The following is a 288,358-nucleotide window of genomic DNA, read 5'->3' as shown; positions in this document are numbered from 1 at the left end:
TCCAGCCTCTAAAGCTGTGAGAAATAAATTTCTGATGTTTATAACTCCTACCCCCCCACCCCAGTCTATGATATTCTTTCATGGTAGCCAAGTGGTGTAAGTAAAATCACAGACAGAGGAAAGTCTGGCCCATATTTGAGACCTGATGAGTGGACTAGTTATCTGCTGTATTAGTCAGCTCAGGCTACCAAAACAGAACACCACAAACTAGGTGGCTTAAGACACAGAAATGCATTTCTCAAAGCTCTAGAGGCTAGAATTCCAAGGTCAAGCTGTTGAGATGTTTAGTTTGTCGCTGGGCTTCTCTTCTTGGCTTGGCTATCTGCTCGCTATCTCTTCACATGGTCTTTACTCTGTGCATGTGCATTCCTGTTGTCTCTTTGTGGGTACAAATTTATCCTTTGGACACTAGTCAAATTGGATTTGGAACCATCTCAAAGGCCTTAACATAATCACCTCTTAAAGATTAGGCTAGAAATGTAGATTAGGACCAGCTCACAGACTCCTTAGAACATGAGAATGGGAGACTTGAATGAACTATATGAATGCCTGACATGACGTTACCTCATTAGACTGTTCAAAATTGAAGGTGAGACCTGCTAACATGATTCATTACTAATAAATCATCTATATAGGTTATAATGTATGTATATTTCACAGCAACTAACTTCCCTCAAGAGAGGCTTGTTTTCAGATATATATATTTATATTCTTCTATTTCTATCCTCCTGTTCAAACCAAATCTGAAAGACCCTATAGATATTTATAAAATTGTCTGAAACAAAATGTTTACATTTAGCCAATGCTTAAAAAGTTTTTTTGTGATTAATACTTGCAAGCATAAACTCAAATGCATAAGAAAGCAGCTGAGGCTATTCTAAATATAGGCCACCTGCTTTTCCCAAGGGAGTCAGTGAAATCTGAGTGGCTTAGAGAAGCACATTCTGGAAGGGAGGGCTCCGGCCTTCAGAAAGGCAGAGAGGCTGCCCTTGCTCTCAACCACAAGGGCAGTTCATGCAAGATTGTCTTTCCTATCACCCCCATCAGCACTGATTCCAACTTTGCAATGGCTCGTTCTCAATGGAGCAATGCAAGGTCAAGGACACTTACTGACTGCCAGCCATACCACAGCCTTTGGGCTGATTTTTCTTCATGTGTAGTACCTCACTTCAATCTATGGCTATATTTCCATTTTATGGATAAGGAAACAAACCCAGGAAGGTTAAATGACTTATCCAGAATAGTAGAATGATGAGGTGAACACTGTCTCATCCCAAAGTGCACACTCTTTGCCACACACCATGTTAAGTGGAGATTGTCTTCCATGATCATGTAGGTCATGGTATCATCACCAGTTTTTGGAATCCTGCCTTCTGTCCTTTGCCCTCTGTAGGAGGAGGTCAGCAGGCTGCAGTAACGGGTTTCAGGCCACCATCAAGGACCTTTCTGAGAACAAACATGGATATAAAATCCCTCACCTTGCACATATACAGCAATATATTAGGGTGAACAATATGAAATTACTTTCTGGAGAACAAAATTTGTCAAAATTGGCAATTTCATAGGACTCGACCAAATTGATTATTCATGGTAATAGCTCAAGAGTTAATAACTCTAACAGCTACTCTACTTTCCATTGGAGATTTTCTAGCTTAGAAAATAATTGTACATGCTCTTTTGCCTGAGGCACACCTAGAAAACAAGTCTTTTCCTGTCTGGGGAAAAACACCCAGCGTCATCGTCCACTACAGGAATATACACTCCTCATCCAGGAAAACAGGGAGAAACCACATCTAAATTGAACAGAAATTCAGGCATTCCTCCTCGAATTGCTATTTCTGTAATTAAAGAAGAGAATTTGTCCAAGAAATACTTGCAATCAACAAAATGTTTCAGAAGTTGAAAAATACTAACCTAGGCACCACATCACAAAAGATTCCAAGGGTGTTATTGCACATTTATCGTAAGTCCAAACTCAAAATGTTACTGGGAACATACTGGAAATGACAACAGGAAGCATGTCTGTGGTCACTCATATTGAAGGGGCACTGGCTTCTTTGACAGTATAAATGATTAAAATCCAAATTTGGGGGCTTTTGTTAATCCCTCTAATATGTATAAGTCAGTAAAATTGTAATGGGCACCTCAGAACATCCGGGGGACTGTTTTCACCTTTAAGATAATTTTGAGAAGTATTTGATAAATTCCTTCTAATTTTCCTAATAAGAACATCTCAAGTACTGAGAGGAGGGTTTCAAGAATTTTGCAACGCCACTTAATTAATGGCATTTGCACCTTGCTTCAGCAGTGATTTCCATAACTATGCAGGCTGGACAAGGCTTTACATAGAAGTACACAGTTTTGAAATAGGGGAAAAATACAGAAAAACTGGGCTGATTCATGGACACAGCATGTTTATTAAGCTGAATTTGTTCTGTTCCCTATTAATTTCCTAGGATAAGGGGAATTGGAAGGGTTTTGTCTGTTGCAGGGATGCCTCAAACCATAATAAATTATTAAGAAAATTTACCTTAAGGGTGAAAATTCTTGTTCAATTCTTAAATACTTTATTTTTTAAAGATTTTATTTATTTAAGAGAGAGAGGAGAGAGAGAACAAGCAGGGAGGGGGCAGAGGGAGAGGGAGAAGCAGACTCCTCACTGAGCAGGGAGCCCGATGTGGGGCTCCATCCCAGGACCCTGGGATCATGATCTGAGCCTAAGGAAGACACATTACTCACTGAATCACCCAGATGCCCTCAATTCTTAAATCCTTTAAGTCTAAATCATTGAGGCAGCAACTACAAATAATATTAGCTACCCCTTAATTGAATGTCTATGATATGTCAACCTCATTATGTATCAGTTAACTTACTTAATCCTCACAAACTCCTCCCATAGTATTATTAGTCCTATTTTATAGATGAGAAAATGGAGCCAAGGGGTGTTTGAATTTTCAAAGTCCCACATCCAAGAAGTGGTTGAACAGGAGATTAAAACAGGCATTCTGATTCCCGAACCCATGTTTCTAATTTCCAAAATATTTTCCTTCGTGAGAAACTGTCTGTCGTGGCAACCACCTCACCAAATAAGGGATATTATGACAGTTTGATGTTAACAAAACCCTATTGCCTCCCATTTATTCCAGGAAATAGCCACCACAGGAAAAAAAAAAAAAAAAAAAAAAAAAAAAAAAAAAAAAACAGAAAACAAACCTCTTCCCACAACACTGAGCAATCCTTCTTTTGAAATGTCCTCAAGCTTTTTGTGCCCTTGCAGCCAACCAAGAACAGATATCTGAGGACCAATTAGAAAGTCGCCTCATTTCCAAAGCACACATCTTTATAGAACACTTGTCACAGACTCAGTATTTCATCTTTTTAACTCTATGAAACTGACTTTCCTTTGCAACTTTAAACTCCTACTGGAATGGAAGTGATAGATGGCTTTCCTCGCCACAAATTCATGAATAAGAAGCCTTGGTTAATTTAGTCTTAGACCTACTTTTATCTCTGATAACCCCACATAAATGAGTTTGACACTTTTGATTTATGGTTATTTTAAAGTAACTCAAATTCAAAGTATTCACAATTCCTAAACTCTCAACCTAATGAAATCATGATAAACTTTATTAGAACATAAAAAGAATCCATGTTATACTCTGATCAGGTATTACCATTTAAAAAGACACAACTGAATGTTGGATTCCTTGCTAGATTGTGTTGTTTTAAAATAATTAAGACTGGTTTCCCACAGAGGGATCTATAGAGAAAAAAAGAACTATTTCTCATTCACCTTACTGGTCTGAGTCCTCATAGATAGAAAAATGTCTCTATGCTGCATCAAGAGTAATGAAATCTGTCATTTGCCCCAGATATGCCAAGATGGTCCTAAGTTTAAACCATAGCAAAATCTGAGCATTGTTATATATCCCCACATAACCCGGATCTTTAAAGGACATAGAATTAAAAAGTTTACTCTTTATAATCTTCATTTGAAGCAACAATTCATCTGCCAAAAGATAAACACTGCCACCTGCTGAGGTAAGATAATAAAGGCATGCAAGCTTATGCACTTTTAAAACAGCAACATTTTCTACTTTTCATTAGTGAGACAATTACTTCATTAAGATCTCACAGTCTTGGAGCACCTGGGTGGCTCAGCGGGTTGAGTTTCTAACGTGGTTTTGGCTCAGGTTGTGATCTCAGAGTCTTGGGATGGAGCCCACATTGGGGCCCCCACTAGGCTTGGAAGTCTGCTTGAGACTCTTTCCCTCTCCCTCTCCTTCCCCCACTGTGTACGTTCTTCCACTCTTTCTCTTTCTGTCTCAAATAAGTAAATCAAATCTTAAACAGAAATATTTACCATCCCAAGAAAATAGTAGCAAAGCCAACTTTGTCCAAAGAGATGCATCCATTTCCCAAAAGGTAGAATGAATAGCAACCCTAGTCTTCATTGTACTTAAGCTTCCAGACAACTTTTCTGGGATTTCCAGCTCTTGCATTCCCATAAACTCATTTTTAACCTCCAGGTAATGCAAACTGAAATTCTGAACTCAAGAAGAAATTGAGTAAAGAGAAACTGATGGTTTTGCCTTTATGTGCAGAATTCAAGGAGCCTGTGAAATATACACACACAAATACGCAGACCCTTTATCAGTTCTTCTCAATGTATTAAGCCAGTATCCATTCTTGAAATTTCTTATAAAAACTGGGGTCCTTCAGGGAAGGGGAAGAAAGTGGAGGAAGGTAAGGAAAAGAGGTAAAAGACTCAAAGTGATACCAACTCCCTGGTGGAGTCTTCCAGAGATCATAATTAATTGTCCTCAGAGGCCTATAAAATTCCTCTAGGTTCACCCTAGGAAAGCAGGGTACTCCTAAAAGTAGCATTCCCAAGGATAGACTACTCTCATATCACCACCCCAAAGTCAGAAAGTATCAAACCATAAATTGTTATGAGAAAACATTATAAAGGCTTCTGAGTCTTGTAATTTGAAAAGCATCAAATACCAACTGGATCCCCCCTTTCTGAGCCAGATTTTGTTATAATAAGAAAGTATTTTTCCTGTCATGACTTCATCCTTCGGGTTTCATATTTTTATTTCAAATTGTACTCCTTTAAAATATACTCTTAGCTCTAAAAAAAAAAAAAATAAATTTACAAACTTCCATAGCCTCCTTTCCTACCAAAAAAAGCTAATCAAGTTGTTTGTAATTAGCATGGTGTCTTAGAGACAATAAGCAATTGTTAAAAGGTATAGTCCAACTCTGAATTTTTCTAAAGAATTAATACAAATATCTTTATGGTTCATATCTTTTTCCTCATGAGGTCAACGTTTGATTCCCTTTAAATAATATATCTCTAAATACAAGGAGCCAAGTATATTATGCTGGGAAAACCAAGAAAACTGACGACTTACCAGTTGCAAAAGATTGTGAAAACAGATTGAGCATTTGATAAGTTTTTATTGAGGTAAAATACACATAACTCAAAATTAGCCATTTTAATGTGAACAATCCATTACCATTTAGTAGATTTACAGTGTTGTACAGTCACCACCTCTAATTCCAAAACATGTTTATCACCCCAAAATAAAACTCTGCATCCATTGAGTGACTACTCCCCATTTCTCTTTACTCACCCAATCTCTGGCAACTAGCAATATACATTGTCTCTATGGATTTACCTATTCTGGGTATTTAATATAAATGGGACTACCCAATATACGACTTTCATGTCTGGATTCTTTTACATAAGCATAATGTTTTAAATTGTAGGTGTACCTACATGATAGCATATATCAGTACTTTATTCATTTTTTATGGCTGAATAATGCTCCATTGTAAAGATATATCACAGCTTGCTTATCCAAACGCCCCACTGGTAGACATTTGAGTTATTGAATAGTAAATAGTGCTACCATGAACATGAGGGTACATAAGCTTAAGTACCATTTTCATTTTGGGGAGGACATTTACTTAGAGGTGCAATTGCTGGGTCATATGGTAATTTTATATTTAACTTTTTGAGGAATATCAACATCGATTTTTAAATTAAAAAAAATCATAAAAGATGGAGCTTGCCAATAGCAGAGGTGAATGAATTTATGACCAACCATAATCTGACCTAGTTGGGATCTGGAATTTCACCAGAATGAGTACAGCTGTGGAGAGGACAATTTGCTGTGGTAAAATCTCTACTCCCTTTAACCAACAGGTGGACCTGTCCCATATTTAAGAATGATAAACTCATTCTAATATGAGGGAGAGGAAAGAAATAAATGTGAATCATAATCTTCCACTGGGTTATTGTATAAGTAAGTCAAAAATTACTACCTAGGATACAAACTGCATTTAAAAATTAAATTCTTTGTAATAAATGACCATTAAAGAAATATCCAGAGTCAGAAATGCAGTTAAATGAATCAGAAAAAAACCCCATGTAGTATGATCCATTAATCATCTTCATTTAATAAAACATTGATTTCATTAAACAAAATTAACCCAATTTACTTAACATAAGGAGTATGTTTTACTTTGGCTTTTGTGGTTTATTTTGTTCTGAGTTTCCTAAACCCTTCAGTATTTTTCAAATATTTTGTTATATCATTACGTTGTTACTAGATAAGATAATTTTATGTTGAGATTAGATAATTTTACTAAGCAATTAAACAAATACATGTTTTAAGAGAAGAGCAGCCCTATTTTACATGCTTGTGACCTCACCTTTGTTTTCATTGTCTTGGCACAATTTCAACAACCTGCATTTGTAAAACGGGTTCCACAATAAGAATGAGTGGGGACCTGGTCTTACTCTGGCTGTTGTTGTCCAGTGCAGAAACTTCCAAATGAAAACGAACAACTTGCTCTTACAGGTTCACACAGTCCAACCTATTACTAAGCAGACCTCCTAGGTCATTACTGCATCTACTTTTCTACTTTCCAGGTGTGAATACTCAGAATCTGAGCACTTGCACTTTTCTAATTCCAAAAGCTTTTATTTTTAATTTTCAATTAGTATCTGTAATGTTTGGAATAGACATTTGTACTCTGTTGCAATATAATTGCTAGAAGTGGGAATTTAGGATTACCAGGCCACAAGGAATTGGGATCCCGTCACTAAATAATTGCATGCATAATAAAGGTTCAGATTCAAACTTTTATTAATTGGAAGAAAAGCACCACCCTTCATGTTTATTTGATAAAAGTTATTCAGGGGATTCAAAGGAAATCTAGACAATTAAAAAAAATCCATGCTAGTACATAAAACACACAGTAGCCGTGTTGAAAAACTCAGGCAGCACATCATTATTTAAGGCCTCTTTAGGCTAGATGAAGAACACAGCCTTTCTACGTTTGAATTCATGTCTGGCTACCCACTGGCTGAATGATCCTGGGGAAGCCACTCTCCCTGTCCTGGATTATATGTTACCGACTCTAAATTCAGGCTCTATTAATTCCTTCATCATTCCTCTTTATTAGATGATCAGAGTTAGGCAAAAGTCCTGGAAACCATAAAATATGCAACTATTTGGAAAGGTTTTGTTCTTGGTTTTGTTTTTTTCCTATTTACTTTAGAAATCAATCATCTGATAGAGCAAAAGGAAGCCAGGATAATTAAGCAGAAGATTGTCTCGATATCTAGTACAGAGGTAGTGAGATTATAGATTACAGATTAAAATGGCAATAAGACTGGATAGCTAGGGTTTGTTTTTTAATTTAGGAAAATGTTTATGATTTGGTGGACACAGAGAGAAAATAAAGAGTGAAAAATGAGATCATTGCTATCAGTGGTAGGGATACAACTGCTAAGATGTTAGGGTAAATGGAAATAGAAAGGGAAGTGAGAAGTTCTCTTCTGGATTTGATGAGATTAGAGAGATGACAAGATCTTAAACCAAGAAAACATGTTAGCCATCTTGCAACTTGGAAGGACACACTCAGGACAAGCCAACAAGGATGACACAGAGGAAAGCCTCCAAGCTCTGCATCCTTGGGTCATCTTGCCCCTAAATAACCAACTTTGTGACTGACTTTTTTAACTGTTTATTTTGCTTCTTCAGCCAAAACCATCCTACTCAAGATAAGAGTAAAGTTGAACTGAACAAAAAATACAATAATCTTGGTAAGATAAAGAGATTATAGATATTTTGAGTCAGTTTACAATTGTGTTTGAGAAGGGATTTGTCTTTAAATATCGTAATTCCTTTTTCTTTTTGCTACAAATTTTCCCCTTTGGAGAAACAACAAGGTAAGCTGTTTGATGAATAACAGCAGCAGTGGAAAGACAGAATGTAATCTGCTTGTGATTTAATAGATTATTGATGTGTTTTTAAATGGCAATGTAAAAGTTGCATGTCTAAAAAGCACTGTTTCATTCAAAAAGCATTTATTTTGTCTCTAAATTAGGCATTATGCTAAATCATGAGCCCCTGCAGTTTTACATACGAGTTGTTAAAAAAGATATTTCATTTTTATGAGGATGATTCACTTTCCTAAAACCCTATCCTAAATCTGAATCTATGAAGATGGATTAGACCATAATCATTTATATTGATGATAGTTTCACATCTCAGCAACTCTGTTAGAGACAAAAATCTTTTTTAAAAGGACAATGCTCCTAGGGCTCTTACATATTAATTGATAAAAATTTGAGTTAGAAAAAAAAATTTGAGTTAGATTTCTCCCCAGGATACCTATAATACATTAAAGTGAGTTATATTTCAACTATCACTTCTGAGTAAATAATGCTATATTCCTTCCTGAGAAATATGTTCATATATCAAATACAGTTTTTTAAGATGACCATTAAGTTAATGATTATAATAATAATGGAAAATATTTTTCATGCTTGTAATGTGCCAGATAGTCCCAATCCTCAAAACAAGAATTATTAATATCACCACCTCTAGCTGAAGAAAAGAAGGCAGCATGCTGGGATCACTTGCCCAACAATTAAGAGCTGGAATCAGAATATATATTCAGGCTCTCTGACTCCAGACCCCACAAGCACTTTACTTACACCCTACAATACTCCAGATGAAAATAAAGTGAGGGTATTATCACTTATTTTATGATCTTAAGTATCCAAACATTTAAAAATGTAACATTATTTTTAAAATGTAGCTTAAAAAACATTACTGGAAGAAGTATAAACTTCTAGTTATAAAATAAGTCATAAGATGAAAAGTAGAGCATAAGGAGTATAGTAAATAATATTGTAATAATGTATGGTGACAGACAGATGGTGATGACACTTCTCATGATGAGCACTGAGTAATGTATAGAATTGTTGAATCACTATGTTGTTCATCTGAAACTAATATAACATTGTGTGTCAACTATACTTCAATAATAAAAAAAAAGTGCTACTGGATGGTTAAGTGTCTGACTCTTGATTTCCACTCAGGTCATGATCTCAGGGTAGTGAGATCGAGTCCCACCTCGGGCTCCACGCTGGGAGTGGAGGCTGGTTAAGATTCCTTCTCCCTCTCCCCCTGCCCTTCCCCCCAGCTCTTGCACATGTGCTCTTTCTCTGCCTCTTTGTCTATCTGTCTCTCAAAAAAATGCTACTGGAAACTTTAATATGTATTCTATAAAGAAAGATTTCCTCAACACATAAAAATTAGAGGAAAATAGGAAAAAAAATTAGAGGAACCTTTTCTGACTGAGGGGCTTCCTACAGCTAAATAAGTCAGTGAAGTAGGGAATGATCTCCATGACCGAACACTGGCTCTCTCTTTTGAACGATACAACAAAATAGTCTTGCCTCCCTCCCTTAAGCCATCAAACAATCAGAGAGAAGAGACAATGTCAGCTTCTTCTTCTTGGTTTCATAAGAAGTAGCTCAATTTTGTCCCAGGTTTCTCTAATCCAAGCTCTCCTTGGCTTCACCATCTCTGAATATTCCCCTTCCAAAATCTGCACTGAAAGTTTTCTTTTGTTTTCCTTTTATTTTTCGTCTTGGGTGTTAGGTATCCACAGATGATCTGAGGGGTAATTCTCAGTCCCAACCTTCCTCCTGATTCATCTGATGCTCTTCCCCCATCATTGTTTATTAAGTATGGAGGGTAATGGAGCCAGAATCACTAACATGTGATGTTGTTGATAGATTATTTCACTTCAGTGTGACTTACCTTCCTCCTTTTCAGATCAGGACTGCTGCTGCTCAGAAACAGGTGGTGGGAGGGTTGCTTGTACGGATGATCCAAGTGGAGTGACCACTGTTGTTATTATTACAAAAATGACTCCAGAAGATTCCCATCCATTCTCCTGCTCTAGGTTCAGGTATCACTGGTTTTATTTTGTGCTTTATCTTTTAACAATAATTTTAATATGCATTACAGCACTTTAACATAGTAAAGCCTTTTTAAAATAGTTTTTAGTATTTCAGTAGCAATTGAGTTGGTGTTTGATGATTTTCCCTGGTACCTCAATTGTTTTCCATCCAGATTTTTTTAGTCCATTAGTCTGAGGGTCTATTTTGTTTTCTCTTCTGGAGAAAAATCTTCCCATATATTTTACACCCACCATGAATCCAGAATATATTTGCTAATAAGTGAGATCCATTTTGCTTTCCCTATATGCTACCCTCATTTTACTCAGTGTAGGCTGTCAACTTTTTTTCTGGGGGAAGGAGGTATAGATATACTTTCAAATATGAGGGAAGGAAGATTAGGCTTCCAATTTTGCCTTTCTCATTCTTGGCTGCACAAAGCAAAATCACTAAAGAAGTAATACAACTTTTGGTCAAATTCCAAACTTGTGCAGCCACTATGTAGTATGGAGTTTCCTCAAAAAATTGAAAATAGAACTACCATATGATTCAGCAGTTCCACTTCTGGGTATTTCCCAAAGAAAATGAAAACACTAACTGGAAAAGATGTATGTGCCCGCATATTCATTGCAACATTATTTCCAATAGTCAAGATATGGAAACAACCTAAGTGTCCATCGACGGATGAATGGATCAGAACAATGAGGTGTATAAATAGAATGGAATATTGCTCAGCTATATAAAAGAAGGAAATCTTATCATCTGCAACAACCTGGATGGGCCTTGAGGACATTATGCTAAGTCAGACAGAGAAATAACAAATACTGTATGTTCTCACTCATATGTGGAACCTAAAAAGTAAAAACAGAAAAAAACAAACAAACAAACAAACAAAAAAAACCTCTCTGAACTCCCAGATCAGTGGTTGCCAGAGGCAGAGTGTTGGGGGATGGGCCACATGGGTGAAGTCTGTCAAAAGGTACAAACTTCCAATTAAAAAATAAACAAGCCTTGAGGATGTCATGTACAACATGGTGACTATGGTTCATGATACTGTATTATATATTTGAAAGTTGCTAAGAGACTAGATTGTAAAAACTCTCAAGAAAAGAGAAACATACATCATAAATTAGAGGTACAATTCACTAAAAACTACTTCCAAAAACTTTAGTCAACAGAAATTATCATAGCCTTCAAAGTGGAATCTAGAAGATTATGCTAAAATAAGTCAGACAGAGAAATTCAAATACTGTATGTTCTTAGACTTAACACTGTTAAGTCACTCTGGTTTCCTTTATCCCTATCACGATGCTACTAAAAATAAAAACAAAATTGAAAGGACCAGTGACACTTGCCAAACATTATGCTCTTTCCTGTCATTTCCAACAAATAATATCAAGAAATGATAAAACTTTATCAGTTTTAATGGTCATATCTGTGAAGCTAAGGACAGTGTAGAAATAGTTGATTTGTGGAAAAAGAGAAAACATGAAATATCAGAATGGTTCGCTCTCTGGCTCTCTGTAAAACTCCAGGTCTTGACCTCCGTTGCTGGCAAATCTGCTCATCAACTGCCTTTTTCTTCAGTCAGCGCCATATCCTACATGTATTATCCTTGCTCCCTAATAAAACAAATTTCACAAAGTCAGTTTTTCTTTATTTCAATCATTAACTCTCCCTTTTTACTTACAAGTTAACATTTTTTCTGGATCATTGACAATCGATGATCAATATACTCAATGTGCTCAGCTGTGGAGACTGAGCCACTCTGGCATTTTGGGGGTGAGAATTTTTTTTTTTTTTAATGATTCCTGTGAGTCATCAGTTGTGCAAGTGAATGTTTTACTCACAGGAGTGAGACTCATGGCATCTCAGAATTTGAGCCCTGAGAATGCAGCCGCTCCAGCCTATTCCCTCTGTCCTCCCCTCAAACAACGCGGTCAAGTGGAAAGACCGTGAATTCGAACATTTCCAGATCTGGGTGATTAACTTCTGAGGAGACAGCATATTCTGCTTCAGAACATTTCAAAATGTCAACAGATTTTTCTCATTGTTGGTAAAATGTTAAATGTGCATTCTCCCATCATCCCCACTGCTATGATAGACACTCTTCCAAAGCAGCTCTGATAGAGTGTTGCCCAAGGGCGCCATTCACATTCATTCTGCTTTTGGAAATGACCACTCCGGTATGGAGCAGTGCTGGGCACTGCTGGTTCTCTGACCTTCAGGAGTCAGACACATAACATCAATATAATAAGTATGTTGATTACATGGATAGGGAGAGCCTGTGAAAACTATCCATTCCACCAAAAGTCATCTTATCCTCTAAAAAGTGTAATGACCATGCTGGCCGAGTTCCTTCCATTTTGTGATTCCAGCCCCAACTTCAGGCAGTCCACTAAAAATCATGCAATGATTTTAGTCTTGATGGACTCCTGGGTCCTTCAAGAAAAGGGGGGTAGATCCGTTTGGACAACATGATTGCTCTGCTGATGGCAAGACAGAAGAAGTATCACCCCCTTGTAGTAAGCTCCACCATCCAGTGGCCAGTATTTAGCACTTCGGGGCTTTGGGAGACACGAAATCAGTAGTGTCATAAAGAGCTCAGCCAGCACCAAAACAAGGCACAGACAATGTTCCTTCCCTAAAGTCTCTAGGATCTCCTGTGGCTCAGGGAAGAGGTACCATGCAACTGGTCTAATATGAGCCATGAAGACTAGAAAAGGCTGGTGTTCTGACAAAGCAACCCTAGCTTCCTTTTCCCTACTTGGCCATAGCCTCCTGCATGAGCTTCTTGTGCTCCTATCACCACCTCTCACCTCTTTTTTTTCCTCGTCATGGGAAAGGATTTGACATTGTGCTCACAATAAAATATATGGGTTATTGTGGTATTACCTTGAGAGTACTTACATTTTAGAGACACTACCAAATCATAAACTCCAGAAAATAATCCATAATTTGAGAAATTATCCACAATTAAATAGAAAGATGAGGTTCTTAGGGCAAAAAGAGATTATTCTCAGCACCCTGAAGTTTAGATGACTAGGAAGCTCCTCAATCAGCCAATATAGAAAGCCAACCTGGCACATGTGACATTTAACTTGTTAGACCAGTTAAGCAATTTGGAAATTGCTCAACACCACAATAATCACTGGGAGTTAGGCAGATTTGGTCCTGTGTGCCCCCTTAGGATGCCCCTAGCCCACGTCACTATAACACCCACTCCCTGCCAGGTCCCCCTCTGGAGGCACCGTACTAATATCACACCATATTCTCGTCACTTTCCACAATCAGAGTTAACCTTTTCTCATTCCAGTCCTTATAAAACATTTCTAATAAATTAATTCACAGTAGATTGTTCATGGTTGAAAAATGCTCAATGGATGTTCTCTTCTCCCCAAATATTAATGTGTTAGCAGGGGGCATCCAAGGAGAAAACAACATAGCTCAAAGAATAAATCTCTCAGAGCTGTAAGTCCAAGTGTACAGAACTTAGGGCCTAACCTCTTTGAGTTACTAACACTGAAAACAACTGAATATTAACCATTCCTCAGACAATGCCTGGGGAAATGCGGTAAACCAGTAAGGCAGGCTACTGAATTCTTACTTTGTCAAGAGCAACTAAAATTCAAAATTCACCAGGCCTTACAGTCAAAGCTTACACGTGCAGCTCCACATGCAACTAAAATTAAACAGTGGGTGTAACAAGCACGGGCATGAGCCAGGGACCCCAGGAGAGAGGGAAGGGAGGGCAGTAAAATCCTTCTGATACTCAGCTTAGAAACCCTAAGAGCCAATTTTTTTGTTTTTTTTTTGTTTTTTTTTGTTTTTTTTGGTCTAATAGCCAATTTTTTTTTGTCTAATAACCCATTTAAAAAGAAAACCAAGTCTATGTGTTTCTCTCTCCCATACCTGTAATGATTATGTCGCCTTTATAGTTGAAAGCACATGAAAAGATCTCATCCGTGTGCCCCTCAAGAACCTGGAGGCACTGACCAGTCTGAGCATCCCAGATTCTAGCTGTTTCGTCAGCACTGCCAGTCAGAAGACGATTCCCTTGGGGGTTGAAAGAAATCTACAAGAGGGAAAGGAAAAATGACAGGTTTGTGTAATTTGATTCCTGATATATTTTTAATCTGCAAAAAAGGGGACATTACTAAGCACTTGTCATCTTCCCAGCTTGGCATTTATTCTTACATAGAACAGTTCCTCCCTGAGGGGGGAAAGAAGTACAGGAACCAATACAGGAAAATTAAAGTCTAGCCAGAAAATTCTAATTGGCCACTGTCCCCCTCACCCCACAGTTCTAAGGATAGAGACCACAGCTCCCTTCTAATTCGAGTACTCCCCACCTAGCTTCTTTCCAAAGACTCAGGATGCAAGTCTCTCCCTGCAAACAGAGAGGCAGAGCCCTGGTGTGGGTGGGAACACAAGTCAGGCTCCTTCAAACCCAAGCCCCCCCTATAAGCCAACTTCCTGTAATCAAAAGCATATGGATCCTCTGTCAATCTGTGCCACAGAATAAGTGAACAAGTCAGGGGGGACTTTCATTCTACTGCCACTCCAGATCACATTGTATAAATATGTTCTGAGTGCTTCCTATGTGCCAAGAGTTGTCAAATGGTATCTGAGCGACTGTCAAAGGAAATGGTTAGTTCACTATTCCTTTGGGCGCCATGCTTATAACCTCTCTAAATCATCATTAGACAATGATTTGGGTTACATCCTCTATGACTGCAGGTTTGATAAGGGCAAGACTTAAGGGTATGGCTTTTTTGGTCCCTGTGTCCCCAGTACAATGCCTAGCACAGTACAAGCTCTCAAAAAGCATTTGTTGAATGAGTGAATGAATGAATGAATGAATGAATACTTTAACTTTGTATCCCAAAGAAATGCCATTGCTGAATGGTATTCAATAAGTAACATATCACAGAAGCTTAAAATGCAATAACATAGTTTGGGAACTCTTTATATTCACACAGACACGAAAGTATGTGTATTTGTTGAGTGGTACACATCATGCATGTCAATGGCTACTAGACCGGTTCACTCAGAAGCATGGCCTGGGTTCTCTTCCCAGCCTGTCTCCCACATCCACATTTCCCTGTCTTCCCCCTTCATGCCGGTCCCTAAGGCCTCCTAGCCTATGGGGAAGATGTGCTCTGTGCAGTCTCAGAGACCAATCTTAAAGGCCAGAAGCTCCTGACCACCAGTAGCAGGTGCAGAGGAAGGGGGGAAGGAGAGCACAGCAGAGGGCAGTTCCAGGGTCCAGGGGCAGCCTTCTGAGACCAGAAGAAATCAAACTGACACTTTAAAATAAAGGAGCAAATCTGATCTCAGATGTGAGACCAGGGGACTGGGCTGAGCTGGGTAGGAGCTGAGAGTCACCAAGTCTTGGCCTCTCCAGAGTTTTCAGAGGACACAGCTAAACTTCAGATCACTGATGAGAAGGCTGTGCTCAGTGAATCAGCTTGTGGGAGGAGCTTATACAAAATCCTAAAAGTTACAGCTTTGAAGTTTCAAAGTAGGTCATTTTAAACTCTGTTAAGTGTTAAATATTTCCAAGAAATACTTTCTAAATTGCATCTATCTTACAAAACATTTGATACTTGCTGCACAGCATGTTTTTTGCAGAATGTATACTTGTGTGTCTGCTAGGACCAGGAAAAGCACTTCATATGTTTCTTAAATAGCTTTAATAGGTATTTTCAGCTAACTCAGTCTTTTGCTGATGGCTGAGAAAAATGCTGTTTTATACTTTTTAAAAGGTTTTAGGAATCATTTATTATAATAAGTCTGACCTCACACCTGAAAATATAGTTTTTAGGTAACTGATTTCTAGAAAGGCTGAGATAATTGGACAGACCCTAGTGTCAACAGACCTATTTACACTAAGCATGCTAGGTTTTTAAAACTAAACGAATTTCTCCCGATGAGAAAGCAACTCACCTTTGAAATTTCACCTTCATGGCCTTCTAATTTCGTAAGACACTTTCTTGTGGCTGCACTGAAAACTCTTGCTGTTCCTTTTTGAAAGAGTGGAGATACATATAAATTCATCTGAAATATAGAACTTTGAGCCGTGTGCCCTGAATCATGTAACCTCTATCGCTCTGACATACTGGCTCTGTGCTACGGTGAGACTCGCCACCTAAAACTATAAATGTAAGTGGGCGCCTCTGTGGGGGAAGAGGGGGAACAGGGTGCTTCTCCAGCCCTGAGCTTATTAGAAGAAATGATGGCTTCCAAGATAGAAAAGGTTGGGCGATGGTGGTGGAGAGGAATCCAGAAAGAAGGAGATTTTAAGGGGAAGGGGGGGTATCAAAACAAGTCTCGAGAGGCTGGTGATGCAATAAGCTGCCAGACCAGCATCATACACCAAATAGGAGTCTAAGGTTACAGAAGATTCGGGAGGCCCTCCTGAAAACAAGCAACAGCTGCTTATCCCTGGGCAAAGAACAGGCACCTGGGAAGCCTTCTTACAGAGAGACGTAGGATGGTTTGTTCCCTTTTGTATCCCTGGGGCCCAGAAGTATCAAACTTTCAGTAGACACTCAGTAAATGGATGCTGGCTGGCTGGATGACTGGATGGATGGGTGGACATATGGATGGATGGGTGGATGGATGGACATATGGATGGATGAATGGATGGACAGATGGACATATGGACGGGTGGGTGGGTAGATGGATGGATGGACATATGGATGGATGGGTGGTTGGATGGATGGATCAATTAATGGACATATGGATGGACACATAGCTTGCTGACTGGCTGGCTGGCTGGATGAATGGACATATGGATGGATGGATGGATGGATGGATGGATGGATGGATGGATGGACAGATGGACATATGGATGGGTGGGTGGGTAGATGGATGGATGGACATATGGATGGATGGGTGGTTGGATGGATGGATCGATCAATGGACATATGGATGGACATATAGCTGGCTGACTGGCTGGTTGGCTGGCTGGATGAATGGACATATGGATGGATGGATGGATGGACGGACGGACATGGCTGGATGGGTGATGGGTGGACCATAGATCATATATAGATGATATATATACTTTCTTAGAATTAAGGGATGGAGGAGTTAAAGAAATGTAGAAGGAGAGAAATAGCAGTAGTAAAATTGTTGTCAAAAAAAGTTAAATTTTTTTCTGGCTGAGTGAAGGCTGCTGTCTTACTGCCATTACAATATTACAGAGAGGCAAAATTAGCAATGATAGGGAATTTTAGGTACTTAATTTTCATTCAGAGAAAAGCAAAGCATCATAGTAAGTTTTTTTAATTGGCCTTCTGACAATGTCAACTTCAGGAAGAAGTAGATGAAAATTGCTATTTTACAATTAATATGACTAAAAATGTAAAACTTGCTAGTCGGACATTTTAAAAGCTTTAAAGTGACTAATGTGTTTTAAGAATATGTTAATAGGGCCCCTGAGTGGCTCAGTGGGTTAAGCATCTGCCTTAGGCTAAGGTCATGATCCCGGGGTCCTGGGATCAAGCCCCAAGTCAGGCTTCCTGCTTAGCAAGGACTCTGATTCTCATCCCCCACCACCCACCTCCACTGCTTATGCTTTCTGTCTCTCAAATAAATAAATAAAATCTTTTTTTTAATGTGTTAATATTGGGGCACCTGAGTGGCTCAGTCGGTTGAGCACTTGACCCTTAGTTTCAGCTCAGGTCATGATTTCAGGGTCATGAAATCGAGCCTCATATTGGGCTCCATGCTCAGCAGAGAGTCTGCTTGGGATTATCTCCCTCTGCCCCTCCTCCTACTCACTCATTCCCTTTCTCTCTCTCTCTCTCTCTCTCAAATAAATCTTTTTTATAAGTGTGTTAATATAACAAAAGTGAATATCTTGCATAGAGTAGTTCTCTAAACTTCTCAAAAGCATTTTTACACTTCAAAAAACACAGAAATAATATTGCCTGAAACTATATTTTTAAGACAGAAATATGAACAAGACACCAAAAAATAATTCAGCCTTGAGAGTAATTCCAAGGAGGGAGAAAAAGGTGATAAATGTGAAGAAACAGATGTAGCTTCACAGCTTCAGCTAACCCTGTTGAATAGATCCAATTTTAAGAAGGGAATGAGAAGCAAGAACCAGAGTTCAGTAAACAAGATTTCTGTAATCTTCAAGACTTCTTAGAAGGCACAGAATGAGAAGAGGCTTACCAAACACACCAAAAGAAAAAAAAAAGATTTTTTTTTCTTGAAGTAATGTCTTATTGACAAGGAAAGAATGGAATACTGCTAGGGGACATAACCAATGATAGAGAAAATAAAAGAATTATTGAACTTGCAGTAAATTCTAATCCATTCCTCAGCATCCCGAACCTCAGACCCTGCTGGTTTCTCCCCCAACCCATGGTGATGAAAAACTCCTAGTATTATTTATAATCTAAAATTCTCTACATGATAAGACTCTATGTAAAACACATATATGGTATTCTTTACTTTCTCCGTCTCCACAGCACATCTCCACAAGATGTACTCTCTCTTGTCTTCATTGATGCATCCCATATTGCTAAAAACAATTCCTGTCACAAAGTAGGCTCTCTCTTCTTTCTTGTTGGATTTTTTTTTGTATCAGTGATAATGATATTTAAAATGAAAAAGGAGGGATGATTTTAAAAAGATGAGCTCTGTGAGAAGATGAAAAAGTAAGGAGTTACTCTCAAAAATAGAGTTCTCTGAATTTAGGGCTTTCTGTATCCCAGGATACAGAAAGAACTTTATGTATGATCAAAGGATCACCTTTGAAAAGTCCTAGTGAGTAAAAGAACAGGATGCAAATGTAATTTTGAAGAGGGAGACAAAGGTGGTGTAAAGACCGTGTAATTAAAATGAATCACTGGCAAAATTCTATAACTGATTAGAACACAAAGGATATGTGACTACTTAACAGTATGTTAGTCACACAGAGCAAATGCAGGCAAAGAACAAGTTATATTTGTAGAAAGCATTCCATTTTTGCTAGAATTTCTTAAGTGGCTGTTAAAAAGTTTAGATGGACATGAGGTAGAGTCACACAGGGTCAGTCATTAAGGGAATTAGATATAATGAAATATTTGTGATTATCAAATAGATGAATCAAACGCAGGGTAGGCTTATGCTGCTGACATGGTGATGACATAATCATAGTATAGCATGATTCATGGAGAGGTGACACAGATATATTGTCATAGGTGGTCGTCATGGAGATGATGCTGACATAGTAGATCATGCGTGGTTGTCCAGGAGACGAAAATACATCATGTAGCATTATTCATGCCATCAAACAAGAGAATGGAGACATTGTGTAGTCATCTGTAGACTACAGGAAGATGGCACATACACAGTGTAGCAACAGATGGGGTCATCAACAGATGGCATGGATGTGTTGTAGCATCACATATGCCCATCATGGATATGAAACACACTGCATCCTCACACATAGATGCAAAATAGTGTAGCACTCCACATAGTTATCAAGGAGATGACATAAACAGAGTATAGCATATACAGCATATATCCCTATGAGGTTGTCAAAGGCATGAATAATAGCACAGCATTATGTATTTTTTTCCAACATCCAGTAGTAATGGCATACCATGACACATACTTAAGGCATGATGCAGAGTGTAGCATGAGATGTTTTTGTCAGGGATATGGTGCAGACATCATGAAGCATCATTCACTCTCATCAAGGAGTTTACCATAGTACAGCATCATCCATGGCTACCAGGACATAGGGAAGTTGCTAGGTAGCATCATATACAGTAGGTTAAGAGATGATACATAGTGTAGCATGATATGTGGTTGTCATAAAGCTGATCCATAGCATAGAATCACATATGATTATCAAAGACATGGTGCACACAGGTCACATCATAGGATTTGCAAGGAGAGAAGTCTTCAGACAAAAGAAGCAAACATGCTGTAGTCATACATGGTGCTAGGGACCAAACTGTGTCCCCCACAAAATGCATGTGTTGAATTCCTAGCCGTGAGTACCTTAGAAGTTGACTTAATCAGAGATTGGGCCTTTAAAGAAGAAATGAGGTTAACACGAGGTCGTTAGAGTGGGCCCCCACCCAATATATTTGGTGCACTTACAAGAAAAATGGATGAGGACACAGACATATGCAGAGGGAAGACCATGTGAAGACACGGGGAGAAAACTGTAAGCCTCAGAAGAAACTAATGCTGCCAACACCTTGATCTCGAACTTGCAGCTTCCAAAATTGTGAGAAAATAAATTTCTGTAGTTTAAGCCACTTAGTCTGTTGTACTCTGTTATGATATTTCTAGCTAATACAGTTATCCAAGAGATAATGCAGTCACAGTATAGTATCACATGTGCTTGTTACAGACAGTGTGTAGCATCATACATGGTTGATGAGATGGCATGGATAATTCACAGCATCATAAATGGTTGTCAGAAGACTACCCATAACACAGCGTCATACATGATTATAAGAAAAATATGCAAACATCGTATATAGCTTCATCCATTGTCAGAGGCATGATGAGACATAGTATAGCTTCATACATGTTGTCAAGGAGATGACCCAGAAATAGTGTAGCATCACTTTGGTTGTCAGGGAAATGATGCAAATATGGCATGGTGTCATTTATTATCAGGGAGATGACATATAGTGTAGTGTCATGTGGTCATCAGAGTGATAACATAGACATAATTTTTGTCATATGTGAATATGATGGACTCTTGACACAGACATATTGTAATGTCATCGGTGCTTATCAGGAATAGGAGACAGATATATTCCAGCAGAAAAGATAGTTAGGAAAATAACACAGAAATAACGTGTCATAATACCCACCATTTGCTTCAACGTGGATGGAACTGGAGGGTATTATGCTGAGTGAAGTAAGTCAGTCGGAGAAGGACAAACATTATATGTTCTCATTCATTTGGGGAATATAAATAATAGTCAAAGGGAATATAAGAGAAGGGAGAAGAAATGTGTGGGAAATATCAGAAAGGGAGACAGAACGTAAAGACTGCTAACTCTGGGAAACGAACTAGGGGTGGTAGAAGGGGAGGAGGGCGGGGGGTGGGAGTGAATGGGTGACGGGCACTGGGGGTTATTCTGTATGTTAGTAAATTGAACACCAATAAAAAAAAAAAGAAATAACGTGTCATTCATTATACTGTTTTCCAAATGGTACAGACATGGTGTAGTGTCATACATGATTATAATGGGCATGATGCAGAAATACTTTAGTCATGCTCTATAGTATCTGACAAGGTTGTTAAAGGGATTAGAGAGTAATAGTAGAGCATCATATATGCTTGTCTGGGAGAATTCACATAACATATCATGTATTCTAGGATAATGATGCATGTATTATGTAGCATCCTCGATGCTACATAATACATGGTCATGGACCATGACCAATGCATGGTCATTGAGGAAACTCTGATAGCATAGCATCATACATGATTTTTAAGAAGAAGATGTAGATATAATACAGCTCTATATGTTGTAAAAAACATGATACAGACATAGTATAACATGATACATGTTTTAAGGTGATAACACAGAAGTAGCATAGCATTGTAACTTATTGTCAGGGAGCTGATGTGGTTATCAGGATATGATACACAGTGTAGCATCATGTTCGGTTCCCAGAGAGATTATGCAAGCAGAATGTAGCATCATAAATGGAGGTTAGTGAAGTGACACACTTTAATCTCACATAAAGTCATTAATTATGGACATAGACGCCATAACATAGGAGCCTACCATAGAGATGATAAACACTACTATAGTATCACACACACAGCACTCTAGAAAAAAAGGATAGTGTGACAAACAGACTTCAAAGACATGATCTAGATAAAACATAGAGTCATGTAGTTTAACAAATAAAGGATACTAACATAATAGACCTTGAAGACATATTTGTCAAGGTAAATTAAAACATAGCAGTCAAGTAGATGATATAGACACAATATGGTATCATATATGGTCATTAGAGGGATAATGTAGACTTAGCGTAGCTCCATTTATGGTCATCAGGTGGATAATATAGACATAGTAGAGCATCATATTTGATCTCCAGGGAGATGATAGTTTAGCATTATACATCGCTACCAAGGTGACGTCTCATAGAATAGCATCACATATTGTTACCAAGGAGATTGTGTAGACTTTGTATAGCACCACGCAAGCTTGACTAGATGATGCAGATAGAGTGCAGCATTCAGTGTGTTTTTTAAATAATAACAAAGTCATGGTGTAACTTAAAACATAATTATCAGTTATATGGAACAGACACAAAGAAGCATCATATGTGGCTATTAGAGGGATGATGTAGATTTAGTTCAGGTCCATACTTGGTCATCAGTTGGATGACACAGGTGTGGTGTAGCATTATCTGCAGTCTTCATGAAGATGACACATATTCCAGCATCATACTTATTATCAAGGTGATGGCTCATAGGACAGCATCATACATGGTTGTGTGATGTCATAAGATGACATAGACTTATAGCATTACCTATGCTTGCCAAGGAGATGGTGGAGATGTAGCTTCACATTTGGTTGTCAAGGAGATGATGCAGACATTGTATCACATGTAGTTATCATGGATATGGTATAGACATAATGACAGGGTTGCCAGTGAATGATGCAGAAGTTGTGTAGCATCTTACATGCTTGTCAGGAATACATAGTCATCATGAGGATGACCTGTTATTTACTGTCATAAATTATCATCCGGACACGGTGTTTATGTAGTGTAACAATATAGAAGGTTATCAATGAGTGATACAGACATCACATAGCATTATATGGGGCTTTCAGTGAAATGTCACAGATGCATTGTGGCATCACATATATTTGTCATCAATATGAGTTCTAGTATCACATCACACAAGGTTATCAAGGAGATGATGTTGACATAGTATACATCATATGCAGCAGTCAAGGAAAGGATGTAGATAGAGTGTAATACCATAGATGTTTTTTTAAGAAAATTTGAGTATGGCTGTATTATCATGCATGGTCATCAGGAGGATAATGATACATAATGTAGTATCTTGCTTGGTGACACAGAGTTGAGTCGATATAGCATGTAACATGTGCCCTAGAGGGATGAGATGGACATAATATAGTAGCATATATGGTCAACAAGGAAATGACATAAATGTATTATAGCATCATTTGTGGTCTTCAATGAATTGAGGCACATGTGGTGTACCACCAGCCCATGGTTATCAATAAGATGGTGCAGACACAGTGTAAAATCATAAGTGGTGAGCCAGAAGATGATGTATAGCACATGAAGATGTGCTACACATACTGGAGTGGCACATGTTATAAAGGAGATAATGAAGATTTATTATAGCTCCATGGATGGTGGTCAAGTTGATGAGGCTGACATAATGTAACATAATGCATGATTAGTGAGATGACCAAGAATATATTATATACAGTATCAAGGGGATGTGAAGACCCAGTGTAACATCAGATGTGGTTGTCAAGGTGATGCAGACACTGTAACCTGTGGTTACCAAGAATACCATATCAACATAGTGTAGTGACCAACATCACAGAGATGAGGCAGACATAGTTGCTCTCACAGCTAGTCATCAGGTAGATGGCCTATACTGTAGAATTATATGTGTTTATCAGAAAAGCCTAAATCTCTCCAGAAGAAATTAAATGTATGAGCAGATGACCTACCATCAGCTGAAGCAGTTGCAATAAGTTTTCCAGTGTAATCGAAACAGCTGTCTAGTATTTCATCATCATGGCCTGTTAGCGTTGCCACACATTTTCCATTTGAGGCATCCCACAGCTACAATACAAAAAAAAGAGGGTGACTGTGGCTTCCCATCTCGAGAACAATAATTGAAAGGAGTAGTCTTTATGACATGCTGATGGCTAGCTGAATAACTGTGCCAAGACCGTGTGCATAATTTTCACATGTTCTGTTCATTTTACCTGGATTCATGACAAGGCACACCTTGGACAAAGAGAAGACCAAAGACAGACATTTAGAATGGGTAGTGCAAATCTGCCACTACACTGGGAAAAAACTCAAAGTGCTTGTTTCACTGATTGGAGTTGAAGTGTCCTCTTCTCAAAAGCAGGTCTTCGAATGATAAGGAGTTTGATCTAAAGCTATAATTCTAGAAAATGAAAAGTATATTAAGATCATAATACATTGGATATGTAATCAAGTAATAATTCCGGAGCATAAGCTCTTAGCAACAGAAACTTAAAGGCAGGCAGACATTGTGTTGAGCCTCCTTGAGATTCATTCTAATCAAAGTTTAACAAATGAACAGTGAGACATTAAAGAAAAATAACATGCCTTTGAAAATAAGATCTTGTAATACATTTGGTTCAATTAACATTGTTTTACTATATCATAATTCCATTAAACTTTGGAGATCAGAAACTTAACATTCAAAAATACCATTTATTATTTATAAATTAATGTCCTAATTTTGCAGCACCTTTGAAATGTGTTAATGTTGTAATGAATACCTGACACAGTAAAAAGTGCACACAGGAGAACTGTAAAGCAAAGATATTTCTTGAGCTCACCATGCAGGTTTTGTCCATAGAGCCAGTTAATATCAGAGAGCAATCCCAATTGAATAAAGCACTGCTAATCTCAGCACAATGCCCGATTAAGGTATACACCTTCCTACAAAATAGAAAGGATTTACCCTGGTGAAAGAAGCCTTACTTCAGAATATGTGCACAAATAATGATGTCAAGCCCATTGGTGTAAGATTCCAAATTTTGGTTTGTATAAAATAATATCCTTGGTGACAAAACAATGATGGCTCTAGTATAGCTCAAAAACAATCAACTAGGCTACAAATTTAATTTTAGAAAAAAATATACTTAAATTTTAAGCACGCACAAATAACATTACTTAAGACTTGAGAAAGCCATGGGTAAAAAATAATACAGTTGGTCTGAAATTCTGGAAGTATCCTTACACCAGATCAGTGGGCCCCTTGGTAGTTCAGAAACTATCCATCAAATGTCCAAAAGGGCCCTCTTCTCCCACATATCTTATGGTATCCAACTTGACTGCTACGCCTGGTAATCAGCCCTCCCAACAAGATACAGGCAAGCCCAAGGTGGAGCTTTACAACACAAATAGCCTAACTTAGTTAACTTCTTAGCAACTAGAACCCAAAATAATTAGGAAGGAAATTGAAGTTGTTGGACTAAATTAAATTTGGAAAATTAGCCATGATTTTATTTACTCATGATATCCATGCCTACCATAATGACAAGCCATTGAAATTTAATTACACAGTACATGGAACAAATAATAGCCATACACCCAGGCTATTGTTAACATTCTCCTTTTATGTTGCTGTGTTGTATTATTTGTTCAGAATTCCAAGAAAGCTCACATTTTTCTTGTGGATCAGAAATATCATTAAATAATGAATTAACTTATTTTCAGTATGTCCTATTCCCATAGACTCCAAAGCACAGTTAATAGAAAGGAGATTAAACTAATGAACAGCAAAAACTGTCTTCTTAACCCTCAATCCAGACTAACAAATTCTTAAAGACAGAAAATACCTTCCGGTATCAGCTTCCCACACTGCAACTGTATGATCAAAAGATCCTGTGACGATTCTGTCTCCTGAGGTGTTAAAGGACAAAGAGATGATTTCAGCTGAATGTCCCTAGAAAGAGAGCAGATATTGCCATGCATCACCTGCAGAAAAGCAATCCCTACAAATGCACAATGTCACAGTTTAAAAGAAAATGCTAGAAAAGGCAAGACTCTATAGAGATAAAAGAGATTAGCAGTTGGCTGGGGGTGTGAATAGGAGAGACTGCAAATGGGCACAGGTACCTTTCTGGGGAAATATTAAAAACTAGAGTTTGGTGAAGGTTACATAGTTCTGTAAATTTACTAAAAGTTGACTTACACACATAAATCAAGCCCATTTAACTTAGTAAAATTAAGTAAAACTGGATTTTGTTTGTTTGTTGTAATGAGCAGGATGAGGGCATCATTTGTGAAATCAGAGAACTTTTTTTACATTGTCTTGGAAACACTTTTTAAAAGGCTGTATCCAAAAAAAAAAAAAAAGCTGGAGCACCTGGGTACAGTGCATTAAGGCTAAGTGTCTGACTTTTGGTTTTGGCTCAGGTCAAGATTTCAGGGTCCTAAAATCTAGCCCCATGTAGTGCTCCCCACTAAGCCAGGAGTCTGCTTGTCTCCCTCTCTCTCTGCCCTTCCCTTGACTTGATCTCTCTCTCTCCCTCTCTTTCTAAAATAAATAAATCTGCTAAAAACAAAACAAAAGGCTGTATATGCTTTGGCTTAACAATAAGTGAAAAAAAAAAGTGATAGGCAGGTTTGTAAAATAAAGTTCAAAACTTTAAAAGAGGATATTCTTTTTTTTTTAAAGATTTATTTATTTATTTATGATAGACAGAGAGAGACAGAGAGAGGCAGAGACACAGGAGGAGGGAGAAGCCGGCTCCATGCCGGGAGCCCGATTCAGGACTCGATCCCGGGACTCCAGGATAGCGTCCTGGGCCAAAGGCAGGTGCTAAACCGCTGAGCCACCCAGGGATCCCCTAAAAAAGGATATTCTTATAATGAATTTTTAAATATTTTATTTATTTATTTAAGAGAGAGAACAAGGTGGGAGAACACCTTGTTCTCCCCAGCTGAGCAGGGACCCTGGATGCTGGGCTCAATCCCAGGACCCTGGGTTCATGACCTGAGTTGAAGGCAGACACTTACTGACTGAGCCACCCAGGAGCCCCTTTTATGATGATTTAACATAAAATAGGCTAATAAATATCTGACCTTTGGCCTGGTTTTCAGTTGGTCACAGTCTAGGGCCAATGTATCAAACATTCTGAGACAATGGGAAGAAGCCCTTCTCTGCAGGAGACTCTGCTCTGTTTCCCTAATTATTTTAGTGAATTAACATGATTACTTTTTTTTTCAAGAGTGAAAAAGTTCATTTACAACACAAATTTCTGGTTGATTTCAAACAGCAAAAATTAAATGCAGCTGAACATTAAAATTCCGAACACACAAAATGAATGTACTTGTCCGGTGGCAGATGTAGGTGTGCAGAGGTAGATGCATCTTTTGGAGACTGTTAGGCGTCGGTCTGCAAGAGGAGGTAGTGAAGAGGCAGTGACCCACCGTGACCCACAGAACTGATGACAACGAAGATCGAAAGAGTCTACTTACATTAAGGTTGGCACTCTGAATTAAGAAGACCCCATGATGTTAGTTTAAAAAAAAAAAGTGCTGTTTCCTCTCTTTTTCAAGTGCATTTTTTACCTTTCTTGGAAAAAGCTCTCCCAGGAAAGGGGTCCTAATTTTAAATCCATTTATAATTTGAAAGGGTAAGAATTGGATTTCCTATCCAGCTGTTCCCACTGACTGGCTCAGAGAATCACCTTCTGTAGGACTGTTTGGGCTGGGGTGGGGAGAAGCAGAGGGAGCAGGTGGGAGGAAGGTGCTAGGCGTGTGGTGATGGTGACAGACAGGGGTCCCTATGGAGATACACCACCAGCTCTTGCTCTCTTGGCCAGTGCCCTTTGGCCTTTCTTCTCCTGCCACTTACTTACCCCTTGTCATGTAATACGGGAAGCTTCTAAGATGTGGGGGGGGGGGTGGTAATGGAGGAGAAGGATGTTCATCCTTTTATGGAATCTTCTAGCAAGTTTCTCCAGTTCTCCCTCTTCCTACTTGCCTTTAAGCCACATAGATGGTGCTAGGTATTACGCTATATAGTTGGTATAGCTTACAGACTGAGGCTAGTCAAAATAAAAAGCCCATGCGGCCTCCCCAGCTCCCCCATCAAAGTCTTTTGGAGTAACCAGCAAACCAACTGGTTTGAAGAGTGAACTCTTTTCACTACAGTCTGGAAAACCAATAGCTCATAAATATCTTCTCACTTAGAGCCCATTTTGTAATAAGAAGATGTATAAAGACAAACTCAAAGGATAGGCTTACGCTAAGCAATGGTTAGGGAAAATGCCAAACTCTTGAAGCTGGTGACATTATGAACAGTACGTACTCTTAAAGTGAACACTTCCTCTCCACTCTGAATGTCCCACAGTTTGGCTGTTGTGTCCATGCTTCCAGTAGCCACTAGTGTGCTTTGAGGGTTGAATGACAAACACACCTGAATTACGGGAAATTAAAGAGATTTTAGAAAGATAGAGTTTTAAATAGTTAATTTTGTATAGAAAAGCTTTTTAATTAATTTTGTATAGAAAAGCTTTTTAATTAATTTCTATACAAAATTAATTGTTAATTTTGTATAGAAAAGATGCCATCACCTTAGGTTGAGCCTAAGTCTCTTTAAAATCCACAGTGAGATACCAAGGGGCTCTATGGGTGGCCGGCTTCCCGCAGGTTGAATCCTGAAGCACTCTCCTCTTGAGAAGATGTGCTCTCCCATGTCACCCAGCTCAGGCTGGCAGGGGCACCGGCATGCCTTGCCACTTCCAGACCACAGAAGAACAAGAGTAAAAGCAAACTCATCTCCTTTGCGATTCATGTTCTCTGGCTCCCATCTTCCTTGTTGTTAACTTCACAGTCCTTTCCATCCTGCCCCTTCACTCACCAAGGACTTGGGCTATTGGCTCATGATCTCAATTCCAAGTCCTAGGTGGCCTTCATGTGAGCCATCATTCCAGTAGCCCAGACTTATGAACCCGGACTCCCTTTCATAATCACTCCTGTGGCCACATCTTGGACTTTAACATCACTTTTTCTCAAAAATTCACCACTGATACAACAATCTCTAGATCCAATTACTCAGTGCGTCCCCTTTCTTCCTTACCAAGCCATCCCCAGGATATCCTCCACCTCATGGAGATGCCTGCCTTTTCCTGTCCCCCCCCATCCCCCATTCAACTGACAGCCTGGAAACATCAGTCCTGCCAGCATCCTCAGTATCTTCACTCCCGGGCTCCCCTCTCTTTTCCGGGCACCGTCTGTAAGACTCCAAACAACTGCATCAAGCTGGCATTTCACCCACTCATTGGCCCTCCCTCACCACTCAGCTGAAGGAAACTGCATAGCAGATTACAGGTGTTGCTCCTTGGAGCTTCCCATCCTCAGCTGTGTCCTTAGCACCATCCCCTCCCTACCTGAAAGTGCCTCTGGCTCAGTACACTCTCCCTTTCCCTATTCTTGCCCAAAGTCTGTCCTCATTCTTCCCCCACAGATACCCTGGCCTCCTACTACTTCCCTGAGAAAACTATCATGGGGGACCTTCCTCACCCTGCCTTCACTTGCTTTTCATTCAGTGTCAGGTGCAGAGGGATCCCTTTGCCCTTCTGAGACCCCCTCTTGCCCACACTCCTAGGGGAGATGTGCCCACTAATTTTTCCATCCTTCTGGACTGGATGCCTCCTAGTGGCCTCCAAAGATGCTTGAGCTTTTCCCACATTAAAAAAAACCCTCGCTTGCCTCCCTGTACCCCTTTTTCAACTACCTTTTTTTCCTTTTCATAGCCAAATTCCTTGGGAAAATACTGCACCATCATCACTGCTTGCCCATTTCCCACTACGTCAACTCTTTGGAACCACTCTAGTTAAATGATCCAATGGCTCTGTCAGTCACCTCACTTAACCTCTCTGACGCCTGCAGTGCTGACTCCTTTGTTCCCTGTATTTTCTTCCTTCCAGACACAACTTTAACAGTGTTCTGCTTTTCTTCTTTAACTTCCTATGTCTTTTTTGTATCTTTTAGAAGATTCTTCTCTTCTCCATCTGCTCAAGACGCCATCACACTTTTCCCCATACTGGTCATTTTCCTTTCAGAAATTGCAATTCCCCAGTGGTTTCCATTGCCACCCCCATGCCAGTGACTCACACACCCATGTTTTCTTCCCTGACCCTGCACTCAGTTCAGCCCCAAAGGGCCTCTGTTTGGACATCATTCAGGCAGCTTTGATCAATTTAAGACACGCAAGTCATATGACCACGAGCCTGCCTTTCCTTTTATATAGAACTGGCGAATGGTACTGCCATTCCAAAGCCAGGGAATCACCCTAGGGCCCCTTTTCTCCTTCAAGCCTCAAATTTGCTTGGTAGGGCAGCCTGGGTGACTCAGCGGTTGAGTGCTGCCTTCAGCCCAGGGCCTGATCCTGGAGACCCAGAATCGAGTCCCACATCGGGCTCCTGCATGAAACCTGCTTCTCCCTCTGCCTATGTTTCTGCCTCTCTCTTTGTGTCTCTCATGAATAAATAAATAAATAAAATATTTAAAAAATCTTCCTGGCAATCCAGTCCTACCCTTCCACTCCAATCTCTCTCATATTCTCTTCACTGGCCTCATGACAGGCCCCTGTCATCTTTGTTGGAAATGCAACAAGACAGCCAGCTGGCCCCCACTTCTAATCATACTTCACATGGCCACAAGAATGATCTTCCTAAAGAGTAAACATGACCATGCTATCTTCCACCTTAAAAGTTTCAACAGTGCAGCATTAGCCACAGGATGAAGTCCAAATTCTTTAGCATAGCATATGAATCAATACTACGCCTTGCCAGCATCCTCCACTTTGATCATGCTTACCATGTGATATGGCTTTGAATGGGTTGCAGTTGCACCAAGACATGATGCCTTTACCCCAGGCAGTGGGGGTAGCACCAGGGATCCTTGCCCAGCACCTCTGACCATGGGCCACAGGCAGCTCCCCCTCCCACAGTGTGTTGCACAGCCATATTGTCATATTTTGTGCATGTCATAACAGGGGAGGTTTGGGAAGTGTTTCTGTGGCCACATGGAGTCATCTGAGTTAAAAAGCATGCCCTACTGTTGCACACCTCCCCTGGGCATTGGCCAGTGAAACTCCTGCTGCCTGGAGAACGTGCTACCTATCTGCACAGACTTTTCTTAACACCCTTCGACCAGGTGCTTCCCTCTCTGACCACACTGAACTCCCCACCTACTTCTAGCACACCTTCAACGCATCTCTGAATTTATTTTTGATGACTCTCTCCCCCTCTACTGAGCTATAAAATCCCTGCAGGTAAGAACCATGTGTGATTCTATTTGGTAGGCCAAGCACACAGGCCAGGACTCAATACATAGTTAATATTTAGTAAATATTTATTGGGTTGATGTTGTTGACTATGAAAATTATCAATCTTCCTAGGAACTATATATAAAGAGAACTTTTTCACAATTCCAAGGGAGTGGGAGAATGAGGATTATGTCTTTCTTATGACTTTGCCAAATTGCTTACTCTATGTCTTGGCACCTTCAACTGTAAAATGGGGAAATATCTAGCTCTTAAGGTTGCTATGAGGTGCAATGAAGCTAATATATGTGAAGGGCTTACATATTAGCACAAAGTTGTCCTTTGTGCACATTGAGTACCTTAATGGTCAGTTATAATTTTGTATTGCATTTTCCCCCAGTGTTTAGCAAAAATATTAAACATAGCATGAGCCCTTATTGTATGCCTATACCAAGAATCCGAAGGATAAATATAAATAAATCTTATTCCTAAAATAAGCAGCTTGTTTATTTTTAAAAGCTATCATTTGTCCCATAGGGTGCCAATTATCTCACTAATTGTTATAAGATGTAACACAGAATTGGCCAAGGGCAAGGTCTTCCCAACAGCGAAAGACACTTAGACTATCAAACTATTTATGCAAATTCGGGTTCTAATGATATCCAGAAAACAATCAGCCTACATATGTCACATGTTATTAAAAAAAAGTTACTTTAAAAGCTATTTTAAGAATTTTACCAACCCTCATCAACTCAGTCCTTTAAAAGCAAGTCACTGAAAAAGAAAAGGTCAGGTTGGCCATTGTACTCAAATGTTTATCATATTGCACGTCCACTTAGTCAATGCAGGGTATAGGTCTTTGACGACAACTGCAAGATATAAAAACTCAAATAGTTTGTAAATTACAGTAATGCCACCATATAAAATATATATAAACTAAAAATACTGGATATAATTGTAAAATTAATCATAAAGGTAGAACCACTATTTGTATAATGGACTAATAAAAAGAAATAGCAGTGATGTGTTGATGCAGGTCCATCAATAGTAACAAATGTACAGTTTTGATGGGAGGTGTTGATAATGGGACATGCTTAGGGTGGGGGTGCAGGACTGCGGGAGCATATGGGAAACCACTATAGCTTCCACTCAGTTTTGCTGTGAATCTAAAACTACTCTAAAAAATAAAGTCTATGAAAAAGAAAGAAAGAAAGAAAGAAAGAAAGAAAGAAAGAAAGAAAGAAAGAAAGAAAGAAGAGAGAAAGAGCAACATAAAAGTGTAATAAAATAAAATATACTCACTATTTCTGCTGTGTGACCCCTAAAGGTATGGTAACACTTTCCCGTTTCTACACTCCACAGCTTACAAGTCTTATCGAAGGATCCAGTGGCAATTTTGTCACTAAGATTTTAAAAAAATGGGTTTTGAAGACAAATTCAAGCACAGGATATGATACACTGAATTAAGACAAGATATTAATACATGGGTCTGTCTACTCAGAAATTTACTTTGTAAAACAATAAATAACTTTACATTTGTTTCAGTGGACAACAAAATTAAGGCCTAATTTTTCAATAGTATCAGTTTGCATGTTTAATTTTAAATATTTTATATTGAAGGCATAAATTTATGTTTGGGATTACAGTAAGTTTTTAAATTGCCACAATGAATATGGCACAAAATTTAGTTTAGAAAATTATTACCAAATGGAAACAAATAATGTATGAGTTGCAGGAACATAGAAAAATTCTATTAGTAGGTCTACTGACAAGGCTAATTTTGAATTTAAAAGAAGAAGAATGAAAAGATATAAATCCAATTAACCGTATGGCTAGATAAGGTTTTGAGAACTTAGTGTCTCCCTGGGAAAATAATGCCAATATTACTCTGATTGTAAGGTCTTTGAACAAGAAGGAGGATTTAGAGAGGAAATAGGGTAAAGACCTGTCCCTTTCAAACAAAAGGTTTCCCGGGTATACTGTGGGGCAGGGTTACTGTCAACACCCGACAGCTAAGAGCGGGTTGACCTGTTTAACCTGTGATCGTAGAACTAAATCTTTTCCTTTACCGTTGACCCCTGTCTCTTACACCAAGTCATCAAAATGTTCACCCAACTGGGTCATCAATTACAGTTAGAGCTCATTGTTCAAAACCGTGAAGGGATTTATGACCCAAAATGCATATCCTAAGGCAATTTATATGTGCTTGGCACAGTTGCAGAATTTATATTTTGTCCAAACTAACACTGATGCCCTGTATCTCTCCTTTGTTCTCAGGCCAACCACGTAGTGTTTCTGTGGTCTTTGAGCTAATGGGAGTGAGGTCCTTTCTGTCATGCTCCAGGGACAGTTTGTTCTGGAGAATACCCACCCACCTAGAGCTTCCTAACACTCAAAGCTGCTTATCAACCCAAGGTCTGCACTGGCTCTCCTCCATCCAGTCTAGGCATTCCTCATCAGCTGTTGACGTCCACTGGGATATGGTTAGTTTAGAACACTAAACTTCTGCTCGGATGTGCTGAGAGCCCCGTGTGCTCTTTATCAACTTTTTCCCTCCATTTTCCATCCCTCCTGCTCCTCAGACATATCGTCTCAGGTTGCTGTTGTTTCTCAATCAATACCTGTTTGATCACACACTGCTCTCTAGTTCCATATGCCATTACATGATAAAAGATAATACCAATGACATATTTTTTAGAATTACTTTGTTGAATCAAAGCTTACTCCCGACCTAATGTATAAAACATATAAACACTAAACTGGTTGAAATTCATCTCTCTCCCCACCCCCTCCCCTTCTCCTCTCTTTTGTTCTCTTTCTTCCCCTCTCCTCTCTTTCTCTCTCTCTCTCTCTCCCTTCTCCTCTCCCCCCCCCCCCCACACACACATGCACATGTTCCCTCTCATTCTTTGGTGGCTATCTTGAACTCACTCTACTGAAACCCCAATGCCCCCAAATGCCATGGAAAATGCTGCTTTAATCCATACATAAATCAGCAGACTCTGTAATTGGACAAGTGAGTTTTTCATTAGGGGGTCTTGATAGAGTCCAACAGCAGAACCAAAAGAGGAAGCATTCTTTACCTCTCTATCCCCAAAAAACTTTGTTCTCAGACATGCAGAAATATCTTATCTTTTAAGTAGCCTATTATAGGACATGGTATTATATTATAGAGAATATACTTTTAAAGTCCTTTAAATAACATTGCAATTAGAGTAGGAATTATACCAGAAGTAAAATATTCTATCATATATAATTTCAATAAAATCTTCCTCTCCCACAGGTTGGTGCAATAAGGTATTATAAAAATCACATTCTCTACAGTGTATAACTGCATACATCGCAGTTAAGTTTTCGGTAATGTAATTGGAATATTTAATCATTTTAAATGTACCAATTAACTTTGTGCCATCACAATTGATGTGTTTTAAAAGTGTGTAACATTTTAAAGAGATGTAATGACATTAGCAACCTACATACCAAGTTTTTAATATTCATGGGATAAAATTTCGACTCTAAGTGCATCAGATTTTTATAAAACTCCCTTTATTGCCCCTGCCACTATCCTACACTACTTTCATCATCTCCTGAATCTATCACTTTATCTGTCTCCAAACTAATCTCCTTGCCTCCTGTTTCATCCCTTCTCACACCCTCCGGCCCCCTGTCTCTGCCAGAACAGCTCTCCCAAAATAGCACTTTCATTGAGTCCCTCCTTCATTCACAAAGCTTTCATCAGAACTCGGTCTTCCAGAACAGAGTTCAAACTACACAGAAAGCTCTGATCTCGCCCACTTTTGTTTCTCACCAGAAAATGTGCACTAGAGAGCCAGGGGAGCCAAAGTCCCACCTAACCTCTGGAGCTGCAGGGTGCCCTCACCCACGATGCCCTCCCCGCTTCCCTCCGTCTTTCACCTTCCACGCTTCTGCTTGAGCCCCATATCTTCCACAAAGCCTCTATCAGGAGAAATCACACAAATCTTTCTCCTCTTAACTTTTAAACCATTTACTGTTGTGTTCTAGTCATCATAATACTATGGTAAAAGACACGTATTTATAGAAACAGCTTGGTGAATGGAAAAAAGTCAAAGTGAGCCATCACGAGAAAAGACGCAACGTTCAGATTTTTTTACGCAAATATGCAAAGCCATGGCCTTTTCTTTGGCCAGCCAGAGCTCATTATCTGTCTTAGAGAAATTATATCCAACATCTACAACCACCCAATTTTTTCTTAAAAATGGCATGAGAACTTAAACATGCTTGCAGAATCTGAGCACAAAATTTTTCTAAATGTTTCAGTGTGTTTTCTAATTTTTACATTGCTCTCATCTACAACTTCATTTAGTAGTGATTTTTTTCAAAGATTTACCTTATCTATGTATTCACACACAAAGAAACCTCAACAGCTTTATTTTCACATTCATTATTTCATTAGTTTAAGCAATACTTAATTAAATTCCATAATTACAATTGAAAGCACAGCCAACATAAGCAGTTTTATGTAAAAACACAATTAAATCTTGGTGGGCCTACCACCTAACCTGTGGCAAGAGAAGCTGAGCATACCGGTGAGTGGGTGGCCCAGTGGGTGGCCCAGTGGGTGGCCCAGTTGCTACAAGCATTCAGGGAGCAGAAGGATAGCTAGAGGACTAACTCAAACTGCTGAATCAGTTAACTAGACATTGGTTTAAAAGGCCATTATATTTTGTACTGTTGTGTTACTGTACACATTTTTTTCTGCTAAAGACTGTAAATTAACTTCTAAACAAGGCAAACCATGTTATGTGGGTGTGTCACATTCTCCAGAAGCCAGTGCTGTAAATATCAGTAGGACCTGCCTGTCAGGGAATTAATTCCCAAGAGAAGGGACTCAATTCTGCCTGAACTTGGACTCTTGCTCTCCTCTTTATTACCAGGTGATCCCAGGAAGGGAACTTGAACTTTATATACTTTATATGAGAACAGTAATACCTATCCCGAAACTCCTGTAAGCATTGAAGAAGATAATTAAAAGGCTTTCAGAGCACACATCAGGCACTTGACAAATTTTAGTTCTCTCTTCCTTTCCTCCTCCAATAAATGGAGGGAGAGAAGAATAAACAAATTAATGGATTTATAAGGAATAAATGAATGAGTGAGAGTCTTTTTACCCATAAGGATTGTTGAATGCTATGGCATAAACTACATTCCTGTGGCCCTCCAGGGTGTGAAGCTCCTCTCCAGATGCAGTGTCCCAGAGTTTACACGTCCGATCATAGCTTCCTGTGATAAAGCTAACACAAGGAATATAAATCAATCATAAAGTGACAATAGCAGTGTGTTAATAAAGACCTCCTTTGTTTTAACCTGCAAGATTGTAAGCCCATTTTTATTGCTTTTTATAATGGAACTTGTGTATGTAGAACAGTAAATTAGGAACAGTATCTAAATCTTTTGATTAGAAACTTTCTAATTTATCCCTACCTCAAAAAGGAGTCACTAAATAAAATAAAGAATATCCAATAATCTTTCTAATAATATAAATAATTAATAATTAAATAGTGGTCATCAATAACATTTTCTGAAACTCTGACATATCTCAATAGACAGCATCATTCTTCCCATTGGTCAGACCATAAAATCTTAGCACCATCTTTGATTCCTCACTTTCCCTCACATCCCACACACAATCTATTGGTAAATTCTGTTAGCCCAATCTCAAAATATACTTCTAATGTGGCCACTTGCCACCAGGCTTCATTGCCTCTATCTCTTGCCTCAACAAATGAAACCATCTTCTAATGGGTGCTAGCTCACACATGATCTTTCTAAGTCTATTTTCCACATTGAAACTGGAGTTATTTTTTTTAACCTTTCCTTTCCTAGCTGGCTTCCTAGCAATCTAGAGGAAAATCCAAACTTCTTCTTATGGCCCACAAGGCCAGCAGCATTGGCCATCTCTGGGACCTCAATTTGGCCCAAAAGCACACCCCTGAACAGCCACATTTACCTTTGATAGTTTCTAAAGAATTCATTTATTTTTTCTTTTCTATACATGCTAATTCTTCCATCCATCTGGTTTACTGCCATCATCCCCAGGACCTGGAACGTGACTAGCAAACTAGTAAAAGTTCAATGAATATTTACCTAAGATTTGCAATCCTCTAACATGAATATTTGACTACAGGAATAATTAGTATGTTGGCCTCTCATATTATAAAGTAAAATAACAGTATCTTAGTTATTCCCTAAATATTCCATTAGGAAAGATACTTCTCCAACACAGAAAAAAAAAATGCATGAAATTAGAAAGCCAGTCTCTATGTCAAGTGGTAATGATAAAAGTTGAACACAAATCCTGATATCGAAACTCAAGTAAGTGAAAGGGTTGACAAGGCAGTGTATCTTTGAATCTTCTCTAGGTATTTCCTTCTAGCTTCTTTGTGGATGTAAATTGGTACAATCATGATGGAAGACAGGATAGTGGTTCCAAAAAAATTAAAAATAGAACTACCATATGATCCAGCAGTCTTACTTCTGGGTACGTATCCAAAAAAAAATGAAATCGGAACCTCATAGATATATTTGCACTCTCATGTTCTTTGCAGCATTGTTCACAGTAGCCAAGATACGGAAACAACATAAATGTCCATCAAGGAATGAATGGAATATTATTCCATAAGAAGGAAGGAAATTTTGCCATTTGCAACAACATGGATGAACTTGGAGGACATTATTCTAAGTAAAATAAACCAGACATGGAAAGACAAATATGTCTGATCTCACTTATATGTAGAACCTTAAAAAAAAAAGTCAAATTCATAGGAGCAGAGAATAGAACAGTAGTCACCAGGGGCTGGGGAGTGGGAGAAATGGAGAGATGCTGGTCAAAGGGTGTAACATTGCAGATATGTGGGATGAGTAAGTCTAGAGATGTTATACACAGGTATGATGACTAAAGTTAATAATATTGAATACTGGAAATATGCTGAAAGAATACATTTCAAGTGCTTTCTTTACACAAAATAGTGGTAACTGTGAAGAGTTAATACGTTAAATAACTTGACTATAACAATTACTTTATTATGTATATGTATGTCAAATCATGTTATGCACCTTAAATATATAAAGTTTATTTTTTTAAAAGGACGTTTTTATTCCTTAGTTGTTAAAAATTAGACATAAGGAATAGAAATGGAAATACAGAAATACATAGGTGGAACATAGGGGATTCTCAGGGCAGAGAAACTGCTCTGTGTGATGCCTTAATGGTGGATACCTGTCATTACATGTTTGTCAACCCATAGAATGTACAAAAGCAAAAGCAACCCCTAATGTAAACTACGAACTTTGAATGAAAATGATGTGTTTGTCAATGTAGGTCTATCAACTGTAAGAAATGCACAAGTCATTGGGGGAAGATGACAAGGAGGAAATCTGAGGGTGTGTAGGGGCCAGGTATACATGGCAAATATCTGTACCTTCCACTCAATTTTGCTATAAACCTAAAACTGCTTTAAAATTCTAATACATTTTTAATAATTTTTTTTCATTTTAAAATCTTAAAATTTTAAGGGCGTCTGGATGACCCAGTTAAGAGTCTGCCTTTTGGGACCCCTGGGTGGCTCAGCGGTTGAGCACCTGCCCCTGGTTCAGGGTGTGATCCGCGGTCTCAGGATAGAATCCCACATTAGGCTCCCTGCCTGGAGCCTGCTTCTCCCTCTGTCTGTGTCTCTGCCTCTCTCTCTGTGTCTTTCATGAATAAATAAATAAAATCTTAAAAAAAAAAAAAAAAAAGAGTCTGCCTTCTGCTCAGCTTATGATCTCAGGGTCCTGAGATTGATCCCTGCATCCAGCTCCCTGCACTGAAGGAAGTCTGCTTATCCCTCAGCTTTTCCCTCTCCTTCTGCCCTTCCTCCCCCACCTCCGCTTACATGCACACTCTCTCTAACTCTCTCAAATAAATAAATAAATTTTTTAAAAATTTAAAATTTAGAATAAATAAATTTAAGAGAACCTTACCAAGAGCCCGATTTATTAAGTGCAACATTAGTCAATGGCAGTATGTGTGCTCTGAGAACCTTCAATGAAAGAAAACATCATGTGTTATAGACTCAAAAAAATTAAGTTTAACTCATTAATCTTAACTTCAGACTAATCAAGACATTCAAGTTTGTCTTCGTTACACATAATAAATGAACAAAAATTCACTATCTGGACAAATGAGAAAAAAATACATTGTGCCTTCTACTATTAAGACCAATAATACATTTGGTAGTTACAAATAATTACAAAAACATAATTGGATCTGTTTTCTATGAATTTACTTGTAAAATAAATTATTGCTACTAAATAAGATATCAAATAGCACTAATTTATAACACTTTCTTTTAAATATTGCACATGATAATACACCAAACATGTTTCAAATATAGATTTTAAAATCTGTTATTATTTTTGGAATCCTAAAGCTCCTCTAGAGTCAGGATATGTCTCATTTTATGTATCTTTCAATTCTTGCATTGTCAAGCATGAAATGGATGCTTAACATTTATCAAATGAACATAAATAAATTGGGTAGTCTGTTTATCGATAGAGTGATTGGCTAGGCTGGGACAGTCCCAGTTATATCTACTGCAGGAGTATAATTACTAATAGTATCCCTTTTCACTATCAAAAATGTTCCCTTTGGAGGATAAATTACAAGGTCATGTGAGTTATAGAACTCATATTTGCAGTTAAATAGTGCCACCTGCTGGAAGAAAGGTATCACAAGAATAATTTCTTTATCTTTCAATAATATATTGAAGGGATGACTACAAAAGATTGAATATTTTGTATCAAAGAGAATATGTCAAGTATATAAATAATAATTACATTTTCTTATTATTTTATTTAAGTCATAAGAAGAAAAACAGTGTAATATGAATCAATATCAGAATAAACTATTAAATATTGTTAAATAATTAAGAAAAACTAAAAGCTGTTCCTGAATAAGTGACTATATTTGTTATACTTTTAATTTAATCAACATAAGCTGTAGAGAAACATAGCTATATTTATACCACATTAAAATTATCATATAAGTCATATCAAATAATTTACTGAAATATATTTAGTTCTCATGGAGCTGAAAATATTAAATATTGACATACCATGAAATACAACCTCTTAATTTACTCCAACTGAAAAAATATTTAATTATTCAGTAACTTAAAACTACCTTAATGGTCATCCTTTAAATTTAACATTGTAAAGAACAGCCAAACTTACTACAAATCCTTATTTAACTTCTCAAGAAATAAATGTTTGAATTTCAGTCAGTCAATAAACAAACACTAATTGAGACTTAGTCTCGGCAAATATATGTGAGGCACAGAGAGAAAGAGAAAATATAAACCGCATTTTGTCTCAGATTTATAGGATACCAGCTAATTCATTGAAGTTCTTCTGTTTATTTTTTTAAAAAAAACAAGCATTACCTTAAAAAGATAGAATGTGTGGTTGCTGTGCTGTCTGAGTTTATCCTGTAATCTCTGAATTAAAAGCTTTACTTGCTCTGATCTTGAAGCTGTGATTAGAGGCTCTGCTTTCTGTATTTCTTCTACTAGGGCATTGACTTCAGTGCTGAAATTCACAAAAGAAAAAACTTACTTTTTTCTATACCAAAATTTGCATACACATGCATTCCATGAAGAACTGCATTGAGTTATGAAACATTTTTGTAAAATTTGTCAAAACATCATTAGCATTATTAAGAGATTTCTAAGGAAAAGATACACATGAATAAAGAAGTCGAGCCTGCACGAAAGTGGCTTGGGTTCTTCAGAATGCCTCGTCATGAGCCAAGTCTTCTGTGGAAGGTGTGCAAGGATTCTGATTTGCTCACCTGAGAAGGTCAAGTGCATATGGTTCTGGTTCTGGACATAAACTCTTTATTTTTTTTTCCTGTTTTTTTTTTTTTGTCTCTTTAATGAACATGTACGGAATGTTCCTGCGATGACTATATTTTGTACCTTACATACATTCTCTTGTTTAATCCTGTAGCAAGAGCTAATTTAAGGCTTTTATCACAATGATTTCAATGAAGAAGAAACTGAGGTTTGGAAAGGTTAAGTTTTAAATATTTTTTTAGGGAAAGAGAAAGGACCTAACCAAAAATGGCCATTCAAAGAATGATGATGTTGATTACTATTTTGTATGGGCTATGACATTGTTTTCAAAAAAGAAAAAAGCTGCTCTGAAAAGTACAGTCAAATTTCCCCCCCAGTATTCAAATAATCTATAGCAATGCTGATCAATTTTGCTAGTGCAGAATATTAATTGTTCAAGACAGAGAATAATGTCTATAAACCACAAAACAGCTAAAATAAGGTCATTTCACAAGACATGTGACAACCATGGATCAAAAATGCACTGTCTGTCCCCTCCCTTCAAGAATGGACTCCTGGCCCCTCTGGGAGGGGGGTGCTTCGCTAACTGACAGCCTCCAGCTGCAGCTTCTTCAGAATCCACCTCAGCATTGGAGCCTGGGGGCATCATGCCCTCCTCTGATGACCCTCAGCCCAGGGCTGAACAAGTGCACAGTGCACTAGTCATTTTTGTCCCGAGAGGGACTCTGGCCCTCAAGCTTTACCCGGGAGCTCCCCTGTGGGCTGGTAGAGACTCGGCTCACATCTGCATCATCGTGGTCAGTGGCTCCTCATGCGGAACTCTGCTTCACTTCCTGTCACAGATGCCACTTCTCAATAACCTGACACCCACCTACCTCTCCTATCTCTGTCTCAGCAGCTGCTTCCCAGAAATGTAAACTCTGATAAGCACACCTCTGCTCTTCGTAAATAAACAGTTCCTGAGCTCCAGACTGTGTAAGGGACTGAGGTAGAAGACAATTCACCCCACTAACATTTACTGAGTCCCTTCTACAGCTAGGCCCTGGGAGGGTCAAAGACACAGCACCTGCTCTCAAGAAATACGATCAATTAGAATAGGAGGTGAATATTTAGAAAAGAAATGAGTCATAGACAGTTTATAATGACTTTGATAAATGCCGAGACAGCCAGTTGGCCAAAGACTCACACCTTCCTGAGAATAAAGAAGATAATAATACCTCTTGGAAGAGTTTCCAAAAATTTTTATAGGTCAAAACAGATTTCCCAGCAAGATCCAAATTAACCAGATGTTTAATCTGACCCATCTCACCCCTGTGGTATTCTAATTGCTCTTTTCAGTACTGTAACTCTACTATGTCCCGTGTCATGTAAATGTTTCTATGCACAGAATTCTTCCAAGATTCTGGAGCAGAACCAAAAATAAGATCCATGTTTTTTTTTTTTTTTTTTTTTACTTTGAGACATTTATATACTCCAGAGCATGACTACAGCATCCTAAGGATCTATACTGTTTTAAATATGAGATCTGTGTTTTCCTGAATCTCTAGCTGGAAGTTATTCTCTCATATAAACATTTATCTGTGCCACTCATATGATGTTCTGTTTTGTGCAGGTGTGTTTCTCAAACTGGACAACACATCCATTAAAGCAGGGATTACAGCCTCTCATCAAATCTAACCTGGAGCTTTGCACATAGAAGGTGCAAATCACATCATTACCAACTAAATAAAGGAACATCTAACAAAGGAACTTTCTACATGCTGGCATAATCAGTAATATGTGCCAGTCACAAAAATAGCTGACAATCTTGACTTGATCTTAGACCTTGTCTTCCCTGAAAACTAGGTAAAACAATGATTTGTTGTGGATGAAATTTGATGCCATTATCTCTGCCACCATTTATTCTTTAATTAAAAAATGAACGGTTGAGTACCTTCTCTGAGCAGTCATCTGGAACAAGAAGTGAACTCCACATCAAACCCATCACCCTCTGAACCACAGCCTGTCCTTACCCTCAGACAAGTTTCGGGACCTCTCAAGTAGCCACAACCATGAGGAGCCAGGAGGCTGCTAGAGAGCAGCCAGTCTACTGTTTAATTGTGGTTATAAGAGGGGTCCCTTTGCTGTCATTCTGTTCCTCTCCCTACTAATCATGACAAAGTAGAATGGTCACAATGGAAAATAACTTGTTTCACTGGCCAACAACTCTGAAACACATATCGTGGTATTTTTGTTCTTTTTCAAAATTTTCTCCCACTCAGAATATCTTTACCTGATCTGAACCCATGGGCTTCTGCAGAATAATCACTAATCTGATTCTGTCCCTTGAAGTGAAGTTTTGCACAGGACTTTTTTTCTTTGAGTCTTGCATAGGATTTCCTAAAGGACTGAATTCTGGGCAGCATGATTTCACACGAGGATTTCCTCAGGGTGCCCCACAAGCTTCAGAGACAGACAGGATCCTCCCTAACCTGCCCCATGACAATGAGGAGGACAGAATGCAGTCAGCCCTGTGAAGTGTTTTTCTACCAGGAAAGTAACAGATTCAGTAGTATTCTTAAAATTCTAATAATCAGTATTCCTCAAAAATGTTAAGGTCATCAAAAAAAAGGGACATCTGAGAGACTGTCACCACCACGAGGAGCCTGGGAAGACTTGAATGAAATGTAACATGGTATCTTGGGAGAGAAAAAGACCAGGAGGTAAAAAACAAGGACAATTGAATAAGATATGGTCTTTAGTTAGAAATAATATATATCAATACTAGTTCACTAATTATGACCAATGTACCACGTGAATCTACGATGCTAATAATAAGGGATGCAGGGCATGAGGCATGTGCGAACTCGTGTTTTCACAACTTTCTAAAACTATCCTAAATTAAAAGATTAAAAACAACAACAGGTCTATTTAAGATGAAAAAGGGGCAGACTAACCATCCTTTTCCCATCTCCTCCTCACCCAGTAAGACTCTGGAGCAGAACTCACTGAAGCAAATAGGAAAGAACACAGCACAGAATGTTGTTTTAGCCATGTATTGCCTGTGTTCATGCAGCTCATCTACATATCACTCTGTGTCAGCATTTTCCAATAAAAAAAAAAAAAAACACCTGGATATAAAACCCAGGTTGCATTACATAGCTAGTTTACCTGGGACTGAGGTTGAGCAAATCTATGGATTTGGTCTTCAATTCTCCATTCTTTTCATATTCCAACATAATTCCTATAAAAAATAAGCAAATGTGTTATAAAAACACTTATGATGACAATGAATGTCACAAGTTAATCTATTTGCCATAATTTTTTTCATTTCTGTTTTTTAAGTTTTAGAATTACTCAGCATAAAACATATGCAGTGATGTCTGATACTAAAATAAGAATGTGTGAACTCCACTTTTCCCTAGTCCTCCTTCTAAATACAGCTAAATATCCTTGAAATTATTCAATGCTAAAATAATCAAAGGTTGGTAGAGGGTAAACTGACTAGGGTCTCAGGACTTGAGCAATGACAGTGTGGTGAGTTCCTAGGGTTTCTTTTTACCTCCCATATACCCTTAAAGTAGAAAACCGAACAACTTGGAGCCTGGAACTACCAAAAAGCATAGACAACAAAACCCAAGCAACAGTAAAGCTAGCTCTCTGTGGCCAAAGGACCAGGCAAAGGGAAGTCAAAGAACTAATTTGGAGCCTTAAGCCCTGCTCCACAACTGGAGCTCCTTAGGCAGTCTGATCCCCCAGGGGAAATCCCTGAGCTTTCCCAGTCTCCCTGCAAAGCTAGGCCCTAGCAGTAGTCTGATGTGTCTGCAACATCCCAGTAACAAAGCCCCAGACTTCCTCGACACCTTCAGGTGGGGCCCCAGGGGACCACCTAATCTGTCTATGGCAGCTACAAGAAAGTCTTAGGATCACTCAGACTCCATCCTGCAACCTAGCCATTGGTGGGCAGCTTCCTCCACCTGCAAAAGGGGCAGTAGTGAAGTCCTGGGATATCCTGTATCTCACACCACATTCACGCACTGAAGCAGTGTCTTCCAGCCTTTTAACCAGTGGTGTCACCCACCAGGCCTAGAGTCTTGTCCCTGTCCCTCCACTCCCCCCAAGGTCATTCAGTGAGAGCAGGCATACTGGGAAGTACCTTCCATCCTGCAGGTGGCACCAACTGGAACTGGGCAAGAGCCTTAGCAACACCAGAAAAATGAAGCAGACCAGAATATTGTAAGGGCTCAAAAAACTAAGCTGCCATTGGAACTAAAACCCATGAAGTAGACCAGAACCTCTATGTTACACCTAAACATGGTGACAGTAGATTCAGATAGGATCAAGAGCCTCCTAACATAGGAACCAAAATGTCCAGGACACAATAAACAGGAAAAAAAAATCACCCATCACACCAAGAACCAGAGAAAGACAACCAACAAAAACAAATATGTAGGTGAATCAGATGCTGGAATTATTTGACAAGGATTTTAAAGGAGATGTCAAAAATACTTCAGTAACCATTTACAAATTCACTTGAAACAAATGAAAAAATTGAAAAATCTCAGAAAAATAAAAGTTTTTTAAGCAAACTGGAATGGAAATTATAGAACTGGAAAGTTTAATGGGCAAAATGAAAAACTTGTTGAATAGGCTCAGTAGGAGAATGGATATGACAAAGGAAAGAATCAGTGAACTTGAAGACAAATCAATAGAATATATTCATTCTGAACAACAGAGATAATTTACATGGGGGAAAAACTGAACAGAACCTCTCATCCACTTTATCGTACTACTTCTATAAATATGGGCCAGTGGATCTCAAAAGCTTCGATCTTAGGACTGCTTTATACTCTTTCAATTATTGAGGACACAAAAGAGTTTTTGTTTTTGTAATATTTTTGTATTAAAACTGAGAATTTTTAAAATTATTTATTAAACTGTCATAAAATAGCCATAATAAAGTCATAGCATGCTAATGTAAATAACATATTTTATAGAAATAACTATCATCATTTTACACTTTTGCAAATTTCTTTCATAACTGGCTTAATTAAAGACAGCTAGATTCTCATCTCTGCTCCTGCATTCAAGCTGTTCCCACGGTGTTTCAATGAAGTATATGGAAAAAAATCTGGCCACATATAAATATGCAGTTGGAAAATGAAGAAATAAAATAATTGCATTTCCAGATAATCATGGATAACCTTCTTTAATACTACATCAAAACTTAACAAGCAGTGATTCATTAAGATTGGTTGCAACATAGGATCCGAAACCACATCAAATAATTCTTCATACTCTGTTACATTAAAATTCATTGGTATATCTCAGACTTTTAAAGGATATTTTATTCATATATGGTTACATATCATGCACCAGACATCTGAAAAACATTAGTTTACTGAGTTATGCCCATCTTCTAAATGGTGACATTTGTCATCATACAATATCCCCCCAAAAAATCATAGTTTTTAATATCACTTCTAATATCTATCATCAGAGAACTCTTTCACTGATCAGTAAGCTGCCCAGCTCACGGCAGTAGATAAGTTTTTTGAAATTCTAATTTTTGCTTGAAAGCTCAAATTTTATCACTGGCAAGAAATGCTGACAGTCTGGCTTGAAAGTTCCAGGCTCGCTTTGCTAGTTTTCAAACAAAATGTCTTCCAAATATCCAAATCTGAGACCCATGTTTTTTTTTTCAGTCTTTCAAGTAAAACTGGTATTCCTTGAGGAAAACAGCTGGTTCATCTCTCAGTCCACATGAATGACTGCAACAAGAGTTTCCATCCAAATAACTTTCAAACATAACTGTGCAGCAGAAGTGCTTAATGAGAATTTTCTATTTCATCACTTGGAATGCAAATACTCTGAGGTCAGTATGTGACTACATTACTAAGTCTTACTGTTTCATCAAGGGCCTTCTTTTTTTCTTTTAATTTAAATGCAATTAGCCGATATAAAGTACATACTTAGTTTCAGATGTAGTGTGCAATGATTTATCAGTTGCATACAACATCCAGTGCTCATTGTATCACATGCCCTCTTTAATGCCCATCACCCAGTTACCCCATTCCCCTACCAACCTCCCCCTCCAGCCACTTTCAGTTTGTTTCCTAGAGTTAAGAGTCTCTCACAGTGTTTCTCCCTCTCTGATGACTTCCCAGTTTTCCCTCCCTTCCCCTATGATCCTCTGCACTGTTCCCTATATTCCACATATGAGTGAAACCATATAATAATTGTCTTTCTCTGATTGACTTATCTCATTCAGGCATAATATTCCATCAAGGGCATTCCTAAGTGAAACTGAGGGGGTTTCTTCCTATCAAGAGTTTGCGTCAGTGAGGAATACAATGACGGCTGTGAACGTTTGTTGCCACTACCTCATGTGAAGTAAGTTTCCAGAGGGCTTTTGTACCAGTAGTGCAAATGTCAACACCATGAAAAAAGCAGATGATATCTTGTGGTTATTATGAAAACAGATTTGACCTTGAGGCTCCACTGAAAAGGTGCAAGAACCCCCAAGGGTCCTCCTCCAATTTGAGACTCACTGCCCTATGACCACAAATTTGATATAACAGATTTCAGATCAAGAGAAAACAGGAAATTCCATCAAAAACACTGTATTTACTTTCCAAAGCACTGGACCATTGAGATAGAATGTGGCAGAGTTGAAAAGCTTGAGTTCCAGCTCAAGTCTCTACTTATTTCATGATACTAGTAATCTCTTTATATCTCAGTCTTCTCATTTGTAGATAATACCTTCAATTTGCTGGTTGACCTTAAATTATATATATTTAAGTATATAAAGTATATAAAGCACCTGGCATCTAGAAACTCATTAAATAGTGCTTATTATCTAAAGATTAATCAAATACTCCCTTGTGACGTATCCTACACAGTCACCTTCTATTACTTGACATCTATGCCTTCTCTCCCCAGTGAGATTGCAACATCTTTGAGAAGAAAGTCATATGCTTCTTTATGCTCCCAGGAGGACCATCCTTGGAATGAGTCGTGATGGTTTATGCACAGTAAGCCTGTGATTTCGCCAGCTACAAGTACAAACCACACCGTCAAATGGATTTACGCCTTCCCCCTCTCTGGCTTTCATTTCTCCCACGGTAGTGCCTGCCCCAACCTGTTGTGTTTACGATCTTTCCATTTTCTGTCCCAGCCACACCTGACTCACTAGGCTGCGTACTCCTGGGTCCCTGTCTTCTCTTTATCCCTAGTGTCCACCATGAAATTTGGACTGTTCAAACAGTGCTTGTTGAATATATGAGCTAAATGTTAGTTAGTTAGGGATGAGTGTCCCCAGACTACTGAATGCAACTGACAGTCCTTATCTTTATGACACACAGACTTTCAGAAATAATCGACACCATGGCCAACTCCCTCCTTCTTCAAATATGATTCTCCATGGGCTTTTATGAAATCTGTCTTTTTCTCTACTTTGTTACTTTACATTCTCCTTTACTGATTCCTCCTCTTAGTCCTCACCTTTAAGTACTGATTTACGTTAGGGTTCGGGTCTAGGAATTCTTTCTTCACTTTATTTTTTTTTCTCTAAGTTCACTAGTACCCATAGCTTTAATTATCATTAATATGCCAATAATTGCCAGTTATAACTCTCCCATCTAGACCTCGGAGCTCCAGATATGTGGCTATCTTGCCTGTACCTCGAACATGTCTAGGGTCTTACCCTTCCATCCTGTATCTCCTACAGAGCTTGTTCCCCAGTGTCACATATCGCCACACACCCCACCACACAACTTCAATCTCGGGACAGTAGATAAACCCAAGCAGCCATTGTGTAATGAAGTATAACACTTTAGAACAGAAAAATCATTCCACATGGTTTTAATGATGAGAACACCAGGACACCGCAGGCAAACAACCATAACTAAAAGGCTTGTTTGGTATAGTTTTATTTTGTTTCTTTGCCCCAAGAAGTGATCCTTTCATATTTAAGACTTTAGACCAGACTCTAGTCTAAGAAGCAAACTTACAAAGAAACAAAGGATCTGTGGAGAGCCAACTGCTCTAAATAGTTATTTCCTTAGAGTATAAGTTGACTTTTTGGTTCCACGTTAACTTTTTCAATAAAATATGGATGTTACAAGGTTGTAAAAATCTTTAAACCTACTTATATGTACATGTTCTAGGAAGAATTTAAGAGGACTTAGAAAAAATAAATGAAATTCAAAAAGCTAAGATTGAAGTAGGTAAGAATTAGATACATTGCTTAAAAAAAAAGTAGGAAGTGCTCTACCCACAGGAGAAGTGGTATAATTACAATAATTAATTGTAAAGAAGTGGGATAAGTAATTATAGTAATTAATAGATAGATAGATAGATAGATAGATAGATAGATAGATAGATAGATAGATATAGAAGTCTGCAAAGTCAAGGGTAGGTTGACTGACTAGGTCCCTCTCTCCCTCTGCCCTACAGCTGGTGGGCGCTGGTCATATAAAGGTATGTGAGGCCAGGTGTGTGATCCCTAGACCATGGGCCAGAAGACCAAGACCTAATGGGATTTATTGACTGGTCATAGTAAGCCAAGGACAGAACCAGGATTAGAACACATGTCTTCTGATGGAAATATGTTCAGGACAAAGCAGTTCACATGGAGTATGATCCACTTCATTTACAAAATAAAGCAGACATCTGTAAATCTATGTATCAAAAACAGCAACAGGGAATTAAGAGGGTACAACAGGGCATCGAGATTAGGATGACTTTATTTTTATTTTTATTTATTTTTTTATTTTTTTTATTTTTTTTTATTTTTTTAGGGTGACTTTAATTTTCTTCCTCAGACTTGTATTATTAAGATTTTCTATAATGAATATTACTAGCACATTTTTAAAAAGCTTGCAGCAACCTGTTTTCAACCTCTGTACTATTCAAGGAAATGTGGATATTAAAACAATGTCATGTTTTTCATCAAAAAAAAAAAAGAATTAGATACATTGACAAGAGAAGATTCAAGTAAAGGAAAGATCACATTTATAATTGCATCAAACACTTACACATAAAATTAACAAGAAGTGTCCAAGACCTAGCTATACTACTGAACAGAAAAGAAAATTGTGATAAATGGAGACACATTTCTAGATGAGAGAACATAATATTATAAACAGGTCAAATTAATCTATGAATTAAAGTAATTATAATAACTTTATTTTTTGGAATTTGAAAATTTACCATGTATTATAACAGACTATAGAACAATAAAATGTGATTCTGATACAAAATTAGATCAACATAATAGAATTAACTAGGGATCCCTGGGTGTCTCAGTGGTTTTGTGCCTGCCTTTGGCCCAGGGCGTGATTCTGGAGCCCCAGAATTGAGTCCCTCATCGGGTTCCCTGCATGGATCCTGCTTCTTCCTCTGCCTGTGTCTCTGCCTCTCTCTCTCTCTCTCTCTCTGTCTCTCATGAGTAAATAAATAAAATCTTTTAAAAAAAAATAGAATTGACTATATATGGGAGTTTAAAAATAAACTAAAAGTAATTTTTTAAACAAGTAGGGAGAGAATAAACTATACAATAAATAATGATGTAGTTGGAAAAATTCATAAAATTGGATTTCTACCACACAACATACAAAGATATATTCTAGGTTGATTAGAGATTTTAATATTAAAAACAAAATATAAAATGGTGAAAATAACAGGACATATTTACATCTTAGTGTAAGTAATTGGCTTTTTAAGCATGATGTGAAACTCAACACCTAAAGAAGAAAAAAATTGCTGCATTTGTCTAAAATTAATTTGAAGCTTCTACACAAGACAAGATCCCACAAAGTTAAAGATAAATGACAATGAGCAAAAACATTTCAACGATAAATACAAAGCTTAAAGACCTTAACATAAAGAATCTAAAAATGATTTTTAACAAGAAAATGGGCAAAAGGCATGAACGGTTAATTTGCTACCAGAGAGAGACAATGACCAATAAACAGACCAAAATAAAATATTCCCAACTCCATTACAAAGAAATACAAAATACAATAAGAAATACAACTTTTAGTCATCAGAATAGCAAAGATTGCAAAGACTGATAATACCAAATATTAGCAAGGTTGAGGAAATAGGCATTCTCAGACATATCAGGTGGCTCCTTCAAAAAGCCATCACACCTTCAGTGGATTGAGGATGTTCTTAGCTATCCTTTTATATATTTTTCAGAATTTTATTAAAAATGAATACTACTTTTATAATAGAAAAAAGTAAGAGAAAAATTAGAACATGGAGAAAAAGGAAGAAAAATGATAGAGATTAACATTATTAGCATATCAACTCCTGAAGATCAAGATCCCAATAAGGTTATTTGAAAACTCAAATAACATACAAAGTTTCTATCAGTTTAAGGCATCACTATCATTAACGACTGCTTCTTTCCTATTCTGTAATTTTAAATATTTTGCATTATATATAAGAGCACTGAAGATATACTATTTATTTTTGACAAAAGTAGGCATTCCATAAATAGCTGAGTAAATAAATGATGTAAACAATAAGTAAATAATGTAATCCTAATCTGTACCTCAGAGAAAAATTGAAAAGAATTAGCACTTGAGAGCCCACATAGCATGATCTATTATCCTAAGGAAATGCCCTAAATAATTTTAGTGAATTCACAAAATTCTCCATTCTTTATTCACAGCTACTTTGTTTCTTATAAAATAAAAATTGTAAAAGTTAACTACCAAAAACTAGTTGGGTTATGATTCAAATGGATCTAAAAAAAAAAAAGAGCAAAATCTGAAACCTATAATTGGACTGTTTGACTGTTACAAAGCATCAAGGTTAAATGTTCATCCTTCCCATGAGCACTGAGCTGCAATATGAGCCCAAAGCTGGGTCATGTCAACGAAGAGTACAGGCACAAAACAGAAAAAGATGCTCCTAGGAGCACATATTGTTCCGTGGTGATTGTTTCCCACAGTTTCTTAATGTTTTCCATCTGCCCCGGTTGTGAATTTTTGTGCAGTAGATATGATTCCCAAAAACACTTAAGAAGCTGCTACCCCCAACATTCTGCAAAGCACTATAAGGCTAAGCTTAAAAAGACACAAGTGTTCCTTACTCAGAGCACATTCAACCAACAGAGACCTTTAAAGTGCTCAGAATATTAATTAGTTTAATTAACGTTTATTTAACTCCTTCTCTTGGCCCAAAAACCTTGGAGCCTACATACAAGAAGTAAAAGACAAAGATTGCCATGCCTGAGTCAGTTGAAAAACACGTATGCAACACCCACTCTTCACAAAGAGAAGAGCTTATGGATTAATGAATGAGATAAAAAGAGAATGCCCATGTTTGATTAGCCATATTACTTTTATGTGAGAGGGACAATTCCATGGATGCCAACAGTGTGGAATGCTCCTGACCTATATGTTACTCAAAAGAAAGTAGGAGGACTGAAATCTGGGGGTTAAGAAATTAAACAAAATTGCAGAAGGGACAAAGATAACACAAGAATGATTCAGTGGTGAGCGATTTTTTTCCTACTTGATAAAGTTATTTTAACACCTACCTGCTATTCAGTAGTATGTTGGAAACTTGCGTATAATGTATGGATCACCAACCACTGGAATTCAGAAATTAAGTGTCTAACATGCTAGTGGTATGACTTCATTATAAAATATAATCATTAAGGCAACAGTTGCAAGTGTAAGTCTAAAGCATTACTTGAATGTGAGATTGCCGTTGGAACCCTGGACTTTCAGAGCTGGAGTGAAACCGATAGACCACCTGTTTGACCTATTCACATTTCAGGAGGAGCTCCAGGCATTCTACTCAACACACATCATCTCATTAAACTCATTCATTTATTCAACAAATATGTGAGCACCTATTTATTGACCAGTCTCTATTCCAAGTGCTAGAGATGTGGTAGTAAACAGATTTTACTGAGTCCAGGACCTCATGAAGCTTTTATTCTAGCCGGGGTGACTATTTGAAATAAGTAAGTAAAATTATGGCACAATGAACTGAGAGAGGGCCAAGAAAAAAATAAAGCGGGGGAGGATGTTATGAAATATCTTGAGGAGAAGTTGGGAAATTCTAGAAAGCGTGGCTTCACTTTATTTACTTCACTTACTTTTAAGGACAGAGCCAAAAAATGTGAGAATGCTGGCTCTGTAGATGTCCAGAGAAAATTATTGCAGCCAAAAAGAGCAGCAAGTGCAGAAACCCTGAGTGGGGGCATGCCCAGCCCATCCAAGGAACCCCAAGACGACTAGTGCTGCCAGAGGGGAAGCGGGGTGAAGTCAGAGGCAAAATCAAAGAAGATCCTGTAGTGCCGTGGAGATTAATGCCTTAGAGATGATGGTGCTTTTATTTTAAGTGAAATGAAAAGCCATCAGAGAGCTCAAGCATAAGAGTGACATGATCAGATTTATGTTCTAGCTATCATCCTGATGCTGTGTTGAAAATACACAGAAGTAGGGCAAGGGTGGAGACTCTAGCAATAGAAAGCATGGTAGCCATTGCTGTGAGGTGAAACTGTTGAGTCCCGTATATATTTTAAGTTTTTAAAGATTTTATTTATTTATTTGAGGAAGAGAGAGAGAGACAGCACAAGCAGGGAAGAGACAGAAAAGCAGGTTCTCTGTGAGCAGGAAGCCTGATGGAGGGCTCAATCCCAGGACCTGAGCCGAAAGCAGATGCTTCACCCACTGAGCCACCCATGAGCCCCTGAATCCTGTGTATATTTTAATGGGGAACTGGCAGGATTTGTTACTGGGCCAAATGTGGAGTATGCAAGATGGGAGAGAAAGATGAGTCCAAGGTTTTGGCAGGGACAAGTGGAGGAATGGCGCTGCCATTAACTGGGATGAGGGAGACCACAAGATACCCCATATGAGATGTACATTGCACATCCAAAAGAACAACCAGGTAGGCCATGAGGTACTCAGGATGACTCATTCGGGTTTTTAAACCTTGAGAATGGATGAGATCACCTGGCTGATAAGTATAGATAGAGAAGTCCAAGGACAGAGCTCTGGAGCAATCCAACATTAAGATCAGAAGGAAGGGAAGTCAACAAGATGGATGAAGAAGGAGCAACAAAAAAGTACAAGTAAAAAACAATGTGTCCTGGAAGCCAAAAGACAGAGTGGCCAAAGGCATCAAATGCTACTGTCAGCTGAGGACAGGAAGGACAAAGAGGTGGCCAGTGGGTTTAGTGATCTTGGAGGCCACTGAGGATCTTAAAAGAATGCAGTTTCAGTGGAGCCATGAAGGTGATAACACCGTAGGAGTGAGTCCAAGACAGAAGAGAGAAGAGAAATGGGGACACTATTCTTCCAAGGAGGTTTGCTCTGAAGGGAAAGAGATAAATGAGAGAGTAGCTGTAAAGGGTCAGTAGATCAGCAAAAGGAGTATCATCATCACCATGTGACTTGATGGTCGAAAAGCCTTGATGGATTGAAACAAATTGCTCAAGTTACAAAATCTGTATACTGTATACGATGAGAGCCAGTTATTGTGATCCCAGAGCTCATCTTCCTAACCTACACTCCACAGCAAAGGGATGAATGAAAGCAAGTCATTCGCAAATCAGATCTATTTTGGGGAACCAGCACCAGCCTACACCAAGCACAGCCAAAGTAAAGTTGTGAATGCTTCAAGAGAACAAGCCATTTACAATTTCCTACGTGCTACCTCTCACATCTTGAGCCTTTTCATGTTATTTTAGTTGTAATCCTAAGAAGGATAAAACAAGTGTCTTTACTACAAATGTTAACTTCATATTGGAGATAGTTGCTGCAAGGCGTACCTTTACAGGGAGGCCCAAACTTCTCATCCGGCAGGAATACTTGGTCAACTACTGCTTTGTGCAAGTTTTGCAGATTTTTAAATTTTATATCCTTATTTTTAAAGTGAGTTCGGAATTGGAACCAAGAGTTCTGCCCCTATTTATTTTTGTTAAGATTTTATTTATTTATTAATGAGAGACACAGAGAGAGAAGCAGAGACATAGTCAGAGGGAGAAACAGGCTCCCTGTGGGGACCCTTATGCGGAACTCAATCACAGGAGAGGGGGGAGGGTTCATGACCTGAACCAAAGGCAGATGCCCAACCACTGAGCCACCCAGGCGCCCCTGCCTCTATTTCTGTACCTATGAAACTGGGTGACCAGTGGGCTTCACTCATTCTTCAAAGGTGACCATACCCTCACCTATGAAACAAGACAACCAGGCCAGCTTATCCCACTCTAAACCTACAGGGTTCTGTGGGCATATTTTGAAATTCCTTAACTCATTGGAATCAAGGACTGTGACCTTAAAGCAGGGCACAGCGCCTGGTGGCTGGTCCTCAATAAACATGCGTCTGGGGTCAACTGATACGTGTGGCCTGGAATGCGAATATGCCTTGTTGCATGGGCATTTTCCTTTTTTTAAATCAGAGGCTCTGATGGTGGACTCAGGAATTTGTATTTACTGTATTTATTTATTCATGAGAGACAGACACAGAGAGAGAGAGAGAGAGAGGCAGAGACACACGCAGAGGGAGAAGCAGGCTCCATGAAGGGAGCCCGACAGGGGCCCAACGTGGGACTCGATCCTGGGTCTCCAGGGTCAGGCCCTGGGCCGAAGGCGGCGCTAAACCGCTGAGCCACCTGGGCTGCCCGCATTTTCCTTTTCATATTCAACACATCCTGACGTGGTTGGCGGGCACTGAGGGGTGCACCTGACGGGATGAGCACTGGGTGTTATTCTGTATGTTGGCAAATTGAACATCAATGAAAAATAAATTTATATTAAAAAAAAAAGAAAATAGAAAAAAAAAGAAATAAAATAAAAGGCAAGGATGCCTGAGTGGCTCAGCGGTTGAGCGCCTGCCTTCGGCCCAGGACATGACCCCGGGGTCCTGGGATTGAGTCCCACGTCGGGCTCCCTGCATGGAGCCTGCTTCTCCCTCTGCCCTTGTCTCTGCCTCTCGCTCTATCTCTCATGAATAAATAAATAACACCTTTTAAATTATTTTTGTAAATAAGAATAAAATAAAATAAAATAAAATAAAATAAAATAAATAAAATAAATAAATAAAATAAAATAAAATAAAATAAATAAAAAATAATAAAATAAAATAAATTAATTAAATAAATAAATAAAATAAAATAAATTAATTAAATAAATAAAATAAAATAAAATAAATAAATAAAAAATAATAAAATAAAATTAATTAATTAATAAAATAAAATAAATAAATAAAATAAAATAAAATAAATAAAATAAAATAAAATAAATAAAAAAATAATAAAATAAAATAAATAAAAAATAATAAAATAAAATAAATAAAATAAATAAATAAAATAAAATAAATAAATAAAAAATAATAAAATTAAATAAATTAATTAAATAAATAAATAAAATAAAATTAATTAAATAAATAAAATAAAATAAATAAATAAAAAATAATAAAATTAAATAAATAAATTAAATAAATAAATAAAATAAAATTAATTAAATAAATAAAATAAAATAAAATAAATAAAATAAAATAATATAAAATAAATAAAATAAAATAAATAAATAAAATAAAATAATATAAAATAAATAAAATAAAATAAATAAAATAAAATAATATAAAATAAATAAAATAAAATAAAATAAATAAAATAAAAAAACAAAATAAATAAAATAAAATAATATAAATAAAATAAAATAAAATAAATAAAACAAAACAAAATAAAATAAAATAATCGGCAATGTGGTCCTTTCAGCGTCTGCTCCTCTGGAAACCAATCTGTCGGGACATCACCCCCCTCCCTCTCCGTCTGCCACATTCCTAGCGAGTCAGAAAAGCAGAAAAGCATTATAACTCAGCAACTTCAACGTTTAAAGACTTCCTAAAAAAAAAAAAAATCCCTTTGAATGCTTGGAGCAACCGTGTCCAGCAGCGCCCCGCCTCCCGCGCCCCCGCGCACAGGGATCCCTCACCAGGGGACCCCCCCCCCGCCCCGGAGCCTCCCGCGGCCAGGACGGAGGGACCCCGGCCGGTACCTGGCGGGTAATAGCGGAGCAGGAGGCTCCTGAGCTTCATCTTCTGCTCCTCGCCCGATCCCCGGGTTCGCGACGCTCTTCGTAGCCATGGAAACGGCCCAACAGCGGCGGGGCGCAGGTGCGCATGCGCGGGCTCCCGGGGCGCGCTGCTCGGGCGGGGGCGGGGGGGCCCCCCGGGGACCGCAGGCGGGTGACCTCACAAGGGCGAGGCGCGCGCGCTTCGGCCCAAGGGATTCCAAGGAGGAGGAACGGGAGAAAACCCCCCTCGGGGTCCCCATTCCCGGGCCCTCCTCGTGGCCCTGTCCCCACAGAAGAACTAGGACCACAAGGGAAGAGGCTGCACGTGCTGCCGCTGGGCCTGACGCTGCGCTTGGCGCCCTGTACACCTGAAGCTATGGAGACTGAGGCTGCAGTGGTGCATCATTTCTTCCTGCCCACCCACCCCCACCCCCAGAATCAGAGAAAGTGAAGACCCCCCCCCCCAAAGAAAGTGAGAACCCCCACAGCTAGCCAGTGGTGGAGGCAAGATGGGAAGGCAGGTGCATCACTGGGACCCCACACACTACTGTCCATCCTGGGTTTAAGGCTTTCTGGGACTTCCTTTTTTTGTTTTTTAAGATTTTATTTATTTATTCATGAGAGACACAGAGAGAGAGAGAGAGAGAGAGACAGGCAGAGGGAGAAGCAGGCTCCATGCAGGCAGCCCCACGTGGGCCTCGATCCCAGGACCCCGGGATCACACCTGAGCCAAAGGCTGAAGCTCAACCACTGAGCCACCCAGGCGCCCCTGAGCTTTGGAAATGGATTCAATCACTCTGCTTTAGTTTTCTCATTTTTCTGGCTCAGAGTAAGTACTCAACAAAAGTTAACTGTTATTAGATTGCTTTTGACATTTTGAATGAGGCCTTTGGAAAAATAGGAGCTTCACAATGGAGAAATCAGGAAGATGCCATTTAACCATGGGATGGAAGTGGACATCCCCAGTGTAGGGACAAGCTGACGTTGGTACCCCCTGACAGTGCAATGACAAGGACACAGCAGTTCTCTGGGATTCCTGCCTGCAAAGCATCACCCGTCTCTGATCACCAGGAAACATCAGGGCAACCCAAATTGAATCAATTGTAGAAGTAACTGTCAAGGTCAAGAAAGAAAAAGACTGCAATTCCTTCAGATTAAAGGGCACTAGAGACATTTAAATGTACCTAGTGATCCTGGGTCCTGAGCCAGGAAGAAAATTAGCTATAAAGGACATGATTGGGACAACTGGATGAGACATTACAGTTTTGAAGATATCGATATTATGTCAATATTAAGTTTCCTGATTTTGATATTTGGACCGTGGTTATGTAAGGCAATGTCTTTGTTCTTAGAAAAAATACACTGATTTATTTAGAGATAAAGGCTATGATATCTGCGATCGATTTTCAGATAGTTTTGAAAATTTTATATTTATGTATAGATGTGTGTGTGTGTGTGTGTGTGTGTGTGTGTGTGTGTGTGTGTTTGGATATGTGGATGGATAAGAAACAATAAAGCCACTGAGGAAAAGTGTTGAATCCAGCTAGGCAAGGGTTCAAGGGCTCATTTTCAGAAGTTCTTTGTCCTACTCTTGCAACTTCTCCATAAGCTTGACATTATTACAAAATAAAAAGTGGCTTTTGTTTTCCACAGAACCAGCCAGGCTTCAGAATATTCCAGGATATCGATAGCAACCACAGAACCATTTGGCTCCACTTTGTTAAGAGAGCCCCAAGTTCAAGCTCACTCCCTGTTTCACCCCTAAATTCTACATCTACCTTCCTCTAGTTGTGAGAGCGAGAGCCTCCACCACTCTTACCTGTCTCTTTCACTATTCCCCCCATTTTCCAGGAGTTCCTGAACTCCCTACATGGCTCTTGTGTCTTTCTGTTCCAGGTAAAGGATTTCTCCTACTCCCTTGAACTGCATATTCTAACAGGTTGCCTTCTTGCTCCTTAAAAAAAAAAAAGAATTCCAGCTCTGCAGCTTTTGACATCCTTCCACTGGCTCAGAGAGTGTAAGCCAAATTCTTCCACCTAAGTTAGAGAACTTCCTCACCACCTCCATGTCATTTCTAGAGCCCTCTTTACCTACTCTGGGGCACAGGCCCCTGGTGTTGACATCCTGTATTTCCGCAGCCCATGCCCACTAGGGGTGAGGAGCCCTCACCTCTGTCCTTGCTTGAGAGTCATTTATCTGGATGTCAAAGTGCCCTGACTGTCCTAAAGTTCCCTCTCAGTTTCTCCCTAACACCCAGATACTCTCTGCTGATGGAATGCCTAGTGTTGTGACTTGACAGCTCAGAATCCTGTGACAAGCACCCAATGGAAGTCCCCTCATCCCCGTTTTTGGGAGGCAGTAGGGTTGTATGCAAACACGGTGAAGTGGTGATCCAAAGAGAAACCAGTAAAGTTCATGAATGTGGGAAGATTTCTCTTTGGGCTTTGGCTTACGTTGAGGTTACCGCTACGCTTAATTGACTCACCATCTACTCATTCCTGGAAGGTGCTGCATGAATCTCTCAACTTGAGTAATTGTGTGTCTGTTTCATGCTCACTCACTCCCAGTGCAGAGCCGTTAGCCATGAGTGATGTGTGGAAATCCACAAAAACAAAACCCCTTACATCGCCCAGGCGATGGGTGCTTATCTTAGTGTCCGGCTGACTTGGTATGACTTCCTCGAAGGGCTACTCTAGAGACCGTCCTAAAAGTTGTATCATACTTCTCATCAACTCCTGCCATTCTGTGTTGATCTGGCCGTTGACTCACTAGAGCAACAATTGCCATCCACACGGGTTTATACATATAAAAGTGACATTTGACTTGAGTTTCTTCCCACTGACACCTGCCTTGAGTAACAAGAAACTTTAAAAAAAACATTAGTAGCATTAACTTTGCTCCTCCCAAACTAATTTTGTCTCGTGGATTGAAGCCACAGTGGGTTTCAGTTCTCAGTGTGACTCTGGACCAGCAGCATCAGTATCACCTGGGAACTTGCTAGAAATGTAAATTCTTGCCCCACCCTACCACCTACAGGATCAGAAATGCTGGTAGTGAGTGGATGCCCGACAATCCATGTTCGAACAAGTTTTTTATGGGGATTCTGGTGAACAGTAATGTATGAAAACCACTCAGGTGGTATCGGATGTTAGTTACAATGGCTGGGCCAGGGCTGGGTGAACATGGGCCCTCTCCCCCCATCATCAGGCCTTTTATGTATTCTGAAGTCTTCCCTGATTGTCAGGGACGGTAAGCTGCTTGCTCAGCCACATCTGAGGATGCGAGTAGGGCCCAGAAACAGTGTGGGAAGAAACCGGAATTCTCTACATAACTGGCTTTCCGAGGCTCCAATGTGCTGAGGACACCAATGGATGGATACCAGACCGCGAAGGAAGGCTGAGGGCGGGGGAATCTCTCCAAGTGGGAGAGGGAAAGAAAGGACCAAGGGAGGGAGGCAGGAGTCAGCCTGGGGAATCTGACTCAGCCCTGAGGCGGGGTGGATGGGCGGCAATGGGGGTCCAGCCCCAGCAGGACTTGGTGGCTCCCATTTGACCTGGTCCCTCCTGGAAAGAAGCTTGGCATCAGGGAGAGGCCGTAATCCCTAGTCTCCGGGGGCAACCAGTGAAAGCAGTTACATAGAAATGAGAGGTGCCGCTCCCTCCTGGGAAAGAAAGTACAAAGAATGAGATCTGAATGTGCAGAGACTGTCAGTAGAGGTCAGCCGTGCATCCCAGGCACTTGGGACCCCAGCACAGCAACTTGAAACTTCTTCCCCTTTCTGCCTCCACATCACTGACAGACGAATGGAATACCTGATTTTATCTGGGACCAGAAAACCAGCGGCACCGGGGGCCACTAATTGAGTCAGTAAGTATATGGAGAGGACCTACCACTCCCAGGCATGTTTCAGGTACAAGGCATCTGATTCTGGAAAAAAATAAAAATAAAAAAATATATATATATATATATAGAAAATAATATATATAATAAAATAAATATCTGTAAAAATAAAATATAAAAATATAAAATATATATATTAAATATATATATATATTTTTTTTTTGAGGAAGCCATTTCTAGAAAGGATCAGAGTTCAAGGAGGGTTTGAAACTTTTGTGTTTATGGAAGGGGGGGCATGTCCTAGGTAGGATTGCATTCACACTCAGGAGGGACTGCTACTTGGACATGGAGGCCACATGAGCAGGGCTGACCCACAGTAGCTCCTGCGCCTCAGAGCAGCACGCCTGACCTGAGACCCAGCTCTGCCATCTGCCACCTGTGTGCTCTTGGCAAGGACTCTAACCCCTACAGCTTCAGTTTCCTCCTTGGAAAGATAAGAATGATCCCAGCATCCAACTAATGGGGCTGTTATCTGAGTCCGGCTTGTTCAGAAACACTCTATTAGTATCAAGGTTGGCGATGATAATGATAAGCATTTATTTTCCTAAGGTTGTTTGTTTGAGTTTGGGGAAGGGTGTGTGCATATTGCGCCCATTTATATTGATGATCTAGATCGGCAATGACTCTGACGATCCTATACATGCAATTTGGAGTCCTTTGTATGCTACTTGACAAAAGGTACACCTTTCTAGTTATGTTAGTGTAATTAGTATAAATATTAAAAACCAGTTTACATTCCTCAAGAGATAACTACTTGGGCCGTAGATCCAAAAAAATGGCCTGTGAGGATTTAGCAGGGGGAAGAGGGTTCTATATCTTAACAACTCTAGAGATTGCCCAGAGGAGAATAAAGGGGTGTAGGGACCTGAGAATGTGGGGAACACGAATGAGGGGAGCAGGCATGGGCATCTCATCGCCTTCCATGCCGGCACACAGTGGGCCCCCCATTACTGTTCGATGCCCAAGAACTTGGAGGATCCATTTGGAAGAGGAAGTAACTGATTATGTGCAGGTAGGGAGTAGGGTTGAGAGAGCCAGGCCCCCAGAGACAGATTTCAGCTCCATTCAGAGAACTTTGGTCCCATGTGTCCAGTAATGGGCTGGGCTGTCTCAAAAAGTCCTGAGGCTTTCCCAGCACGGGAAGTGTTGTAGCTGAGGCGGTTTGACCAGCTGCCAGGATGACTGGGGAGAGAACACGATGTTAATGGGATGAAAGCCAAAACTTGATAATAAGTCTAATTTCCCTTTTGATGCTCCGGTTCCTTGAGCTCTGCTGTCCCTTGTGTTTTCATGAGAGAGTCAGAGCTGGCAAGTGGATGACGGTGGACTGGTAGTTGGAAGCTCCAGTCCTGGCCTTCCCATCAGTGACCTTTGAGCAAGTCACTCGTCCTCACCCGCAGTTACTCATCTGCACCTCGTCGTCTTCTTTCATTCCATTCCAGTCCAGCATAACACAGCCAGCTGATTCACGCTCTGGGCTTTCAGTCCGTCAGTCCTTCTACATGATAGTCCTCCCACTTCATCGGCTCCAAAGCCACAGCCGGCTCCGATCACCTTCTCCACGTGCTCAGTTCACCTGTACGTGGTGGGTGTGGGTTTCACATCAGGACTGAGGGGATTTTCGCCTCAAGCCCCCATTCACAAGAGTGGCCCCCAGGCTACTTCTAGGTAAATTCACATGAATCCAGGGATTCCTCTGAAAGCCATTTCATTAAAACCTCATTGCACAGGGTGCCTGGGTGGCTCAGTCGGTTAGGCCTCTGCCTAAGGCTTAGGTCAGGATTCTGGAGTCCCCGATCCAGCCACACATCAGGCTCCCTACTCAGCAGGGAGCCTGCTTCCTCCTCTGTCTCTCTCGCCTCCCCCCCAACTCATGTTCTCCCTCCTGCTTGCTCACTCTCACTCCCCCTTAAATTAATAAGCAAAACAACAACAAAAAGAACAACCCGCATTGCATTCAGAGCTGTGATCTGTTTTGCCCTCCTCAAATGGAGTTATTCTGAACTCCTAATTGCCACTTCTCACGGCTTGTGGAGAAAGGCCCCGAATTCTCAGTCAGGGTTACCCTGGGTCCTGCCCTCCTCCTGCTACTTGTGTTTGCAACCCCTCCTGTCACTTGCCAGGGTGCTCCCGGCCACCTTGCAGCAGCCAGTTGCTGAGATGTGACTACATCTTGCTTTGCATCCCCCTGGACGGTCTGCGTATCATATCTGCGTTGTCTCCTCTAGGCCAGCGGACCCTGGAAAGCTCTCTGGCTCTTTCTTTGTTACCTCCCATGCCCTAGTCATGGGTCCTGAGAATTTTCAAATATCTAAATTCTCCAGTTTGACCATGAGAAACTAGGGGGCTCTCTCTGATCCACCTTGGGCTGCCTTTCCACTCAATTTCCAAAGCTTTTCTTGCCTTTCTTCTCAGTTTGAAAGCTCCTTTGTGAGACTTGTTTGGATTCTAGTATCATCTAGGAGAAACATGGTATCATTCTTCTTTCTTCCTGGACCCCAAAACGCCAAGAGAGTTCTCTGTCACCCTCCCGCATCTTATAACAAACTGTCTCCATCCTTCCCCCGTCCACTCAGATGAAAGGATTATTTTCTAAATATGCTGGTTTCTAAATAGGCTGGTGGTAGTGGTGCCAGGGAAGCCGGTAGGTTTGGAGTCAGCTCACCGGTACCCTCTGCCTGCCAGGCTTGTGAATCACCGATGGGCAGGTCACACCCAGCAGTGCTTTGTACAAGGCCACCACTAGCCCGAGCCCGGTCTTTGCGAAGGTTCTGGGTTGGAGAATTACAAATGATGCCGCTTCACCACCTTAGGACTCTGGGGCCACATGCTTAATGGGGGTACTCCTCCAGCAGGTGGACCCAGACTGGTCATGGGCTGGGTTTCTCTTCACTCTTCCTCTTCTTAAAAAAATTTTTTTAAATAAATAAATATAAATAAAAGGCATCTAAACATCCCCGTGGGGCTCATACTCTACTGAAGTGCATTTGTCTGCAAATTGCTTTTCTTTTTTTTATTTTTTAAAGATTTTATTGATTTATTCATAAGAGACACACACATACAGAGAGAGAGAGAGAGAGAGAGAGGCAGAGACACAGGCAGAGGGAGAAGCAGGTGCAGGGAGCCCGATGTGGGACTTGATCCTGTGACCCCAGGATCACTCCCTGGGCCAAAGGCAGGTGCTGAACCGCTGAGTCACCCAGAGATCACTAGAGTCAAACTCCTGATGCCGTTGACAACTGTGTCCTCTTTAGGGAGGCACCATGGCCTAGAAAGGATGCAAAACTGAGAGGAGTTCGAAGTTGAATGCCAGTTCTGTTGCTTATAGCAGGGTCACTTTTAGAATCTCTAGTCTCCTTCACTTATAGTGGGAATAAAAATAGCATCTGCCTCGTGGGATTCTTGTGCAGATTAATGATGTAAATATATGCAGCACTCCGTATACCTCTTTAAATATCTAGGCATCTAAAACCGTTTCTCCTTAATTATGATACTGCAATTATCTGCTTCTACAACTGAATTCTAAGTCTGCAGTGCATACATGCACAATATATCTAACCAGCTATTCAAAATAAATATCACTTTGAGGGATTTTTACAATCCCCCGTGGTTATTTTAGCTGCTAAATAGCCCGTTGGCAGTAGGGGGCAGCAGCGTATACACGTTCGGTAGGAGCAGTGACACCTGTTGCCTTCCAAAGTCCAGAGCCCATGTCAAGAATTACACACCCCTTTCTCCTGGCTTCCAGAAACCTGTCCTTGAAGGCCGTTCCCTGGATATACCCAAACAGTACAGAGACAGATTCTTGTTCATCTTTTTGTAACTTTGTCATTTATTTGTTGAGGTTTTGAATTTGAATGTGTGTTTCCCTTTGCTTTGAAGGGATGTTCAGTATTGATGAGCTAGATTTATTGTTTTCTACTGCTTTTAGCTTTTACTTATGTGTTACTGCTATATTCTTAGCCACCATTTAATATATATAAGAGAAACAAAAAAGGCAGTTATTGAATATATAATAAGACAGCAATCATGCTACGTGACATAAGTGTAAGAAATCAAAACATGTGGTTTGCGTGGCCCTGCTAATGACATGCAAATATGCTAGCTATGGTAACAACAACAATAATTAACATTGACTGAGTGCTTATTTTTTGCCAGACACGGGGTTAAGTGTATTACACAAATTATGACCTGAGTCAGTCTTCACAAAACCTCTAGAGAGTGATGATCATTGTCCCCATTTTACAGATGAGAAACTGAGACTCTGAAAGGATAAGGTAGACTGAGCCTCCTTCTCTGAGTGTATGGACATTTTATTATTTTTTAAAGATTTATTTATTTTAGTGGGGAAGGGGAGAAGGGGCAGAAAGGGAGAGAGTCTTAAGCAGACTCCCCACTGATCGGGGCTCGATCTCACAACCCTGAGATCACAACCTGAGCCAAAACTGAGTCAGGCTTAACTAACTGAGCCACCCAGGTGCTCCTGCATATAGCCATTTTAAATAGTTATTTTATTTAGCCATTTTTTTCCTTGTCTCTTTAATCTACATTTTTTATTTAAAAAGAAAACTAAGGGATCCTTGGGTGGCTCAATAGTTTAGCACCTGGCTTCAGCTCAGGTCGTGATCCTGGAGTCCCAGGATCAAGTCCCACATCAGGAGCCCTGCATGGAGCCTGCTTCTCCCTCTGCCTTTGTCTCTCTCTCTCTCTCTCTCTCTCTGTCCCTGTCTCTCATGAATAAATAAATAAAATCTTTTAAAAATAAAAAGAAAGAAAAAGAAAACTAAAATTCCATTTTCTCCTGCCTTTCCTTTTTTTTTTTTCCTCTGCAACATTATTTTTATTTTTGCTGGTCATGTTTCTAATAATATAAATTAAAATTAAAAGAACAATTGATTTTATTTTTTCCTTTTTTCATTAACTTCTTTTCTTTAAATTCAATTAGTTAACAGTGTATTATTAGTTTCAGAGGTTTAGATAACACCCAGCGCTCATCACATCACACCCTCCTTAATGCCCATCACCCGTTACTCTATCCCCCCACCCACCTCCCCTCCAGCGACCCTCAGTTTGTTTCTACAGTTAAGAGTCTCCTATGGTCTGTATTATGCTGAGCGAAATAAGTCCATCAGAGAAAGACAATTATCATATGGTTTCACTCATATATATGGAACTTAAGAACCAAAACAGAGGAGCATAGGGGAAAAGAGGGAAAAATAAAATAGGATGAAATCAGGGAGGGAGACAAACCATAAGAGTCCCCTGGCTTTCCTTTAAAGAATGTAGCCCTTTCCCCAGAAGGAAGCACTGTTTATACCCTTACTTCCCCGAGATAAGTCCATGCAGATTCAGGAGCCACGGTCCCTGCAGGACTATAATGTTTTACACACTTTAAGATGACAAGTGTGGCTCTCTGTCAGCCAGGATTGTGACTTCACATGGGCCAATTACACTCAGTGCATTGTGGCTAACAGGTGATATTTCAAAATGGAAAAGAGAAAAAAAAATCAAACTGCCCTCATTGTGTCTTGTTTGCTGTGGGAATATATACAAAAATAGTTTCAACAATTACATACTTGAGGCCCACGGTGTTATTGCCATTGCTGTTGTCTTCTTCTCCCCAGAGCTTAAATCCCCTGAACTGCCCCACAGCTGGGGCTAGCAATATTTGTGGGTAATGACAGGAAGGTGTAGCGGAGCCTGCCTCGCTGCTCTACCATAAGTGGGGGTCCCAATCTTTTCTCCCTCCCTTCTCTTTCTGTGACCCCACTGGCATTCCCTTCTTTTTGAAGCCTCTTTGGTTTTCTCCTGCCTTTCCAATCTATTTCACTCTCTAACACTTAATGTTTCAGGCCCACATTGCTGCCTCCAACTGGACCTATGTAACAGCATCCTTTTCCCAAACCAGCTCCCCTTCAGATACTTCCTAGGCCTCTTCTTCCTCACATCAAATCAGCTGATAAGTCTATTTCCCAAACCCTTATGTGGCCACTTTGGCAGGCCCGGCAGGAAGGCTGACCCAGCTCTGTTTCATCCCCCTGGTAGGTGGCCTCATGCCTGCTGGAGGCTGCAAATAATCCCCGAGCTGGTTTCTACATGGGGCCTGACTTCCACCCAACAGGTGGCACCTGTGCCATCTGGAAGCGGAATCAATGTCCCCCAGCGGATCCCAGGCTGCAGCTGGCAATCTCGGTCACTCAGTGGTGGAAGCAGCATAGATTTTCCTGCAGCAGCCTTAGCAGTTTTCCACATCTGGTGTCTATTTCATGGATGTTGAAAAGCAGAGTGCAGGCCATCCAGAATGCTCACAGTACTGTGGCCCCAATGGCCACCCTCTGTCTGCTGGTGTCCTGTTCACCTGCTTTGTGACCTTGGCAAAGCTGACCACAGACTTTCTTAACCGGCTCTGTAGCGCTGTTTTGGTCAACCTAACTGAAGTCACTACTAAAAATTTGTTCTTCTAGCCCCCCAGTGACTTGGAAAACTTCTTAATTCCCTGTTTTAATGACTGTTCAAAATAAAGTCCTGCCTCATCATTAATTGGTAAGAAAAGTGAGTGGAGGTGACAGTCCCTCAAAGATAGGCTTCTGGGAGTAGCCATCAACCTCGCTGGGTCAGTAACCATTGCAGGATGAAATATTGAGAGCCCGTAGCATGTGGAGACTTTGGCCATCTCACCAGCCGACAAGATCTGCTGGTTCACCAGGTAATGACACCACGCTGATAATAGGGGGTGAGCAAGAAGTAGCAGGATACCCTGCTCAGACCCCTTGATGCAACTGGTTCAAAGATAAATTCTGCTAAATGAAAGGATCTGCCACCTAACACATGTTTGTGGGAGACCAGTATTCTCGAGCTTGTTGGGATACAAGCTTCAAAGAGAAAAATAAGATGTTCAGACGCCTGAGTGGCTCAGCCATTGGGCATCTGCCTTCGGCTCAGGGCGCGATCCCAGGATCTGGGATCGAGTCCCACATCAGTCTCCCTGTGAGGAGCCTGCTTCTCCCTCTGCCTATGTCTCTGCCTCTTTCTTTCTGTGTCTCGCATGGATAAATAAATAAATCTTTAAAAGAAAAAGAATATGTTGCACCCTGTTCCCACCCAATTAAAAGGCAAAAAGCCTGGTAGGAACAATAGGACACTTTGAGTTGAAAATCTCAACTCATTTCCTGAGTAACTTCTAAGGTTCCTAACTGAGTAGGACTGAGCAAAGGAGGGTCCTTGATGCCCCCTGGCTGCGCTAGAAACAGCTCCACTTCTTGGTTCTTAAGGGTTAAAGCATGTTCAGGATGAGGTATAGAGTCTCTGGAGAGCCTTGAAGGAAAAACCACTGGGCTTTAAAGGTAACCATGTCCTCTTCTTTAAGGAAATCTTCTTTAGAAAAATGGTGTTTGGCATGCTGTGGAGCCCTAGTAGAGACTAAACCCTTTACCAAAAAACCACTTGGCCTTATGAATGGAGGTGCCCATCCTGAAACTGGATGTTGTCTGGCTCATCAGGCTATAAATTCAGATGTAACGAGCACTTTGATATCAACAAGAAGGAGCACATTTATGGGATCCAGTTGGAACAGATCCTAAAGGCATAAATCATTGACAAAGTTTGTAACACTAGGGTGTCTATACTGCTACCCTGACACCTTTTCTTCTGTCCACACTTCCAGCCATTTAAGAAGCCCACCAGTAAACTGAGGAAGACACAAATTTAAACATAATTTAAACGTGGCTTCCTAAGTTAGAAGTGGATGGCTGCAAAGTTACAGTCCCAGTTAGAAGTTACTCACAAGGACAGTGGAGAATGAAAAACCATGCTTGGGGTGGAACTTGAAACAACACATCTCAAAGTCCACTTTGCATGGAGTGGGAAAGAGGGCCCGGTGTGTGAGCCATTGCTGTAACTTGGGACAATGTTGAAGGAATTGGAAAGAAAAAGTTGGAAATTTGGAAGTCAAGAGAAGAGGAAGGTGGAGGGGCATCTCAGAATGGGGCCAGAATATGAGAATGTTTGTCATGCCCACGTGAATGCTTACCAAAGACATCACCCATCCCCAGAGTGAAAGTTCTCAATAATCAAGATTAAAAAAAAAAAAAAGTAAACCCACCCATAACTGTTGGCCAGTCTCCTTCCTACCAATTCCTCTTTTTGGCATGAGTGAAGTGGCTGTAGAGGCGAAGATGAAGGTAAGGCATGGCCCTCACAGCATTTCATCTCATCACTGGGCTGGCCTCCCTATCACCAAGGCTGAGTGTCCAAATCATCTGCAGCAGCAACCTACCCTGAATCCCATTCCTGTGCCATATCCCGAGGACCAGGCTGACACCATCGGAAGGTTGATTATCTTGAGACTTCTTGTCCTGGAGGGGACAGAAAATTGTCCTCAATGGAAAAGACATTTAGGCTGGATAAGCATTCTTCTCTGCCTCCCATGCTCCTGCCTGCAACATAATCTATCTTATGCATTGCTATAGACCGAATAGGTGCCTCTCCCTCCACCAAAGAATTTGCTGAAATCCTAATGCCCACTGTGTTGGTATTAGGACAGGAGGCTTCTGGGAAGTGATTAGGTCATAAGGGTGGAGACCTCATGAATGAGATTAATGCACTTACAGAAAGAGGCCCAAGAGAGAGCATCTTAACCCGTTCCCCCCATGTGAGGGCACCCCAAATGGTCCTCTGTGACCTGTCAGAGGACCCTCATCTGATCATGCTGGCACTCTGATCTCAGACTTCCAGCCTCCAAAAGTAAATAAATAAGAGAAATAAATGAGAAATTTTTACCATGTATAAGCTGCCCAGTTGTGGTATTTTGTTATATATAGTAGCCTGAACAGGCTAAGATATGATCATGATATCTCACAGTATTGCTTCTGAGCAAAAAATCATGTTTATGCACAAGAATTATAGCAGTAAAGCATTCCCTGCTCTTACCACAACCTCGGCATCTTGAAGTGGCTTGTGGGGCCCTCTGTTCCTGCGCTGGGTAGAAAGCAACACTTGGTTAGATTAAGGTATGTTGTTCCCGATGCGGTTATTTGTTCTGAACCAACAAACATATTGGGTACTGATTCTCTCATAGTCAGATGTATTATTCTGAGACCCAAAAGATGGAAATCCCATCTAGAAACTCACTCAAAGCTAGGTCTCCATGGCTATGAACTACCCTTTGCCCCTTTTGGGTTCCTTGTGTCCCTGGATAAACAAGTAAAAGAGAAAGAAGATCACTGTATAGACTGAGGGGATTAGATCGGTTATCAAGGGGAAATGGAGTTCCTGTTAACTTAGGCAAACAATGGGAGAATATTCCTCAAACCAAGAAATCGTGTGGAAAGGCTCTATATCATGACTTGTCAAGAGGTAAAAGCCAATGAATGACCATAAGAACCCATATAGCAAGGACCTCCCGAAGACTCATGCCCTCCAAGAATGAAATTTCAGTTATCCCCTGAATAGAGAACCCTAACCTGCTTAGAGACTGGCTGAAGGCAAAGGGAACACAGAAGTGGCAGTGGAGGTAGGGAGATAGAAATAACAATGAATAAAGCCGCATGATCGGTTGCAGAAATGAACACTGTGGCAGCTCATATGCTCCTGCTCTCCATTCTGTGTCATGTCTTCCTCTTCCCTCCCTCCTCCTACTATCTTACACAGGGCTTGGTTATAATTTTGCCAGTAAGTTATAGTAAAACAACCAAGGTCGAGATTGAACGGAAGGAGAAAAGACACTCAGAGATGATTGTTGACATTGGGTCTCCACTTTGGGGGGGAATGTTGAACATGTTATTTGCATCAGGAATGGTTTCATGGCAAAAATGAGGGTATTTTTTTTGTTGCTGTTATTGTGGTTCTAAAGTTTACGTGCAGGGAAAAGGGTATTCATGGGAGTCGAGTAGCCAAAGATGTGGTCTGTGGCAAGAATTGGATATCAGCTCCCTCTAGTCCATTCCAAACCCCTTGTGTTGGATCAGACCTTACTCCAAGGTAGAGGCTGTTCTAGAAACCAAGACTCTGTCTCCCAGACATCCTTTTAGTGCTCATTTCCCATGTGACCTCGCCACTCTAGCTCTGTCTCGAAAAGAATGGGCGAAGAGGTATTTAAACCCTGATGTGGGTTACGTTCTCAGCCACACTACAAAGCTCAGGGGTGTTAGAGGAATAGGAGCTTGAATCCCTGCTTGACTGCCTAATCCTGACCTTCCCAGAGCTGAGCCTCAGCCTCCCCCGTGTGTATAATGATAACCCCTCCACGGAAGGATTATCATGAGAGAGAAGTGAGATTATGAGTGTAAACCACCTAGTACAGTACCTGGCACACATCACCCACTGTTGGTTCCTCATCCCTTAACAATGGACAGATCTGTCTGGCAGTTTGGCAGCTGGTCATATCTTTTCCAGAAATATAATGAGCAAAAAAATGTGCAACATGGTAGGGACGGTAAGAAAAGAATTCATGATATTATCTAACAGGGCATGGAGCCAGGGGAAATATCACAGCAATCTGATTTCTTTTTAGAGGTAGAAAGTTATCTCTGCAAAAGTCCCCTTTAGAATGCAGGGCTGATATCCCATTAAAATTTCTGAACTACATCACTGCTTCAACCAGATATGTTCATTAAGTAGTTTACAGATGGTGGAACTGTGTTCTTGTGTAGCCCCTGCCTCCTTTACCATCTTGATTTATTTCTCTCTTGGAGCCAAAAGTGTTATTTAATACATAGCAATTGCCTAGAGTGATCTTTTTTTAGTACTTTCCAAGTGAAAGTTCCTAAAATATGTTGTTACGTGCTCTCCACTTTGATGTTAAAGCAGAACTATTTGAAATGCTCGTTCTCAAAATTCACTCACAATGTTAACCTCCAGAGGTGAAAAGGATAAAAATTTAAACTTCATTTCTTCACAGAGGAAACCACCACTTTTGAAACAATAAAGTGAAGTTAGCTTTCAAGGCTGGCTGTCCTACTAATGGTATTGTTCTAGAAGTGTTGGTACCTGATAAACCAGAGCAGAACAAGAACGCTATTCATTGTTGAGTAACAAAACATACAATATGTGACATATTGGTGGTATAACCTGTTCAGTACTTCCCATACCCAAGGTGGAGAGAGGAAGTTTACCTTTGAGAATTAGCTTAGAAGAGAGAAGAAATCTACTTTCTCTTTTATTTTAGTACTTCATAAGCCCAGTAAAAGTTATGTGTTAAATATTAGCAGATTGTATTCATTAGATTCTTCTAATTTAACCAAAAATATAAAAACAATGAGCAGATATTTTGATGTATGCCTATATAAGTATAGTACTTAGATATTGTTTAATATAAGTACTATATCCACCCATTTATTAGTGTGTGATAGGAAGGAGATAATGGGAAGAACAGGGGATAAAAGAGAGAGAAAAGTACCAGAGTCAGATGGTTAATGACAAGGAAAAGGGAGGCATTAAAAGCAGACAAAGGAGGAGGGAAATATATAGGGCATACAAACAAAGAAGAGACAGAAAGGAAAAGAGAGAATGAGGTTGTGTAAAGTATAAAGAGAAACATCGTGCTAAATAATGTGCATCCAAATTCTAGGTCTGTGAGCAAGTGACCATGAGTGTAGGAAAGAAGCTATCCCATCTCTTTCCTCCCTACTTGCCAAGTCTGTGGGTTCCCCACCATGTCCCTCATGCCTTGCCCAAAGACAATAAACCCTTGTTTATTGGATGAGGATCAGGAATCATCACAGAAGGTCACTTGCAAAGACCTTGAAAGGTACCTCCAACTATAGGCACGGTTCAGCCTATTTTGGTTCTTTCCAAGAATAAAGAATTCACTTCTCGAGGGAGTTAGAGATAGCTTTGTTCTAGTGGGACAAATCCTCAGGCTGTATCCACCAGTGGTCCAGCCCTGGAGACCAGACTCAGTGGGTCTAGTCTATCTTCTACAAGACAGCCCACTGAAGCCAGGTCTATGTGGCCTTCGAGGTCACCTTGAACCCCTTCTGGCTCCTCGTATCCTCTTCTTGTCTCCTCTTCCAAGTATGGCTCATTCTCTACATGTGGTCTCAACAACACAAAGGAAAGGAGCTACTACCTCTGTCATTCTAGAGACCACAAGTCTAATGCTATACTTTCAATTCAAATGATTTTCTTTGGGAAGAGCTCACTGTGGAAGAGCAGTACACAGTTTGCATGCCTCACACTACAAAACTGTTTCCTTCCCCTTCTGTGGGTATGACGCTCAGGGAAATTATTCAAACAGGGTAAGGACATTTGTCTTTGTCTCAGCCTCAGCTGCCTTCATGCCCCAATTCTCCTTCCCACTAGGGATGCTCCCAAGCGTTCTTTTCCTTCTACCTCTGCCCTTTCCAAGGGTCCCCCTGGACTCCTGCTAATTGCTGAGATGTTACAAGCCTCTATAATAGCTGCCCTCTTTAATGATCTTCCCCCCAAGCCATTTCCCAGCCAAACTTCCTCCTCCTGCAGAGCATTCTGGTGAAGAGGGCAAGTGTGGAACCACACTGCATCATGACTCAACTGCATGAATCCAGGCAACAAAATTAACCTTCATACGCCCTCTTGTAAAACAAGGATAATAATAGTGCCAACCTCCTGGCATCCTTGTGAGATATAGCAATATATGTAAATCCCTAGAACAGGACTGGGCACTCAGGAAGTGCTCAGAAAGCATTGGCTTCTATTACAAGGCTTATTCTGGTTCTGCCTCCTAAAAAAAGCCCACATGATTTATAAAGCCACACTAAGGAGTAGCTGACTATTGGCTACAAGTGCCACATGTGCGATTCCTTAATATTGGGCTTGTGAGATGGTATGCAAAGTTAACTGGATACAAGCATTTTCCCCCTTGTTATTCTCAACTCTGGCAGCACATTCGAATCATCTGGAAAGCTTTTAAAAACTATTGGTGCCCAGGCTCCCTCCTGCATCAGATATTCTGATATAAGTAGTCTGGGGTAGGGTTCAGGCATTGATCCCTAAGTAAGTATACTTATGGGCATCAGTGAGAACCAATGATGCATAGTTAGGTCCTTAACTGGAATGAGCACCAGATCATTTTTTGGTTTAAAAAAAATCCATATGTCAAACATACCCCTTCTAAAAACTTTGATCCCATAGGTCTGAAGTGGGACCAAGTGCCTGAACATTTCTAAAACTGTAGAGGTGATTCTGATATGCTCTGGAGAACCACTGGCCAGTAAATTTTCATCAGATTTCCCAAGTAATAAAGAAACGTTGGCTCCCAGGGCAGCCCAAGTGGCTCAGTGGTTTCGTGCTGCCTTTGGCCCAGGGTGTGATCCTGGAGACCTGGGATCGAGTCCCACATCGGGCTCCCTACATGGAGCCTGCTTCTCCCTCTGCCTGTGTCTCTGCCTCTCTCTCTCTCTCTGTGTCTCTCATGAATAAATAAAAATTTAGAAAAAAGAAAAAAGAAAAGAAAAGAAAGGTTGGCTCCCAAACAGAAGTCTGAGATATGGTTTCTGTCGGGGATGAGGTTTTCCCCTGTCCAGACCACTATCAGGACCCAGATGCTTGCATTCAGCTCCCTGGCCACCAGCCCTGAGTGGCAGTGGTCACCAGGAAGGGAGGGAAGCCTGGAGCCTCTGGTTTTTTCTCTCCCACTTGGGAAAATCACCAAGCAGAGCTGATTTCATCACTGAGAATGAAAAAAATCAGGAGAAATGGCTGGAGCCATGAAGTCCTTTCTTTATCTTTATCCAGGATATTTTAGATGGAAAGAAATAGCCTGAAGAAAGTTGTTTCTATTTCTGTCAACATATGCATCTGAGAACAGATTTTCAGCAATAACTGATAAACATTAAATTCAGGAAGAAGTAGGATATTGTCACTTCATTTCACACCACTTCAAATATAGATGTGCAAATCGACAAGCTTGTAGAAAAGAAAAATACCCTCAAATAAAGTAAAATAAACTGTTGTGTTGTTCTTCATCTTTATGTATCTACATGCTTTTATGTATTCCCCCTTTTCAAAAAGACATTTAGGTATCATAGCTCCACTTCCAGGAGCTTTCTTAAAATGAGTTTCCATTACCCTGAAATTATCCTTCCCATATTTATGATGTGAAAATGCCCTTTTTAAATGAAATGATGGTGTTTTCACTTGTTTATTAGTCTTTAATGATTTTGCTTTGAAAAATAAAAAATTGGTAACTCTGCGTTAGTCAATACCCCCTTCACTGTGAATCCCCCACATCCTTTTAAAAATCAATTTGTGAAATCCCAGAGTCTGAGAAATGAGTGGTTTCTACATAGTGCTCTTCAAGGCACTTAAATGCTATTCAAATATACAAAGTATATAGGATACAAATAGGTGTGGGGTGGGGCTCTTCACAAGTGTCCCAGATGTTTTTTGTATATGGAAATCTGGCAACCAACTAGAGATATTGCATTTCTATTTTATTTTTTTAAGCTTTATTCACTTATTTTAGAAAGAGAGAGAGTGAGAACGTGCACAAGAGGGAATGGAGGCAGAGAGAGAGAAGAGAGGGAAGAGAGGAAATCTCAAGCAGACTCCCAATGAGCACAGAGCCTGACATGGGGCTCCATCTCAGAACCCTGAGATCGTGACCTGAGCTGAAATCAAGAGTCAGACATTTAACCAACTGAGCCACCCAGGCACCCCATGATACTGCATTTTTTTAAAGGAGATTTCTTTGCCCAAATAGATCTGTAACTAGTGACAGGGCATAATGAAAGATGGGACAAAATGATTAAATTTGGCAGGTGGAGGGGGAAACTGAGGACTAGTGAATTTGAAAAGTGCTCCTTTGGAATAATTAATGAACAAAACAGGGAAGACTGGGTTGGATAAATGAGGGATGCAGGGATGGATGATGGCTGGCTGGCTGGATGGGATTGGTGGATGAATGGATGCATAGATGCATGGATGGGATGGGTGGATGAAGGATGGATGGATGATGGAGAAAAAATGGGGGCTAGAAACAGGAAGACTAGAAAGATTTTGGAAGAGGGAGACAATGAGATGAAGAGGAGGATAAAGAGGACAAGAAATATAAGAGTGTGTAGATCCGTGGAGGAAAGAACACAGAATTACCCTACAAGTGAATTAAATGGTATTCACGTCCTCAGTTTCCTCACCTGAAGACAAGTGAATTAGTTTCAATTATTGCTAATATCCTCTCTGGTGTTGGCATTCTCTTTGTCGAAGGGTTAGACGAGGAAGACAGAGAAAGAAGAAAAACAGAGGAAAAGAAGTTCAGTAGTTCCAAAATGCTAGGCTATGTATTAATTTCTGTAACAAATCACCACAACCCTAGTGACTTAAAACATAAATTTACTTCCCTACTGTTCTGGAAACCAGTGTCCTAAAATCATGGCAGCCTTCCTGTGCAGTTCTCATGCCAGCTTTGATTCAGAGACATGGGATCCTTTCATGTTTCGGCTCTGCCTTCTTCTATTTGTGCTCCCAAGACTGCCTTGGGGATACAGTTGTCAGATTTAGCAAATAAAAATACAAAATGCTTCATTCATTTTGAATATCAGATAAATAGCATATAATATTTTCCATGTAAGTTTGCTCCAAATATTGCATGGAACATAATAATGCTTAAAAAAAATATATGTTGCAATCAAAATTGACTGGTTGTCCTCTATTTTATCTGGCAACTTCCCTTGGGCGATGATATCGTTTTAACCAGGCAGACCGGGAAATGAGCAGGGATAATCATGCTCCCAGGGGAGTTTACGGTCCAGGCCAAGATGAAAGTTTGGTCATCAATGAGCAGTTTCCCATGCTGAACTTCCAACTCAGACCAATTTCTTTCCCATCATCCTGCCGGAGGCTCTGGTCCCTTCTAACCTGCTTCTAATGTGAACCTGAGCACATTACCACACTTTATAATCCTCACAATCTCCTTCCTGTTGCCTGGGAGTCCCTGCCCCCAACCTATTCTGCAGCCTCAGTTAGGATTTACTACTCAATTCCCTAACTCCCACCACACTGTCTTCCTTCAGCCACGCCTTCAGAAATCTTTGAGCCAAAATAGGGTTCATCTGCACATCCATGATCACTCAGAGAAGGGGCAATGTCATGACCGAAATGAACTGAATGTCTTCCAAGTTAACCCCCAGGACCAAGCCAAGAGTGGCTGCCAGTAAATCCTCTTACTATCTTGAGAATTTTCAGTTTCTTTCCAGTTCTCTATGGATTCAGAGTCCAGGGTCTTTGACTCGTTCAACTAGTTTTCATGAGCGTCTCCCAAAAATTAGGAAAGAACCTGCATAGGAAAAATAGTGCAAAATATGAATTTGCTTAAGGGAGGGTGGTTTTTTTCAGGCTTCCGTTTTTTTAAAAAAAAAATGGTCTGACCCAGTTTTCAACTAGGTCAAGATGTGGTAGACTGAGTTAAATCATGAAAGGTACAAATTACCCTAGAGCAGAGGAAGATTTTTGTGAGGTCACTTCCTAGCTGCTCCTTTAGCTTGAGTGGAACTTGCCTTTCCAGTTGAGGGAGTGTCATGCCCCCAGGAAAAGTGAACTCATGGTTTTCCCACTCTCCTCCCAACTGTGACAAGGATCCCCATTCCTTCCTGTTTTAATGACTTGGAGTGACCCCAAAACGTTGGCATTGGGGTGTTTTTTCATCTTTCCTCTTTTTGTAGCAAAGTGAGAAGACATCAGAAACTTAAAAACATCTAACCCTTTTCATCCTTATTTCCATCTATATTTTCTCTAGTATCATAACTCAGAAATAATTTTTGACCCGTTCGCCTGATGGTTTCCCTCGGGATCTACAAATGAGTAAATTAATCGGACTTTCATGACCATTCTTGTTCGGGTTTTGTTTTGTTTTGTTTTGTTTTGTTTACCAAAGGCTTTTCCATTACTTGGTTTTGTTGATCTTTGAAATGTGAGCCCTCCTGAGTTCCTGTAAATGTTTGTTCTTTTAAAACATAAGCCTCATTTTATTCTTGCTCGGTGAACTTTTAATTTTCTCATTCCCATTAGACATGTCTGATCAAATCCTCTTTTTTTCTGTTAAAACTTTGTTTCTCAATTCTCATTCATGTTGCTTTCCTCTTCCTTCAGCTGAGATGAAAATGGTCTTATCAACCCTCCTTTCCTTCATGATAGACCTTTCATATACTTTTAGTTTTTATTCTTTTCATATATTTTCCCTCCGATTTCCTTCTGACCCATTCTCTACTGTCTTTTCACCTTCGTATCTATGCCTCAGTTTTCTCTTCTAAGCCTTCCTTAGTTTCCCCCGTTTTTTCTTTAGATCTTTGTGTTCTTGGTTCATAACAGAATGCCCTCACTTTGGGATGCCTGGGAGGCTCAGTGGTTGTGCCTCTGCCTTTGGCTCAGGCCATGATCCCTCCCTCTACTTATATCTCTGCCTTTCTCTCTCTCTCTCTCTCTCTCTCTCTCTCTCTCTCTCTGTCTTTCATGAATAAATAAATAAAAATCTTAAATTGAAAAAAAAAAAAAAAGAATGCCTTCCCTTCAAAAAGTCCTCCGCTAAATCTCCTAAACAGATGAGGGACAGGTGGCCCCTGACCTGCCTTGCCAGCAGCCCCTTTCTTATGCTCTCACACACAAACTGGAGTCCTGGCCATCACTTACTCTCGGGGAGCAGCCTTACCTCTGCCCAGAATGTTTTCCTCTTTTCTCTAAGTATCTCCTGCTGCTCTTCCAAGACAATTTCCCTGACCTTCCTGGCCTGGGTAGTCAAATGTCATCTCTGCTGCTATCACCCCATGGGTTTAACCTCCTTATCAATAAAAATTCAAGGTGGAATTATAAACTGACCTGTTTTTAAAAGTGTCAGATATAGCAACATATGAAAAGAGTACATAAAACAAATATACAGTATGTTGAAAAATTATTTTTATTTTGTTTTATTTAGAAATGTATTTATTTATTTATTTATTTGAGAGAGAGAGAGAGAGAGAGAGCAAGCAGGGGGGAGCAGCAGAGGGAGAGGGAGAAGCAGACTGAGAAGGGAGCCTGATGCAGGGCTCGATCTCAGGACCCTGGGATCATGACCTGAGCAGATGCTTCACTGACTGAGCCACCGAGGTGCCCCTGAAAAAGTATTTTTAAAATAATAATAACAATAATAATAATAACAACAACTTATTTTTTAAAATTCAGGTCAGCACTCCTCAAAACTTTGTGTATCCTTTTTTGTCACACACACACAGCTTCCTCCCTCCTGAAAATAATTACTATTCTTGCCCTGAATGCTCATCACTTCCTCACTCCTCGTTAGAGTTTTATGGTATTTGTATGCTTCCTTCCACAACAGAAGTTAAGTTTCCCTGATTTTGAATTTTATAGAAATGGGACCTTCTCATGGAGAAAGTGTGCAGATCACTCTCTTTTGTCTTCTTTCTTGCACTCAGTGCTGTTTAAGATTCCAGGCTGTGGCATTTAGATGTAGCTTGCTTATTTTCCCTTCTCTCCAGATTTCCATTACACGAGACATTCCACAATTTATTCATTCTGAAGTTGATAAACCAGTTTGGAGCTACTGTATTCATTGCTGGTGAAAACATTCTCGTACAAGAATCCTGGCACAGGTGTGTATGCATTTCTCCAGGTCAGGAATGAGAAAGAATTGCTGAGTCACAGAGAATGCTTGTGTTCAGTTTTAGTAGGAAATGTCAAACTATCTTCCAAAGAGGTGGTACAATTTACATTCGGACTGACAATCAATGGAAATTTATTTTGATTCAGAGCCTCACCTTCTTTGCCCATCTGATGGGCAGGGATAAGCATTTTCATCTCTAAATGCCGAGAGCTACCCAAATGACTGGTTTATAGAATGTGTTCTCATTGTTCTCATTGTTTATTAATTCATAAAACTCCCTTATGTTTATGATTCATTATAGATGTATTCTGTGTCTGAGAAATTTCCAAGGATATACCTTAAGAGAACTTAGGTCAAGTGTGCATAGATGACACCTACTCTGAAATTTTCTTTTTTAACATTTAACAAGGTTTTCTCCACCACACTGGGGGTATCATGGGACAAAGTTTGTATAAGCTTTTGTACTGAGCAGGGTGAAAGAGACTGTGGTACATTCCATGCCAGTGCCTTCAGCCTTAAGATAAAAGATGGACAGCATTCACTGAGTCTCCACATTCCTGAGCTCAGGAGGGGCCTTTCCATTCCAGCAGTTCTGAGATCAAGAGATCTGGGCTTTCCAGGGACTTTCTGTGGAGTTCTCCTACCTCTTGAGGCAGGATGCAACCAGAATAGCTCATTTCTACCTATCTCACGGGTCCTCCCTAAAACTCACCCCTGTCAATTAATAGATGCCCACCAGTAAATCTTCTATAATTACAAGTCTTTATGTATTGATTTTTATTTTAATTAAAAGATGCAAAAGGAGATACTTCAGGCCAGACCTAACACTGTCTTCATACTTCTCTGGAAATTATTTACTGGAGAGATATCAGAAGTGAGATGGAATGAAGTTTAAAAATGTAAAAGAACTGCCACTGTAAATACATGTTCAGGGATTTTTTTTTAATGCCAGTGAAGTATTGCTAATAAAATGTCCCCATTTAAAAAACAAACGTCTTCCTTAATTTAGATGTTAATTGAATGTATGAGTTAATGCTCTATAATTTTTTTAATGACTTTTGTTTAGGGCCTCTATGAGAAGCCAGTCTAAAACTCTCATTTCCAAATCTCTCTCACTTTTAGTATTTTCTCCATTGGACAAAGAACAGTTTGAAAACTTTCTTCAAGTTGAATGTTAAGTACGTGCCAATCAAAGAAGTTATTTAAGAACTTCCTCAAAAGTTGATAGGAAAAGGGAATGCTTGTCATTAGAAAATTTTTGTGAATTATTATAACGCTCTCAGAAAATGATGTCTGAGATATGTGAGGGGAAAAAAAAAAAAGACTCTTCTCTCCAGGCTTCTACTTTTCCCATTATCAACCCCTCCACCTTCATCAAATTCCTTCCTAATGGATGAATGAATTCTTCTTGGTGAATTATAGTTATGAGTCAATGTAACAAGAAAGAGATTAAAACTTCACTCAAAATGATCACATTTGCCCTCAGCCAGCCATACTGGTTTTTTTTTTTTTTTTTTTTTTAAGTCAAGATTAAGCAACCTTTTACAAGAAGGGAATTCATCACTGAGGGGGAAAAGCACATGATCAAGTGGCAAGGGCTTCATAGAAAAGAAAGAGCACTGGAATGGAAATCTCATAGTACACATTCTAGAATCTTTTTGGTATGTACTTGGAGCCTCATCTTCTATACTTGTAAAAAGTGTTAAATTAAATACTATCTGAAATCAAATGTAGGCTTTAATTTCTGTAATGGATTGATACTGAGATCCCAGAACTAATAAAGAAAATGTTTATGAAAATCAGAAAGATCATAATATTTTACACACTCAAAGGATAAAACCACACAACAATAACAAAATCTTCTCCACACTTTTTGGAATAACTTTAAAAAAATTTTATGACAACATTTAATACTGGCAAGGTTGTGGAACTCTCCTACATGGTTGGTGGGAGTTTAAGATGTTATAATCATTTCAGAATAAAAGATATGGCACTGCCTTTTAAAACTAAATATGCATTTAGCTTCTAATCCAGAATTCCACCCCTATTTAATTTATTCAAGAGAAATGAAAATATATGTCCACAAAAGGACTCTTTACAAGAATATTCATAGCAGCTTTCTTTATAAGTTTCCAAACTAGAAACAGCTTAGATGTCCATCAATAGGTGAATGAATAAATATACTGTGGTAGATCTATACAGTGGAATATTACTCAGTATTTAAAAAATAAAGTATTAACATATTCTTCAATATGGATGAATCCCAAAACCTTTCTGAGTAACATAAAAGAGACTACATCTTGATGACAGTTTAAATTCTTCAAAAGTTTGTATTTGTCAAAACCCACAGAATCGTACATATGGGATTTGTGCATTTTGTTTCATGTAAATTCCCTTAAAAAAGAAAAAAGCTAGAGCACTGGAAACAAATATCAAGCCATAGTTTCTGATATGCAGGTTGAAATGGTTAGGAGTGGAGTGTACTAATCTCTTCAAGTTATATTAAATGCATCAAAAATATGTCAGATTAATGGGTGGAGATGGAGAAATAGGGTTAAGTGTTAATCATAGTACCTGATTAGTGGGTATTTGGGCCTTCACTGTATAATTGCTTCAACTTTTCTATGTTTGAAGAACTTTACAATAAAATGCTAGAGAAATCAATCAAAAAGAAAAAGGAAAACCATGTACCTGATCATTTGTCAAATTGATAACACAGAGAAAAATATTTATTTCAAGTGATTTTGAACATAGCAGTTTATATAAATTTAGTGGAATATATTCCATGTAGGCCTAAAAAGGTTTTATACTAACAAATTGCTACTATTTTCAAACTATTTCATATATACTGTAAGATAAAGCAATTAAGTATACTGTTGTCAGGAGCCAAGATGGACAGTGTGGAAAGGGAGACCATAACTAAAATCCAGGAAGTTAAGTAAAAACTCTGCGATATTAGTTGCAATGGCAAAATGCAATATTGAACTGAAAATATCAATATGAAATCATATATTTTTTAGAAATATATTCCTTATTTCTTTTTCCCTGGAAGATGTTAGAAGCAGTACACCTACTTACAATTAGTACCTTACAACAAAGATCATGGTTTCTTCTATATACCTCCCACCCTTTTCCCCCCAGACATAACTATGATTTCTGGATGAAATAGCAGATTCCAGTTCTGAGGCAGAGAAAGTACAAAATAAGCCTTGGACATCTTGTTGCTGAAAGCAAGAAATGCTCAAAGATCAGTGGGTACACGTCAAACACACATAGCAGTCAAATTTTAGGATACTACGGACTTCATAAATACTAAGTGATTGTGACACATTGAATAAATAAAAATCCGTACTACTGGCAGTATCTATGATACCAAATCGTTACTCTGAAAATTAAAGCCTTTTTGAGAAAATCATCGCCAAGTGCTAAGGAAAAGCTCTTCTTTACAGAAGAATTTCAGCCAATAATATAGAAGGAACAATAGAAGATTTACAGCCACCAAAAAAATAATTGATCCATGCAAGGATCATCCATGGATGTAAAACTACTATGCAAATTACACAGGGGTTTCAACATGACATAATGTCAAAGTATCACCCCTGATTATTTACTATTTACAAAGAGAAATACCTCCTTTACAATAGAGAGATGTCTGTCACCATGTGAGCCTAAACTAAAGAAACTAATTTGAAAAAAAAATAGCAAAAAATATATATGTGCAGCACAATTGGGGGGAAGTATAGGATGGATTAGGCACTATTACAAAATGATCGTTAATTTTATTTTATTTTTTTATCATTAATTTTATTAGGTGTGATAATTGACCTACTGATTATGGAAGAGAATTTCATTGTTTTAGGAAATGCCTGCTAAAGTCTTACAATATGACTGCACAGTATCTGCAACTCACTTTGAATAATTCAGCTAAATAATTAAGAGAAAGAGACAGATATTGAAACAGAACAAGAGAACAACGTGGCATGATATTTGTAAGAGTTGAAACTAGTTATTTGATACATGATGTTCATACTAGCCTTTCAACCTTTCTACATATCCCAAAATTCTTATTTTTGTCATTTAGTTATAACAAAATATAAGAATTTTGTTATTATAACAAAATATAAGAATTTTGTTATTATAACAAAATATAAGAATTTTGTTATTATAACAAAATATAAGAATTTTGTTATAACATTCTTAAAGATGTCAACAAAAGGAAGGACTCTTAATGAATAAAATAATCTTTTAAACTCATGTAGAGAGATACCTGAGTGGATCAGTGGTTGAGGATCTGCCTTTGGCTCAGGTCGTGATCCCGAGGTCTTGGGATCGAGTTCCACATCAGGCTCCCCACAAGGAGTCTGTTTCTCCCTCTGCCTATGTCTCTACCTCTCTCTCTGTGTCTCTCATGAATAAATAAATAAAATCTTTAAAAAATAAAAAATGAAACTGATAGAGTATAATTGAAAATAAGATAGTATCAAATCAAATATATTTAAAATGATATTAATTGAATATACTGAACAAAACCCATGATTCCATCCATAAGAGCCTACCTGGCTTCTAGTCCTGCTCTCCTCTACCCTATCCTATTCCTTGTAGCCAAAAAAATCAAATCAGACCTTCAGTGGTTCAGAGTCAAATCCCAAATTCTCATACATGCCTCCAGACATTCTCCTGTTTATATTCTGCACAATGGTCAGACAAGTGACTTTGCTCTACATTATAGAAATCGCCTTCCTACAAGGCCATCTGTTCTCCCAGTGTGCTGGATGTCAGAGATGGACCAACTCAGCCTCGCCTCTGCCTTCCTTTTGTAATCAGAGAGGTTGGAAAGCTAAAGCCACATTTTTCAAACCTCTTTCAGCCAGGATGCTGAGTGTGACTGGATCTGCCTAATAGATGTAGGAGTTCAAGATTTGGAATGTAGCAATAAGGCCATTCTCTGGTTTTTTACTCTCTGGCAAAGCCATGAAATCATGAGGTTTGCTAGCCTTTTCTAGCATTTCACATCCATCTCTAGCTTGAAGGGTAACAAGTAATCTGTGCCTCTTGATGAGGCTTTCTATTCCTTGGGTTGGAGCTGTAAGAGTCTATTTTTCAGTTTCTAGATAGTCGAGAGGCGGCTAAAGGGGTGACAGCAGAGCTACTACCAGCAGTGATTGATTTCAATCGATATTCTCAATTCCCATGGTGCGTCAGTTCCTTCTGGTTCTCAAATTATTTCTGGAGACTCAACTTTGAATGCCTTCTGTCAACCTTTCCAATAATTTTCTAAGACTAATTCCTCTATTAAAACATTTTTTGGTCAAAATCCCTGTAGTGGTGTCTATCGTCTGCACTCTGATAAAGTTTTGTGAATCTGAGAAACATACATCTTAAAATAGAAGATATTTTGAAAGAACAGGAATTTACATTTGGCAGGGATTCCAAAATCTGGAACATCAAACCACCCTGGACACTTGAGAGAAAATAATAGCTTATCAGACTCCACCCAAAACCCATAGAACAATCTCTGCAGGTGGAGCCTAACATGTATTTTTAAAATCTCTCCAGGTAATTATGATGCAATCTGCCAAACATGAAAATCCATGACCAGGTATGTGGGATCTTAAGGTGTAAAGGCTTAGGGATGTCATGAGGTCAACATTCCATCTGATGCAAGAATCTCCATGCTGACATTTTGATATTTCCAAACTTTCCTCTCCTACGGATGACATTATTGTCCTCAGTAGTTTATCAACCTAGCAGGAACTCTCTGATGGGAACAGCCAGCTTTGCAGAAAGAATGAAATAGCTTCTTTCAAAACCATTCGGTAATGGAAATGCCCACGTTAAACTGCGACTTAAAAATCTATATTTTTACTTTACAGAATGTGTATTAAGCTAATAATTGCATGTGATACACTACCAGCTCTTTTTTTAAGATTTTGTCTTATGAGAGACAGAGAGAGAGAGAGAGAGGCAGAGACACAGGCAGAGGGAGAATCAGGATCCCTGTGGGGATCCTTATGCAGGATTCGATACCAGGACCCTGGAATCATGACCTGAGCCAAAGAGAGATGCTCAACCACTGAGCCACCCAGATGTCCCAATACACAACCAGCTCTTAAAAAAAAATATTTTTATTAGCTTGAAGCACATTCCTGTTATTGTTAATATACCAAAACAAGATCTTAAAGTAATACATCACAGATTCACAGCATTACGAGGTAAAAGATCAGAAGCAATCTGAAGGATGATTATTTTAAAACAGGGACTTAGAGTGAAAGGCACAATCTAAAACTAATGACATTTCTTAAAAGTGACCTCAGAGGCCTTTACTTTGGTCTTTTACTCACTTGTTGCCGTAAGCAAAGAGCAATGTATTTAATTCATTCGGGTCTCTTTTCAAATAAATGACAATTTCCGTTCACCTCCCTACTTACTCATTTTTATTCTTGCCTGGATCCTCACCCTGATATGCTCACTAACCTTACTTTTCAATGGATCCAACTCCAACCAAGTAGTTGGAGAGTTGATTAAAGATGGACAAGAAAATAGAGCAAAACAATATGACAGAAACTTAGCAGACATCTGTAATTTTGAAAAAGACAAGTGACCATGGGTATGTGTACAGTGAACTTAAATCAGAAATCAAAGTGGAGAGGCAAGTTTCTTCTAATGTCACCTTTGAGAGCCTGAAAAATAATTGAGAATGGAAGCCCATCTGCTTCCAGTATTCCAACTCTGCTAGTGACATGGGGGTGTTGCTTTCTACAGATGACATAGGTAGAACACAACTGTGCCCAAATTCCTTTTAATTTCTTATCCCTCTTTTGGGTATCAACTGCATTGATTTCTCTGAAAACTAAAGACTTGATGTTAAAGAAAGTCACAGGTTTATGGTGTTGTAAGGGAGCAGGCAAATTCATGATTATTTATTAACTTGGCAGGTATTTCCTGGGTACCTAGCATGTGACAGGTATTCTGTTGAGCTCTGGAATAGAGGGGCAAAAGGATCCTGAATATGATACATGTGCCTGGAATGCTACCAACATTCCATACCTGGATGGTTTCTTTCTCCTCAGTAGCTCTAAAGGTGTGGATTTGGGGACCAAGCTGACCTTGGCTCCATTCCCAGCCTCATCTCCTGCTGACCATGTAATTCTGGGTGCTTGTTCCATTTTGATAGCTCTCTTCCTGGTCCCAATGGTGGACATGTACAACATGGCACCACCTTGAAGCAAGGGGTGACCTGATCCCATTGTGTAGGGAGAAAAAGATCACTCATTTCCTTTAGATGAAGAAGACCATCTGCTGGGGAAGAAAACAAAATTTTTCTTCCTTTCACCAGCCTTTCTTTAATCAACCTCCCAGTTTAGAGACCCTTTTAAGACAGGACTCTTCTAGGGGCACCCAGGTGGTACAGTCAGTTGAGCAACTGACTCTTGGTTTCAGCTTAAGTTGGGATCTCAGGGTCATGAGATCAAGGCCTTTGTCATACTCTATACTCAACACAGAGTCTGCCTGGGATTCTCTCTCCCTCTCCCTCTGCTCCTTCTCCCTGCACTGTCTTGCTCCTAAATAAATAAATGAATAAATAGATAGATAGGACTCTTCTAGGCTGATCCTAATCTCCACAGGGGATAAATAGGTCGGTCTTTTCCCTTACTCATTAACTTTTTCCAGGAACCAAATTCACTTGACCATGAGAATCCACCGGGCCCTTATAGAAATAGATTCTTGGACCTCACTCTAGACCTAATAAATCAGAATCTCTAGAAGTTTCTATTCTTAACAGATAAGAGATAAAATCAGGTAGCTATTTCTGTTCTAAGTAAGTCCAGATATTTCATCAAAACTTTAGATAATATTTTAAAGATTTTTTCTGATTATGAAATTAATATATGTACATGGTAGAGAATTTTTCAAAAAAGAAAAATAAATGTTAAAAAAATTACCCATTATTTCAAAGCCTGGAATTAAGAAAAATAATCAGACTTGGGTTTCTCTTTTCATTTTCCTCTGTGACTATTCTTATAGGTATTCTTCTATCCTCTTATATCCTCTATATGTTTTTATATCCTAAGATATCCTTATATCTTACATACTTCTTCTAGGTATTCTTATAACACATGCCCAATTAGTGTTTTACAGAAATAATTTCATTTAACTATTATTTATTGAGAATCCTCCCAAAGTAGTCACTGTTCTAGGTGTTGGGTATATAGAAGTGAGCAAGTCGAAAGAAATCTGTGAAACAATGAACTTATATTAACATATCAGAAGATAGTCAAGAAACCAGCCAACTGTGAATAAGTGAATAAATATTTACAGTTAGTGCAAGTGGCAGAAATGATAATATTTGGGTGTCTACAAGCTGCTGAGAATGGTCCCTAAATTAAGTTAATCCTTTTAACAATCCTATAGGGCAAGTGCCACAATTACCCTCACTTTATAAATGTGAAAACAGAGACACCAACTCCTTGCCAGCGTATCTAAGTATTTACAGGATGCTATGAAGTTAGTAACTTGGAAGACCAGCTTAGATCAGGTCACCAGAAAGGGGGCAACACATCATGAGGTCTGGGTTGGCCAAGCAAAGAATTGAAGCCTGCTGATTTATTGAAAGAAAAGGTAGGAATCAGGAAATCAAACAGGTATGTGAGATTAAAGCAAAGCGGATATGAGAAAATAAGATTAGGTACCAAGAAGGGAGGCAGCCAGGCTCAGGGAGGAGACAGCCCAACACTCTGTGTTGTTGGGGGTTTCTAGTTTGGCTTTTGGGAGAAATATTTTTACCTGCTTCGTTGTAAAGCAGAAAACACTCCTTCACCGTAAGTGACATTTCCACCTGGGCTGACTCATCAGCAGGCAGGTTTCACACCTGGAGATTGTCAGGCCGATCTGTACAGTGAAGGAGGGCGTGGGGCAGGCCAGGGCAGGGCCCAGCAGGGTGGCGTGGTGGCGAGAGGAAGACACAGGTGGTGAGGCCAAACCCTGCCCGGGGAGCCCTGGGGCTGGAGACGGCGGACACAGAATACCTTCAAGCTGTGAAACACAGCTCCCGAGAGCCAGAGGACTCTGCACCCCCGAATCCAGGGGGCCATAGGAATGATGACAAACCACCTTCTAATGAAAAAGAAAAAGGACAATGTTGTGGCATGCGTCTGGCACGGCCCACATCACAACAGGAGCTTATTTCTTGAAGAAACAAACTTTTTAAGTCATTTTGATACCCCCTCAAAACATCTAAAATGTTCCATATTGTAACACTTTGATACTTTCTAAAATAGCAGAACACATAGAGGACTATGAAGATGGCAAGGAACCAGAAAAAGAACCAACATTGAGAAGCGTCAAACACATAGGGGACCCCGGGTGGCTCAGTCAGTTGAGCGCTGGACTCTTGATTTCTGCTCAGGTAGTGATCTCAGGGTCTTGAGTTTGAGCCCCGGGTTGGGGGCTCAAGCGAGGAGTCTGCTTGAGATTCTCTCTCACTCTCCCTCTGCCCCTCCCACTGCTTTCTCTCCAAAGTAAATAAATAGAAAGAAAGAAAGAAAGAAAGAGAGAGAGAGAGAGAGAGAGAGAGAGAGAAAGAAAGAGAAAGAAAGAAAGAAAGAAAGAAAGAAAGAAAGAAAGAAAGAAAGAAAGAAAGAAAGAAAGAAAAAAGGAAAGGAGAGGAGAGGAGAGGAGAGGAGAGGAGAGGAGAGGAGAGGAGAGGAGAGGAGAGAGAGGAGAGGAGAGGAAAGGAAGAAAGGAAAAAAGAAAGGAAGAAAGGAAGGAAGAGGCATCAAACACCACAGGTACTGATGTCTTCATTGACAAAGTAACACCTCTATGTTAATGCCTGGGCACAATTGGTGTCCAACTAATTCCATCATATCTTACAAGACTGTATTGCATTGGGTAAATTCCTGAATTCCTCTGATCCTCAATTTCACTGTCTGTGAGATGGACACAAAAATCATACCTACATCATGTTTAAATGACGTAATACATCAGCACACTTAGCAGGTGATATTAGCACCAAGACTTAATAATCTAGATCTTATTGATGACACAACTGCTACCCAAACCCAAACCCTTGCATTCATCTGTCCTTTCTCAGACTTCTTATGCTCCCACTCCAGTAACCGTCATGTGCCTCCAACTCATCTTCATGATGTCCCGCTCTAGCCTCTCCTGGCAACTCTTTCCTGTCCTTCCATCTTTCCTGAGCTCCTTCTCTCAGTTGAAGCCTGAGTCTACGGCAAGACTATCACTTCCCATATGGGAGTTTCAAGAGAAGCACAGGGCCAGGAACAGATTGAGACCAGTCCTGTGCTTCCATGATGGCACTTTTCCATTCCCACAACCCTGCCCCATCACTTCCTTTGAAGTACATGCATGTCATTAGCTCATCCACTCACCCCACCTCCCAGCTGTCAGGTGAAGATCTTGATGAATTCTTTACATTCTTTGAAGACCTTGGCACAGGGCCACAGTCTCTCCTATCATACCTGTTGCTGACATCAATTCAGGCAACTTTATGTTGATGTGTCCCAGTGTCACTTATAAAACGTCCCCCTCCTCAAATCAAGCTTCAACTCAGCCTCTATTTGTCACTAAGAGTTAGGGAACATGCTAAATGATGGCATATGAACACAAATCAACAAAACCCAGAAGGTGAGAAATTACAGAACACATGACCTGTGTTCTCCAAAACATAAATCACAAAGGTCAGGACAGTAAGAAACATAGATTAAAAGTAAAAAGAAACAAAGCAAACAAATGCAGTGTGTGGACCTTATCTGGATTTTCATTCAAACAAATTCAATTGCAAATATATATATAAGCAAATAAATACAACTTTTGGGGGGAAACAAATTGGGTTTTTTTTCATGCAGTGATATTTAACACTGACAGGTTTATTTGGTGATTTTAGAGAATCAGTGTTGATCTTTAAATCTATGGTAAGGAAATTGTTCTTGCATTTTCATTATATATTTATAGAGTGAGTAATTTGGTATCTGGGAATTGCCAGTATCTAGGAAAGAAACTCAGGGAGGATATAATTGGGAAGATATGAGTTTGGTGTTATAGGTCTAACAGGACGGCCATTGGTTGGTTGAAGCTGTGTGAGGGAGGGCTCCTTGTAAGATTCTCTACTTTTGTTTGTTGGGATTTTTTTAAAGACGTATTTATTTCTTTAGAGAGAGTGTGTGCACGCAAGTGCTCAAGCAGGTGGTGGGGGGGGGTGTGCAGAGAGAGAGGTAGAGAAGCAGTCTCTACCCCGAACCTGATTCAGAGTTCGATCTTAACACCCTGAGATCATGACCGGAGCCCAAACCAAGAGTCAGACACTAAACTGACTGAGCCACACAGGCGCCCCTGATTCAATGCTTTTGTACTTTCCCTAATATACAGTGGTAAGAAACATCCACGTGGGTGGCCCATCCAACCTGATCGCCTTTCAGTTCCACATTCCACTTGAGCCACACACCACAGTCATAATCCTGGACCTTGGCTCCTGGAGCCATGCCAGCCCCTCCAGCCACCCCCCCCTCCTACTTTTTCACCATGTTGAGGCCTTTTATTTGAGGGTCTCTCCATTTTCTCCAGTCTCTCAGATACCTTCGGGCTCCATCTTCTTTCCTCTGGTCCAGAGCCCACGGTTGAGCACTTCAACCACTCTCTTTCCCCTCATCATTGACTTTTGCCCTCTTGTCCTTACACTGTTTCTAGAGGCAAAGCCTAAATCTGGACCAGTCTAATTAGGTCTCTGTTCTTACACCCAAGCTACAACAGGCTGCCTGGCACACGCCAGTTGGAAGCACAGCACATTGATTATCTCTGGCCTCGATAAACCCTAACATTGTGGAGCAATCATTTGGTGTGTCTCGTGTCCTTCACTGGCTCCAAGCTTCCTCTTCCATCTCACAGCTCTCACCCTGACTCTTCACTCATCACTCTCAAAAAACTATGAATATTTCACAAAAAAAAAAGCAGGATCATGAGATGCAAACTCTGTGAACTTTCTCTAACCTCAAATATAAACTTTCCACCTACTCCCACTCTTTCCTCCATGTCTCTTGTTCCAGAGGAAGAGATACCTCCATTGGCCTGTGTTCTAGAAACCACTTCTCCCACCTCCTGAGGAAAGTTAACCACCATTTATCCCCCTCTTGGAGTCTTCAACTCTAACATCCTCAATATCTTCTCAATCTCCCTTTCTCTTTCTGTTTGTCTTTCTTCTGGCTTTTTCAATGCTTTCCCATCTGAAGAAGAAAAATGTAAAAATCTGTCTTCCTGGCTTCTATTTCCTCTTGGTTTCACTGCCAAACTATTTTTCACTATTCCCTCTTCAGCCCTCTATTTCTAGAATCACCAATGAACTACAGAGGTGATTGCCAGAGTCAAAAGACATTTGCCCATCCTTTACCTTATGTGACCTCTGATTGACATCTACACGCATAGGAAGCACTAGTAAGGTAGTAAAGAACTTGGAGACAACCCTGAGAACACAAACCAAATCCACAATTGCATTATCAGGCTACACAGAGACATTTGGAAAACATATGATGGAAAAACTAAAAAGCATTCAAGTGTCAGAGATTAATTCCAGGGAGAGAGGATTAAACTCTACAAATTAGTGGTGGAGATCTACGTTCTCCAGAAGACTGCACAGACAGAAAGAGCCACTCAGACCAAAATAGAGCAAAACCCATCCCCTGGTGCTACCTCTAAAGAGGCAGGGGGCTTGATGGAAGTTTAAGAAGGCCTTTGCTTCTTCTTGATCACTTGAATCAAAGAATGAGAATTAATTCATATTAAATATATAATTAAAAAGAAGTTAAAAAAAAACAGAAGATGCTAGTGAAAGTAGCCAAAAACGTTCTGTTTGGTTCTATTTCTATGAAACCAAGCCAGTACATTCTGTGTAGTTCTATTTCTATGAAACCAAGTAAAGACAAACTGATCTATTACAAAGTAGGTCAGAACAGCTGCTATTCTGGGGCTGTACAGACACGAGGGGGCATGAGGGAGCCTGCCAGGTGCTGAAAACATTTAATATCTTGAATGTCCCAGAGTTATCACACAGGTATGTACCTATGAAAAAACTCATCAAGCTATACGTCTTAAGATCCATGACTTTTATTGTGTGTAAATTATACCCAAATTAGAAGTTAAATAGAAGGAGATTTATTTTCTAAAGTGAAAAATAAGGAAGAAAAAGAAGAGCTGTTCATTGGGAGTGACCTCCCTAATCCCAGAACGCAGTTAGGGCAGGGAGACTAAGGAATTCCGACAGTATGGCCGGGACTCGGTTCTGTGCTGAGATCCCATGTTGAGCAATGGGGCTTTGTGATTCCTATTTGAGCTTGTGGGGGGAGGGGGATGCACTGATCCACCCATGTGCTTATGGGCATGCACTTGACACTGGAATGTTTTCACTGTGATCAGTAAGTTGACATTCTGACCTGGATAGATCAGTCTCTGGAAACTCAGCTAATAGTTATTAGTACTCCTGGTCTCAGAGGAGCCAGCGGCCCTCAGAGCACTCATAAATGTGCTACTTCTCTGGCTCTGCGAGGCTCCTCTCTTGCCCAGACCACCCAGGAGTCAGCCTGGTGCCTGGCCCCCTGACAGTGGCCTGCTTTCTCCGTGCTGTTCCAAGAGAGGGTAACAGGTGCAGGTGGATGGGTAACAGAGAGGGTGCAAGAGAAGGTAACAGGTACAGGATGATTCTTAGAAATCCCAAACTCAGCTCTCTGCACCTGTCTTTCCCCCTGCCTTTCATGGAGTTCTCGCCATTTCTCACCTTACTTACTGCTACCCCACCCCCCTGCCACTACTACTCCTCTGTTCCTTCCCACCTCCCATGTCCCCCTGCTTGGACCTTTTCAAAGGTACCCCAGTTCAAGTTCCCATGTTCAAGTTCAAACCACTAGACGTGGTTGAGGTAACAGTTTCACTGAGCCTGCAGCTACTCCACCCCACCCCTAATCCTGGCATACTTCCCGCTTCATCCGGTTTGCCACATTCGTGAGACGGTTGACATTTTTGATGGGGCAACATTGTGGAGGACTATCCTGTGCATTCCAATTGGTTTAGCATCCCTGTTCTCCTGCCCACTAAATACCCATAGTACCCCGCCTTCAGACATTGTGAGGACTATAATATGCCCCCAGATATTTCCAAACACCTCCTACCTTTCCAACTGGGTGGCTCCTACTGGTCCCTCATACCTCAGCTTAAACATGGAACCATATACAATTGCCATCCTCATGGTTCAAGAACATCGAGTATTGGCTACTTAATATGATTCAATCAAGTAGTTATTCCTTCTGGAAGCCCGCGTTACAGATGCCCTACAGTACTCTGTGACTCTCTTTATCCAAGTGCTCATACCATGTGTGTAATAGCTGATTTTCTTGTCCCCTCCTTCTTACCCCCCTGCTCAGCCCTAATTACCTGGGAGCAAAGACCAAGTCCTAACTTTATCTCTTGGTATCACAAGCTTCACTTGGCTCAGTACTTGGCACATAATAGGTACTCTCCCCATATTCAATAAATAAACAAACAGGATATTAAGCATACTTTCCCTGATGACTTAGTGTTATTTCTTCTGGGCATAGAGATGACTTTCAGGCTATTTGGGTCATTGACAGCTCTTGGCTCTATGCCAATGACCCACCAATGCCTTGTTTTTTGCGTTTGTGTCTGAGTTTTGTATCCTATCATCAGTATGCCTGCCTCCAGAGATCTTCCGTGGCCTTTGGAATCTAAGGCAGATTGTCCCAGGTGCTGTATCAAGGCATGGACTTTGCTACGTAAACACTGTGATAGTAACTCCTCTGGTTCAGGAAACTTTCATCTTATTTCTGGATTCTTGCTAGGCTTCACACACCTCAAGTTTCTCCTCTGCTTAGTGAGGCAAGCAGTTTCTAGAACCCTCTGCTTGGTCACTTTCCTTTTGGAAACTGCTTAAATATGATAAGGACTTTTGAAATAGAGAAATGTTTCTATGCCGAGATGCTCATTCCTGGGTCCCCCGCTGGTGACAAAGAGGGACAAAGAGATTTCTCAAGGTATTTTCTAAGTGGTTATTGTCACTGTAGTCACAAAGTATATGGGTACACTTTATTTTGAAAAGCTTTTTTTTAATTTTTTTCATGTTTTTTTATAATAAATTTATTTTTTATTTGTGTTCAATTTGCCAACATACAGAATAACACCCAGTGCTCATCCCGTCAAGTGTCCCCCTCAGTGCCCATCACCCATTCACCCCCACCCCCCGCCCTCCTCCGCTTCCACCACCCCTAGTTCGTTTCCCAGAGTTAGGAGTCTTCATGTTCTGTCTCCTTTTCTGATATTTCCTACCCATTTCTTCTCCCTTCCCTTCTATTCCCTTTCACTATTATTTATATTCCCCAAATGAATGAGACCATATAATGTTTATCCTTCTCCTATTGACTTACTTCACTCAGCATAATACCCTCCAGTTCCATCCACATTGAAGCAAATGGTGGGTATTTGTCATTTCTAATGGCTGAGGAATATTCCATTGTATACATAGACCACATCTTCTTTATCCATTCATCTTTCGATGGACACCGAGGCTCCTTCCACAGTTTGGCTATTGTGGACATTGCTGCTAGAAACATCGGGGTGCAGGTGTCCTGGCATTTCATTGCATCTGTATCTTTGGGGTAAATCCCCAGCAGTGCAATTGCTGGGTTGTAGGGCAGATCTATTTTTATATAAATAAACACTGAGCTATGGATCTCTAATGGAGCTATGGATTTTCTAATTTTTGTTTTGTATGACTTTGACTTAAAAAAAAAGAAACCCTTTCCATTATAATTCATATAGAATGAAATCCAGGACCCTAGGAAACAGAGATAAGGGAAACAGCCAGGCAGAGGTGAATGGGGAAATATGATTTCCCCTCCAAGTTTTATATTTACAATACCTTTAAATATTTTAAAAATCTTTTAAATATATATCTTAATAAGTGCTATATAACTTGATCAACAAGCAATTTTTATTTTATTTTATTTTCAATATTTACTTTTACCATCATTTTTCTCTTTTACAGGATAATTACAACAGTGTAGGAAACAAAGGATATAAAAGAAGAATGTTAAATTGTTTTGGACAAAGAGCTCGCTGCTTACAAAAAGTCCATATAACCTCATTCCTCTGAACACAATATTATACATCATACTAAACATGAATAGCTTATAGGAAATTAGTATTAAATAGAAGAAACAAAAAAACATATATATATATATATATATAAATAACATAAAATAGAGTTTGACTCTAATGTGATGCTTAACAAAGCAAACTATGATGCAATATGTATCAACTTCATTAATTGGACAAGTCCCCTGAAGCACAAATCAAGTATGTGCTAAACTCTCAACCACCAACTCCAGCTAGATTCTTTTTGTTCATGGGTTCTGTCCAATTCCATTCCAGAGAGCATCAGCTTTTTACATCTTCTTGACTCTATGGCTGTAGAGAAAAAAAAAAAAAAAGGAAAAAATAAGCAAAAACAGGGCAACCAGCTGGGAGGAATGGCTTTTGTGCCTGAAGGTTGCCCCTCACCCCCTAATCTCATCTCAGGATGCCAGCAGCTCAGAGTCCAGAGGAGATAATCGAGGTTCAGAGAGGAAGGGCCTTGCCCAATGTAACTCAGCTAGCTGATGACAGAAACAGGACCAGACACTTATATCTTTAAGTTCAGTGCCTGCTGCACCTTTGTGTTAGGTGACTTCTGTTCATATTGATAAAATGTTATTCTCTATTATCATTGATGTGGTTTGACTCAAATTTCCCGCCTTAAAATTCTACAGTACTGGGGTGCCTAGATGGCTCAGTCAGTTAAATGTCTGACTCATGATTCCGGCTCAGGTCATGATCTCAGGGTTGTGAGATCGAGCCCCGCATCAGCCTCCACACTCAGCAGGGAGTCTGCTTGAGATTCTCTCTCTCAAATAAATAAATCAATCCTTAAAATCAATAAAATAAATACAATTCTATAGTGTTTAGGCATAAGGGTCCCAGTGAGCCTGTGATCCAGCATGGCCCTTGCCCCAGACATTTGAAGAGGAGCCAATGGCAAATGTCCCATACCTGAGGAGACGCACAGTCCGTTTCACCCATTTCTTCTTTGGATCTGCACACACAGCCTTTTTTTTCTTTGTGTAAAAGCTAAACAAACAAACAAACAAACTCAGAAAATGTGATTCGTGCTTAAAGAGTTTTGAATGGCTATTTCATAGAGCATGCAATGGAAATTTTGTATTCCAATGGACTGCTCTACCCACTAAGAATTTTATTTCAGAGGTGAAACATCACACACAAAAAAAAATTGTTTCTGATAAAGCTTGCTGCAAGAAATGAAAGGATTCTCTCTTACATTCTCTGTATAAATAGATGTGCAATGACTGGAAAATAAGTCTCAGAACTGTAATTTAATTTTGTTGCTGGTGGTTACACAAAATATGTGTATATCCAACCAATGACTGATATCATTTCAAAGTATAACATCCTATATGAATCAAGAATAGTACATTTGAAAGTATAATAACTCTGAGTTTTTACATACAGCCCCAACCATTCTCTGGTAGAAGATGCTCATTTCAAAATTTATCTCTCGTATTTTCCCGAGATGGCATGTTAGTAGCTAATAAGTATATCTTAAAAAGTGATTTTGCCCTCAACTCTGTTTTTTTTTTAAGAACTAAGCTTTTACCTTATTCTAGTCCTATCTAAACTTTGAAATACATATGTACTATCAAAACAAGCATATCTTTGCCACATCAATTATTTCTGAAACTCCAGAAAGGTAAAAATTTTTATACTTGAAATTCTCACATATTCCTAACACAATTGAATGACAGTCAATTAATAACTTACATAACGGCATTGATGTCACAAGCTTCATTGGCCAGCTGTTGTGTGAAGCCCATGATAGATCCGGGAGGAACCATATGTTCTGTATATCGAAGACAGCAATCAAAGTTGCTTGCTGCTGAAAAGAAATTAAAAGGATTGAGTCCACATGGATGAATGTATCCTGTAATAGCTATCATGGAACTACTTGAAGTTGTGATTGTATATGGTAAAGAAACTACTTAGAGAAACAGTTCCAATGTCTTTGAGGCCTGATTTAATGTAGTTTCCAGCTCTCTTAAAAAAAAAAAAAAGGCTTATGTGATGGGCGATTTGGGTTCAATAATATAGTTTAGAAGCCTATGACTTCTAACAAAAGGAATATCTTTAGTGAGAAACACAAACTGATAGTCTTTTATTTAAGATCATTATAACCACTCAAGAATAGGAGTATCTTCCACTTGGAGAAATACCTATAATCTTCCAAATTCAGAAAATGAATAAATATGGAGATTTCAGCCTATTACTTGGCTACCAAGCATTGAGAGGAGGGGAATGATAAGAAGTTACAAAGGAAAATGCAATTCATAGGAGCTGCAAAAGCACTTTGCAACTGTATTGGTGGAAATATTTTATTTTGGCCATAAAAATTCAATACATGCATTTTCAGGAATGCACCTGTTGCTAAAAGGGATGTACTCGCATAGTCAAAAAGCAATATTCAGACACTACCCCAGGTTAAATTATAACCTACTGTAAGGTAAGGGATAAATACTATCTCTAAGTTGGCAAAAAATAGCCCAAAACCATGTAAGGATGGAGAAGTCAGATTCTATAATCTGCCCCTAAAGGATGAGTTTTGAACTCTACTAAAACTATTTAGGTGGAAAGTGAAAATGTTGGAAAAGTGGGACTGCTACCTGCATTTCAGAATGACCTCATTCACTGGTAACATTACACAACTTACATCACTCCCAGAAATAGCACTTAGGCCTTGTTTTGGACCTTGAGGGTCTCTAAGAGTCCAGCCTGCACCAAATATCTGCTGGGATTGACAGCAGAGAAAAAGCCTAATCACCAGCAATAACCGTTCCCTCCTTACTCACCAATGAGCTGACAACTCCCATCACTTCCGAAGACTTTCTAGCACCCTCCCATTCCTTGGGGACACCCACGTGAGCTCAAGGCTTAGAGGAGAATGAAAACAGTTCTTCTACCTGTGTTAGCAGAAAGAGTGATACTTACCTTCTGACTTGCTGCAGAGGTGGAGAAGCAGCACTGACATCATCAAAGCAGCCAAGAGCAAATTCTTGCTACTGCACATCATTTTCAGCTCAAAGAATAGATCTGCTCAGTGCTGGGTACCCAGTGCCCTGAGAGTGCTGCTAGGTTCTGATAGCAGCCTGGGTCTGGGATGGCCCTACTTATAGCAAATATTGGGAATGTACACAGAAGGCGTGTTCTAACATGGGTTTTCCCCCATTGATCAACCTGCCCCATCATGTCGTCACAAAGAAAAACCACAGGGAAAACTTCCTGCCTTTCCCTAATGTTGGGAAGCCGTGAAGGTCAGGGTGAGGGGGTGGTGTTTGAGAAGGGGAAAAGCCTGCTAAATCCTTTGGGTTTTCAAAGAGGAAAGAGGGAAAAGCAGCACTGCCCTGTGGCTCTGAAATGTTTTTCATGTAGTTTTAATTTAATCTTTTGTTTCTGAAAAGAGAGGACAAGGATTAACAAGGATACAAAGGTCAGCCCTACACAGAAACATTACAGGACTCTATTGTTACATTCTATTTGCTTTCAGAGTCAACTGGGAGCAGGAGGATGAGGTGGAATGCCAGGCATACTTGGGGATGCATTTATAATTGCATAGTTGGTGCTCAGCTGTCACCAAGACCTGGAATTTCTAGGCCACCATTCAGATTAGGTAATATGGCAATGCTATAGTAGTGTTCCTAATTTTGGTGGAAAATACCAGCCTCAAATAAGACTCAATCCTCAGCTTCATCATGTCAATTCTAAGAATCTTCTATATTTGCATGACTCTAATCAATATTGCAGCCCAGAAAATAATCCCCACATGCCCTTAACTCTGCATGCTGAGGTAGTTACATAACTTAATACAAAGCCTCAGAAGGGTTGAAGAAAAAGAGACAATCAACAAAATCAATGTCAAATAATAATAATAATGATCATAATGTACTATGAATCCATAACCTATGGTGGTGTAATGAGAACTCTCCACAAAGGAGAATGAATATTAGTGTATGCTAAGGATTAGGTTTGTAGGAAGAGTTTTTGGAGGTAAGAGATTTTTTTATCCCATCACAGGCATGGGTTACACATATATACATATACTTTAAAATTCCTAGAATTGTACATCAAGAGAAAAAAATGACTTGTATTTCATGATTATTTAAAAAACACTGAAATCATTAAACAAAAACTCTCCACTACACACAAATATATTGAAAGTAAATGGGTCAAAAAAGATATACCATATAAACAATAAACAAAAGAAAACTGGAGTTTCTATGTCTATATCTGGAAAAATAGATTTTTAAAAAATGTGTTACTATAGGTAAAGAAGGAGTTCCATAATAATAAAGGATCAATCCATTGGGAAGATACAAGAATTATGACTATACATACACCTAATAACAGCACCCAAAAATACATGAATCTAACCTGACAGACTCAAAAGGAGGAATAAAAGTTCAACAGTAAAAGTCAAATATTTCAATACTATTTTTCAATAATGAATAGGAAAACCAGACAGAAAATCCACAAACAACACTGTAGACCAACTAGACCCAACAGACATCTGTAGAACACCCTACAACATAGTAGATATCCTTCTCAAGTGCACATAGAACATTCTCCAAGATAAATCCTATGCTAGGTCATAGAGCAAGTCTTAATAAGTTTAAAAGGATTGAAATCATACAAAGCATGCCTTCAAATCACAATGGGATTAAATTAAAATCAATAACAGAAGGAACTTTGGGAAATTTATAATCAGATGTGCATGTTAAATGACACCTTCCTATATAGCCAATGTGTCAGAGAAGAAATAATAAAGTAAAAAATACTTTGAAATGAATAAAAACACAGCATACCAAAATTCACGTGGAACAGTGAAAGTACTGCTCAGAGGGAAACTTACAGCAAGGATACATGAAATAAGAAATAGCAAAACAACAGAGGAAATCAGTGGAACTAAAAGTTGGTTCTTTGAAGAGGTCAACAATATTAACAAGCATGAACTAGACTAAACAAGACAAAGCAGGTGTGGGGGTGCAGGGAGTGAGAGAACTCAAATTGCTAAACTCGGGAATGAAAGAGAGGTCATCACTACCAATTGTAAGAAATAAAAAGGACTATGAACAATTGTATCGCAACAAGTTAGATAGTAGAGATGAAAGGGACAAATTAGTAGAAAGATACAAATTCCTGAAACTAACTCACATAAGCATTAGAGTTTAAAAAGCTCCATAACAAATAAAGATATCACATCCGTAACTAAAAATATTTCCATAAAGAAAAAGCCCAGACCCATACAACTTCACTAGTAAATTCTACCAAACATCCAAAGAAAAATTAAAACCAATTCCTTCACAGGCTTTACCAGTAAGTAAAGGAAGAAGGAACAATGTCTAGCTCATTCTACAAGGACCAAAGTAAGATAACAACATCACAAGAAAGTAAAACTACCAGCCAGTATTCCTTGTCATTATAGACACACACAAAAATACTCAGCAAAACATTAGTAAACTGTATCCAGAAACATATAAAAAGGATCACACAAGCAAGAGGGATTTATCCTAGGAAATGTAATACATAATATTAACTGAATTTTTTAAAAGTATGAAATGTATTTGACAAAACCCAACACTCTATTATAATAAAAACACTCAACAAACTAGGAAGAGCATAGAACTTCCTCAACCTGATAAAGATTATCTATGAACAATTCCACAGCTAATCTTATACTTACTGTTGAATGACTGAATGATTTTCCTCCTGAGATCAAGCCCAAGACAAGGATGTCCATTCTCACCAGTTCTATTCAAAATTGTACTGGAGATTCCAGCCAGGACAACTAGACAAGAGAAGGAGAAGGCACCCAGACTGGAAAGGAAGTTTTAGCGATTTTATTTGCAGATGACATGATCTTATATATAGAAAATCCTGAAGAAACCACTAAAAAACAACTACTGGAACTAGTAGGTTCATCAAGGTTGCAAGATCTGAAATCAATATACAAAAATCAATTGTATTTCTAGACACTCTCAATGTTCATTGATAATAATGTTCACCTGAAAATAAAATTTAAAAACAGTCACTTTTGTAATTAAAAAAGAATTTAAAAAGAATAAATTAATTCTTTTTTAATTTGAATTAAAAAATAATAAAATATCTAGGCATAAATTTAACAAAAGATGTGGAAAATATAACTAAAACTACAAAATATTATTAAAGAAGACTTTTTTAGATCTTTAAAAATTTATACATTAAGAGACATACGGAGAGAGGCAGAGACATAGGCAGAGGGAGAAGCAAGTTCCCTGAGGGGAGCCCAATGTGGGACTTGATCCCAGGACACCAGGATCACGACTTGAGCCGAAGGTAGATCCTCTCAACCCCTGAGCCACCCAGGTGTACCAAGACTTCTAAATAGATGAAAAGGCTTCCCAGGTTATAAACTGGAAAGATGACATTGTTAACATGGCACTAGCCCCCCCCTCCCCGCCCCCAATCTGCAGATTCAACACAATTCGTATCAAAATTCCAGCTGGCTTATCTGCAGAAATAGAAAAGCCAATACCCAAATTCATACGGAATTACTAGAGATCCCAAATGCCCAGAACAAACCCAACACAGAAAAGGAAGAATAAAGTCAGAGGACTTACAGTTCTTGATTCCAAAACTTACTGTAAAACTACAGTAATTAAGACATGTGGTACTGGCATAAGTGTACACATTTAGATCAATGGAAAAGAATTAAGAGTCCAGATATAAACACCCTTGTTTAGTCAACTTATTTTTCTTTAGTGGTGCCAAGATCCTTAAATGGAAGAAAAAAGGTCTTTTAACAATCATCACATGGTTTCCTTCATACGGGGAATATTATAAAAAATAGTGAAAGGGATCATAGGGGAAAAGAGAGAAAATGAGTGGGAAAAATCAGAGAGGGTGACAAAACATAAGGGACTCCTAACTCTGGGAAATGAACAAGATGCAGTGGGAAGAGAGGTGGGCAGGGGGATGGGGTGACTGGGTCATGGGCACTGAGGTGGGCACTTGATGGGATGAACACTGGGTCTTACACTATGTGTTGGCAAATCGAACTCCAATAAAAAATACAAAAGAAATCTATAAAGAACTTATCAAAATCAACCCAAGAAATAAACAATCCAGTCATGAAATGGGCAGAAGACATGAACAGACATTTCTCCAAAGGAGACCTATGCATGGCCAACAAGCCTATGAGAAAATGCTACGCATCACTTGTCATCAGGGAAATATAAATCAAAACCACAATGAGATACCATCTCACACCAGTGAGAATGGCTAAAATTAACAAGACAGGAAACAACAAGTATTGACAAGGATGTGGAGAAAGGGGAACCCTCTTGCAATGTTTGTGGGAATGCAAGCTGGTGCAGCTACTCTAAAAACAGTGTAGAGGTTCCTCAAGAAGTTAAAAATAGAGCTACCCTATCACCAGTTATAGTACTATTGGGTATTTACCCTAAAGATAGAGATGTAGTGAAATGATGGGACAACTGCACCCCAATATTCATAGCAGCAATATCCGCAGTGGCCAAACTGTGGAAGGAGCCATGATGTCCTTTGAGAGATGAATGGATAAAGAAGATATGATCTATATACACAATGGAATAGTACTCAGCCACCAGAAAGGATGAATACCCACCATTTACATCTATGTGAATGGAACTGGAGGGTATTATTCTGAGAGAAAGAAGTCAGTTGGGGAAAGACAATCATCATGTTGTTTTACACACATGTGGAATATAAGAAATAGTGAAAGGGGCTATAAGGGAAAAGAGAGGGACTGAGTGGGGAAAAATTAGAGAGGAAGACAAACCATGAGAGACTCCTAACTGGGAAACGAACACAGGGTTGCAGAAGGGAGGTCGTTGGGGGGATGGGGTAAGCTCGGTGATGGGCACTAAGGAGGGCACTTGATGGGATGAACACTGGGTGTTATATACTATATGTTGGCAAACTGAATTTAAATAAAATATTTTTAAAAAACAACAACAAATGGTGCTGGGACAACTGGATATCCGCATGTTGAAGAATGATGTTCACCCCTTACCTCACAACATGCACAAAAATTAACACAAAATGGATCATAGACCTAAATATAGGTGCTAAAATTATGAAATTTCTTCATAGCAGCAATATCCGCAGTGGGAGAAGAAAACTCAGGAGTAAATCCTCATGATTTACTCCAAACTTTGAAAAATAGTTTAACAGTGCCTCAAACAGTTAATCATAGAATTACCATATGATTCTGCAATTTTACTCCTAGGTATACATCCAAGATCAGTGATAACACATGCCCACACAAAAACTTGTACATGAGTGTTCATGGCAGCGTTATTCATAATGACCAAAAAAGTGGAAACAAACCAAATGTCATCAACTGATGAAAAGGTAAATAAAATATGGTAAATGTGTACCATGGAATACTATTTAGCAATAAAAATGAAGTACTGATGGATACAATAAGACGAATAAGTCTTAAAAACACTGTACTAAGTGAAAAAAAAACTGAGCATAAAAGGCCTTGTATTATATGATTTCATTTGTATGAAATGTTCAAAAGTGGTAAGTCTATAGAGTCAGGAAGTAGAATAGTGATTGTCTGGGGTAGGGTGGAGTGTCAGGGGAAAGGGAGGGGATGGAGACAGATTGCTAAGGGGTATGTGGTTTCTTTTATAATCTAAAAATAGGTGGTAGTGAGGGTTGCATAACACTATGAGCATACTGAGACACAAATTGTGCACTTGGAAAGAGTGAATTTTATGGTATATGGTTAAGATATAATCCTAACAAGGCTCATAACAACAATAAAAAATTCTCCACCTACCTAGGTCTAACACCCGCACCAGTCCACAGATCCTCACTCCTTCTTTATGACTGCCTGCAGTCTGTCTACATTTTTACTTCTTCCTCCATTCCTGTTGTCTCTCCTTTTCTCTTCCCTCTCTCTCACCTCTGAATTACACTGGCTTTTTGAACAGGTTATTTGGGTACTTTTTTTACATTGATTGAAATTGCATTTCCCAATGCTTACTTTGATAGATGGGTCACTTAAAATTTTTTTTTTAATGTGACCTTCAACTGAGTTTTTTTTTTTTTTTTTTTTTTTTTTTGGTCAATGAACATGTTAATGAGAAATTTAACCTAAAATTATTTCAAACCTAATTTATTAGAAAGCTATTTATCACACTGGAATGTACTTTCTGGCTATTCTTTCCAAATATCTCAGACATATTCCTAAGTCCTAATTCCTATATGTAGTAGACTCTTGGTATCTTTCTCTTCTTCCTTACCCACTGCCAAAATTGACAAGAGTCTTACGTGGCAAGTACTAAGTGGTATATACAGATGGCTAGAACATGACTAGCTTACAATAACAGAATTAAACACAACACAAGTAACTATAAAATGAGGCAATATGGTGTAAGTGTCATGTTCATATTACATAAAACATTCTCATAGAAATTGTTCACAAAATGTGATCACTTAAAAGTTACTTAAATCCCCCTCCATTTTTATGACAGATGAACATAAGACATGTCATCCTGATTAATGCGGTGCCCATCAAAAACTAGTTCCTTTATAATAGGGTTCCATGAAAACTTTTTTAGAAGATAGTAGGAGTTCTTTTTAAAACAGCATTTATTGAGCACCTACCAGGTGCCAGATATTTTTAGTAGAGAATGTGCTGTGCAAGCAAAGAAGCATGAGGTTTGCTTCCAACAAGGAGGGGTGCACAAAAGACCACCATCCCTGAGCTCTCTGGTTTCCATACAGTGGGGCCTGTCACACAGCTGAGCTCCAGTGACAAAAATGAATCTTACCATGGTGTTTGAATTGTACAAATTATAGAACTTCTAAGCTGGAGAAGCACAGAGACCTTCTAGTTCAACATCTAATTTTAAAGATGAGGACACCAAAGCCAGAGAGACATTTGACTTCATCAGTGTGGAACCAGAAGAACCAGAGCTGGATCCAGAAATTACACCTTCTCTCTAAGTCAGTGAATTGTTCCTCATTTCCCCTTCAAAGATTTATTATCTGATTATCAGATGGATGGTATTACATATTATTATCTTTCACTTTCATTTCTTTCAGATAGTAATACAAGTTGTAGTTTCCATACAGGCTTAATCATACAGACCAAATACTAAGGTACTATAGAGATCACTAAAAATAAGAATAATAAACCACAACTTCCACGGAGGATAGCAACAATAAGAATTCCCACAATGGGTACTTAAAATGAACCAAATATCTTGTTTCTTGGCATCTTAGTTTGGATTCCCTGAAAACAAAACCTCAGGTGCAGATCATTTATTTGAGTGATAAGTCCAAGAAACAAGAGTGAAGCAGGAAGGTGGAGGGAGGAAAAAGCTTTCAGGGTCATTCTCTGGGCACTGGAGAATTGTTTCCACTAGAACCCCTGAAAAACAAACAGATGCCTTGGAATTATCCCCCTGAAAGATGGCAGACAGAGGATCTGTCAGCTGGCTCACATCCCTTGTTAGTTGAGGGCTGTCCCCAGGAGTATTAATCCCCCTATATATTTAAGCTTTCCTTGATAGGGGAAAGATGGGTCTAGCATTCTCCCTCAGCCCTGAGAACTTCCTAGAGCAGAAAGACAAGTAGAATTTAAGGTAAGTTATTGTCAGTGTGATGTGATCTCACCTCATTCCACCACAGCTGAGGCTGAAATCAACAGTGGCTGAAAAGATGTGATATAGGGTCCAGAGGTACCTGCTACCATTGGTTTAGTAAAGCTTTTTTAGAAACAGAAATTTTGGGTAGGTAATTGTGAAGAACTATCATCCGTGCTAAAGTCAGATGATTCCTCCATAGTCTCCAGGAACACAGCCTCGTTTTGTAAAAGTCTTCTCCTAAACATACTGCATATCCATAGCTCTGCTTTCTTTCATCCTGAGATAAATTCATTATAAATTTGGCTTATAAATTCATTATAAATTCATTACGCTGCAAAGATGTGTAGTCATTCTAGAAATACTTATTTACTGGATTCAGGAAAACCAAGGCCTAATGGTTCTGAGATTCACAAAAAGGCCTCAGAAGATCATCAAAGGGATAGTCAAGAAAAGTGTAGCCAAGGAATGTCACTTTGACCTGTAGAGATAGCCAGAGACAAAGTGCTTGGGGTCAGTGCAAACATCACGAGGCAAAACATAAAGCTAAAGAAGGGCTTCTACTCTCAGCTTCAGTCCCAACATTAAATAGGATACACTCATCAAATATAATATTTTATCAAATTCTTACAGGGGATAGATTAGATACCGGTTTTCTAAAAATATATTATGATGTTATTCTATAATAGCCACCGAGAGACTCATGCATAAATTGCTTCTTTTCAAGAGCCAAAAGTGATACCACTGAGAGATCGCTAAAGCATTGGTTGCAGGTCAGTTAGACCAGGAAGCCAGTTCTTTTCTGAATTCCTGCAGGATTGTTTAAACCCAAGTAAAGAACCTCTGTAAATAGTCATATGATAAGTGGCACTATTATTTCAAGAGGGCAGCCTTGAGGGCCACCATGTAAATTTTTGAGGGAACATTTGGACACCCCCTTGAGTCAATGACCAAAGAAAGTGGTGTATGTTATGTGTGTGCAAACAGTATACTCCTTTTTTAGCCTACTGAGAGTCCATCCAGTTGAGATTTAGTTTCTCTGTAGAAAGAGGAATTAACATAAACATCAGCTCATCCCTCTCTGTATTGTTTATCCTGACTGAGAAGCTCTTCAATTGCCTCCGGCTTCCTACATATTCAGTTTCTGTGTAGTCACAACAGAGGAGCCCCCAGTAATCACATGTGGGAAGAAATCAACAGGGTTGTTCTAGGACTCATACATGTAACCAGCAGATGCAAACCAAGACAAAGGTTCCCATGCAGGGCCATAGAACATCACCTTTCCCAAAGCCAGCCAATCAAATAGTACAAAGATGGAGTAATGAGGCTGGTCAAAGGAGAAGATGACATTCCTTCCCTGCCTTGACATCTTCTCCAGGAGAAAAAAAGCTGCATTTGATGGTCTGGCATCCAAGCCAGTGGTGGGCTCATCCAGAAACAGAGACAGTTGGATCTGTAATCACTTCCATTCCAATACCAGTCTTCTTTCTGTCTCCTCCAGACATACCCCAAATAAGCTGGTTTTCCATCTTGGGGTCCACCACTTTGAGTGCAGCTCTTGAATGATTTTGTTAAATGTGTTCCTTTTTTTGTCTGACTGCTGACATTTAACGAAAACATTGCTGAAAATCCCATTTTCTCTTACCACCAAAGTCCCCATTGTGTTATCATCTTAGACTACAGAACCTGTGGTATTTTTGAAGTTGGCATGTTGTGGGGTTCCATTTAGCAGAATATCTCCAGAGACACAACAGGGCTCCTTCTTTGCAGCAATGATGCCTCATAATGAAGATTTGCCCCCCAATAGAGGGTCTCAGGGTAACGTTATGATGAGGTTTCATCACTCCATGGACATTCTTCAATAAATTCTTCTCAACAGACTAGGAAGTCACACTTCCCTTTCACTCAATAGCAGATATTAGGAGAACATAACACAGACCAAACATCCCAAAGTCTTTGGAGGGCCCAGAAGGAGACCATTGGTGCTTGTTACTGACACCGGGAAATGGAAATGTTCTTTGCAGACATCCAAAAAATTAGTTTCTCCACTGTGCTTCCATGGGATGAAATGAATCTTTCCCATAGAATTCTCATAGAACTCTGTCTTATGGGAGTGCTGTCGTCATTTCTTTCCTGCTGTGGAAAATCATCTCTACTTAGTCTTGAATTTAAAAAAAAAATATATATATATATATATATACACACACACACACGCAAATACACACACACAGATGCATGCACACACATATACAAAGGGCAAAATAAGAGGGAAGGGACAGAGAATGCGATCTATTATATCACTCAAAGGAAAGATCCAGAAAGGATGCCTCATTTACAAGGACCCTCTTGTGCACTGAAGAGGAAGTAGAGAAATCCATTCATTCATTCAACAAAGATTTATTGAGCATATCTAAGGAGAGTGGTTAGTGTATTTACCTACCTTGCTCCACCAAGAGCTGTGCCTTGGAATCCAGGTTGAAGAAGGATTAAAAGCAAAACATCATGAGATTAAAATTCCCATAAGAAACAAGATAAATGCCATATGACCCACCCAAATTTCCAGTATTGATGCTGGGTGTGTGTTTATATGTGTGTAACAATGAGAAGACATTTAAATTTTCTAGGTGTACACTTAAAATATGGGCACCAATGACAAGTTGTGCTACAAGAAATATTCTTGATTTTCTATATTTGCAACACGTATGTTAACTTAAATTTCATCAGGTTAATGTGAAGTTTTACTTCTTAAACATTCCAAAGCATTGATTATATTTTCCTTGAAGGACTTTTCCCTGTTGAAATGCTGTGCTTGGCTTAGTAGAGTTTTCTTATAACCGTATTCAATGGAAAATGCGATAAATACTACTCAACAGGTTTTATGATTGATTTTAGTATGATAGTTCCTATGTGACAAACAGAAGTTAGCCCTTTATAAGATGCATGAGAAGGATTCTGAGGCTGAGTGCAGGACACTGAGGTATCATGATGTAGTAGAAATAGCTGCTGTGAGCCTCAGGGATGTGGCATAAGGACCGTATTCTTGTGGTGCCCGGAGTCATAGTGGCTCCTGATTTGTTTGAGTGGTTTTAATAAGATGAACATTTAGTCTTTTCCTTGCAAAAAGATTTTATCATGAAGACCAAGTGTATATGCCAAGCTGAATACATAAATCTTCAAGTGCCTTTTCTTGAAAGTTGAAAAAATATCTATAAAGCATAATATAAAAAGAGCAGAGCTTTAAACATTTTCCGGCACTTTTTAAAAAATAGCACCACTGGGGCCCCTGGGTGGCTCAGTCAGTTAAGTATCTGCCTTCTGCTTGGGCCCTGATCCCAGGGTACTGGGATCGAGCCCCGAGGTGGGCTCCCTGCTCAGCAGGGAGTCTGCTTCTCCTTCTGCCTCTGCCCCTCCCCACACCCTGCTTGCATTCTCTCTCTCTCTCTCTCTCTCTCTCTAAAATAAATAAATAAAATCATTTTTAAAAATTAAAAATTAAAAAATATTACCATAATGCATACTCTATTGAAAGAAAAAAGATATTAAAGAAGTCAAAAAAGAAACACAAAGATTAATTAGAAACTCACTATCCTAGAGATTTAAGTGTTACAAAAATTTTTGTATAACCTTCTAGACTTATGTCTATTCATATATTTAACCTAAGTTGGAGCATAGCATACATGTGTTTAAAAGCCTATTCTTTTAGACTTTTAATATTCTTTTAATAGACTCTTTTAATAAAGATAGTCAAATATTCATATCAAAAAATGTACTCTATGTACCATCATCTTAAATAGTAGTATGGTATATAGATAACTCATTTCATGGTTATCTGTAATTTAATCCCCTAGGTTGTTTCTAACTTTTTGGTTGTTGTAAACAGTACTATGAAGAATGTTCTATGGATGAAACTTTGTACATATTCTTAATCACTTTCTTAGAATAAGCTCAAGAAATGGAATTTTAGGGTCAAGAAACATGTGTATACTTAACGGTTTTGAGATTGCAAAGCAACCTACAAGAAATCTAAGTGGATGGACCCATCCATTCTAAATTGTGGAAACAACTAGATCTAATTCTCCATTAAATATACATCTAAATGTGGCAAATGCCTGAATGCTATCAGCTACAGTAATATGTCCCAGCTTCTGCCTCATTAACTGTGGGGATTTTTTTTTTTTCTGGCACAAAAAGAATATGCTGTGAAATGTATATGCCATGCCCTGAAACCTTAAAGTAAATATTTTGCCAGGACATCGAAGAACCAGAAGAGAGCCAATGAAAAGGAAGAGGGCAGTGCCTATCAATCCCGTACTTTCCAAAGGAACCTCTGGGTACTGAGTGTATTTACTTAACTGATTAGAGGTTTTAAATATCTAACTGAGTTATTGCTCTGATGATGAAATCTTGGTTGCTCCCTATTGTAAACTTGAAAATTCCCCTGCATGCTTTCTCAAAGCTGACATGAAGGAGCCAGCTATAATAATCTGAGTAGGCAGAGAATAATTTGCTAAGGAATGCTGCTTAGTCAGGACATGGATGGGGACCGGGGCCACATGTTCCTTCAGAGGACACATTTTCCTTTTGTTTTTTATTTATTTATTTATTCATTTTATTATATATATTTTTTTATTAGAGTTCAATTTGCCAACATATAGCATAACACCCAGTTCTCATCCCGCCAAGTGCCCCCCTCAGAGCCCATCACCCAGTCACCCCAACCTCTCACTCACCTCCCCTTTCACTACCCCTTGTTCATTTCCCAGAGTTAGGAGTCTCTCATGTTTTGTCACCCTCTCTAATTTTTCCCCATTCATTTTCCCTTCTTTCTCCTATAATCTCTTTCACTATTTCTTATATTCCCCATATGAGTGAAACCATATAATGATTGTCCTTCTCTGATTGACTTACTTCACTCAACATTATACCCTCCAGTTCCAACCACATCGAAGCAAATGGTGGGTATTTGTCGCTTCTAATGGCTGAGTAATATTCCATTGTGTATATACACCACATCTTCTTTATCCATTCTTCTTTCCGTGAACACCAAGGCTCCTTCCACAGTTTAGCTATTGTGGACATTGCTGCTATAAACATTGGGGTGCAGGTGTCTCGGCCTTTCACTGTGTCTGTATCTTTGGGGTAAACACCCAGTAGTGCAATTGCTGGGTCGTAGGGTAGCTCTAGTTTTAACTCTTAGAAGAACCTCCACACAGTTTTCCAGAGTGGCTGCACCAGTTCACATTCCCACCAACAGTGCAAAAGGGTTCCCTTTTCTCCACATCCTCTCCAACGTTTGTTGTTTCCTGTCTTGTTAATTTTCCCCATTCTCACTGGTGTGAGGTGGTATCTCATTGTGGTTTAGATTTGTATTTCCCTGATGGCAAGTGATGCGGAGCATTCTCTCACGTGCTTGTTGGCCATGTCTATGTCTTCTTTGGTGAAATTTCTGTTCATGTCATTTGCCGATTTCATGATTGGATTGTTTGCTTCTTGGATGTTGAGTTTAATAAGTTCTTTGTAGATCTTGGATACTAGCCCTTTATCTGATATGTCATGCAAATATCTTCTCCCATTCTGTAGGTTGTCTTTTGGTTTTGTTGACTGTTTCTTTTGCTGTGCAGAAGCTTTTTATCTTGATGAAGTCCTGATAGTTCATTTTTGCTTTTGTTTACCTTGCCTTCATAGATGTATCTTGCAAGAAGTTACTGTGGCTGAGTTCAAAAAGGGTGTTGCCTGTGTTCTCCTCTAGGATTTTGATTGGTTTTTGTCTCACATTTAGATCTTTCATCCATTTTGGGTTTATTTTTGTGTATGGTGCAAGAGAGTGGTCTAGTTTCATTCTTCTGCATGGGGATGTCCAATTTTCCCAGCACCATTTATTGAAGAGACTGTCCTTTTTCCAGTGGATATTCTTTCCTGCTTTGTCAAATATTAGTAGTCCATGAATATAGACCAATATCCCTGATGAACATGGATGCAAAAATTCTCATCAAGATACTAGCCAATAGGATCTAACAGTACATTAAGAAGATTATTCACCATGACCAAGTGGGATTTATCCCCAGGATGCAAGGTTGGTTCAACAGTCATAAAACAATCAACATGATAGATCACATCAATAAGAGAAAAAACAAGAACCATATGATCCTCTCAATAGATTCAGAGAAAGCATTTGACAAAATACAGCATCCATTCCTGATCAAAACTCTTCAAAGTGTAGGGATAGAGGGAACATTCCTCAGCATCTTAAAAGCCATCTATGAAAAGCCCACAGCAAATATCATTCTCAATGGGGAAAAACTGAGAGCCTTTTCCCTAAGATCAGGAACACGACAGGGATGTCCACTCTCATCACTGCTATTCAACATAGTTCTAGAAGTCTTAGCCTCAGCAATCAGACAACAAAAAGAAATAAAAGGCATTCAGATTGGCAAAGAAGTCAAACTCTCCCTCTTCGCAGATGACATGATACTGTACATAGAAAACCCAAAAGACTCCACCCCAAGATTGCTAGAACTCATACAGCAATTTGGCAGTGTGGCAGGATACAAAATCAATGCCCAGAAATCAGTGGCATTTCTATACACTAACAATGAGACTGAAGAAAGAGAAATTAAGGAGTCGATCCCATTTTCAATTGCACCCAAAAGCATAAGACCCTAGGAATAAACCTAACCAAAGAGGTAAAAGGTCTATACCCTAAAAACTACAGAACATTTTTGAAAGAAATTGAGGGAGACACAAAGAGATGGAAAAATATTCCATGCTCATGAATTGGAAGAATTAATATTGTGAAAATGTCTATGCTACGCAGGGCAATTTACACATTGAATGCAAGTCCTATCAAAATATCATGGACTTTCTTCAGAGAGTTGGAACAAAAAAATCTTAAGATTTGTGTGGAATCAGAAAAGACCTGGAATAGCCAGGGAAATATTGGAAAATAAAACCAAAGCTAGGGGCATTACACTGCTGGATTTCAAGTTGTACTATAAAGCTGTGATCATCAAGACAATGTGGTACTGGCACAAAAACAGACCCATAGATCAAATGGAACATTTTCCTATTAGAGCCAGAAGTTCTCACTTGGTCCTTATAAATGACATCAGCTGGGATCCCTGGGTGGCTCAGGAGTTTAGCGCCTGCCTTCAGCCCAGGACGTGATCCTGGAGTCCCGGGATCGAGTCCCACGTCAGGCTCCCTGCATGGAGCCTGCTTCTCCCTCTGCCTGTGTCTCTGCCTCTCTCTCTCTCTCTTTCTCTCTCTTTCTCTCTCTGTCTCTCTCTCTCTCTGTCTCTCTCTCTCTCTCTCGGTCTATCATGAATAAATAAATAAAATCTTTAAAAAAATAAATGACATCAGCTAAATGACCAGCATGTCAACATGTTTCGAGTTCTATAATGTTTAGATACTTCAGTATTATGTAAGTTCAGACCCTCCTGCAGAGAAAGATTCAGTGTCCATTTGTTAGACATTTCTGGAGTTATTCTAGGAAAGACTGAACCTTGATCATTTATTTAAGACAATCTGTATCTACGAAGAATACGATCATGAATGTTTGCAAAAATGACATGCAGAACTGTTGGTTGCAGCACTGTGTAGGACAGGAAAGAAAATGAAAATACCCAAATTGCTAATAATAAAGCAGTGATTAAATTATTTATAGGATTTCCATAGGATTGAAGAACATGTTGCCATTTAAATAATTTTGAAATATTTTTTGCACAGGTGGGGGGTGGGAATGCTAACAGAATAAAAATTAAAAGAGTAGTAGGAAACAAAACTGTAAATAGCATGCTAATCCATTATAGGAAATTGTGTAACTTATACTTATGAATTTAAAAAAAGAAAAAAGACTGGAAGGAAATTCACCAAATGAAAACATAAATTACCTCTACTACTGGGAGGCTCTCTCCACTTATTTTTTTTCTGTATTTATCAATTTTTATAGTGAACACATATTGCTTTTATAATCAAAGTTTATTCTTTGATTTGATATAAAAAATTCCTCATTTCCCAGTATAATTAACTTAGAAATATGATCATAAAGAGCTATTTTATTCATAGTTTTAATATTATTAGTAAAAATTGCCACTGGAAGAGAATGAATGGCCTTATTTTTTTAAATACCTTGTATTAGCCTTTTGTGACAATAGTACAATAAGTCTTGCAAAATTTTCACTGCCCTCTTAACTTCATGGATGGCCTTAGAAGAGACATAACTATTTCAGGAGTTCATTGATAATATATTTTATGTTGTAATTTGCAGGATAAAATAGGTGAAAGATAACTAGAAATAGTTTACATGAGCTGGTAGCTGTTTCAAAATTTAGTTGTGAAGTTACTTTCTTAGGTTAGGAAAATATGTCCATAAAACAGTTTCAGAAACAAAGATTACTTTGTTGATGGGGGCTAAAGAATAACTAACCATACCAAAAACTTGCTGTGTGATTGGGCAAGTCAGTGTACTTTCTGGGTCTTAGCATCTCTATCAGAAAATAAACAATGTGCAAATATCTGCTCTCTCAATTCTCTTTTGTAAGTGATGAACTATTCAATGTCATAAAATAATTATTGTATAGATCTTATTAATTAGCAAATTTATTTCCAGTAAATAAGAGATATCTATGAAGTCTTATAGTATTATAGCCTTATGATTTTTTTGTGGTAAGAATATTTAAGATTTAGTCTCTTGGCAACTTTGAAGTATATAATATAGTATCATTGACTATAGTCACAATCTGGGATTCATCTTCTAACCGCAACTTTGTACCCTTTGACCATCATCTCCCCCAGTTCCCCTGGCCCCTAGGCCCTGGTAACCACCACTTTCTCCCTCACCACCACCCTGTTTATACAAGTTCTGAATAACCTTATAAATTTAACTAGTTTATAGTAAGCCAGTTTAACCAGTAGGCTTATAAACACTTCTACATTTCCTTGAATTTCACCACGATTTGACCCTAAGCAAGCATCCATTTTGAATCTTGTTATATTTCTTGACTGTGTTACTTTCCTCCATCTTAATGATCCATCCTTTCATAGTAGAAGTTAGACAAATCCCAAGATATCTTGTCACCTTCAACTACATACATACCATTTATGGCACATTTCCTCAGAGCTCACAGGTGCCCATTGGGAGTGAACCCAAAGATAGAATCAAATAAGCAACTGGAATGTTCCATCATGCCCTCCAGCTCAAGCTATGAGCTACTGATTTGCCTGGAGTCTATATGTCAGTTCAGGAAGATTACATGAATCATTATCTTGATTCAAAGATGTTTCGATTACTACTAGAACTAGGTGGGGTGATATAGTAGTTGGCCAGGGAGTGAAACCAGGAAGGCCAAAGCTTTGGACTCATTACTGAACGTGCTCACTGATTTGCTTCTGTCCTAAGACTTTAATCCAAGCCCACCATATGTAAGAGGGCTCAGGCGATTGATGGTAGATGGGCAAGAACAAAATATAGTCTATTCTGAAATAACAATCAGTTCAGTATCTCCAAAATAAACCCCAAAACAATTATGAAGGTCAACTAAAAGGATATACCCTAATCAATATCATAATCATTGAGCTTTAGCACCCTCTGAAACGTTTCTACCATTTTTCAGGACTGCTGTGTTCCCTAGGTAGTGACTCACAAATGAAAACCATCAGGCTTTTTAAACATCCATGTTATAAAGTTTTGTAGTAAAGAACTTTCTCCCACAGATGAGTCAAGTGCCACAGATGATTTTCACCCAAGCTGAAAGATGAGCAGGACCGTGGGGAGAATAAAAAGTTGAGAACCACTATAATATGATTTTAAGAAATTGTGAATCACACTGTAAAAGTCACTGGAGACTTTCCCCCAAAAAAACACTATTTGTTATGAATTAATAAAGATACACATTCATTTTCAGAAAGATGATTATAAAAATAGGAATGGGGAACTCAAGTCAAAGCACCATTAACCCTGGAGGGTTATGAAGGCCTTCATACAGATTGCTGGTACACATTCCTCTTACTCTCTATTTATCTTATTTTAATATCACACCTGGTTTCTTTAGGGATTTGAGCTTATTTTCTCTCTCCTTTTCCCTCTTTCTTTTCTGTCTCCTTGTCTTCTTTCCTCATCCTTTCCATTCTCATTCCTTTTAAAATATAAAATAAAAGACGTACTTTTGCCCTCTCTATCTGCTTCTCTTTTCCTTTCTCACTTTCTGTGCCCAATAATGGTATCCAGGAGTATACTTTGCTCAACCAACTCTAGGAAACATGTTGAGTCTTTTACTCATTGACAAGTGTATATATGTATTTACTCCCACCTTTGTCCCCAGTAGAAAAATATATTATCTGATGCTACCACAGACTTTGAGGAGCTTAGAGTAAATTGGTAGCATGCACACCTTCATTTTGGCCATTACAAATGAAAAAGCTTTTGTTTTAGAGTGAAGGCAACTAAGAAAAGAATTCAGGCTTGATGTTCTTCTTCCTTCCAACTCCAAGGAATTTGAACCCTGTTGAATGTCCCAGTAAATGGGAGAATAATCACAGGGATATAAATAATTAGTTTAAATGCCTGGAAAACTAAGTTTAATGAGAGATTTCATTGAAGGAAGAGTTGAAGGGAGAAAGAGATTGAATGTCCTGCTCTATACAATTGTTAGCAATAAAACACATTAGAAAGATGGGAAAACCTCATCTTTTAGGAATTTCAATCATGCCAAAACACATAAATAAGAAATCAGCACCAAATGCCAGAAGTAGCCAAATTGTAGAACGTGAAAGAAGAAACATTTTAGAGACACATATAAACACACACAAGTAGGGGCGCCTGGGTGGCTCAGCTGGTTAAGCATCTGACTCTTGGCTTCAGCTGGGGTCATGATCTCTGGTCATGGGATCGAGGTGCCTGTCGAGCTCCATCCTCAGCACAGGGTCAGCTTGGGATTCTCTTTCTTCCCTCTCCCTCTGCCCCTCCCCCTGTTCTCTCTCTAAAATGAATAAGTAAATCTTTAAAACACACTCACACACACAAGTATTGGTTGAACACATGTGGTCAGGTTGTCTGGAGGAAGCAGCACTGGGCCAGAGTGAGAAGGACTAAGTTTTCATGTCACCTGGGTCACACCCTGCCATGTGGCCCTGACCAATCCACTGAGTTTTAACCTCAGTTCTGCCTCCACAAAGTGGGATAAATGGGATAAGTATCACTGAGGGGGCTGGTGAAGCAATGCAAGTGAAAGCACTTTGTACCCTGTACTCGGTCCTGGAACCAAGTCTCCTATGAGGCTCCCTGCTCCGTGGGGAGCCTGCAAGCCTGCTTCTCTCTCTCTCTCTCTCTCTCATAAATAAATAACTTAAAAAAAGAAAAGATGCAAAAGAGAGAGTCCTGGCAGTTGAGAAGCTTATACTTCAGTTAGACAAAACATGAATCAGTACATTTACATAGAAACTTACTGGCAGGCATTTTCATAAATATTCTATGTGTATTTATTTGCTTAATCATTGCAATAAGCTCCTAAGGTAAATACTACTATTATAGATTTGTATTATATATAATAACAACCAATATCATTTCCATTTAACATATAAGGAAACTACAACCAAGAAACACGAAGTAACTTTCCTAGAGTCACCAGTGATGATTGGTGACTAGTCAGTGATGGAAATGAGATTTGAATCCAGGAGTAGAGAAGACAGAAGGAGAGGGAGAGGAAAAGGAGAAGAAAGATAAATAGAAAGAGGAAAATGAGGTTCTCAGTTCAGTGTTTCAGATTCTATGCTACTAAAGGAGATTGATTATTTAGGCCCTATAACTCTGAGGAGCACTTTCAGGGAAGCAAAGATATCCAAGAACTCCTGTCCTTCGAGAACATGGCAAACTGTGAAGACATGAATAAGAAGGTGGTGAGATGGAAATCTAACGTGTGACCTTCCACAGAAAAGGAGAAATGAAGTTGCTCACTTTCTCCCTCACTATTATCTCAAAAGTTGTCTGAACCATTAGCCAATGCTAGCATTGCCTCAGCTAAGAGAGAAAATGGAAATGGGGAAGGGTGAGAGGGTAATGCTAAAAATTAAAAAAATAAAACATTCTCACTCAGTGTTGGTGTGAAAGACTTTTTAGAGTTCCTCGATGTGAAGAAATTGCCTCCTGGCATCCGTAAAAATTTCTCATGTGCAGCTTCTCAGAAAATAAAAAAGAAAAGCAAGCCTCAGCTCCACTCCTATCCCATCATTCCAAGAGCATTTGCAATCCACCCACAGTGTGCGTGACACCCTCTGACAGAATTTTCCCCAGCACGTGTGCCATTCTGCCAGAAGCTTTGGCAAAGACTCCACCAGCTTCCTCCTGGCTTCAACTCTCGCAGTGTAAAAGACTGCTGATCTTTTCACTTTTAGCCTTTCTTGTGACCTATTTACTATTTCCTGTATGCCAGGAAGAGACTTGATTTTGGAGCACAATTTCATTTGTCAGCAGCAAGTCACAGTAAATGCTTTAGAACTTGAACCGAACCCAGTTTCCCAGGAGTGAGTAAGGGCAGCTTAGCATGACCACACAGAAACTACCTGATTCCCCTTCTCCAGGCCGTGAGAATGATCCTCACAAACTTAAAAGAGAGATTAGAAATGAGCTTCTCAGGATCACGATGCAAGAGGGGAAGTTGGTATGGTTCCAAATGAGAATTTGGACATGAAAAGGGAGGGAAGACATTGCTTCAGAAAGTAAATGCAAAACCTCTTATCAGCCTCAGGCACAGACAGAGCCAAGAGTTGGGAGAACAGGACTGATGGTGCTTCTGGAATTGTCCCACCCTTCCTGGAGCCAGGCCTTTGGGGCTCCTGGCTAGGAAGATGGTGGCCACTAGACTGGACAATATTCATCATAAGATCTACAGGCTGGGAAAGACTCTCAGAAGGTGGGAGGGTCCTTACTTTCTGGAGCTCTGCCCACACCCCAAATGTACAACAAAGTCCCAAGAAGTCTTTAAGAAACATAAAAATCCTTCTGGTCTTGTCTCTCACCCAATAAATTGGCATATCGATTCAAGGGCCTTTTCCTCCTTATCCCCCCACTGGCCCATCACTGTTGGTAGATGATCATATCCTATTTGTCTTTCACAACCTAATTCAAAGGCTACTTTTTAAGGACAGTTGTCATAATTGGATGAAATAATTCTTTACTTTGAACTCCCATGGGACTTTGCTTTCCACACTGGTAGAGTTTCAAGAATGTGTGCCAGATGAATGAACCAACTGAATTGTCTCCACTCTCATTTCCTGTTTCTATTAATTACTAATCATTTTACACACTTGGCTTCCAACCCATTTTCTTCTCTCACGGCAGTTGCCCTGACCTGTCATCTCAGAAATCCATGTCTGAATTAATACCATAGTTTCCTAAAGCAGTCTCCTCACCCATCACAGAATTAGAGTATTGTAGTAATGGCATGGAGACACTGGTTCTCCATTGTTCCAGTTCTTGCTCCCCAGGGAGAGAAAAAGGATGGTGGACCAGCCTACCTTTCCTATAGGACTGTTTTTAAAAGTAAGCAAACAAACAAACAAAAACAAAAAAGATCGTTTTATATGAGCTAGATCTTAAGAGAAGACATAAGTGAGAAAGAAGTATAATCATGGAGAGAAAATATAAAGAAAGTGAGATGAGATTTTTTTTTAGCAACAACTATGAGTGTGAAATTTTAGAGAAAGAGGAAAATCAAAATAGGTCTTTAATATTTATAATTTGGAATTATATGGGGATCCCTGGGTGGCTCAGTGGCTTAGCGCCTGCCTTCAGCCCAGGACGTAATCCTGGAGTCCCGGGATCAAGTCCCACATCGTGCTCCCGGAATGGAGCCTGCTTCTCCCTCTGCCTGTGTCTCTGCCTCTCTCTCTCTGTGTCTCTCATGAATATATAAATAAAATCTTTAAAAAATAATAATGATTTGGAATCATGTCCTTCATAGATCTGCCACTTCTTCTCAAGCTGGGATTTGAACCCAGATCAGTCCAGATCTACAGTCCATGCTGCTTCTCCATCACTTGTCTCTTTCACATTGGCCAGAGAAAGAGAAAAATGGGGATTATCACTGCATACCTTACTGTCAAGCATCAAGCTAAGCCACATTTGCCCAATTTCACATACCTGGACCACAGTAGATTTGAAATTTCAACTCTGATCAACTTTATTCCAAAACCCACACTTCTCCAGCTATTCTGCTTTGATTTCCATCATAGTGACCTTGCTCTTCTCTGTTGCCCTATATCCTTTCCCAATCTCCCATGGCATCACTAGAGGTAATTCTTTTTTCATGAAGCCTTTCCTCCTATCCTCCTTTCATAATTATTTGTTACTTACTGAAGTTTGTTACAGTCCTTCTAAACCTAAGGGTTATTAACCTCAATTTTGTGGATTCCTGAGACCCATGGATGGTCTTTAAGATATTTAGCACACCCCAGAAATGGTATGTAAAATATTAGATCTAGCCAACTCAATGTTGAAGGAGAAGAACAAAGTTGGATGAATGACAGCATCAGATGTTAAGACTTACTCTAAAACTACAGTAATCAAGAGAGTATGGCATTGGTGAAAGAATAGACAAACAGATCAATAGAACAAAATAGAGAGTCCAGAAATAGATTCACATAAATATAGTGTACTGATCTTTGACAAAGAGGAAAAGGCAATCCAATGGAACAAAGATAATCTTTTCAACAAATGGTGCTCAAACAACTAGATATCTATATGAAAAAAAAAAAAAAGAATCCAGGAAGACACCTTACACTCTTCATAAAAATTAACTCAAAACGTATCATAGACCTAAATGCAAGACTACAAAACTTCTAGAAGGTGACATAGGAGAAAATTTAGATGACTTTAGGTGTGTCAATGACTTTTAGAGACAGCATCAGACAAAATCCATGAAAGAAATAATTGATGAGCTGCACTTCATTAAAATTAAAAACATCTGCTCTGTGAAAGACAAGGTCAAAAAAGTGAAAAGACAAGCCATAGACTGGAAGAAATTATTTGCAAAAAATATATCTGATAAAAAATCCAAAACATACATAGATTTCTTAAAACTCAACAATGAGAACACAAACAATCCAACCAAAAAATGGGTCAAAGACTAATAGATACCTCACCAAAGAGGATATGCATACGGCAAATCGGCATATGAAAAGATATGTCATCAGGAAAATGCAAAGTAAAACAATATTAAAATACCGCTCCACACCTACTAGAATGGCCAAAATCCAGAACTCTGACAACCCAAATGTCAGAAAGGATGTGAAGCAACAAAGACTCTCATTCACTGCTGGTAGGAATCCAGAATGGTAAAGCCAGTTTGGAAGACATTTAGGGTGGTTTCTTATGAAACTAAACATACTCTTACTACATAATCCGGCAATCATACTCCTTTAACATCTATCCAAATGAGTTGAAAACTTCCACCAAACAAAAACTTGCACACAGATATGTATAGCAGCTTGATTCATAATTGCCTAAACTTGGAAGCAACCAAGATGTCTTTCAACGAACTGTGGGCTACACTCAGACAATGGACTATTATTCAGTGCTAAAAAGAAATGAGCTAACAACTCATACAGACACACAGAAGAATCTTAAATACATAGTACTAAGAGAAAGAAACCAATGGGAAAAGACTATATACTGTATGATTCCAACTATATGACTTTCTAGAAAAGATGAAACTATGGAAACAGTAAAAAAATCAGTAGTTACCAGCGGCTGGAGGTGGTGACAAGAGCTAAATAGGTAAAGTACAGAGGATTTTCAGAGCAGTGAAATTACTCTATATGATATTATAATGGTAGATACATGTCATTATATGTTTATTCAAGCCCATAGAAAGAACAATACCAAGAATGAGTCCTATTGTAAACTATGGCCTTTGGATGGTAAAGAGTATCAATGCAGGCTCACCAGTAATAACAGACATCACTCTAGTGCCAATGTTGATGGTGGGGGAGGCTGTGGTTGTGTGAAGACAGGGAGTATGTGGAAAATTTCTGTACCTTCCTCTCAATTCTGTTATGAGTCTAAGACTGCTCTAAAAAAATTGTCTAAAAAAAAAAAAAAAGTTGGGTCTATATGTGTAGGTGCGTATTTCTGCGGAGGCAGACCACAGTTTCCACCAGTCTTCAAGGAATTTATAATTTGAAAAAGTTAAAGAATCACTGCCTTGGAGCATTTCTGCAAATGTTTGGATTTGCTCCAAAGAAACTTGCATCTTTATTCCCTTTTTCATTCATTTCCCTGAGCCTTGTACGTGAAGGACTTTCAACCAGCCTGAGTCTTTTCTTGAACACAAAATAGGCTCCAGATCGCTTGTTCTTATTTCCTATGGGCAGAATTCCAGGATTCCTCTTATTGGAGATGGTACTTTCCCGGCCTTGGCATTGCTCTCTTTCTTTCCTTTATCCTCTTCAGATAATCACGCGGTGTTACTTGCATGCTATTTGATTCCCCTTCCTTAGAAAATCTAACTGATATACTGTTCCCAGGCTCTTTATCTCAAGTTTTCCCCACTGTGCCTGGCTGAGCAGGTAGTTTCCTGGTGCTGGGACCAAAGCCAATCAGTTCTGGTGGTTTTTCTCCCTCTCTCTTATTTTTTTAATTCCCCCAAAGGAAAACTCAGACTTATTGGAAAATGTGATAAATGTGAACCAATTTTCTTTCTGTCATCTATTTTCAACAATTCAGAGCTCCAAGTCAAAATATACACTTGATTTGGAGGGAAGAAAGGTATGTTCAAATCCACAGTAAGATTGCAGTGTTGTGCGTGAGTTTAGAATTCACTCACTCACCTCAACAAAGAAGTCAGCTACACACCCAAGAGTTTTATACAAGTCTTAAAACTAGGCTATTGTGGAGTCAAGAGATTTTTTTCCAAACTATTCTGCACCACCAACTCCAAGATACACACATGGCTCTTGTCTTGCTTAAAGTAGCATTTTTCAAATTCTATCTACCAAAGCTGCTTAGTCATAAAACCAGGAACATGTGGACACATTGCACTGGAGAAATTTTCCTGGCTATATGCCTAAGCTGAAGAATACAGATTAGATATGCAGATGGTGGTGGTAGCACCCACTCTGAAAAGATTTATGAGGAAGGAAGGAAGGAAGGAAGGAAGGAAGGAAGGAAGGAAGGAAGGAAGGAAGGAAGGAAGGAAGGAAGGAAGGAAGGAAAAGAACAGAAGGGAGGAAGAGAGGGGAAGGTGGGAGGGAAGGAGGGAGGGAGAAAGGAAAGAAGGAAATAAAGATTAAAGTTGTGGGCACATCTAAACAGTGTACAAGTGAAGATTTCCAAACTGGTTTCATGATTCATAGTCTAGCAACTATTTGTGGGCTTAGAAGTAGGACCCCAGCCCCTCACTAAAGTATTAAATCTGCAAAGACACCTGTAGCTGAAGGCTGGCAGCAGCGTCTGCTGGTTATGTGGCTCAGCAGCCCTCCAAGGCAAGGGATCTTCATTCCGCAGCTCTTTATCCTCAGCGTTCTTCCACTAGGAACTGAAGCACCCCCAAAAAATTCTACCAATTGTGCCAAAACACCTCTCTCTCCCAAATGCAGCTGCCCCAGGAGAGATGAAAAGGAGAAATCCCTGGCTAGTTTCTCATTTTACTCATTGAGGGCCACCATGGAGTCCATGTTCGGGAAAATACTGACATAGAGCACTCTTGTCCTTAGGTGTTGAGGATTGTACCTCCCCGGGGTCGTATAGATCTGGACAAGTGAAATAGGAGACTGGAAGCAGGTTCAAGGAGAAAGGCTGTGACACTGGAGTCAAAGTTGAGTGGATAAAGCAAGGCCAGGGGGAGTGATGTTCTAGCAAGAAGGGTAGCATTCTTCAAGACAGCACTCAAGACGAGGATGGGTACATCGGGGATGGCTACATGGTTTGAGAATCAGACATACGCTTGATATCTACATAGCTTTTCTTTCCTGTAGGTGAGATGACCCCTTTGAAAGTATAATTAAATTTCACCTCTCAGTTAGCACAGTGAGCAGCTCTTCCAGACTATTCAGAGCCCTCGTTATCTTCCGCAGCCCCACGTCAGCAAGGTGGAACACAAAGTGGGGCACTGCCACCAAGTCTTGTTGTGACTAGCAGCCCCGTTTAAGTGATTTTTCCAATTTCTTCTCTAAGTCAATGGCTCATAGATCCTTACCATTTAGAAGGAAGAAGACAGAGAAACTTCTTCATTTTTTAATACTTACATAGCACTTACATGCCTTAGGTATCAGGCCTTGTTCTAAGTGATTTTCAAATACTAACTTATAATATACAAAAGCTCTGTGTTAAGAGACTTCATATAAACTATTTATTCTAGTGTCTCTCAAAATGATATTTGGGAATTATTCATGCCAGAATTGGGATTCTTGCTAACAATAATGGTGTTCTAAACCAATGCTTATTATAACCATGTGAGACAGGCTCATTAGAGCTCATTTTACAGATAAGAAAAATGAGACTCAGGGAAATTTGCATCCAGTCCAAAGTTACACAGCAATGAATTGTCAGGGCCAAGATGAAAACCTGAGCCTGCCTGACTCTAAAGCTCATACTCCTTCAGCAACAACATAGAACAGAACTAAACCCTTGGGATGAGCATTGATACCATCTCCTCACCACATTCTCCATCTCAACAAGAATCAGATAATACTGCAAACATCCTATAATCCCATGTGCTTTTTACCAGAGTCTCTCTGAGGCTCAAAGCAACACTAGCAACCTAAAACTTGGGACAGAAACCATAAATTTATAGTGACGCCTTCTTGCCATTTTTTTGGTTTTAAACAAATGGCTTGTATGAAGTGATGCCAAATGAAGAACAACAAGTGAAAATTAATCATGTCGATTGGGACTGCACATGTCAGCACATAGGAAGGAAGAAAAAAAATGAACCAAAATATGTAAATGTCAAAATTTTTCTTTTCATTACAAGAATAACCTTTACTGTCAGTATCGCTTTTCACATCAGTTTTCAAGGTGTGGGAGAGATTTTTTTTCCACTTTCTATTAGTGGAGACAAAACACCACAACACCAGGGATAAATTTCAATATTAATGTTTCTTAGACATCAGCATTGACAGTGTCCATATGCTCTACCAAAGTACCAAAAAAGATAAAAATGTGGAACCCCTGTATAACTTCAGGAGGAAGAGAAATTAAAGATTATTAATTAATGACAAGACAGAAGAGAGATCCAATGCCCTTTCCATGATCAGTGGAAATTCTGATAGAAAATACCAGAACTTGGATTTTAAAAATTCAGAAATGGAAAGCTATAGACTCATCATTTCCTCTCTTATGTTCTTTGTCTTTTTAAATTGACTTACATAGATTTGAAAAGTCTTTCTAGGGTCAACTTAGATGTGGAAAAATCTATGAAAACTGACCTACTTAGAGTTCAGTTATATTTTCATAGAAACTTTAGAGGTCGTCTGGCACAACCACTCATGTTTCAGATATGAAATGGAGGCCGAATCAGTTGAGTGGCTTTTCCAGAGTGAGTTATCTAGTGAGTGGAGAACCAGGAGTCCAATGTAGTTCTTCCAATACCATATTTGATGATCTATCTATCATTGACCCCTCAGCCTTTTTCCTGCTTATTTTAATTTGGGCAAAAAAGATAAAATGTTCAGATATGGAGAAAGGGTAAAGTAATTCATAATTATGTCCAAAGAAAAAGCATTTATAACTATTAGAAGGCCAAAGAAGAAATAGGAGGTAATAGTTATCTGTTTCTAAAAAGCAACTATTTATTTTGTATTATTTGGTTTAGAAAAAAAAATGATGCTTTCAAAGCAAGATTATATTCCTGTTTGAACCAAATGTCCTCTTACCCTAGACAGTCTTCACCTTCCCCTTCATGAATATTATAGGATAACTAAGTACATAGAGAATAAGTATGCCACACCACTATCTTAATGCGAGCTTCCAGAAATACTCTCAGAGAGGAATCTGTTTTCATAAACAAAAACATCATAAGTGAGTAAACATATCATGTGCAAAGACAAGGACACAAAAGAGAAAGCTAAAGTGTTTGCATTAAAGATCAACAGAAACTAAAACCCCAAACCATAATATTCCTAGAAGATAACATAAGAGAAAATCTCCATGACTTTCGGTAAGGCAATGATTTTTTAGATATAACACCATCTCACAAACCGTAAAAAGAAATAACCAAAAATCTAGACTTCATTAAAATTAAAAATGTATGCTCTGCAAAAAACACTATCAATAGAATGAGAAGGTAGGCCACAGACTAGGAGAAAATATTTTCAAAAGAGAAATGCAATAAAGGATTGCAAGAACTCTTAAACATTAACAATGAAAACACTAACAATTAGATCTAAAAAAAAAAAAAGACACCTCACTAAAGAAGATATACAGATGACAGACAAGCATATGAAAAGTGCCCCATAGCATCTATCATCAGGGAAATGCAAATTAAAACAACATCAAGCCATCACTCCACACCTATTAGAATGGCCAAAATCTAGAACACTGACGGCACCAAGTGCTGGTAAGGATGTGGAGCGACAGAAACTCTCATTCACTGCTCATGGGAATGCAAAATGGCACAGCCACTTTGGAAGATGGATGGCTTCTTACAAAAACTAAACACACTCTTAGCATATGATCCCGCAACTGTGCTCCTTGGTATTTATCCAAAGGAGTTAAAAATTCATGTCCACACAAAATCCATATGTGCACCCGGATATTTATAGCAGCTTTATTCATAAGTGCCTATACTTGGAAGCAACCAAGATGTCCTTCAGTAGGTGAATGGGTAAATAAACTGTGGTACATCTGGAGTATTATTTGGCACTAAAATGAAATGAGCCATCAAACCATGCGAAGAAAATGGAGGAACCATAAATGTATGTTAGTTAGTGAAAGAAGCCAATTTGTAAAGGCTCCATTCTGGGGAGCCTGACTCAGTCAGTTAACTTATACCTTTGGCTCAGGTCATGATCTCAGGATACTGGGATGGAGCCCTGCATTGGGCTCCGTACCCCGCAGGGAGTCTGCTTCTCACTCTCCCTCTGCCCCTCCTCTCCAATAAATAAATTAAATCTTTTTCTAAAAAACTTTTTTAAAAGGAAAGAAAAGACTATACTGTAAGATTCCAACTCTATGACATTCTGGAAAAGGCATAACTATGGAAACAGTAAAAAGATCAGTGGTTGCCAAGGGTTGGGGTGAGGGGGAGGGATGAAAAAGGAGAAGACAGAGAATTTACAGGGCTATGAAAATATTCTGTATGATACCATGATAATGGGTAAATTTCATTACACATTTGTCTAATCCCATAGAATGTACAACACCAACAGTGAACCCTAGTGTAAACTATGGACTCCGGGTTATAATGACATATCAATGAAGGTCTATCAATTCTAACAAATGCACCACCTGGGGAGGTTGTTCCTGGGTAGGGTCAGAGGTTATATGCAAAATTTCTGCACATTCCTCTCAATTTGCTTTGAACCTAAAACTGGACTTTAAAAAAAAAAAGCCTTAATTTAAAAAATTAACAGAAATTTGGGTATGATGAGAGAATAGAGTAAGGACAATAGGGTGACCTGGATCTAGACACATCCCTTATACGTCAGAAACCTAGACATATATCATAGCATGAGACTAGTGTTCGAGCAGTGGGGTGGGCTGTGTGGTTTGCAGGGCTTGACTAGGCTAGTTGTGTGGTTGGTAGGGCTTGACGAGGCTACTAAGAAGTATGATGTGAACTTCACTGATACAATAGAACCTGCCCATTTCACCACATAGGCCCAGGAGCAAATAAACAGGACTTCCTGGGGGCACCTGGGTGGCTCAGTGGGTAAAGTGTCCATCTCTTGATCTCAGCTCAGGTCTTGATCTAGAGTCGGGAGTTCAATCCACATGTTGGGCTCCATGCTGGGCATAGAACCTACTTAAAAAAAAAAAAAAAACAACTTCCTATAGCTTTCAAACCCTCCCTTGTTTGTTTTCTGGGTTTGTTTGCTTTGTACATTGAGAGTTTATTCTTGTCACTCTGGGGAATCTCAAGGAGAAAAGTACCTAGAGGAGGACCTCAATAATGACCCAGAAGGCCTCCTAAGGCCTTTGTCAGAGTGGAGAAACTTGTCAGAGTAGACTTAACTTATAAGAATCCTAGCGTGGGAGAGGAGGAAGCAGATCCACAGATAATGTAGGAAAATCCTTTTTTCTTTCTAGTGATGAACCAATGACCACAGAAGCCAAATGGATGACCCCAAATTTGTCATCTGGTTAGAGCCAGATCTCCTGACATTCAGACCAACCCTGAAGACAACATCTTTTAAAACATGACCTCTACCTCCATCAAGCATTCAACCATGTACCCTAGGATGTTCACTGTTTCTGACGTGGAGAAAATGAAATACTCCTCCAGCATCCAGATGTCTCTTTTCTTAGCTGAAGCACATTCCCTGCAGTAGCTTGTGTGAGAGCAGCTTGACACAACTCAAAACTCAGTGACTCATGATCAGAGGGGAAAGGAGTTCCAGAAATTAGGAGGCTCTAAGGAAAACACCTATCAAACAAAGCTGGAGGGAAATTAGTGGAAGTCATCCGGACAGTGCCAACTGTAACAATATATAAAATAAAAATATAAATTATAATGAAAAGCTGCCATTTAAACAAAATGTTTCAGCAAACAAATGTTTTGTTTGCTAGCTGGTTGAATTCTAAAGGAAGCATTTTCTTTGTCCAAATAACACTTCCTAAAGCTAAAACATTTGCTTTTAGCATAGCTGTGTCAGCCTCCTATTTTGCAAGTACTTTCGGACATTATGAGGATTTCCCCCAGACTAAACATGATCCTCTGAGTCACCCAGTTTGACAGATGTTGAAGGAAAAGTGTTCTGGTCGGCTGAATACTGGCCCCCAAAGGTTACCAAGTCCTTGTCCCTGTGACCTGTGAATGCCACCTTGCGAGGCAGAAAGGATTTTGCAGACTTGATTAGGCCCTTTAAAAAAAAAAACAAAAACAAACAAACTACTTATTTATTTGAGAGAGAGAGAAAGAGCATGGGGCGGGGGGAAAACAGAAGGAGAGAGAGAGAGAGGATCCTCAAACAGACCCCACTGAGCACAGAACCTGACGCGGGGCTCGATCTCACCACCCTGAGATCATGACCTGAGCTGAAATCAAGATTCAGATTCTCCACTGACTGAGCCACCCAAGTACCCTGATCAAGGTTTTTGTGATAAAATTATCCTGGATTATTAAGGTGGGCCCTAAATATAATCACAAATGTGGTCAAAAGTGGGGTGCCAGGAGAGGATTTGACTACCCAATTGGCAGAAAGTGAAGTGACCTGGAAGCCGAGGGTGGAACAGATGCAGGGAAGGCCTGAGTCAAGATATGCCTGAGGCGGAACAGATGCAGGGAAGGCCTGAGTCAAGATATGCCTGAGGCTTCCAGAATCTAGGTCTTTCCCCACCCCCCTCAGGACTTCCAGAGGGAACCAGCTCTGCCCACACCTTGATTTTATCCCATCACAACTGACTTCCCATCTAGAACTTCTGGTCCCTTGAACCATATGAGAACAGATGTGTGTCATTGGGAGCCACTCCACTTGTGGTTATTTAATACAGTGGCAAGAGGAAACTAATACGGGTGCAAACCCAGGCTGGTGGGCGGGTGAGCGGAAGGGACAAAGGGGGCTGCTTCTCCAGGATGCCTGTGGACCCCTCACGCTGCCCTGCAAGTTCTTGGCCACAGCAGCAGCCCAGCAGACTTCCACATGGTGATCAAGGCACGTTTTTGTTTAAAGATAAAGAAGCAGAGACAGATTAATGAGGTACAACCCAACAGAGTCAATTCAAGACCTGGGGGACCCCTGCACCTCTGGTTTGGCCACGAGGCCTCATTCAGCATCTGTTTGCACACTCCCCCAAGACACATTTTCTCACACCTCTCTTCTAGGTTCCCTGATTAGAAAGGCCTCGGGGCCTGGAGGATTTTCAAATTAATCAATGAGCCAAGACTTCAATGTTATTGACAAACGGTAAACCACAGAGGAACAATTTCAACAGCGCTCAGCAAGAGGGATGCCTCCCAGGAACTTTAGCAGAAAAAAAGAGTGTCACAAAGTTAAACTGTTCTGCATCTTTTTTTTTTAATCCTTAAAATATTTGTTTATTTATTTCAGAATAAAGAATGTGAGCACATGAGCTGGTGGAGGTAGGAGAGGCAAAGAGAGAGGGAGAGAGAGAATCTCAGGTAGACTCCATGCTGAGTGCGGAGCCCATTGTGGGGCCCCATCTCATGACCCTGAGATCATAACCTGAGACAAAACCCAGAGGTAGGCACTCAACCAACTGAGCCACCCAGACACCCCGAGACTTCCACAAATTTTTAAAAGATACGATATCAAATGATACAGAGACTTTATGCCAAATCAAAAACATGTTTTGAAATACGCTACAATTTCTTATGTGACTTATATAGGTGAGATGTTATTATGAACAAAGCAGACAAAGGTAATAAGGCTCTACAACAATAAACCATGAATGTGTCTGCACCAAAAACAGCTAAGACTCCTCTCAAGAGGATTGACTCAGAAAACCAGTTCACATGAACAGCAGAGTGTCTGCTGAAAGCCAAAGGTCCCATCTCCTTTGGGACAGTGTTCCTGCCCCCCAAGAGCATGTGGGCCTATGGTGGAGCTCTTCTTTGCATTGAGTGTCTCCCTTGTGTACCAGGTTCCTCAGAGTCTGTCCCCATGCAGTGAGTGGTCACATAGCATTAAGGAGCCCAGCCATCACTCTTCATCACCCTCAGCATGAACCCACAAATTTCTGGGTGCCACTGTGTCCAGGTTCTGAATACACTTGGAACGTCTGACCTCTGCCATTCTTCTTTAGGTTTCATGAAGTAGAATATTCAGTCCTTCTGTTATGAGGAGATTCAGGCCAAAGCCATGAAGGCACAGTCGAGGTGGTCCTCTCAGAAAGTGGTAAGGCCAGCTCTTATTGAGGAAGGGTAGACAAGCAACTTGGCCTCTGGACTTCCTGCTGCCTCAACTGTTCTGCATCTTATGATTCCAGATCCTTCTTTTGAAAGCCTGATAGCAGAGAGACGTCCCCTGAGAGTGAGTCAGTCCTGTCCAGTTGGTCAAAGGCCACTTGAATGGGAGAGTTTATGTTTAACTGGGTGCTCACATGTAGTCCCCATCTCTGGTCTCTGCCTAGGAGCCCAGGCCTTAACACCTCCCAGGAGGAAGAGCGCTGCTTTCCTGAAACTCAGGGAGGTGAGGCCGCCTGAACGTTGGTCAATGGCCAGATAGCTCCTTCATCCCTGACCTAGTTCTTTCATCTCTGTTACTTGGTAAATAGAAAGAGCTGAGAAACCAGGCAGTGAAGAGAGTTGACTATGGCTGAAGGCATCAGTCAGAGGATGACGACAGTTGAACTGCGTCCCCATTTCCCCATTTAACAGGAAAATACTTGCCAGGCTCCCCCCACCCCCAACCACCACATCCAAATTCAACAGAAAATAAAACCTGGTCACCGGGGGAAGGAATGTGAGGAGGGGAAACAGTTTGACAGTTCTTAACACATAAGAACGATGTGTAGCATCATTGGCCCAGCAGTCTGAATCTTGTTCTTCTCACTTGCCTCTCTTGTCTTATTATTACAAAACATTTAAACAAATGGTTCCTACGCCACCCCCGCTATAAGCAAATAGAGCCATTTTTCAAAACCAATGGAGAAACTGAGTCAACTAGCATTCTAAAACCACAAAGCTCATTTCTAGCAAATGTGAGCTAGCTGTGTTTTACCCACACTGTTCTGCTTTGTCTTTCATTTCATATATATCTTTGGCTTTCAAGAAGGGTGTCCTGTCGGTAGAGAATCTCCACGTCTTAGTGCATCTCCCATCTAGACTCTAACCTAAGAGTCTGATTTTCCTAGCTAAATTGGTACCCACAACTTGCAAACTCTTTTTTTAAAAGATTTATTTATTCAAGATAAAGACAGAGAGAGAGAGTGAGATGAGAGGGGGTGGGAGGTCGGTGGGGAGGGATAGAGGGAGAAGGAGAGAGAAACCCAAGCAGATTCTGGGCTGAGCATGGAACAAACGCAGAGCTCCATCCCAGGCCCCTGAGACCATGCATGAGCCAAAACCAAGAGTCAAATGCTTAAACCACTGCATCGCCCAGGCGCCCCACAAACTCTTTTCTCAAACATTAGTTTTGCCTCAAGAAAAGTAATGTGTTAGAGCCCATGCAAACTTTCAATGGATGAAGAGTCTATGAATCGCCATAAAGCAATTTTCTCTCTGCCCTCCAGATCCTCCTGCATATGCAAAAAAGGAATGGTTCTTAAGAAAATTGTTCTCAACCATCAGCTCGGTGATGTCAGTCAGGGGAAATGAGTTACTTTCACTCAAACAGCATGGTGGGATGTGTCTCTGCCTGGGCTGCAGCTGCAGCTGTGGCCAAGAGCTGCTGGACAGAGTGAGGGTTCCACAGACATCCTGGGGAAGCAGCCACCCCCGTCCACTCACCCACCCACCATCATGTGTTTGCAGCCCTATTCTTGGGACTTCAGCTCACAGCACCAACAGTGAAGAAGAATTCATGTTTTGTTGAGAATCAATCTCAAAGTCAAGTGTTGGATGGGCAGGCGGTAAAGCTGCAACTCCATGAGCCTACTGGTCCCACTTCTCTGCTCCTAAGGTGGCAGCCCTGGAGAAAGAGAAGGAGGAAACCTTGAACCTACCCTCAGAACAAACTGATATCCCCTTGAGGGAGAACCTTACTTCCACCAGTGGCCAACTTTATCCAATGGTTTTGTAGAAGAGAAGGCCGTCTGGGCCTTGGAATGCACTTCTTAGCTCACAGCAGCTGACTAGTCCCTCCTGTGGGGCAGGGAACCCTAAATGAACATAGCCCTGTGTGGGATTGATGGGAATCTACCAGGAGTGCAGGGCCCTATTTCCCTAAGATGGAATTATTCTGCTCTTGGTCCCCCAGCAACATGGCAGGGACAGACACAGCATGACCTAGCCGGTCAGTGGCCTGCTCTGGGGCTCTGACCCAGCAGCCACACAGATGACACCAAGCTGGGTGCAGGCTTAGGTGGGCCTCCTTGACATTTGGGGGTCACATAATTTTTTGTTGTGGAGGAGTCCTGAGCTCCACACCATGTTCAGCAGCAACCAACAGTCCCCACTCCCATAACATAAGAACCAAATATCTCCTGGAGTCACAATCTTCCTTGATTGAAGCTCACTTCTAGGGAGCTTCAGAAACAATGAACAACTGTAACCATGTATTTTTCCTGGTGTCCCCAAACTGGCTTCTCCCAATTCCTCTCCATGGAGGGCCATCATGACTGCAGGTCCCACCATCACTCTTCACCCTTCTGTCTCGCCCCCCACACACACACCTCATGTCCACTCCCAAGCTCTGACCACTGTGCACCCGAAGCCATCCTTGGCCATGCTGTCCTCCCCACCCTCCACCAGCAGCTCAGCTTCTCCCTCTGGTTGTTCTCTTGGCCTCTTGCCCTGGTCTTATCTCTCGCATCCATTTTCCTGCTTCCTTGTAACAACTGGGGAATTTGTGTCAAATGGGAAACTCACCCCGTTACTCTCGTGGTCCATTCTTCAGTGCTTTCCCATCAGCTCGAGTTCAAAGTCCCAGTCCCTAGAAGGTCCCCTATGAACTTGCTCTCTGTGACCTCTCCACTTATCTCCTGACACATCCCACTGTCCTCCTGGCTCACCAGGATCATCATGTTCCCTGTGCAGGACGTCACAACTGTGGCCTTCCTGCCTTCACCCGAGTTGCTCCCTCTGTCTCAAACGTCTTAAGTGTCCTCCAGCCCTCTGTGTCAAATGTCTTTCTAACTTTTCTCCAGCTCACATCTTCCTGGAGCCTTCGTTGACCTCGAGGCACCGGCCTAGACACAACTCTACTGTTGCACTTTCCACACTCAACCACCAGGAGGCAGAGCAAGGCTGCGTTTAAGAGCTGCCGGCCCTGGAGCCAACCTGGAGAAATTCCAGAGCTCCTTTGGCCAACTACTAGTTAAATGAAGTGAGTAGATCCACCTAATGCTTCTGTGTGCATTACCTTTACCTGTAAGTTGGAGGTAAAACAGAATTTATATCATGAAATCGTTGCATGAATTCTAGGAGCTAATGTATGAAAAGTGCCCAGAAAGTAACGCGCGGTGAGAGCTAATTACTGTTGCATTGGAATTGTTGAGGTGTCCACCTCTCTAGGCTCTCTGCTTACAGTTTCATGTTTCAACATGAATAGCATAAAGTCCACTTCACAGGAGTCCCTTGATTCTCTTCCAGGGATTTTCCGTTTTCCAAAGGATTTGCAATGTTTCCTGGTCATTTGTCATCCACCACCACCACCTCTCAATGCACGCCCTGTGAATGGCTTGTTCAAACCCTTTGCTTCGGTTGTTTCCTCATCAGAAAGGACTTTGGAGAGCTCAGATCTAATCACGCCACTCCCCTGCTTCAAAGTCCTTCTGGTTCACCACTGCCTGGAGGATAAAGTCTGGCTTTGAGTGGCTTACAAAAATCCGTAGGGGTTTCAGGATTTTACTATAGGGCATCTCCACCACCCGTGGTCACACTCTTCCCCACTCCACATGCCTTTCTCACACTCATAACTGTTTACAAGGCAGGTTCTCTCTCTTCATGGAGCTTCTCCCCCTCATTATATCTCCCTTACCACCCCAAAATTTATTCTTCTCCATTCCATCATAGGTTATATGTATTACTCTGGTAACAACTATCACCTAGTCTCATAATTATTGGTATCTGACTTTTATTTTATTTTATTTTATTTTATTTTATTTTATTTTAATATTTTATTTATTTTCTCATGAGAGACACACACACACACACAGAGGCAGAGACACAGGCAGAGGGAGAAGCAGGCTCCACTCAGGAAGCCTGATGTGGGACTTGATCCCAGGTCTCTGGGATCACGCCCTGGGCTGACGGAGGCTCTAATCCACTGAGCCACCAGGCTGCCCGGTATCTGACTTCTATGAATGGATTTTCACATAGTACCAGTTCATTCATTTTCCAATAAAGGCAGCTTTTCGTTTTACGTAAACGCATGTTTTTTTCTCTATTAAAATGATGATATTAAGAAGCCAGGAATAAAAAAAGAGATTTGGTGTTAGAAGCTCAGGGAATTATGCTGAGCCACAAAGGAAGGATCTAAGCACAGACCAGCGTCATGGATTTAAGGTAGGCATGAATTCCTTTTCACTCTCCTTTCAAGAAAAGAAGAAGAGGACTGCTACATGCAAAGGAATGAAACTGAACCACTTTCTCACACCATACACAAAAATACACTCAAAATAAATTAAAGACCTAAATGTGAGACCTGAAACCGTGAAAATCCTAGAAGAGAACACAGTCAGTAAGTTCTCTGACATTGGTTGTAGCAACATTTTTTTCTAGATGTATCTCCAGAGGCAAGGGAAATAAAAGTGAAAATAAAGCATTGGGAGTGCATCCAAATAAAAAGTGTCTGCACAGTGAAGGAAACAATCAATAAAATTAAAATGCAACATATGAATAGAAGATATTTACAGATAACATATCAGATAAAGTGTTAGTATCCAAAATATGTAAAGAATTGCTACAACCCAACATCCAAAAACAAATAATCCAATTTTTTAAATGACTAAGTGTTTTTGTATTCTTTGAGTAAATACCCAGTAGTGAGATTACTGGATCATATGATATTTCTATTTATAATATTCTGAAGAGCTTCCATACTGTTTTCCAGAGTGGCTGCATTAGCTCGCCGCCAATAGTGCAGGAGGGTTCCCTTATCTCTACATCCTCCCAACATCTGTTGTTTCTTGTCATCTTGATAACAGCCATTCTGATAGGTGTGAGGTAATAGCTCATTGTGGCTTTGATTTTCACTTCCTTGGTGATTAAGGATATAATGGCTTATGAGCATCTTTTCATGTACCTTGTCCATCTATCTGTATGTCTTCTTTGGAAAAATATCTGTTCAGGTCTTCTGCCCATTTTTCAATTGGATTGTTTGGATTTTTTTTATATATATATTTTGGATATCACTCCCTTATCAGATATACAACTTGCAAATATTTGCTCTCAGTAGATTGCCTTTTCATTTTGTTGCTAGTTTCCTTAGCGGTGGAGAAGATTTTTATTTTGAGGTAGTCCCACTTGTTTATTTTTGCTTTTGGTGTCTGATTCAAATAATCACCACCAAAACCTAAGTCAAGGGGCTTACTACCTATGTTTTATTCCAGAATTCTTATGGTTGCAGATCTTACGTCCAAGTTTTTAATCCATCTTGAGTTTACTTCTGTATATGGCATAAGATAGTGGTCTAGTTTTCTTCTTTTGCATGTAGCTGTTCGGTTTTCCAATATCATTTATTGAAGAGGCTGTCCCTTCCCCATTGCATATTCTTGGTTCCTTTGTCTTAAGTTAATTGACCATATATGCACATATTTATTTCTGGACTCCATATTCTGTTCCGTAGATCAACGGGTCTGATCTTTTTATGAACAATATCATACTGTTTAATTACGATAACTTTGACATTTATAACATAGTTTGAAATCAGACAGCATGATACCTTCAGCTTTGTCTTTCTTTCTCTTCTTTCTCAAGATATTTGACAAGTTGGGGCGGTTTTGTGGCTTCTTGGAAATTTTAGGATTATTTGTTCTTTCTGTGGAAAATGCCACTGATATTTTGATTTTACTGAATCTGTAGCTTGCTTTGGGTAGTACTGACATTTTAACAGCATTGGTTCTTCCAATCAATGACCACAGAATATCTTTCCATTTATTTGTGTCTTCAACTTCTATTAATAGTATCTTAAGAGTTTTCAATATACAGATCTTTCACCTCTTTTGTTAAATATATTCCTAGGCATTTTATTATTTTTGATGCAATTGTGAGTGGGATTGTTTTTATTTATTTCTCTTTCTGATAGTTCATTTTCAGTGTATAGAAACATCAGATTTTTGTATATTGATTCTGTATGTGGCATTTTACTGAATTTATTTGTTAGTTCCAACAGTTTTTTTGGTGGAGTCTTTAGGGTGTCTATATATAATATTTTTTTCTATATATAATATTATGTCATCTGTAAGTTGTGATAATTTTGCTTCTTTCTTTCCAGTTTAGATGCCTTTTATTTCTTTTTATCTCTATGTTATGTTTTTTAAAAAAAAAAAAAAGTAGTGAGAGTAGGTATCCTTGTCTTGTTCCTGGTCTTAGAGTAAAGGCTTTAAATTTTTCACTATTGATTATTATGTCAGCTGTGGGATTGTCATATATGGCCTTTATTATGTTGAGGTTCTTTCCCTCTATACCCACTTTGTTGAGAGTTTTAATCATAAATAGAAGCTAAATTTTGTTGAATGCTTTTCTTGCATCTATTAAGATGATCATATAATTATTCTTCATTTTGTTAATGATTTGCAGATGTCAAGCCATTCTTGCATCTCTGAAATAAATCCCATTTGATCATGGTGCATAGTACATTTTTTATATCCCATTTTTTAAATTGAAGTGTAGTTGACATAAAATCTTATATTAGTTTTAGGCCTAGTATAATCTTTTTAATGTATTGTTAAATTTGGTTTGCTACCATTTTGTTGAGGATTTTTGCATCTGTGTTCATCAGGGATATTGGCCTATAATTTTCTTGTGGTATCCGTGTCTGGTTTGCGTATCAGACTAATGGTGGCATCATAAAATGAATTTGGAAGAGTTCCCTTCTCTTCCATTTCTTCGAAGAGTTTTGAGAAGGCATTAATTCTTTAAATGTGAGATAGTATTTGCCAGTGAAGCCATGTGGTCTGGACTTTGGTGTGTTGTAAGGTTTTTGATTACAGATTTAATCTCTTTACTAGCTCAGATTTCCTTTTTCACTACGGTTCAGTCTTTGAGGTTGTATGTTTCTAGGAATTTATCCCTTGCTTCTAGATTGTCCAATTTGCTGGTATATAATTGTTCATGGAAGCTTCTAATTATCCTTTGTGTTTCTGTGGTATCAGTTGCAATGTCTCTTTCATTTCAAATTTAAATTGTTATCAATTTAAAATAGTTTTAGATATAAATTACTATATGTAAACTTTGTGGGAACCACAAAGCAAAAGTCTATAGTAAATACATAAAGATTAAAGAAAAAAGAATATAAGCATATATAACTAAAGAAAAGCAACAGGGAAGCCTGGGTGGCTCGGTCGGTTGGGGTCCAACTCTTGATTTCAGCCCAGGTCATGATCTCAAGGTCATGAGATTGAACTCCACAACAGGCTCCAGGCTGGGCATGGAACCTCCTTAGGATTCTTTCTCTCCCTCTGCCCTTCCCACCTACTCTTACATTCTTTAAAAAAAAAAGAAAGAAAGAAAGAAAGAAAGAAAGAAAGAAAGAAAGAAAGAAAAGAAAAGAAAAGAAAAGAAAAGAAAAGAAAAGAAAAGAAAAGAAATCAAATCACAAAGGAAGAGGGCAAGAGAAGAAAGGAATAGAAAGCTATAAAAATAGCCAGAAAACAAGTAACAGAATGTAAGTACATACCTATCAATAATTAGTTTAACTCAATCAAACGGCATAAAGTGGTCGAATCGATTAAAAAAAAATGAGACTCATCTATATGCTGCCTACAAGAGACTCATTTTAGATGAAAGGACACATACAGACTGAAAGTTAAGGGATAGAAAAAGATATTTCATGCAAATGGAAACCAAAAGAAAGCTGGAATAGCTATACTTATATCAGATAAAATAAACTTTGATACAAAAACAGTAATGAGACAAAGATGGGCACTACATAGTCATAAAGAGGTCAATCCAATGAGAGGGTATAACATTGGTAAATATTATATACCCAACATAAGAGCACCTAAATATATAAAGCAAATATTAATAGACCTAAAGGGAGAATTAGTTAGCAATACAATAGTAAGGGATTTTAATGCCTCATTAACATCACTGGGTAGATCATACAAACAGAATATTAATAAGGAAACATTGGCCTTAAAAGACACATTGGACCAGATGAATTTAATAGATGTATAAATTATAGTCTAACCAAAAGCAAGAGAATACATTTTTTTCAAGTGTACATGCAACATTCTCCAGGATGGATCATATGTTAGGCCACAAAACAAGTCTTAATAAATTTAAGAGTACTGAAATTATATCAAACATCTTTTCTGGGGATCCCTGGGTGGCGCAGCGGTTTGGCGCCTGCCTTTGGCCCAGGGCGCGATCCTGGAGACCCGGGATCGAATCCCACGTCGGGCTCCCGGTGCATGGAGCCTGCTTCTCCCTCTGCCTGTGTCTCTGCGCCTCTCTTTCTCTCTCTGTGGCTATCATAAATAAATAAAAATTAAAAAAAAAAACATCTTTTCTGACCACAATGGTATAAAACTAGAAATGAAGAAAACAAGAAAATTCACAAATATGTGAACATTAAACAACATGTTACTGAACAACCAATGGGTCAAAGAAGAAACCAAAGAGACCTTAAGACAAATGGAAATGGAAATGGAAATGGAATACACCAAAACTTGTGATATTCAGCAAAAGCTAAGAGGGAATTCTAAGAGGGAATTTCATAGCAATAAATGTCCACATCAAGAAACAAGAAAAATCTCAAATAAACAATGTAACTTTGTACCTCAAGGAATGAGAAAAAGAAGAACAAACGAAGCCCAAAGTTAGTAGAAGGAAAGAGATAACAAAGATCAGGACAGAAATAAATGAAATAGAGACTAAAAAACAACAGAAAAGATCAATAAAACTAATAGCTGGTTGTTTGGAAAGATAAAGAAAATTGGCAAACCTTTAGCCAGACTCATAAAGAAAAAAGAGAGTGGCCTCAAGTAAATAAAATCAGAAATGAAAGAGGAGTTGTTATAACTAATAACATAGAAATACAAAGGATCATAAGAGTCTTTTACTATTTTTAAAAGGTAATTTATAGTAGAATCTTTATGTCCCTATGTTCAAGGATGCTCATTGCAGCCCTGTTTACAATATCAAAAAATTGGACACCAACTAAATGACCAATAATGGTGACAAAGTTTTAAAAACATATTAAAGCAAAGAAGCAAACAATCCAATCATGAAATGGGCAAAAGACATGAACAGAAATCTTACAGAGGAAGACATAGACACGGCCAACAAGCACATGAGAAAATGCTCCGCATCACTTGCCATCAGGGAAATACAAATCAAAACCACAATGAGATACCACCTCACACCAGTGAGAATGCGGAAAATTAACAAAACAGGAAACCACAAGTGTTGGAGAGAATGCGGAGAAAAGGGAATCCTCTTGCACTGTTGGTGGGAATGTGAACTGGTGCAGCCACTCTGGAAAACTGGGTGGAGGTTCCTCAAAGAGTTAAAAATAGAACTGCCCTATGGCCCAGCAATTGCACCACTGGGGATTTACCCCAAAGATACAGATGCAGTGAAATGCTGGACACCTGCACCCCAATGTTTCTAGCAACAATGTCCACAATAGCCAAACTGTGGAAGGAGCCTCGGTGTCCCATCGACAGATGAATGGATAAAGAAGATGTGGTCTATGTTTACAATGGAATATTCCTCAGCCATTAGAAACGACAAATACCCATCATTTGCTTCGAGGTGGAGAGACCTGGAGGGTATTATGCTGAGTGAAATAAGTCAATCATGAAAACGACAAACATTATATGGTCTCATTCATTTGGGGAATATAGAAATTAGTGAAAGGGAATAAAGGGAAAGGAGAGAAAATGAGTGAAAATATCAGTGAGGGTGACAAAACATGAGAGACACCTAACTCTGGGAAATGAACTAGGGGTGGTGGAAGGGGAGGTGAGTGGGGGGTTGGGGTGACTGAGGGGGGCACTTGGTGGGATGAGAACTGGGTGTTATGCTATATGTTGGCAAATTGAACTCCAATAAAAAAATTTTAAATATTTAAAAAATAAACAAAGAGAATACATGACTGAATATGGAGCTTATATATAGGTAAATACAATGCAAAAATTCAATAAAAAATAAAAATAAATTAAAAATAAAAACAACTGTAGTAAATCTGTAAGATGGAAAACTTTGCAAGAATTCCTAAGATTTGGAGAGCAGTACTAAACAAGTGAAAAAGGGAAGGTGCATAAAAGTATGTAGAGCTTAGTCTCATTTTGCCCATATTAACTACATGTTAGTATATGTGTAGAAAAAATTACTGAGTGTAGCTACCAAATGTAAATGTGATTTTATTTAAGTGATGAGATTCACAGTGGACTTTTGCTTTTTACTTTGTCCATTACTGGTCCTCCATTACCATGATTTACTTTTGTGATATAAAATCAACATAGGTTTAGATAGAGTGGTAGACAGATAGATGTGTACATTCTTTGTTAGGCAGCATTGCCCTATGGCCTGTCTTAGCAGAATCACATTATCCAGGACAAAATAAGATATGAATGTTTACTGCAACCTCTTAGCAGAGCTCAAAAGTGGGAAGCAATTTATAGAAGCCAGGTTTTTACATCCTAAACATTTTTACCCTCCTGTCTCTCCAGCACTCTCCACATTGGAGTATGGCCGACCTCTTCATCTCTTCCCTTTCTAATAATTACCTGTGAATTCCCAAAGAATTGGGGAGAAAGAAAAGGCCTTGGCTTTCTTCTTGTAGGATCCAACCTATTTTAATCTGTCCTCACGATGATTCCACTTCAGTAATGTTCTCTATACATAAGTGAGATGCAAGAGGCTGAAGAGAAAGAAAGAAAGAAAGAAAGAAAGAAAGAAAGAAAGAAAGAAAGAAAGAAAGATCTTCTACAGTAATTATCACTGTTTGATTTAAAGTGCACACACTTAGCCAAATATCCCATCTCTTGAAGACAAAGAACAGTAGCTATCAAACAGTGTTAAACATTTAAGATATCATTTTCCCTGCTAGGAAAACAGAGCCTGGGGAAATGGCTATCAAGGTGCATTACAACCAATTATTAAACTTTGCCCTTTTCTGAATCTGGTGCACTCTACTCTCTTGTGCTATGTGCCAAAAGTTCAGCGCAAAAATGGTGGATGATTATCTAGTGTGCCATTAACTCTTAACTCTAATTTTGCATGATTATTATTTAAACGGATTAACACTCTGTGTGCTATTTACGTAGGCAGCTTTCCTCTCTAGACCAGAACTTGTGCGAAACGTCATAAAAGTGCTTCAGCCACAACTAGTAATCACAGTCAACATTCCTGCAAAGGTAAACTGTTCCCAGTGAAAATATTAAATGAAACTTTGTGTGGGACTAGTCACTTTCAACTTTTAAGGAGTGACTTCTGTTATCCAATATTTCCTGAGAGCAGGTTTTGAAAAAGAAAGGGGATGCATGAGTCACTGAACACAGGTGGAAACATGAGCCCCCTGCACCGCCGCCACCAACCTAAGGCACAGAATAGGGACAGGAGGGAGGACACCAACATCAACCTTGATCTTCCTCACCTGTTGCTTCAGGCTAATCCTTCAAGACCCTCTCCTGGACTTCAGCCAACTGCCCCTCATAAATTAGCACCAGGACACACAGCATCCCTGCTCACCTGTATGCAGATGAAGGAATCGGCATCTGATGCTGCAGAAAACTTCTGGCTCTGGGATGGGTTAAGTGTCCCTTTTTGTAAAATTTAGACTAAAAAGTGTAATTAGTGCTCAGGGAATCCCTAACATGTCAAGAAACGTTGTTCTCATCAGAGCCTTCACCAAAAAACATCCAATGAAAAGAGTTGTTTTTGAATGCAGAGTATGCAGTGACAATGTGATTGTGGAGATATACACATAATAAGCTATTTTAAAAAACTAATAAAGCTTTATTTTTCATTATCCAAAAAGTTTTCTAAACACTTTTTCTTGTATTAGTTATGTACCACTTTATTGCCACATATATATGTATATATATACATATATATGATTTTTTTTCAAGTACAGAAATATGAATGGAAGATTAACAAGGAAAGAAAAGAAGGAGCAAAGTCAGGAGTGAGTTTCATTCAGAAAAAGGACATTGTGAAGTCTTAAGAAATCTCAAATTTGGGGGATCCCTGGGTGGCTCAGCAGTTTGGCACCTGCCTTCGGCCCAGGGTGTGATCCTGGAGTCCCGGGATCAAGTCCCATGTCAGGCTCCCTGCGTGGAGCCTGCTTCTCCTTCTGCCTATGTCTCTGCCTCTCTTTGTGTGTCTATCATGAATAAATAAAGTCTTTAAAAAAAGAGAGAGAGAGATATCTCTAATTTGGGTTTGATAGCTCCAAAAGCAGTCTCAGCAAAACAGGGATGAAAAAACATTACAGAGTTGTAATTTGGCTTTTGGAGACTGATCATAGCATACGAAGACACAGAGACAGAAGGTTACACCTCCAATCAAATAGCACAGGAGGTCATCGTTGTGTCTTGGGGGCCTTTGGTCAAACAATTTTTCTCCTCCATTTGAATGGACCCTAATCAAAAGTCTTCACTAGCAAATATGGCTTTGAGACATAGCTAAGTGGGATGAGACAAGAACCATTTAAAATATATGAAAAAAGATGCCTACGTTTAAGAAGAGTAATTTGCATGGATCATTGAAAACATGGCATCTGAATCTCCACAAGGTAGGACTATGAAAATCTACCTCTCTGGACAAGATAAAAGGTCATTTATCATGGTACTGGTGAAATTCTTCTCTTTCAATCTTACCTGACTCTCTTTGGCATTATGCACAATTTAGTGTTTGGAGAAATTATTGGGTCCATTTTTCACTATGCCTCAAAATAAAGTAGATGGAAGAAGAGTGGAAATTCACATAAAGAAAGGCTTTTCATAAGGTATGCATTTTTCCTATAAGGAAGATAATGGCTCAGGGTGGACCAGTAGGAACCACCTAGGACCAGTAGGAGCTCTGGGAAGTTCCAGCAAGGACAAGTAACTACCAACATTTTACTTGGCTGAAGTGCCAGTGGCTTTTGTTTGATTATTTTCTTGCTTGCTGATTTATACTCCACTTGATTTCACAAAGGACTTGAGAGGGCTTACAAAAAACACCCAGAATAATAAAGAGTTAAAATGTGATGGCAAGGGAGTACTGAGCTATGTGAATCACACTAAGAGGAAAGATTAATACCGGAAAACAGACATGATGCAGTCCTGCTCAACACCGGAATTAGACAGAAAAGTTGACTCTAAGCTTCTTCCCAACTAAAGTCAGGCAGAGAAAGCTGTGAGACCCATTTAACGTTTTATCCAAAGTGTGTTAAGTGCACACACAAGAAGTAGATTTATTTATTTATTTATTTATGATAGTCACAGAGAGAGAGAGAGAGAGGCAGAGACACAGGCAGAGGGAGAAGCAGGCTCCATGCAGGGAGCCCGACGTGGGATTCGATCCTGGGTCTCCAGGATCGCATCCTGGGCCAAAGGCAGGCGCCAAACCGCTGCACCACCCAGGGATCCCAAGAAGTAGATTCAGAAGATAACTTTTGGGGATGCCTGGATGGTTTAGCAGTTGAGTGCCTGCCTTCAGTTCAGGTCATGATCCCAGAGTCCGGGGGATCAAGTCCCACATTGGGCTCCCCTCAGAGGAGACTGTTTCTCCCTCTGCTTATGTCTCTGTTTCTCTCGGAATAAATAAATAAGAATCTTAAATATACATATATATATTTTTTTAATCAATTGAAAATGTAGGAGACATTTAAGGCACCATGCTATTACTTGAGGGTCTTGCCAAGGTGCGAAGACACTCATGTTGAGAGAACCCGAATCACAGATTAAATAGAAGTCAGTAGGCTCTGTTTTAACTTCAGGCATCTTTATCAAAACAGTGCATTTAACCTCTAACAGCAAAGAGAGCCAGAAGTCAGGTCCAAAGAAAAAATTAAAATACACCAAATCTTACTTTTCCAACATTGAAAGGCAAGCTGAGTGAACCATCATGGTCTACCTGTCTATCCTTCCCAGCACACTCCCAGCCTCTCACTGATGTTCACCTTCCTTATCCCCACACAGCCAATAAACACACAATTCAGGACATTCCATATATAAGTATACACTGCAGATTCCTATGTCTTTGCTTTGGCTGCTTTGAAGTGACCAAAGGTCTTTTGAATGGTAACAGTCCAAGCTGTGATAACCTGGATCATAGGATCCACAGAGGGTAAAGTCCCAGGAGTCACAGATGACCCAAAGATCAGGAAGGAACAGACAGAAGGAGACGGAGGCAAGCCTTCATGGAAACAAATGTATTTAAGAACATAGCTTCACAAATCCCTAGATTTTACAAATTAATGAAGAAAAAAAATCATGTGTTGAGTCATAAAATTCAGAATTTGAGTGCATAGGCATGTGTATGTGTGTATATATGTAAGTGTGTAAATATTGTGTGTAACATATGATACCTACATAACCTGATATGTATACATAAAATATATGTATAACTCGTGACATAACACATATGATATAAATAAACGTTAAATATGAGTAATATGTAAATATATAAAACATATAGGCTATGTACATGTTATAATTAGCATCTACTCATTCTAATAATATTAGCAAACTGTAATGTGTGCCAAGCCTCGTGATCCACACAAAGCATATTTTTGGTCTACAATCTGAATCCAAATAGTCTTCTTAGAAAAATGAATGTGAAAGATCAAGATTAGATAAGTAGACCAAAAAGACAATTTTTTCAAGTCTAGATCTTTTTAGGTTGGCAAATCAAGGAAATGTGCGACTTCACAAAATAAAATAAATGCTGAGGGAATAGAATAAATAAGGTGCCTAATAATAAGGTGCCTGGGTGGCTCAGTCATTTGAGAGTCCGACTCTTGGTTTCAGGGCATGATCTCAGGGTCATGGGATTGAGCCCTGTGAGTGGCTCCATGCTGGGTGTGGAGACTGCTTGGGATTCTCTCTCCATCTGTGCCCCCTCCTCAAATAAATAGATAAATACATATTAACACTGTGAACAGGATCGAGGTGATGTATGAGAGAATTTACCGTGTGGTTGGATGGCTTTTTTTCATTGTTTTCGAGTCCCTTGACCTCGTCACCTTACAGAGTAAACAAATAACCTTAAAGGAAATGGTCAGTTCCTCACCCATTTGTTGACCATATTTAACATGAATTTCAAAACAGGCCGTCTTATACAGTATCTCAAATCTCTCAGAAACAGGAATAGACATCCCTATGTATCCTTCCATCACTGTATTATCCAAGGCTGCCATAACAAAAGACCATAGACCCAGTGACTTAAACAACAAAGATTTATTTCCTCACAGTTCTGGAGTCTGGGAAGTCTGAGATCAGGGTGCTGGTGTGGTTGGGCTCTGGTGAGAGCTCTATTTTGACTTGCAAATGCCCACCTTCTTGCTGTACCTTCACATGGCAGAGAGAGAGAGAGAGAACTCCGGTGTCTCTTCCTCTTCTTGTGAAGGCACTGATCCCATCTTGAGGTCACACCCTCAGGACCTTATCTAAACCTAATGACCTCCCAAAGACAGAATCTCCAAAAAGCATCACACTGGGAGCTAGGGCTTCCACACATGAAGGGGGGGAAGCGGTGCATTATTCATTCCATAGCAATCGCCATTGGTGTCTTGCCTGTCTTGTGATTGCAGACATGGCCCTCGCGTGGTGGGTTTCGCATTGTGCTCTATTGCTCACAAATACACTTGCTGCTTCCATTTGCTGTCGTATCAGGTCCTCCTTGTCTTTCCCAGGATTGCTGACATAGCTTCAGCTCTCTCCACGAGCCAGTTAACTCTGTATGTTGCCGTTAAACAGCTCCAGCCAGAAACCACCAGCCTGTAGCATTGTGGTACATCAGAGCTCCACCAGCAACATCCATGGGATTTTTTTTTTTTAAGATTTTGATATTTATTCATGAGAGACACAGAGAGAGATGCAGAAACATAGGGAGAGGGAGAAGCAGGCTCCCCGCGGAAAGCCTGATATAGGACTTGATCCCAGGACCCCAGGATCATGACCTGAGCCAAAGGCAGATGCTCAACCACTGAGCCACCCAGGTGCCCCCAACCATGTGCTTTAAACAAGTTACTTGACCTCTCTTTCTGTTCATTGGGCGTAATAATATGGCTTCCATCAAAACCTGTAAGTTCTTAGAATGCCTAACTTTTAAAAGCAATGCAAATGCTAGTCCTTGCTGTCTCTATCAATTGTAGGCCTGGTCTTGTCGTTGCTTATCTCCAACCGTGCTCATAGACTCTGTACCTCGGTCACAGTCGCAGCTTGCAGGCTCCCATATATGTCTTAAACTTTCCCATCCCTCACTTTTTTGTCTTTCTTGATATATCTGCCCCCAATCATCTCCACCTGTCAAAACTTCACTAATTCTTTAAAACACACCCCAAAATGTCATGTCTTTCTTGACACTCTCCCAGTCCTTTATACTCATTCCCCATCCAGCCGTGTGGACTCCCTCCTGCCACCACACACCACATCGAGGCCTTTTGACGTGTTTATTTTTCTGCCTTGTGTTGGTGGTTATTTGTGTATGACTAGATTGCAATCACACAAGACATAATTATTTGTGTATTGACAGCCCGAACCCGTGGAGGAACATAATGAGTGTTAGCTTAATGACGATAGCTCTAAGAATAAAACAATAACAACTGTTCAGAGTTTATTTTTGGAGTTTATTAAGAGATTTTTAGGAGAGCATCTTGAAAGCTTCTGTGGCCACAGAAAGGACAGAACGTTTATGGTAAATATGGTAAATAGAAAAAGACTTCATGTCTAGATAGAAAAAAAAATGTGAAGAAGAGAAGACGCTAGAAGTCGGGATTGCTGAGCTCAGTGATCAATGTTCTCCAGCTTTTTTTCTTGGATGGCAGTGTAAAAAAAGGCCACATGACTATTTTTTACAATGGCAAAAGTCACCTAAACCCAGAGGATGAGAACCAAGGGAGAAAGTGCCAGGAAGCCCAGGTGGCAGGGAGACAGGGGGAACAGGTAGATGGGATGGAGGGGAGCCTTAGCGAAGGCAGCAAGCGGACGGCCCAGCACACCTGCACACCGGCCACCTAGGAGCAGCACTGCTTCTTGCAGCAGCACGTCTGCTGGCAGCACTTCTGCTGGCAGCACTTCCCGCAGCCGCAGGAGCTGCACCCGCAGGAGCTGCACCCGCAGGAGCGGCGGCAGCAGCAGACCACTGGGACACTGCAGCAGCAGCCACAGCAGCCAGAACAGCAGGGGCAGCAGTTGACACGGTAGCACCTGCAGGTGGTACAGCTGCCACCGCAGCCCCCGCAGCCACCGCAGCCTCCACAGCCTCCACAGCCTCCGCAGCTACTGCAGCCTCCGCAGCCTCCGCAGCCACTGCTGCAGCCACCGCAGCCTCCACAGCCACAGCACCCCATGGTGTCAGTAGAGAGGACTCAGGACAGGTGAGGAGGGCGATCAGGAGGTCGAGGAAGGTCTGATGCCGCCTTCTGCTGGGGGACCCCCTTATATACTGACACCCCCCTTATTTTTCAGCCCAATTTCCACAGAAGAATCTCACAAGACCTCTCCTCACTTCCTCCTTGGGGCCCCTTGCCATGGTAACACTGCTATTTTTAGCACAGCAGCGCCCTTAGTGACCTCTGAGTTTTCTGCTATGAATGGAAGAGCTGTGTGTTACATCTTTAGTCCAGACGTAGAAAAATGATGGCTAAAGTGGAGGGAAAGGGGTTCCAGGCGCCTGACAAGGATGCTTGTGTCCCAGACGGGAGCCATCGGAGACCTTCCATGGGGTTCCCCTGCCCACCACGGGGCCTCTCGAGGATGCTGGGCAACCAAAATGGAAAACCAGAAGAATCCCGACAGCCTCCTGGTTGACGAGAAGTAGATCAGGGGAGGGCATTCGAAGTCTTCCTTCTCTAGCTTTGAAAAGGAAAGCCTGTTAAAGAGGTGCCCGTGGTGAATCCAGGGACACCCACAAGCTGGGGGAAGCACAGACCTGCCAGGGCTGGGTTGTGTCCCATCCAGAAGCTGCAGCATAGGCCCCCACACAGACTGTGGTCGGTGGTGTCCCCTTGTGAGCGTTGTCTGGAGCAGCCCCACTAAGCGGGTTCTCATGATCGTCCAGCAGGAAGATGCTTCTCGGGACTCCGAATCACACCTGCAGGCTCTCGGGGGTGGGAGAGGCAGCCAGCCGGAGAGCCAGCATCTCAAATAAACATTCCCCTGGTCTTGGTTGGCCTTAAACCTGACACAGCCAGCCTCTCGATGAAACCTTTCTTACTTTTTTCCCCTCAATTATTTAACAAACAACAGCAGAAACTTCACTCTTGGCAGATGACATAGGAGCAGGCTGCCCAAAATTATATCTTTAGCATCTGACATTACACAACTCTTAAAAGAAATTTTATTTTTTTTAAGATTTTATTATTTATTTATTTATTTATTTATTTATTTATTTATTCATTTATTTAAAAATGTCTCTCATTAGATACACAGAGAGACAGAGAGAGGCAGAGACACAGGCAGAGGGAGAAGCAGGCTCCATGCAGGGAGCCTGATAGGGGACTCGATCCCGGGTCTCCAGGATAGGCCCTGGGCTGAAGGCGGCAAAAACCACTGAGCTACCAGGGATGCCCCTTAAAAGAAATTTAATGATCTGGCAATTCTTGTGAACCAAGAATCTCACTGAGCCAGGAAAAGCATATCTGAGTTTTAAGAGGAGACATGATACCTTTAGGGATGTCTACTTTTTCTCTTTTCAATCTGGTTTTCACCTGCTCTTTCAGAAAGTTTTTTTGTGACATTGAAGTGTGCCATGAATCCCAGAAGAGAGCAAAGCAATGTTTTTTTTTTTTTTTTGAAACCCATGATGACTAAGAGGTTTCTATGGCAACACAGGACTTTTACCTGCTTCTAGACTCAGATTCCCACGGTTACAATTTTAATAATAATAATAATAATAATAATAATAATAATAATAATAATAAAAGATTGTTCTTAAATATTTCAGGCATTTATGTAACTCAACAGCTATCTGTTGAATGCTTACAAGGGCCCAGGCACTCTGGTAGGCCCCAGGGCAAAAAACAGATATGCCCTTACGTTCTCATGGGCGCACACCTCTTAGAAGTATGTTCTAACCCAGATATAGATTTAAGAGACAAGTGAAGGTTAAAATTAGCAAGGATAACTGACCACGACTTCAACAAGGAAGGGTGGAAGAGGCCTCGTGAGATCTTTACTGGGAAGACAGGTAAACAAGGCACTGGCTTGACTTGTGGTGCTGGTATATAAGGGGGTCCCCCAGCAGAAGGCGGCATCAGACCCCCCTCGACCTCTCCTGATCGCCCTCCTCACCTGTCCTGAGTCCTCTCTACTGACACCATGGGGTGCTGTGGCTGTGGAGGCTGCGGTGGCTGCAGCAGTGGCTGCGGAGGCTGCGGAGGCTGCGGAGGCTGCGGAGGCTGCGGAGGCTGCAGTAGCTGCGGAGGCTGTGGAGGCTGCGGGGGCTGCGGGGGCAGCTGTACCACCTGCAGGTGCTACCGGGTGGGCTGCTGCTCGTCCTGCTGCCCCTGCTGCTGCGGCTGCTGTGGGGGCTGCTGCAGTGTCCCCGTGGTCTGCTGCTGCCGCCGCTCCTGCGGGTGCAGCTCGTGCGGGTGCAGCTCCTGTGGGTGCGGGAAGGGCTGCTGCCAGCAGAAGTGCTGCCAGCAGAAGTGCTGTTGCAAGAAGCAGTGCTGCTCCTAGGTGGATGGTGTGCAGGTGTGCTGGGCCGTCCGCTTGCTGCCTTCGCTAAGGCTCCCCTCCATCCCATCTACCTGTTCCCACTGTCTCCCTGCCACCTGAGCTTCCTGGGAGTTTTTTCTCTGGTTGAGTATCTCCTACTCTGAAGTGTGGGCGAGTTTTCACTTTTTTGCGAGCAAGGTCTTGTACAGGGACATCCAGTGGGGAAAGGTGGAGAACATCTGGATCCTCCATCTGCAGCTCTGGTGGCTGCTGCCCTTGGCAGGTGCTGGCCCTGCGGCCGACCCAGGAGGGGTAGTTGTGGGGCCCCCAGCCGGCCCCCATCTGTCGCTCCCTGGCTACTTGCTCTGCTGTGGGACATCTACCGCTTTCCCTCTGTGCTGGGACCTTGTTTTTCCATCTTCTCTTTTTGCTTGGGGTGGCTCAAGACTTCACACCGCCAGAGTGTCTAAAGCAAAAGGAATAATTAAACCAAAAGATGGGAGCCCTTCCAACACCTCAAGAGCAGCCCGCAGCAGCCCTGACTTCCGACCAGGAGGATCATTTGATTCTGTGTTCATCGCTGTTGCCCATCAACGTCTGCCTTTCCTGTCTCTAAGTACAATGGATTCCTGATTTCTCAGTTGCTGCTTTGTATTTCTAGCTATAATACTAACAATCTCTAATAAACTATACCAGGTCATCCTTAAAATACTGTCTCACATCAGCTTCTTATTTGGTGGTTACCATTCAGGGGGGGGCAAAGGGGCATGTAAGGAGTGGGGCAGAAAGAGCCCCACCGCAGGGGTTGCCTACATTTGTTGTGAACGTCAACTGCTTTGGTAATGGATGGCCTCTATTAATCAACATTACATTTTTTTCAGTATTTTATCTGTTTTGAATCTATATTGTAACTTGAAATATTTTTTTTTCCCAAAAAGGTCTTAAGGTAGCTGACAATAATAGCTAAGCACGCACAGAGAGCTTGATAAAATCTACCTCAGGCATCAGAATGTCTACTGCGACCATCCACCCACTTTCCTTCTGAGGCAAAATAATTTCACAAAAACATAGATTTTTGTATACCAGTTAAATTTGACCTGGGAATGGTATCTTTTTGACAAGTTAATCTCCCCAATTAAATTTAAAATTTGGTTTTAACCACAAAAGATTAATCCTCATGGATTTTTAGCCAACTCAGGTCTGCCTACAACCTAAGTATTCCCTTACGGGAAAACCTAATACCGCTCCTCAGAACTTTATTTTCACATTAAATGTACACAAATCAGCTTTTGGTGCTATGAAGCTTTGAGGTGAACTCAGTCATCTCCTTTGCAAAAAGGATTTTCGGTAAAGGATATCATACTCACAGGACCACCACCGTGAGTTTGTGTGAAATAAGCACAGATAGGGATAACTAGGAAGTTGGGCCTTCAAAATCTCTTGAACAGTTCTCTTTTTCCCAGTCCCCACTAGCTATTTTTAAAAAATAAATAGCAACCTGTTGGCATGGGCATGGAAAACCTGTCGCTTTTCTACAATATTGGTGAGAATGCTAAGTGATACTATTTCTCAGGATGGCAATTTAGCAATCTGCATTTTTTTTTTTTTTAAAAAGTACATGCCTTTCAACTCAGAGATTTCACATCTGGAGCAAAGACATATTATTGTCAAGGCTATTCATTACAGTGTAGTTAAAGAACAGGAAAAAACCTAAATGTCTGCCATTGAGGTCTCATTAAATGTTGTTACTATACTGAAGTACAGAATACTGCACATCTGTCAAAAAGAGTGAGATCCAGGAGCACCTGGGTGGCTCAGGTGGTTAAGCATCTGCCTTAGGCTCAGATCATGATCTTCAGGTCCTGGGATCCAGACCTGCATCAGGCTTCCTGCCCAGCAGAGACTCTGCTTCTCCTTCTCTCTCTGCCTCTCCTTGCTCCTCACTCCTCGCAAATGAATAAATAAAATCTAAAAAAATAAAAAATAAAAAGAGTGAGATCTCTATGAACTTAAAGGGATGTTTTGAGAGCTCAGCAAGATCGTTTATGGGAACAGAAACGTACCCAGAATATAACACGCAGTCAAGGGAAAGATGTTATCACAAGATGTGCATGAGTGGGGTGCCTGTGGGGGTACAAAAGGAATTAGGAAGAAAGACCTAACTATGGAAATCCCACAGGTGTTTATTTATTTTTTTAATTATTCAAGATGGCTTTTGCCTTTTTTTTAAGATTTTTTTTTAATTTATTTATTCCTGAGAGGCACAGAGAGAGAGAGGCAGAGACACAGGCAGAAGGAGAAGTGAACTCCCTGCAGGGAGCCAGATGTGGAACTCAATCCCGGGGCCCCAGGATCAGGCCCTGGGCCGAAGGCGGTGCTAAACTGCTTGGCCACCCAGGCTGCCCCCCACAGGCTTTTAAATGGCAGAAGCACCACCAAGCATCATAGTGTTGCTGTGACATCACCCCCAAGAAGTATTAATGCTCCAGGAGTGTTCATACCCAAGGAGAGTGGTGCTCTGTAGTCTTCTGCTTCAGGCCACTCACTGTGTCTCTTCTACACACAACAGCCCCTGGTCTGAGGCTGAGGGAGTCCAGGCAAAATAGTGACCATGACAATGACCGTGGCTGCCTTCGTTGCTCTGCAGGATGCAGGTGCCTAACTTCCAATTGGCCAAAGTATTCAGTATTGTCAGGCTTTGGGTTGAAAGTAAAGCAATTTGAGAAACAATCAGGAAATTCTTATAGCCCAGTTAGGTCAATCTATGGGTTTCATTAAATAATTCGCCCTAAGCTGGTTCTCTGAAGGTTTTCAAGTTCTTATAGGTCCTTTCAAAAGATCTTCTTTCATCAAGGAATTAGACCTACACTGTGCCTCAGATTTCTAAGGAAACACACCCACATGAAAGGAACTTGTCCCCAAAAACATTCACACCAGAAGTATGGATCACTCCACTCTCCACTGGTAAAAGCGCTTTGCCAAACATGTGAGGAGGTGCCACCCAGAGACATGAACTGCTGCCCTAACTTCTTCCCTGTGTCCTCCTGCTGTGTGACTTCAGATCATGGAAACTGACAGGGAACATTCAGCAAGAAAAAATAGAGAAAATGGAGTAATAACTCCCTCCTTCTTTTAAAACATTGTTTCCTGAATTTAAAATAATGTAAGCTCATTATAAACAAGTTCAAAATACAGCAAATTATAAGGGTGAAAGTTAACATTGCTTATAGTAACCACTCCTACCATTCCGTTATATTTCCTTCCATTATTTTCCTACATTTCTATTCTTTCCCAATATTTTTATTTTGGGGAATCATAAACCTATGGAAAAGTTGTGAGAATATTGCAGAAAGATCCCATATACCACTCGCTACCCAATGGTGAACATTTTGCCAGAGTTTTAGTTTTTCTCTCTCCTTCTCATTTGAGAATAAGTTGCAAATATGAAACTTCACCCTTAAAAATATTAGCATCTATTTCCCAAAAAGGGATCTTCTCCTCCAAAACTATCACATAATTTTCACACTTAAGAAACTCAATAGTGGTCCATGCTACTGTGCAATATACAGTCTTTAATTTCTCTATCCCAAGAATGCCTTGCAATTTATATTGACATTTTTAATAATTTTTCAACCTGGATCCAACCAAAGATATATTTTAAGTTGACTTTAATCTAGAATGGTCCTCCAACATTTTATTTCTCTCCTGGAAAGTTGTTGCTGCAAAATCACCCTTAAAATAAATTTGTCTGTTGTTGTTGCAAAATCACCCTTAAAATGAATTTGTCTGTTTCTTCCCTCATGATCAAATTCAGGTTAAACAGGAATACTATACAGGTGATTTTTTTGCCCCCTCAAAACATGGCATTGAGAAGTATGTGATGTCAGTTTATCCCTTACTGGTGATGTTAAACTTGATCAGCTAATTAATGTAGTGCCCACCGAATTTTGTCATTGTTAATCTACTCTTTCCCTTTTATTTTTATTTTTTTTATTATTTTTTTTATTATTTTTTTTTTACTCTTTCCCTTTTAATAACAGTGGTGCTATTTTCTGTGTATTTATACAACAAAATGAAAAGTATTACAAATATATGTCTTATTCTGATTTTTGACTTAACATTTAATTGTATATAATTGCTCTTATATTAAATATTTGCCTTTTAGAAACTGTTTTTAGAAACTTTTTAATGACTACATAGTAGCTATTTTTGTGTGTAATTTCTATCATTACCTCATATTCACCACTAAGATACCTAAGCAACTGTACATTTAACCAACCGTTTGGAAATACAAACTTGGATACCAACAACAACAAAAGAAAAAAATGACTTTTTCCTTATTTTGAAAATTGTGTAGATTTATAGTTTTAAAGGTATTATGGAGAGAGGTCCCATGTATTCTTATTTTAGTTTCTGTCAATAGTGACATCATGCATAACTATAGTAAAATAAAAAGTGAATTTTTTTAAGTAAAAACCTTACACCGCACCAAATCCTCTAAAATTCCAGATGGATCTTTTTATATTTTAATATTTATATAAGGATATTTCAATACTTAAACTTTTTATTTGAAGTATAAATTAAAACCATAGGGTAGTTCAAAAACTATGGGAGAATAATTTTATATTCTTAGAATGTGGAAGGTCGTGCTTAGTATAGCACCAAGACCAAAACTCATAAGAAAAAAATTAATATATAGAATTTATACATTTAAACATCTGCCAACAACTCAAGATGAACAAAGTCCCAATTTTTTTTTAAAACTGGAAAAATAAAAAAAGAACTGGAAAAATTATATATGCTCATCGACAGACAAAAGATAAATATCTTCATATGTATAGAGTTCTTACAAATCCATATGGAAAAAATATACGAAGGACAGAATCAGGCATTTGAAAAAAAAACCATAAATCAGGGCTCCTTGAAAAATGAGTGATTCCTGGTTTAGGTCATCAAATGCACAAGATAAGCCCCCAAAATCTTGTTACCTTGTAAAACAAGAAGTCACAAAGCATAATGGAATCACACTGAGGGGACCATTTGAACATCAGAAAGAATAACAACTGCAATGTACTGAAACGCATTAGATATATTTAAATACATGTGTATATAATAAAAACAGAAAAAATATAAAAAACCTCATTAGTCATCTTTGGAAGATGCCAGAAAATTAACACATTATTTTGAAATTGACTTTTAAAAATGGGGGAGCAGAGAATCAGGCATTTATCCTGCCTTTCCTAAATAAAATGTACCCCAGAGTAACCAAAGAGGTGAGAAGAGGACATCTGGCTCTCCAGACAGAGTCCTGGTATGGAAGGGGAAGGAAAATGTAGCCCTAATGAATTCATGGACATCAGTAGTGACCAGCCATGGATGCCAAGATCACACAGAGTGAGACAAAGAGAATGACATGCCTCTTGATTGAAGAATTCAACGCCACCTATTAGCACCCTAATACTAGATAGGGGATGGTCGCAAGCCACTAGAGCTGATTACTGGAAATTCAGAGTGTTAAATGATTCCATGGGGGTGCAGTCTTCCAATTCCAGAACTCCACTGTGGACAACTAACTCAGTCTACCATAGAGACAAATTCCAAGGAGACACTGCAAGGGCTGCAGGGGAAATGCAGGTTAGAAAAGACCGTAGAGTTGCTTCAACCACTTGCATACATAAGTCTTCTTAGAACCCTGTTTTTAAAAATAAGATATTTGGAGAAGTACGAGCATAACTAATTACTAAGAGATATTAATTAAAAATTATTCTTAGGAGCACCTGGGTGGTTCAGTCAGTTAAGTATCCAACTCTTGATTTTGGCTCAAGTCATGATCTCAGAGTCGTGAGATGGAGCCCCACAGTAGGCCCCACGTGGAGCCTGCTTGGGATTCTCTCTTCTCTGTCCCACCCCCCACCCCCTCGTTCTCTCTCTCTGTTTTTCTCTTTAAAAACAAAAAAGAAGAAAAAAGCATTTTTAATTTTTAGGCATGACAATGGCATTGGGTTATACTTTAATTTTTAGAAATTTTCTTCAAAATAATTGGCTATAAATTAATCATTGTTGAAGCTCCGTGGCGTTCATGATATATGTTTAAAGTTGGGCTTTTTTTCACAGTGAACTTCACTAGTAAGAAAAACATTAATTTTTCTCATCTACTGTTTTAACAAAACATTGTTTTAATCATATCTAATGTTGGTTGCAGAATGTAAAGAAACCATCATACGCAGTGGCTGGAAATAACTGATAAACATTTTATAGAGGGCAATTTTGTGGCTTTTATCAGCAAAACATAGATAACCTTTGATCTAGTATATCCACGTTTAAGAATTTGCTCCGAGGGGACCCCTGGGTGACTCAGTGGTTGAGCCTCTTTCTTTAGCTCAGGGCGTGATCCCCAAGCTCCTGGGATGAGTCTCTCATCAGGCTCCCTACAGGGAACCTGCTTTTCCTTTTGCCTATGTCTCTGCCTCTCTCTCTGTCTCTCATGAATAAATAAATAAAATCTTAAAAAAAAAAAAAAAGGAATTTGCCCCAAGGAAATGATCAGAAGCGAGAAAAGATGTAATGTATAGCTAGCATTTATTGAACTCTTATTTTGTGCCAGGCACTGATTCATTTAATCTGCAGGATAACCTTTTGGATTCGGTATGTTATTTTAAGATTTATTTTATTTATTTGAGAGAGAGAGAGAGCACGCGGAGGGGAGGACAGTAAGAGAGGGTGACAGGCAATGATGATGGCTGGATCTGCTCCAGGCTTTTGCTGGAATCCAGTCCCTCTGGTGGTCTCAGCTGCCCTAACCTGTGCACTCTCTTGCTGAGCCTGTCCTGAGAGATCCCTAGGGTTCCAGATCACACACCCAGGCACAGCTGCCCTGCTCTCCCCATCCCCACCCGCATCACCAGGGAACCCCTTCACTGCCACCCACTGGCTCTCAGGGCTCCCCGCTCTGCTGGGCTGAGGGTGCTCAGTGGGTGTCCACGGTTCTTACAACCACTGAGTCTACTGTCCTCTTCTCCCTTCATCCCAAGTGTGGAGCAGTGTGTTCTTTTAATTCCCCATGAATTTTCAGGCCCCAGATTCGAACTATATTGGTGAGTCTCCCCAGGTTCAAGGACAACAGGGAGTGGTTTAAAATCACAACCAAATATAGCCCTGCTCTTCACCCCCAGGTGTCTCTCCCCACTTCCATCCCCCCTGCTGCCTTCCCACAGCCCACCCCTGCTCTGCCTGCAGGATGCCTTCAAGCAGCTTTGCTTCCCAAGGAATCTGACACAAACCAGAATTAAACTCCCTTGAAAGAAGGATTCACCTGCCCCAGGCAGGGCTTTGCCCCACTTTCCTATTCTTAAATCTACCTTGGCTCAGGTGGTGGAAGGTGGAAATATCTGCTCCCTTCAGAGTGAATTCCATGTCAGTCCCACCCACTGCTCCCCCCCTCCCGATTCACAACAGGACAATTAACCTCAGAACTCAATTAACCAACAGCCCTACTTCCTGATGCTTGGAGCATTTAATTTCAAGCATCACGTGGGATGTGGCCTAGGAATATGACGCCTCTGTTGAGAAGTGCCAAACTCTGTCCTGTTCATTTTCATGTGCCCTCCTCCACTGGGGATTAAAATTGAACTGGGAATCTTTTCTGGAGACTCAAAGCCAGTGCTCCCGACCATCTGTGAGCATTGGCTTGAACAAGAGAACTGTCCCCCCCCACCCTCTAGCCCAGACAAGCAGGCACCTGAATCCAGGCAAAGAACAGAAACAGGTCTACCTGACACATCCCCAAATGGGCAGAGGGAAGGAAATATCTCCCAGGTTCCCATGCCCTGATGGAAGCTCTGCATCTGCCTGATGGAAGCCCTGATGGAGCCTCTGCATCTGCCTCTGCAGGAAGGAGGGGAATGCTTGTCTACCTGTGCACCCGAATCAAAGGAGGAGAAACTTGAAGGCAGCGAAGTCTGCACCCCAGACAGACACTGCCTTCAATTTCTTTTTTTTCCAAAGAGTTTATTTATTTATTTGCCAGAAAGAGAGGGTGCGCACAAACAGGAGGAGAGGGAGAGAGAGAGGCAGGCTCCCCACTGAGCAGGGAGCCCAATGTGAGACTCGATCCCAGGACCCTGAGATCATGACCTGAGCTGAAGGCAGACACTTAACCAACGGAGCCACCCTGCTCTTACCAAGGTATTGCTGGCCATAATTAGAGTAGGGAAACCAGTTGACAACTTAAGTTGTACATGTTCGAAATTGGACCCTTGATCTTCCTACCAGTATGCCTCCCCCTAAAATGCTTTTCTCACAGACACTCCCTACTCTGTTAATTCTCTTCCACAGTGACTTCATCCTCTTGTTTCCCAGCCTAGAGAGACCCTGGCACCCAGGGACATCTATCTTCCTCTTACACCCTGCCCTGGATTGATCAGCAATATGGGTGGCATCACTGGGACCCAACCCAGTCTCACCTGCACCCCTACCCCACAGGCCCCAGCTTTTCCCCCTCCCCACTGCGCCCAGCAAGAGCTTCCTCAGGATGGAGCAGCAGCTCTGGCTCCCATCCTGCGCCCCCTGTAGTCAATTCTCAAGGCCCAGTTACAAGAATCCTTCTGCAGAGAAAGGCAGGCGATCTCATCTCTAATTCACGCCTCCTCAGGTGTCCTATGACACTCACTGGCCATGATATGAACTGACACATGAGATGCAGTCCCCCCACCACTGTGCTGAAGTCCCACTCCCAGGGCCCTCCTCTGCTTCCGGCCCACAGTTCTCTTGACCCCGACAACTGGACACTTCACTCTCTCCCCACTTCTGGTCTGTGCTCCAGCGTCACCTGCCTCCTCCAGGAGTCCTATCTAAATTCCTCAATTTAAAATTGAAATCCTACTCACCCTCCCTGCAATCCAACTCTCCACCACAATGCTCTTTTTCTCCCCATGACATCACCTTGGTAATATATATATTTTTAAGGACCTCTATGACACAGAAAACAATGAATTCTACTTAGTAATACATCATCTTCTTTATTTAATTTGCTAATTACTTTGATGATATAATGGGACAAACCCTTGACATCCCAGTCTAAAAGGTTCCTCATCACCCCAACCCTTCTTTCTGCACCTTGACACTTAGGCTAGTCCTTACCTTAAAGCCTGCGCTCGTCATTTCTTTGCGTTTCTTTGGACATAGATTTATTACATCTATATGCATTCCTTCCTGTGAATGCATGGAAATTCATTTGTTCATCTACTCTCTGGATGATGGGAATTTCTATTGCTTCCAGGGTTTTGCTGTTGTTGCCAGTGCTGCTATGAACTTGTTTGTACAGGCCTGCTGGAGCCCGTGTACAAGAGTTCATACACACCTGACAGTGAAATTGTTGAGTCTTATGGAAATAAACGAAGACCAAAGAGAACAGAGAGAGGTCATTTATTCGGAGCCCCCTACAGCAGAGGGGTCGGCCCCCATCACTTGCATTTTGGCAGAGGCTCAAAGGCAGACAGTGGCAGAGCTCTATGGTGGAAAAGGAGAGGCTTCAGGTGTCCCCCTTTTGGGAGCCTGTGGCCCGAGGAAGGTGGAGACGAGCTAGCTAGAAGCTGGGCATCCTATGTTACTGGTTGAAGGGGGGCATGGCATGTCTGGCTCTCTCCAGCTGTCCTAAGTTGCAAGCAGGGACAAAAATTCGGAAGCTGCCAGTTAGTGATCTGGTCCTGACCATTTGGGGTCAATTGTTGGAGGAGTTATTATTTGACTTCCTGGATTGTTTGCTGGAGATAGTGATCGAACTTCTGGAAATCTGACTTGCAGGTAGTAGATTGGCTGCCGGGGCAGCTTACTTCGATAAAGGCTGGTTTCCTGGCTGGTTGCTGCAGATGATGGGCGACAGTTCTGTTTTTATATACGGTTCAGCCATTGACCATTTGTATGCTCAGTCTTTAGTCTTTAACATACTATATAACATACTCATTTTCTTTTTTTTCAATACTCATTTTCTAAGTGTGTTGTCTCACTGCCACACCTAGCATGTTAGTTCTATGAGAATGGGAATTTTTTTTAAGATTTTATTTATTTATTCATGAGAGACAGAGAGAGAGGCAGAGACATAGACAGAGGGAGAAGCAGGCTCACTGTGGGAAGCCTGATGCAGGACTCGATCCTGGGATCCAAGGATCACGACCTGAGCCAAAAGCAGATGCTCAACTACTGAGCCATCCAGGTGCCCCCCAAATGGGAATTTTTATCTGTCTTGCTCGTTGATCTACTCTTGATACCTAGAACAGTGTCACCTTGTGGTTACTCCGTATGTATTTATAAAATCGGGAAACATAATGTATCTATAAAAATATCATGCTGCTGGTACACATGTCTTATTTCCCCGTCCTCAGAAGTAAACAACTCAGACCTAATCTCCCCACCCCCCACCTCACCCGTTGAGTGCAAAAAGGCTCCCAGCCCTTGGTTATTCTCATGTGTCCCACCATGCCCAGAATTGGTGATCCCCCAGGTATATGCTGAAGCAAATTCATGTATTTTATGTTATTTTCTCCTTCACGTATTAGTGTGATGGCTGGCAAGTAGTAACAAGTAATAGCCCTCCCAGCAGGCAGTCTCACCCTCATCTTCCCCATGCATTTGAAAACAGACTTGGGTCAGGCAAGAAGTGCCTGTTTCTGCTTGAGTCTTGTGAACCCTGGCATGGGCTCCCCAGAAGCATCCCCGACCCTGTAATTTGGTGTGTGCTTTTCCCCTTGCTCCCTGTCCCAGTGCCTCCTGCAGTTCTTTTCAGTGCAACACTCTAAAAGCACCTGCTCTCTGTGAGTGCCTCCTCGGTGGGAGAGAGAGGAGAGGACCAGAGACCCGGTGGGCTGGGTTGTGAGCCAGTGGGAGGGAACCACCTTGGCAGCCCCTGAGCAGCACCCTTCTGCCCTGGTCTCCATCCCCTGCTTTTCACAAGAAACAGATTTAAGTAGAAAAGTCTGAGGCATAGTTCATATGGAAGGGTACTGCACTCTGAACGTGGCTTTATCAATAACATACACTGTGTGTGTTTCACCTTCAAGGAACATTGGGATGTGTGATCTGAAACAACCCGTTGGGACATCTTAAAGATTTTATTTATGTAGAGAAAGAGAATGTGAGTGAGGGGAGGGGCAGAGGGCGAGGGAGAGAAAATCCTCAAGTAGAGTCCCCACTAAGGGTGGAGCCTGACACTGGGCTCGATCTCACGACCCTGAGATTGTGACCTGAGCAGAAATCAAGAGTCAGATGCTTAACCAACTGAGCCACCCAGGTGCCCCTTCTCATTGTGACATTGTAATTTTTCCGTTCCTATAATTTATTTAGATATAACAGATTATAGTCAAAGTGAAGAAAGTGTTTTGGTAACTCATAGTGTTCACTGATAGATTTATTTACCCATGACCACACTAGTATTTTGTGACCACAACCTGACAAAGACACAGTTGACTAGTGCTGGTGATGGAATAAAAATTCTCATTAATATGCAGTCGGATTTTAGGTTGTTAATAGCACCAGACCTAGAAATACTAAAACCTAAGTAGGTATACATTGGTTAAGGTGTTGAATTGCCACCTGGCTATAGACACTAAGATCAAAATCTGTTAGAAAAGTTGAATCCAGAGGTGGAGAAACAGAGTCCATTGATATAATGTTACCAGAGTCTTTTTTCTGACTCGCATAGGAGGATAACTATCCTATCCTAACTATCCTCCTTGATAAGTCACCAAATTATGACCATGATGTGAAAACCTATTAACGACAGATTATCCGTTACTTACTCCAAACCCATCTCAAACAAACACCAGGGGTCGGTCTTTGAAGGGTGTAATCATCCTTGGGTAAGACACAGTCGAGTCAGGACAAGAGAGATGTTGGCGAGACTTCGAATGCCAGTTTTATGCAATTTATTAGGAAAATCATTGTCTTAGATTTACAGAAACAGAAAGTAGTGGAGATTCAGGATGTAGAAGCCACAAGAAGAGGGGAAAGGAGTAGAAACAAACATTTCAGCAGTGACATTTCAAGAAAGCATAGCATTAAAAATCATCACTCTATTTTGTTGGGCGCATACTCTGGCAATGGTTGGAGGAGTGTGTTGGTGTTTTCCATTTAGAGGCAGGATCTCGGGGACCAGGGGATCCGTATTAAACTCCTGAGCCCGAGAACCAGTGTCACGTCACCCCTGTGACATTCAAATCAGGAGGACTGGAAGGAAGAAAGAAAATTTTACCAGTAGGATATTTACCTGCTGTATCTTCCCAGAGGTCGGGGGGCCGCCTAGGAGCAGCACTGCTTCTTGCAGCAGCACGTCTGCTGGCAGCACTTCTGCTGGCAGCACTTCCCGCAGCCGCACCCGCACGAGCTGCACCCGCACGAGCTGCACCCGCAGGAGCGGCGGCAGCAGCAGACCACGGGGACGCTGCAGCAGCAGCCACAGCAGCCAGAACAGCAGGGGCAGCAGTTGACACGGTAGCACCTGCAGGTGGTACAGCTGCCACAGCCACCACCGCAGCCTCCGCAGCCTCCGCAGCTACCACAGCCTCCGCAGCTACTGCAGCCTCCGCAGCCTCCACAGCCACTGCTGCAGCCACCGCAGCCACCGCAGCCTCCACAGCCACAGCACCCCATGGTGTCAGTAGAGAGGACTCAGGACAGGTGAGGAAGGTGATCAGGAGGTCGAGGGGGGTCTGATGCCGCCTTCCACTGGGGGACCCCTTATATACCAGCTCTGGGGGCAGCAGCGGGAAGACACATGACCACTTCCCTGTTGCTATTTAGTTCAGCAATCTAGGGAACATCTCATAATATATTCATTACTTCCCTTTTTGTGATGTCAGCTAGATTTATTAGGTTATTTATTTTTTTAAGTCAAATAAATGCCCTAAAAATTCCAGGAAGGGCTCCTGAGAGCCATGGAAAAGGGGATGCTGTCAACAACCATGGACACACTAAGAAGGCCCACACCGCACAACTGAGGGTCTGATGTTCTAACAACAATTAACATTATTAGGAGGCTATTTCCTTGTGTAGCCCGGAAGTCCTCTCACCAAAGACTGGGAGTGTCAGGCTGAAATATCATTGCCAACTGCAAAGTCAGCCTTGCTCCTCTGATCAGAGATTGTTTACCAAAGAATGAAAATCTTACTCCCCGCCACAGAGTCCTAAAGCGGGTCACCATGTCCCACCACACAGTATATTTTACATTGCGAGCTTGCTTAAAAAGCACAAGTAAATATTTGCAATGACTCATCTTTTTTTCTGGTACAATTCCTATTGCACTTAAAAAAAGTATTTCCTAATTAGAAGAAAAACTGAATTTGAGTGCTTGGGAAGTTTTTATCGAATGACAGTTAAGAGGGAACTCTACATGTAAGATGGTATGCCCCACAATGGCAGATAGATGATGAGAAATATTTTAACCATGTACATATATTTTTAAATTAATATTCAAGGCACATTTGAAAGCTATTGACATGACCCATATTGTATGTTTCCTGGGGTCTCATATGGGTGACCATACACCCAGCCTTCGTTCCTGTCCTAAAATACACACCAAATAATGGTACAAAATGGTGCATTATGGAACCTTCCAGCACAGAACATCATTAGCATCAGGAGCTAATGCTTCTTTATTATTGAGAAAGATTTTTTTTTTAGGTGAGTCTCAGGCAACTCTACCGCTTTGAAACAGTAGATGAGAAAATACTTCGGAAAATACTTTGGAAAGATCAAACAGTGGTAAGGGTTCTTAACTTTGGCACTACTGACATTCGGAGCCAGATAGCTCCTTGTTGGGGGGTGGGGGGTGTCCTATGCATTATAGGATATTAAGCAGCAACCCTGGCTTCTACTGATTAGTTATGACAACTTCTCTCCCAGTTATGACAACCCATATGTCTCTCAAGGGCCAAAATTGTGCACCCCCCATCCCGAGATCCAGAGCTCTACCGAAACGTAAGGGAAAATATCCCACATCATAGCACTCTAGCAAAAGACGCAAGTTTAGAAATAGTCCTTGAAGTCCACAAAAGGATTTTGTATGAAATTCTTTTTTCCCTTTTAAATCTTTGGAAAGAATCTCTAAGACAGGAAGGGGCAAAGTACATGGGGTGGCTGGTGAGTGAGGCCAGGGAAGGGCTCACCTATGCTTACAGACCCTGCCACCATACTGACAAGGAGCCAGTGCTCAAAAAATGTTGGAGTAAATTGACTTGTGCTCTCATGAGTTTCTTTTGTGTCCAATACCCCAGGGAGGCAGGCAGTCAACAGTAAGAAAACCACAGGAAATACTAGTGAGGCCAACAAAACGAAATCCTAGCCCCTTTTAAAAAATGAAGTAGACAGAGCAAAGCACAAAACCAAACCAAAACAAAAAGCCACGTGAGTCTATGCTATTTGCTAGTCAGCACCGCCCAGCGTTCTATCTTTCATCCCCACAGGAGGAGAAAAAGGGAACACAGAGAACACAAGCGATGCTTGGTGAGGGAAAGGGTGCCTTGGTTGGACCAGCAGGGCCTGTCTTCTGACTCCTGGCTGCACAAACACTCCTGGAAAGACAGGAAGCCAGGCAAAGGGACCTGGGGACATAAAGTGTTTATGGACCAGTGTTCCCCAGGGAGCTCAAAATGGCTTCCAAGAGACCTACGCTGCAGGGAATAGAAAGGCAGCGCTCCAAGAAGTAGGAAAGAGGCCATAAAAACAGGCCTGGGAGAATGTCATGGACAAACCTGTCATGTTGAAACTTATCCCATGCCTTCTTCTCCCTCTCTTCCTGTTGCTTCCAGGCTGGGTAGGAAGACCCTATCTTTCCCAAGGTCTGCTACTGCCTCTTCCTTGGTATCTGTTCGGAAGCCTATGGTGTGATACTTCTTTGGCCCAAGTTTCTTTGCCTGACCTCACATCTGTCTCAGTTCGGGCTGCTCTAACAGAATACCATAGACTGGGTGGCTTATAAATACCCACAGTTTGGGAAGCTTGAAGTCCAAGATCAGGGTGCCACCATGGTGGGTTTCGAGGAGAGCCCTCTTCGTGGTTGCAGACTTCTCCGTGTATCTCCATATGGTGGAAAGAGGTTTGAGAGTGCTCAGGAGTCCCTTTATATGGGCACTAATCCCATTCGTGCGGGCTCCACCCTCATGACCTGATCACCTCCCGAGGGCCCCACCTCCTAATACCATCACAATGCGGGGGGTGGGGGGTGGGGGAGGGGGTGGGTAAGATTTCAGCCTAGGCATTTCGGGGGAACTTTCAGCCCATTGCAACATTCTCACTTCCCACCAGTCTGTCCCTTTCTCAGTCCACCGCTATGTTCCTGACACAGGGATGAAAATATAAATAAAATATGATCCCAGACTTCAAGGAGCTCAGTCTGGCCAGGAACACAGACAATGGTGTACAATCTGGCAATTAGGACAGTCTCTCATTTCAGATGCTGAAAGGTAGGTATCTTCTAGTATTTGATGAAAAAAATCAACAAAGCAGCACATATTGAAGAATTTCTCATGAGATCCTTTTTTTTTTTAATTTTTTTTTTATTGGTGTTCAATTTACTAACATACAGAATAACACCCAGTGCCCGTCACCCATTCACTCCCACCCCCCCGCCCTCCTCCCCTTCTACCACCCCTAGTTCGTTTCCCAGAGTTAGCAGTCTTTACGTTCTGTCTCATGAGATCCTTTTAAACAAAAAAGACAGTAGTGCATCTCTAGCTGTGTTTCAGTCCCTTGTAATAAATAAGTTCGTATCTTACCTCCTGGGACTGGAACATTCTGAGCTATACTATGTTGAGATAGTTTAACAAGGCCACATATGAGGGAAGGAAGATATACTCTTTTGGTTTTATATGCTTTATGTACCTCTTGACTGTGTAACTTTGGTTAATAAGAATATATTACTTATTAATATGTTCCCGAGATCCAGAGCCCTACCGAAACATAAGGGGAAATATCCCACATCATAGCACTGAAAAAGGAGGAGAAAAAGTGGCAAGGAAGGGATGCGTGATGCTTTGTGGGCAATGATGAAATAGACACAAGATGTCTCAGTAGAGCTTTGAATAAGACCAGAAATCTCTCAAGGTGAGAAGAAGAATGGTGGTGAGGTATCTTTCTTTAATTATATATATATATTAATTTTATATATATATATATATATATATATATGTATTTTTTTTAATGACCAACCACAGTATTTTTCTGATTATAAATAAACCAAGAAATTAAGCTTGGTCATGAAAGTCAAGGTCATGCACCATTCGCCCAGGCTGTGCAACCTAGAGTGACATTTGCAGAGGTGATCCAAGTGGTAATGAGACACTGGAGCTCCTTCAGGAGTGATGGGTGACTGAGCAGATGTGACCCATTCCAGGCCTTTCTGTAGAGGGGTGTAACCTCAAGCAACCATTGTTCTACACAATATACATTAAATATGACAGGAACTAATTGTAATCAACAACAAGTGATGCTGAATCTCAAAGTTATCATTGAAAGGAAAAATGGAGCCTGGACATTTCAGCAGGAGGTTCTGAGAAAACGGAGCAGATCTTACAATTGAGGGGACATGGTCGTCCCTTTGTTACGCTCAGCCAGGGTGAGGCGGAGCTGAGTCGGAATCCTGGCTCAGACCCCAGATGTGACACTTTGCATGTACCTTGACCCCTTTGAACCAGAATTGCTAATGGCATTTACCTCCTAGGACTGTGCTGACAGTAATCACAGTAAAGTACCCGGAATGGACTTATCTACTACGCACTTGTGCTTACTTCCTTTCTTCTACAAAACCTAGAAATAGAAGCTCTGGTGACAAAGTAAGTCTCTTACTTTTATTGTGTACCTCAATAAGTAGTAGTCAAGATCTTGTTGTGATTTTTCTAAGTCTGGCAACACAAACCCTAGGTAGGACATAAATGATATACAGTTGACCCTTGAACAATGCAGAGTTGGGGCACCAAACCCCTACACAGTTTAAAATATAACTTTTGACTCCCAGAAAACTTAACTACTAATAGTCTACTGTTGACTAGAAGCCTTACTGATAGCATAAAACATCGATGACACATTTTATATGTTAGTATATATATATAATATACTATGTTCTTACTTTAAGCTAGAGAAAAAATGCTATTTAGAAAATCATAAGGCACAGAAAATACATTTACACAACTATACTGCATTTATCGAAAAGAAATTCCACATAGAAATGAAACCATGGATTTCATCATGGATGAAACCACTGAATTTTTCAAGGGTCAACTGCATATTTTTTCAAATCAAATGTGAATTATTTCAATTATAAGACATTCTGGAAAAGGCAAAACTGGAGACAGAGATTAGTGGGGAAAAGGGGACAAATCCGCAGAACACTGCTCTGTATGACACTATAATAGTGGTTACCTGTCATTATACATTTACCAAAACTCAAGGAATTTGTAACACCAAAAGTGAGCTTGCAGTCAACGGTGGACTTCGGGAGATAATGGCATGTTGAGTTAGGTTCCTCCATTGTGACAACTGTCCCACTCTGGGGCAGGATGCTGATGGTGGGGGAGGCCCTGTAGGGAACACAGAGTATATAGGAAATCTCAGAACTTTCAGGTCAGATGTGTTGTGATCCTAAAACTAAAAACTATAGTCTACTTAAAAAAAAAAAAATAGACATGACTTAACCTAAACTAAGGAAACTGAGCCATGGAGAGACCATGGCTTTCTCTGAGCCTTGGAGCCAACTTGGCTCCATCCACTACCCCATGAGTGCAGAATACAGGGAGACATGAGCCAGCATGGGAAGCTCATTTTGGAATACATCCTTACAAGCCTTCCAACCCCAGAGCAATGTCTCTCCAAGCAACTTTCCCATATTTTGACCCATGAGTCAAGGACATGGTGAATCTGAAACTCAATGAGAAAAGTTTTGGACTTTCTAGCTCAGCACTTCATAACGTGTGAAAAGAGGAAAATGGGGATGCTTAGCTTCCCCAGGTGGGATTCCATCTCCTCCCGCATTCAGCAAAGATTATCTGCAAGCAGAGAAAGGTTTGCCAGTAACCAAAGGAAAGACGATCAGATCGCTCAGTGAGAAGGGATCCTGATGCTCACAGACCGGGTGGGCTTCCATCATCCAAGTGAGACTCCTGTGCACCCCCTCCTTGCCCTGGAAGGCTGCTAGATGCAACCAAGATTAAGCGTTTTAGACACACGCTGTTTTATTAGAAGCACAACATGGGGAAGAGGTAAATGCTAAAACAGGCAATTCCGTGAAGTCTGAAGTCAAAGGAATTCAGTGAGGAAATGCATTCAGGCTGTTGTGAAATTCTGCCCAGGAAGCTGGTGGAAACCACAACAGGGAAGTGGCCACGTGCCCCAGGTCAGGCCCTGTATGGAGTATATAAGGGTCCGTGAAGCAAAGGGCATCATCAGACCCCCCTCGACCTCTCCTGATCGCCCTCCTCACCTGTCCTGAGTCCTCTCTACTGACACCATGGGGTGCTGTGGCTGTGGAGGTTGCGGTGGCTGCAGCAGTGGCTGCGGTGGCTGCAGCAGTGGCTGCGGAGGCTGTGGTAGCTGCGGAGGCTGCGGGGGCTGCGGGGGCAGCTGTACCACCTGCAGGTGCTACCGGGTGGGCTGCTGCTCGTCCTGCTGCCCCTGCTGCTGCGGCTGCTGTGGGGGCTGCTGCAGTGCCCCCGTGGTCTGCTGCTGCCGCCGCTCCTGCGGGTGCAGCTCGTGCGGCTGCAGCTCGTGCGGCTGCGGCTGCGGGAAGTGCTGCCAGCAGAAGTGCTGCCAGCAGAAGTGCTGCTGCAAGAAGCAGTGCTGCTCCTAGGCGGCCCCTCAGCTCTGCCTCCAGGGCCAGAGTTGTTGGGGGGCTCCTTGCAGAGCACTGGGTAAGGCTTCCCAACATCCCGCCTGCCTGCTTGCTCCTGTTCTATGTGCTTTGATGTCTCAGAGCTGCTCACTCTGTCCTTGGGCTCTGAAGTTGCAGGGCTGGTTCTTTCCCTTCCACGTGATTTCACCAATTTCCTCTCTCTGTATTTTCCAGAGGGTAAGGTCAAGCAGGTAACTCTTCTCCGTCATCTTTGAAATCTTGTCTCCGTTTGGAGGAAAGATAAACCACCACCGTACAGCGTCAGCCTTAGAGAGTGGGAAGGCGGTCACCCTGGTCTAACATCTTTTTACATTATAAGCTTGATAAAGTACAATCATGAGGGTTAATATTTCATTTTCTTAAAAAAAATTACTTATGGGGTAGCCCGGGTGGCTCAGTGGTTTAGTGCCACCTTTAGCCCAGGGTGTGATCCTGGAGTCCTGGGATCGAGTCCTGCACCGGGCTCCCTGCATGGAGCCTGCTTCTCCCTCTGCCTGTGTCTCTGCCTCTCTCTCTCTCTCTCTCTCTCTCTCTCTGTCTCTCAAGAATGAATAAAATATTTTTTAAAAAATTACTTATGATGAAATCTTCTATTGTACACTCCCTAACTTCTTCCCATTTCTATGACTCTGTAAAAAAAACAAGCAAACAAAAAAGCGACTCTTTCTTAATAAAAAAAAAAATATTCACATTATTCTAATGTGTCTCTTTCCACAAGATGCGTACCGTCCCATGACTGAGGCCAATGGAGCAGAAGACAAAGGGTGATATTTAAAGACCTGGGATAGGTTTCAATTAGTGGATGACTGGTCCTACACTGTCCTATAATGGGTTTTACAATAAAGAGAGAAATCTATGGGGGGGAGGGGTAGAACCTGAAATTTTGGCCATCAGTGTCATTGAGGGAAATTCCTGTGCTCTCCTGCAGCTGCTTCCTGCTGTCTGTCTGCAACCGAGTTCTGGGTGTACGTGTTGGACAGCCCCACATGGCGGGGGTGCTTCACCCCACTGCTCTGAGTACATTTTACTCATTCATTCATTCAGCACATGTGTAAGTGCTGCTGTTAGGCCAGGTATCTTGCCAGAGGTCTAAAGAAAAACAAGTCTATGCCTTCAAGGAATTGATGTCGAGAAAGAAAGTCCATTACAAAATAGGACCCTATACAGGTTTCTGTGGTCACACTTTCTCCACCTCCTGTGTCACCGATTCAAGTAGATCTGTGTGTATATCCCTGCGGCCACTTTGGTGAACACCAAAATAAGAGTCCCTTAATTCATTTACGGGGTAAAAAAACCAAGTGAGTGGTTGACACTTTCCATGGGGTTTTTCCCTGGCTCCCAGTGGCATTTGACACAACTGAGCACCCTCCCTCCCTAGTAAACTTTCATCGCTCAGCTTTTCATCCTCCTCCTGGGGACCCCCTCACATCCTGTATGTGGCCTTGCCCGACATGGACACCCCAGTGCTCAGACCTTAGCCCTCTCCTCCATCATCCTGTGTCCTCATCAAATCTCTCCTATATATTTTTTTTAATTTTCCAACACCTAACACTTTCTAACATACTATAAAATTCAGGAATTTATCATGTTTATCGCATGGTGCGCCCCTCTGCCTCACCCCACACAAAACTGAAATGTGCATTCCACAAGGCAAAGATTTCTCATTCACTCTCTTGTTCACTGGCAGTATCTCAAGTGCCTAGAACATAAAACACTATATATATATACACTCAATAAATAGCTTCCTTTTTAAAGGATTTATTTATTTATTTATTTATTTATTTATTTATTTATTTATTTATTTAAGAAAAGGGAGAGACTATGAGCAGGGGAGGGAAGCAGAGGGAGAGGGACAAGCAGACTCTCCTCTGAGCAGGGAGCTTGACGTGGAGCTCGATCCCAGGACCCTGAGATCATGATCTCAGCTGAAGCCAGATGTTTAACTGACTGAGGCACCCCTAAATAGCTTCTTAATAAATAAATAATTTTGCAAACTTTTTTTTATTATGAAACATGCCAAATATAAACGGAAGTGGATAATGTAGCACAATAAATTCCTAAGAACCATCACCCAAGCCAACAATAATCAACATGGCCAATCTCTTATCATCTATAACCTCATCCATACCCCTCCCACCACTGGCTAATAATACACAACTAAATCCAGACCTCACCACCTAATCAGCAATGTATTTACATTCCTTCCAATGAATGAATTCCTCATCATCTCTCTCTGACTTAGACTATGGCCAAGGGCTATCAAAGAAACACAGACGTAAACTCAAGGTCCAAAATGAGGTCCTCTCTTGGCAAGAGGTTATGCAGGAAATTGTGACACCCTGGACCTTTAAGAAATTCTGGTGTTCTCTGGGAGGACCCGGCAGTCAATGTACAAAGGCACTCTTGCACAATGAGCAGGGTCCTCCCACCCTCAATGAGTAGCTTGGTAATTTCTAAATTGATTTTCTGCAAATCACAGGAAGGTGAAAATAGAAAACCCAAGCCAACGGGACAGTGATCCAAAACACAGTGGGGGAGCTTTGAATCAGTCTCAGTTCCAGTCATAGTCCTTAGAAACCAAACAGTATTTATCTTTGGGGAGGGTTTTCCATTTCTACCAACAGATAACCAAAAAAAGACTGGATTCTGGTGGGGTTTTTTTTTTCCATTTTAATCTATGAGAACTTCATAACGCTTTTTTGTTTAACAACCTCCGCTTAACAAAAACTATTTAATATTGGAACTATTTGCGTTGGAAAATTCTCAAAGCGCAAGAAAACCACACCTCCTCACAACCTTAAAAATAAAATAGAATGAAATGAAATGAAATGAAAATGTTATTCTATATGTTGGCAAATTGAACACCAATAAAATATAAATTTATAAAAAATGAAATGAAATTAAATTAAATTAAAATGAAATGAAATAAAATAAAAATGAAACGAAATGAAATAAAATAAAAATGAAATGAAATGAAATAAAATAAAGTAAAACAAAATAAAATAAAACAAAATAAAACAAAATAAAATAAAATAAATAAAATAAATAAGATAAAATAAAATAAATAAATAAATAAATAAATAAAATAAATAAATAAATAAATAAATAAATACAATAAATACAATAAAATAAATAAATAAAATAAATAAAATAAAATAAATACAATACAATACAATAATAATAAAATAAAATAAAATAAAATATTAAAATAAAATCACAGTGACTGAGCACATTAACTCTGGAGCCAGGATGCCCCGACAAAAACCAGACTTTTCCGTTTACTTCTGACTCACCTTCTTCAGTGCAAAATGGGCTTTTTGACTGTACCTCTCTCGCAAGTTTTTGGGAAAAGGAAATGGACTCATGGGCAAGGACATATTCAGAAATAGATGCACACTGTATTCGGTCCATCCTGCTTCATCACATTGAGATATCAGGTTATTACTTTTGGTTGCTCCTTTCGGGTGCGGTACACAGGGTACCTTACCCGGTGGGCCCACGGACCTGGAATTGTCTTGTTGTGTTAAAGGTGCTAAAGGTTCGGGAGGCCGGTGATTAGCATATGCAAATAGGTGGGCGGAGCCTCGGGCCCAGGTGCGCGGCTACCTTCAGCGCCGGGCTGCACCTGTTCTCCCCGGTGAGCGACCCGGCGAGCAGATACCCCCTCCTCTAGGTAAGACTAGCTGCGGGGGGCGAGGTCCGGCAGGAACACCCCGACCCCCACCCCTCCTCCCCGCCCTCCCGCGTCTCCCGGTTGGGCTGCGCGGGCGGGGCGCGCTCTGCGCGGCAGCGGGCGGGTCGGACCCGCCTGGATTCCATCGCGCGCCCCGGGACGGGCGGCCTGGGCCTGGCGCTGCGGCCCCTGCGCTCTCCCGCCTGCCGGGGTGAGGCTCGCCTCCCTAACCTGGGGAGACTCTCGCTCTCAGCCGTCTGCAAAGTCGAGTAAATGAGACCACGACTCTGGTAAGGGGCCAGCATCCCCCTTGGTGACGCCCACGTGCACAGATCACAACTGAAAAGAAGCTTGGGCCCAGGGTTCTAAATCCCAATCCATGGGAGAAGGACAATCATCATACGGTTTCACTCATACAGGGAATATAAGAAATAGTGAAAAGGATTTTAAGGAAAGGGAGAGGAACTGGGGGGGGGGGTGGAATTAGAGAAGGAGACAAACCATGAGAGACTCCTAACTCTGGGAAACACAAAGGGTTGTGGAAGGGGAGGTGGGGGGGCCTGTAACTGGGTGACAGCACTGAGGAGGGCACTGGATCGGATGAGCACTGGGTGTTATATGTTGGCAAATCGAACTTCAATAAAAACAAACAAACAAACAAAAACAAGAATGGAAGGAAGAAAGGTCCCCGTGGGGAAAAAGAGAAGGGACTTTGAAGTGAAGAGGCCTGGGAGACTGAGGCCTCCCTTAATTGGGATTAAAGGAAAACACAGGAAAAAGGAAAATAAAAAAAAAAAAATTATTTTAAAAATAAAAATAAATAAAAATAAAGGAAAACACAGCCGTACCTTACAGTGATATTTCTGGAGAGGAAACCTAATTCATCAAATAACACGTAGAACAGTTATTTGGCAAATCACTGCTGCTGCTGTCAATGTGCAAAACATGTGAGGATGTGGAGTGCTTAAACTTTGTAAAGGGCGAAGAAAATATTTTCTACAAATACTCATACTGAGCTGTTTTGCCACTACCAAGACTGGATGGAACACATTTGTATCTCCTAAGGCAAAAAGCTGTGTTTTTATGAAGGTACATATTCTAAATAGACCCAAACATAACTAACTTTCGAATATGTTTTTCTTCATACTGCCTTAGAAGGGGCAGAAATGGTCAAAAATACGACGTTTGCTCAGTCATTATTGGTCAGAGATCATCCGTGGTTTCTCAAAGTTGGGTAATGGTAATTGTATTCAAAGATAAATAGTCACATGAATTTAAATGAAATTATTTACCTTGTGCTTTTTTTTGAAGTGACCCTCTCTGAACTATGAGTGCCCAGCTGTATTCATTCTGGTTGAATTTACTACATGTGCTTGCAGGACACAGATGGGAAAGAAGCTTTATTGAGCAACTACTATGTGCCTAGAACCAGATTGAGCAGTTCCTGAGACAACTTTATGAGGTGGGTACGGTTATCCACATTTTATAAGCCAAATTCAGGAGGTTAGCTACTTGCTGCAATCGGGGTAGGACTAGAAGGAATTGAAGCTTCCAACTCCAAAGTTTCATTCTTTCCACCAAACCACACTGGACACCACACACTCAAACCTGGAGAGAGGCAGGGGTGGGGGGAGCCTAAAGCTGGGAAAGTCTGCAGTAAGATGTCAAAATTTTAAATAGCATATTCCATAATTAACAACTATTGACAAGTCATTTAAGTTCAGAGGAATGAATTGGAAGCCATTTGGCTAGGCTAGAGACATGACAAATGATAACAAGTATTAAAGGATGGTTTGGGGGAAAAGATAAAGTGATGACGGACACACAGATATAAATATGATCATGTGTTAGAGGTCTTGTTAACTCATCAATGGGGAAACTGGTAAGGCCATTACAACCTGGTCAAAGGAGAACCCAAAGAATGGGTATATTTATAGATCAGGAATATTGAAATAGAGGTAAAACTGGTCTTCTGTGGGGGTGGGGGCACAGGGCTGTCCCCTCATTGGATAGAATTCCTTTGCATGTCTGTAGACAAGAATTCTTTCATATTGCCATTGGTCACTACAATTCATATAGTTGTAAAATAACTCAAACTATGCAGGTTGGTTTTTTTGTTGTTTTTGTTTTGTTTTGTTTTGTTTTGTTTTGTTTTGTTTTGTTTTGTTTGTTTTTCCCTGAAGCACAAATGTTTTCCTGCCTGAGTCCACATACCCCTTGCATCGGACTAGTTACCTACATGACATTTCAGTGGCTAGACTTGGTCAGTTGACTTTCCCTATAAGCTGTCTACTGGTTTTATTCCTTGAGCCACACCTGAGGCTAGATCGATCTAATCAAAGACATATAGAGAAGAAACAGCCCAGAACAGGATGATTAATTCATCAGCAAATGTTTCACACCAGCAAAAAAGAATGATGCCATAGATGACAAAATGGAATCTGAAGTGTTTTAAAGATCTTGTATCTACTCTTGTGGTGGTTTTGACCAAAAGGAGAACTATTCTGGCCAGCATGTTGAATATGTAGACCTAATTCATACTTTTTGAAGTTGTGTAGAAAGCTTCATTTCAGCAAAGGTTCTCTAGTGTTTGCTTTTGTCATGGTTTGTTGTTGTTGTTGTTTGTGTTTTGTTTTTGTTTTGTTTTGTTTTGTTTTTTGTGGAGAGGGGGCTTATGAGTGGTTGGTAGGTAATAGGACTACTTCCCAGTTTTCTGAGATTCTAAGTCCCTTAATACAAACTTTGAGAAAAAACTAGATTATTTTAATTCTAACATTCAGGAAAAAAATGTTTTTGGTATGTTTACCTCCCTGCCTGTGTTTCTTTCACAAAGATCTGTTTCTCTATTTTTTTTTTTTCTAATGAGATTCCAGAAGAGGGTGGCCGCGGAAGAGGTGTTGCAAGCCCTCAGAAGGGGGTGGGCTTTAGTGTATAAAGCCATTGCTCTTGACAGCTCAGTTCTGAAGGACTCCAGACTCCAAGGAGAGGGAGGGGTATTGTGACAGGGACTCCCAGCAGGGGACATCAGGAAGGAGCAGGAGTTGGATCTGAAGGCAGGAAACTGGACTCAGTTCTAGAGAGAAATAAACTCAGAACACGAAAGGCGCAGGTAACTCTGATTCTCTCTGTATTATTTCGAAGAATGTTACATGTGGCCAGACTTCCCAAGTTTGTTAGTTTGTCCTAGCTTTGATTTGTGGGCACAGTTTCTGTTCTAAATCTTCTAGGACAGACCCAGTTAGAGAGATGCTGTTCTGTTTTCACATCGTGCCATGTAGAATTTGGAAAACCCTTAGTGCTTCCAACAGTAAGAAAAGTCCAGGGCTGCATAGAGTCCCACACAGTGAAATGCTTTTAAGGAGTAGGGGATGGGGAGGTGGAATAGAATGGGGTTTGTTTTTGTTTTTGTTTTGCTTGAAGTAGAATTTACATAGAATATGAAGTATAGATTTTAAGTTTGAGCATTTATAAAGATGTACACCCATGTATCTATGTCTCATCAAGATATAGGATATTCCATTATTCCAGAAAGTTCTCTCGTGCCCTACTACAGTCGGTTCCTCCCCTGTCTCCTACCCTGGGCAAACTCTTATCCAGTTTCCATCACAGCAGAGTAGTTCTGCTGGTTTTAGGACTTTACATACATTAATGGAATCACAGTTTTGTGTGTGGAGCCTTTGGCAGAACATCACTCTTTAAATATTCACCCAAGTTTTGCAATAGTGCATTCCTTTTTATTGCTGATAAAAATCAGTATTCATTACTTAAATATATGATATTGTTTACTCATTCACTTCTTAATGGACATTTCAGTTGCTTCCTGTTTTTTTTTTTTCACCATTGTGAGTTTATGAATTTTCTTGACTAGAGTGCCAAATGGTTTTCCAAAGTGTTGTTGGTATCATTTTACTTTCCCACAAGGAGTGCGTACAAATTCTAAATCGTTCCCAACATTTGGTTTGCTAGGTTTTTTTGTGCTTAGGCATTCTAGTGGTTGTAGAGTGTTCTTGTGGTTTTCCTTTCCATTTTCCTAATGGTATCTCTTGATAAGCAGATAACATTTTTTTGATAAAATCCAATTTATTGATTTATTTTCTTTTGAGTCCTTTTTATCAGTTCAGTGACAGAGTTTTCAATGCCTATGTTCATAGTGATCTGTTTTCTTCTAGATGATACTTTTATGGTTCGTAGAGTTGATTACATCAAAGTAGTTTTTGTGTATAGAGTGAGGTAGAGGTCAGGGAAATGCCCTTTAAATAAGATGAGGGCTAAAATACAATAGCTCTCTAGAAATTGGTGAAATCATCCTCTGATCCTGATTTTGCAATAGAGGATTGAGAATTAAGCAATTCCCTGGAATGTGCCTCCCTCCAGCATCAGCGTACCTTGATTTACGCATACTGCAGCTCCTCGTTTTATTTGGATGTTTCACTCAAAGTTCTAGTCTCTTCTACATGAGCAGTAAGTAGATTGAGAGGCATAACTAGCTGTTATACTCTGCTGTCCGTGACAAGCATATATTTCAGTTTTCAGTCATCAGACTTTGGGTTTGCTTCTGTCTGGTGAGGGGTTTGGCTCCAGCAGTGTTGAAAAACCTGAAAGGTGAGTTTTGGGAAAATGGAACAAATGCTGGCCATCACTCTGTTTTTAAAGGGGCCTTGGACCTTGGGGAGAAAACCCATTGCAAATGTTGTATCTCTTGGCCAGCTGTCCAAGTCCTTTGCCATTTTGAGATGGTGAGATTCATGATTATTTTAATTTACCAACCTGATGCTCGGTTATTTGAAATTAATGTTTTGACTGAAGTAAAGATTCTGGAGAATAATGTGAAAATGAGACCAGCCCATTCTCAGATGCAGTTTGCCTGGTCAGGCACCCTCTCTGAGATGACTGGGATGTTTAGTAGGGAGGATTGGACAGGAATTGGGTGGAGACTGGAGATTCCAGATAATTTTCTCCAGATTTATTAGCACCTCAATTACTTCTGGCAGTGTCTTCTAAACAAACATGGAAAAGGAGTTGATAAAATGATTCCTTTCCACTGACTAGGTCCTGATACTCTAGGCTCTCTGGAACCTTTGGAAAACCAGGTTTGCGAATGGTCTTTGCTTTGACTACGTCATCTTGTCCCCTGCATCAGGAACAGCTCTAAAGGTTTCCATTGTGGGAAGAGAATCCCATCTTCTCAGAGTGTGTGGAAGAATTTGGTCCCCAAAGGTCCCCCTAGCTAGAGAAGTCTACTCAGGCCTCAAGGAGAGAGAAGGCCCACCAACTTGTACCAGTCTCTATAGTTCTTGCTTTGTATTATTGTTTATTATTTATTATCCTTGCCTATTCTGCACCAATGTAAATATATACTTAGAAATATTTGTGACCACAACTTACCAGTACATATGTATAGCCTATTGTTTAGGAAATAGGACACTGTCAGTGCTTGTGAGTTAGATAAGGTCCACATTGGCACGTGTCCAGTCTGGTTCTTCAGGGCATAGATGAGCAATGCATGAGAAAATATTTATGTGCACAAATATGGAAAAGGTTTGGTTCACACAATGAGTCTCTAAGTTAGTTAACTGAAGGAAATACAGCCAAGGGGATGGCTGTAGACTTCAGCAACCAGGAAATGTAGGTTCTAGGTTTACCTTGCAACTCAGTACAAATGGGGATCCTGGCAACAATAAAAATAAAGTTTCCTTTTCCCTATACCATAGAATTATGATGATAAATGAATTTCTCCTGCAGCCAATATAAGAAAACTAGGCATTTCAGGGACACTATTATAAATCAAAGAATACTTGTGATGATTATTAAAGCTATGCAGAATCATATGGAAAAGACATTGACCTGAAGCCAGTTGGAAAGATTTAAAGATGTAGTTAAAGAATGATAAAAATAGGAAAAAGTCAATAATATGCTAAGAATTGGAGTGAAAGAGGAGATGAAAACTTGAACTCTGATAGCAAGAGACTAGAAATGCTTAAAGAATGATAAAAATGGGAAAAAGTCAATAATATGCTAAGAATTGGAGTGAAAGAGGAGATGAAAACTTGAACTCTGATAGCAAGAGACTAGAAATGCATGATAAGAATTTGTTCCAAGGAAGATAAAAACAAAAACAATGAGAAGCCACCCCAGCCCACCCCAGTCATAGTTGAAACACAAGTAAACCTTACATTTTTTAGGAGATGGAGATGAGTCTATGAGTGTCTTAAAACAAAGTTGGTTTAGATACACTAACCAGAGAAAGGGAAGCGGCACTAAAAATAAGTGGCCTTCCAGAAATAGACTGCAGGTAGGGATTGAGAGAAGCGACCAGAGACTTGCTAAAAGGTCCCTGATGAATTTTAATGAAAAATCACCATCATTTTCTTAGCCATCAAAAAGAGAACGGAACACATCATTTCCCAAGTAATTTAGATGGGTCACTTCCCAGTGCAAAGGTGTTTGCGTTCCCCAGAGCTCATGCAAGGTCATATGGAGAGGCCAGCAGTGCACGTGGCCATTTATTACTGGGGCCATATGCGCTGCATGTGTGCAGGTGGTGTAACTGGGTCAGAAGTAGGTGCTCTCTAGTACACTGGGCAGGCCACGCAGGGAGACTGCACCCTGCCTGGGGCCACTTTTGCTTGAGAGTGAAGCAAAAGCTAATGCCCAGCGTTCTTTTCCTTCACCTGCTCTTGTTGGCTACAGCTCTCCCTCCAAAGAACTCTCCTACACCACCCAGCCGACCCACTGAGGTAAGCTCTGTGGCAAATCTAGTTACTGCTCCAAGTCTCCTCCAGAAGGAGCAGCTGATTCATTCAGCTTTCTGGTTGTTTCTGGCGTTTTCACTGTAGATTTCAAGTAATGATAACACACTAAGCTGACTTTTGTTTGGAGAACATTCTTTTATTGTATTTTCTTTTGACCAACTGCCCATATAATGTTCTTGTGCCTTTTTAAAAATGGAGCACAAGAACATGTGCTCCATGTAATGGAGCATACGAGTAATAGGTGAGAATTACTACTACAGGAGCAACTTTTTAAGAGGATTGTCTTCTTTGGAAAGCACAGAAAGGGGGGAAAGATCAACATCTAACTTTCAGAAGTGTCAAGTCAGAAAATCCATCCAATTCATGTCCTTGAGTTAGAGTCAATGAAGTGAGGGAAGGTTTAGAGTACTTTCTAGGATGAGGATAATATTACATGGTCAAAAATAATAATAAATGGAAAAGTAGCAAAAGGACAGTCTTTTCTAGAATGGTGCTTTACCATGAAGGCTGGAGGCCCTCCCAGACGGAACGGGTATCCTATGATGACCCTAACAGGTGTGCTTAGGAGAGATGTGAGTAAATATTCAATCCTATATTTTCCTCTGCAACTTCTTTTGTCTTTTCTTTTTTTTCTTAGAGAGCTAGAAAGAGAGTGTGTGTCAATGGGGGGAGAGGGAGAGAAAGAGTCTTAAGCAGGCTCCACAGCCAGTGCAGAGGCAGATGCAGGGCTCGATCTCACAACCCTGAGATCATGACCTAAGCTGAAATCAGGATTTGGACACTTAACCGACTGAGCCATCCAAGCATCACTTTCCTCTGCAATTTCTAACTCCATGACTGTGTCCCAGAGAAAGATGTAATTTACGATGTGACCATTTTTGTATATTTCTATATTGATAATCCAAACAAAGCTCAGAAAAAAACATAGCCTGATTCTGCAGTGCATTTTGATTCTTAATATATTTTATCTGCAAACAGGACATTTAAAAAAATCCTGTTTGCAACCCACTAAATTTTGTTGACACTCACAATCTGAAAAACATTATTCTAAAATAAAGAGGAATTGGATGCTGACCAGGCACTCGCAACACAGAGGAAAGATTACTGAACTTGGAATTGGAAAAACTGAGTTCAAATCCGGGTGAAAACCTGCACACATAATACTGCCTGTGGCCCTCAATTTCCTCATCCAAAAAATGAGTAAATACCATCTTCTTTATCTACCTACCTCACAAAACTGTCAAGGAAAAAAATAATTTTTCAAATGTAGAAATTATGGATTGTGTAATTTGATTATCATCGCTATAGTCATGTGACAGATAAGAGTAGCATCTCCTCAATAAGATAAAAATAAAAAGTGATGATCAATGCTTCCAAGCTATATGACCCCATTAGCCAGAGGTTTCTCTAGTAGGGAGAGAATGATTTGGGCAGGGATTGTTGGGTTGGAAACCTAGAGGCCATGCTGACGGTGCCTATGGGGATGGCTGGTGAGGAAAATGTCCAGGAGGTGGGAATGGTGCCAGAGAAGTCAGACCCATCTACTCATCCATGTAGAGGGAAGGCATAAACCTGGCACCAACAGACCTGACCCTGACCTCAATCTTAACCTTGCTTGGCTGAGTGCCCATGAGCTTTAAGGAGGCTCCGTTCCCATGTCTGAGAAATTGGGGACATTTTAGATACATATAAAAAATATGTAATTACCATCGATCCTTGAACAACATAGAGATTAGTGATGCCAACCCCTGCACGGTTGAAAAATCCACATTTGTCTTTTGACTCCCCCAAAACTTAACTACTAATAGCCTACTGTTGACCAGAAGCCTACTGATAACAGTTAATTAACACATATTTCATGTGTTATATGCATTATATATTGTATTCTTCCAATAAAGTAAGCTAGAGAAAAAATCGTAAGGTAGAGAAAACAGATTTATAGTACTGTACTGTATTTATCCAGAAAAAATCCACCTATAAGTGGACCCATGCAATTCACACCTGTTGGTCAAAGGTCAACTATATGTAATATTAAATATGATAAATATATTATTATATCATATAATTCTATTCATATTTATTTAATAGAACCATATTTAATAATTTTAATTATTTAAATAATAGTATCTGTATATATTCTATAAGATATATAATTATAGGTAAATATATATAATTAGGGTTGTTCTAAGGATCAGAGACAATAATGTTATACAGCAACTAATACAGTACTTGGTGTAAGGCAGGAGCCAAGCCGACAGTAGCTGATAGGTTGTTCTCATTTTATCTGTGTGAGTTGGCAGGATCTTTCACAAGTAAGAAAAAAAAAATCACTGCCTTCAGAGAGTGGGTGAAAGGCCATGCTGAGCTGGAGAATTTCAGATACCCGTGTGCCAGTAACTAAAGAAGCCAGACCCGTGGTATTTATTCAGTGCTAGACACAGACACTCCAGGGCACCTACAGGAAAAGGTTTTCAGCTAACTGGGCCAGAATGGGTCACAGACAGGGAGTGATGTGTGCACATGAAGAGGTTAGTGGGTTGGGGCTGACGGTGTGAGACGTCTACCCAAAACATCAGTCACCTGAGGACCTTTCCATCACCTGGCCTGGACTCTTCAGGGCCTAGAGAACCAGAAAAGAATTTCAGGGCTGCATGTCTACGTGTAATTTTGCAAAAGCTCCCTGGACAATTTCCATCCACTTCCCTCTCCACCCTGTTAAGATCCAAGGCCGTGGCATGGAGCCAGTTTGCCCAGAGGGTGAGAGAGGGACAAGTGGTCCTTGGGCATCATGTGTCAGAATCACACTCTGCATGAATGCAGATTCCCTGGCCCCCATACCTACTGAACCACACGTTAGGGATGGAGTCGGGGAGCCCATATTTCTCCAAGTTCCCAGGGGATCTGATACATAAGTCAAGTCCACACGGTCTTTGTTAAGGGGCCGGAGTAAGGAAGGATTAGGAAATGAGGCAAGTGCTAGATGCCTAGGAGACCTTGGGTCGGGGCAGGTGAAAGAACAGCCAAATATTTGCCAGTGTAGAAGTCTCCCAGCAGGCAGCGACAAGGGCTGGAGCCCTGCAGGAGGAAGAAGAGACACCAAGCAAGACATGGCCTCAGAAAGGGTCTGGTTGCTCCTGCTGTTGTCTGGACTAAAGGATTCCTGCAAATGTTGGATTAGATGTCTTCTCTTATTTCCTCTAGCAGAAAACCTAGCTTTGGAGCGTGTGTTTGTTTCTGTGGGGAGGAGGCTAGAAAAGGAGTGAGGAAAGGAAGCCCAGTATATCCTAGGATACAGGTGTGAGCCCCCCAGATATTTCCCGGCTGTTTGCAGCTAAGGCCAGACACATTCTCTCATTTCTCCTCATTAAGCCAGAATCACTGTGGATTCTAGATCCTCCAACATGAAGAGAGGAAAGGGAAGAGAAGTGCCGTGTGTTTGAGCAGCGGTGCTATGCCCAACATGGCACCAGGTCCTTTCCAGATATCAGTCAAGGCACCCAGTACTCACAGAAAGCCTACACAGTTAACATCATTACCCCCTTCTACAGATGCACAACTGAACTGCAAGGCATTTGTAGAGTTAAGGGCCTCCCTGGCCTTCTCCTGATGCAGCCAGCAGTACACTCTGGAAATGCAAACAAAGCTTTACTAGCTCTCAGCGGTGAAGTTTGACCTTCATCCACTTCCTTCTGCAAGACCTACCCACCTCCCTAGCCCCTAGCAAAGTTTGTCTTCCTGAATACCTGGAATTGCACCCAGTGACTTCCTCTGCTGGAGAGATCATCACTTTCCCTCTCTTAGGTCCACTTTCAAACTATAATTGGCTCTATGTAGTTAGTCATAATCTTTAGGATGAATGTGTTCATGAAAATACTTTCTTCCCTCACTACGAGGAAAGGTTATCATTAGAGCTACCAGAATGAGGCAGAGTGGAGCAGGAAAAGGGATCCAGATGGACATCAGAGATATGTGGATTCAGATCTTGACCGGGTGATTGGAAGCCAGTTGTAGGACACCTTGGATGTCCCATATGCTCACCTGGGAATTTGGGAAAGTGGTATATATTTTTACAGTTATTATTAGGAGTTAATAAACTAGATAATATACAGAAAAGCATCATACAGCAAGTTAGTTTCCCCATCCAAGGCTTCCAAAAATGTGGACACTTTGTAAGTAGACTGGATCCCCAATATGAAGGAATCAGAGGGGATTTTCCTGTGGCAGATTCACCATTGGACTTCTTGCCTGAAGTTTGAATTTCAAGCAATTACACTTGCGGCTTCGAAACAAAGCATGAACTATTATTAATCAGCTCCCTGCCCCCACTGAGTGGTGTGAAGTTGCAGACCAATGGAAGAAATGGGCCCAATCTTAATGAAGAGCAGGGTAGCAACCTACAAACTGGTGCCTTTCGTTCCCAACACAGACTAAGCATCAGTCTCGAACAGAGGGGATATAGGAAAAAATGGCCAGTCGATTCTTCATCTGGCTTAATTTTTTTTTTAAACTGAGAAATTATAAGTTCTCAGATTGGAGACACCTAACAAAAGTATTTTGGATGTGTACTATGTGTCAAGCAACCACAAAAGTAAGGGATGGTCTAACGGGGAGATAAATGTGTAAATAAACAGGCCATTCAGTGTGTTAAAGATTTCAGGGTCACAATACAAAATACTATGGCAGATGAATTAATAGTAACTTGAGGGATGTCTGGGTGGCTCAGCGGTTGAATGTCAGCCTTCAGCTCAGGGCGTGATCCTGGAGTCCTGGGATCGAGTCCCACATCAGGCTCCCTACATGGAGCCTACTTCTCCCTCTGCCTGTGTCTCTGCCTCTCTCTCTGTGTCTATCGTGAATAAATAAAATCTTAAAAAAAAATAGTAACTTGAGCCACTAAATCTTGTGAAGTTGGAGTTGACCTCCTAGAAGTATGTCACCTACCACATGTACACCAGTAATGCACCAGCCAGGGTTGTACTTCCTTTCAAGCATTAATTAACCCATGTTTACCATTTATCAGGAACTACTCATTACCATGTTTATGCTGAAGAGCACTAAGGGGGCGTAACCTGTCCCAGCAATAATGAGTAAGAAGCCTGTTGACTAAGGAGGGTTTGACCGGCGCACCTAAGGAATATGTGAAAACACTTATGAATCATTCACCTTCCCATTTCAGCTGCAGACAGAGGAAACTTTATCCTTCCACAAAACATTTAGAAACACGTTTCTCGTTATATCCAAGATGCCAAAAGTAATTAAATGTCAGCTAATTTTGACTCTGTTTCCATTTGATCAGCCATGGATTGTTTCAAAACTTTGTCAAGTCATTCCTGGATTTATCCTACTGTGATCCTGTGCTTATTTGGATTTTTCTCCATGATGAGACCCTCAGAACCCTTCCTTATCCCGTATTTATCTGGACCAGATAAAAACCTGACCAGCTCAGAGGTAAATTAATATACATACATACATATCTTAACGTGGTTTAATTTTACAGGATTTGAACAAGATGTGGGGTTAGGGCTTCATCAAACTTGAGATATTAACGCACTAACCTTGGTGATCCATTTTCATAGTATTTGTCATTTAATACAATGATTCAAACTAGTCTTCCCTCCTCACACTTGTAAAAATGGGAAGCCTCAGCATATTAAAGTCCAATACATATTTTAACTTTTATGGAGCTCTACCATTAGTCTTAACACAAGGTAATTTTCAGGGCTCCATCGATTCTGTTATACTAACGTAATCCTAACGTAAAATCTCTGCCAGGCACAGGATCTAGTCCTAATAAACTTTTAGATGGCTGAGGTATAAGCAGGATCTGATAAAGAACCATATCAATTTTTTTAGGACACTTACTCAGTTGTGAAAAACTGTTTACCAGCCAGTGAGACTTAACAGCTTTATCTCTCAGCTCTATCTTCCCCTGAAGGCCAAATTGTCTTAAAAGATCCACCTCCTTTTTTAATAATAAGTGCAACAAGAAAAGGCACTCACCCACCTGGAGAATTACCCTGCTCTGGTTTTATAATCTCCAGCCATAGCCACGAAGACACTACAGAGTGTGTGCCTTCACCTAGAAGGCTAACCGATGCTAGTTAATTTGGTGATGAGGTGCTACGGACAAAAAAGCAAACGTGTTGTGTGGTGATGTAAAATCACTTTGCGACAACTCTGTTTCCAATTTTTTTCCAGATGGAAGCCGATCACAATTGAGACAAAACAAAGGACAAATACAGGTCCTAAATCAGCCAGTGAACCGACTGGGGTCTGCTTCTGTGACCACTATAGACCAGTTTGCATACCTATGCCCAGAGGTGCCACTCAGTCCCACTAGCCTTTGAATCACTCTGCTGTCTACAGCAGTGGCACAGAACAGAACAAATGCAGGTGTGGTGTGACAGTGCTGCCGCCGGACCCATCCTGCCCCAGAGATCAACCCCTTTGGTCCTTCCTTCCTAGGAATGATCACTGCAGTTCCTTGCATTTCTGACAATAGCCATGAGATACCCACATCAAATGAGACAGAATTGAGTAAGCAGAGGTTAACCAGTAGAATTGGGAGGGGAAAAGCTTTGGGAGATTTGGCCAGGAAGATAATGCAATGCATGACTTGTTCCCACTTTGCAATTTTGCAAGGTTATTTATTCTTTTCTGTCCTCACATGTGTTCATTAGACTGTGGACATTTCTGACATGGTGATGGATCAAATAAACATAAAGTTTGTTGGAGTCTTCTAACATTGTAGCCCCTTTGTCTAATGTTAAAATCTTTGAACAAAAGAGGAATGGTATTTTTTTAAGAGACTAAAAACCCCAGGAGTGTCTGTTGAATAATTTTTAACTAATTTAACTCAAATGTACATACTGTTTAACTTTAAGAGAGTTCAGATTGCACATTAAGCAAATATATTCTTCCGTTGGGATGCACATAAATTTATAAATTGGTTTTATTTTGAAGAAGGGGGAGGACCTCTTTTTTCCTTGAAAATCCATTTTCTGGGGGCCCCTGGATGGCTCAGTCAGTTGAGTGTCTGCCTTCAACCCAGGTCATGATCTCGAGGTCCTGGGATCGAGTGCCGTGTTGGGCTCTCTGCTCAGCAGGGAGTATGCTTCTTCCTCTCCCTCTCCCTCTGTGCGCTGTCTCAAATAAATAAATAAATAATCGAAGAAAGAAAGAAAGAAAGAAAGAAAGAAAGAAAGAAAGAAAGAAAGAAAGAAAGAAAGAATAAAGAAAGAAAATCAGTTTTCACTTGTGCTTTTCCATAATATGAAGAATATCCTATCCAGTTGGATGCAGAGTTTGATATTGGGCAAGCCACCTACACCTTAGTAATGTACTACGTAAAAAGGTATCTCTTTCACCTCCTGGTGCTTCATGGTCACATGATCCATTTTTCAACCTCACAGATCACAAACGAGATCTTACCAGTTTGGACATACTCTTATCTGGTGCTGCTGCTCCCTGTGTTCATCCTCACTGACTATGTCCGCTACAAGCCAGTCATCATCCTGCAAGGGATCAGCTTCATCATCACCTGGCTGCTGCTCTTGTTTGGCCAGGGAGTGAAGACCATGCAGGTTGTAGAGTTCTTCTATGGGATGGTGACTGCCACCGAGGTGGCCTACTATGCCTACATTTACAGCGTGGTCAGCCCAGAGCACTACCAGAAAGTGAGTGGCTACTGCAGGAGCATCACACTGGTGGCCTACACAGTGGCCTCCGTGCTGGCCCAGCTCCTGGTGTCCCTGGCCAACGTATCGTACTTTTATCTCAATGTCATATCCTTGGCCTCTGTCTGTGTGGCCTTTCTTTTTTCACTTTTCCTACCAATGCCTAAGAAGAGCATGTTTTTTCATGCAAAATCCAACAAAGAGGTACAGAAACCATCAAACAAAAATACAGTGTCAGATGAACCTTCCAAAGTTACCACACAAGATGGTGAAGAGATACCCACTTCAGAAATACCAACCATTTCAGGGAACCTGGATGGTGCTCCGGTGAATAGCCCAATGCCTAAAAATTTGGTTTTAAGTGTTTTTGTGCAGTGGTTCCAAGATTTGAAGGAATGCTACTCCTCAAAGCGTCTTTTTTACTGGTCCCTCTGGTGGGCCTTCTCTACAGCAGGTTTTAACCAAATTTTGAACTATGTTCAAATCCTGTGGGATTACAAGGCACCATCCCAGAGTTCTTTCATCTATAATGGGGCAGTAGAAGCTATTGCAACCTTTGGAGGTAAGCAAACATTGATTTATCTTCCCTTGATGGGCTACCCCCATTACGTTTTTGTCTTTGTTGCTAAACTCCATGGTGGTAAGCTAATTCTGTCAGAAGGCATATTAACCTTTGTTTTTAATGGAAGGCACTGGAAGAAAGAAAAATAGGACCATGACATTTGTATGTAATGTGGTAGAGTTATGGCAAGTAACTCAAGAGCTCTGGATTAAGCACCAAATGATTAAATTTTAGGCAAACTCCTAAGATTCCAATTCATCATTAGGAAAGGGGTTAATAATACCCCTTCTTCTTTCAGGTTGTTTTTTTATATACAAAGAAAAATACTCACCTTATATATAAGTAAGAAGTTTTCATTATTTTAGTAAAATAGATTGAACCCTCAAGCCTTCCAGATTACCACTAAAAGATTTGATTTAACTAGTGCCGACCATTAGCAATCTTAGGTTCCACACCAAAAAGTTCTAAAAATGGGGGGATCCCTGGGTGGCTCAGCGGTTTAGTCCCTGCCTTCAGCCCAGGGCATGATCCTGGAGTCCTGGGATCGAGTCCCACATCAGGCTCCCTGCATGGAGCCTGCTTCTCCCTCTGCCTGTGTCTCTACATCTCTCTCTCTCTCTCTCTCTCTCTCTCTCTCATGAATAAATAAATAAAATCTTTTTTAAAAAAAGTTCTAAAAATAGCTTTCTTAAGAGATTTAAGTGAGATGTGGAATGTATGCAAGAGTCAGGATTCTAACACCAGAAGGAAATCTGCCTTTGAAGTTTACTCTACAATAAATATTTATATCCTGGTAAGTGGGAACTTAAATTCAACTGAGACTTTAAAGATATTTTCTAGGAAGTAGGAGATTTCCACACCCTCGTTTACAAAAAATTCAGAAAAGTCAAGTGGCGTCCATTCTCTTATTGTCTCTCTTTTGGGAGGCTTCACCTTTACTCCTGCACACCAGGACTGCTCTGGACTTGGTTCACTGAAATTATTTCTTCTACATTCCAAATTCTGGGAGGGTGGGGTGAAAGAATGGTATTTCCTTTGTAGCATTGGTTCTTTCCTGGATCACACATGGAAAAGTTCATCAAACATCAGTAACTTGAAACATAAGTACCTTTTATTTTGCTAAAAAGAACTATAAATGCTAACCCTAATGACTGCCAATTATTCAGTCTCTTAAACTCTGTAAGTCAATATTGAGTTCACTGAAAACCTCAAGTAAATGGGTTAGATCTCAAAGACACTGAGATGGACACCAGCAGTTTAAGATTACTAATAAAGACTAAAATTTTCTATCCAGGGCAACATATCTGTTACCCATTGAAAAAAATTACGATAAACAACCAATGAGAAAGGCAAGTATGGACGGGCCAGGTATACTATCAGAGCAGCCCTTTCACTCTTCTCTATTCCTGCTCCTCACATGTTGTAGCAAGTGACAGGGTTTATGGATCGTTTCTCCCCACGCTGCTGTGGTAAAAAAACTTTCGGGCCTCTCCACATGGCACAGTACATGGCATGTAATGGATATTAATTAAAAGTGTGGCAACTACCTGATTGAAAGAGGAGGAGGTAAAGAGAGAAGCCAACAGAAAACATGGTTGAGAAAAAGATAAATCTACATGCTATTTTTGTGAAATCCATACATTCATCATGTACATTTGCCTAAGACTTGACTTTTTAAAGAGAGCACAGTAAAAAATAAATAAATAAATAAATAAATAAATAAATAAATAAATAAATAAATAAATGTAAATAGAGCACGGTGGCATATCCCATGTGCACAGTCAATGTGTGGATCTCCCTTAATGTTTCTTTCTCAGGGGCCGTGACTGCCTTTGCAGTGGGCTACGTGAAAGTCAACTGGGATCTTCTGGGAGAGTTGGCTCTAGCGATCTTCTCCATCATCAATGCAGGCTCTCTGTTTCTCATGCATTACACAACTGACATCTGGGCATGCTATGCTGGCTACTTGATATTCAAGTCCAGCTATATGCTTCTTATAACCATAGCAGTGTAAGTATTACCAATCATTTCTCTCCACTCCTAAACCCACACCATGTTCTCTCTTCTGTAGCATTTCTGTAGTTCTTTGCAAAACTTCAGAAGTATTTTAATCAATAGCAATATTAAATGTTGGCTACATATTAAATTGGGCACAATGAAGCCATGTTTTCATTTAACTATTTGACCTCTGAATGCTGCTAAGATAAGTCATCAAAGAAAAAAAATCCTATGGGTTCATGAACCAAAAGCAAAGATACACTGTCGGGTTGTGATTTTTATTTCAAGTTTTTTGCCATAACAAGACAGGGTGCAATCTGCTTCTGAATGATTAAGTTTAGGTTTCATCATTAATTTCATTTAGTTGTTTGTGTAATACCAGACATATACATTTGGGTGAAGCAAAATATACTCAGCGGGTTATAAAAACTTGGATATTGAAAAAAGTGGATGCAACGATTATAAGAAACTAGCTCAGAAATCAGTTTTTAACAATGAAAAACGTTTTGTTTCATATAGAAGTGCAGAGAAAGCTGACTACAGGAAATGTGCTTTGATATTAATCAAAAGAGATAAGAAATATTTGAATTTCAAATCACATGAAAGAAGTAGAGCCAGAAGCTTTATTAAGTTCTGAGGTTTAATGTGTGAAAAATGTTTGATAAGGAATTGACAAACCACAGAAATATGAGCAGCTTGGAAAAAGATCATGAAAGAGAATAAGGTTGTTTACTTTTTTTTTTTAGTGGAAATATGTCAGTTTAACAAATCAAACTCATGTCTCTTAAGTTTCTTCTTTTTAATTCAAGGACATTGTTAAGGTAGGATTACATTACTTCTTCTCATTTTAAGAATCTTCAGAACCAAAAGCCTTTTACCCTTGTTCCACAGAACAGCTCTAGATAACATACATTTGCCAGTCATTCAGTAGTTATAAGGTGTCAAAACCTATATAGTTATTAGAATAAATTATTTATAGATTCACTCAATTATACAACCAATCATGATCTGGATCTTCCTAAAAATAAATAACTCGCCCACCAAAATTTGAAACTGTTGATACAATTGACAGGAAAAAGAATAATTCTCCAAATGATTCCATGAATTGGACATTGCTTGCATTTTCATAAAAATTCACTGTGAAAGAGTATCTATAATCAGAAACCATCAAATATTCTCAGGTTATGAAGACTCAGAAAATCTAGGGTCAATTTCTGGAAGCATTAAATTGAAGAGGAGAAATTGTGCCATATTTCCTTTAACTGGTGTTTTAATTCAGCCTTCAACTGTATTGTATTTTTTTAATTCCCTTTGCTCTGCCTATTTGTCTAAACTGGAAGAGATTTAGACAAAAAGGGCTGATAGCAAGACACTGCTTTGATCTCCATTTCTTTATTTTCTGTCTTTTAAGGGTAAGGATCCCATGTGTATTTTGTTAAAGAATGTAATTCAACATTTAATGATAGATTTCAGATCGCGGTTAATCTGAGTGTGGAACGCTATGCCTTGGTGTTTGGAATGAACACCTTCATGGCCCTGGTGATCCAGACCATTATGACAGTGATTGTAGTAGATCAGAAAGGACTCAACCTGCCAATCAGCATTCAGGTAAGCTGTAATATTGTTGTTTTCCTACTCAGGTAGTTGGGGGAATGTGGAATAACTAGGTAATCTGAAAGGTTTTTTCAACCTCACCACAAGCAGTATTTAATTTCTTGAATTGCTTAGTTGAGCAAATTTTTAAATAAGCAATTCCTTCCTTATCATATTGTAACACACCAAGTAGGTTTTCAGCAATAACCATACTCGGTAACATTTGCCGGTGGCTACTAACATGTCGTCAGATGCCGCTCTGGCCATTGTGCCCCCTCTATGTCTGCTTTTCCTCCTGCCATAATATTCGTTCCAAGGTTTAGGAGATTTGTCTAGAAGTGGTACATGACTGCAGAGCTCAACTCCTTTTCCCTACTCCACTGAGGGTCTTGAAATAGCCCCATTTCACATTTTACATATGGATCTGGGAAAGAAAGGGATAGTTATGTAAGAAGTAACCTCATTATCTAAAATTCATTCCTATCATTCACTAAATTCATTCACTATCCTGTAGACATAAACACATGGATCAGTGGAATTTAGTGTTTTTTCACTATTGTTGGTGTTAGCTGGGGTGTGAACCCAAGCAACCTTGGCTCCAGAGCCCACATTCTTAGTTACTGAATTTCTTACATTTTTATAGTTGATTCTTCTAAGATAGAAGAAGAAAGTATTGTGTATATCCTGGGTCTTAGTTATCCCATAATCCAAGCAAATCATTATCATCACTGTGTATTATCAGTGACATAGTCATATTTTACGTGTGTCTAATTACCTCTATGTGTTTTTCTCTAGTTTTTAGTTTATGGGAGTTATTTTACAGTTATTGCTGGCATTTTTCTAACAAGAAGCATGTACATCATCTACTCAACCAGATGCCAAAAGCAAGCACAGAGACCAGCTACAAGTCAGAATCCAGATGAGCCCCACCCAGAGGGGCTAAGGAATGTCATTACAGGAACAAAGCTCTAACCTTATGGCAGCCACTGCATCCGCTGGGCAAGGATCCTCCTGGTCATAAAGTTACTAAGTTCCACAAATTGGTACACTTCCTAAGTCTGGTTTTCAACAAACCTTTTCAAAACCACAACAAAATCTCAGTTTTAGACCGGCTACTATGTGTCCATCTGTATGCAGTCAACAAGGCCCATCATCTCGATCAAATAGCTTATGTTGGGGACCCCAGTGAGTAGCAAGAACTGAGATATTCTGGTTTTGATTACTCACTAGGACATACACATGGCATGGAAATAAACTATGAGAAAACACCAGTCATCCTGGAGTTGAAGTTCTCCATTCATAAACAGAAATACTAACTGGACCAACCCCTTTGCTAGGTTTAAATATTTGTTTTATTTTACCAAAACAGACAAGAGATGGGACATTTTTTGTCACATAGTTATTTTCCTTATTTTATCAAGTATATTTCTATATAACTTGCAGTGCTCTGAGAGAATCTCCAGGTCTGGTCCAGTTTCTAAAGACCCCTCTTCAATCCTGATAACATGGCATTGTTCACAAACTACTATTTGGTAATATCACCATTTGATTTTGTCATGATTACTTTTTACTTTGTGTTATTCTGAGTGTTGTTGAAATTCTATCTCAGGAATAGCCCCAGACATTCCTGTGTATCCACAGAATGACATTCAAGTCAATTCCTGGTGGCCTAGGAGAGGAAGTGAGCTTTCTCCCTACCATGACTCCAGATAGGTCATGATATGTCAGTTTGATCTCTGTCTAAAACAGAAAAATGTAAGTGGAAATTTCCAGGAATTTCTGAAAATATTTGTAAATAAAAAAAAATAATGATGGGGCCAGCAGCGAGGGGGACATCTAATTTTTAAGTGGCAGAGATTGTCCTACATAAAATACTATGTGCAAAAATATTAAATTGCCTTTCTAAATTCTTGATGAATTGTGCTAAGAATCATCTGTGCTTGTATGTCCTTTGAAACTTCAATAGAAGACACATGGAATAATCTGCCATGGAAATAAAGAATGCCGGTTCAAGATTTGTGTCTCACATATACTTTTCTCCAAATTCTAAAATTCGATCACTGGACTGAAAATAAAACTCAGCTCCAAAGCCAACACCTACTAAGTAGAGAAAACTAGTGACATTCCTACTTATATCAAAACCAAGGAAAAGATAATCGCTATTATTCTCCTTATTTAATTTATTGTACTAGAGGTATAAGCCAACACAATTAGACAAGGAGAGAGAGAGAGAGAGAGAGAGAGAGAGGGAAAATAAAAACTTTAAAAGAGGAGGCAAAACTATCATTATTCTAGAGACCACAAGTATTCACCCAGGAGACTCAACTAAAAACTAAGATTGCAGTGCAGAAAGTATATAGAAATCAGCTTTACTCATGATACAACAACCATTTAGAAGATGCATAGGAGTAAAAGATCCAATTTATGATAGGACAAAAAAAATACAAAATAATTACATGTAATCTATTTAATAAATGTGTAAGGCATCTATGACCATACCTGCAAACACTTCTGTAGATTGCAAAATAACACCTAAACATATGGAAAAGCCTATCTTGTTCTCAGGAAGAAAAAAATACATAAAGACATCATGTTTTCTAAATAAATTTATAAGTTAAATCCCATCCTAGAAGGAAAAAAATACATCTTTATTCAGAACTAGTAAGGGTGATTCTAAATTTAATTTGGAAAGAAAACAAAGAAGAACCAAGAAAATGCTTTGTCCAGTTGGAAAATGAAATTAAATAATTTGCAGAGAAAAAAATTCTATTTAAACTCTCAACTACATGGGATCCCTGGGTGGCTCAGTGGTTTAGTGCCTGCCTTTGGCCCAGGGCATGATCCTGGAGTCCCGGGATCAAGTCCCATATCAGGCTCCCAGCATGGAACCTGCTTCTCCCTCTGCCTGTGTCTCTGCCCCTCTCTCTCTCTCTTTCTCTGTGTGTGTGTGTGTGTCTCTCATGAACAAATAAATAAAATCTTTAAATAAATAAACTCTCAACTACAGAAACAGCAACACAAAGAGACAGTCCACTGGAACAGAGTAGAAAGTTCTGAATTAATCCTTAGTTCCTAATGGGATTTTAGACTATGATAAAGATAGCATCTCATACAAAAGGAAGAAAAATAACATTTAATAAATTAGAACATTTTTTTCAAAGGGAAACAAAGTTGTACCCACAAGTGATAGAATAACTTCATCTATATGTAATACAGATGTATCAATGCACAGATATAAAAAAGTGAAACCACAAAAATACTAAGAAAAATGTAAACATTATTTTATAATCTTAAACCTTTCTAAAGTAGTATAAAACCTTGAAATCATTAAAAAAATAGCATAAAACTAAACACGTGTGGAAGAAAAACCACTGCAAACAAATGCAAAAGACACAATAAGCTGGAATAAATATTGCAACATTTCAAATCTGCTGGGCAGCCCGGGTGGCTCAGCAGTTTAGCACCACCCTCAGCCCAGGGCGTGATCCTGGAAACCCAGGATCGAGTCCCATGTCGGGCTCCCTGCATGGAGCCTGCTTCTCCCTCTGCCTGTGTCTCTGTCTCTCTCTCTCTCTCTCTTTCATGAATAAATAAATAAAATCTTTTTTAAAATTCCAAATCTGCTTTCCCTAGTTTATAAAGAACCATTACCAACTGATAAGAAAAAGATCAGTTACCTGATAGAAAAATGGGCAAAGAATGTGAACAGGAAATTCAGAGAAAGTGAAATACAAATGACTCAGACATGTACATGATGTTTAAATGAACTCATCTGGGAAATGTTTGTCAAAGTACAATGAGATACCATTTTTCACCTGGCAGACTAGAAGCTAATCCAAAAGTGTAATAATATGCTTGGTTCTTTGGGAATGGTTCAACAGACTGTCTCAAAGGTGGTTGGTGAGAGTATATATTAGCTTCATTGCTGTGATGAAAAACTCTGAACTCTCACAATTAAAAATATGAATATCTTTCCACCTATAGATTTTTGTGGTTGAAATATACACCTCTGTGTACCGCCTGCCTTGGAAATGACTCACAGATGTTTTTCATTTCAGCAGTGTTTCTGAGGACAAAGGATTGGAAACTATTTAAATGTTGTCACATGAGTGGGGAAAATATATAATGGTGCCCCAATATGTTCACTTGTATTAATATTAATTGGATAAAAAATGAGAAAAATCCTTATATAGTGATACAGGTTTCTAAAATAAATTATTAAGTGGAAAGAAGCCAAAATAATGAAAGCAGTAGCTCATCATCTGTGCAAAAGTAAACTGAAAAAATACGTGTATCAACTTAATACACATGCAACTTTTCTGAAAGGACAAACAAAACAAATAACAATGACCTGCTATGGAGTAATGAAGAATGGAGGGCGGGGGAAGATGGCATCTTTCCATGGCTTTTGATGTTTGCACCACATAAATTACTCATAACAAAATTGAAATGCTAACTTTTAAAAAGTATTTAGCCTCTTGGGATGTAAATTAGCATCACAGAAAAAGGAGCTGGAGATTTTTATTTTTTACATGTAACCATTCTGTTTTTTACATTTTTGTAAAATGCATGGATAATCTAAATGCACATCTATAATTAAAAGGAACAAGCACAAAAGACAGAGTATTCTGAAAAGAAATTTTCTTATTTGGTATCTCATTAAAGAGAAAGGTTTTTTTTTTATATATTAAAACACAGATTTGCTTTGTAAGGTGTGGAGTTTCTTGACTGGTTAAGACACCTTATGGATAGGATAAATGCTTTCTTTTGTATGTAGAATGACTGGTGGGAACACCAGAAAAAAATTCATAAACAAATAATCAAAATAAGGGGATAGAAATAGCAAGAGAGTAACCACTTCTGAGAAGAAAAAAAGGTTATGTTTCTAGCTTGTTTGCACTTGCCCTTTGCCTATACTTAGGCCTCAATTTAGGTGAAATATTTAGATCTGGGTTTAGGAAGTTGTCACGTGAAGAGGCATATGATGCACATTTGACAAATAAGCAGTATCACTATGTCTTTAGGCAAGAGGCACACAGTGGTAGGTGTTGAAGTGATGGAGGGAAGTGCCTGCCATGGAAAAGTGACAGGTGGCTAGGAGGGGTGGCCCATGGTCTGCCCTGCAACCCTGACTTTGCATTGCTGCCATGCACACTTACCATTCAGGTTGGCCAAGGTGAGAAAAACCCCCGGGTGCACCCTGTTGCCATAGCAAAATTTAAGCAGAATCACTTAGGGTTGTTTTCCACACTTTTTATTTATTTTTTTTAACCTTTTACCCCCTTCACTTATTTCTCCCACCCACCACTACCTACCAGTTCCCTGTATCTATGATCTTGTTTTCCTTTTTTTAATCCCATGTATAAGAGAGATCACTTGGTATTTATCTTTCTCTGACTTATTTCATTTAGCATAATGCCCTTTTGGTCTATTCATGTTGTCACAAATGGCAGGATTTCCTTCTTTTTTTAAGATTTAATTTATTTATGAGAGAGAGAGAGAGAGAGAGAGAGAGAGGCATAGACACAGCAGAGGGAGAAGCAGGCTCCATTTCATGCAGGGAGCCTGACGTGGGACTCGATCCCAGGTCTCCAGGACCACACCCTGGGCTGAAAGTAGCAGTAAACCGCTGAGCCACCCAGGCTGCCCTCCTTTTTTTTTATGGCTGAATTATACACATACACACATAAACACACACACACACACACACACACACACACACCACAATTTCTTGATCTGTTCATCCACCAACAGATGTTTTCTGTGTTTTATTAAGAAATTTGGGCAATAGCTACATGGTGAATGGAAACAATAGTGATAGTAAAAGAACAGGGTAATAGTAATAAAAATAGTTTGCATACTGGTGCAAAGCATGAGAAGTACCAAGTTGGGAGACCACATGAATACCTTTCAAATAGAGTACTCAGAACGGTGATCACATTGGCTGGGCTCAGTGATCTTCAGGTTTGGGTTGGGTTTACGTCTTTGTCATATCCATTTCCTGCTTAAGAGTTTTTTTCAAATAAAAAGCCTTGACACCATTGGGTTGAAAGAGAAGGGGATTGAGTTCATAAACCAGTGATATTGTTCAAGAAAGTAAATCCTGGTGCACCCAGGTGATAGCAAGTGGAGAGATCTGGGAGCAGTCGCACGAGCTGCAGTCACAGGACAGGTGGCAGCAGCAGACCACGGGGACACTGCAGCAGCCCCCACAGAGCCACAGCAGCAGGGGCAGCAGGACGAACAGCAGCCCACCCAGTAGCACCTGCAGGTGTTACAGCTGCTACAGCTGCCACAGCCACTGCAGCCACTGCTGCAGCCACCGCAACTTCCACAACCACAGCACCCCATGGTGTCAGTAGAGAGGACTCAGGACAGGTGAGCAGGGAGACTCAAGGGGTGAGGGAGGTCTGATGACACCTTCTGCTGGGGGAGCTCCTTATGTGCCATCTTGAAATGGATGGTGATAGAACAACCCAGGACACATGACAAATGGTTCCTTCCTTATTATTTATTCCAACATCCAGAAAAGAATCTAGAATTCTTTCTCATTTATATTCTTACTGGGAAACATTCAGAGTTTTTACCACATGGAAGAAAGATGGTCCTTCTACTGGACAGAATTCACTTGCATGCTTTCCATAAGAATTATCTCATGTCAGGCAGCCTGGGTGGCTCAGCGGTTTAGCGCTGCCTTCAGCCCAGGGCGTGATCCTGGAGACCGGAGATCGAGTCCCACATCAGGCTCCCTGCATGGAGCCTGCCTCTCCCTCTGCCTGTGTCTGTGCCTCTCTCTCTGTGTGTGTCTCTCATGAATAAATAAATAAAACCTTAAAAATAAAAAGAATTATCTCATGTTGCTTTTAGAGATCTACAATGTACATATCTGGAAAATAGCTCACCTGGCAATGAAAAGCCAGAACCAGGTAACCAGGGAAAAGGTGCTCTAGAGTCTAGACAGCGTCTAGTCCTTTCCTGATGCATAGATTCTTCCTTACGTACCAAAACTTTTTTCATATGGAGTTGAAAAGTAAAAAAGCAAGATGAAAACAACAGCATTCTGACCTGACCATTGGATGTCTCTTTACTCTTTCAGAGGCTAAAAAACATCACTTGTGGAGGCTGAGGGGGGAAAGGTGGTGAGAGGCTGCCCTGGGAGTCTTCCAAAAACCTGTGGATCAAGGACTTCAAGCCACTGAGCACAACATTCTAAAGAAATTCTGAATTAAGTTCTTTCAATCAGGGACACCTGGGTGGCTCAGCAGTTGAGCATCTGCCTTCGACTCAGAGTGTGATCCTGGGGTGCTGGGATCGAGCCCCATGTCAGGCTCCCCATAAGAAGCCTGCTTCTCTCTCTGCCTATGTCTCTGCCTCTCTCTCTATGTCTCTCATGAATAAATAAATATTTTTTAATTTCCTTTAATCACAGCCATCTGGGGAAGATATTGGCTTGCATTTCCCCCCTTTCAGGCACCTATAATCCCCAAGAGATCAAGATCCAAAAATCAAGTCTCTGTTTGACTTTACAGAGGAATTTGGCTTTGGCAGCGTGTAGACCTCAGTGTCTGGACTCTGCCCTGACAGAGTCCAGGAGGGAGGTGGGTTAGAGGACTCCGAGCTGGGCAATCTCAGATACTGGCAGCAGGAGAGGCAGAGAGCAGGACTCTCATCCAGAAAGAACTAAAAACAAACCAAACTGAGAAAAAAATAGATTGTTGAATTTGCCAGCCTCCTATCACCCCAACAACGGAAGAAGGAATGAGACTATCTGATGTGGTATTTGATGGAGCTTCCAGGGGATTTGTTTTCTTCTGCTTTGTTGGTGCTGTCAACTTGTCCCGCTGAAAATATTCCTGCATGCTGCATGACTTGAAGTTTCTTCATGTTTTTGTACCTGTTTTCTCATCTATAAAATGAGGACAAGAACAGTCTTACTTCATAGGATTTTTTTGAGGATTAAATGATCTAGGACATGCACATCAAGTACCCAGGGGTACTCAGCACACAGTAAAGGCTTGGTAAGTCTTGGATGATATTACTATTAATAATCATTTTTCTAAATGTGAGATGTCCAGGCATACACAGTTTCTTGGGCTGCCTGAGTTTTGATTGAGAGACCATATTAGTAACATCTTTCTAGGACACTCGCAATTCAAATATCTTATGGAACTGCCTAATTATAATGCAGAGCAGACGTATAAGTTTTGGAAACTACAACCATTGCTCTAATGGAAAAAAGAGAACAGACTGTCTGCATGAGGCTGAAAACTTTGAATTGCCCTAGTGGAAATTCCGTCTAAAGTAGTAACACCTCTTATTAATAATTAATTCAGTGCTTGATATGAACCAGGCATTGTTCTAGTTCCTGCAGTTTGCTTATTTTTAATCAAAAGTCTTCAAAAAAACCCACACTACTTCATTTTCTATTTGCAGTGGAGAAATAGAAATTAAACAACTCTTCTGACTTCCTCTAGCGTCAGCTTCTGCTCCATCCGATCCTGGCCCAGATTAGAACAACATATGCTGGCTTTATCTAAATTTACCACAGTTTTCCTGCTTTAACATTAAAGAGTAAGTTACAATGTTATTGTATTTGAAGGTATGTGAAATTTAAGTGCTCATATTTCCATTTTCAGGTATCCAATTTTGATAGTCTGTAACTTTCTAGTCAGAGTTTATACTGGGGTCACTGTAGGAACTGGTGGGTTATCAAGAAGAGTATAAAGCATAGTTGCTAAAATAATTTAGGCATCTTGGGTAATGGGAAGCAAATTTTGCAAATTTATTTTCACCAGTTTAGCTCTTCCAGACCTTCAAAATTAAAAAAAAAAAAAAGTCTGGAATTAGGGGCAGAGCAATATTATGGAACTTAGCTGTGTCCACTCCACCGACCACTAGTAGAGATGCCACATTTGAGTTTCTCCTCCACAGGCAAGGTGACTCAGAAAGCTGAGGGTATCTTAGAGGGTAGAGGGATCTACAGTACCCACAGCAAATTCCTATTCAGGTCCTACACTCTGTTCCCTTCTACTAAACACAAAATGTGGGGCTCCCTGGGTGGCTCAGTGGTTTAGCGCCTGCCTTTGTCCCAGGGTGTGATCCTGGAGTCCCCGGATCAAGTCCCACATCGGGGTCCCTCTGTGGAGTCTGCTTCTCCCTCTGCCTGTGTCTCTGCCTCTCTCTGTGTGTTTCTCATAAATAAATAAAATCTTTAAAAAATTAATAAACACAAATTGAGAAACTTGTCATTTCTTTTTATTTCCTTTCCTATCTTTTGAAATGATTATAAGGACAATTGACCTAATCTAAGAATGTACACGAGCTTCAAGGTTATTATATAAAATCCACAGTGCTGTCGGGCTAATGAGTGCCAGCCCTGTGAGCTACACCCACACAGAGGGAGAAAAATGCTGTCCGGAAGCCAGCTGCAAACGTCTGGAAGGAGGTAGTTCAAAACCAGATGTAAGTGATATGACAGGGAAAAGGAGGCAGCTCCTTAACAATGGCCACAAAGAGATGCAGATGCCTCAATCTTCAACCCGAGAGACCAAGTTGCTTTGGGGATCCTAGAATGGGAGAATTTCACAAAGGAAATGGAAGAAGGGGAGCAAAACACATCCAGCTTTGGAGATAGGAATTAAACTAAAATGTCATGGAAAGAAAAGGCAAGTGTGTGCACTCAAAAATTCAACCCGACTAGATGTTCCAGGGGAAAAAAAAAATGTGACTTTGATAAACCCCAGGGAGTGAGATTAAAATAGGAAGCTAGCAAAGTAATAGCAGGAATGTGTCTGACCGGGCTCCTGGCCACTCACAAAACGCGATGCTGAGAAAATCCAAAGACTTAGCTTCTCCAAGTAGTTGTTAATATGATAGCAGTGATTTATTTTTAACACAGGGAACGATCAATGCTCTGCCGATGCAAAGGTGGAAGTGTCCTCACTCTGTGCTAATGAACTGTGGTCCTTCCTGTCTGCTGAGGATTGCAGTATGCCACGGCGTGCCACGGCATGCTTCATTGTTCAATCAAGATTTTCTGCAGCTGTTACAGATCTGCCCTACAAACCAGAACTTTGAGTTCGCAGCTGATGGCGGCTGGCCTTGTGTCCCCGTGGAGCAGAGGACAGAGCACCCCGCTCACCTTGTGAATCCCGTTTCCTCCTGTATAAAGCCTCCTCTCCTCTCACTTTTCAGACCATAAAGGTAAGCCCAGACCAGCTTTATTTATCTGCTGGAGGAAGCAGCTGATCAAAGACACCTTTCTACTTTTTTGCTTCAGACACTGGTTTCACCAAATACAGGACCACTCTCGTTTCATCTTATAGGGCAAAACAAAGTATGGAAAAGGACTCATTCCTGGGGGGGCGGGGGGGGGGCGGGGGATTGTATCAGAACAGAGAGGGCAAGAGCAAAATAGTAATATGTACAGCATTCTTACTTGCATTCCTTGCTATGGAGAAGATACATGAGTCAAATAATAATTACAATGTCACTGCTTCTTATAATTTGCCCAAGGTTGGAGGGGGGCTGCAACATTTAATCCAGATCATATACTCTTAGGTGTAATAATAAAGGCAAGGCATCCTTGAAGCAACCTCCAAAGCTCTGCTAGTGGTGCCAGCAGCTGGAACGGGAAGTTCTGGAAGCAAGGACAAGAAGGGGTCTACACCTCCTCACATTCATGGGATAAACGTGGCTTTCAATGTGAATGCTCTTTCCCTCTTCTTCAGTTCCCCTAAACTTTCAATTCAGGAACCTTTACAGATGGGAATTAAGCACCATGTCACTGAAAGCCTGACACTGGAGATGTCACTAGCACCAAATAGTACAGGATCCCTTTCGCCCAAGGAACAGCTTGTAGGGGCTTAAACTGTCCAAAGAAAACTTTGTAAAAGTCCACTGAACTGATTTCAAGAGTGCATGCTGCATTATTCAGCCATGAAAAGAATGAAATCTTGCCATTTGCAAAAACATGGATGGACCTTGAGGGTATTATACTGAGGGAAATAAAGCAAACACAGAAAAACAAATACTGTATGATTTCACTTATATATGTGGAATCTAAAAAACAAAATAAATAAATGAAACAAAACAGAAACAGATCACTGATACCTAAGAGAAATAGAGGAGGAGGGGAGGGGGATGGGCAAAATAGGCAAAGGGATGAAAAGGCACAAACTTCCAGTTTTAAAATAAATAAGCCATGGAAATGTACTATACAGCATAGGAAATATTCTTAATAATACTGTAATAAATTTGTATGGTGACAGATGGTAAGTACTTTTATTTTGAGGATCATTTCATAATGTCTAAAAATATTAAATTGTTATGATGGACATCTGAAACTAATAGGATATTGGATGTCAATTATCTTTCAATAAGAAAAAGGGAATGCATGCTACATTTATTATCAGTTGGGGTAATACATGGTATTTAATATGCTCATCATTTTTTTAAGATTTATTTATTTATGTGAGAGAGAGAGAGAGAGAGCACAGGCACAGGGGGCAGAGGGAGAGAGACAGAGAATCTCAAGCAGACTCCCCACTAAGTGGGGAGCTCAACACGGAGCTCAATCTCACAACCCTGAGACCATGATTTGAGCCGAAATCAAGAGTCAAGACATGTAGCCAACTGTACCACCCATGCTCCCCAGTGTTCATCATTTTAGATGGCAACCATAAGTTCTACACCACACAATTCTGATTTGGGAAATAGCCAGCAAAGACAGAGGAGAAAGTAAACAAGACCTGGGAACAACTCGAAAGGAATGAGAGATGGAAACTTAAGACTAGCATGCCCCACCCAAAGGGTACAAGGAGAGTTCAAACCTCGCATCCTTACAGAACTGGATTCTAAACGGCATGACCATGGGCCAGCTGCATTCTCTCTCCCAGAATGTCTGCTTTCTCATCTCCAAGTGGAGATAATATCTAATTTGTGAACTTTTCAGTGGATTAAAAACAAAACATAGAAAGCATGTCATATAAATGCCTGCCCAAGCAGGTGTCAGGGTAAATAGGCCCTACCAGAGGTATTATTTTTACTGCTTATTGACAGTACGGGTTAGGAAGAATTGATTTGGTTTTGATAGAGAATTGCATGCTTGGAGTACACGCTGAGCACTCAGAATCTCAGGAAATGTGGCTAGATAGGCATCGCCGGATTCAAGTAGGTCACTAGAAGTAATATTTATAGGTGGTTATTCAAACTAAGGGGGTATCACAAGAAGACAGGTTGTATTTCACTACCCATGTCCAAGTGCTTCCAGAGGGTATGAAGGGGATGAGAGTCTTTGGTGGGCTGAAGAATTTCAGATATCTATGTGCATATATCTTTTAAACAGGGTAGCCCTGCCACACACACCCTTGTGCAACGCTAAACCAGGCAGGGTGCACACCTGATACTCAAGTGGTCCCTTTTGGGGAAAGCAGTCTGAGCAGAGGTATCAGAGAAGTCCTCAGCTTGGAAGTGGGGTACATCAGAATCCAGAGGATCCCTGAGTAACTGCTGAAAATTGCATTCAGGAGATTTCAGTACTCCTTCTTTGAAGGGCGTTCCAGGAACTCCATGGAAGATGGGGAAAGCCTTACTGGAGAACTCAGCTTTAAGTCCAACAGACAAGATCAGGAATGCAAAATCACCAACTAAGAAATGTACTCTGAAGAAACCTTAGGATGAGGCTTTTTCCACAGAGAAGTGATCAAAACATGGAAAAGCAATAGAGTTTAGGGCATTGGCATGATTACTGTAGAAATTATAAAGGAGAGAAGGCTGGGATATTGGAAGCAAAACAGAGATATCCCAATGGCACAAAGTTGATGACATAAGCAAGAAGAGGTCATTGTAGACAGAGCCCTTGACTGGATCCCTTTTTTAGAGGGAGAATAGGATGTGGCCATGAGAATGAGGAACTGAGGTAGAATGGGAAAAGGGATCCCTGGAAATGAGAAGACTGAGGAACTGGGAAGATGAGACACATTTAAGGTGGATATTGAAGAACTGTAAGATAATATCAGGACTTGGGATGAAGAATTGATGCCAAGGATTTGGAAGATGGAGGAAGAGAGAAGGGGCAATCAGTGTCAGCAACTAGACCATGACAAAGTGGTCAAGTTAAGTGAATTCCAAAGAAGTGAACATTTTTATTTTCTGCCACAAGATTGAGAATAATTGTCTGGAGGCAGCATGGAGGATCAAGGACAGCATCAACTACCACATGTAAACACCCAAAATCACAGCTAGAAAATGATGGGGTTGATATTTGAACTCAAGAACCTGGAAAATACTAGCAGCAGCCTTGCTCTGCTTAGTTGAGGGGTATAACTTCCATCTCCTTCTCCCTCAATATCACCCCCTCCATGTCTATATATTCTTGCCCAATCCTGGCACTTTTGCCTAGTCTACTCCTCCTCTGTCCAAGGAGGCAGTGGTGTTCTCCCACCCCCATCAAGTGGAAGATTGTGTTTCTTCTATTAGGTTGATCTCTGATTTTCTCAACCCAAAATTCAGAGGGCAGAGGAATTTCAACCTCTCCAGGACAGTAGAAATAGCTATAAGTCTGTGAAGGTCATGAAGAAAAAAGACCAGAATTTTAGGTCCAAGTTCAATTATGGAGTTGTGCAAACAACCCATGGTCAGGCTAGACAGAAGCATAATGAATGAAAGAAGAGAGTGGGCTTCTTGGAGCACAGAAAACAGATGACTCCCAGTCAGGCTCATTGAGAGCTCCGCACATAGTCATTTCATCAGCTGCTTACACAAGAAAACCCCAGAAGCACTCCATAGGGAAGAGCAAATCCCTACTGATTGTAAAGTAAATGGAAAGCAGTTAACTACTGCCAAATATTTTTCATTGTCATCATTCCTGCTTATTGTTGTAATTCAGCTTCTGGTTTTTATTGCCACCTACTCTGTTTATGTAAGAGCTTTAGTGATAGAAACTTGATACGTATTTACTTTACCTCGAGGAAGAGGACAATCAATCTAATAGGTCTCCAAATAAGTCAATCTTCATGAGGACCCATCTTGTGAAGGGACAGAGTGGTAAATAATATGACATCATCTGGAAGGTCATCCCTCCCAAAGTTCTTCCACCAGGGAAATCTGAGATTCTATGCAAGGTTGCTTACTCTTTTCCAGGGAGCATCATCTTCTATGGTGAACATTATCTCTAACCTCTTTTCAAAGTAAAATTACCAAAGGACTCATTGATTGTCACTAATAGTAAATGTGAATGTACTTGTGGAAATTTGTATCTCTTACTGTAGACAGCACCACTCCAGCTAAGCCAGGTGTTTAACACACGAATTCCTTAACACATCATATCTAGTGTCAGGCTTTCTTTTTTTAATAAATTTATTTTTTATTGGTGTTCAATTTGTCAACATACAGAATAACACCGAGTGCTCATCCCAAGTGCCCACCTCAGTGCCTACCACCCAGTCACCCCCACCCCCGTCCACCTCCCCTTCCACTTCCCCTAGTTCGTTTCCCAGAGTTAGGAGTCTCTCATGTTCTGTCTCCCTTTCTGATATTTCGCACTTATTTTTTTTCCTTTCCCCTTTATTCCCTTTCACTATTTTTTATATTCCCCAAATGAATGAGACCATATAATGTCTGTCCTTCTCCGATTGACTTATTTCACTCAGCATAATACCCTCCAGTTCCATCCACATCGAAGCAAATGGTGGGTATTTGTCGTTTCTAATGGCTGAGGAATATTCCATTGTATACATAGACCACATCTTCTTTATCCACTCATCTGTCGATGGACACCGAGGCTCCTTCCACAGTTTGGCTATTGTGGACATTGCTGCTAGAAACATCGGGGTGCAGGTGTCCCGGCGTTTCATTGCATCTGAATCTTTGGGGTAATTCCCCAACAGTGCAATTGCTGGGTCGTAGGGCAGGTCTATTTTTAACTCTTTGAGGAGCCTCCACACAGTTTTCCAGAGTGGCTGCACCAGTTCACATTCCCACCAACAGTGTAAGAGGGTTCCCTTTTCTCCACATCCTCTCCAACATTTGTGGTTTCCTGTCTTGTTAATTTTCCCCATTCTCACTGGTGTGAGGTGGCATCTCATTGTGGTTTTGATTTGTATTTCCCTGATGGCAAGTGAGGGCGGAGCATTTTCTCATGTGCTTGTTGGCTATGTCTATGTCTTCCTCTGCGAGATTTCTGTTCATGTCTTTTGCCCATTTCATGATTGGATTGTTTGTTTCTTTGGTGTTGAGTTTAGTAAGTTCTTTATAGATCTTGGAAACTAGCCCTTTATCTGATAGGTCATTTGCAAATATCTTCTCCCATTCTGTAGGTTGTCTTTGAGTTTTGTTGACTGTATCCTTTGCTGTGCAAAAGCTTCTTATCTTGATGAAGTCCCAATAGTTCATTTTTGCTTTTGTTTCTTTTGCCTTCCTGGATGTATCTTGCAAGAAGTTACTGTGGCTGAGTGTTGCCTGTGTTCTTCTCTAGGATTTTGATGGAATCTTGTCTCACATTTAGATCTTCCATCCATTTTGAGTTTATCTTTGTGTACGGTGCAAGAGTGCACTCTCTTGCGCCATCCACAAGTGTGTACCATACACAAAGATAAACTCGGGCTTTCTTTTATATCTAAGACTGTGCATGCATGCACACACATGAGCGCACACGCACATAAGCACACATGCACTCCCCACTGCCTTCTCCTTTTTCCTCAATGGTCCACAGGGCAGGACGGACCATGTGATTAGAGGAGAGAAGGTAAGCTCTGTGTGGCTCAGCAGGAGAGGTCTTCTCAAAGGGTGGATTTTATCTTCAGTTAGTTAATCTCCCAAATATCTGTGCTCCTCTGTCTGTTGGCAACAGCATATCACCACCAGCACCCCACCACCACCTTTCAGGGTCTCTTCCTTTGTGCATCAAAGAAGCCTGGAACCATATCTACCTGACTTTGCCTCCATGTATGGTTGCACCTCAGTCTGCACATGAGAAGCACTCCTGTGAGAATCAGAAGATGGAAAATAAAGAAGTGGCCAGTATTTTCCAAGGCAGTGACCTTAATTGCAGTAAAACCCAGTGTAGATGTCCTTCTCAGAGAGGCCTTTGAATAAATAAAAATCCCTATCACCTTAATGACATTTAAATCCAAACTTCCCAAAGCCTGTAAGAATGTTCTCTAACATACCAGGATATATACAAATAAATTACTGCTAAATTTAAACAATTGTTGGAAATTATCAGATATTGTACTTTTAACCCCAGAAATGAAATGCAAGTAGAAATTTGTCTGCACATTCATATAGTGCTTAGATTATCTGAGTCTTATTAGAACCATTTTAGAAAACACACTAGTTTTTGCCATTTTAGCACATAACATATGTAACTTCTATTGGTCCTATTTCTCTGGAGAACTCTGATACAATAATCAATCTTAGCTTATATACTTTGCTAGCACTAGGTAATGTATCCAAAAAAATGTTCATTGAGCACCTACTAAATATCAAGAATATAGTAGACACCAAGATGGCTCTGGCTCTTCTATTTCAAAGGGAACAAACGCACAAAAGCCATTAAGCATATTAATATATAGCAAGTAGTGACAAAGCAATAAGGACAGGAAAAAAAAAACATTTTGGACAAGGTGTCCTGAGAAGTCCTGTCTGGACAGCAGCATTGGAGCATCATCTGTATGAAGGGATGGGGTGCAGCCTCCAGGCACCTGGAGGAAGAGGAGCCCAACAGGTAGACTATGAAGACTCCAGGCCCCAAACAGGAAGCACGTTTGACTCACATGGGCATTGTCACTGCATGCAGGCCCACACATACTTCCCGTGGAAATTACATTGAGCTGCACTCAGGAGACAGGCCCTGTCACTACCCAGCAGCCATGTTATCTTCCAGTCTCTACTTCCTTCTAGAAAAATGAAGCATTAGGACCAGATTGGCGTTCCTTTCCAAAATACTCACAGAGGCCCTGCGTTGGACATCCTCTTCACAAGGGTTTCCAATGTACAAGTAAACACTCTGAGGAACAGTCCAGCAAGGAACTCATAGAACTATTTAATTGAATGCTTTTGAATTTATTTGGTCTCAAACTCTAGTTCTGTTACTAATAGAATTTGAGTTCATTGAAAACACTTTAAGAAACACCAGACTCCAAGGAGCCAATTTATCTATGTACTAAAGCTGTCTGAATAATGAGATATAAAATCATATGTACCCCCTCCCCTCCATCGCTCCTGCTGTCCAGCTAGCAGGCCCTAGGATTTTTTTTTTTTAAAGGGACTGGAGAGAGAGCAGCTTTTAAATTTATTTTTGGGACCTTTCTTACACATAAATTCCTATGTGAAAAAAAATAATAAAAATAAATAAGTCCCTATGTGAACTGTCAATAAACAAAGCAAATAAAAAATCAGAGATTCCTAGGCTGAAGCAAAGGTCTGGATTTGAGGTGACATCATCTGCTCTCTGTCCCCGTGTGCTGGGATCACACTGCCCTCTAGTGTCTCATCTTCAAAGAAAGCTACAGAAATCTTTCAAACTTCGAGCCTCAGAGTTGCTCCAAATTGCTGTTTGCTAAGCTGTGACTCTCAGAGTGAGGTCTCCAGCCAATAGACAGCGTCAGCATCACCCGGGAACTTGTTAGAAATGAATATTCTCAGTCTCAACCCCTCCCTGCCAAGACCTGCTGAATCAGTAAGTGAGGAAGAGATTCAAGGGTCAGTGTTTAAACACTTTCTCCAAATGAGGAACAAAACCACTCAGCCCATCAACCCGCAGGTGGGAGTAGCATTTTTTTTTTTGTACCACATTTCTTTCAATTAAGAAAACAAAGTTGAACTTGGAACAGCCTACTGAAACCAAAAATTCACAGAGGAGTTTCTATACCTAGGATTTGTTCAGTAATTTCCACTCTATGCTATTCTTTCACGCTCAATATGTATTACATCCATTCCAACGGTACCACTGGACCCAATTTATCTGTAGCACTGTCATGAATAACCAAAGAAAGTTCTAGAATGGACCTGGCCATCCTTTCTTTAAAAGAAAATTTCTGTAGTGATAATGCCCATCATAAAACATAGGATTTGGGGACAACTGGGTAGCTGAGTGGTTGAGCTTCTGCCTTTGGATCAGAGTGTGATCCTGAGGTCCTGGGATCGAGTCCCACATCGGGCTTCCTGCGTGGAGCCTGCTTCTCCCTCTGCCAATGTCTCTGCCTCTCTCTCTCTCACTGTGTGTGTGTGTCTCGTGAATAAATGAATAAAATCTTTACAAAAAATAGGGTTTGCATTGTGAAGTAGGGGTGAAAACCTTGTAACTCTAGCCTATGTTTAATAGATACACAGGATGATATTCTATCATAAGTCTTTTTTCTGGCCAGCCATGCTTAATTTATGTTCTTTTCAGACCAGGCATAACAAATACGGGTGTACAAATGAATTACAGCAATTTTACTACAACTACAAGAAAACTGGCTTTCTTCCTCCTTTTCTTTCCTTCCTTCCCCATAGGCTTCCTGAGTAGTTGAGGCGGATGAGGGCTCTCTTAGCTGACAGCGCACACTCTACCAAAGATGCCCTGAGAACATCAGCCTCCTGCACAAAAGACACCTTTATTGCTATCAAGGCACACTTGTACTAAAATTTGATAACTTGATAAAGAAGAGAGACCCAGTAAAAAGGAGTGCAGTCATTAGAAACATCAGTATCTCAGTGGGAAAGTCAATATAAAATAAATTTATGAGTAATTGACTAAGCTCTAAGGAAATGTATAAACTTTTATTTAAAAATTGCAGTTTGGGGAACCCTGGGTGGCGCAGCGGTTTAGTGCCTGCCTTTGGCCCGGGGCGCGATCCTGGAGACCCAGGATCGAATCCCACGTCGGGCTCCCGGTGCATGGAGCCTGCTTCTCCCTCTGCCTGTGTCTCTGCCTCTCTCTCTCTCTCTCTCTCTCTCTCTCTCTCTCTGTGACTATCATAAATAAATTAAAATTAAAAAAAATATAAAAAAATTGCAGTTTGCTTAGGCAGGTGACCTAAAAGGGTGGGGCACTCCCCTACCATTTCTGCAATTCATGTAATGAGAACACTTCAGTTTTTTTGAACCACCACCATATGGGGTATAACCAATGTTTATTGCTTAGCTGTAGATATTTATAGGTAGCTACCAAAACAAACTGGCAAATTTTACCCAATATATAAATAAAGACTCATTTGTCCTATTTATAGTCAACCATAATGAAAGTGTGGATACAAGGAAATCCAGGATAGAATATATTTAATGAAAGGGTTTTAATGTGTAATACATTGTACGTTGTGTCCAAATTATCAAAAATTCAAATTAAGTGTTTCAGAATCTATATCAGCTTCCTTGGGTGGCTATAACAAAGTACAACAAAACGAGGTAGGTTTAAGACATCAGAAATGTATTGCCTCTCTCATAGTTCCGGAGATTAAAAGTCTAGAACTAAGGTGTCAATATTCCTAAAAGGATTATTTCTCCCCCTGAAAGCTGTAGGGGAAGAGCTTTCTTTCTTTTTTGGGCGGGGCGGGGCGGGGGGAGAGCTTTCTTTGCTTCTGCCAACCTATGGTGTTTACTGGCAATTCTTACTGTTACTTGGTTTGTAGATGCATCATTCCAATCTTTCTTTGTGGTCACATGGCCACCTTCTCCCTGTGGGTCTTTGTATCTGTGTCTCTCCTTATAAGCGTCTCAGTCATATTAAAATAAAGGCCCAGGGATCCCTGGGTGGCTCAGCAGTTTGGCACCTGCCTTTGGCCCAGGGCATGATCCTGGAGTCCTGGGATCGAGTCCCGTGTCGGGTTCCTGGCATGGAGCCTGCTTCTCCCTCCTCCTGTGTCTCTGCCTCTCTCTCTATGTCTATCATAAATAAATAAATAAATAAATAAATAAATAAATAAATAAATAAATAAATATTTTTAAAAAATAAAACAAAATAAAATAAAATAAAATAAAGGCCCACTCTACTCTAGAATGACGTCATCTTAGCTAATTACATCTGCAACAACCTTGTTTCCAAGTAAATTCCATTTTGAGGTATAAGGGGTTGGGACATCAATATATTTTTGGGCAGGGACACAATTCAACCCATAAGAGTCCACCTTCTGGCCTCCCAAAATTCACATCCTTCCCACATGCAAAATTATATTCACCCCATTCCCAACATTCTGAAATGTCTTAACCATCCCAGTGTCCAATCTAAATCCAGACTCTCATCGAAATATCATCAATTCAGAGTCCAGAAATTTCATCTTCTGAATTGTATAAATCACTAATGGGTGAGAGCTAGGGTATGATTCATCCTTTGGTAAAATTCCCCTCCATCTGTGGAACCAGAAAAGAAGGTATCTGTTTACAAAAATACAATATCACAGCATAGGGTAGAAAAATCTCATTCCAAATAGGAGACATTGGAAGTCAAAAAGGGAGTAATGAGGGGCAGCCTGGGTGGCTCAGTAGTTTAGTGCCAACTTCGGTCCAGGGCGTGATCCTGGAGACCCGGGATCGAGTCCCACATTGGGCTCCCTGCATGGAGCCTGCTTCTCCTTCTACCTGTGTCTCTGCCTCTCTCTCTGTGTGTCTCTATAAATAAATAAAATCTTTTTTAAAAAGGGAGGGGAGTAATGAGTCCCAAAGAAGTCTTAAAAACTAGCAGGGCAAGTTCCATTAGATGTCAAGACCTGAGAATAATCCCCTGTGGCTCTATGCTCTGTCCTCTGGGCCTGCAGGATGGCAGCCTCACCCTGTTGGCCTGAGGGGGCCTCATCAGCCCAAACTTCTGCATCTGTGCCTCTGCCCTCAGAATCATTTTTTTTTTTCATTTCATGCTGCCTCTACCCCTGTTAGTCCAGGGTGGTAGTGATTATGCTGATATAAAATTCTCAAAGACCTGTCAGATTCCCATGCAATTCACAGAGGTCCAAATCATCAGACAAGTGGGTCTTCCACAAAGCTTTCCAGGATAACCCCATCTCCATTTCTGGCTTCCACTGAGATGGTTGATTGGATCCATCAGCCACACACCTGAGTTCTTGAGCAAATGATTGTCCAGCCACACTGTTGGCGCTGTGGATGAAGTATGCTGTCTAGATGGGCTGAGAATCTTCCCAGTCATTGAGTGCTGGCTCCTTTCTGCTTTGGCATTCCTTCCTTGATTTCTTTCTTTTCTCTCACATTTTTTATAAGCAGCAAGGAGAAGCCAGGCTGCATCTTCCAGCACTGCTTGGAATTCTCCCCTCAAAATGTCCAGATTCATTGCTTACAAGTTCTACTCTCCTTCCAAAAATAGAACATAATTCAACCATGTTCTCTGTGATTTTATAACAAAAAGCACCTTTCTTCCAGGGTTGAATAACATGTTTTTCCTTCCCCTCTAAGACATCACCAGAAGCACCTTCAGCATTCATGTTTCTAGCAACATTCTATTTCTGGTGATATATGTCTTCTCTAAGACAATAGACACCTTCTCTATAGCACTTCTCCCTTCTTTCTGAGCCCTCAACAGAATTGCCTTTAACGGCAATATTTCTATCTACAATCTCTTCACGGCATTCTAAATTTTTCTATCAAGTACCTCAAAATTCTTCCAGCCTCTACCCATTATTCAGTTCCAAAGCCACTTCCATATTTTTGCATGTTTGTTACAGCACCACATCACTTCCCAGTACCAACATTGGTATCAACAATTCATTAATCTTGTGATTTTCTGGGTGCAAGAGAAACACGCCATTGAAATGAGTCCCTAGTCATACCTGATAGCATCCAAATAGCAAGATGAGTGATGTGACCACTGAAAGTCAACAGAAAGAAAGCTATCTAATCACCATTAAAAATGATGGGGCCATGTGGTCTGTGTGTGTATTAGCCAACACAGCTCGTTAGAATGGGAAGACCTATGGATGCCTGGGTGGCTCAGCAGTTAAGCGTCTGCTTTCCGCTCAGGGCATGATCCTGGAGTCCTTGGATTAAGTCCCACATCGGGCTCCCTGCATGGAGTCTGCTTCTCTCTCTGCCTGTGTCTCTGCCTCTCTCTGTGTGTGTCTCTCATGAATAAATAAACAGAATCTTTAAAAAAAAGAAAGAAAGAGAAAAAAAGAAAGGAAGGAAGGAAGGAAGGAAGGAAGGAAGGAAGGAAGGAAGGAAGGAAGGAAGGAAGGAAGGAAGGAAGGAAAGAAGGAAGGAAGGAAAGAAGGAAGGAAGGAAGGAAGGAAGGAAGGAAGGAAGGAAGGAAGGAAGGGCAGAGCTAGGTCCGGATGGAAAATGTTGACCTGGAAAGCTGATTTAAGTCATCTAGATTAAAAAAAAAAAAATACTTTTGATACAGAGTAATGGTGAGCTGGAATATAGAGATCATTTTCTCTTAATTCTTTAAAAATTATAGTAAGTGTACATAAAATCTTTACATACAGTAAGTGTTCACTAATTTAGAGAAGACTCCAAATGAATTTAGTAAAACATCTAGATGGAGAAGTATAGGTGTGGACAGCATGTATTATGAGCAGAACATAGCTAAACTGATTAAGAGTTCCCTTTATGGCAGACCATAAAGGTCTGATTAAAAGGCAAGTGAGTATGACTCATGATCTCTCCTATGTAAGTTAGTATTTATAAAGGGCTTTCAGACAATTTAATTCCTTAAAGAAACAGTTTTCCTTGCAATCTTAAACTGTGGATTGACTCTTTCAGTGTCTTCTTATTCTCTTAAATTCATTTTGAAGTTATTTCTACTTTGTGTACTGATGATCAGTGATTCTACTTAGCCGGGTCTATTATGAGCTGTTCCTCTATCAGTGATTTATTGGTGGTGTGATTTCCTGGGTCGCTGGAACTAAACCAGATTCTCAAAGAAAGGCCAGGGAAAGACACTGGTGTTTACTATGCCGGGCAGTGCCCCGAGTCCTCTCCCTGTTGACCTCATTTACTCCTCACAAATACTAAAGTAGATCACTGTTACCTTCTCTTAACTAGTGAGACTCAGAGAGGCAAAGGAATTTGAGTAAGTTCAGTCATCTATGTTAAGTACAACAGAAAAAAAATCCATCAGAAGGTCCACATCACAGCAATAGCTGGGATACTTATTAAATGCTCACCCACTCGTGGCAGTGCACCAGCCCCTCAAGCAGCGAGAGCCCTGACACTACAGACACCCCCCACCTGAAGCAGCTGGGATAGATCTGTGTCCTGAAACAGAAGACCACTGCGTCAGTGCACCCAACAGCCTCAGGAAGACCAGAAGTTTGCATTTTGACACAACTAATTGCAAATCGGATCGTTTGTTTGGTAACATTTTAACTGCTTTGCAATGACCTTTGAAGCAACAGGTTAAAAATCAACTAAGAATTATCACCTGCTTGAACTATTAACAATCATACCACTAGGGTAACTGAGATTGTAAATTCGGTATTTGTCTCTTTTTAAAGCTATCACTCCACCATTCATTCCAAAAAGGGAAAAGATGGCTTGGAATTAGAAAAAGGGGTCTAAGGAAGGAAAGTTTGCATCTTTCACACTGGGTTCTTCACTCCCTTCAATCTCAGCGGAGAGCACATATCAGGGAACAGTGTACACCCGGGGTCTTCAAAGTTCTTCCTAGGGAGCCATAAGTTGTCCACAGGCCAAAAGGAGTGTCAATGGCTTCAGAGGGGCTATGCGGTCAGAGCACCACTGAGAAAATAAACACACTGTCCTTTTGCAATAAGTGAGGACACCAGCAGGGGGCAAACTTGGAGCCCATCCTGGCAGCCGTAGTCCTGATTTCACAATCAAGAGGATTCCTTGTAGCTATTTCTCCACATGATCCCTTGTTACGTGAATCTTCCCGTTGTGGTGGTAATGGCTTCCATATTCTAGTCAGACCAACCAGTCCACCCATTTTGAATTCAACAAACTGGCTGCCAACATCTGGTGGGGAATGAGAAGTTACCCACCTGCACAGGTGAAGACAACTGAGCCCTTGGCCCACTGAGAGACTTGTCCAGGGCTCACACAACTCAAAAGGTGGATTCAAGATTTGAATTTGCTCAACTACAAAGGCCTCGTTCTTTTCACCAGGGAATCCTCGTTTCATTATTACAAAACTAGTTTCAGAGCAACCTCCAGGGGCACCTGGATAGGGCTCACTTGGTTAAATGGCTGACTCTTGGTTTCAGCTCAGGTCATGGTCTCAGGGTCCTGGGATCGAGCCCCACATCAGGCTCCGCGTTCAGCAGGGTTGGGGTGGAAGTCCTCCTTGGGATTCTCTCCCTATCCCTTCCCCCCTCCCTTTCTCTCTCTCTCTCTCTCTCTCTCTCAAATAAATAAATCTTTAGGGGAAAAAAAAGAGTAACCTCCATATTCTTGAGAATCAAACAGTGGCTTGCTGTTCCCACTCCACAGAACAAATTTACGTAACCAGAACACTTAGAAAATATCTCCTCACTATTGTTTGAATTGTTCTGGTCAATTAGAAAACCCCACTGGGGTACAGTCCAATGGCTGTACTTTCAACAAACATTTCCAGGAGATCTCTGATGTGTAAGGTTGTATGCCAGACTCCGTGATGACAATGAATCCCTGCCCCCACGGAGCTGCCAGGCTAACGAGCAGATGTGCATGTCCATACCTTAGTGCTTTCCAAAGCCATCCGTTCTACAGAATGCATAGTGTATGCTTACTGACTGGCATCGTTCTAATGTGTGCTAATGCATGTAATCTTCAAAACAACATGAGGTAGGTATTATCATTCCCATTTTACAGATGAGAAATCTGAGGTATCGAAAAGGTCCAGTAACTGGCCAAAGTTGACATGCTTGTAAGTAGCAGAGAAGAATTTGGACCCTATTGTCTCCAGAGCCCTGCCTCTGACTGTCGCGCCATACTGCCTCACCTGGGCTGTAACTGAAAGGAAGCAGAGATTAAGGCGGGAGAGAAGATGGAGAGGGTCTGGAAGCTTCAGGGAAGAAATGGTCAATGACTGAGTGACTGAGTGACTGAGCGATTGTGGTCCTCTCAGAGCAGTGGATTGCCTTTCTAAAGGCTGCCCATGTCTTCCCTCAGTCAGCTGAGGGTAAGGCTTATCCTCCCGAAAAAAGTTCTCAGGTTTCAGTATTAGCAACAGGGGTGGGGAAAAATAGGAACAGAGCAAGAGCTAAATATCAACTCAGAAAAGTACTTCTGAGTACTGTTAAATTTCATCCATGACACCATATTGTCTACATGTCATGTAATTCCTCTGAAGAGAGGTATTAAAAACAAATGAAACCACTTGGGAAGATGACAATTCAAATTACTAGAAGCTTCTCATGTTAAACCAAGGTTCACCCTGAGTTGGGTTCTCAGAAAGAGCAAGGGGTCTATCTGCTTTATAAATCTTCACTAACCAAAGGCTATTTTATTCACCAGTTAAAAGCACTCATTAAAATGGATTTCCAGTTCATCAACCACGACAAGGTAATAGGCTCATGATGGGGGGCATGAAGCAGATGTTTGCTTAGCAACTATGTTTATCAAAATTCCACCACTAAAAAAAAAAAAAAAAAAAAAAATTCCACCAATCTTATCTAATGCCCAAGATTTCTGCCTGAGGAGAAATTCTCTGACTTCTTTCTACTGTAAAAGATTACGGGAGAGCATGACCGACAGGCTTGCCGTACTGGGGAGTGTACTTTTTTTCCTCAGTGACCCCGCCATTCCAGCTGACATGAAACTTAACCTCCTTGCTTCAGTGTTTTTAAGTAACCATTACCATTCTCTTTACACCAAGAAACCCAAAGACAAGACTCAAGTCCCTGTGTTTTGACCTGTGATATATATTTACTGTCACCACGATTTTCCTGTTTTCATTTTTAAGACCAAAGGACAAATGGAGCATGGGGACATTTGATGAAAAGAAACCATCAATCTTCTGACTTGCTTTTTTCTTTTTCCTCCAGCAGGTTAACCATCCATGAATTGTTGCCGGACATCACCAAGCCATTCTTGGGTTTTTCCCACAGTAAACCTCTGCTGCTTTGGATTCTTCTCAATGATGAAACCATCAGAGCCATTTGTCATACCTTATTTAGCAGGACCAGATAAAAATATAAGCCTCAGCGCGGTAAGTTTAGTAACATGCTTATCTTAGATTTATATCTTGTTAGAACAATGTCTAAAGCCTTGGGTAAGAGCAAAGTATCAGCACTCAACACAGTCTCAAATGTGAAAAATAGGCCTTAATGATTTCTATTTGTCATGTAAAAATATAAAACTTCGCCACCACAAAAATGTGGTGGCTTCAAAACAATCTGTCAGCTGTACAAAAACAATACTCCAGGATGTCACTGCTAATTATCATGAACCTAAAATAAAGCCATGCCTACTTATAACTACAAACCTTAGAGGATAGTATAAGATTTGGGGGGAAAAAGTTAGGAAAAAGTATATGCAAAAAAATCCTCTGAAGCTTTTTTTTTTTTCTCTTTATGTACCGATATTAAGGCTGTTGTTAGCTTTCAGTTAGGTCAGAGGATCTAATCCTAAGGAGCCTATGAGTCAGTGGTTCTCAAAGTGGGGTCCTCAGACCAGTGCAAGAGCATCATTTGGAAACTTGTTAGAAATGTCCATATATAGGCCCTGCCCTGGAACTACTGAGTCTGAAAATCTGGTTGTTTTAACACACCCTCCAGGTGAATCTGACACATGCTAACATTTGAGAACCATCACTTTAGTCACTGAGCAATAATAAGATCACACAATTCGATTTATCTAGGGGAAAAAATGTCACACCCATTTTACGGGCTGGTTATTCAGCAAATGCGGCATCACAGTTGTATCTCCCATGGCCTTCCTCTCCCAGAAACCATCCTCATGTTCCACCCTAACTAAGGAAATTCTGACCTCTAAACCAATCCACCACTTTCCCAATTAAAAAAAAAAAAAAAAAAAAGCACATGCCAATCTTGAATGCCAGTAGGTGCAAAGAGGTTTGGCTGGGAGATAGCTCAGGGCTGGATTTATACTCCAGAGCCAGTCACAAAAAACAGATCTTGAAGGTAGCTTTTGCTGGGTTAGTGACTACACCTAAATGTCAAGAAGATCCAGAATAAAGTTCTACCAAACTCTAAGAACATTTAGGTAAAAGGTGACCTGAAAACTCAAGGAGTAAGGGCACAGAGTAGGTCAAAATGAAGGACACTCTCAGGCTTAGTAAACTGGTGGGTTTATGTCAGTGATCTGAGACCCTGGGATTTGAGAGGGTCAGCGAGACCCTGAAAGAACAGAGATTTAAGAGGGCCCACCCCAGCCTTCTTTACATGATCTTCCATCCACTATAGATCTCGCTTACAGAAGCGAAAATAATTATGTATTATTGGTGGACTCAGATGATTTGCTGATACCACCAGTGTTTCCTGGAAAACCATGACCAAAGCTGATTTAAACCAGAGACATACTAAGGGGTTTCTCATGGCTCCTCCAAAGCAGCCCAAGAAAAAAAAAGGCCATGAATGCAGAAGAACAGAAGACAGACTAGTGTTCCCTCTTCTGATATTCAGTCTGGAACTGGTCATTTGGCCTATGTGTTTCTGGTCACCCAGATGATCTCTAGATAGCTGCACGTTTTACATACTGATGTGAATCAAAGGTAAATATGGTCAGGTTCAACCAGTACTGAAACATTCTTGTTAACCTTATTGAAGAAGGGTAAACTATTTTAAAAGGACAGGCAACAGCAAGCGAGCAGCCCTACACGGCCCTGGGAAAGCTGGTAAGGCTAACATATGCATTATGGCCTCTTTCCCAGCCTCAGTGGCTTATGTAGATCACATTCCATTTTAAAAAATGAAAGAAGCAGGGATGCCTGGGTGGTTCAGTGGTTGAGCATCTGCCTTTGGCTCAGGATGTCATCCTGGAGTCCTGGGATCGAGTCCTGTGTCAGGTTCCCTGCCGGGAGCCTGCTTCTCCCTTTGCCTATGTCTCTGCCTCTCTCTCTCTCTCTCTCTCATAAATAAATTTTAAAAATATTTAAATAAAAAATGAAAGAACCAGATAACTAAGAATAATAACTGCTCTTTCTTTATATCTGGAGGAAGGAACCCACATGTTAGGAAGATCTATGATTTTTGCACTTTGTTTCCTTGAATTTCAGCTCCCATAGCTTTCCACCATATTGTCAGAAACTCATGTGAAGTATCAAATTGATGTGGGGCCAAACGATATGTCCTAGGATGGATACATGTCATCTGGATAATATATATCTGTGAGATCTATGGTGTGTTTCACTGCTGGTGCTTTTGTCCTCACACCCTCCCCATTTACTCTTACAGATCACAAATGAGATCTTTCCAATTTGGACATACTCTTATCTGGTGCTGCTGCTCCCCGTGTTCATCCTCACCGACTACGTTCGCTACAAACCAGTCATTATCCTGCAAGGGATCAGCTTCATCATCACCTGGTTGTTGCTTGTATTTGGTCAAGGATTAAGAGCCATGCAGGTGCTAGAGTTCTTCTATGGGATGGTCTCTGCCACCGAGGTGGCCTACTATGCCTACATTTATAGCGTGGTCAGCCCGGAGCACTATCAGAAAGTGAGTGGCTACTGCAGGAGCATCACACTTGTGGCCTACACAGCGGCCTCCGTGCTGGCCCAGCTCCTGGTGTCCCTGGCCAACGTATCGTACTTTTACCTCAATGTCATATCCTTGGCCTCTGTCTGTGTGGCCTTTCTTTTCTCACTTTTCCTACCAATGCCTAAGAAGAGCATGTTTTTTCATGCAAAACCCAGCAAAGAAATTCCTCCGAAGCCACCAGGAAAAGATGCTTTCTTAGAGGAACCGCAAACGGATCACAAACCAGTCTACCAAGAAATATTCACCCTTTCAAGGAACCAAGATGATGGTCCATTGAGCACTCCAAAGCCAGGAAATGTAACTTTGAGAGTTTTTGTGCAGTGGTTCCAAGATCTGAAGGGTTGTTACTCCTCAAAGCATCTTTTTTACTGGTCCCTGTGGTGGGCCTTCTCCACAGCAGGTTTTAACCAGGTTTTGAACTATGTCCAAATCCTGTGGGATTACAAGGCACCATCCCAAAGTTCTACAATCTATAATGGAGCAGTAGAAGCCCTGGCAACCTTTGGAGGTCGGTATACCAGACTATCTTTTCGATGTGCAGGAGAGATAGTCTTCCAAATCATAGTCTTAGGTCGATTGGTTGTAGTGATTTCAGCACTGAATACCAAAAAAGAAAAGAATTTTTGCCACAAAATTTAAAAGAGGGAATGAACATAAGGGAAGATTGACATAGCTATCCATGGAAGATAAAGTTTTACCAATCCATATAAACAGGGACTGCAAATTTGTGTCCCATTGGCTGAACCTGGTTTGGCCATAAAGAGTTGAATGCTTTAAGGTTAAGCTATCTCATCACTTTCCTCTCTAACTGCTCTGTAACTCTGGTCTTTAGAAACTACAGTTTGCAAACCATTAATAGAAGTGGCAAACAATGGCTCATGCCCACCAGAGCTAAAAGTTTACATTTTTAAGAGGTTGTAAGAGAAAAAATAATATATGACAAGGGTTGTAAAAATAACAAATCCAGGCAAGCAACCAAATAAAAACAAAGAAGGCTATGGGATCCACATGCCTAAAATATTTACTACCCAGCCCTTTATAGAGTAAAGATCTTGAAATCAATGTAGTGGATTTCTGACCAGCATTTTTAAATCAAAGAACAGAACAGGGACACCTGGGTGGCTCAGTGGTTTAGCACCTGCCTTCCACCCAAGGTGTGATCCTGGAATCCTGGGATCAAGTCCCATATCAGGCTCCCTCATGGAGCCTGCTTCTCCCTCTGCCTGTGTCTCTGCCTCTCTCTCTTTCTGTGTCATAAACAAATAAAATCTTTTTTAAAATGTGGCTTTAAAAAAAGAACAGAATAGAAAATTTAGAATAGAATACATTGTGGCTTATAAGGATAAGTTCTATTTTGTGAAAATTCTGTTTACATACTCATATGTATGTACTAGTGGACATATAAAATATATTCCTTTTTCAGACTGTGGCCAAAGATATTTGAAATCTATTCTAGGAGCTACTTTATCATTTCAAAGTTCCCATTGAGACAACTTAAATAATATATTTATATCTCTCCTTAACTCTACATGTAGGGATTTGGCAAAGCTTGCTGTCTTCTGATTAAGATTATTTCCCGGACTCAGCTTCCTCATTCCTTACCATATCCAGATATTTGTTAGAATAATAGTGACTCCAGACTGGATTCTTACAATCTTCCATCCCATCTCTTCTATACAGCGAGGTTATTGTATTATCTTGTATAATTTTCTCTCTGCCCTTTCCTACATTATATACTTTCATTCATTTGTCATCAGTATGAACCAGTAAGAACTGTGACCCTCCACGGTAGCCACTAACAAATAGTAATCCTTGCCTGTGGAGAAAATGGCTGTAAAAGACAAAGTGTAATAGAAAAGGAGAAAGGCAGGTGGGGGGCGGGAGGTGATATGGTGGGTGAGACAGGATATGTCTCACCAAGAGGCTATGTATGTTCCTGAGCATTTACTGCTTCCTCTTGAGCTGACTGGTAAGCGTCTGCTTCAACCTTATTTACCTATAGGCGGATTTCTGATATTGCATTTTGACCAAGAGGATGAGGCAGTGAGACTGAGTGACTTTGAGTAGGTCTCTGGGGGAAGGAGGTTTTCTAGCTTCTGCTACAGGCTTCACCCTTCAACCTTGTCCTAGGCTTTCTACTTTCCAAAAACTTCCCTCCTGGTTGAGAAGCTATAGTGGTTTGGGGCTTCCTAGATTCTTGTCCCTGCATGCTTCATTTCCCCCCAGAACATAGTTTGTGAAGCTTGAAATTCTTTTCCAAAGAGAGTGAGGTGAAGAGAAGGAGGGACGATGGGCTGACACAGAGTTAATGCTCTAAAGTCCAAAGGGTAGAGCCCAGAGCTAGCTTTGAAGTGAGCCCAACAATGCACATGGATTTTCCTGACATAACAAAGCTTTCACATCAAATAAGACTTTGAAGATAATATTTTTGAAGTTGGGGTGTTCCACACCCACATATTTGTTGAACATTTCAGGGTCCATTGTTGAGGTAATATTCTTCTGACTTCCCTTTCTAAAAATTCCATTTTGACTCCTAGAAACCTGTTCTAGGATTTATTTACCTTAAATCCACTTCCTCCCTAAGGACTTGCTCCTCAGGAAAGGGGAGAAAAAAAAATCCTCTCTTCAGATAATGTGCCCTTACTGAGGGCATCTGTAGAAAAGGTAAAAGGTTCATAAAATTAATTCTTTAAAAGCCTTCTAAATATAATATTTCTTTAGTCTCTTTGTGATAGGGAGGACCCTAATTAGTGTCAAATTTTTAGGCAGAACCAGGTGAAGAAGGACTGGTCTGCTGGCCTAAGCCTTCTTTCTTTAAGAAAGAAAGCTAAGGGTAGCAGGAAACCTGACAATTGATTGCTTCATTCACGGCACAATGTATACATCATAAAGCATGTCTACATAATGAGCATTATTAAATGAATTTGTCCTGGCATATGTCTTGTGACTACATATAGGGCTTGGGTCAATTTTCTCATCCTCAGCATTATTGACATTTTGGGCGGGAAAACTCTTTGTCCTGGGGCCTGTCATATGCATTGTAAGATGTCCCACAGCATCATTGGTCTCAACCCTCTAGATCCCCTTAGCATACTACCACCAACACCAACACTACCCCTGCCAAGTCATGGCAGCCAAAGTTGTCTTCAAATAGTGCCATCTGTCCCCTGAAGGGCAAAAATTCCCTTGGGAGAACCACTAGGTTATAGTTAGTTTAAATTTGAGTTGGGGTCAGCACTTTTACAATCCTTATCACACTATTAAAACTATAAATTGATAAATCCAATTTCTCCAGTAGGCTATATTATTTTCAAGAGCAAGGATCCAAAGTTGACCACCATATTTTCCCACAGAGAAGCTCAAAAGTGTTTGATGGGTGGGTAGGTGAAGGAATGAGTCAGCAAATAAAGAGGGGAATGATTAAACTAACAAATGAGGGGAAATTGTAAGGAGAGAATTCTTGAAAAAAGGTTTCGTATCTTTCAGGGATTTGAAGACATTTTCAAATCGATGTTATAGAGAAGATAGAGAAAACAGAGGTAAGGACAGAGAAAGAGAATCCCTCCTTGCTAGAGCATTCATAGCATGGGCACAGAGAAGGACATGGTAGCAAGGACTGGCATTCAATTTGAAGAACTTGATGCCTCACTTGGTCACCAAGTATTCACAAATGACCATTCCTTACACTGTGCTTTGTCTTGACTGAACTTGAGTCAGGCTCCTCTCCTTATTATAGACGCCTCACATTTTGCTTGCCCCAACTCTGAGTAAACACAACATAGTATGGAATGTGCCCCAGCCCCCCATCAGCTTCTCCGGAAAATTGACTGACCACAGCAGGACACTTTCCTGTCCGTTTCCACTGATCATTTCCCCTTGCTTGTCCAGCTTCCTCTCCAAAGATCTTGCTTATGTCTACTTGCCCTACAGAGAAGTGCCCTTACAAAAGAAAACCCTTTTTCTATTTGATTTCAAGATGCTTGCAGATTTTGGCAATCACAGCGTTCTCCCTATTGCAAGTCTTTCTTCTGAATAAAGCCTCTTCCTATCAAAGTCTGGTTTGGTTTTTGTTTGACATCAGATTTCTGAACCCGAGTTTTATCTCCTCAAAGGGAAGAAGAAAGAAAGAAAAATGGCCTCTATGGGGCCGTTCCAGTCTGTGATTTATGGAAACCCAAATTCAGCTGGTCTATTTCAAACTTTAAGAGAAAAAGATATGTACACTTCACAGAACTAGATCAAGTGATTTTCATTCAATCCAAGTTCACAATAAGTCAACATGTTTTACCATAGCCTGGAAATGCTTCAATGTCTATCCAATGTGAATTTTAACAAAATGGTGCCCTACTTTGTTACGTGTGGATGACAGGTTGTACTATACATCGGTTCCTTTCTTTCCAGGGGCTCTGGCTGCCTTCACAGCAGGCTGTGTGAAAGTCAACTGGGATCTCCTGGGAGAGCTGGCCCTGGCGATATTCTCAGCTGCAGATGCAGGTTCTCTATTTCTCATGCATTACACGACTAATATTTGGGTGTGCTATGCTGGTTTTTTGATCTTCAAGTCAAGTTACATGCTTCTCATAACAATAGCAGCGTAAGTATTTATCATTTCTTGATCTAAATCTGAAGCAACGAGACAGATTTATTTATTCATTCTTCCAGTTCTTCTGAATAGCATTTGCAATGTTATATTTAATGTTTAAAATAAGACACAACAGAACTATATTCTTATTTTAACTGACTTTCTCTTGGGACTCGATTAGGGTTATTAACCCAGTAAAAATCATTCAAAGTTCTCACAACTAATAAACAATGATATACTCTGAGGTTTTGATTTTTAATGTTTTTATACTGTACTTATTTAATGGAGTAATTTTATTAATTTTTTCTTTTGTAGTCTTTTTTTAAACACTTAGCATGAGATCTATCCCTCTTAGCAGATTTTTAAGTAGGTATTACAAGATTCTTATCTCTAGGCATGATGTTGTACTTCAGACTGCTAGAACTTATTTATGTTGCATGACTGAAAGATACATATTTATACACATTAAGTAGCAACTTAATTTTCCCCTCTACTCAGCCCCTGGAAACCACCACTCTATTATTTGCTTCTATAAATTTGATTATTTTAGATACATCATATAAATGGAATCATGCAACATTTGTCCTCCTATTTAGTGTTCCCAAGATTCATCCATGTTGTTGCATATGGCAGGATTTCCTTCTTTTTAAAGGCTAATAGTCAATTGCATATATGTACTACATTTTCTTTATTAATTAATCCATCTATAGACATTTAGGTTGTTGTCACATCTTGGCTATTGTGAATAGCAGTATAACAAACATGGGGGTGCTCATATTTCTCCTAAGTTCTGGTTTCAACTATTTTGGATAAATACTCAGAAGTGTGAATTTCTGGATTGTATGGTCATCCTATTTTTATTTTTATTTTTTTTTTAGATTTTATTTATTTATTCATGAGAGACACAGAGAGAGAGAGAGAGAGAGAGAGAGAGGCAGAGACACAGGCAGAGGGAGAAGCAGGCTCCTCGCAGGGAGACCGATGTGGGATTCAATCCTGGATCCTGGGTTCATGACCTGAGCCAAAGACAGATGCTCAACCACTGAGCTACCCAGGTGCCTGGTTGTCTTATTTTTAATTTGTTCAGGAACATCCATACTGTTGCCCATAGTGGCTGCACCATTTTATATTCCCACCAACAGCGTACCATTGTTCCAATTTCTCTGCTTTGGTTTTGTTTTATTTAATAACAAAATAAGATGTGATTGTATCTAATAGTGATTCAGTTTAGTTTTCACTCCCAATTTTCCCTACCTGCTTGAAAAATCACAGCACATCTGTTTCTTCAAATAGTTTCAGGGCAGTTGTAGAAGTGAAACTGTTCTATAAAACTACATATAAAGATAATAAATGTTAAATCATACAGCAGTTTAAACATAGAGAATATTTTATCTCAATTAATTAAAAAAGAAAGAAAATGAGCTAAGAGAAGTGATGAATGCTGCCTAGAGAATATCTAAAAGGATTAGGTAGGTGTTACTCATCATTTCCTGTGTGGTAATATGTTTAATTTTAATTAGAAAGTGGATCATGGATAAAGCAAACATCTGAAAATATTTTTCCTCGACTTAACATTATCAGCTGCATAATTTTGGCATGCTCTTTGGATTTAAACTTTTCTTAGAGGCCTATGGAACACCATAAAATATATCAATATATGCATTATGAAGTCCCAGAAGAAGAGAACATAAAGAGGAAGAAAAAAAACACCTGTAAAGAAGCAATGGCCAAAAAGTTCCCAAATTTGATCAAAAGCATTAATTTAATTTATATATCCAAGAAACTCAAACATTCATTTAAATCATTAATTTACACATTAAAGAAACTCGCCTGTGAACTCCATGTAACTTACAATTGGGGTTAACTCCACAAGTTTGTTATTTCTTTACTATTTGTCCCAATTGTTCATTTGTCTTTATCCCTCTTTTGAAGTTAATTGAGCTTTCTTTTTGTTTGTTTGGGTTTTTTTGAGCTTTCTTTTTAATTCCATTTTTATTTCTTCTATTTGTTTTCCTTGGCTAAGTCTTTATGTTTTTAGTAGGATTAGGTTTTTAACCCATCAGTTTTTCTTAAATTAATATTATACTACTTTGTGTATAAATACTTTACATAATTCCATTTACTCCCTGTCCCTTGTACTGTTTTATAGATTTCACTTCAGTTTCTGTTATAAATGCTACAGTACATTATTATTCTATTTGCTTTAAACAGAAAATTATATTTTTAAAAATTAAGACAAGAAAAAAATAATTTGCTCATAGATTTGCCATTCCCAATAGTTTTCTTTCTTTTTTTTTCTTTTTTTTTCTTTTTTTTTTTATAGATCCATGTTTCCTTTTACTGTTGATTCCCTTCAGCCTGAAAACTTCCTTTAACATTTCTTGTAGTGTGAACCTCCTGGTGAATAATTTCTCTCAAATTTTATTTGAAAATACATTTTATTGTCATTTAAGTATATTTTTGCTGATTGGAATTCTAAGTCAATAGTGGTGGGGGTTTTTTTCCATTCAGCATTTTAAAGATTTATTATTCCATTGTCTTCCAGCTTGCATTAAGGAGTTCATTGTCATTCTCATTGTTGTTCCACTAAATGTGATGAGAATTTTACTTTTGGCTACTTCTAGGATTTTCTGGTTTATTTGATTTTCGGCAATTTAACTATACTTATGTTTTCTTTATGGAATAGTATGATTTTTGGTTTATCCTGTTATTTTCTTATTGTTATTTCAGTCTTTTCTGATCTTCAGCATACTAACAAGGAGATCTCTACCTTCCCCCACTTTTATGTTAGAAATTATTCAAAATGTTTTATTTTCTCTTAGCAATCTAACTCTCGATTAGGAAAAAGGACTCAAGCCAAACCTAAATTAGTTTGGTTTACTGCTCCATGGCTACATTTAGGAAGATGGAGAACTTGAAAATTAGTAAAAATAATTTTTCAGAGTTATTTGTACTGACCACAGCTTCCACACAGTGAAAAAGTAAAAGTATATTATTCTTGAATATTTCAGAACATATTGGCTCACAGCCATCTGCATTTCTATTGCATACCATGAAGCAAGTCAATATTGTTCTTCTAAAGAACCAAATAGGAAAATCTGGAAAAAAAATAGTAAGATTAACTGTCAGAATATAGATAGTTCAGGAAAACTCAATCAACCAAAATGTTTTGGTGTGTTAAGAAATTCTCAGAGTGATTTATCACAGACATGAGGAAGTAGAGGGTTAAGCCACATGAATAATAAGAATGCTGAGATTCTGGGAGGCCGTGAAGATGGAATTCATATGCTGATGGTCAAGCTTTTCCCAGACAATATGTACAGAACATTCTACATAAAGCTCAGTGATCGTCTTTCATCTAGTTTATCAATTCAGTCACATGATTGATCTTAGTGTCAGGATATACACTCATAGTGGGGCAAAGAAAAGAACTTGACCTCATAGATCTCTCAAATTTGGTGCTAAATGAAATTATCACTCCCATGTCCAGCTTCAGAATACTGATAGAATATCATCTGTAGGTGAATCCAGTCTCTGTAACTTCATTCACGTCTTTTTACTATTCTAACTTCTAAGAAAATTTTAAAATAAATTTAGTACATGTAGGATAAATGTATTTCTAATGTAAAGCGTTAGTGTTCAGATTTGGAAGAAATTCTATGATCAACCATCCATGGTTTCAACCATCATGTGATACAAGAAGTTCATATTAAAAAAATATGATTAGTCTATAAAAGAAGATATTTTTCTACTTCTTTTTCATGATAAAAACTGATAAATTTAATTAAATATTAGTCAAAGCAGTTGTCTGGGTTCAGTTACGTATTCCCTGTTGAAGTGTAAGCTCTGTGAGGGGAAAAATCATGCTTATTCATTGGTATGCCCCGATACTTATCCTTGCTTCATGATAAACATTTGGTTAGCATTTCTTGAAAAAAAAAAAAAAAGCAATGAACAAATACAATAATACAACATAAAGAATAGTAACTTTGAGCTATTGATCTTTTTAATTTAACCATTCTATTTTTATATTGGCACAAAATAATGTGTTTTTTAATGCTTTATAAATTGTTCCTATTACTTTCCTTTGAGTTATAGGGTAAATTGGTAAACACCAATCCCATAATGTCATGATACATGGAACGTAAATGATCAAATAAAATTTCAAATTGGTTCAATCTTTAAATTACAGACTATCCCAGAGGCTCATGTGTATTGAATGCTAAAAAATGCCTAACAGAAGAACATGAATATAATTCTCTTTCCAAGAGTATATTAGCCCTGAGCAGTGTACTCTGCATCATAGTTTTATGACTCAGGAAGAGCTTTGAAATAAAATTTTAGACAGTATGATTCCTTGTCATTTCAGTTACCTGGAGAAATACTTTTTGGGCTTAGACTGAAAAATCTTAGGATTCAATGCCACCCTCAGCCTGACGTCAGCATTATGACTCCATATGAACCCCCCACATATAAAGGTCTTATCCAAAACCAAGTAATTGCTGATGCATTGTTTAAGCATCTGTACTGATTAAATCAAGATTCCAATCTGAAATAATTTGCATACTGAAAGGGAATCTGCCGTTTGATGTAATCTAGGTTTTAAGAGCATCTATGTAGTGTAATATTTTTTTCCAGAGGAAAAAATTGTTAGCTGAGCAAGGAACCCCTGAAATTATAAGGCCCATTTGGACCACGTGTTATATTCACTTTGTGGAATCTAGGGTTATTTATAGGTTTTGTTATGTTTAGTTGGTAATTTTTTCACTGAAATAATACATTTTCATTGAATCACATGATTTTTAAATGCTTATATTTGTCTTTTAATATGATGATTTGGGGAAGGGATGTTAAAACCCATAGTTAAAACTTTCCATTTGCTTCTGTATTTTTTAAAATTTTATTTATTTAGTTAGTTACTTATTTATTTAGTTATTTATTTACTTGAGAGACTATAGAGAGAGAGCATGAGTAGTGTGGGAAGACAGGGGGAGAGGGAGAAGTAGACTCCCCACTGAGCAGGGGACCCCACACAGGGCTGGATCCAAGGACCCTGGGCCGAAGGCAGATGCTTCACTGACTGAGCCACCCAGGTGCCTCTGTTTTCTTATTTTTGAATAAATTCGAGTCATAAGTATTTTAGCTGAATTAGATGGAAGAATTCAAATGTATGTATGTCAGTCTTGCCTGACTAAATTTTAAAAACCAACCAATTCAAAATGAACTAATTGCCAGATTGACTTGACTGTGAAAGAAAATAATTTGTGTGTTTTCTAGAAAAAAAAAATTTACCTATTAGACTCTGAAACTTCTAATGTAGACAGTCAACGATGCGGTGAACAGCCTACAAATAAGTAAAAACTCATCAGATTGACTTTTGATTTATTCATTGATATGTCTAGGTTAAAAAGTGACTCCTACACCATATCCACGTCCGATAATGTTCAGTGTTCCCTTATTGCAGAACATTTGGAATATTTGGTTTAATTTTAGAAAAGGTTAATTAGTTTTAAATTCTCATAATATATCACATCTCATGGAATGTTAAAATATAACACTTCACTATGCCACTTACCCTTGTTCCTTTTTCTCTGCTGGAAGAGCTTTTTAGCAGGAGACTGCCAACAGAGGCCTGGGCTTCCTGAGGGGAGCCAAATCTTGGGAACAACACAATTCCCTTCTCTGTATTTAAAAGCTTACCTATGAGGGTGCCTGGGTGGTTCAGTGGGTTAAGCGTCTGCCTTCAGCTCGAGTCATGATCCCAGGGTCCTGGATCCTGGAATCGAGTCCTGTGTAGGGTTCCCTGGTGAGCAAGGATATGTGTCTCCCTCTCCCTCTGCCACCCCCTCCCTTGCTCATATGTTCTCTCTGCTTTCTCTCTCTCTCTCTCTCTCTCTCTCTCTCAAATGAATAAAGAATCTTTAAAAAAATAAAATAAAAACCCACATAGTGTGCTTTCAAAACTCTTTCCATTTGTACACTGTTAGATTTCAGATTGCTGTTAATCTCAGCGTGGAACGCTATGCCCTGGTGTTCGGAATCAACACCTTCATTGCCCTGGTGATCCAGACTGTCATTACTGTAGCTGTGGTTGACAACCAGGGACTGGGGCTTCCGGTCAGCATACAGGTAAGTGCATACCTCTGTGTCTTCATTGACACAGAGGCATATTTTGAAAACTACACACACACACACACACACACACACACACACATATTATTAGACATAGTAATTGGACTTGCTGAGATATAATTCTCATACAATAAATTGACATATAAATAAATTTATATACAGTTCTATTAATTTGGGGGGAAAAAAGCTATGTAGCCACCACCACATGAAAATCAAATACAACGCCTTCACCCAGACAGTGCCCCTTTGCCATTAGCTGCCTTTCTCCACAGTACCCCCCAGCAACCCACACATTGGTTTTCTATCCCTAAAGCTTTTTCATTTTAGAAAGTCATATAAATGAAATTATAGAACCAATAGCCTTTTGTTTCTGCCTTGTCTTCATTTAGCATGGTGTCTTCAATGGAATAATTTTATAATTTTTATAAATTTATTTTATAAATAATATATAAATTTACATAATTTATATATTTATATAATTTATAATTTTTTATAAAATTTTATAATTTTATATAAATATGATGTAGTTCAGATACATTCTATTTTTTAGGAAACTTTTTCATTAAACAGGTGACCTTTTCATTAAGCAGGTGAAAGAATGAAAGCACTACCTAAAATAGACCCAAAAAGTCATTCCAGCTGAAGTGGCTCTCGTTACCCAAAGCTCCACAGGTTTTTCTTGCCATAGCTAAAATTCAACCTTATTAATGCTTAGCTCACAAATTTCATAAGCCTACTCAATCTCATGGACAAAATGTTCAATCTTACAAGTCCCTACACATATCTAATGCAAATGTTTAGAATATTGAAACGTCTTCTTTAAAAACAAAAAGAGACGGGGGGTGGGAGTGAATGGGTGACGGGCACTGGGTGTTATTCTGTATGTTAGTAAATTGAACACCAATAAAAAAAAATAAAAAAAAAAATAAAAACTAAAAAAAAAAATAAAATAAAATAAAATAAAATAAAATAAAATAAATAAATAAATAAAAACAAAAAGAGAAAAAAATTATTTCAGGAAACACAATTGAATGAGTAACACCAGGATATTTAAGAAATCTATTTAAATCTCACAGTAGTTCAGTAGAAGGAAAGAGATCTTCATTGAGTAAATATTAAAATTAAGATTACTATAGACTCAATCCTTTTTGAGAACATAAAAGGATCAATTGTTACTTTCTAAAATAAAATTTAAACTCCTGGTTTATTATCTAGCTTGAAATTTGCTCTCCAGCTTTTTAGAAATCACTAGGTGTATGATGTGATGTGATCAAGAGAGCACAAGCTTGAAATCAACAAAGTATGTATTTGAATCTTGATTTTTTATTATTGATTTCTTAAGAATTTTTTTATTTGGGAACATTTCAAATATATCTTAAAAATAGAAAGAATAGTGGCATGATGTCCCAGGCATCCATCACTCAAATTTATGGCCAATCTTATTTCACTTGTACCTGCCACCCACTTGCTCATCCTTCCCCGAGAGATGTAGTTTTTTTTTAATGTCTCAGTTTTCTCTTCAGTAACATGGAGAATATAATACCTACTTCATGAGGTCTTATACAGATTAGATGCTTGCCTGTAAAATGCACCATTTCTGGCCTGTAGTGTACTCAATACGTGGTGCATTTTTCTTTAGTGGGAAAATCAATACACTTTGACCTTTCTGGGCAATTCACACAAACATCCAAAGCAGAAGGTGAAAATAAATTTGGCAGAAAAAGTCAAGCTTCACCTTTGTTTCCCCTGATAATTCAAGATTTTCAAATTGTTTTATCTTCTCAACCAAGGCATATCTAGATTCAGGGCATTCCTCTAAAATCTTTGTCTTTCTACCTACCTCCTCTTATCGTCTCTGCCAATATCCTTAATGCTAGAACAATTTTCATTGAGATTCTTCTATTTATGTTATTTAATGTAAAATTCAACTCCTAAATAAAGGACTAGTTTACCCAAGGGTCAGAGCAGGGTAAGCACAAAATATGCAGTCCAAAGGCATAACAGAAGACAAATCCTATTTCTATAAAACATTTCCCAGATAAAAAAGTATTACTGTAGATTTCTGGTTTTGAAAAGCAGGCTTCTTGGGGTGCCTGGGTGGCTCAGAGGTTGAGCATCTGCCTTCAGCTCAGGGCATGATCCCGGGATCCGGAATCAAGTCCTTCATCGGCTCCTTGCAGGAAGCCGGCTTCTCCCTCTGCCTGTGACTCTGCCTGTCTCTCTCTGTGTCTCTCATGAATAAATAAATAAAATATTAAAAAAAAGAAGAAAAGCAGCCTTCTTAAAGTTGATTTGGAGTAGGAATCTAATTAAATACACATGAATTAAACTTCAAGAGATCCAAGAGTATAGAGGTATATTGATTAATGATTCCCAAATCTCAACCATAAATATTCATTTATCATTGATTATGCACTTGTTCATGAGCTTTTCAATATAATTTCAAGGGCCATTTTAAAATATTGGAATCTAAGAAACATAAACTACAACCTAAGTCAGCATTTTTGTAGGACATCGAGATTAAGTGGAAAGAAATCTGCTTTGAGACATCCTGAACTAATTCATCCATTTTCTCATTACTTCTCAACCTGTTGTCACAACACAGGTTTTTTTATATATTTTTCAATTTAAAAGACCATAGAGATTTTAAAAAGAGGTTCCATATACATCTTTGAATATTACTGAAAGTCTAGGGGGAAAAGACCCATGAGAAAAGCTAAAAAAAAAAATCTTTTTACCTCATCTAGAAAAAAAGCTAAGGAGTAATTTAGCTAGTCATATAAGAAGCAATAACTTGAAAGTGTATCTTTAGTGAAAGCAGATGAACATACTGTTGTATACTGATGATATAAAATAATTTTCTGGAGGAATTTTGCTTTTTAAAAAAAATAGGTGAAATTCATAGTTGTAAATATGAGGGACTTTTAGAGAGAGTGGGTGAATAATCACACAATTCAAAAAAGGTTATTTTTTTTTAAATAATCCTTTTGTGGGGTGCCTGGGTGGCTCAGTTGGTTAAATGTCCAACTCTTGGTTTTAGCTCAGGCCACAATCTCAGGGTCTTGAGGTCGACCCCCACATTGGACTCTGTGCTCACTGGGGAGTCTGCTGGAAATTATATCTGTCTACCTCTCCCTCTGCTCCTCTCCCTGCATTCACTTGGGCTCTCTCTCTCTCATTAATTAATTAATTAAATCTTTAAAAATAATCCCCTTTATTAGATAAAAAAAATGTAATAACAAGTTTCACACTAAAATGCCCAACTATTCACAAGTTGGTTACCTGTTATATCCCTCCAACCCTCTCACTGTCTGCCTGGTTCCACCCCTCAATTTGCAGAGATACCCCTTGGAAGGAGGAACACCTTGGTAACCATAGATTTCTTATTGATTGAGGGAGTTGACATTCATTCACCTCCCATTCGTGAATCTCATTACTTTCACCCACCTCCTCCCTGGAGGGTCTTGAAGCTTAAGATAGGAAAAGCAACTGTTGATACCGTCAGGGAGGAAAAATACTGTTTCCTCTCACCCTATTTGGCTCTGAGCTGAGTCTCTGTAACAAAGACAAATTAACAATAGCACACAAATGTATTTGATACAAGTTTTATGTAACACAGGAACCTTCATAAGGAAATGAAGACCTGAAGAAATAGTCAAACCTGAGTGTTTTTATGCTAGATTTGATAAAGAGTGGAAAGTCGTGAGAAAAAAAATATGATAGAACAAAAGGGAAATGAGCTAAGAATAGTAAATTGGGGAAACTTCACATGGCCTGTTCATTCAGATTCCTCTCTGCGTCCCTTTATCTTTGGAGATAAGGTTGTTCTTTCCTCTGGGTATAGACACTAGGGTCTTATGACTTGCTCCAAGGGAAGGTCTGGAAGTCCTTCCTGCACCTGCCATGTCTCAAATTCCTTTAGTTAAAAAATATTCACCATGCCAAAGTGTCATATTTGGGGGTAGATTGTCCTGAATGCCATCACCAGCAAGTCAAACAAGGACACATGAAAAAGAAAAAAGAAAGGCCATTGGTGTAAAGTGACCCCTCGATGTCATGAAAACCACAGCTGCTGCCCTGCTCTGTCTTTCATGTCCTCATTGAGAAATGCAAAATGATCCTCCCCAGCTCTCTTGGCAGGAAGCCACTGCACTCAGCCACTTTGGGACCAGATGGACCCCTGATTACACACTCCATTAGATTATCTAGCTAGGATAACTGGTACTTTCGTTTGCCTTAAATTAAATAAAAATTAGAATCATGAAAATGGATTTTTAGTTTTAACCCCAAAGGGCTTCATAAGAGAAGGGGCACTCTAAACAGAAAGATTACTTCACAAAAAGTAGAACAGTGATGCTATTATTTTAAGTGCATGAAATGGGGATTTGTTCAGATTTCAGGCAGCCTCCCATACATCAAATCTGAAATTTCTCAGATGTGTTTGAAGCGTGGACTATTTGCCAGTCCAGATAGCTTAGATGAGTGTTTTCAGTTCACATTCATTAACTCAAGCATGGGAGATGTGTGATCTGTTGGATTTTGGTCCTACGATTTCATCAACTATTTTGGAATCTTAAAGAATAGCTTAACGGGGGTGGGGGCAGATTTTCATTATCAAACAAAATAACTACTTATTAGGATTTTCAGTGAGTTTGGGTCCTGACCCTCAGATATTGTCTTGTTTTCTCACTTGCCTATTCTAGCGGAAATGGTCCGGAGGCAAGTACCTTCAGAGGAATGTGGTTGAGGGATTGCATTTGAAGGAGAAGAAGGGCAGGTGTCCACATTCAAACCCAAGTTTTGCACTGAGGGAAGCACTTGACAGGATGAGCACTGGGTGTTATACTCTATGTTGGCAAATCGAACTCTAATAAAAAAAATATATAAAAGAAACCCCAAGTTTGAAGTCAACAAGGGTTTTAAAAAATATTAAATTAAGAAAGACTTACTTCCATTAAACGTTATAGACTTTTAACAATATTAAAATAAGAAAGGCTTATTTCCATTATAGCATAAATAAACTAGGTATCAGAAAAAAATCCTTAACACTACAAAGCACCTAAAACTCCTGGATATAAATTTAAGATTTTTTTAATAAGTGGCTGAATTGGTAAGAAATAAGAACACTCCTCAGAGGTCAAAGCAGGAACAGGAAACCAGATAGACAAGGAAGCACTAAATCTATCATGTGCTCGAGCATCTGCTGATTCTCCCAGTGACCTCGAATTTTGGTTTTAGTGGCAACCCCAAGGGCTACATCCTCAGTGAGCAGAAAAACAGAACAAAACATGAAGTTATGGGGGAAACGCCAACAAAGAAGATGAATCTGGGTGGTATCAGGGAATTTACCCTGGAAATTTGCTTTCATAAGCAGCACTTACATAATTCTGGGTTCCAATGTCTATAGGCTAAGCATTTTTTTTCTATTTTTTTAAAGATTTTATTTATTTATTCATGACAGACATGCAGAGAGAGGCAGAGACACAGGCAGAGGGAGAAGCAGGCTCCCTACTGGGAGCCCAATGCGGAACTTGATCCCAGGACCCCAGGATCAAACCAGAGCCAAAGCCAGATGCTCAACCACTGAGCCACTCAGGTGCCCTAAATATTTTTTTTTCTAAAGCTGAGTATGTAGTTAAAAGAGGCTCTGGTTGGTAATGGCCCCAGGCACCTGTAGGTATCAAAACAAATGGTCTCTGGAAGACTGTTCCTCTATATAGAAACCTAAAAAAAAAAAAAAAAAAAAAAATTGCCTCAGATAAAATTCCACCAAATATAAGATTATGATGTTTAAAAACATCCAAAATCATGACTGGATATAAAGTACTAGGAGCAAGCCAACTGAAATAATAAATAACAGAATCACACAGCAAGGATTTGAGATGGAGGAATTATCAGCATTAGAATATAAAGTAAGATGTTTGTACACAAAGGAAAATAATAACATAAGAATGGGACAAGATATATCTTGAATGATTGTGAATATTTGGGAAAAAATAGAATTCATGAGAATTAGGACCTTAAATATGTAGGAAAAATTATTGAGTGTGAAGAAATCACCAAGAATGCAGCACAGAGAAAGAGAAGTGGAAAAATTAAGACATGTGGAAATGAAAGTGAGAAAATTAAACAAATATCTATTTGAAGTTCTATGAGGAGATAATAAAGGTAGTAGAGAGAAGCTGATAAATATTCTCTGAGAATTTTCCAAAAGTAATCAATAGCATGTATTCTCAAAATTAAGAAAGAAGCCCCCAAAATCTCAAAAAAAGAGAAGTAAGTAACATTATATGTTCTCATTCATTTGGGGAATATAAATAATAGTGAAAGGAAATATAAGGGAAGGGAGAAGAAATGTGTGGGAAATATCAGAAAGGGAGACAGAACATGAAGACTCCTAACTCTGGGAAATGAACTAGGGGTGGTAGAAGGGGAGGCGGGAGGGGGGTGGGGGTGAATGGGTGACGGGCACTGAGGGGGGCACTTGATGGGATGAGCACTGGGTGTTATTCTGTATGTTGGCAAATTGAACACCAATAAAAAATAAATTTATTATTTAAAAAAATGAAAGGGAATAAAGGGAAAGGAGAGAAAATGAGTAAAAATATCAGTGAGGGTGACAAAACATGAGAGACACCTAACTCTGGGAAATGAACAAGGGGTAGTGGAAGGGGAGGTGGATGGGGGTTTGGGGTGACTGGGTGATGAGGGGGGCACTTGGCAGGATGAGCACTGGGTGTTATGCTATATGTTGGAAAATTGAACTCCAATAAAAATTTTCTTAATTGTAAGAAAAAAAAGAAATTCATATCTAAACACACTGTGGCAAATGCAGAAAACCAAAGAAAAATAAATCTTAAAAATAGAGAAACAGAACTTCAGCTACAGAGAAATGATAATAGACAATTGACTTGTTGGTAGCTCCCAGTGGAAGCCAGCAGAGCAATGGCTTTAAGTGTTGCCGAGAATACTGGCCAGCCTAGCGCTATAGACAAAGAGAAAGTACGTTTTAAAAATGAGAGCAAAACATTTTCAGACAAATAGAATGAGTGCATTATCAATAAAAATCTTTACAAAAGCCATTTCTAAAGGATGCACTTGAGGAAGAAGGAAAATTATCCCAAAAGGAAGGTATTCCCAAAATAAGGAATGTGAAAAAAAGAAGTAAATGTGTGAGTAAATCTGAACAAACACTAATCATTTAAAATAGTAATAGTATGGTTTCTCAAGTCAAGAATACCAAGGTAATTGGTAATTGGTGGAAAATTAAAAAATCATTCTTAGTTCAGTCACAATGCATGCAGAATTTATCAGCTCAGGAAAACTTTAAAAGGAAGTCTGGTACACTGTTTAACTCCTGAAACAGGATATAATAAAAATAAAGATCTGCTATTTATTTGAAATACAAATAATCATGTGTTTAAAGCTAAACTTATTTAATAAAGGTCTTATATGTTTTTCTACAACAGAAAAAATATAAATAAATAAAAGAATAATAGTTAGGGGCACCTGGGTGGCTCATTCGGTTAAGCATCCAACTCTTGATTTCACCTCTGGGTCCTGGGATCAAGCCCCCTGTTGGGGGAGTCTGCTTGAGATTCTCTCTCTCCCTCTTCCCTCTGCCCCTCCCCCACCTCTAAAATCAATAAATAAAATCTTTAAAAATAAAAAATAGGGGCACCTGGGTGGCTCAGTGGTTGAGCGTCTGCCTTTGGCTCAGGTCATGATCCTGGAGACCCGGGATCGAGTCCCACATTGGGCTCCTTGAGAGGAGCCTGCTTCTCCTTCTACCTGTGTCTCTGCCTCTCTCTCCATGTCTCTCATGAATAAATGAATAGAATCTTTAAAAAATAAATAAATAAAAATAGCACTTATATTCTATATCTTGAGGAGTCTTTAAAAAGATGCCTCAAGTACCAGACAACAATGTATCAATAGAAGATGTTCAAAACTAAGGATCTTCATGCTGTTGATTATTGATTAGACTCCTAAGGTGGCACACCAAGGAGGGTGGCAGTCCATCTGGCAGGGAGGCGGATTTCATCACAGCATTATTTAAATTGCTGCAGCATAACAATAATGAGATGCCACAGGCTTTTAATCAGTTTTATTATAGTCTTAAAACTCTCTACATGTAGGTCTCTCTACTTATCGCCTGTGTCCAAGGCAGACAACTCCCACCACCATCACCTTTATACACCATCGCTTTGCTTATTTAAGAGTCAATATTTCAAGTGGAACCATGAAAAAAATTAGAAATAGATTATGCAATTTTTATGCAGAAGAGAGGAATAAAATATGGTATATGGAAAAATAGTTACATGAAGGAGCTCAAGAAAGGAGGAGAAAATTAAGGAACATAAAAAATAAGGAAAGTATGGTGGCAAAAAAATACAAATATGTGAGTTGTCACTAAAATAATAAATTAGCTCATAAGTTGAACTGCCAATTTACAGGAAATAGGGGAAGCAGAACTCATTACATGACATCCAGGATTACCACCAAAAAACACCTGCATCTGGGAAATTACAGTTTTTCAACAAATAACATTTTTCAAAAGATCGATAGTGTCCTGAGAAATTCAGCAATCAATCACAATGTGTGGATCTTATTTGAATCCTGATTCATACCCAGAAGCTAAAAATATTATGAGACAAGCAGAGAAACTTGAGTACTGACTAGACGATACTAAGCAATTGTTAATTTTTTAGGTGTCTTCATGATTTGTGGTTACGCTTTTGCACATCCTTCTTTTTTAAAGATACAAACCGAAATATTTATTACAATCCTGTGATACTGGATTCAAATTAATCTGCGAGGGGGAAGGGAAAGCGATTGGGGCCTTAGGGAACCAAAAGTGGCTGCTGCTGGTGATTGATGAAACCAGGTCATGGGATTAGTGGGCGTTTGGATACTGTCCTATCCACTTTTGTGAATGTTTATAATTTTCCAAAAATAAAAATTAAGCAATTCAAAGCTAAATAAACCAGGACAAAAATAAAAATAACAAAAAAAATATTTTCAGGCTAGATTCTTAAAGGGTTGCAACCATAGTCTATTTACAGAAGACACATTTAAAATTATAAAGACATGTGAAGTTTGGAGGGGGGAGGGAAAATTCATACCATGCAAACGAAAAATTTAAAAGTTACTATAAATTTTTTAAAGATAAAGCATAATCAAGACCTCTTGATATGTATGTCTAAGGAAAATCATTAAAAATGGTTGAATGTTCAACTTACTCATTAAGAACATATATGAGTTCTAATTTCCATTATTAATATCATTTCAATATTTTGGGTAGAAATACTGTATTCTTTCTTTTTATTACTGTTATTTTTGGATAGAAATTCCATCAAGCATGTCAGATTCTAAGAAAAAAACTCTCAATTTCATATACTAAATGCGAATATGAAAAAAGAAGGAAAGCAAGAAGGAAGTCTATATATAGTCTATATTAATGGAGAGTTTCAAAACTACAAACACAGTTAACATTGATTGAATTCTACTGTGTAGGTACTCTTCTATATACCTTATGTGTAATAACACATTTAATCCTCACAACAAATGTGTAAATATTGTTATTACCCTCATTTTACAATTGAGAAAATGAGGCTGAAAGAGAATCCGTGACCTTTTTAAGATCTCCCAGCTAGCCGTAAAGCGTCCCTACCGACCTTTATTGTTAAATAACCATTTTAATGTCATTCATTGATTTCTTTTTCTTTTTCTTTTTCAGTTTTTAATTTATGGGAGTTATTTTTCCATTATTGCTGGAATTTTCCTAATGAGAAGTATTTACATAATCTGTTCAGCCAAATGCGGAAAGGAACATTGTAGGTCTACTACTGGTCAGAATCCAAGTGAACGAGAAGACTCAATTTCTAATACAAACACAGTAACAACACAGTTTTAGCCTGATATCTCCTACTTACCATGGACTCAAAGGATGGATGATTCTAAAAATATATGGTGCTACACTTCATAGCATTTTAATTGTTTGTCCTAGATTAAGATACCATAAAAGAGAAGGATTATCATTAACCTCATCGACACCACATCAAACCCTCAGCTACGGGCTGGTAAACTGAGAACAACCAAAACTGAAGTCAACAAGTTGAGACCAGCCATCTTTATGGCCTCAGTGAGCAACTGGGATCCTAAATACTGTTTTAACACTTTCAAGTCCACCGCAGAACGACATGGAAATCAGACAAATGGGACCATACAAGAACAAAAACATGAAATATCATAGCGTGAATGATATATATATTGGCTGTCTGTCCCCAACCTCATAAAAGTGTGATTTGTTTTGACTTAGGGAGTAGATAAAGAAATTTCTAGTGCAGGCCTGATGCATAGTAAATGATCAACATGTGATGACCATTATTATTAAACTCGTATACTACCAAAAAAAAAAAAAGTTAGAATGGGGGAAATCTTTTAATTCCTACAAAATGAGGCCAAAAAATTAAGGAAAAAAAATTATTAAACTTTACCATGATCCTACACGAAAAGACTGGATAATGTCAAGATTTCAATTCTTTTCAAACTAATTTATAAGTTTGTTGCAATTTGTGAGTCTCTGTGTCAATGTGACTAAGCCAAGTCCCTTATTTATTCAAACAAGTACTAATCGAGGTATTGCTGTGATGTATTTTGCAGATATGATCAAAGTTCACGGTTGACTTTAAGAGAGATTACCCTTGGGATGCCTGCATGCCTCGGCGGTTGAGCATCTGCCTTTGGCTCAGGGCGTGATTCCAGAGTCCCGGGATCAAGTCCCACATCAGACTCCCTGCATGGAGCCTGCTTCTCCCTCTGCCTATGTCTCTGCCTCTCTGTGTGTGTGTGTCTCTCATGAATTAAAAAAAAAAAAAAAAAGACAGGGAGAGAGAGAGAGACTACCCAAGATAATCTGGATGAGGACATGCCTAATAGTTCTAGCCTACCCATTCTGATAGCCTGCCCTATGAATTTTGGATTTGGCCGCCCCAGCCCCCACAATCAAGTAACCCAACTCCTTGAAATATTTTTTTTTAATATATTTCTCCGCTGGTTCTGTTTCTCAGGTTGACTCTTGATTGATACAGATTTCAGTACCAAGTTAGTGGTTGTAGAGGACAGATATATAAGAACAAAGAAACTTTTCTGAAGTTTCTGGAACTGGTTATCTGATCTAGCTAGATTTAAAGCCATTATGAATCTGTTTCCAGTCATAAAGAAGACACTAGTAATTATGGCATGATGTGGTTTTAGACACACAAGTATCACGATTGGACACTCTTAATCAAATACTATATTAGTTTCTTAATGTTCTTATAACAAATTACCACAAACTGAGTCATTTTAAACTTCTTTTTTCACTGTTCTGGAGGCTAGAAGTCTGAGATCAAGGTGTTGTTAGGGCCATACTTTCTCTCTGAAAACTTGGTCTAGGGAAGATCCTTCCTTGCCTCTTCCTAGCTTTTAGCAGTTGCTGGCAATTCTTACCATTTGGCTTGTAGACACATCACTCCAATCGGTTCCTCTGTTGTCACATGATATTCTCCTTATGTGTCTGTGTCTCTATGTCTAAAGTCCCCTCTTAGCATAAGGAGATCAATCATATTGGATTTAGGGTCAACCCTAATAAAGTCATATTTATAAGTTCTAGATTAATATAAATTTAGGGAGTGGGGAGATATAATATTCAACCTAGGACAAATACCAATAGAAAGTAAGGTTCAAAATTGCTGTGTATTTGTCAACTTAGACTATTTTAGTTAAGCTAAAGAGAATAATGGAATTGGCTGGTTGCTCCTGACAGCACTGAAGACAATAAGGGAGAAAAAAGAATGAGCTCAGGATTTCAAATTCCCAGCTCAAGCGCTGCATTCATGACCTGAAAGCTCTAATATCTTCCCTGAAATAAACCCTTATCTCCTACAGCCACAGAGCTGAGATTTCTGATAACCAAACCCAATGTCTCACTCTTCAATTGGCTGATTTACAAAGCAAAATGAACTCCTAACCTTGCAAGGTGTCTTCTGATAAAGTAAGGACATTCACTGGAAATGAATGGAATCCTGAAAACTGGAATGGAGGAGACATATGGTCCGATTTCAATAAAGCTGGGAACATCTAAGCCCTAGATCTGCCAAGTCTTTGCCATTAGAAGCAGCCCTTCCACCCTAGCCTAATAAGGAAGTCCTGTAATGGCATCCACTGAGGTAGCAAGGCATTGCTCAGTCTCATCAGACCCACTCCTACCACCCATCTTTGCTTCTAAACCTATAACTAGACCAAAAGATAAACTACAAAATGTGTGGAGACGCATTAAACTCCAAAGGAGCTACATGATTCTCCCAGTTTTTATAGACAGAAATCTAGATAATATGTGTGGGAGTGGATCTTAAGATTGTCGGGATCATGACAGAAGGAACATAAAGTTGGATCAAGCAAAATTTGTTGATATGGGCTGCCAGTTTGGTTGGTTAGCTGAAACACCAAGCCACAGTTGGTCTACACTAAATAACTTGAAATGCCAGAACTGCTTTGGTATGCTTAGAGGAAAGTATTCAAAAAGGGAAATTACAATGTTAGAGTAGATTTATCATGTGGATTTGTTCACTCAGCTTGGGAGGATCCAGAAGATGCATCTTTTAACATAACTGTGAGAATACATTTGTGAGAGCAGCCCAGCATTCTAGAAGAACGCTGTGGTTGCTTTGCTCTGTAGGTCAATAATTTAAGTGGGAATTGTTACCAATAAACTAAAATACTTAAACACAATGGAGATCTTGGGATCCTAGTGTGGCAGGGGCCACCAGGAGGCACTTAGTTGCTAAAGACAAGATGGGTATGGTTACCATAATGGACAATGGAGCTAAAGCAGCGGTCAGAATAGTCTAACTCACAGAGACATGTGGTGTTGGCTACTTGGTATCCCTAGAAAAGAAATAAATGAGCTGTTAACTAAACTCTTACTTGATCTGTATGAGCAAACGCGTTCTAATTAATTGAAGCAACTCGATATTCAGGAACAGTCGTAGTGGAACACACTACCATTGTTTCATGATAATTTGGAGTCCAGTGTTCTCTGTAGAGTAAAGGTTGCCTAAAGTTTAATCCATCTGGAGATATCTGGAATTTAAGTCCAAAGTGAATAATAAGTTTGACGGTAGCAGAAAGAAATCCTTGGGCATATGAGGCAGCCCCACTGGGAAATCTTCAAAAAATTTTTTTCAGATTAGATATCATGAGAGAGTCATAGAATTTTTCAAGACAAAGGAGGCTGATACCTGATACCCTGATACCAAATCTCAAAAGCAAGCCTGGCTATATCATCCCCTCTCTGCATGGAATCTCTGATCTCTGGGATCATATTCCCACTCTCCACATGCCTATAGCCCACTTCTGGACCCAGACCCACTGCTACTGCCTTGCATTCTGCATTTCTGTTCTGTGTTTAGGTCCACAGAGATATTTATCTTGTTTTTGAGCCCAGCTATGTGGTTAATTTATTTTATTGGAACATGTTATGTGCCATACCTTCCTCCCCCCACTTTTTGCACAAATGCATCCATGTGTAAAATACTGAACCATCGTGATCTCAAATCTCCTCGGCCTAAGGTCTCTACCGCTAATAAAACAGCAGAAACTCCACAGTGGGAAAAAGCTGTAGAAAATAATTAGAAAAAGAAAAAAGGAAAAGAAAGGACAAGGAGGGGAGAGGAAGGGAAAGAAAAAAAAAAGAAACTGGAAAAGAAGGAATAGGGAGGGAAGAAGAAAAGAAGAGATTATCCTTCTTGTGAACAAAATTGAAGCAGTGGAAGAAACGACATCCTCCCTTAAAGAAGCATCGAAAACTCCCTTTCCCCTGGTCTTCTTCGTATTTATTACTTCTGCTGAAGGTAGTTGAGAAGACAGAGGCAATGGCAAAATTTATGGCAACCTAATGCATTTTTATGTAGGAGCATTTCAAATGCCTGTTATTGAACATCGCGGTGTACTGAAACCGTTGTAAGAAGAAAACTGCATACACCAAAAAACAGAAAGAGGAGAAGAAAGAGAATGAATATGTCAGCAAAGGAGACCCCATGGAAAGCCCAAAGGGTCTCAGACCCACCATTATATTCTGTATTTTGGGTCCCGATGGGAATGTCCATGGAGAGCTTGAGGGGCTGCCGCTGAAGGGCCCTGTCCTTACATCAATACATAGGGACTGTGTCTCCCAGGGGGTCGGCACACTGGGCTGAAAGGGGGGAGGAGGCTGGGAGGAGATTGACGTTTCACTGTGTGTGGGGAGGGTTGTCCCCAGAGTCCTGGCCAGGCCTATTATACCACCTTGAACCTGCTGCTGCTGCTGCTGCTGCAGCTGCAAGGATTTTTTTTTTAAAAAACTTCGTATAAAGAAAAATTCACTCTCAAGTTTCAGAACAAACCAGGATTCCATGCACCCAAACACAACAAAGACAAAAAGAACACTTTTCATAGACTTGTAGTTTTTATTTTATTAGGAAATCTAGGCAGTATTATGTAATGACGAGGAAGGAAAAGGGGGAAAAAAACTATGCATGATGACAAGGAAAGGTGGGAAAAGGCAGAAGTGAAAGAAAGGCAGGGGATATTTCCATCAAAGTATTCAGAATCATGATTTCATCAGTAATTGGCACAGTTACCCTGGTGCTCGGCTGCATAAGTATTTTTTCCATTAGATGGTTTCGATTAGTTCAGGGAGTCTCCTGATGGAAGGACTTTGGGCAGGAGATAAAGACAGGAAAGGGGTGTTTTCCGGACCATCAGGTGGAGGAAGAGCAATGGGAAGGAGGAAGTCTTACCACGTGAATGGGCATCAGCACACCTGCACACCGGCCGCCTAGGAGCAGCACTGCTTCTTGCAGCAGCACGTCTGCTGGCAGCACTTCTGCTGGCAGCACTTCCCGCAGCCGCAGCCGCACGAGCTGCACCCGCAGGAGCGGCGGCAGCAGCAGACCACGGGGACGCTGCAGCAGCAGCCACAGCAGCCAGAACAGCAGGGGCAGCAGTTGACACGGTAGCACCTGCAGGTGGTACAGCTGCCACAGCCACCACCGCAGCCTCCGCAGCCTCCGCAGCCACCGCAGCCTCCGCAGCCTCCGCAGCCTCCGCAGCCTCCGCAGCCACTGCTGCAGCCACCACAGCCTCCACAGCCACAGCACCCCATGGTGTCAGTAGAGAGGACTCAGGACAGGTGAGGAGGGCGATCAGGAGAGGTCGAGGGGGGTCTGATGCCGCCTTCCACTGGGGGACCCCCTTATATACCATCTTGAGGAGGATGGTGATGGAGCGAGGGACCCAGGACACATGCCCTGAGCTCTTCCTCATTGCTGCCACAGTGCACTTTCCACAATTAGCTCAGCCAGGGCTATTCCTTGTTTACAGTCTCATGGGTGATATTTAACCCCATACATTTGCTAATTTTAGCTTCCCTTCTTAAAGTCATTTCGGAGGCAAACCAAGAGGTGCTAACATTTTGGAGGGGTCTTCATTTCCCCCAGAAGCATAGATGACCTTTGAGAGTCAGAGCTAAGAAAGCACTCGCTGACCGCCGGCAACTTTTCTGCTTCTCCTCAGTGGGTTTCTGTCCATAGATTCAGCTGAAAGCACCCTGCTTCTAACAGAAACTTCTGAGAGGTAGAGTCCATATGAATAATCGAATTGAACAAACCGATTTCTTTCCAATTGTTTTCGCATCTATTACTGTCGCGTAGCTTCCACCTCTTAAATGGGCCATTTTCGTTCTTGCGAGGTTGCATGTTCACAGCTGTACTTCCGAAGAGATGTGGACTATTTTTAAACCAAATGACCCTCTTTTCCTCAACCCTGAAAGTTGTCTGTTGAAAATCTTGACCTGATTCTCCGCTCTCGCCCGCCACCCCCTCTCCCTTCGTAGCTCACATCCACACCCAGGGCTTCAGTCCTCATATGCGTTTCCTGGATTCCTTCCTCCGGTTTAGACCCTCCTCTACACTCCAAATCCAAGACAGCCAACTCGCCCTCCATCCTCTTCCCACAGCCGGCCCAAGGCACCTGCCATGTCCCAGGCCCCAGGCTCAGCGCATAATCTCTCCAGCCCAATCACCAACCCCACATTCCTCCACTGTGCCTTCTCCATCCAGTTGACAATCCATTAAAATGTCAGCTTTGAATCCTGTTTCTCTCAGCCGCATAGCTGATGTCCACTGAATTCTGTTGACTGTGCCTCTTTGAAACCTCTCAAACCTATTCTCTATCTCTTGCTCCACTGCACCCCCAACCCCAGTCCAAGCACCCCCGGGTGGTTGAAACGTATGCTTTGGTCCAAACACCATAAAAATAGTTTGGGATCATGAATAACAATGCCAAAATGCCTCCAGGGACCTTAGAGCATTTCCCCTCACTCAGATTCCTGAAGAACCACCTCGCCAGATTGGGAAAATAGGCTCTGGGCAGCAAGCCAGTTACAAGTTGTAGTTCTGGGAATCTGTTGGCCACCAATGATCTCCATGAAGATCAGAGCTCCCTGAGAGGCCAGAGTGCTCCTCCCACAGCTACACGTGATGAGGAGCCCACCTGTGCTCTTGTTTTGCTTGTCTTATGTTTACATAGCCTCCTTGTTGGTCGGTCACTAGCCCTCAAATCCCACCAGGACCACAGCTGCACACCTCACCACGTTTCACACTGTTTTTCTCCTGACGTGGGGCCTCTCCTTGCATCTCTGGCCTCAGCACCTGCACTCCTCGAGAATCCCACCCTGCTCTCAAGATTGCCTAGGTCAGGCTACTTAGCAAGAAGGTATCTCTCAGACATCAACTGATATTATTTACTCAAAGACAAAATTAATTCCTCATCCAAAGCAAAATATAGCAAGAATTACATCATGAAAACAAAGACTCTTATGAGGATTTATTTCTGTTTTTAAAATAGTCATTATGACCCGGAGGTGGGAAAGAACAATGGTACGCTTCACATGAAGAGGTAGGGAGTAGAACTTTCCAGCTTGGTCAACAATTGCAATGATGGCATCTGGCCTTCAAGGTGACCTTTGAACCTGTTGCCAATTTCACATCCCCAGCTCCCAGTGTTACTTCCTTTTTGCATCTCTTTGAGGTCAGGGACTATACCTCAGCCTTCACTGTGCCAACCCCCTGAGAGCTCACAGATCACCTGGCCCAGGGTATAGTCTGCAAGCCCCACAGACACAGGCATCCTGGAAAGATGGATTGTCTGCCCATTCCTGTCCAAAGCCTCACCATGCTCCCGGTTCCCAGTATGATTCCCTAGAACTTTCAGTTTTTTCAAAGTTAAACTAGAATATAGGTTTTATTTTAAAAATAAACATGTGATGAAGACAAAGATATCTAAAAGGGAGGCAAATAAGAGACGATGTGATTCTCCCCCATAAATAGAGCCGAATAGCAACAAGGAAGTGGTCATGTGTCTTCCTGCTGCTCCCCCCAGAGCTGGTATATAAGGGGCCCCCAGCAGAAGGTGGCATCAGACCTCTCTCACTCCCTGAGTCTCTCTTCTCTCTACTCCTTCCTGAGTCCTCTCTACTGACACCATGGGGTGCTGTGGCTGTGGAGGCTGCGGTGGCTGCAGCAGTGGCTGCGGAGGCTGTGGTAGCTGCGGGGGCTGCGGGGGCTGCGGAGGCTGCGGAGGCTGCGGAGGCTGCGGGGGCTGCGGGGGCAGCTGTACCACCTGCAGGTGCTACCGGGTGGGCTGCTGCTCGTCCTGCTGCCCCTGCTGCTGCGGCTGCTGTGGGGGCTGCTGCAGTGTCCCCGTGGTCTGCTGCTGCCGCCGCTCCTGCGGGTGCAGCTCCTGTGGGTGCGGGAAGGGCTGCTGCCAGCAGAAGTGCTGCCAGCAGAAGTGCTGTTGCAAGAAGCAGTGCTGCTCCTAAGCAAGGGGCTTGGCCTCTGGGGAGGTGCTGCAGGTAACCATGCTGTGGGTTAATACTTCCTCCTCCCTTTCTATTTGTTCCTTTCTGACTTTAAAGTCTCAAGCATGACCTGAGCCTTGTCGCCAACCCATAGCAATCCCACATTTCTGTGGTTTCCGTCATCCTGCCTGCATTGAATAAATAACAACCAAAGTAATAAATGTTCAGTCTCCTCTATCAATTACCATTCAAACCTTGTCCTTGATAAAAGTGAATCGAGGCAGCTAATGTCTTACCTTCCTGAAATGCCTTTAACTTTGTGTTTATTTATGTCCCATTGTTACCACTGTATTGTCATCTCTGTAAATGCAAAGCAACTGTTATCTTAATAAATTATGCTAAATCAGCCTCAAAGACCCATTTCTTTTTTTTTTTTAAGTTGTGCAATTCTTTTATTAGTTTCTAATTTATAGCCTTCATCAGTGCCCCTGGTGGTACTGTTGAGACCATTTTACCTAGTTTAGAACTAAATGGAGATTTTTCCATTGCAGTTACTTTCTACAGAAGTTGGTAAGACATTTCACTTAGCATTATCATAAATTGCACAGTGTCCTGTATGCGTTCTGCCAAACTTCAAAGCAGCTTGAGAAACGGATTTCCCTTTCATAAAGCAGAAGTTTTAAGACCCATTTCTTTTTTTCTTGCCAGTCTCTAAACTGTCTATCCCTGGGGAACAATACATTTCAATCTCAACAGATGAAGCAGATAGTATATATGTGATGACAGCAATGAATTGAAAGCTAGATACCTTGTTTACGATAGATATAGATGGATTAGCAAGTGGTTAATCCACTGTGGGTCTATCAAGAAGCAAAGAATTCAGGGGCTCAATCCTAGCAGCTAAATGCCATAAACTATACTCTTCCCAAATCTCTCCCTTGATGGACTCTTAGCAACAGAAATCTGAGTGTGCAAATATTCATACAGATCCTGCATAGCCACTTGACCACTTAAGGTCGTGGTCACTTTTGAGGCTTATCATTTATGATGGTCACTTTTTTGTCTACTCCTAGGGTCTTTTTCTACTGCATGTTGAGCTTGACTGTCATGGCCTCATTGCTGAGAATTACTCCAAAAGGCAATGGAAGCCCTTGGTCTCTCGCATCTCTTTTCCCATTAGCTCTGTAGTCCGTGAGTGTTTTCCATTCAACCCTCACCTCACGAAGCATCCATACCCTCCTCTGCAGCTCTTCCAGAAGTGCTACTGGAGTCATGGTAGACACCATGGAAGTCTGTCTGTCAGCCACTACAAACTACGTAATAGGCTTTCAGATGTAGTGTCGGAAAATGAGCATTAGATTTAAAATAACCAAACTGGGCAACCTTTTTTTTTTCTGGGCAACTTTCATACCACTCCCTCAGCATTGTCCAAAGGAGTTAACTCCACACACAGGATAAAATGTGTCCCTGAACACCTCTTCTGCTAATTTCCCATAATGCTCTCTGGTCTTTTTCTGTGTAACTTCCAGATTCTTGATCCATCATAGTTGGTTTAGCAGTGAGCTGAGAGAGAAGGGAAACAGGGGCTCCCAGATGAGTCTGGTGGAAGCTGAGCCTGAGGGAAGCGAAACCCCTGGGATCTGTCTCCCAGGAGAAGAATATTCTTACTCCAACACAAGTCCACATAGGGTACTTCTTTGTCACTCTGACAAACATAGATGCTTCCATAGATTTAAGTGACCAAATGCAATAAAATCACCAAAGGAAACATGAGTTGAGTAGCCATGTCAATTAAGACCCCCAAAGGGAGCCCCTGCAAAGGTAGTCTTCTTTCCCCCTTGGGACTCAGAAAATAGAGTTTGCAGAGGGCGTCTGAGATGAGCATCCTCAAACTCTAAGTTGATACACACACATCTCTGTTTCTGTTTCCTTTTCCACATCCAAAAGTGCTGAGTCTCTAGTGTCCTCTGGCTACCCTGAACCCCTTAATTATTCTCAGCTTCTAGGATGGTCTCCAATCTCTGACTCACACTTCTCCTGCCAGGCTTCACATTTAGAACCACTTCCTATTACATAGCTATTCTCAGCAGGGGAGAGTCCCATCCATCTATCTTACCCAACTTTTCCTCACTGAGGACTCCCTGAGGCAGGTTTTCCACAAGACAAGGTTGACAGGTAGAATTCTGGGATGCCTGGCCTTCCTAGCATCAAAAATGTAACACTTCTTAGGCTCCTGATCTCTCCATCCCACTCAGTAGAAATGTGAGTGTGTTTTCAGGCAGTGTAGGTGGAAGATGGAGGCTGTCAGTATTGGCTGAGTTGTTGTTACTCAGTATTGACATCAATTTGTGAAAGAAGGACCCAGGCAACAGGGTGAAACAGTGACAGTTACTGAATGTTTATTTGCTAAACATTGTGCTGGGTCCTATGAGGGACAGTGAGACACGATCTCTTTGTTAGGTCACAATTTGATACAGAAAAGAAGGTAAGACAAATGTTGGAGAGGATGTGGAGAAAGGGGAACCCTCTTGCACTGTTGGTGGGAATGTGAACTGGTGCAGCCACTCTGGAAAACTGTGTGGAGGTTCCTCAAAGAGTTAAAAATAGACCTGCCCTACGACCCAGCAATTGCACTGCTGGGGATTTACCCCAAAGATACAGATGCAGTGAAACGCCGGGACACCTGCACCCCGATGATTATAGCAGCAATGTCCACAATAGCCAAACTGTGGAAGGAGCCTCGGGGTCCATCGAAAGATGAATGGATAAAGAAGATGTGGTCTATGTATACAATGGAATATTCCTCAGCCATTAGAAACGACAAATACCCACCATTTGCTTCGATGTGGATGGAACTGGAGGGTATTATGCTGAGTGAAATAAGTCAATCAGAGAAGGACAGACATTATATGGTCTCATTCATTTGGGGAATATAAAAATTAGTGAAAGGGAATAAAGGGAAAGGAGAGAAAATGAGTGAAAATATCAGTGAGGGTGACAAAACATGAGAGACACCTAACTCTGGGAAATGAACAAGGGGTACTGGAAGGGGAAGTGGGCAGGGGGTTGGGGTGACTGGTGATGGGCAATGAGGAGGGCAGTTGATGGGTTGAGCACTGGGTGTTATGCTATATGTTGGCAAATTGAACTTCAATAAAAAAAATTTTAAATAAACTGATGAAATACTTGAAAAAAAAAGAAAAGAAGGTAAGTATAAATCAGTTATGGCTACTGTCCAAAAAAAAAGAAAGCAAAGACTATATTATATTAAACATAGGTCACTAGCAAACCACATAAATGAAAGACAAAGCATAAGACTTCTCTATGTTTTGTTACCCTTTTATTATGGACTGAATTGCATCTCCCCAAAATCCAGATGTTCAAGTCTTAACTCCCAGTACCTCAAAATGTGACTGTATTTGGAGATAGGATCTTTAAAGAGGTAATTAAGTTAAAGGTCCTTAAGTTGGGTCCTAAACAAATAGGACTGGTCTTCGTATAAAAAGAGAAAATTAGGACACAGACGTATAGAGAGGCAAGACCAGGTGAAGACAGAGCAAGACGGCAGTCAGTCATCTGCAAGCCAAAGAGAAAGGCTGCAAACCAAACCTGTTGCCACTTTCATCTTGGACTTTAAGCCAAGGAACTTGGACCTAATCTTGGACTTGGCAGCCTCCAGAATTGTTAGAAAATAAGTTCCCATTGGTTAATCCACCCAGTCTATGGTACTTCGTTATGGCAGCCCTGGCAAATGAATATACTCTTTGGGGCATACCCAATGAGCGTCAACAATACACGTGTTTATGAGGATCCTGAGCCACAAGCCTAAAGGGATGCTGTGTCTTAGGTGAATCTGTGTGACGAGTCATCCCTGATGCTTAAATGAAAGAAACGTGCTGCTGTTGTATGGCAACATGATGTGGCACATGCATGCAGTGTGGTTCCTTGTTTTCCTTGACACACTCAGCTCTCTCTTCTTCCTCCTGAGCATGGCCCACACTAATATCCACTGCATGAAGCTATCACAAAGTTCACAAGGAAAGAGGACAGGATCCACGCACGAGGGCTTGGTACCAGGGACTGGAAAGCATGGGAAGAGCACTCTGCATGCACACATTCTGCATCTTATCTCAGTTCTTGAATGTTCCCCTCTGTAATCTGAGTGTCAATATGGGTCTTCATCTAGGTTATCTGGATAATTGGGAAATATATAGGCGGGGTCTATCAGGATTTGAAAACAGAGTGAGAAAAATATCAGATTGAGAAATGAAAATATTTCCTGAGCTCAACTGAACTGCAGAAATCTTTTCCTTAAAGTGTGACCCATCTTGTTGTTTTCAGTACTTCGTCCATCTGAGAAACATGTGCCTTGTGGCAAAAGATGAGGGAAGTTAATACAAAGACAATAATTGCCGACCTTCCCATTGCAGTGACAATAACATCTGCCACCCTCTGGCTCTGGTTCAAAATAGACTAAACGTGACAATGTACACTGGGGAGTCCACAGGGAACAAGAAGCCATAAGATTCAGTGGCTATTACAGATGTTTTCAAGAACTACCTCCTCACCTCTGATGGAAACCCCTGCAGCAAGTGTCACACTTGGCCTTGGATTATAATTCTTTGTCCGTGACCCGACCCACTCAAAGACTCTCCAAGGCAAAATCTACTCCATCTTTGAACTGGCTTCAGCACTTTAGACCTGTCTTTATATCTAGAGGTTTCTCAGGGAATATTTGTCAACAGAAAATAGACTCTTCTGGAATATTAAAATCTTTCTAAATACTACGCATGATCTGAATCATAAAATATCACTTGTATTTCCATTTGTATCTTCCAAGTGAATGATGGCTATCAAGGATTAACTGAATTCTAGTTTCCTCTAGGTGCCAAAGAAACATATCTTGCTCACAAAACTGTTTTCCTATCAAAAACAGACTACCACAGTCTGGCAAACGGACACAGATTAGATGACCACTCAGGGCCCCCTCTAAGCTCATGAGTCTAAAAAACTGGAAATAAAATTGAAAAACATACATCACAGTTCAAGTTATTAAGGAAGATTTGAGGGGCATCTGGGTGGTTCAGTTGGTTAAGCATCTGACTGTTGATTGGGCTCAGGTCATGATCCCAGAGTTGTGAAATGGAGCCCCATGTGGAATCTGCTTGAGATTCTCTCTCTCTCTCTCTCTCTCTCTCTCTCTTGCCCTGACCCTCCCTGCCTTAGAAAAAAAAAAAAAAGATCTGAAGTGAAATCAAAAGAAAGCTTGAGCTTCAACAATATCTCCACTGAGGTCAAATTAATATAGAGAGAAGAGAATGAAGATGGACCCCATGCCCACCAATGCCGACCCACTTAGCACAACCTGATTGCATTGCTTTTTGTAGTTAGGGAGATAGAAAGCTAAACTAATAATACCAAAAGTCTAAATGTGCACTGCTGGCTGAGTTTATAGGGGAAAAAATGAAAGAGCTTGCACTGCAGGGGTGGAACTCTGCCCCCGATGCAAAGAGTAATTGGCCTCAATAGATGGGAATCTAAAGCAAACATTAGCCATCCATATTTTGGTAGCAGATGTATTTCTGAAAATTTGTTTGAATTGGCTCTTTGTGAATAAGACAGAATTTTTAATGAATTAGGGACACTTGTTTCTCTGTAACTGAAACTGTCATTTCAAAATAGAATTCAAGTTGTAGATAAAGCATTCTTTCAAGTGTCCCAGTGGTGTTGGGAACTGGAGCACATGGACAGCAGTGGCAGGAAAGCTCTATTCTCATGATTTTTGCCTTGTTCTGCTCTCACTGCCCATCTTCCAAGGGATGTTTAAGTGAGATTAAGATGTTCCAGGAGGTGGGATATGATAAAAATCAAAATAAAGGCAAAGAGAGACTTTTAATGATAAATGTTTTTATTTTAGTAGAAAATTTAGAAAAGAGCTATGGACAAATAGGAATACAAGATGAAAAAGGAGCAGACATAAAAGCGCGTACATGGGAAGGATATAATCACACACATCAAAAGAATAATAATTGTGATCCTATCTGATAGAGCTTTGTGATGTCAGCTCTTCTTTGAGAGCGAGGTGGTTTTCATGGCTTTATTTTTGCTGTTACCTATTTGATTGGAAAGTTTTCAGATAGGAAAATTGAGAACACCCAAAACAGAAAAAAAGGAGGAACCTAAACCAGGAGCCAAGTCGGCCCAAGAGGCTAAGTCTCAGAATACCAGAGGATGACAGGTAGGGCAGGTGAATGGAGTAGAGGAAATTCCCAGTATCTCCTGTGCAGGGACAGAGGACAGGTGGCCCACCTAGGAGCAGCACTGCTTCTTGCAGCAGCACTTCTGCTGGCAGCAGCCCTTCCCGCACCCACACGAGCTGCACCCACACGAGCTGCACCCGCAGGAGCGGCGGCAGCAGCAGACCACGGGGACACTGCAGCAGCCCCCACAGCAGCCGCAGCAGCAGGGGCAGCAGGACGAGCAGCAGCCCACCCGGTAGCACCTGCAGGTGGTACAGCTGCCCCCGCAGCCTCCGCAGCCTCCGCAGCCTCCACAGCTACCACAGCCTCCACAGCCACTGCTGCAGCCACCGCAGCCACTGCTGCAGCCACCGCAACCTCCACAGCCACAGCACCCCATGGTGTCAGTAGAGAGGACTCAGGACAGGTGAGGAGGGTGATCAGGAGAGGTCGAGGAAGGTCTGATGCCGCCTTCTGCTGGGGAACCCCCTTATATACCAACTCTAGGGAAGAGTATTAACCCAGGACTCAAGGCCACTTCCCTGTTGTTGATGCAAATATCCACAGTTGAATCTCACATGGCCTTTTGTGCACTTCCTTAATGGGTCCTTCTGACTTGTAAACTTTGCTAAATTTATCTTTTACTTGTCTTTTTAAGGCCATTTTAAAAATAGGACAGGAAGTAACTATGAAATCCCAATTTTTTGTTTGTTTTCTGTGGGGGGTTTTTTTGGAGAGTTTTTTAATAATTTTTTTTTCAGTAGATGTCTGATGGGTCAAAATTCCACTTGGATACTTTTACATTCTTGGTCATATCATCCCAGGACAAGATTTTTTCATTCCTACTCCATTTATATCCATTTACTAAGTGGTGAAGCATCCTTTTAGACAGAAGAGAACATTTGGAGACTTAACGGGAAAGGTGATCTCAGGTCATACTGTTTCATCATCCCAAGGCAGAGTTCCTTGGGTGTTTCTTCATCCTGTAACATCAGTTAGGAGGAGACTCTGATTCAGAGGAGAAGGGATCTAGTGTTATCAGGGGTTATTACAAGATGATAGGAGCATATCCTGAGCACAACATTCCCAAGCCATGTGCCAAACTCAAGGAGGCTTCTGCTCTCATCAGTCCATTAAAAAAAAAAAAAAAGACAAACCTAGGGTGCCTGGGTGGCTTAGCCAGTTAAGCATCTGCCTTCAGCTCAGGTCATGATCCCAGAGTCCTGGGATGGAGCCCCGCCATCGGGCTCCCTGCTCAGCAGGGAGTCTGCTTCTCCCTCTCCCTTCACTCCTCCCCTGCATTTGTGCTCTTGCTCTTGCTCTCTCTCCCAAATAAATAAATAAAATCTTTTTAAAAAACAAAGAAAGACAAACCTAAAGGCATATTTTCAACAGTTGCTCGGCCCCTAGTGATCATGGATCAGTCTGCCATGGAATGCTGATTTGAAATGGTTGCTTCTAATTGGCCATTCCTGTTCAGATCACTCTTGCCTGTTAAGGGTAAATAGTAAAGGCAATCAGTGCAGGCCGCTGGTCAGGTTCTGTTGGCTGTTGTGGAATATGAAAGTGCTTTTATCAGCCATCCTAGGACAGTTCAAGTGGCATACAAATGAGTCAAGCTTGGGTGTCCTCTTAGACCCTTGCATGACCCTGAGTTGAAGGAGTTTGGAATAATGTTATGGCCCAGGTCTTTAACACAGGGCTCTCTTCTGGTTACTTTTCAGTTATTGTTAAAGAAGTCTTAAAATTTAACCAAAGAAGTAAAGACCTGTACTCTGAACACTATAAAACTGGTGAAAGAAACTGAAGATGATACAAGCAAATGGAAAGATATTTCATGTTCGTGAATTGGAAGGGCCAACACTGTTAAGATGTTCATCCTACCCAAAGCAATCAACAGATTCGATGCAATCCCTATCAAACTACCAACAGTAATTTTTACAGAACTAGAAGAAAAAATCCTAAAATTTCTACAGAACCAAAAAAGACACTAAATGGACAAACCAATCTTGAAAAAAAGGAAGCAAAACTTGATGTATCACAATCCTAGATTTCAAGATATACTACAAAGCTATAGTAATCAAAACAGTATGGTCCTGGCACAAAACAAACCTATAGATCAATAGAACAGAATAGACTCCAGAAAAAAATGAACACTTTTATGGCCAGTTAGTCTATAACAAAAGAGACAAGAATATACAATTGAAAAAAAACAGTCTCTTCAACAAATAGTGTTGGGAAAACTGGACATTTACATGCAAAAGAATGAAATTGGACCACTTCCTAAACCATATACAACAGCAAATTCAAAATGAATTAAAGACCTAAATGTGAGACATGAAACCATAGAAGTCCTAGAAAAAAAAAAAAAAAAAAAAAACATAGGCTGAAATCTCTTTGATGTCAGCCATAGGAGTATTTTTCCAGGTATGTCTCTTTTCACAAAGGAAACAAAAACAAAATTAAGCTATCAGGACTACAGTAAAATAAAAAGCTTCTGTACAGAGAAAGAAACTATCCATAAAAACAAAAGAACAACCTGCTGAATGGAAGAAGATATTTGCAAATGATGTATCCAATACGAGGTTAATATTTAAAATATATAAAGAACTTATACAACTCAATCCCCCAAAAAGCTAATAATCCAGTTTTTTTTAAAAAAAGGGCAGATAATATGAATAGACAATTTTCCAAAGAAGACTTACAGACACAAGCAAAGATGCTCAACATCACCCATCATCAGGGAAGTGCACATCAAAACTACAATGAGATACCACCTGTCAGAATGGCTAAAGTCAAGAACACAAGAAATAATAAGTGTTGACAAGGATGTGAAGAAAAAGGAACCCTCGTGCACTTTGGTGGGGATGCACTGATGCAGCCACTGTGGACAATAGTATGAACATTCCTTAAAAAATTAAAAATAGGATTACCATATGAGAGTAATTCCACTACTGGGTATTTACCCAAATAGTTACAAAAACACTAATTTAAAAAAATATGTGCACCCCTATGCTTATTGTAGCATTTTTTTATAATAGCCAAGATATGAAAGCAACCTGAGTGTCCATCGACAGAATGGATAAGGAAGATGTGGTATATACATGCAATGGAATATTACTCAGCCATAAAAAATGAACTCTTGCCATTTGCAACAACATGGTTGGATCTAGAGTGTATAGCGCTAAGTGAAATAAGTCAGAAGAAAACAAATACCATATGATTTCACTCATATGTGGAATTTAAGAAACAAAGCAAACAAACAAATAAAAAAAGAGACAAGCAAAAAAACCTACTCCCAACTTTAGAGAACAAACTGATGGTTACTGGGGGGAAGGGAGTAGGGGGGGTGGGAGAAATAGTGAAGAGGATCAAGAGGACTTTTATTATGATGAGCACTGAGTAATGAATCACTATATTATACACCTGAAATTAACATAACACTGTACATTAATTATAGTTGGATTTTAAAAAGTCTTAAAGATGAGTTCTTTATGAATGCAACTATGTCCTACTTTTCAGAGCAGAAAGATAATGGAGGGGGATCTGTGTGGCTCAGTTAGGTACCTGCCTTCAGCTCAGGTCATGATCCCAGAGTCCCAGGATTGAGTTCCGCATCGGGCTACCTGCTTAGTGGGGTGTCTGCTTCTCCCTCTCCTTCTGCTCCTCCCCTGATCATTCTCTCTCTCTCTCTCTCCATTTCTCTCTTGCTCACTTACTCTCAAATATAATCGAAGAAAGAAAGAAAGAAGAAAGAAAGAAAGAAAGAAAGAAAGAAAGAAAGAAAGAAAGAAAGAAAGAAAGAAAGAAATAGAAAATGGGGTGGTGTGGCACCGTGCCTCAGTTGTACAAACTTCTAAATCATTCCTGCATCTACCACTCCAGTTCTAGGAAAAACTCTGTATAAAATAGCCTATTCAGGGGCGCCTGGGTGGCTCAGCGGTTGAGCGTCTGTCCCTGGCTCAGAGCATGACCCCGGGGTCCTGGGATTGAGTCCTGCCTCGGGCTCCCCACAAGAAGTCTGCTTGTCTCTCTGCCTATGTCTCTGCCTCTCTCTGTGTGCCTCTCATGAATAAATAAAAATATTTTTTTAAAAAATAAATAAAATAGCCTATTCATTTCTGGTTGATACTTTATTTTGGAACGTATTCATGTCCTGTAAATTTTTGGTAGCTTTTCTTTCTTGTGCCAGAGTGAAGATAGAACAATAAAAGTGCTTAAATGACTATCCTGGGAAATATATAAGAGCAAGCATTTCCTCCGTGCCTTCAGCTCATACACATTTCTCCCTAATTCTCTAACCTCCAAAATTCACCTGTTGTTGTTTAAGAGGGTTCATGAACTCCTGCTTTAAAGCACATTAATATTTTCCATCCAATAAACTTAGGGGGGAGCAGCATATGCAATTTAACAAATGGTGGTTGAATGATCCTTGTCTTATGAGGCAGTAACTCTGAGGACATCACAAGACTAATCCACAGGCTGTCAGTCTGGTGAGAAATGCATGCAAAGAATTCGAAGACGCAGTGTAAGAACCAGAATAGCTTTTATCAGTCGATTTCCTTAAAGGTATGAGAATAAAAAAAGTTGATTTGGAGTTAATGTGGGAGAAGGAGAATTGGGAAAACTGAGAGGGACCATCTATCACAGGAAAGGCTTCTCTCCCATCTAAGGGCTTGGGTAAGGACTGGAGATGGGAACATGTGAGGGCCAATCCAGGCAGCACCCTCTCTAGGCCTACAGCTGGGGGGACCCAGGGGAAGCAGGGACAGCTGAGAACTGAGTGCCCAGCCTGGGAGCAGAGTTGAGGGCAGAAATCCTTGGGCACAGGTATCCCAGCTTTGTGTACGTTCATGTTAAGCTTTGCTTTTACAAAGACCTGTGTTAGTACCTGGTTTTGCTAATGGAAGGAAATCTGAAGAGGGTTTTCACTTCCTGAGCATGGGGAGCCACCCTGCCCGCTCCTTCCCTGGGAACCACCCTCAGCATCCCAGCATCAGGCCGCCAGAGCTTTGAGCTGCGTCCGTGGGCATCTGTGCCTTATCTCCACTGACTTTGTGCACCTGTTAGCAAGATGTGTCCTCAGGTTGCAGAAAAACCTAAGAAAGGTGCTTTGGGGGTCTAGGAACCCTCAAAAAATTTTCCGTGTAAATTAATGGTAATTGCTTCTTGAGCTTTATGCCACTTTGGTTTTTGAAAGCGTTCATAGGAACGCTCTCCTTCCAGCCAGATAGCAAGGGAAACCTGGTACAGAAGCCCTGGAGGTGTGGAGTCAGTCAGCGGGACCTGGGATTCACTTTTCTGGAAGGTGACTGACCACAGAACCAAGACTTGGGAAGCTGAGACCACAAGTAGAGACCAGTTAAAAGGAAGGAAGTTAAAAGGCTTTTGCAACAGTCTTGGACAGATAGCCTTGGTGTGCTAGAGAGAGGGACAGAGAGGCAAGGAACAACCAGTACGAACAGCATAGAATATTCCCCAGGGGACCACCGTCACAGTAGAGAAAACGGCATCACACTAAGAGTAACAAATTGTGTTTTACTAGATTGGCTACTTAATCCCTTAGCAAGTGGTCAGTAAATATTGTTGAATGTTTCTTTCTTTCTTTCTTTTTTTTTTTTGTTGTTGTTGTTGAATGTTTCGATCAATTAACTGATTGACTGAATTTCGCTCATCATTATGTGCCGTGTAGGTCCTTTCACCCTCTTCAGAGTCCTCCTGCCCCAACACCACAATCCTGGGGTTCCCCATGACATGTCAGTGTGCTCAGGGATGTAGCACATTCAGTAGCCCTGTGGAGTGCTCCTTTCTCCCCTGGCCAGCCCCCCAGGGCCAGGAGTGGCACAACTCTGAGGACTTATAAGCATGAAGAACCATGAAGGCACAGAGTGGATGCCCCACCACTACAGGTACTGCCTAAGGGTGAATGTCCTAAGCCAAAGCCATACCGTAATGGAACCTACACTGTCACCAGCCACCACCCTGTGCTGTAGCTGCTATCAGTGCTAACCTTCCTGGCCTCATCCCCCTAACCTTCCTGGCCTCAAGCCCCGGCCTACGAACATCCCCCTGCCCGGATGCTGCTCTGTTGCAATGGAAAGAACGTCCTCCCCTACCTGGTACCACGCCCTGGACTCTCCATGTATCCCAGGGAATGTTTCTCATTGCCTTCTTCTCACATGCCTCAGGCCCAAGTCCATAGTGAGATCCAGTTGCTCTAGGTCCACGACATGGACCACTCAAAAGACTCTAGTCACTCATCTGTCATAGAACTGAACACCATTGCATGACTCTTTTCCCTTACAATAACTCCACTTGCTTTCGGATTTGTTAAGAGGCCCCTCAGCCTTCAGCCCAAGAGACCCCTGGCAAGCCCATGTCACCATTTCTGGAGCCCTAACCAGACATATCAGAATCCCAAGACCAGTAGAGTTGAGATTCAGATGGGCCAGTCACAGCCTAAGTGTACGTGGCATCTCAGAAGCAGAACTGATAAATACCTGTGGTTATCCATATGGCTTTCCAACTACTTTTTTCCAGCTGCATAAGCCGGTCAACTTTATCCCTTCTCTTTACCTACTTGCTATTGCCCCCTGTTTTTGAACCAATCTTCCTTACATTTAGGTTAAAATGTAAATTCCTGCATATAGTACATGTGTTCAAAGTGTATTTGTGGAATGTCAAGGTGAAAAAGTATAGAGAAATTCTTCATTGGTGCCTCCTGTTCTTCAAGCTATCCTCCAAACCAGATCTTCAAATAATGTGTAAGAGAGTAACAGGATCATGGTAGAGTTGAAATCGTCATTCAGAGGCTCTGCTGAATTGAAGTGATATGGAATGGATTAGCAACAGATAAAGTACTTATTGTCTATAAAGGAAATTGAATTATTTGTTTTGATCTTGAATATTTAACTGTGTTTCCCTTATTTTTTGTTAGTGAAAGGATGGGAGCACCATTACATATTTTTCTTTCTTTTTGTTTTTTTAGAGGGGGATTTGGGAGGAGGGACAGAGAGAGAGAGGGAGAGAGAGAATCCCAAGCAGGCTCCATGCCCAGGTTGGAGTCTGACTCGGGGCTTGATCTTACCACCCTGAGGTCATGATCTGAGCCAAAATCAAGAGTCAAACATTTACCTGACTGAGCCACCCAGGCACCCCAAGAACACTTACATTTTTTAAAAAATAGTCTGAACCTCTTTCCTTCTTAAAGGACAGAAAGGTTCTGCACACTACCATAGAGGGAAGAATAGATGTCAATGGATGTGGCAAAAGGATGTCTTTTAGAAATACTTCACAGAGCCAAAGAGATGATAGAATCAATGGGTTAAACTGAGAAAACTGAAGAAATAAGGACTCAGAGCACACCAAGATTATCTATAGATCCTAAACCATAATATTTAATCTTAACAGTAACACCTTCCATTGAAAACAGTGCAGAAATCCCTACAATTACCCAAAGATGAAACTAGACTCCTACACACATACCATCTAATGAGTTCTTCACTTCTCTTGAAATTTTACCAAAATCTGAAAAAGTAACATTGGACAATGATCAGATCTCATTCAAAGAGTGACTGCATTCAGATTATGCCACATATGGGACTGTCAGCTCTGTTCCATCCTGTTGGGATAGACAACAATCCCAACTCCCAACCTGTACAACTAGGCATTGGAAGCCATAGAGCATTCAAATATGTGGCCCATTAGTCAGTAGCACAAATTCCTACCTAAAGCACGGGTCAAATGCATAAGCATGCCAGGTAAAAATAACCAGGTGTGGCTGTTCTAAATAGAGGATACTATTCAGGGCACCTATCAATTAACTTCCTGCTTATCGTTCTACTTGGAATGATAAACACTTGAGCAAAGGCAAACCAAATTAATCAATATTTGTTGAACCCATTTCACGTGCCAGACTACGTGGGTGATGCAAAGAAATGTACTTCTAAGTAACTCCAACTGAACAGAGATATGAGAAGAAATAATTGGGTAAATTGAGGAGAAAAAAAGATTTAGATTTAGTCAAATAAAATAAGAGTTGACTCCAAGTATGGGCTGCTTAAGTTCCAAGTGACTATTAAGATTTGCAAGAGTTCCAAGGAGGGGATAATTAATTCCGATTACATAGTGATAGGAATGTTTTATGAAGCAGACAGAGCTCAAGCTGGGTCTTGAATGGGAAACCAGATGGAAACAGGTAGAGAGGAGGAAGGAGCAGGGGTGGGTGCAGTCTGGGATCATCCTGCATGAGCTGCTTCCTTCCTCCACCCCCAGGGGTGTGCTCTGATCCGTCTTCACCTCCATTTTGTGATGAAAATAATAATACCTATAGCAGAGGGTTATTGTGGAATGTAAGTGTGATGATACCTATAGACACCTAAAATAGAGTTTGGGACCTACTCAGTAAAAGCTATTGTTAGTATTTCAAGGGAGGCTACATGTTGTAAGGGAAAATACAGGACTTAAGACAGGAAAGAAAGCACATGTGCATATAGTAGAAAATTTTTCAAGGGAATTAGTAGGTATTGAGGCCAGAAATAAAAGCTGGGATTAATTCTGAACCTTAGGTCATGGAGACTTTGACGTTTCTTTTGCAAGTGAATTAAACAGCACATAGAAATGGAAATATTTTAGGAGCACATACCTGGCAGCAGCTTGTAGGGTGAGTTAAAGACGAAAACCTGGAGAGAGACCAGTGAGAGGACAACAGGTAGGAAATTCATTCCCTGTTAGATAACTATAGGTAGGAAACCCCATCCCTGTTAAAAATTTGAGGTTTTCAAATGCAAACCTCTTATTAAAATTCGTGTTCACCATAACACATTCACTAATGAATACAATGGAGGTATTTCTTAGAAGCCACTAGAGTTTAGCAGAAATACAAGCGGGATGTATCCCTTTATTCCCAGCTGACAGACAACCAAACTGGGTTGCATCCTCTTTGCCATACATCGTGCTGGACACTGGGCTCGGGTGGGAGTGACAGGGTCATTCTCCAAGGTGAGTGAGACAGCATTCCTGTCCTGTGCTTTGATCATCTCAGAATCTAAGGGGAGGCTAAGCAGATGCTCTTGGTCCGATGTCAAAGGGTATGGCTAAAGATCTGAGAAGGGGTCGTGGCGTGGGTTCCAGGAAAGAGCAGCCACAGGATGCCCTCTCCAGGGGGAGGGGAGATCTGACTCAAACCCTGGGGAATGCGGAGAGAGTCCACTCCCTGAAGAGGTTCAGCGTCCCTTGAGTCCCACCAAGATCAGAGTCTACCGTCACATTCAAGCACAAAGAATGTGTCTTTCCTGATTGGGAAAGTCAAATCTGTGTTACAAGTACTTCCTCCATAACGCTTAAGTCTTTTCTGGTTCTCTGCATCAATATTTTTTCTCTCTAATGTTCCAGGAATAATTCAGAGTATTTCACATGCATTATTTGACTTAATTCTTGCAATAGCCTTCCAAGGATGTACTGTTCGTGCTCTCATTTTACAGATGAAGAAAAAAGTAAGATACCGGAGCATTAATTGTCTAAGGTCACAAAAAAATCGGAGTCTGGAAACAGGCATAGGCAGGCTGATCTCAGAGTCAGCCCTCTTAACCACTAGGCAACGTTGTGCATCCTGTCTTCAAAGTCTAACAGCTAGATCAGGGGAAGGCCTATGTTTGGCCTGCCACCTATTTTTGTAAATAAGGTTTTATTGGAACAAGGCCACTCACACATTTAAGTGTTGTCTGTGGTTGTGTCAAGTTACAATGGTTGAATTGAGTAATTGCAAGAGCAATCATGTGACATTTATCTGGTCCTTTACAGAAAAATATGCCAAACATTGGTCTGAATAATGCAGAGTGTTTAGTCAAAAAGGAATCTTGAGTGCAGGCAAAGTGTCTCTGACCTGATATTCTGTGATGAGCTGCAATGGGATGCGAAGGTGGCTTCTTGCTCTCTCCACTTCAAATAAGCCACATGCTTCTCTGAGCTTTTGCAGTTGACTTTCCTCATAAATGGAATCTGTTCTGTTCCCATAACCAGTATTAGGATGGCTTTCCTATTTACAAGTCCTCAGGATCACTGATGCCTAGTCACAGTCTGAGAGTAACAATTTGTATATGAATATTATTATTCCAGGTAGAAAACTATGTTTATATCTGCATAGAAGTAACAGGGGTGGGATGGGTGGGGAATATTTGGATCCACACAATGCTTCTTCTCAGGGCTGGACCTAATGTAGGGTAAATGGAGCACCCCCCTGGGGTGAAAATTTAAGGCGGCTCCAAAAACCTCAAGTCATCAACAAAATTTTAATCCAATATTTTTAAAAACCAAATCGGTGCAAAAAGTCCACAATGGCAAATTGATATTATTCAGCCATTAGAAACGACAAATACCCACCATTTGCTTCGACGTGGATGGAACTAGAGGGTATTATGCTGAGTGAAATAAGTCAATCGGAGAAGGACAAACATATGGTCTCATTCAATTGGGGAATATAAAAAATAGTGAAAGGGAATAAAGGGGAAAGAAGAAAAAATGAGTGGGAAATATCAGAAAGGGAGACAGAACATGAAAGACTCTTAACTCGGGGAAACGAACTAGGGGTGGTGGAAGGGGAAGAGGGCGGGGGGTGGGGGTGACTGGGTGACGGGCACTGAGGGGGGCACTTGACGGGATGAGCACTGGGTGTTATTCTGTATGTTGGCAAATTGAACACCAATAAAAAATAAATTTATTAAAAAATAAATAAAAAATAAATCTTAAAAATGCAATACATAAATAAATAATAAATAAATAAATTTTTAAAATGTAAAAAAAAAAAAGTCCACAATGAAAACAACATCAAAATTTTACCAAAAGACAGAGCTGGACATTATACTTGCCCGACTCAGCCTCCCCTAGTCCCAACCCTGTTTCTTACTTTACAAGCATTTGACACAGTTTAGTATTGCCTAGGTATTTAAATGGTCCACAAGTCTACAAACACAAACCTGGCTCTGCCTTTCGCCTGTTAAAGACTGTGGCAGGAGGGAGGACACATGTAGTTAGCATGAATGCAGAGTACCTAAGATCCCCCTTCCCAGGGAGCAGATTTTCAATTGTAGTCATGGCAAGAGGGAGGCCTCCACCATGAATCATGAGACAGTTTCTGAAAGGCCACAAAGATGAGCAAAGCTCACTCCCACTTCCACTTCTCTATAGCACCATCTGGGAGCTGAGAAAGCTAGCTTGGTGTCCAGCAGGCTGGATTTGATCTGGGCTCCACCATGCAGAGACTGAGAGACTTCCCCTCACAACCTCAATTTCCTAAAGTAAACAGCAGGGCTGATTTTCATACCTTCCTCTTTGACTATTGTGAGGTCTAAACAGGGGGTGACTTGTACCATCGGCTGCCACCACTAATATCTTGACTCAGTGGGTGACCTCACGATCCATTCCCCCAGCTCTCCCAACTGACCCAGTTAGTTTACCCACCATCTATCATCCACCCGCTTGTCCAAGCTGGACCCCTCAGTCTTAAATTCTCCTGGAGACCATTTGCTTCTTCCCTTGATATTTAAATGTTTCTCAAACATTTGAACACGATGTCCACAGGCTTGCGTGAGGTCTTTCTTGGTCTGGACTCTGCTCACCTTTCTGACTCCATCTGCTTGCATGACACCCTCACCCGAAACTCTGCAGCCACACCCAACTCACCCAAGTCGGGCTGTCCCCACTCGTCATGGCTGCCTCTCACCTCTGACCTTTGCACACATAATTGCATCTGCCTGAAATCGATCCCATCGCTGCCATGTCCCCTGACACACCCTCTTCCCAGCGGTTGCCTTAACTCTTCTTGACTTGGTCTAAGTGTTACTTCCCCCATGAGCTTTCTATGACCCTGGCACAAACACCAGCCCCCCCTAAGCAAAACCTGGGGTTGGGTCTTCCTGCATTTCCATAATACCTCAGGTTGCTCTCAGCCACAGCACTTAGCACATTACATAGTATTTCTCATTTACTTTTCTCTCTCATCCAGGGCCAGGAGCCATTGCTGAGCACCTTTCAGCCCCAGCATCCAGCACTGTGCGAGGCACAGTGAGTGAGTGTCATCCTGGAGCCTGAATAGACAGATAGATGTATCAGTGGGACAGAACAGGAAAAAGATGATACCTAGAGACAGATTCATTAAAAATTACATATATAATTATTAACATTATATATAATTTTATGAAGAAGAGAGCCCCTACCTATCTAGCATCATCTCTTGTTTATAAGTAACAATAGCAAGATACAGAATATTATATATTATCTGATACTAAAGAAACAAAGAAGCATTATAGAAGAAGCATTGTTTCTCAGAGAGAAATAAGTTCCTAGCCTAGAGGTGAGGGAGGTTTAGTGGGGAAGATGGGATTGAAGCTGAACCCATGCCACCTCCAAATGATCTTAGGTGGGTTCAAGAGGCAAAGGAAATAGGACCTAAAAAAATAGCTAAAGTCCTCCAGGCCCAGACCCTTATCTCCTAGGTATGGATGCTAAACGTATACCTCCCATAGCAGCAGAACAAACACAGCAACTTCAAGACTGCTTCTAGAGACTAGAAGACCCCTCTTTCCTTCCAGTGTGAAGTGTTGGCAGACAGTTACCTCCCACCAGGAATGAGTTAAGTAGCTGTCACCTGGATAAGCAGAGAATATGCCCTTGTACGGCCCAGAAAGTCCTCTGGGTGCTGAGAAGGAACTTGCTGGAACGTAGTTCTCACCCAAGAAGCAGGGTTTGAGGACCGCCTGGCAGTGTGAGGAGCATACAGACGACAGCACACATGTGCATGAGCTTGGGAAGACAAAAAAGGGGGAAGTAAATGAACAAGGAAACCGGTCTAAAGTCTGAGAATCAACTTAGTACAGGAAAAGGATTGTTGGGTTTGGTGTCAGAAAAACCTGGGATTAAATCAGGCTTTGTTAGCTGCATTTCTTTCAGTGAATTTCTTAACTGCCTCAACCTCAGTCATTCGATCAATGAAATGGGTCTAATACAGCTCACCTAGAAAGGTCGTCATGAGATATAGAAGTAGCCAAGTGTGTAGAGGGGGACCACCCATCCTTTCGTTTCTGAATGGACACGGGGGCAGCAAGCAGGTGGAAGAAGAGGACCCCTCCTCTGCCTGCCGCTGGATGGGCTGGCAGCCAGGGTTGGCCCTGACGTCCCAGAGCGGCTCCCCTCCTGCTGCTGAGTGGAGTCATCCCATGCACTCGGCATCTGGGCAGCAAGAGGTCCCCCCCACCCCCCAGCCCAGGGACCTGCCCTGTGAGTTTGCTGCACAAAATCAGCAGAAGCGGAGAGAAAATACATCGTTGTCAGAGGCACGGCCCAGGATGCCAGCAGGAACCAGAGCCTCAGAGAACCTTCCACGGAGCTCACGCTCTGAGCTGGGGCCCAGTCTCCCCAGAGACTGCCCAGCACCGCAGGGGCCACCCGCCTTCTTCCTCCCATTGGGGCCCCATTTTTGATTTCTTAAATAAGTTTCAAGAAATGAAATCTCATCAAGTCAGGGTTTTTTTTTTTTAAGATTTTATTTATTTATTCATGAGAGGCAGAGAGAGAGAGACAGAGAAAGAGAGAGAGAGGGAGAGACAAGTAGAGGGAGAAGCAGGCTTCACACAGGGAGCCCGATGTGGGACTTGATCCTAGGACCCTGGGATCACAGCCTGAGCAGAAAGCAGACACTCAACTGCTGAGCCACCCAGACACCCCTCAGGTCAGCTTATTAGGACATTTAAAACAGCAGGTGTAGACAGAGAAACAAAAGACTGCACACAGACAGAAAATTCCCAAATGGCCTAAAAGCAGGCCTGAATATTTAGAAAAGATAGAACATCCCAAACAAATAAACTCCTAGGCTTCCCCCTTTGCCCAGCTGTCTGCCCAGTGGCTCTTTGGTGGCAGCTTTGGTTCACGCTGTCGACTGGGGCAAATGTGTGCCAAGTGTGGGCAGAGGGAGATCAAGGAGGACACAGCCTGAGGCCCAGGAAGCGTGGGGGGTGGGGGGGAGCTGGTGACAGAGAGGCCACGGGAAAGGAGTAGGTGGGTGAGGTGAAGCAGTCTTACCGGCAGGACAGAGTGGCCTCCCCGGGCTGGATCCTGGGGGGGAAAGGGGGGGCGGGGGCGAAGCCGTCCGGCCGCCTAGGAGCAGCACTGCTTCTTGCAGCAGCACGTCTGCTGGCAGCACTTCTGCTGGCAGCAGCCCTTCCCGCACCCACAGGAGCTGCACCCACAGGAGCTGCACCCGCAGGAGCGGCGGCAGCAGCAGACCACGGGGACACTGCAGCAGCCCCCACAGCAGCCGCAGCAGCAGGGGCAGCAGGACGAGCAGCAGCCCACCCGGTAGCACCTGCAGGTGGTACAGCTGCCCCCGCAGCCCCCGCAGCCCCCGCAGCCTCCGCAGCCTCCGCAGCCCCCGCAGCCCCCGCAGCCTCCGCAGCTACCGCAGCCTCCGCAGCCACTGCTGCAGCCTCCGCAGCCTCCACAGCCACAGCACCCCATGGTGTCAGTAGAGAGGACTCAGGACAGGTGAGGAGGGCGATCAGGAGAGGTCGAGGGGGATCTGATGCTGCCTTCTGGTTGGGGGACCCCTTATATACCAGCCCCGGGGGTTGCAGCAGGAAGACACATGACCACTTCCCTGTTGTGGATTTCAGCTCCTACAGGAAAACTTCAGGCTCTTCTTTATTTCCTGGCACCCTCAGCCTCACTAAGCGGCCTATTTTCAGCTTAGCCAAATTGATCTCTGTTTCACCCAATGGGACTATTTAGCAAAAGAACCTCCCCGCCCCCACCCGCCCCGCTTTCAAATACAGCGGGTCTTGGAATCCTGAGCTGGGGAGACTCATCTGCCCACTGATACTTCCCCTGCTCGCCAGCATTTTCCCAGGGGGAATTATTATTTCCTTGCAACCTCTTTTAGGAAAATTTTTTAGAGATCCTTCCAGTAGGGGAAGGAGAACATAGAACCTTAACTATAGGAGATGCGTTGTAACAGGTACCAGGGTTTCTACCACTGGTGGGCACATCACAGATCAAGGAGGCCACAACCTCTGGACCAGCAGAGGCGTGTATTTCTCCTTCCCGGGCTCCATGCCCTCCCTGCAAATGGTGAACTCACTCAGCAAATTATAAAAATCATCCTCCCTGGAGAAACCCACTGTCTCCAGATCCACCTCCAGGACCTTCACACTCTAGAATGTTGGCCTTGTCATTAGTTCTCCTCGCGTGAGTCACACGCGTAGCTTCAGCCTTAGTCACAGCTCCACTGTCCCCAGACCCTCCCTCATCTGCTGGCTGCCTGCCCAGCGTTAGCATTAATTTATAAATAACACTCTAAACCCATTACTTGCTCATATAATAGCATTTTGGGGGGGGGGGGGAAAGAGCTACATTTCCCCAAAAAACTTAGTGAACACGGTGACACTGTTTTATACCCTTGCAAATCTCTTTGATGTCTGACTTAATCAAAGACGACCGGATTCTCATTATCCATCTTCCATGTTTTAACTGTTGTCTTGTGTTGTTTTGGTTGAGGCGCACAAAGAAAACCCAGCCTCACACTGACACATGGTTGGAAAAAAGATGGTCTTACCAGTCTCAGGGCCCCCGTGGGTCTTTGAACCACACACTGAGGACTACCAGAAGAGAGATTTGGAAAATTTGAGTCCCAAAGGAGAGAAACTATTTAAAAATGTACCCAACTATTGACTTCAGCCTATTGGGTATAATAAATCTCTCCACAGGGTTGGTGTGTGGTATAATGATGGCTCAATGTCATTTAATGAAATTTTACTGCTTCTATGTTTAAAAAAAAACAAAAGACAAAAACCCTACTTTATGCTGCTATATTTTCCAGTACTGCACATTTTGTTCCTACTCAACAATCCTCAGCTGGTTGCCTTTGTCTCTAAACTGAGAGTCCAGACTCACCAGTAACAATCTGGCTTCAATTTGCCTTGCAGTTGAATCTTCTGTCTGGGGCTCTAGGGTAACCCAAGGCTGCATGAGAAGGGAGAGCTTGGTATTTCACACCAGTACTACTCATAGTTAATCTTCATGGTACAGGTACTCTGCGCTGCACAGTGTATGAAGCACTTAGAAATAAGACAGAGACATTAACAGTGAAACAGGCAAGATTGAGCACAGAAGGCACCAGTGTCCACAGAGCAAAAGGTCCTGTGGGATGAAGGTGATGACACAGGGCAAGGAAAACAGGCAGAAATGGTGTTGAGTAGGACAATGGTGAGTAGCCCCATCCTCACTGGCGCCCAGGAAACTAGCTGGACCCTCTGCCCTGTCCTCCTCCACACTCACCTCTCTTCTCTCGTCAGCTTGGCTCCCCTTCCTCCAGGAATGACCACTTCCAATCTCATCCCCTTTCTTCAGGTGCTCCACTAGTCCCTTCACTCTGAGAAGATACTTCCTACCGCAGAATCTATAAACCCATCCTAATCTGTGTGCTCTTTCTCACTTTCTTGCCTTGAGTTACAACCAAGGAGGTGCACCCCCCACTCTTCCAATCACGGGCCAGCCCCCTCCATCTGTGCTCTGAAGACCACCTCTCTGGCCTTTTAAGTCTCCTTTCTCATGCACTTTCCACCTCCACAGGCATTTGTTGAGCACTTACTAAGTGCCCACCCTATGAGAGGCACCACAGACATAGCAATGACCTCCCTCTGCTTTCTGGACCCTTCTCAGCAGCATCAAGACCTCAGGATGGCATTTCTCCAATCTTCAAACAAGAAAGCACATCTATTAGACCCAGTCTGCCTCCTGCTACTGTCTCTTGTCTCTCCTGCCCTTGACAGCCATGCTTGCAGAAAGCAATGTCCCCAAACTAGCTCCCTCTAGATGACAGGCAGGAGTGACATTTGAAAACAGGTATTGGGGATGCCTGGGTGGCTCAGTGGTTGAGCGTCTGCCTTCTGCCCAGGGCATGATCCTGGAGTCCCGGGATCGAATCCTGCATCAGGATCCTTGCATGGAGCCCGCTTCTCCCTTTGCCTGTGTCTCTGCCTCTCTCTCTCTCTCTCTGAGTCTCTCATAAATAAATAAAAACAAAATATTTTTTAAAAAATGAAAACAGATATTGACCTTTTACATCATATACCTAAATGAAATCGTCATGTGGTAAACTTAGATATCTTACACTTTTATTTGTCAATTTTTCCTCCGTAAACATGGGGAAAAATAAAATAAAATAAGGATTCAGCCAGGATCAAGAATGTGAGAAAGGACAGCCAGCAAAATATGCATAATTATATATAATAAAATGCATTGGCAATCTTTTAACATACCGTTAAATATGTAGAAACAAAATATTACACATAATTTCACTATTTAAACATAATTACTGATAACCTAATAGCACACAAATGTATATTTAATACAATTTTTGCTTTTCCTGATCAAGAAAGCTATATATGTGTTCATCGTAGAAAATTTGAAAGATGCACAGAAATACAAAGAAAATAAATATTACCTACAATCACACATTACTGAAATAATTACTGTTCACTATAATTTTCTCCCAGAATTCTGTATATATATATATATATATATATATATATATATATATATATGCATTATTCAAAAACATAATTGGGGATGATAGTGTGTATCCTGGTGTTATTTTTTTGTTTACTATAATAAATAAAAAATCTTCACCAAGAGCTCCAGAACTTTGCCACTCCTCCCTAAACAAACACTTCACTGGATCTGCTCTAGTTCAAGTCTTAGATGGCCTCCATGTGGTTAAATCCAAAGTATGCTCTTCAGGCAATTTACAAAATCATTTCTCAGCACTAGCAAATCTCTATCTCTTGACACACTCTTATCTCTTGGCTTTGATGAGACAAGATCCTGTTTCTCTCCTACTGATTTTGCCATTCTTCCTCAGTCTACTTTGCAAAAAAAAAAAAAAAAAGACCATTTAGGAGGCTCAAGATTTGGCGTATATTCTTGCTTTGTGTTGCCTCTTTAAGAAAAGTTCACTTCCTTTATAGCTTATTGACTCCTTTGTTGAATACTCTAGATTTTATTATGTAGATCAACCTTCTTTCAAAATCTGATTTTTCTGAAGATGACTTTCAATCTGCAATATTTTCAATAATATTTGCGCAAATATGGGATCATCTGTTTCTCATTTTCATGGGAAGGCAGGGGGCATATCACCAGGTCTTCTGAGAATGATCTGGATAATTAGAGAGCCATAACTCTTCATCCACTGAAGTCTAGACCAATACTGACCAATAGAACTTTTGGCAATGAAGGAAATATTTTACTCTGAGCTGACCAATAATGGTAGCCACTTAACACATGGGGCTACTGAGTATTTAAAAAATGACTAATGAGGCTAAAGAACGAAAAATTCTTTACTCATTTAATTTTGATTAATCTAAATTTCAACAGCTATACATGGTGAGCAGCTACTATATTGGAGAGCACAGCTCTAGACTGATGACACCTCAAAAGAAAGGACCTCATCCTCCTTTGAATCAGTTCACCAGAAGTTCGGTAATTGTCTCCTAGATTCCAGACACTGTGTAACAATTAGAGGAGTAAGGTGAGTGAGAGATGAAACCGGCCCTAAAAGAACATAGATAGTCCATCAAAAAGAGACAGAAGTAAACCATAATAATGTAATATGGAAAGTTCTATAACAGAAGGCCAAGTGAAAAACATGCAGAAGATCAGTTAATTAAATTCCCAACACCTAGCATAATTCCTGATATATAATACAGCCAGCTCTGCTATAACACTTGTTTCAAAAATGCAAATTTGTTCCAAGGAGGACATTATGCTAAGTGAAACAAGCCAGACATAGAAAGACAAATACTGCATGTTCTTACTTATGTACAGAAACTAAAAAAAGTCAAACTCATAGAAGCAGGGAATATAAAGGTGGAAGGGGCTGGTGAGCACGGGGCGGGGAGGGCGGGGGCTTTGGGAAGATGTTGGTCAAAGGTATAAATTTTCGGTTAGATGGGTAAGTTTGGGGAATTTAATGTCAACATGGTGACTATAGTTCATATACTGTATTTTATCCTAAAATTTGCTTAAAAGAGTTAGTCTTTTTTTTCAATTTTTAAAATATTTTATTTATTTGAAAGCAGGAGGGAGCGGTAGAGGAAGTAAGGAGAAGCAGACTCCCCACTGAGCAGGGAGCTCAATGAGGAGCTGGATCCCAGGACTCTGAGATTGTGACCTGAGCCAAAGGCAGACGCTTAACCTACTGAACCACTCAGGGGCCCTAAAGGAGTTAGTCTTAAATGTTCTCATCACAAAAAGAAAAAAAAAAAAAAATAGTACCTAAGTGAGGCAATGGATGTGTTAATTAACTTGTTTTATGATAATCATTTTACAATGTGTACATATATCAAATCATCACATTGTACACCTTAAATATATATGTAATTTTGATTTGTCATTTATACTTTAATCAGGCTGTAATCCTTCTCAGACCCACTTCCATAAACACACTTCACATATTTCTCAAGGTAGGGTGCCACATTTCTTAGAAAATATACTTTTAACCATATGAGTAAAGATGTTTTCTTCTCTTTCACGTGTTTTGTCTTTAATTAATGTATTCCTTTTATATTTTAGGAAATACTTTACTAATTTGAAGTCATAGAGCTCATTTTCCACATCTCCCTAAAATGTCATATTTTGCTTTTCACTTTTTGATCTTAGAAATCATCTGGAACTTATTTTAATGCATAGTATGAAGAAAGACCCTCATATTATTTGTATCGATATAGATAGCCTGTTATTTCAGTACCAATACTGAAGGGCCAGGATCTTCTCCTGATTTGTAATGTTTCTGCCCTATCCGATACCAAATTCCAAAGTTTGTGTGACTTCCTCTCTGTGCTCTCAATTCCCATCCACTAGTTCCTGTCTCTCTCAGCAACAGAATAGCACACTATTTAAATGATCATAGCTTTAGAATAAGTTCCAACATATGATGGGTGAACTTTTCTCCTCATTCTTCTCTTAAAATGTCTTTGGGTGCTTGGGTGACTCAGTCGGTTACGTGGATGATTTTTTATTTTGGCTCAGGTCATGATCTCAGGATCCTGGGATGGAGCTGCCTCAAGCTTTGTGCTCATCAGGGAGTCTGCTCAAGGATTCTCTTTCCCTCTCCCTCTGCCCCTCTCCTGGTTCACATGTGCTTGTGAGTGCTCTCTCTCAAACTCATAAGTAAGTAAATAAATAAATAAATAAATAAATAAATAAATAAATAAATCCTTTTTTTTAAGTGTCATTGACGGGCATCCCGTGTGGCTCAGTGGTTTAGTGCTGAGTTGTGATCCTGGGGGCCCGGATCCAGTCCCGCGTCAGGCTCCCTGCATGGGGCCTGCTTCTTCCTCTGCCTGCGTCTCTCTCTCTCTCTCTCTCTCTCTCTCCCTGTGTGTGTCTCTCATGAATGAATAAATAAAATCTTTAAAAATAAATAAATAAAACAAAATGTCATTGACATTCTTGGCCTTTTGTTTTGTCAAACATATTTTAGGGGAAGCTGTCCAGTTTTTTTTTCAAAAGTGAACAATGAAACAATAAAAAGAGACCAATATTAAAAATCTCTAAGGGTTTTTAATAGAACTGCAATGAATTGATTCATTACTTTGGGAAAGATGGACATTTTCATTAATCAGTGTTCTCCAGAGAAACAGAATCAATGGGATATATAGATATAGATACAGACATATAGATTTACTACAGGAATTGGCCCACCTGATAGGGAGGCGGAGAAGTGTTATGACCTACCATCTGCAAGCTGGAGAATCAGGAGAGCCAGTGATGTACTTTAGTCCAAATCTGAAGACCTGAGAACCAGGAGCTCTGATATCTGCAGGCAAGAGAAGATGGATGTTTCAGCTCAAGCAAATAGAGCAAATTGGCACTTCCTCCACTTTTTTGTTCTATTCAGACCCGCAGGCACTGGATGATGCCTACACACACTGATGAGGGCCGTCTTCTTTACCCAGTCTTCCAATTCAATTGCTAATCTCTCCCAGACAGACACACATGGAAAAAAATGTCTTGCCAGATATCTGGGCGTGCCTCAGCCCAGGCAAGGGGATGCATGAAACTGACCATCACAACATCGTTTCAGTATTGAGAATTCCCATCTATAAACCCACTACATTTTTCCATGTATTTCCTCTTTTAGGTCTTTCAACAAAATTTAATAATTTTCTTTCCAAAGATCTTGCATATTATTAAATGTATGCACTATTATAATTTTGTTGCTGTTTTGAATGTTTTTTAATGACATTTTTCAATTTGATGTGTAAGAAATTTCTTTATTGCTGAAAATTGATTTTTTTTCCCCTTTTTTATTTTCCCCTCCAGGTTTTTTTATTTCCTCTGCTATGTTAGTGCCAACTTCCCAAATGGAGACACACTATACAGCACTTCCTGGGCTTATTCAATTATAAATTCCATTTGAATGGAGACTATATATCGAATTCATTGCCTTTTTAAGAACAATTAGATGAGATAATGTCCATAAAGTGCATAGAATTAGAGTCAGATGAAAGATAAGATAAAATGCCAGTCAGGCTCTCTCCTCTGGGAGGTGAAGGTCTGCAGGAGAAGAGGGAAAGCTGGATCTCCACAGTTTCGATCATCTAATATCAATCAAAAGAATTGCACTCGTGGGCAGATGTATGGGGTGGGGAGGCACTGAGTTATTAACTATTTCAGTCAGTTCTGATTCCACTTTTGAGATAAAAGTGAATTTATCTGAAATTGAAAGAATATTAGGCCATGTGTACTCATGAAGAAGTAACAGGAAATAAGCACCCATCTCACAGATGGGTCAAAACGGGCAGGGGGTGAGTGCACACCTGGTGTGAAACCTCCAGATCCAGTATTTAAGGGCCCCTCGCAGAGGCAGTTATCAGACCTCCCTCGCCTCCCCGCCCTCGCCTCCCTGCTCACCTCCACAGAGTCCTGTCTACTGCCATCCTGGGTGCTGCACCTGCTGAGGTTGCAGTGGCTGTGGCCCCTGTGGCTGTGGCGGTGGGGGCAGTGCCAGAAGCAATGGCCTGCTGGCGGGCAGCTGGCCTCTCCCGGAGTGTGCCCAGATGGCACTTGCCTGTCGGTGAGACTCTCCTCCAACCTTCCCCGTTTGTCTTCCCACGACCTGGCAGTCAGTCCTGGCCCCTCAAGGGCTGGAAGCGGATACTCTCCTCTGTGTCACATCACAAATCGGGTAAATTCCAAAAAAGACCCTGCTATTGACGGGAGCAAAAGACCGATGAAAACAAGACACAGTCCAGCTCCTGGAGTCAATGCACATGCTGCACGAACCGAACACGGGATCATAGTTACGAATTTATTTTTGTTTTTCTGAAATCCTTTCCCTCAACCCCGATGCCTGCATGTCCTGTGCCATTCCCACGATATTCATATAGACCCAGCAGTTCTGTAAACCAAATGTGCAAACAGAATAATGTACCATAGGTTGATGGCTAAGATCTCTTTTTTTAATCTTTATTTGTTATCTTGCTATGAAAGGACCATTTCTGATCCATAAATCCATGCAAGCTAAATAAAGAAATCCTTGAGGCCATGTGGGTGGCTCAGTGGTTGAGCATCTGCCTTTGGCTGGGGTTGTGATCCCGGGGTCCCGGGATCGAGTCCCACATCGGGCTCCCTGCAGGGAGCCTGCTTCTCCCTCTGCTTGTGTCTCTGCCTCTTGCTCTGTGTGTCTCATGAATAGATAAATAAAATCTTTAAAAAAAAGAAAAGAAACCCTGTTGGGGAGAACATCCCCTAGTGTAGGAGTTGGGTCCTTTACAATCACAGGGCACTGGTCTTCATCACAGGCCAACACCCAGGGCTGCTCAAGCTCCAGAGGAATGAATAAGACCCTAGAGAAAGGATGTGCTAACCACAAGTCTTGCCTTAAGACCTATTTTCCAAAGAAAGGAATTGATGCGTCTTGCTCTATCATGTTTTGATGAACATGCCAATTCCCACGTATAGACCCTCAAAAGAATTGGATTTGCATGCCAGCCTCCACTCCAGGCAAGCAGCTCCATCCCTGGGCATTGGTGAGCCCCTCTCATGGATGAAATTTTAATTTTCATCTTTAATCCCTGCCACAGACTATGTAGATATTGCTTTATTAATCTTTAGTTTGAATGCTCTCCTGCCTCCTAGGGGCACTCAGGATTGGGACTGGCTCCATTTCTGGTCATTGAAACTTGGCTTTCAGCTACCTGGCACCTGCTTGGGGGTTACCTGTGACCCAGAGGGCAAGGGGTATGGGCTGTAGTCTGAAAGCCCTCGGGAAGAGGCACTTCTCACCACACACTAGTTACTCTGTGCCTGACAGAGCAGGACCTTTCCTCTACTTTTGAGAATCGGAGGTGAAGAGATAGACCACAGCCATGCCCAGGGTTGTGCAGTAAAGATTTTTCCCTCTTCCTGCTGAGGTCACTTGGAATAGGAATTCCATCAGGAAACCCAGAACTGGATATCTGCCTTTTCAGAAAAAGTATTTCATTTTGCTTTGAGGTTTGGTGTCCTTCGTGTTACCCTAAAGCCAGGGCAATGTGTCAAGATGCACAGTGAGGTATCAAGGTAACTCTGAAATAAAAATCCCTATGGGATATTCCTGAACATAAACTTTTTCTCTTTTTTTTCTTTATTAAAAGAGAAAAATCCATGAAGCCATTCCTTTCTCCAGTAAGAATCTTTCTCTCCCTGTTCACAGTCACAAACAGGTCTAGAGCAGCCTTATTTACACAACTTCAATGTCACCTCTCACCATCTGGGACACTCAGTTCTTTGAAATCAATGGGATTTTATTATTCTTCCCTAAAAGGCCTACAACTTGCCTTGGGTTGAAGGAGCATGATCCCAATTTGTGCTGTTATCGCTCTAGTAGAACAGCAGGTGTTTTACCCCAAATCCGCCTAACTCACCCCTGAAAAGGACATCTTAGGACAAATGTAATATACCTACCAATCTTCTTTAAGTCTTTCCATTTCAAATACCAATCGGAAGTATGTGACCTTTGATGCAAAACGCTTATCACCGAGAATGATTTGTGGAAGAGTTCATGACCCGGTCATGCAAGCGCAGGCATTTAGCTCTTCCATAGAATGGCTCTGTGCTGGGATGGGTTGAGAGGCACTGAGAGCAGGATTGTATACAACTGCTGTCAAAGTTCACTGATGCCACATTAGGCCTGTACCTGAAAATTTCAGTCCCAGTTTCTTCATTCTTACTCTGGCATTTGTCTTAGAAATGGTGAAAATAATTTTGCATTTTTCAGCTTCTGAGAGCGATTCTTCACCTCATTTTCATGAGAACAAACAAAGTAAGCGTGCAAAGTAGATCTAAGATGTTGACCAAGGATCTCCCCACCCTCCCCAATAATGTTTCTGTGCATTCATGAGCGAGAAGATGAAGACTTTTGAAATCTCTGTGTGACATGGACATGAGGACCCCAATGACTCTAGCACGAATATACCTACCATGAGTGCCTGATTATTAAGACCCGGAAAGATTCTCCTCCTGTGTAACTAGGAGACTACAAGTCAAGCATAAAGAGAAAACAGTTATACAGTTGAAGAATTTAATTACTACACCTAGTAGATTTAAAAATTGGAAAGAATTAATCTACACCAACTTTGCAGCATGTCCTATATTTTGAGAGACTCAGTCATTTACCCTTAGACGAAGAACTTCCAAGTAATTCAGGCAAAAAATGTCCTGGGGCCTATTTTCTTTAGAAGGACTCAAGGTATAGAAAACCCATGCTCTCCTTTGTTGGTCCCAATGCACTATCACACCAGTACTTAATGTCTTCTATATCTACAACCGAAATCCACTCTACTTTACTATTTCTCCTTTCCCCTGGAGACCCAAGAGTAACATCCAGAAATCTGCTCCTCTAAAGTTTTTATAGACCTGAGGACAGCCATCAATCTTTTCCTTGTCGAATCTAACAACCCCAATATTTTTGCCTTGGGTGGAGTGAAGAATAAACTATATTCCATCTCAGACAGGGGCCCTGGCACCAGCAGCCTCAGCATCATAAGGGAACTTGTTAGAAATGCACATTTCAGAGAGTCTGGGGGTGGGCCCTGGAATCTGTGTTCTAACAAGTCCTCCTGGTTATTCTGAGGCATGTTCCAATTTGAGACTTTTTGACTGTGTCAATCTAGAGGAAGAAGCTAGTTTCCATTTGGAGTTGGAGTGTCATGCCATCATAATAGAGACCTCATTTGCTATTTGAATCCCATCTTTCTGGAGAAGATGTTTTAAAAGTAGAGAAGATTAAAAATTTTTTTGAATTTAAAAAAATAGAGAAGATAACTTTTTACTAATTTGCATCATCCGCTCACCTTTCGTATGCTTACTTTGCCTTGAGGATTTTCTTTCCATATCTTTTCTTAGACCCATGAGTCGATGAAGTCTATGATTTTGAAAGCAGCATCTTTTCTCACTATGGTTGCATCATCTGCTAAATTTGCACAAATATAACCCAAAATGCAGGGTTCCCTAATAATCACTCGGTGCTTCCAGGCTCACATCTCAATATATGTATTTCAACACATATACAATTTTTATATCAATAAATAATAACTTGGAACTCATTTAGTCAACTCTAATACCCAGTTTGGAGTTGGGAAGTGTGATCTCCCTAACAAGACCAAGTGTTGAACATTTTTTTCATGATGTTGGTCAAATATACAATATGAAATAGGATAGCTGTCCTTGGATCACAGCTGCCAGTCAGGCTAAGCCAGGTGTGTTTACCCTTTTCTGTGACCAGTGCTGCCATCCTTTGAGTTACATATTTTGATATTAGTTCTTAGACTAGTAAGTGAAGAAAATAGAAGCATGTTATTACTGCAGGTACATTCGGTACTTTCCAACAAAATATAAAACTCAAAGAGAGTGAAGTAAATATAGCTTGTATGAACGTTCTCTCAGGCCACCTGCCTAATTCTAAATAGAGCCAAAGAGCAAAAAACAGCAAACACAAAGAGCAGAGTGATCGCCTGAACAACAGAATCCCTTTCCCTGGAAACCGTGCTCCCCTCTTCTCTGACACACACAGACTCGCAGTGAATCCCAACCAAACATCACAAGCTTCCATGGAGGTAGAGGTGGTCTAATTCTTACCCAGATGAAGATTCAAGAAAATCAGGATTGAAATCGTGTTTGGGAAATTGCAATTCCAGGATGCGTGATTCTCTTAGAGATTTATATTTGCTAAAAGGTGCAATCTTTTACCTGAGAACAGATGGCGGGGTGGGAAGAGGGGGAAGTAGAGCAAAAAATAAGCTACATGCTAACAACAACTAACAAAATACCTGTGGAAACAGATTTAAAACAATACCATGTAAAATCACTCCAGAGAAAATGACACTTAGATATAAATCTAGCAAAACATGCCACAGAATCTACATTCTTAGAGCAGGTTACGTAATGCAGATGGAAGAAATCCTAGTCGACCTAAATAAATGGAGAGATACATCAAGTTTGTGGCGTTTGAAGACTCAACATAGTGAAGATGCCAATCTCCCCCACCTCCAAACTGGTCTGTAGCTTTGATTCCAAAATCCCATCCAGGTGTTTTTTTAAAAATAGACAAGCTTATTCGAAAGTTCGTATAAAAAGGCACAGGACCAAAAGAGCTAAAACAATTCTGAAAAAGGACAGTAAAGTGAAAGGAATCACTTTATCTGACCCCCAGGATTATTATACAGACACAGAAATCAAGACAGTGTGGAACGGGAAGAGAAACAGACTTACAGATCCACAGAACAAGACTTAGGGATCCAGAAGAGGACCAACACCGACATGCCCAGTTGATTTTTGAAGAAGGAGCAAAAGCAATTCAGAATAGTCTTTTCAACAGATGCCCACTGGACCACTTGGACATCCATAACCAAAAGAAAAAAAGAATCTCAACCTGAACTTCATACCTTATACAAAAATTAACTCAAAATCAATCATGAGTTTAAAGGTAAAATATAGGGATGCCTGGGGGGCTCAGTGGTTGAGTGTCTGCCTTCGGTTCAGGTCGTGATCCCAGGGTCCTCGGATTGAGTCCCCTCGTGAAACCTGCTTCTCCCTCTGCCTGTGTCTCTGCCTCTCTGTGTGTTTCTCACAAATAAACAAACAAAATCCTTAAAAATAAAGAAATAAAGGTAAAATACAAAGCTATAAATTTTTTAGGGAATAAAAGGACATTTTTAGAAACTAGAGCAAGGTGGGGGTTCTTTGACTTAACGCAAACCATAAAAGGAAAATCGATTAGTCAGGCCTTGGCCAAATTAAAGTATTTGCTCTGCAAAAGGCCTGCTTGACAAGATGAGAAGACAAGTGATGCACTGAGAGAAAACAGGTGCAAGCCCTGTATTCAGCAAGGGACCTGTTTCAGAATATGTAAAGAACACTCAGTGGTAAAAGAAAACAACCAATTAGAAAACGAACGGGAGACGTGAACATACTTTTTTCACCAAAGAGAATTACAGATGGCAAGTGAACACACGGAAAGGGGCTCAACAGTAATTTTTGAAGTTCCTAAAACTGAAAGGCATCCTCAAAAAAACCCTTTTTACTTATAGCTCCTTCTTCATAAAAAATATATATTTTATCAATATGTAAAACATCTAACATCAATAGATATATTAAAATATAAGTTTGATATGTGACTTTAAAATTTACTCCTTATCACATATTTCAAAATTTATGCTTATGAACATAGACTAATTACTATTATTATTTGGCTTTATGCATTGAAGTAGTCATGATTTTGAACTAATAAAAACTACTCATCTTAATAACATGCCATATGTTATGGACTGAATTGTATTCACTCAAAATTGATATGCTAATGCCCTAACCCCCAAAGTGACTATATTTGGAAACAGGGCCTTTAAGGAGATAAAATTAAATGAGATTATAAAGTTGGGACTTTAAAAAAAAAAAAAAAAGGAAAGGGGCTCAATAACCACAGCCCATTGGGGAAATGCAAATTAAAACCACAGGGAGCTACCACTACCTACCTACGAGAATGGCTAAAACACGAAATAGCGCTAACACCAAAAGCTGGTGAAGATGCTGAGAAACTGGATCGCTCACACTTTGTTAGCACGAATGTCAAATGGCATAGCCGTTCTGGAGAACTTTGGGCAGTCTCTCACAAAGCTAAGGTGTAGTCAAAGCATTCAGCACGTGCACTCTGGGGCAGCTAGCTCTCCCAGAGAAACGAAAACTCAGGTTCACAAATGTTCATAGCCTCTTCATTCATAGGAGCCCCAAACTGAAAAAGGTTTCAGCTTGTCATTCAACAGGTGAACAGCTAAACGATGGCACGTGCCTCGCCCTGGAACATGCGAAACGTTGGATGATCTCACCAGAATCATGCTGAGGGAAGAAAGCCTGTCTCAAAAGGGTCCCTACCGGATAATTCCATTTATATAATATTCTCGAGCTGCCTGGAGTCCAGGGACAGAGCACAGGGGAGGGGTTAGTAGGGGTTAAGCCAGGGGAAGCGGCTGGGTGCGATGCCTCGTGATGGAAGTGATCTGGATCTTCGCTGTGCTGTGGCCCCACGAGTCTCCACGCGTCATAACACTGCTCGGGTGTTCACAGGTGCAGACGAGCGTGTGCAGAACTGGTGAAAGCTGCCCACAGCCCCCCTACTGTGTCTCAGCTGTGGGATCCAACCGGAGTTGTGCAGGGTGTGACTACTGGGGAAACTGGGGGGGGTGGAGGGGGTGCCGGACTCTCGCCAGCATTCCTTACACGTGCCCACGAACAGACAACCATCTCCCAATAACATTAAAAAAAAAAAAAAAACTGCTAGAAACACTTTGGATTAATATGGCATCAGGGCACAAAAATAAAAAAATTAAATTAAATAAAAATAATATATAGCATCAGGAGGAATGGGATTCCCCAGCTCCCCCGTGTTCAGCTCCTCCCTGGTCACTGGTCGGCCGCTCCCAGCCCGGACCCACCGCCCTGTCTCCCGGGCCTCCCTTCCCCTTGCACGTGCGCATCCTCTTGCTCTTCTGCAAACGTGCATCTCTTCCTCCAGCACCGCCAGCCCCGGGACCAGGCACCGGGTCCCTTTTCTGAGCTCCCCGGGTAATCCCCCCACCCTGTGGCTCCTGCCTCACTCTTCCCCCGGCTGCACCCCATCTTCTGCACAGCAGCCAGGGTCTGGACCACAGGACCTGCCTGCCGACCCCCCACCCAAGGGGGCTCCCTTTACCCTCGGGGTTTGTCGGAACCCCTTAGCCCAGCTCAGCAGGTGCCGCGGGGCCCTCCTCTGGCCCCTTCATCGGCCTCGCCACCTCGCCGCCGCTCTTGCTTTCTTCCCGAATCTCAAATACAGGCAGCCTGTCTCCGCCTCAATACCTCTGCCCTCACTCTTTCTTCTGCCTGGGATTTTTTTTTTCCCCCAAATCTTTGCACAACAGACTGCTGCCTAATCTCCAGTCCTGAACTTCAACCTCACGGCCTCAAAGTCATCTGCACGGGTCCCCGCAGCTCCTAGGTTAGTTATGTTGTCGGTGAACCCCCAAGTTTTGCTGGCTAGTTGGCCCTTATTCATTTCTCTCTCCCCCCCCCCACCATGAGAGCTGAACCCCCTCCGCTCATCTACACCCTCGGGGCTGCGATCCCGCTGCTCATGGCAGTGCCAGGCACATGACTCGGCAAATGCCCGCTGAATACATAAAAGGAAGCTCTGTGAGCCTCTCTCTGCCCATCTCTCCTCTCCCCAGGTCACAGTCGTCTCTCCCTCACCCGGGGGGGGGGGGCACCTGCTTCTTACGCGATCTTATTGGCCATCGATGCAGACGCGCACAAGCCTGTTTACAAGACCTTGAAGTTTCTGAGGTCGGGAACCGTGTGCTCGGGGCTGCATTCCAGGCTCCCTCACCGTACAAGGCATCCATTAATATTTGATGAATGAATGACCTCATCATCCTCTTTGCAGGGGTTGACACCAGGTGGTCACATCACCAACAATCCACTTAAAGCCGTTTACAAGACCGGTGGTGATGGATATTGACTGTGCCTTCTGTGGGGCGAGCGGGTCAGGCACGGAAGACCTGACGCTTCCCTCCTCCTTCAAGTCCACGACTGTGCCACGTCATTAAGCTTTTGGCCAAAGACCTGTTTCACAGAAAACACACACAAAAAAGGAGCAAAGCCGCCAAACCTAAAGCCCAGTTGTATCATCTAGAAATATTTTGAACGGAAACACTTTTCCAGAAGGCACATCACCTAAAGCAGCAGAGAAGAGAAATACATAATAACATACACCATAATAACAATACACCAAATTTCATCCAAATTCAAATCAGTGGTTTGCATAAGGGGTGTTCAGGTGGCCTCTGGGGATTACTAAGCTTCTGGGAGGTAACCGAAGTGGAGGATGGAACCTTGGAGAATAAAGTCATCCTAAAAGCAGACATGGCTTTTTAAAATCCATGCTATTATAAGATCACGCTAATCATCTTTTAAAGACACATTTATATAAGGGAAGGGAGAAGAAATGTGTGGGAAGTATCAGAAAGGGGGACAGAACGTAAAGACTGCTAACTCTGGGAAATGAACTAGGGGTGGTAGAAGGGGAGGAGGGCGGGGGGTGGGAATGAATGGGTGACGGGCACTGGGGGTTATTCTGTGTGTTGGTAAATTGAACACCAATAAAAAATAAATTTAAAAAAAAGACGCATTTAAACGATCCCCCAATTCATCTAGAGCTTTATTGTCATTGTGGCTTTTATGGTTTGTTATAAAAATGTATAATTAGATACAAGCAAAACTGAGCTACCCCCCCCCCAATATAAGCCAAATAAAAGAAAACCTTTGGGGTGAAGTACCTAAAATGTCTGATCTTTGTGGATGTTGCATAATACCCTCGATCCACGTGTCTCAACTAGTTTTCAACAGGCTGGAACCTCAACCCCCAGAGAGAGGCCTTGCTCCCCGGCTGCCTCCCACCCAGTCCACACCTGCAGGCCACGCTGCCCCCAGCCACTAGCCCCGGGGCTCGGTGCCTTTGTTCAATTCACCCACCAGCCTCTTGATCCCGGGACACAAAGTTTTGCCAGCAGGAGCGAGACAAGAACCGAGTGACACACCTAATTCCCTGGGACCCAACGTCTTCAAAACGGCTTTTAACTATTTTTCAAGGAGGATGTTAGTGAATATTCTTTCCCCTTTGAGTGATTCTGACACAGAACAGAATAAAGAATTAGAAACTAAGAGCCATTGAAGGGAACATAAAACAGGTGTCTGGGAAACATTGCTAACCCACCAGGAGCCAGCAGGTAAGACCAAAATCTCATCAAACGCTTCTCGGTGAGAGCCATAGGATATGGGGCTGAGTATTTTTACCCAGAAATAACCAGCGCTGTAACTGTTCATTACAACGAACTGTAGGAATGTAGGGTGGGAGGCTATGGTTACCACTGGCAGCTCCATGAAACTTTTCGAACTGGAGGTCACAAAAGAGCCTGGGTGTTGGAAGGTTGATGAACTAGAATGAGTCAAGAGGGCGTGAGAGATGGAAGACGTTGAGACTGGAGAGCTCAAACCGGGAATGGCATAGAGAGAAAACCCCAGGGGCAAGTGGCCACAGTCACTCTTTGTCTTTTCCTTAAGATGGGAATTGATGCCTTGGAACAAGCATTGAGGGGGAGCGGGGGGACAGTGTGATCTGGTGTTGTCCATACCACTGGCCAGCCCTCTGCCTATCCATGAGTCATTGAACCTCTCTGAACAGCCTTTCTTCCCTGTAAACAGTGGCTCAGACACCCCCCCCCCCATGGGTCCCGTGAGCGCTGACATTCTTTAGTGATGATTCAGAATGGTCCGTTTTAACTAGACAGTCTTTCCCAGATACGTGCTTCTTTAGGGAAATACTCATTTGTCTAAAGAGTGTGAAAGGAGTTATTTTTATTGGATCTGAATTAAAGTTCTCATTCTTATTTGATGTGTACAATTAATGTGTGGACTTATTTCAATTAAATTTCTTTTCATGGGAATCCCTGGGTGGCGCAGTGGTTTAGCGCCTGCCTTTGGCTCAGGGTGTGATCCTGGAGACCCGGGATCGAGTCCCACGTCCCCACGTCGGGCTCCCGGTGCATGGAGCCTGCCTCTCCCTCTGCCTGTGTCTCTGCCTCTCTCTCTCTCTCTGTGTCTATCATAAATAAAAATTAAAAAAAATTCTTTTCATGATGAGAGGCTAAGGAGGTAATGCTAAAATTGTAATTTAAATTAATATAAGCATATAGACCCAATTTTCTTTCTTTCTCTTTCTTCTTTTTCTTTCTTTTTCTGTCTTTCTTTCTTTTTCTTCTTTTTCTTTTTTTTTTTTTTTTTAGATTTTATTTATTCATAAGAGACACAGAGAGAGGCAGAGACATAGGCAGAGGGAGAAGCAGGTTCATTGCGCGGGGCCCAATGAGGGACTCGATCCCAGGACCCCGGGATCACGACCCGAGCCAAAGGCATATGCCTAGCCACTGAGCCATCCAGGTGGCCCCAAATTTTATTCTTAA

The 288,358-nt window shown here is 40.6% G+C and overlaps 5 protein-coding genes and 4 long non-coding RNA genes across 36 annotated transcripts; 4 read left to right on the top strand and 5 right to left on the bottom strand.

Moving 5' to 3' along the window:
- Nucleotides 1-11,679: 11,679 nt before the first annotated feature.
- Nucleotides 11,680-57,329, bottom strand: DAW1 (dynein assembly factor with WD repeats 1). Of its 3 annotated transcripts, none has more exons than XM_072796543.1 (13): nt 57,184-57,329; nt 44,324-44,396; nt 40,763-40,907; nt 39,303-39,361; nt 36,452-36,574; nt 32,604-32,703; nt 28,341-28,448; nt 25,861-25,967; nt 24,856-24,958; nt 23,986-24,100; nt 16,223-16,299; nt 14,186-14,348; nt 11,680-11,895 (listed from the first exon to the last, which is right to left on the bottom strand). In XM_072796543.1, the coding sequence occupies exons 1-13, from the start codon at nt 57,221-57,223 to the stop codon at nt 11,861-11,863; spliced, it is 1,248 nt and encodes a 415-aa protein (XP_072652644.1). In that variant the 5' UTR covers nt 57,224-57,329; the 3' UTR covers nt 11,680-11,860. The 3 variants fall into 3 exon arrangements, with proteins under 3 accessions (XP_072652644.1, XP_072652646.1, XP_072652645.1); XM_072796545.1 differs by lacking the exon at nt 57,184-57,329 and adding an exon at nt 48,059-48,198; XM_072796544.1 differs by lacking the exon at nt 44,324-44,396 and having other exon boundaries at nt 57,184-57,287.
- A 35,264-nt stretch (nt 57,330-92,593) lies between these two features.
- LOC140616119 (uncharacterized) lies at nt 92,594-96,212 on the top strand. The gene is made up of 3 exons (XR_012016646.1): nt 92,594-92,738; nt 94,537-94,728; nt 95,739-96,212. It is a non-coding gene; the product is annotated as an uncharacterized lncRNA (long non-coding RNA).
- On the bottom strand, nt 95,667-98,956 carry CCL20 (C-C motif chemokine ligand 20). Of its 2 annotated transcripts, none has more exons than XM_072797154.1 (4): nt 98,789-98,956; nt 97,568-97,682; nt 96,782-96,859; nt 95,667-96,160 (listed from the first exon to the last, which is right to left on the bottom strand). In XM_072797154.1, exons 1-4 carry the CDS (start codon nt 98,868-98,870, stop codon nt 96,139-96,141), a joined length of 297 nt encoding a protein of 98 aa, XP_072653255.1. In that variant the 5' UTR covers nt 98,871-98,956; the 3' UTR covers nt 95,667-96,138. The 2 variants fall into 2 exon arrangements, with proteins under 2 accessions (XP_072653255.1, XP_072653257.1); XM_072797156.1 differs by having other exon boundaries at nt 97,568-97,679; nt 98,789-98,955.
- A 51,551-nt stretch (nt 98,957-150,507) lies between these two features.
- Nucleotides 150,508-154,253, bottom strand: LOC140616509 (uncharacterized). 3 transcript variants are annotated; one of them, XM_072797151.1, is made up of 4 exons: nt 153,733-154,253; nt 153,037-153,199; nt 151,348-151,697; nt 150,508-151,209 (listed from the first exon to the last, which is right to left on the bottom strand). In XM_072797151.1, exons 3-4 carry the CDS (start codon nt 151,571-151,573, stop codon nt 150,686-150,688), a joined length of 750 nt encoding a protein of 249 aa, XP_072653252.1. In that variant the 5' UTR covers nt 151,574-151,697; nt 153,037-153,199; nt 153,733-154,253; the 3' UTR covers nt 150,508-150,685. The 3 variants fall into 3 exon arrangements, with proteins under 3 accessions (XP_072653252.1, XP_072653254.1, XP_072653253.1); XM_072797153.1 differs by having other exon boundaries at nt 150,508-151,173; XM_072797152.1 differs by lacking the exon at nt 153,037-153,199.
- Nucleotides 154,254-156,802: 2,549 nt separating this feature from the next.
- Nucleotides 156,803-194,371, top strand: SLC19A3 (solute carrier family 19 member 3). 15 transcript variants are annotated; one of them, XM_072796530.1, is made up of 10 exons: nt 156,803-156,865; nt 163,508-163,900; nt 164,903-164,983; nt 167,940-168,051; nt 175,087-175,237; nt 185,824-185,975; nt 187,940-188,765; nt 190,583-190,775; nt 192,230-192,371; nt 193,152-194,371. In XM_072796530.1, exons 6-10 carry the CDS (start codon nt 185,826-185,828, stop codon nt 193,326-193,328), a joined length of 1,488 nt encoding a protein of 495 aa, XP_072652631.1. In that variant the 5' UTR covers nt 156,803-156,865; nt 163,508-163,900; nt 164,903-164,983; nt 167,940-168,051; nt 175,087-175,237; nt 185,824-185,825; the 3' UTR covers nt 193,329-194,371. The 15 variants fall into 15 exon arrangements, with proteins under 15 accessions (XP_072652631.1, XP_072652635.1, XP_072652630.1 ...); XM_072796534.1 differs by having other exon boundaries at nt 156,833-156,865; nt 163,174-163,900; nt 175,155-175,237; XM_072796529.1 differs by having other exon boundaries at nt 156,833-156,865; nt 163,174-163,900.
- On the bottom strand, nt 163,282-166,403 carry LOC140616118 (uncharacterized). Its single transcript, XR_012016645.1, has 2 exons — nt 166,208-166,403; nt 163,282-163,450 (listed from the first exon to the last, which is right to left on the bottom strand). It is a non-coding gene; the product is annotated as an uncharacterized lncRNA (long non-coding RNA).
- Nucleotides 194,372-199,461: 5,090 nt separating the features above from the next.
- Nucleotides 199,462-241,647, top strand: LOC140616111 (thiamine transporter 2-like). Of its 8 annotated transcripts, none has more exons than XM_072796525.1 (8): nt 199,467-200,374; nt 200,831-200,927; nt 202,399-202,559; nt 218,273-218,436; nt 220,643-221,456; nt 225,350-225,542; nt 231,518-231,659; nt 241,402-241,647. In XM_072796525.1, exons 4-8 carry the CDS (start codon nt 218,287-218,289, stop codon nt 241,576-241,578), a joined length of 1,476 nt encoding a protein of 491 aa, XP_072652626.1. In that variant the 5' UTR covers nt 199,467-200,374; nt 200,831-200,927; nt 202,399-202,559; nt 218,273-218,286; the 3' UTR covers nt 241,579-241,647. The 8 variants fall into 8 exon arrangements, 7 of the variants coding, with proteins under 7 accessions (XP_072652626.1, XP_072652625.1, XP_072652623.1 ...); XM_072796524.1 differs by having other exon boundaries at nt 202,255-202,559; XM_072796522.1 differs by having other exon boundaries at nt 200,790-200,927.
- LOC140616113 (uncharacterized) lies at nt 218,147-231,353 on the bottom strand. The gene is made up of 3 exons (XR_012016643.1): nt 231,231-231,353; nt 226,785-226,861; nt 218,147-218,395 (listed from the first exon to the last, which is right to left on the bottom strand). It is a non-coding gene; the product is annotated as an uncharacterized lncRNA (long non-coding RNA).
- A 28,162-nt stretch (nt 241,648-269,809) lies between the features above and the next one.
- LOC140616110 (uncharacterized) lies at nt 269,810-276,199 on the top strand. Of its 2 annotated transcripts, XR_012016640.1 has the most exons (4): nt 269,810-270,317; nt 271,857-272,033; nt 274,203-274,356; nt 275,856-276,199. It is a non-coding gene; the product is annotated as an uncharacterized lncRNA (long non-coding RNA). The 2 variants fall into 2 exon arrangements; XR_012016639.1 differs by lacking the exon at nt 271,857-272,033.
- Nucleotides 276,200-288,358: the final 12,159 nt, after the last annotated feature.

The sequence above is a fragment of the Canis lupus genome, chromosome 24 (genome assembly GCF_048164855.1).
Source record: "Canis lupus baileyi chromosome 24, mCanLup2.hap1, whole genome shotgun sequence".
In the NCBI taxonomy this organism is placed as follows: Eukaryota; Metazoa; Chordata; class Mammalia; order Carnivora; family Canidae; genus Canis; species Canis lupus.
The sequence above is the reverse complement of the archived record's forward strand: the minus strand, read 5'-3'. Positions and strand labels throughout refer to the sequence as shown.

Bases quoted from the DNA above. Each gene is read 5' to 3' on its own strand.
- LOC140616509 (XM_072797151.1), bottom strand. From the start codon at position 151,573: ATGGGGGCCGGCTGGGGGCCCCACAACTACCCCTCCTGGGTCGGCCGC. The intron at 151,210-151,347 runs GTGGCAGGGAGA...TTCTGCTGGCAG, and splicing joins AAAACTCCCAGGAAGCTCAG to CACTTCTGCTGGCAGCAGCC.
- LOC140616111 (XM_072796526.1), top strand. From the start codon at position 218,287: ATGAATTGTTGCCGGACATCACCAAGCCATTCTTGGGTTTTTCCCACA. The intron at 221,457-225,349 runs GTCGGTATACCA...CTTTCTTTCCAG, and splicing joins AGCCCTGGCAACCTTTGGAG to GGGCTCTGGCTGCCTTCACA. The intron at 231,660-241,401 runs GTAAGTGCATAC...TTTCTTTTTCAG, and splicing joins GGCTTCCGGTCAGCATACAG to TTTTTAATTTATGGGAGTTA.
- DAW1 (XM_072796543.1), bottom strand. From the start codon at position 57,223: ATGAAGCTCAGGAGCCTCCTGCTCCGCTATTACCCGCCAG. The intron at 28,449-32,603 runs GTGAGTATATTT...CCCGTAATTCAG, and splicing joins GGGGTCACACAGCAGAAATA to GTGTGTTTGTCATTCAACCC. The intron at 11,896-14,185 runs GTATGGGAGAGA...TTGTTTTATTAG, and splicing joins AGGCGACATAATCATTACAG to GGAGCAAGGATAATACATGT.
- CCL20 (XM_072797154.1), bottom strand. From the start codon at position 98,870: ATGATGTGCAGTAGCAAGAATTTGCTCTTGGCTGCTTTGATGATGTCA. The intron at 97,683-98,788 runs GTAAGTATCACT...ATTTCTTTTCAG, and splicing joins CCTCTGCAGCAAGTCAGAAG to CAGCAAGCAACTTTGATTGC. The intron at 96,860-97,567 runs GTAAGTTATTAA...TTGTTTGTTTAG, and splicing joins TGTGACATCAATGCCGTTAT to CTTTTACACAAAGAAAAAAA.
- SLC19A3 (XM_072796530.1), top strand. From the start codon at position 185,826: ATGGATTGTTTCAAAACTTTGTCAAGTCATTCCTGGATTTATCCTACT. The intron at 185,976-187,939 runs GTAAATTAATAT...TCAACCTCACAG, and splicing joins AAAACCTGACCAGCTCAGAG to ATCACAAACGAGATCTTACC. The intron at 188,766-190,582 runs GTAAGCAAACAT...TTTCTTTCTCAG, and splicing joins AGCTATTGCAACCTTTGGAG to GGGCCGTGACTGCCTTTGCA.